General features: G+C 42.3%; 1 protein-coding gene and 1 pseudogene across 6 annotated transcripts; both read left to right on the forward strand.

Moving 5' to 3' along the window:
* Window positions 1–72394: 72394 nt before the first annotated feature.
* SCML2 (Scm polycomb group protein like 2) lies at window positions 72395–213957 on the forward strand. Of its 6 annotated transcripts, none has more exons than XM_030202289.1 (16): window positions 72395–72491; window positions 87387–87491; window positions 94930–94994; window positions 97450–97518; window positions 116514–116584; window positions 125508–125742; window positions 128229–128317; window positions 129584–129827; window positions 158181–158428; window positions 163397–163526; window positions 164415–164618; window positions 198383–198565; window positions 200689–200802; window positions 201149–201430; window positions 206192–206355; window positions 213382–213957. In XM_030202289.1, the coding sequence occupies exons 3-16, from the start codon at window positions 94934–94936 to the stop codon at window positions 213505–213507; spliced, it is 2220 nt and encodes a 739-aa protein (XP_030058149.1). In that variant the 5' UTR covers window positions 72395–72491; window positions 87387–87491; window positions 94930–94933; the 3' UTR covers window positions 213508–213957. The 6 variants fall into 6 exon arrangements, with proteins under 6 accessions (XP_030058149.1, XP_030058151.1, XP_030058148.1 ...); XM_030202291.1 differs by lacking the exon at window positions 72395–72491 and adding an exon at window positions 72651–72693; XM_030202288.1 differs by lacking the exon at window positions 72395–72491 and adding an exon at window positions 72700–72758.
* Window positions 166423–170312, forward strand: LOC115468175 (annotated as a pseudogene).
* Window positions 213958–224297: the final 10340 nt, after the last annotated feature.

Consider the following 224297-nt stretch of genomic DNA (forward strand, 5'->3'; position numbering starts at 1 on the left):
AATTCACTGCTTAATTTGCCTTCCCTCATATCTTTACAGATTGCCCAAAACTCTGTTGCACATTTAATTTCTTGTACTTCAAAATTTGACCAGATATCCTCAACACTGATACCTCTTCACTGGCCTTCCGAATGAAATGGAGAGTATTCAATTTAAAACATTGGCTCTCATCTTTAAAGCCATTAAGAACGGGAGTCAAGATGGCGGCTCGAGCTGGAGACTCCGCGGTTAGCATGAGCTATAACTCTGCTGTTCAACCTTATTTTGCTTTTCCATATGCCGCACACTAAGAGGAAGGGGGTGGTAAAGGGTTTACTACCGCCAGCCCGATTACCTGCCCTGGTCAGCAAACGCTTCTGCGTTATGTCTCCAGCACCCCAGCGAATACCGGTGAGAGGGACCCCGCATTTGGATATGTTGAAGGACCGACATCTCCATTAGGGGTAGAGACATCATTATCCCAACCGGACCTTAATCCTCCGCTTTGCCCTGCAATCCTGCGGTCGAGTATTGAGGATGCGAAGGAACCGGAAGTCGGTGACCGGAGGCCCTCAGACGGAGGTACTCTGCCCCAGGAAGCAGACGTTACAATCATGGAACATGCGGTTCCCCAAGCGGTAACTCTACAATCCATGTGGTCAGCCATCCAACAACTAACAACTCTGGCTACAAAAACCTCTCAGGATATGACTTTGCTGGTAAATAAAATAGATGCTTTAACGTTAGCTCAGATTTGTCTATTCAAAAAATTGAAATCTCATCTCTGAAAGCAGTAACAGATACTCTGATAAAAGATAAAATCAAGGTTTCCTTAAAATTAGAAACTCTTGAAAACTATAATAGACGTCTGAATCTACGGATTTTAAATTTCCCTGTTTCACCTGGAATCGCCCCGATTGATTTCTTGAAAAAATATTTGATGGAAGTTTTGGCTTATTCTCAATCTGCAAGTCCACCGATAAATAACATTTATTATTTACCTGAATCTAAACAATCCAAGGCGAATCCAACAGAAAAGATACAGACACCTGAACTGAATTTACAAGACTTATCAGCACTGTTGGAGGAATCTATATCAGAAGTATCAACTCGAAGGACGCTTTTGGTGTCATTGTTTTCGAGCAGGATATGAATGCTTTATTAAGACTTTACTTTAAGAACTCAAATAAAGAATTTTGTGGTTAAAATCTGGATCTTTCCAGACGTGGTTAGATCCACACAAGATCGTAGAAAAGCATTTCTTGCTTACAGAGAGGAGGTTAAAGCAATGGGAGCTTCTTTTGTATTGGCTTATCCATGCAAATGCTGTATTAAATACCTGGAAATAAGTACATCTTTTTTGAACCAGGTCAGCTTAAAATGTTTATAGATAGTAAGAAACTGTCCAGATAGTGATTGACGAGTATTAAGAAATAGTATAAAGCTGGGGGTATACGAGCCAGGCCATTTACGTTAATGTATTACTTTTATGTTTCTCCTTTAACTAGATGTCTCCTCTCCTATATTGATTGTGGTCTAAGAAAGCGATTTATTTTTTCTCTTTATGTTTATTTTACCTATTTTCAGAGAAAGCAATATTAGTTGTGGAGATGAACATTTTTTCCTTTTTGGATATGATGAATAATGCTCTCTGTAATTACTTCGCTGTATTTCCGATTTATAAGTATTATCTTGTAAATTTTGAAAACTTAATAAACAAATTAAAATTAAAGCCATTAAGAACAAGGCCCCTGCTACCTTAGGATGTGTAAGCCAACACGAAATATCGAATGGATAAATATTTACTTCAAGTTCCCAGCTTTCAAACAGTTAGTCTTCTTTTGTTTCAAAAGTATAGTCATGACAGCCTAATTTAACCTCGGACCCTGGTTGTGGCATCTGGATAAAGCTCTCATGTCATTTATTATGTTTTGTGTGGTATTTTATGTTATTCTTAATTGTGTATATTGTATTGTAATCCATCATGAACAATGGAATGAGCGGAATACAAATTTTTTGAAATAAACAGATGATTGGAAACTGAAACTTCCCAAATGCCTTTACAGAGAAATAATCTGGATGGTGAGGAAGTGGAGCGCAAACCTGTGAATCAAAAGGTTGTAATTTTGGGGTGATTTCCCGATTCTGTTATCACTCTAGAATAAGCTCACTGTTACTATCCTTGCACCTAAAATCTAAAAACCAGTAGCATGCCCTAGAATAAGCTCTGCAGAATGCCAACATATAGAAATTAGTACAACCTACTGTAATGAAACAGTACTTTCCAGTGCTAGGAAATTCAGTCTAAAAATACTAAAGAACTTCTAGTGTTGATGGATTTACATCTTCAGTTTTTCTAATGGTGGGAAGTAGCAAAAAATCATTTAAAAAGTAAATAAAATTTGCAGTATTTGGAGTTAGCTTGGTAAGACTATGCAGACTATATATATATATATATATATATATATATCAAACATATAAACGGTGAGTGACCGAACTCACTGCAAATGCGCAGTAGAGACCTTCTCTGCCCCGCCCCCACGTCAATACGTGATGACGAGGGGCAGAACAGGCAGAGAAGAAGAACGAAGGCCGACGTCGGCAGCTCAGCAGAGCTCAGTGCTGCGTTCCCGGACCCTCGCTGTTTCAATAGCGGAGCGAGGGCCTGGCCGGGTGGAAGGTGGGTGGTGACGGCTCGGTGGGGGGGGCGCGAACTCGGAGGGGGAGGGGCAGCGGCGAACTCGGCGGTGGGGGCGGGCCTTTCAACCCCCCCCCCTTCCTATAATAGCCCGTTTTTACGGGCTCAAAGTCTAGTATATATATATATACAGTACAATCCGCTTAAGTGCAAGGGGTCTGGAACCAAAGAAATGCATGCAGTTAACCGGCGCGTGCACTTAACCGTTGTGACCCAAAGAAGATTGACATGTGATAAACATATGTACAGTACTGTTTATTATATACGTACAGTATACAGTCTCCGTTAACTGACATTAGGCTTACTTGAAGTAATCAGTTATAGTCCTCTGTACACTGTGAGTTCCATAGACTACATCTGCCAGACGGTAAAAACTGTCATAGCACTGACATCCAGTGGCCTCCAGATAGGCCCGCACGGTGTTGAGACTCTCCAGCGCTCTTACAAAAGTGACAGGAGGAGGTTGTTGGATTTCATCAGCATGTGCCTCGCTGCTCATTTCATCCTGTTTCATCATCAGCCGTTGTTGCCTGAGTGTAAGCGCATATCTCCACATCAGTGCTGTCGTCAGCTGTTTATAGATCGTAATCAACAGCTACGTAGCGATGAAACTCTTCTTCAGTAACACCGGCTGGGATGTCAATAACCTGTTCATCTGACACGTTTGCAACAGCTGCATCTTTCGTCCCTCTCCACATCCTTAACAAAGTTTGCCCGCTTGTAGCAGTTCATAATGGTTGCTTGTGTAACATGATTCCAGGCTTCTTTCTGCATATGTAGGGAATCCAACAGTGATAGATTACGAGCCAGTTCAACAGCACGTTTATCCTTGCCAGTCTGGTCTTCCATAACGCCTTTGTGCCCGCATTCTAATGTCTAACTTCTTTAGCCACTGCTTCCAAATTTCCCCAGTCATCCATGAATTTGCGTTAGCCTCGTATGACACAGGAAGTCGCTTAACGTTCCTGAAGCAACGGGGCTGTTTGCTCTTTCCAATGACAAGGGGTACCAGTTTCTCACTCCCATCCATATTGCAGCAAAGGAGGATTGTCAATCGGTCCTTTGATTTACCTCCAGTATTTTCGGCATGTTTGAATACAAGTGTTCCATCATGGATCGCTCTCCAGTAGAGACCGTTTTCGTCAGCACTGAAAATGTCACGAGGTGCAAACTCGTTCAAGATGGTAGGAAAAACTGAAACAACCCAATTTTTAGCACCAAAGTCATCAGCGTCTTGTTTCTCACCATGCTGTTTCTTGAATTTTATGCTGTTCCTCTCCTTCCATCTTTCCAACCATCCAACAGTGGCTTTGAATTCAGTTAGCCCAAGACTTTCAGCTAGCTGGTTAGCTTTCTCCATAAGCAGTGGACCACTGACAGAAAACTGTCTGCTCCCGACTCGAGAAAACCACTGAAGAAAAGCATCTTCTACCTCCTCAACTTTTCCCGCCCGTTTTCGTTTCCATTGTGGATTTGTATTGTTTTGCCAGTCTTCCAGAAGCTGGTCTTTCTGCTTCAAGACACGTGAAATTTGACTGGGATTGACACCATATTCTTTAGCAAAAGATGCTTGACTTTGCTTGTTTTCTAATTTTTTAAGAACTTCTATTCGTTCAGCCAGTATTAAAGTCTTACAGTTCCACCGTGACGACTATCCCTATGTACACTCTAACAACATTCTTTCGCTTATTCTGCCTGTGGCAGCTAAAAGGGCAGTAAATTTGAAATCTCGTTGGTTGTCACGTGCCAATCGGCTTCCATATTCCGTGCGCGCGCTTATGCGTAATCTTCCCTGCAGAGGAGCAGTCTTAAACCATGCATGTAAGCGAATCCTGCACTTATCAGTAATGCGCTAAACCGAAGTTTATCCCCATAGAAATTGATGGCACCAAAAACAGGACCAAAGTACGGCATGCAGTTGAACAGAGCATGCGCTTATCCTACGTGCACTTAAATGGAGTGCACTGTATGTGTATGTATATATATACACATATACACACACACAGTACATGAAGTCAATAATCTGAACAATTAAAATAAATTATTTAACAATGGAAATAAAATAACTACTGTCAATGTTTTAAGCAAGAAATGCAGTATAATAAAGACAGAGACAATATTTTAGAGTGCAAAAGGGGGGGGGGGGGGAATGCATTTTTAAAGCTCCAGCTAGATTTTGAATCCACTTTATTTTTCTTTTTAGGGCTCTTACATCTGTTCATTTGAAGTTCAAAATGGAAGAAAAGCTGACTAAATGCAATCTTTAGCAAGGAGGCATCCAGGAATAAACAAGAACATAACAGGACATCACATAAGGAAAATAAAGTCCATTTTGTCAGCCAAGTTTATTCCTTAGTGCAATGCCATAGACCCCAACTAATCTCTGGCTTTCCTTGCAACTAGGAATTCTGTGCGCTGATGACTTTGGTGCTGAAAATTGGGTTGTTTCAGTTCTTCCTATCATCTTGAACGAGTTTGCACCTCGTGACATTTTCAATGCTGATGAAAATGGTCTCTACTGGCGAGCCATTCCTGATGGAACACTTGCATTCAAACATGCTGAAACTACTAGAGGTAAAACGATGAAGGACCGACTGACGATCCTCCTTTGCTGCAATATGGATGGGAGTGAGAAGTTGGAACCCCTCGTCATTGGAAAGAGCAAACAGCCCCGTTGCTTCAAGAAAGTTAAGCGACTTCCTGTGTCATACGAGGCTAACACAAATTCATGGATGACTGGGAAATTTGGAAGCAGTGGCTAAAGAAGTTAGACACTAGAATGCGGGCACAAAAGCATCAGATTTTGCTGCTTTGTGATAATTGTACTGCACACAGTGATGATGTCAGGCTGTCTAACGTCAAGGTGGTCTTCCTGCCACCAAACACTACCTCTCTGATCCAACCTAAGGATCAGGGCATAATAGCCAATTTCAAACAACATCATCGGGCTCTTGTGCTACGTCGCCTGATGAGCGTTATGGAAGACCAGACTGGCAAGGATAAATGTGCTGTTGAACTGGCTCGTAATCTGTCCCTGTTGGATTCCCTACATATGCAGAAAGAAGCCTGGAATCATGTTACACAAGCAACCATTGTGAACTGCTACAAGCGGGCAAGCTTTGTTAAGGATGTGGAGGGGGATGCAGCTGTTGCAAACATGTCAGATGAAGAGGTTATTGACATACCAGCTGGTGTTACTGAAGAGGAGTTCCATCGCTACGTAGCTGTTGATTACGATCTACAAACAGCTGAAGACAGCACTGATGTCGAGATATGCGCCTAAACGCAGGCAACAACGGCTGATGATGGAACAGATGAAGAAATGAGCAGCGAGGCACATGCTGATGAAATTCAACAACCTTCTCCTGTCACTTTTCCAAGAGCGCTGGAGAGTCTCAACACCGTGCCGGCCTATCTGGATTCCACTGGATGTCAGTGCTATGACAGTTTTTACCGTCTGGCAGATATAGTCTATGGAACTCACAGACCCAAGAGTGTACATAGGACTATAACTGATTACTTCAAGTAAGCCTAATGTCAGTTAACTGAGACTGTATACTGTATGTATAATAATAAACAGTACTGTACATATGTTTATCAGATGTCAAGCTTCTTTGGGTCACAACGGTTAAGTGCACGCTCCGGTTAACATACTGGGGAGTTTCCGGCAGCACATGACCACATATAGGGAGGCAAAAGTTTGCTCTCTATCTCCACCTGCTGGTAGATGGACACAACCCACCAGTCTATGGATTGATCAGCTTGATGATATGGAAAGGTATATTTTGTAAAATGTTAAATGACCCAATTTTAAAATATTTTGTAAATTATTTTACATGAAGTACTCAATTATTGCTCGTATCTACTATTAATCACAATGTTGTCCATTATGCCACTATCCCCTGGCTGCCTTCCACATAGCGATGATGTATGTCACCATTCAGGCAAAAACATTTGCAACCTTAAGACACTAAAGGTTTCAGGTACAGTTTTCAACAACTAGCCCTTCATTTTGAGAATACAGTATTGCAACAATCCAAAAATGTTAACCAACTTTGAAAATGTAAATAAACCTTAAGCACTAATATATATCGGTCATGTTATATTAGTAACACATCACAAAGCAAAAAGTCATCTTAATCTTTCTATGAAGCTTAGTTTATACAAAACAAATTCAAAGTATGTATCCTAACATAAAACTGTTGGCAAATCATTTCCAAGAATCAGAAAAACTCTCTCAGAATGCTGTTATAGGATTGCACATATTTGGCTCTCAAGGGAGCTTCATCCAGTACTTCCAATGTGTGCCACTTGAGAAGGGGTGCTGAAAACCTGATCTAGCACAACATAAGTCAAAGAACTCCACTGAAACCTCAGATTAATAACTTTGTTCACATCTCTTGGGAAGTATCCACTAATGGCCACGGTGTGTATACATGTACTTAGTGAAAGAAATGTACACAAACACATGGACAGAAAATATTGTTCAGAAAGCCTTTGGAATCCCCGCGATCCTACTAGCTTATTTTATCTTATTTCTCCCTTCCCTCCTTGGTTTAGCCCAACAATGCTATATGTTATATTGGTTCTCCTTAGTATGTGTCACTGTTGACCTGCCCTATCTTAATGGAATAACGTTTCCTTTTATTTTTCAGTATAATACTCAATTAGTGGTTTATTTCAAACACATTTATATAATGTAACGCAGTTATGCAAAGTATAATTCTCAGGTACCCAACTAGACTCAGATAGTAGAATTCTTCAATAGAAAATTTCACATAAACATTCTTCAGAAAACATTTTTCACTTTCATAACACATTTATAGTGATCTCAGCGGTGCTCGTTGCCAACAAGATTATTTTACGGCAATGCAAACAGCACCCGTCTTAATTATATTTCTCAATTTTTTAAATTTTTATACTTTATTGTATTATTTAACGTATCTTTTACATCTTTTTTAAATTCGGCGTTAAATAATACAATAAAGTATAAAAATTTAAAAAATTGAGAAATATAATTAAGCGGGTGCTGTTGCATTGCCGTAAAATAATCTTGTTGGCAACGAGCACCGCTGAGATCACTATAAAATGTGTTAATGAAAGTGAAAATGTTTTCTGGAAGAATGTTTATGTGAAATTTTCTTATTGAAGAACCCTTTTATTTTTTGTCACATATTTTAATATTGTAAACCACTTCGATATCTCTTGAAGTAAGGTGGTATATCAAACTTTTTTAATAAACATAACCATATAATCTGAACTCACTACAAAATTAAATCAAAAAGCGAAACAAAAGTACCATGTTTCACTTTTTTTAACGCAAGTTTTTCTAGAGATAATATCCCTATCACAATAAATTAGCAGCAATGTAAAATGATTTTTAAAAAATCTTTAGAAAAAAAATAAAAGCTATGCTTTTCAACATATTCAATCTAATGAAATGACAGTAATGGATCATGGCAATTATTACACCAGACTGTAATTAAGAATCTGTGCCATCATTGGTTTGATCCTAAATTAGGCAGGTAAAAAAATACAGTATTGTTGTGACCTGGCTGGTAACAGTGGACAGTTCAGAATCACACTGAATGCGTTATACACTTAATAGCGACTGAAAATTCAGGCATTCAATGATTTTTTTAAACTGGATCTCACAGGCAGTAAGTCAAAAACATTTTTTGAATCCAGTAAAAAGACATGCAACTTCTTACCATACACATTCAAAACTCTTCTAAGGGCATATATCTTTTTCATATATTTATAAATATATTAAAAAAGGTATAAGAAGATTTTTGAACGTGTATGATAAGAAGTTATACACTTTACATACATCTTTGCAGACGCTTGAGCACCCCCAATATTGAGAAAGCTTCCTTGTACAGGTTCAGGGAGGGGTGATTTCCATTGGGCTTAGCACCCCCGAATCATTTTGAAAAGTTGGCTCCCATGTTTGCAGAATTCAACCTGCTCAAATGCAAAGGAAAAGCCATGGGTGAAGAGGTGAAGGGGCTGCGGCCGAGAGGTTACCTGGCCTCTCTCGATCCTTCCCAGTCGGAGCAGCTGATCGCTACAAGGTGCACAGACAGCAGCCACAGGTTGGCCGACTCGTGCCTGTTGAGGGATGCGGGGGCAGTAGGGAGGGAGGGGGGGAATGCTCAGATCATGCAAAAAACATCCCGATGGCAGCCGGGAGTGGGGCCTAGGCCCCGGCGGGGGCTGCCAAGATCTTACCCGGGCATTCCCCCCCCCCCCCACGAGATCCCGAGGTGGTGGTGGGGAAGGAAGGGTGGGGGGCGACAGGAAGGATGTTGTAGAAGGCAACGCAGCCCCTCCACCGCCGCCCCGCAAGCGAGTGTAAAATAGCACAGCTGAGCTCGCAGAGTGCAAGCGAAAATGGCAGGGAAAGGAACCGGCTGCTCTGCTGTGGGAGGGGGGGGGGGTGAAGAGGATAACAGGCGCGGGGGGGGGGAGAACCCGACCCCCCCTCCCCCATCACATCACATCCGTAGCTGACGGAATATAAAGGTAAGCAGAGCCCAGGGCTCCCGAAGGGGAAGGTGTTGGTCTCGGCACCCCACTCACCTGGCAGTTCCCAGCCGTCCGAGCCTTCGCTCCCGCTCCTCCTCCTCCTCCGCTCCCTGCAGCTTGTTTCCCTTCAGCAACCAGCAGCAGCAGCACCACCAGCGCTCTCTATCTGTAAACCAAACGCCGCACCGCCTCCAGCCGATGCAGGCCCCGCCCCCTCCCGTCCTCAGCCTAGCCTGCTGGCCCGGCCTCCCGGGGCAACCGGTGAATGACGGACAGCACGAGGGACTAATCGGGTAGCGGAGGGGGGCGTGGACGGGCGGCGGAGAGAGGGAAGAGGGCGGGGGCAGGGGAGGCTCGTGCTGGGCGGGACCGCTGACAAGCTTCCCCGCCAGCCGCGAGCTAGAGGTGGGGGGGGGGGGGTGTGTTTCCGTAGTCCCAGCAACTGAGGGAGCGTCTCTTGCAGCGATGCAGCAGCATCATCCTGTGGGAGCTAAAGGAGTAATGGGGACCGTGGTGCTGTTGGTTGGTTTAGGGTTACCATATGGCTCCAGAAAAAGGAGGACGGATTAAGCCAAACCCGGCTGGCTCAATTACTTCCATTGAAAGCAATAGAAGTAAAACCCGGCTGGCTCAATCCGTCCTCCTTTTTCTGGAGCCATATGGTAACCCTAGGTTGCAACTTTGTAAAATGATTGGGGGGTGGTAACACAGCACAATTTACCCTCACTAGATGCAGGACATAAGTAATGCCATACTGGGAAAAGACCAAGGGTCCATCGAGCCCAGCACGACAGGGGCCAATCCAGGTCAAGGGCACCTGGTGAGCTTCCCAAACGTACAAACATTCTATACATGTTATTCCTGGAATTGTGGATTTTTCCCAAGTCCATTTAGTAGCGGTTTTATGGACTTGTCCTTTAGGAAACCGTCTAACCCCTTTTTAAACTCTGCTAAGCTAACCGACTTCAAAACATTCTCTGGCAACGAATTCCAGAGTTTAATTATGCGTTGGGTGAAGAAACATTTTCTCCGATTTGTTTAAATAATTTACTATACTGGTAGTTTCATCGCATGCCCACCTAGTCCTAGTATTTTGGAAAGCCTGAACAGACGCTTCACATCCCCCTGTTCCACTCCACTCATTATTTTATATACCTCTATCATGTCTCCCCTCGGCCGTCTCTTCTCCAAGCTGAAAAGCCCAAGCCTCCTTAGTCTTTCTTCATAGACAAGTCGTCCCATCCCGCTATCAGTTGAAGCAACTTGTATAACTCTTCACAATGTAACCATAACCAAGTTGTAACAATTGGTATTTCCATCTTCATATCGTATTGTAAGCCACACTGAGCCCGCAAAGAGGTGGGAAATGGGGATACAAATGCATAAATAAATAAATAAACTTGCTCAGTACAGCACCCAAAGAGCTGACACTATGGTGGGAGAGCCAGATACTGTGCATCACACTGTTAATGGCATGTATGTGCAGGGCCGGTCTTAGGCAGGGGCAGTCGCACAGGGTCCCGTGCTCCTAGGGGCCCCACATGTCTGGCACGGCTGTCCTCCTGTCTCGGAACACCGCCCTGCTCAGTACCTTAATGTGCATCCGCATTTCAGTAGAGAGCATCAGGCAGTGGCAGTGATTTTCATCCTGTCAGCTGCTGAGCCCCGAGCTCCTTGCTGCTACATCCCACTCCCGTTTGATGTCACCTCCTTTTAACCTCTGATAAATTATGGCTTATGGTGGCAGGGGGGGCCCCACTGAACTGGTCTGCACAGGGCCCGGCAATTGCTAAGACCGGCCCTGTGTATGTGCGCATACCATACAGGATATGTTACATACACCCGCACACTATGCAGGGTGATGTCTGTATAAACCCCATGCTATCTGTACAGTATAAACAGGATTAAGTCAGAAGGAAACGAGGCGCATGCCTCGGCCCAATTTGAAGAGGGGTACATAGCTGTATCAAGTCTTCCACCTGAGAAGATAAACTTCTGACAGATGTGAGATACTTAGAGCAAAGGTAGGGTTGGCAAGGATTTTGTAGGGGAGGCCTGTGGCTGGCAGAACTTGTGAATAGGCAGTATGAGTACCAAGAACCTGCCAACAGTCTGCATCCCTAGCAGTAGATATACACTATTCCCCTCTTCTGTATTCCTCCAGTTGCTCCTCGAGCCCTCTGAATCTTCCATCAGTGTCTGCCTGTCTGTGGCCCCTTCTCTCCCCTCTTGCACAGATCTCTGGTCCTGCTCCGCCCAGCTCGTCTCTCCAGAGAGGCTGTAGGGACAGAAGCAGCAGGTTATGAGTTAAAGGGCTAAATCACAAATCTGGGGAAGGGGGGTTAATTTTATTGGAAGCACTTAAGTGACACGTACAAAAAAGCATCTATTTAAACTTATTTAATAGTGCCTTTAAAAATAGTGCTCCCAGATCAAGCTCATATAAAGGAAAGGAGTTACATAAGTACCACAGGGCCAGTTTAAGGGGTTGTGGTGCCCTAGTCAATTTTGCTTTTCTTGCCCTCCCCCCGGCCCCGGCCCTGCCATCTAGGAGCCATTCTTGTGGTATGAACTGCACAGATGGCTCTAAAAGGAAGGTAGTGTTGTAGTTCAAATGGTATTGCTTACCCAGGGCGGCTGGCTCAATCCGTCCTCCTTTTTCTGGAGCCATATGGTAAGCCTAGCCCAGGGGCCCATGCAGAAACCTCATACTGTGCTGTGAAATTAGCACATGCTATAATCAGTAAGCATGCAAATTATTGAGTTAAAAACCAGTAGTAATCTACAGCTCACTACCTTTCCTGTCAGTGTCTGAGCGGTGATTGGCTCAGGCACTGAGAAGATGTGCTTGCATTTAAAGAAAAGCCACAAACATGCTGTGGCATATCCCAGCCCCTCACGCCGTACAAATAGCCCTCCAACCCAACACCTAGCACTCTGGTGTCTAGCGACACCCACCCCAGCCCCTTATGACCAACCCCCAGAAAATAGCCCTGGAAGTATAGTGACAGAATCTGTTTTTCACAGTCACTACTCTTTTCTACTGTTTGTATGGTAGAAATTGTAAGGCCTTCCTTTTTACTCCTGTCCCTACTGATATACAACTGTCCATTGTATGGAGAAGATGTGGCAGGATGTCCAGACTGCCTTACTTTCTGCCACTAGGAGACAGAAGCGGGCTGTTGACAGACCCTGCTGTGACTCTTCCAAATGCAAAGTAGGAGATGGGGTGTGGTTGTGAATAAAAAAATATTTGGCTTAAGATACTCTCTGCCAAGTTCTGCTCTAAATACATTGGTCCCTATGTAGTGCAAGAAATCTTGGGGCTGTTTCTTTATTTCTCAGGATACCTCGCTCTTTTCTTTCTGTATTCCTAAAAGGGCTGTGGATTCGGAGTCAATAAAAATGTACCAACTCTGGATTCCAGGTTGAAGCCAAGATGATTCTCCACAGGGTGGCTGTAGTCCTATATATTCTTCAGACATCTATAAGTCCCATATTTTGGACTTCCCTGGCTACAAAAACACAGCCTGGGAATAGACTGGAGTAATGGAGCTCGCAGCCTGGAGTGAGCTTTGCCAACACCGCTGCCTTGACTCCATGCTTCTGGTCATGTTGTAGCCATCACAGAAATAGAGGCACTGGGAGGGACTGTCCCAGGCACATAGGGCCTACGCTAATGTATTCTTCAAAAAAATAGACTGACACACTTCCCCCACACCAGGAGTATGACTGTTCTATGAACTCCAGCCTGCAAGATGCTGCCTTGGGGATAGGTTTACCTGCTCTCCGTTCCAGAGACCCAAGCATGTCTGCTTATATCGCTGATAACCTGCAGAGGGGCTTATTCGCCCATCCACTTCCCTGACCAGGTGGGCTTTTTCTTTGTGGAAAGAAGGATGGCACCCTACGTCCCTGCATCAACTATCATGGATTGAACACCATCATGATCAAGAATACCCGCTCCCTCTGATCTCCGAGTTGTTCAGTTGCCTACAAGGGGTCCGCATTTTCACCAAGCTGGACCTCAGGGAAGCCTACAACTTGATCTGCATTCGGCAGGAAGACGAATGGAAACAGCTTTTAATACACGGGATTGCCACTATGAATTTCTAGTTATGCCGTTTGGACTCTCTAATACTCCAGCGGTTTTCCAAAATTTTGTGAATGACATCTTCCAGGATCTGTTAAAAATTGTGTCCTGATGTACTTAGATGACAATTTGATATTTTTCTAAGATGCTTGCCAACACCAAAAACATGTTAAACAGGTCCTGCAGCATCTACGTGATAACCACCTGTACACCAAATTGGAGAAATGCATCTTTGAGCGGAATGAATTAATGTTCTTGGGTTATATTATATCCAACCGGAGCCTGAAGATGGATCCTGCTAAGTTCTCTGCCATCCACGACTGGCCTCACCCCCAGGGGAAATGAGCCCTACAACGGTTCCTGGGCTTTGACAATTATCAGATTATCCAGGACTATTCTTCTATAGCCATGCCCCGCACTGCCTTGACCTGGAGAGAGGCGGGGATTGGCCTGAGGAGGCAATATTGGCCTTTGACCTCCTGAAACAAACCTTCATGACAGCCCCGGTACTCCATCATCCTGATCCGGAGAAATCCTTCTTCATGGAAATTGATGCATCTTCTATAAGAGCAGGCGCCATCCTTTCTCATTCAAACACTAAAGGCAAATTGCTACCTTGTGCCTTCTTCTGTAGAAATTCTCATCTGCTGAGAAAAATTATACTATCGGTGGTTGGGAACTATTGGCCATCAAGATGGCACTAGAGGAGTGGCACTATCTTGTTGAGGGAGCTAAACATCCATTCACTGTGACTATCAAGCTCATTTTCAAAGCACTTAGCCTCCCAAAGTTCCATAGAAACCTATGGAACTTAGCCTCCCAAAGTGCTTTGAAAATATGCCTCTATGGATCACAAGAACCTCATGGAGGTCCAAAGACTCAAACCCCGTCATGCCTAGTGGTGTCTGTTTTCCCAGTTTGATTTTCAGGTAGTCTTCCATCCAGCAGAGAAAAATGTACAGACTGATGCCCTCTCCGATCCCTGGAGGTTACCGATGAGAGCCCCGACCTTCAGACCATCCTGGACCCTACCAAGATCCAGGTAGCCATTTCTGTGCTGGTCCCCCCGGGCAAGGCTGTGATGCCCAAGTGATTTTGGGACAAGGTACTGAGGTGGGGGCACGAATCCAAGATCGCTGGTCACCCAGGAGTTCAGGGAACATTGGAGCTCATTTCTTGAGTCTCCTGGTGGCCACAATTGAAGAGAGATATATGCAACTATGTGACTTTATGCCCCATCTGTGCCCATCACAAGTCATCCCACTCTTGCCTTTGGGGGCTTCTTTAATTGTTTTCAGTACCAGAAGCACCTTGGACTCACATAGCTATGGATTTCATCACGGATCTCCCCAAGTCTGATGGATTCACCACCATATGGGTCATTGTGGACTGGTTGTCTAAAATGGCCTACTTCATTCTCTTACCCAGATTACCCACTGCACCTATACTGGCCTGACACTTTTTTAAAGGAAATCTTCCATCTACATGGTCTACACGGCCTACCAGAATCCATTTGCGTCTAGATTCTGGCAAAATCTTTGTGGCTTTGCAGGTTAAGTTGAACTATTCCTTAGGATATCCCCTCCAAATTAATGGTCAGACTGAGAGGGTCAACCAGATCCTGAAGGCCTTCTTGCGTAGCTATGTATCTTCTCAGCAGAATGACTGGTCACAGCTGTTGCCCTGGGTGAAATTCTGCCATAACAACCATGTGAGTGAATCCTCGGGGGCATCACTCCAGCTGCTACCAAGTCTCTCTCTAACCTCTGCTAAACTATGCAGGAACTCTTGGTCCAAGCTGCCAAGAGGTACAAGAAGCAAGTGGGTAAGAAGAGACACCCTGCTCCTCAGTTCTACCCTGGAGATCTGTTCTGGTTATCCACCCAGAACCTGCGCCTTAAGACTGCATCCATTAAATTTGCCCCTCGATTCATTGGCAATACCCTGTTGTCCATCAGGTGGGGCCTGTTACCTACCAACTGAAGTTACTCGCCACTTTGCATGTTTATGACATTTCATGTGACTCTTCTCAACCATTGGTATTGAGGTGGAAAGGCAGAACCTCGCCTTCACTGACCTCCATTGCTATAGACCCTGACGCTGAATATGAAGTCCAGAACATCCTAGATTCTAGGAAAGTGCAGGGCAGACTCCAGTACCTCATCGTCGGAAAGGGTGGTGGACCTGAAGAAAAACTCCTGGGAACCAGCGAGTCCAGTCCATGCCCCTCTGATCATCAGGAGACTCCACCACGTTTTCTCATAAACCAAAATTAGGACTATGTGGGGGAGGGCCTTTGTGGAGGTGTATTGTCACAGCCACAGCTCTGCCCTCCATTGGTTAGAAGCTGTATTCAAGTAAGTTTCCGCATTTTTTAAATTATTTTTGTCCAATTTAGAGTTTTGCAATTTGCTTCTTTTTCATTTGAAAGCAAACAAAGTTGTAAGTATATATTTTTTATGCATTTCCTTAGGTCATCTTGGATGTTTAGTGTCATTACCAGGGCAAAGACTGTGAAACCCTGGTTAGGTATGTGCTCTATATTAGACCAATGGAGTCTCTTTTATTACTTGTATTTCCTTTTACACATTTTATATGTACGTATGTTGGTTTTTAATTTAATTTTTCTTTTATAATTAAGATTTAATGATTTTAAGATTATTATGAATTCATTTTAAAAAATTGGATTTTTCAAATACATGTTATTATTGTTCATGGAGATGAATGTGATTGATTTTAGTTGTCAATTTCTGGTTCTGCATTTTTATATCTATAAGTTTTATTTCGTTTGCTTTTACCAGTTGTTTATGTTTACCCCTGATGCAGGCCTTATTGGCAAAATGTGGCCACGACGGGAATTGCCTGAATAAAGACTTATTTGGACTTTACAGTGCCTGATTGAGTATTTTCTATTTAACATATTTATAAATGATCTGGAAATTGGATCCTAAGGAGCTTAGCCAAGATTGGGTGGGCAGAGCCGGTGGCGGGAGGCGGGGATGGTGCTGGGCAGACTTATACGGTCTGTGCCAGAGCCGGTGGTGGGAATCGGGACTGGTGGTTGGGAGGCGGGGATAGTGCTGGGCAGACTTATACGGTCTGTGCCCTGAAAAGGACAGGTACAAATCAAGGTAAGGTATACACAAAAAGTAGCACATATGAGTTTATCTTGTTGGGCAGACTGGGTGGACCGTGCAGGTCTTTTTCTGCTGTCATCTACTATGTTACTATGTTACTATGCAGGAACTTCTTAGAAAATGGGAAGACTGGGCATCCAAATGGCAGATGAAATTTAATGTAGACAAATGCAAAGTGATGCACATTGGGAAGAATAATCCAAATCATAGTTACCAGATGCTAGGTTCTACCTTGGGGGTCAACACTCAATAAAAAGATATAGGTGTCATTCTAGACAATATGCTGAAATCTTTTGTCCAGTGTGCGACGGCAGCTAAAAAAAGCTAACAGGATGCTAGGAATTCTTAGGAAAGGGATGGTGAATAAGACCAAGAATACTATAATGCCTCTGTATCACTGCATGGTGCGACCTCGAAAATTGTGTTCAGTTCTGGTCACCGTATCTCAAACGATATATAGCGGAATTAGAAAAGGTTCAATGAGTAATCAAAATGATAAAAGAAATGGAACTCTTTGTCATATGAGGAAAGGCTAAAGAGGTTAGGGCTCTTCAGCTTGGAAAAAAGATGGCTGAAGGGAGATATGATTGAGGTCTATAAAATTCTGAGTGGTGTAGAATGAGTAGAAGTGAATCAGTTTTTTACTTTTTCAAAAAGTACAAAGACTAGGGGACATTCAAGTTACATGCTAATACTTTTAAAACAAATAGGAGGGACTATTTTTTTTCACTCAACAAATGGTTAATCTCTGGAACTCATTGCCGGAGGATGTGGTTACAGCAGTTAAAGTATCTGGGTTTAAAAAAGGTTTGGACAAGTTCCTGGAGAAAAAGTCTATAGTCTGTCAGACATGGGGAATCCACTGCTTACCCTGGGTCTGACCCAGTATGGCATGTTCTTATGCAAGGCCTTATATGGCTGCCCCTGCTTAAGACCGGACCTGTGTGCTGGCAACCCCCTGTGAAGAAAACATTTTGTAAAAGGTAAACTGGGAAGGTGAGAGAGGCCCTGGGTGGATAATGGAAACACCTCTAAAACAGAGCTTAGTGAGGATTGCAGGACCTGAGGCAGCATGGTTTAGCTAGAAGCAGGTCACGTTAGACAAATCTGATTAATTTCTTTACTGGATGATCTAGAATTATTCCCCCTCTTGGTTCCTGAATCAGCTGCTCCGTGAAGCAGTCATTTCCTTAAGTCAGCAGTTCCATCCCCTTTATCATTTTGTTCGCTCTTCTTTGAACCTTTTCTAATTCTGCTATATCTTTTTTGAGATAAGGTTAACCAGAACTGAACACAGTACTCAAGGTGTGGAAGCACCTTTGAGCGATACAAAGGCATTATAGTATTTTTGGTCTTATTCACCATCCCATTCCTAATAATTCTTAGCATCCTGTTTGATTTTTTGGCCACCGCCACACACTGAGCAGAAGATTTCAGTGTATTATCTACAAAGACACCCAGATCTTTTTCTTGCATACTGCATTGATCTGCTGTTGATGCTAAGGAACAATGGTTTTGGTTGGTTTTCTCTCTTTTTTTTTTTTCTTTTAGAAGGCATCTGTTGTAAGCAGTTTTCCTCTTTTCAGTTCTTGGATTATCTTGTTTCCCTGTGGGGAAGGAGAAATGTTTTAATTTTGTTTCCTTCTGCTTTGTTATGAGAAATACTGAATCATCAAGAAACATTCCATCCTATAAGACAGTGCAGTTCAGCACTTTCTATCTCCACCTGCTGGTAGATGGACACAACCCACAAGTCTCTGGATTCATCTGCTGCGACTAAAGGAAAGAAAATTATCAGGTAAAACATAATTTTTCTTTATTTTACCTAGGACTTTACCCACCCCCCCCCCCCCCCCCCCCCGAGTGTGCTCTGTTATTACATTTGTGCATTCAATATTGGGGTAATTGAAATCAGTAACAGTGGAAAAGAAGAAAGCAACAATCTTTCAACGACAAAGATCTAAAATCAGCTACTCTGATTTATTTGGTAAGTGGATAATGCCTCTAAATTTGATGCAATAATATACTTGTAAACCCACATATACACACACATACAGGGCTTAATTGTGCGAGAAGAAGATGGAACAACATTGTGGTACATTTTTGTGGCTGGAAATGATGTCACCGCCCTGTTCTCCCTCCCCACTCCATGGTCTAACTTCTCTCCCTCCTGTCCCTTCCCCAGCTGGCAACCCAGCATATTTCCTTGCCTTTTAACACCCTAAGTATATCTTTTTAAAAAGTGTTTTTCGTTGCTGGAGGCAGCTGGTAGTGAACAGCGATTTAGACGCACTGTTCATGCCAACCTCAGAGCCTTCTCTGTGATGAACTTCCTGTTTCTCAGAGGCAGGAAGTTATTAGAGAGAAGGCTCTGTGGTTGCCATAGGCGGCCGGTGGCCCAACTGTTTGGGGAGGCTAAAGGGGGCGGGGTTAGGGGTGGGGCCATGGGTGGAGCTTAAATCCATAATTGTCTGATAACACACAGAAAAAATAAATACATAAAAATAAAAGTCACAATTAATACCTTTTATTAAATTTAGATATTAGATATGTATCATATGTCAAAGAATAAAGTGGTTGCTCAAAGCATATTCTAAGCACAATCGCTCAACTGCAAAACACTATGCACAACTTTGTGCAAAAATACTCTCAGAACCTTACTGTACCATAAATATTACACTGGGCAGAACCTAATACACCAATATACCACCCATACGGAAAATGCAGACCGTCAACAATATGAAACAAGGGATCATATCATCACAATTCTCATGTAGAGCCACAAAACACCCTAATTCATGTTTAATGTGGGATAAAATGCCATAAATAAGTAAATAAATATAAACTTTTAATGTTGAGCACCTGATTCTCAAAGTGGACATATTCCAAACACTATAATGAAAATAAAATGATCTTTTCTACCGTTGTCTGGTGACTTTTTCTGATCATGCTGGCCCAGTATCCGTTCTGCTGCTATCTGTCCTCAGTGGAGATCAGGAAGTCATCCTCGTTAAATATCTCCCTGGCAACCCAGGACACCTCCAGCCAACCCCCCCCCTCCCCCGCTCTCCCAGCAGTAAGGTAAACAAACCATAAACCAATTTCTACAACTGGACAAGGCTAGAGGTCTTTCACTGCAGCTCCTGCTGTGAGGATGGAGGTAAATCAACAATTTAAACCCCTCAGAGCACAGCAGGGGAGGCTTAGCCTCTCCAAGCCTCTTATACCGGGCGCCTATGGTGGTGGCCATGAACAGCGTGTCTGAATCGCTACTCATTGTCAGCTGCCTCCAGCAGCGAAGGCCACTTTTAAAAGGTACACAGGGGAGGGGAGAAAAAATGCTGGACCATGGAGGGGGAGAGGGAAAAACTGGCCCCTGGAGTGGGGGGAGAAGAAAAAGAAATACTGATCCATGGAGGGAGGGGAGTAAAGGAGAAATGCTGCACCATATGAGGGAGGGGAAAGGAGAGAGAAGGAGAAATACTGGACCAGTGGGGGGAAAAGAGGAAAGGAAAAATGCGGGACCAGTAAAAGGGAGAATTCAAAATGCTGGACCTGTGGGGAAGAGAGAGAGGACAAGAGTGAAATACGGGACTAGTGGGGGGGGGGGAAGGTGGAGAGAAAGAGAATGCTGGATCAGTGGGGGAGAGAGGGAAGAAGAAATGCTGGACCATTGTGGGGGAGGATAAGGAGAAATGCTGGGCCATGTTTTGGAGAGAAGGTGAATGTTGGACAGGGAGTAGAGGGGGGAAATGGGAGGGGAGGGAAAGGAAGAGACAGTGGGATTCTAGATATGAAGTGAGACAGTGAGGAGTTGCTGAATATGGTGGGAAAGAGAAGAATGGGAGGGGGAGATTCTGACTGGGAGGGAAGGAGAAAGAGATAAAGAGGAGGTTACTAATTATGCAGATGAAAAGGGAGAAGCTGCACTATTGGGAAGGGAGGGAAATGCTAGGCTACAAATGTGGGGGGAGAGAGGGAAGGTATTTGGCTATAATAGTGGGGAGTAGAGAGAGAGGAAAGATGTTAGGCTATAAGGGGGGAGTTGAGGGAGACGAGATGCTGGGCAGTGGAAAGGATAAAGAGATGCTAAGCTACAAAAGTGGAGGAAGGGGAGATGCCAACCATGATAGAACTGTGTGGGAGAATACTTAAAATACAAAAACAGGATGAAAAAAGATCCACTAACCAACTGTGCAAACATAGCGTAAATTGTGGAAAACTAATCTACTGGGTTGGAAAAAATATTAAATTTATCAAAAAATTAAATGAACCAACTTCTGGTGGGGAAAAGACCTCAGACTCCCAGCAGTGTTAATGGCATCCAAATACTTTGTGGGAGAAGCCATAGGGAGTTGTCAAGGAGATTAGGATGGGAGAGCTAGGGACTGAGAAATGGAAATGGAAAGTAGATAGATAGGTGAAAAGTAAAAAGAAGGAGGTGAAGAGCTAGAGGGTGAAATTTGAATGGACAAGTCAGAAAAGAAAGGGAAGAAAGAGCTAACAGGGAAAGATTAATAGGTTAGAGACAGATGTGAGGGAATAGAAGAAGGCAGTCAGGAAAGCAGAAGAGAGAAACTCACTGGGACCAACAAGATTTCAAAAAATAAAATGCCCAGACAACAAAGGTAAGAAAAAATGGTTTATTCTGAATTTATGAACTTGAATATGTTAGTTTTGGGAAATGTGCATTGTGGATGTCTTTGTATTGTGTTACAAATGAGAGTAAATGAATTTATTTGTCTTTCTCCGGTGTTGTTGACTTCTTGGGGTTACTAGTTCAATTTTGTTTTCATATTTCTATTTATGATTTGTATTCTGGATTGAGTGAGGGTCTATCTGTGCAGAAGTACCAGCGTTTCAAAATGATTGGGGGTTGTCTATAAATTTTTAGCTATAATGTTCTGTTTCAGGTATGCTGCACTATTTCCCATCCCCCATCTTTCTTTACTGTCAGCCACATGAAGGAATTTCTGGCTGGTCACAAACTCTGATGGGACCTCCTGTTGCTAGGGCAACGCAGCTACCTGGTATAACTTGTTACAAATGTAATTTACTGAGAAGAGGTATGGCAAGGACACCAATTGCAAGCCTCCAGCACATATGAAAGACCCAATTACAAGTCTCCAGCACATATGCAGCACCTATGATTGGTCTAGGGTAGAGGAGAGGTGGATGCTCACCACAGCCTATAAAACCATGCTGCAGACAAAGAAACTCTGAAAAACTAGGCATGCTTGGAAAGAGAGTTTCAGATCCGTCCAATGGCCTATTCTTTTCCCGAAGGGGGTGCTCTCCCCCCTTCATAGAAACTAATTCTCTATATCTAAGAATCTTTCTTTCATTCATTCTTTCTTTCTTTCTTTCTCTCTGTTCTGTGACCTTAGTATGAGGAATAAGTTTTCCTTCCTCCTTTTTCTCTTCTTTTTAAATTAGTCTGATTACTTATAATTACCAGAGGTACTGATGTTAGATTTTGTAAGTTTGTTACAACTTATATCTGATGCTGTGCTGGTGGGTGAGTAAGAATAAAAGACTTTTCTCTCTAATTTCTGTTGAAGATTTTGCTTGTAATGTTTTGTAAGATGTTTATAGAATAGTAAACAAATTTGCAGCCTAGTACAGGGTGCCAGACACAATACAAATACTCCCTCCCTTGACATAATGAAGGAGCTTCCTCAATATCAGAGGTACTGAGCACTCACTAGATCACCAGAGCTGACTCCTATGTAGCTATGTTTTGGCTGTGACCAAGGTGCTGCATTCTGTTTGTGTAGAGATCTGTAGCAGTCCCACTTGTTCTGTTTGACCAATAGTAAGTGTACTGGTGTTCTAGGGTGCAGTGTAAATACCTGTAATGTCAGCTATTCATTGGTAGGGTTCTTGCTGTTTGAATCATAGTAATTAGTGCTACTGTTGTATGACAGGTGCGCTATATGTATGTTAGGATTTTTTTCCAGGTTTTGTATTTCACAGTGTGCCTAGTAGAGAAGAGATTTATATTGCGATTGCTCAGATGACACGAGAATCAGAATATTTTTGTATGGTGACTTCCTAGGAGAAATGCTCTACCTGTTGCTGGTGGAGGGAGGGGGGTTGGATTTTTGTGGATGTAGAGTATGTTTACACTTAGTTCATAAGAACCGCGCCTTGATCCAAGATGGCGTCTTGAAAGGATGTGAGGATCAGAGCTCCCGAGTACCTGGAGGATCGAACGCCAGTTTCCCTAATAAACATCATGGGGAAGCGAAAGGGGAAACCTAAAGCTCCTACCTCTCTGAGCCTAGCTGTGAACCCCGCTGAGCGCCAGACCATCTTGGAGTCTTACGGAGTGACGGTCCTCCGAGAGCGACAACCTGGTTCTGCAGGGCCCACGTCTGTTCAAGCGGACCATAGCATTGAGGGGGTATCGCTTAGCCCTCCCCCGAATATAGCCCCTCCTCGACCAGGAGTAACTACGAATATGATGGAGGCACAGGGGACCGGAACGATTGGTGGAACGCCGCCCCTGGTAACTGTGCTGGGAGCACCCGTTGTATCTTCGACGCCAACTAATTTTACTACGGAAGAAGTGTTCTCTTCGTCTCTAGTTGGCGAGATGACTCCTGAAGGACACCGAGGAAGTGTTAAACCAGCTGTAATAACGCTTGAAGCGCTCTGGGACGCAATTCAAGGTATCCACACCTCTTTACAATCTATTTCCAACTCTTTTGGGGGTGAAATAACTGATTTAAAGGAAAAGCAAAAAAATATGGCTGAAAGAGTTCAGAATTTGGAGGCAGAGCTCACTAAGTCTCAAAATATATCAGCCACTCTAATCAAGGAACGAGACATTTTTGCTCGCACAATTGTTTACTTAGAAAATCAAAGTCGTAGGAACAACCTGAGATTTATTAATTTTCCAAAATCTCCTTTAATTGCCCCATTGGACATGTTGAGAAAATATTTTCTAGAGATACTGGGGATCCCAGCGACAGCTTTTCCACCTGTCGCTAGGGCCCAGTATATAACTGGAACAAATAATACAGTTGGACAACCTCGGGCTGCACCGGACTTAGATTTGACCCATTTCCTGGAAAGTTCCTTGGATATAGTGACTGAACAGACTACACTTTTAGTCACTTTTGCATTAGAAATGGACAGAAACAATGTTTTCTGGACTTATTTTCGCCATATAAATACGGAATTTCTGGGTTCAAGGATTCAGAGTTTTCCAGATTTAGCCAGAGACACTCAGAAAAAAAGAAGGGAATTCTTGTCTTATAAGACTAGAATTCTCAAGCTTGGAGCGGTTTTCCAACTAAAATTCCCATGTAGATGTCTAGTGTCATTTAATGAAAATAATTATGTTTTCTTTGAACCCTTAAAATTGTTACAATTTATTGAAGCACAAGAAAGTGTGGGTAAACCTTTAACTGCCTCCCAGTGAGATAAATGCTATTATGTAGGCTATCAGGTTTATGTCTGCTCTTGAAATTTCATTTTTACATTTTTTCCTGTACTTTTTTCCTAGTACTTGGATCTTCTATTGATTTGTGGACATAGAGTTTAGAGAAATATTTCCTTTTAATCATTTGCTTGGACTATTATATTTCTTGTATTTCCAATACATTTATGTTGATATGTAAATGTAAAAAGATATAAATAAAGTAAAAAAAAAAAGAACCGCTATACTGAGTTAGACCAAAGGTCTCTGAAAAAATTTGCTATGTTTAAAATAATAATATTTCTTATTGTTTTAATTTTTCATATATGTGTATATAATTTTATTATTTAAATAAGATTGGCCAGTATGGAATTTTTGTTTTCCATATTATTTGTAAAACAAAAATTATCATTAAGTGGGGAAGTTATCGGTGGGCTACCATAAAGAAGGGTTATTTTGTCACACGTCGTGCTGTTTCATGCATTGAGACCCTATGTTTCAATAGCATGACGTGGGAATATATAACATATCTTTATTGTAGGCTAAATTGATAACTTTTCCCCTTAATCAGTTAATTTTAAATTACATAATTAATTTTTTGCACTGGATTATGCAGAAAAAAATTAGCTAGACTCACGAAGGGCAATTATCAACATTCGAGGGTCCAGCTGCTGAAGAAGCTCTCGTGAAACAGAGGGTCTCTGTTGAGCACATCCCATCGACTATATTATAGCCCAGATAAGTGCACAATAATTTCATTTCAAGTTATCACTGAACTGAAAAAATAGCTAAAAGCACTGATAATATTAAGCACTTGGAGGTTTTCTGACTTATGAGGAGCCTGCACCGTATCTCATCATAGAAAACACAGTTTCGCATGATATACAAGGCAGTCTGTCATTCACGTGACTATAACTAAGTGAATGCAGAGCATCTGAAGTTTTTCCTCCTTTCACCACAGAGAGTTAATCCTGTTCTAATATATTGGGTCATTTAGATTATTGCAATAGCATTTATTGTGGCATCTCTAAATCTTCTCTTCGCTGTGTACAGACTCTTCAGAATTCAGCCGCTCGACTGTTGCTTCCTGTTCAGTATTGTGTACCTTTTAAAATACTTTGTCTTACCGATAAGGCTCTTCATCTGGATTCTCCTTCTTACCTACCTTCTTTTACTATTCCCTATACTCCTAACTGCACTCTTTGCCTTATCTTACCTCCGCCTCGTTTGGCTTATTATGAGGCCATTTGCTTTTCAGCTTTTTATTTTCTTGCCCTCAAATTGTGGAATGAGCTTCCCCTGTAAATTTATTTATTTATTGCATTTGTATCCCACATTTTCCCACCTATTTGCAGGCTCAATGTGGCTTACATAGTTTTGTTATGACATAGTCATTCCAGGATATCAGATACAGTTAGTAATGTGTAGAGATTAAGTAAGGGGAGGAAGAAGGAAGTGATTGGGCGGGTAAGTATAGAAGGTGGACTTTCATAGCTGGGTGGGTTGGTGAAGTGGATTGTTGGGGCTATAGGTTCTCTTTGTAGGCCTTGTTGAAGAAATATGTCTTCAGAGATTTGTGAAAGTTAGTTATTTCTTCAATTGTTTTCAGGTCTGTAGGTAATGCGTTCCACCACTGCGTGCTCATGTAAGAGAAGGTAGTGGCATGCATCAGCTTGTATTTTAGACCTTTACAGCTGGGGAAGTGCAGATTGAGAAATTTGCGGGAAGATTTTGTGGCGTTTCTGGGAGGTAGGTCCACAAGGTTTAGCATGTAGATTGGGGCGTCTGCATGGATGATTTTGTGTACAATCGTGCAGATCTTGAACGCAATGCGTTCCTTAATTGTTTTTTTTCCCAAATTCAAAGTACTTTTAAACCCCCATTTTTTTTTTCATTTGGCTTCTGGTACCGAATTACAAGATTTATGATTCTATTGTTTTCCATGTGGATTCCACCAAGTAGTCTCCTTAGATTACCCCCTCTTTCCCTTTATGATTGTGTGCTTTCCTGTATTTAAATGGCGTTTTTTTTGTAATTTTATTTTAGATGACTTTTATTGTAAACCGCTGTGACCAAAATGTTTTGTAAAAGCAGTATATCAAATATCGAATAAACTATAAAATAAGATGATACCTTATTTATTGGACTAACTTTTGATTAGCTTTTGAAGGTAACACCGTTTTCAGATCAGAAATGAGCAAATGTTGACATATCAGAATATATAAGAGAAACACAAAAGCATTCAAATGACACTCTCACAGGAAGAGGGTGGGATGGGTTAGGTGAGAAACAGGGTGTGTGAGACAGAGAGCAATGGATGGGTAATAAGAGGGTGTCAAAGCAGTAAATGCAAACACCCATTGTTATTGTGTTACCTAATTTATTAGTTTTTCTCATTTCTTCTAACACTTCAACATGTCTGTTCATAAGGATTCCGAGATGTGTTTTGTTTCCTGCAGAACTTGTATTCTATTTGATTCAGGGGCGTAGCCAGATGGTCAATTTTGGGTGGGCCTGAGCCCGAGGTAGGTGGGCATGGAATTCGGCCCTCCTCTGGTTTGCTCCTCTCTCCACCCTTCCCTGCTCACAAACCCCAAATATTAAATGTTTGAGCTGGCGGGGATCCCTAAACCCCGTCAGCTGAAGATTTCTTCCTCCTCGAGCAGCCAGCACTCTTCCTCAAACTTATGGTGCTGCCGGCAGGCCAAACATTCTCAGTGCTTTTGCATGTGCAAAAACTAAGCATGTGTAGAAGGACTGGTCTCAGCGTCAGCTCAAGACAAGAGCTGCTGGCTGACTTTTTGAAGAGCGCTGGCTGCCCAAGGAAAGACAATTTATTTATTTATTTATTTATTTATTGCATTTGTATCCCACATTTTCCCACCTTTTTGCGGGTTCAGTGTGGCTTACAATATGAGTTAAATGTTGGAAATACAATTTGTTACAGATTGGTTATGGATTACATTTTGCATAATTATGCGAAACAATTGGAGTGTCCTTGGGAGTGTAACAATGGAGCACAAACATTGAAACATTGGGAGGAAACAATGGGAGCTTAGAGGGCGATAAGAAGGCATAAAGACATATGATATATATCTTTCTGTGATTGAAGGTATGAATGATGTGATATTACGGGAATGAGAGTTCCGAGGTGAATGTGTGATGCATTCGTGAATAGTAGGTGTGGACTTTATGTGTTTTGGTTCTTTCCGTAAATCATTTCGAAAAGATGGGTCTTCAATGATCTGCGGAAGGAAGCTTGCTCGTTGATTGTTCTTAAGTTGCGTGGCAGTGTATTCCAATACTGCGTGCTCATGTGAGAAAAGGTTGATGCATGTAGCGTTTTGTATTTCACGCCTTTGCAATTGGGGAAGTGGAGGTTTAAGAAGGTTCGGGATGATCTTTTGGCGTTTCTGGGTGGTAGGTCTATTAACTCAGACATGTAGGCTGGGGCTTCGCCGTGAATGATTTTGTGGACTAATGTGCATACTTTAAAAGTGATGCGTTCCTTTAGTGGAAGCCAGTGTAGTTTCTCTCGTAATGGTTTTGCACTCTCATATTTTGGCTTTCCAAAGATGAGTCTTGCTGCCGTATTCTGGGCTGTTTGAAGTTTTCTCAGTGTTTGTTCTTTGCAACCTGCGTATAGTGAGTTGCAGTAATCTTCAGCTGGCAAGGTTTGGGGATCCCCACCAGCCACAGCAAGAGTGTCACAATTTTGGGTGGGCCTGAGTCCAAAGTGGGTGGGCCCTGGCCCACCCAGGCCCACCTGTGGCTACGCCACTGATTTGATTTGAGGCTATAGTGCTATTCCTTCACCAACTGGATCCACCCTATCACTGTGATACAGTTGGTATCCTGGTATGACAGTATCCCATTGTTTATCCTTCTTCCACCTATTATACCTATTATGTCTGTTTACCTGTCTTATTTAGATTGTAAGCTCTTTGAGCAGGGACTATCTTTTTTGTGTGTGGTGTACAGCGCTGCGTATGCCTTGTAGTGCTATAGAAGTGATAAGTAGTAGTAGTAATGTAGAAGCCTGCCCTTGCAGATCAGCAACGCGGCCGCACAGGCTTCTGTTTCTGTGAGTCAGACGTCCTGCACGTACGTGCAGGACGTCAGACTCACAGAAACAGAAGCCTGCGCGGCCGCGTTGCTGATCTGCAAGGGCAGGCTTCTACATGGAATGTTGGTAGTGGAGGAGTAGCCTAGTGGTTAGTGCAGTGGAACATGGAATGTTGTTACTATTTGAGATTCTAGAATGTTGCTATTACTGGAGATTCTATATGGAATGTTGCTACTATTTGAGATTCTACATGGAATGTTGCTATTCCACTAGCAACATTCCATATTTAGATTGTGAGCTCTTTGAGCAGGGACTGTCTTTTTTGTGTATGGTGTACAGCGCTGCGTATGCCTTGTAGCGCTATAGAAATGATAAATAGTAGTAGTAGTAGTATGTCTACATTTTCATTTAGTGCTATATATTCTAATTCTGCTGTCTTACTTTTAGTCTTCTAGCTTTTATTTATTTATTTGTTGCGTTTGTATCCCACATTTTCCCACCTATTTGCAGGCTCAATGTGGCTTACAGTATGCCGTAATGGCGATCGCCATTTCTGGAATGAGAAATACAACATATTATTACATTAAAGTTCATAAATGTTGAAGTAAATTATAAAGTAAGTTGGATAAACAGTTCATTTCAGGCATGAGAGATAGGGGGGATAGGACGTTAATGTTCATTGGTGACAAATTGATTGAAGCGATCAGGTATAGAGAATTCGGTTTTATCTGGTTTGATAGAGTTATGGTGTTAGGTCATTTATGATGGCTCATTATGATAAATCCTTTTGAACAGGTTGGTCTTTAGTCATTTCCGGAAGGCTGTTAGGTCGTGCATTGTTTTTAAGGCCTTTGGTAGTGCGTTCCATAGTTGCGTGCTGATGTAGGAGAAGCTAGATGCATATATTGATTTATATTAGAGTTTTGTTTGCAACTGGGGTAGTGGAGGTTCAAGAATGTGCGTGCTGATCTTTTTGTGCTCCTGGTTGGTAAATCTATGAGGTCTGACATGTATGCCGGGGCCTCGCCATGAATGATTTTATGAACCAGGGTACAGATTTTGAACAATTCGTTCTTTCAGTGGGAGCCAGTGTACTTTTTCTCTTAGGGATTTGGCGCTTTCGTATTTCGCTTTTCCAAATATGAGTCTGGCTTTACATCCTGCATGGGGCTACATGCACGGTGCAGGACGTAAGGAGTCAAAACCAGCTGATCCTTCAGACGAACTTCGTTGAATGAAGGCGCTGGAGTCTACTAACTCCGGCGCTGAAGAACACTCTTGACTGGCAGGGTTTGGGGATCCCCGCCAGCAAACAAGGTAAATCATGCGGGGGCGGGCGGCGATGTCGGGGGAGGGTTGGTGGCAGGGGGGGGGGGGTCGTCGGCAGGGGGCCAGGGGCGAATCTGCGGGGGCCCAGGCCCCCTCAGGCCCCACGTAGCTACGCCACTGGTTGGATATAAATGTTAGAAATAAATAGATAGAAACTCTGAATGTTGAGCACCTGATTCTCATAAACATGATGTCTGTTTTAGTGGCCCTTTACCAGGAGAAAAAAATCCCTGCACAAATATAACAGTGCTAGGGTGTCCCTATAACTAGCCCTCCAAATGACACGCTGATTACGATTTATAACAAATTACTACTCTACCTATGAAAAGTTATTCCTTTATTATATTTCCTCTGTGTACATCCGTATGTTACACAAGCCGGCATGTTTGAAAATACGTGAGATTAAATACAAATGCTATCAACAATAAAGAGCAACAACGTGGATGCAGCAGCTCATAGGTTTGCTTGCTTTGTTTTGAGACTACAGCGATGACGGCTGCCTGGGGAAGGGGAAACGGAGACTGACCTAATTGATTTCAACCTTTTGATGTCACTTGGTCTCCTGTCTATTAAACCTCCTTGCTTGGAACGCATTGAACAACACAGCAAGGGCACCAGAGAGAGGCTAGAATTCTGGGACATCAGACTGAGGTTTCGATAGTCTCTGGAATGAGGCTTGTGAAACAGGAACAGGCAGCTGAGGTATCAATGCAGGAGGAACATAGTACCAGGGAGGCAGTCTGGAGAAGCCATGGAGCCCAACTACCAGAAGGAAAGGTGGGGCATGGCCATGACCAGTGGCGTTCCTTGATCGGCTGCCACCCGGGGCGGTTCGCCGCTGTGCACTCCGTCTCCCCTGGGTGCAGCGCCATCTGTCCACCTTGGGTACAGCACAACACTCCCCCCTCAGGTGCAGCATCCCCCCAGCACATCACCATCGCTTCCCCGGCGTATCACCTCCAAGCTCCCTCCCCCCGCCGAGTGTATTCTTCTTACCTGCTGGGGTGCTGGGAGCAGCTGCGTGGCTGTCGGCTTCGCTGGTTCTCTGCTCCCTCTGCTGTTGGTGCCATAGGTTCCCTGCTCCCTCTGCCCCGGAATAGAAAGTAACAGCAGAGGGAGCAGGGAACCGGCGGAGCCGACAGCTGCGTGCTGCACCCCTACTGTAGCGTGCAACCGGAGCAGACCGCCCCCACCGTCCCGCCCTCGGTACGCCACTGGCCATGAGACATGTCAGGTGTCTATACATAGAATTGTCTCCCTACCTTTATTAACTGGGGTCTGGATCTAGCCCTCGGTTCACATTTATTTTGTATAAACGCGATCTTTGGGTATCTTAATTTCTTGACTTTGTTGCTGTTATCATTATGCAGATGTTTCTCAAATCTGCCTCTGGTTTCCAATTCTCACTATTGCTGACCAGGAACATCTGATTGGATGACAGAAAACAATTTCTGCAAGATAGCTGTAGAAATATAGAAGAGAGATCTGTTTTTTTTAAATCATGGATTTACCTAAGGCTCCTCCACTCCTCACAGGTCAAACGGAGCTTCTAAAAAAAGCCTACTTAATCCTGCATTGTTTCACTTGTTCATCTTCAGCCTCTTATATGATTCTCCAATATCTAACCTTACAGAATGCTATAAATACTAGCTGTTAAACTCTTCAGTCACGGATGCCTACTTTCCACTCAGCGCCTGTTAAGTAGGGACTTTATTGTGTAACCCAAGCACCAACCTTTTGAAAATGATTGTGGGTGTCAAATACGACAGAAACTACCTCACTAATGGACACAGTGAAGGAGCTTTTCAAATATTGGGTGCTCAGCACCCACTGACACCCACAGAGCAGGCTCTTATGTTGTATGGTATACCAAAACGCAATTAAGTAACTACTAGTCAACAGGGTATTTATTTATTTATTGCACTTGTATCCCACATTTTCCCACCTATTTGCAGGCTCAATGTGGTTTACAAAGACCTGTTATGGCATCACCATTCCAGGGTAAAAGATACAGTTGGTGTTACAAAAGATTAAGGATAACAAAAAAAGAGCTCAGCAAACAGTTGTAGAGGAAGACTTACAGAATAAGGGTGAAGTAGTGAAGTGTTCTATTTAGGCTATGGATTCTCGTGTTAGGCCTTGTTGAAGAGAGAGGTTTTCAGAGATTTGCGAAAGTTAGTTATTTCATTGATTGTTTTCATATTACTGAAGACCCATCTCTTTAATAAAGCCTACCACCAAGATCAACCAATGTGAATATGCACAACTCGCCCATCTATATTCAGAATTGTCTCTTAATATCTGCTTGTAAACTATTACTTTGTTTTATTATCATCATGCTGACCAAGATCCTGCAATACTAAATGTTTATTTACTAATATTCTTCCACTACTCATGATGTGTTGTAAGCCACTTTGAGCCTGCAAAGAGGTGGGATAAGGTGGGATACAAATGCAACAAATAAGTGGAGTGGAGGAGTGGCCTAGTGGTTAGGGTAGTGGACTCTGGTCCTGAGGAACTGAGTTCAATTCCCACTTCAGGCACAGGCAGCTCCTTTGACTCTGGGCAAGTCACTTAACCCTCCATTGCCCCAGGTAAGCCACATTGAGCCTGCCATGAGTGGGAAAGCGCAGGGTACAAATGCAATAAATAAATAAATTCCACAGCTGTGTGCTCACATAGGAAAAGCTGGTCACATGAGTTAATCTGTATTTTAATTATTTACAGCTAGGGAAGTGTAGATTGAGAAATGTGCGGGCAGATCTTTTAGCATTTCTGGGAGGTAAGTCCACGAGGTCTAGCACGTATGCCGGGGCATCTCCGTAAATGATTTTATGAACAATTGTGCAGATCTTGGAACGCGGTACGTTCTTTTAGTGGGAGCCAGTGAAGTTTCTCTCTTAGGGGTTTCGCACTTTCATATTTTGTTTTTTCCAAATATGAGTCTGGCTGCGGTATTCTGGGCTGTTTGGAGTTTCTTGACAATTTGTTCTTTGCAGCCAGCGTCGAGTGCGTTGCAATAGCCCAGGTGACTTAGTACCATTGATTGTACCAGGTTGCGAAAAATGGATCTTGGGAAGAAAGGTTTTACTCTTTTTTGAGTTTCCACATGGAGTGGAAAGTAACAAAAATGCAAATACATATTGGGTCAAATGGATAAAATGGTTTCCACCATAAGATTATTTTGCAATGGGACTGATGCTGGTGGTGGTAATAATAATAATAACAACAACAGTGTACAGTCTTCAGGAAAAGATAACATCTCAGCTGCACAGATAGGCCATGGAAAACATTTGCGTGCAGTGACAAACAGGGGCGTAGCCAGACACCCAATTTTGGGTGGGCCTGGGCCCAAGATGGGTGGGCAGTACTCCGCCTTGTCCCACAAGTGATATGGTCTCGCCCTCTCTCACCTGCATGCCATATGGTCTCTCAAACATCCCCCCTCTCCCGCATACCTTTTAAATAGCAGATTTTCACTGGCAGTGAGCAGCAACTAATACACGCTGCTCGTGTTGGCCCCACAGCCTTCCCTCTGATGCAACTTCCTGTTTCTGCATAGGTGGGAATACATTAGAGGGAAGGCTGTGGGGCCGGTGTGAGCAGTATGTATCAGTCACTTTTTGTTGCAGGTGAAGATCTGCTATTTAAAAGGTATGCAGGAGGGACAGTTGTTGGGAGTTTTCGGCTTGTGGAGCTTGGGGATCCCTGCCAGTTGCATCATAGGTGTGCTGCTACTGGGTGGGCCTCAGCCCAAAGTGGGTGGGCCTGGGCCCATCTGGGCCCACCCTTGGCTAAGCCACTGGTGACAAAAGAAGAGTACAAAATATAAAGGAATAATAAAGACAGTCATGTGGACTCCTGAGAATAAGGAGTTCTACCCAACACACCCCAACATAGGAATGAGAAGTAATCCTCTTGTGGTATGTACAAGAAAAACCTGTTTGGAGACATTAACTCTCAAGAGGCAGTTAATTAAATCATCTTCACATCAGTATCAAAATGTCTGCTTGCGTTTGCTGAAGAACAAGCCCAGGTTTTAATTACATTGCAGTTTGGCTGATAGACTGGCGTAAACGAAATGCAACTCAGATGCAATGTTTATTTTCCAAATCTTTTTTATTATGATATGAAAATGAATAGCACGAACAGGAACATAACCAAAATGAATTTACAGCGCAGTGATAGAACACAATGTTATTTTTTCATCTTTTACGTCTCTAACACCTTAATTCCCCTCCCCCTCCCCTTTATTAGCCACAAAAAAATAGACACAAGCCCAGGGTCTACTTATTCCTAACACATGAGTCCACTAGGTTCCCCAACTCCCCTTCTCCACCTTACACCCCCTTTGAATCTAATAATCCAACAACATTCCTCTCCCATAAATCCAGAATACTAATCCCATCAAACTAATATGGTGACTGCTCCCCTCAGGGCCAGCCCTATCATGGGAGAAGGGGTAGGAGGCAGTGCAGCACCAGCAAGACGGTGCTTTACTTTTTTAACCGTCTGCCCTATGTACCACAATCCGCATGGACATATGATGGCATAAATTACCATACTAGAATTGCAATCAGTTTTAGATTTCAGAAAAAAACTTTTTATTGTTTATCTGATTGGGTATATAAATCCAACTGGTTACCCATACATACGACAATATACACAACCCCTACATCTTGTGTGACCCCCCTCTAGGGATTGATTGATGTTTCTCCCTACTAATTTCTCTCCAATGTTTTGCCCCCTAGTGTACGCATACAGGGGCTTATTTTCAAACCCTTCGTGAATTCCCAAAATAGGCCAATGTTTAATGATTATATTTTTTATCTTGAGAGAACACTGACCATAAGGTATAACACAGGTTAGTCTGTTTTCCTCATCTTTTTTTATTATTCTCAGAAGAGAACAACCATATTTTCTGTGCATTGTGTGCTCTTTTGAACACTTTATGAATTACTCTTCTAGGGTATCCCCTCTGTTGGAAACGTCCTTTCATATCCCTCAATCTTGTTTATCCGAACATAACCGACGAAATCGTAAGAATTGCCCCACTGGAATACTGTTTTTCAATGTATAAGGATGGTAACTCTTATAGTGGAGCAAAGTATTACAATCTATGGGCTTCCTGTATGCATTAGTTTTAAATTTGCCCCTTTCGTAACATATATGTATGTCCAGAAAACATGCCTCATGGCCACCCACGTGGCTCGAAAAAGAAATATTCCTATCCACTTGATTCAAATACTCTATAAATTCTTCCAGCAATTATTGATCCCCTTTCCATAGCAACAAGATATCATCTATATATCTCCTCTAAGAGATTATAAATGAGCTATATACACTATTGTTCACAAATTGTTCCTCAAATAAGGCCATATAGAGGCACGCCACGTATCTTTGTTGATACGTGAAATAATTTTTTGAAATAATGAGTTTGGCCATTTGATTTAACAAAGTAACCTGTGCTATAGATAATTCCATGCTATTTAACCTGAAATCAGTCATGTGTAAGGCCTCTTCCTGGGGGATGTTAGTGTACAATGCATTCACGTCTAAAGTGACAAGAGCCACTGATTGATCCTCAGGCAACCGGAGGTCACTAAGCTGTTTCAACATATGTGTGGAATCTTTTACAAACGAAGGGATTTTTCCTACCTCTGCTTCTAAATAAAAATCCAAATACTGAGATAAAGGTTCCCAAAGGGAACCCTTACCATTCACTATAGGACGTCCTGGAGGATTTTTCAAAATTTTATGTACTTCTGGGACAGTTGGAAATTGTTGATACAAATACCTATATTCTCTACTAGAGATAGTGCCCTCTTGATTAGCCCGTTTCAACAGTATCTCCACCTCTTGCTGATATTCTGCAGTGGGGTCTTGATTTAACTCTTCATAAAACAATCTGTCTCCTAACTGTTTCTCAGCTTCTATGTGATATTGTATACTGTTTTTTTTTTTTATTTGTAGTTTTATTGAAATATCTGCGTTGAAATATAACAACATTGGAACCATCCGCAATCAGTTTCAAATGATATACATAAAAGTATCAAACATTGTTAACTTTTCTTATCATCGTAATTTCCCCTCCACCCCTCCCTCCTCCCCATCCTCTCTTCTTTCCCCCTCTAGCATTCTTATGAAGCGGATCCCGAGTGAGCTGACCATAAGACATAAGGGTCCCAAATATGATGATAAGCTATTATACTATTTGTACGCATCGCTGTGAGCTTAGACATCAAGTGTATATAGTCCAGCTTGTGTAATACCACAGCTGTATCAGGCAGGAATTGTTGTTTCCAAGCTGCCGCCAGCACTAATCTACTAGCCACAAACACCTGCGCGGCCAATCGATGTGCATTCAGCTTCACATCCCGTGGTTTAACATGTAACATGTAAAAGACAATGCTCCATTTTCATGGGGTAACTGACCCCCGTCAAGCTCAATACAAATTTCAAAACTTTTGTCCAGAACTCTTGTGCTGAGGGGCAAGACCACCCTATGTGATACATATCACCTTCCTCCCCGCACTGGTGCCTTGAACATTTTAGCCAGCCTCTTGGGGGTGTAATACCAGCAATAGAGCATCTTATACCCATTCTCTACTAGGAAGCTGGACACTGACACCTGTTATTGTATACTGTCTTGAACTACAACTCTACCCCTTTTACCTGCTCGGGAAATCACCAGAGATTTATCTTGTTGTAGTTCTTTCAATGCTCTCCACATATCTCCTGACATATTCCCATACTCCTTTCCTATGTCTTTTTCCAGTTTTTCCACATCTTGTAGAACCCACTGTTGGTACGTGTTAATAATAGGATCAACAGGACCTGGTAGTACCCATGTAGAGGGCACACGATGTTTACTAATGAAAGATGTTAAATCTTCCTCTTGTTTTTCTTCCTTATTTTTATCCCCGAAATACTTTCTCAAATGCAATTTCCCTTTAAGTAGACATAAAGCTAAAAATTCAATATAACATTTCTTATCACTGTACAAATGTTAACGGGAAAAGTGATTCTGAATAAGCAAAAGTATGAATGAGGAAGGATATGATTCAGTATGTATGGATGGAATGTATGAGGAAGATATAGAGAAGTAGGAGGACCTGGTAAAACTTGGTAGTTGATTTTATATATAGGTTTTGATACTAATACAGAATTGATAGTAAATAATATGTAGTTACTTAATGGGGGAACAATGATATGAGAGGAGGAAGTGACTTCATGAGATTGGATGACCGCTTGAGTCTTGGGCTCGGCACTGCTATCAGTCAGTAATCCCCTACTGTCATGTTTTCAAAGCTGGAAACTGGGTTTGTGAGCCCTTGGGCCACTGCCGAGGAGTGGCAGTGGTAGGCAAAACCATCCCACGCTAGAGACAGGGCAGATCTCTGACAAACAGTTAGGCTTCACCTGCACCTGGCCACTTTCCACCAAGAGTTGAGCTCAAGGCTTCAGGTGGTTGGCAGGACTTACTGGACAGGGCAGGACTGGCTAACAGCTAGGCAGCTCAGGGACAGCGAGGCAGGGAAAGGATAGGCTAAAGGACAGGACTGAAAGCTGCGAGCAGCCACTGAAGCAGGGAACAAACACAGATAAACCCAGAACTAGGCAAGACATACAAACAAGACACAAGACTGGGAAACAAGCAATACAGGAAACAAGCAATACTCTAAACTAAACTTAGACTAACTAGAACAGGCAAGACTTCAGGCAAGAACTAGAGCAAGGAAACAAGCTCAGGCTGAAGTGCAAAAGCACCAACATACCAGGGCCTTAGACGCAATGCAAAGGCAAAGCAGCAAGGTTTCAGAATGGCTAATAAGCCCAGCAGCACCTGGAGCTCAGCTGCAACAATCACCAGGAAACCACGGGTGCTGTGTAGGTTCAATCCAAGCAAGCAAGTCTGTCAGCCCGGAAGATCCGGACTGGACTGGGCTGAAATCTGGAACGGGTGACGGTCCACAGCAGCCACCGGTTCTGGCCACCAGAGGGTGAGGTGAGCATAGACGTAACACCTACATAGATCGAGCAATATTCAATAAAAACCCAGTAACAGATGGCAGTCTGATTGCGAAATCAAACAGGATGAGTAACTTGGATTCATGCCACATAGATCTGAAGAATTCTGTACACCGAACACCAGGCAATGGAAAAGACAGCAGCAGCGGCAAATGCAGCAATCACACTGAAACAAGCAGAAATCCAACAACTAGATCGAATAGCACTCGCTGCAGAGATAGAGGAGAGCACAGATCTGTATATATATAGAAAATGTTCTATTCAACATGGAAGCTCAAATGATTAAAACCTTTCTTCCCGAGAGCAACTTTTTGATACCTAATACAATCAATGGTCCTAAGCCATGCAGATTATTGCAACGGAATCTACACGGGCTGCAAAGAACAACTCATAAAAAAACTCCAGACCACCCAAAATAAAGCAGCCAGGCTGATATTCAGCAAAACACGCTTTGAGTGCCAAACCCCTCCGAGAAAAGTTGAATTGGCTCCCAATCAAAGAACGGATCATCTTCAAAATCTGCACCTTAGTGCACAAAATCATGTACGGAGTAGTCCCATGATACATGACAGACCTTATAGAATTACCAATAAGAAACAAAATCAGATCGTCAAGATCCTACCTAAACCTACACTACCCAAATTGCAAAGGACTGAAATACAAAACAACTTACGCAGCCGGCTTCTCCTACATAAGTGCACAACTATGGAATGGGCTTCCAAAAGCTGTGAAAACAATCCACGACCACTTGAACTTCAGGAAATCACTAAAAACCTAGTAGGCCCCCTCCCTACCCATCTTCAAATCATTGCTCAAAGCCCACCTCTTCAATGTCGCTTTCGGCACCTAATCACAACACCTCTACTCAGGAAATCTAGACTACCCCAACTTGACATTTCGTCCTTTAGATTGTAAGCTCTTCTGAGCAGGGACCGTCCTTAGTTATTAATTTGTACAGCGCTGCGTAACCCTAGTAGCCCTCTAGAAATGTTAAGTAGTAGTAGTAGTAGTAAAAACCAGCCTCTTCAAAAAGGCCTAACCCAACGACCCCACGTAACCCTCTTCACCTACCAACACAGCATGACTATGATCGAACAGGACAACACGCAATCTTCATCCATTCCGACCCTCATACGATCACTATACAACTTTGTATTTGTTATCCACCGACTGGGGAAACGCTTTTGACGGTACTATTGCATTTGTATCCCACATTATCCCACCTCTTTGCAGGCTCAATGTGGCTTACAATTCATCATGGTGTTTTGTTTGGGGACTAGAAGAGAATATACATTTGGTTTTACAGAGGGTTTTGGGTTACATGATAGTGTTAAAGCAAAAGATAGTATAAAACACTTCTGGATAAATTAATGATTGTACAGTTACATGTGTTGATCTTTGTGGTATATCTTGTCGAAGAGATAGGTTTTCAATAGTTTGCAGAAATTGGTCAATTCATAGACAGTTTTCAAGTAGCGTGGCAGCGCGTTCCAGAGCTACGTGCTCATATAGGAAAAGGTAGATGTGTGCATTAATTTGTATTTCAGGCCTTTACACTTGGGAGGATGAAGATTGAGGAAAGTGCGAGAAGATTGTTTTGCGTTTCTGGGTGCAAGTTCTATTAAGTCTGACATGTAGGCTGGGGTGTCACCATGGATGATTTTGTGGACTAAGGTACAGAGTTTGAACGTGATGCATTCTTTGAGTGGGAGCCAGTGTAGTTTTTCTCGTAGGGGTTTTGCGCTTTCGTAAAAACTGTAACTGAATCCATGGAACAATAAAAATATTTATTAAAAAAAAAAAAACAACAACAATAAACGATAAGTGAATCTGGTATGTAGGATATCACAAATGATTGGAAGGGGGTGGAAAAGACCTCAGACAAGTGATAGTCAGCCAAATTGCTGCAATTGCTCGCAGGGGCGTAGCCAGACAGCAGATTTTGGGTGGGTCTAGACAAGAAGCGAGTGGGCACAAGTGTTTCCCCCCCCCCCCCCCCCCCCACACCAACTTAAAAAAATATCTCAGCTGGCAGAAAAATATTGCTCTCTACCTTGGCAGCCTGCTGCAGGCATGCGCTGAAAACTGAGCATGCGCAGTTGCCAGTATCGGCAGCTTAGGAAGCTCAGACTTCTGAAGTGGAGAGCAATGTTTTCAGCACCGTCAGGAGGAGGTCTTCAGCTGGCGGAGCTTGGGATCCCCACCAGCTACCACTAAATGTGTGCTGCTGTTGGGTGGGCCTGAGCCCTAAGTAGGTGGGCCCAGGCCCACCTGTGGCTACGCCACTGATTGCTCGTAAAGCATCAACCATGCTTCAATCATTGGTCAGCCCAACCTCCTCCCTTAGAATGGACGGCTATACTTTTTTTTTTTTTAATGTTTATAAAGAATGCTACATCCACTGTGTCAATCAAACCTCAAGACATCAAAATGTAAAAAAAAAAAGAAAGAAAAAACTTAGCTTGAAGCAGCGTAAGGAACGGGCTCCCCCGCCCGACGGACCCGTTTCGCCACTGGGGCTTCTTCAGGGGAAAGGACACCCAATTAACAATCACTGCTCGATTTGCGAATGATGATGTCTGCTTGACGGTCTGACTCGCAGCTCAAAATGGGGCTGCCAAACATTTGATACAAATGTAACAAATAAATCAAAATAAATAAGGGTTAATGATATTTGTAAGGAAAGCAGAATATCGAAAGAAGTGTTGTTTGAGATATATTCATACTTACCTTATGTGAGGTGAAAGGGATCCAGAGTAAAGGTTTTTGAAGCCTACAGTAACTGTAAGAAAGAAGGAACTTACACATATCCTGTGGAAATTCAGCTGAAATTTTTTTTAAGGAATTGATGGTTAAAATAAATTTATAAGATGTTTTACCTTTTATGTTGGAACTTTGTCGTTTTTTGAACAGTTTCAAAGAGATCAAATAGTTAATTTAAACTTAAATCTTCATAACATCTTATTTAAATAAATTTTAGTTATATCCATAAATATCTGTTGACTTTTACTACCATACCATCTTATCCAGACACCTATATTTACATTCACTTGCAGCGACAAACTTCATTTTGAATATTCCTTCTCCTTTCTTTGAGAGAGGACAAGGTTCTTATTTTTATGAGGTGGGTCCTTCAATTCCAGGGCACCTTACCTGAGGTAGATCTCAGCCCCGTGATGTTCATTATTTCAGATCTAATAATTGATAGCTCAGCTCATGGGTGTGGGGACCCCTTACAATATGATCACAGTAAGTGGCAAAACGTGTTTCAAGACCTTCTAAAGGTGTCTATAGCCATCAATATGGTTGAAAACTGCTCAGAGATCCAGTATAGATGGTGCCATACTCCTGTACAACTTCATCATATTTACAAAACAGCATCCCCTGTATGCAGGCAAAACTGTGGAGAGCATGGAGATTTTTTTAAATAATTTCTGGTGGGTATCCCCCAAGTTCAGTGGTGTGCTGGAGCGGGCTCTCACGGGCTCACGAGAGCCGTTTGTTAAGTTTTTAAGAATTTTGGGAGCCGGTTGTTAAAGTAGGCCTCCCCATGGCTACTTTAACAAGTGACTCCCAAAATGTGGGCTTGGGCCCCTTCCTGAATTCTCTTTTACTTTGCTGGCAGTGATGCTGGCCCCACCAGCCAAGTAAATAGACTGCTGCTGCCCCCTGCTCCTTGTTTCTGACTCTGAGTGTCAGGCTGGGACTTTTCATGCAAGTGCAAGAAGGTTCTATCATGCTGCTCAGAGCCAGAAACAAGCAGCAGAGAATGGTGGCACTCCATTTGATGGCTGGTGGGGCTCGGCAAAGGTATGCCTAGCGTGCCCACACAAGGGAGGGGAGAGAGAGGCATGTATTCCACCCTCCCCCCCAAAATTTCAGGGCCGGCTATGTCCGGAGAGAGAGCCCGTTGTTAAAAATTTACCAGCACACCCCTGCCCAAGTTACAAGTTTTTTTGACAAGATTTATTGGATAGATTGAGACAAATTATAGGGGTTTCCTACCCTCTCACTGCAGACTTGTTTATTGCACTTCAGGGCACCCGGCGTAAAGAAAGAACTACACAAGCTGGCAACAAATTTATTCACAGCCGGCAAATTAATGTTGGCACAATACTGGAAACAAATAACCACACCAACCAACAATGGATACAAATATTTCACAAGGTTGACGTTATCTGCCTAATGTCTAAATTAACAGCTTTAAAAAATGGAATAATTGCAGCATTTCACAAAGTATGTGGAGAGAACAGCAAATAAGAAAGACAAATGTATGATGGACACATTATTCTGAGATTATAAAACAAGCATAACTTTATTCCAGGACACTACTTTTCTATATTCCAGGAAGGGAAGGGGGAGGGAAATTCATGAAGGTTCTCTCTCAGGTGCCAATGACCAAAAGTAAACCCAGGCACTGGAGGCCATTAGTGCCATACTAGCGCCCGCATTTACAGCGCAGAATGATCAGAGCGGTCTAGCGCAGGAAACAACGAGCATGCCAGGCCTTAGCGCAGATAGCATGCGAAGGTAGTCAAGCTCATTTAAATTAGGTCATTTTATATTCCTCCCCTAGTGGTTAGGGTGGTGGACTTTGGTCCTGGGGAACTGAGGAACTGAGTTCGATTCCCGGCACAGGCAGCTCCTTGTGACTCTGGGCAAGTCACTTAACCCTCCATTGCCTGCTGCATTGAGCCTGCCATGAGTAGGAAAGCACGGGGTACAAATGTAACAAAAAAAAAAAAGAAAAGAGCGCCCGAAACAAAGGTGCCTTACCACTATAAAAAATAACACCAGGTCGGAGCAGGCATTAGGGCGTCGGAAGAGAGGAGTTCCCATGATTCTCAGGGTGTTGGAAGAGAGGATTTCCCATGATTCTCATGCTTCTCTCGTGATTCTTTCTGCAAAATCTACCAGTTTTGATTGCTTTTGGAAGCAGAAAGAAGCCCATGCAAGCCCTTGAATGCTGGTTGTGAGAAACAGCAGACCGAACATGAAGCACACATTGGCGCTCTTGCTCTGCATCTAAATTTAAAGTGGCCATGCTTAAACAACAAAAACAAAAAAAAAACGAAAGCACACACTGGCATCTTGTTACTTTCACCTAAATATAAGCATCCAGAAAATTTTTTTTTAAAGCTTATATTTAGGCTACAGAAAACAGACGCCAATGTGTGCTTCACGTTAGGGTTTTACCAGGCGCATGTGCATAGGAGCTGAGCTTACCGCTGAACACTTCTGTGCATGCGCCAAGCACAATCCTTCTACTGAACTCCCTAATGCTCAAAGCTATGAGCACACCTGCATTTGCATCTCATTAGCTGTTCCCAGCACTGTTTTTATGGCACTATTCAGAACAGCACCAGAGTTTGATCATTAGACTTCAAGTACTGTGGGCAGAGTTCAACACCAAGTTGGGGATGGTGTCTCTACCCCATCACAGATGCCTCGTTGCAATTTCAGATACACTTGTTCCTCATACTGAAAACCAGAGGGCTTGGGATTACATGCAGGTTTTGGGATCCATGGCAGTGACCACAGACCTAGCCCATGGGCAGAAGTACAAATGAGATCATTACAGGATGCTCTGCTCTCTCACTGGTTCCCACAATGCAAGATTACAACATTCGACTTTCCGGGTAAAAATGTATGCAGTGACAGACTGAGTAATATTCAGCCAAAAAGAGCAAACGGGATGCAAAATAAGACCAAGAATATTATAATGCCTCTGTATCGGTTAAAAGGTTAAAAGAAAAGCAACCAAAATGATAAAGGGGATGGAACTCTTCCCATATGAGGTTAGGGCTCTTCAGCCTGGAAAAGAGATGACTGAGGGTGATATGATTGAGGTCTATAAAATTCTGAGTGGTGTAGAACGGGTAAAAGTGAATTGATTTTTCACTCCTTCAAAAAAGTACAAAGAGCAGGGGACACTCAATTAAATTACATGGAAATATTTTTTTTCACTTAAAGAATAGTTAAGCTCTGAAACTCGTTGCTGAAGGATGTGGTAATAACGGTTAGTGTATCTAGGTTTAAAAAAGGTTTGGACAAGTTCCTTGAGGAAAAGTCCATAGTCTGTTATCGAGATGGACATGGGGGAAGCCACTACCTGCCCCGCGACTGGAAGCATGGAATGTTGCTACTAACTGGATTTTTCCAGGTACTTGTGGCCTGGATTGTCCACTGTTGGAAGCAGGATACTGGGTTAGATGGACCATTGACCTAACCCAGTATGGCTATTCTTATGTTCTATGTTTTATAATAGTGTTGAATATATTGTACTATGTTGTTATATGGAAATTAGATCATTAATGTAAGGAAATCTCCTATTGATTTGCACCGCTATATATTTGGTTTTATTGTGTTAACTGTATTTTTGTTCTATGATTTTATTAAAATAATAAAGGAAACGTTTAAAAAATATGCTTGAGATCTATTTGTATACAATGGAGGTAATGCATGCAAATAGATCTTATGCATATTCATTCTGGAAGTCCTGAAAACCACTTAACTCCATGGATGGAGCTTCCACTTTCTTTAATGGTAGAACTAGTCTAATTCGAATGGTTATATTCCCTCGATGGCTGTATGTCCTGCAAACTTTACCACCGTGGCTGCTGCAGAAAGACCTGAGACTAAACTAGGGCCTGTTGTGCCTTCTAGAGGCTATATGTTAATGTTGTAGGCTATGGTAGAAAGTTCAAGCTAATTCAGTAACCCTTAATAACCTTTGCAAATATTCTACTTCCTCACACCTTAATTAACACCTAATTCAGGTAAGAAGCAGTGCTACCTCTCCAGCAGCCAAAGAACAGAAAATAACTGTGTTTTAGAACAAAATTTGAGCCTTGCTACTATCCTTTTTAATGTTCTTTGGCTGTTAAGTTTCTACCTGTAGAAAATGTTTCAGTTTGAAACTATGGGAAAAGGGTTGTACACTATGGAAACTAACTAATAATGCTTGCTTCTCTCTTCCCCCCCCCCCCCCCCCCCCCACGACTGAACTAGGCCATGCTGTGCCAGCTAGAGGCTACTGTTAATGCTGTGGGACAAAGTTCAAATTTTAAAACTAGAGGGAAAAGGGTATGGAGACTAGTTGATAAATGTATTAGACAGAACTTGTTCTTCATGAAACATCAGAGAACAATAACATTTTAAAGTTAAGAAGTTTGACCCACAAGTAGTAACTGCACTGGCATGAAGTCACTACTATAAAGCATTACACTCCATGGACTAGTGGCCGAGAGCGGCACACCCTCCTAGTGGGAATATCACAGCACTCCAAGATAAGTCATATTTTTCATTAACTTGGATAATCCATGTTATTAAGAAGTTTGAATTTGAATGTATGACATCTGGATTTCAGGAAGGGAGGGTTGGAGATCAGTGCTATGATGGTGGAGTGGTGCCATTATATCTGTTGATTACTCCGGTCTATGTAATGCACCAAAAAAACCTGAGCACTTATCACTATTATAATTTATATTACTTTTGTTTCTTAGTTAGAAATTATTTGGAGGTTTCTGGATTGAGTTGTTAGTTAAAATTTAATGCCAAGAAGTGCAAAGTGATGCATTTGGGGTGCAGAAACCCAAAAGAGAGATACCAGATAGGACGGGAGAGATTGGTAAGCTTGAATCAGGACCTTGGGGTGATGGTATCTGAGGATTATTATTTATTATTATTTATAGCATTTGTATCCCACATTTTCCCACCTATTTGCGGGCTCAGTGTGGCTTACATAGAGGCATATTTTCAAAGCACTTAGCCTTCCAAAGTTCCATAGAAACCTATGGAACTTTGGAAGGCTAAGTGCTTTGAAAATATGCCTCATAGTGAATAAAGGAGATACATTTTGTTACAATTCAATTATGGGTTACATCATGAAGGGTTATGGGAGGCAAAATCAAAGTATCATTAGGAAAAGAGAACAGTGGAGTGTAATAATGGGGAAAATGATGAGGGCGATAGGACGATAATAAGAAACATTTGGGTATAGCGATTTAACTATAGGTAGAGTTCTAAGTGCGGTGAGGATATGGGGGAAGAGAATTCAGAAGAGAGTGTGTTGATGCACTTCTGTTAGTTTGTATGGACTTCATGCGTTTTGATCCTTGCGATAAGTTTTATCAAAGAGATGAGTCTTCAATAGTTTGCGGAAGTCGGTTAATTCGTAGATCGTTTTCAGGTTGCGTGGTAGTGTATTCCAGAATCGCGTGCTCATATAAGAGAAGGTTGATGCGTGCAATACTTTGTATTTTATGGTGATCTGAAGGTGAAGAAACAATGTGACAAGGCAGTGGCCGTGGCCAGAACGATGCTAGTTTGCACAGAGAGGGGTATAACCAGTAGAAGAAAGGAGGTGTTGTTGCCCCTCTACAAGTTGTTGGTGAGGCCCCACTTGGAGTATTGTGTTCAGTTTTGGAGGCCGTATCTTGCTAAGGATATACAAAGACTTGAAGTACTGTAAAGAAAAGCTACAAAAATGGTATGGGAGTTGACGTACGAGGAGAGACTTACTGACCTAAACATGTATATCCTGGATGAAAGGAGAAACGGGGTGATATGATACAGATGTTCAAATATTTGAAAGGTATTAATCCGCAAACAAACCTTTTCCAGAGACGGGAAGGCAGTAGAACTATAGGACATGAATTGAGGTTGAAGGGGGGCAGACTCAGGAATAATGTCGGGAAGTATTTTTTCATGGAGAGGGTGGTAGATACTTGGAATGTGAGGTGGTGGAGATGAAAACGGTAACGGAATTCAAAACTGCTTGGGATAAACACAAAGGAATCCTGTTTAGAAGGAATGGATCCACAGTAGCTTAGCGGAGATTGGGTGGCAACACCAGTAATTGGGAAACAAAGCCAGTGCTGGGCAGACTTCTATGGTCTGTGCCCTAAAAATGGCAAGGACAAATCAAAGTCTGGTATACATACAATGAGTTTATCTTGTTGGGCAGACTGGATGGACCGTACAGGTCTTTATCTGCTGTCATCTACTATGTTACAAAGTTAGGTCTATTCCTTTTCCCCCTCTGAGAGTTTTAGGGGTGTTTTTAGATTCTACGGGTTCTCTGGAGCTTCAAGTTACTAAGGTTGTTCAGAAAAAAAATTTTCTCATGTACAAATTACGTTGTATTCATAAATATTTTCAGAACCATCAGTTTTGGTTGCTGGTCCAGGCCTTGTTGCAGAGTTCTCTAGATTATTGTAAAGTCATCTATTTAGGTTGTTCTCAAGCATTACTGCGAAGGTTGCAGACAATTCAGAATAGCACGCTGAGACTGATTTTTTCTTTAAAACGTGATCATCTGTCAGTCTGTTATCCCAAAGTTCATTGGTTACCAGTAGCTGCAAGGGTCTGATTTAAACTATCTTGTTTAATGTACAAGGTTTGTTATGGTCTAGACCCTTTCTACTTGTTAAGATGTTTTACTCTGTCAAAAATAGTATGAGTTTTCTTTTCCATCGATGAAGGGCAAAGTAAGAAAGAATTGTACAGATTCTTTGCTTTCCTATCAGGCTGCCAAATTAGCCCTCCTGTTCACTAAGCCAAGCGCTAATGCCGACACAGCTCATTCACTTTGAACGGGCTGTGTCGGCATTCCTGCGCGGCTTAGTAAACAAGGGGGTAGGCAAAGAAGTTTCCTCTTTGATAGTTCAGGCATCAAGATATGTAAATTTTACACGTTCACTTAAAACATATTTGTTTTAGAATTATGGAAAGAAATGAATGTATTAGGTTTAGCTAATTACTATGATTATTACTATATTTCCTAGTTTGTCCAGCTTCTTTTTATGCAACCCGCGTTGAACTGTGAGGTATTGCAGACTATAAAAACAAAGTATTATGTTATGTTAGTAAATTTTCAAATAGGCCCACTTATGAGCATAAATCCTTTGAATATTGGGCTCTCTGTGTATAATCTAGTAACATAGTAAATGACGGCAGATAAAGACCTGTACGGTCCATCCAGTCTGCCCAACAAGATAAACTCATTTTACATGGTGTGTGTTACTTTATATGTATACCCGAGTTTGATTTGTCCTTGCCATTCTCAGGGCACAGACCGTAGAAGTCTGCCCAATACTGTTCTTGGACTAAGTTCTGAAGCTAACGTCGAAGCCCCTTAAAATTTACACTCCAGGCCATCCCTATCTATTCAGTCACAATCAGGGCGTAGACCGTACAAGTCTGCCCAGCTCCCGTTTTGTTTCCACAATTACAGGCGTCACCACCCAATCTCCGCTAAGATTCCACGGAACCATTCCTTCTAAACCGGATTCCTGTGTGTTGATCCCACGCATCTAAAACTCATATTTAACATTTCCAAACATTCTTTGCTGAAGGCAATAATTTGCTTAGTACCCCAGGATTCATGGCACTAACTTATGTCAGTGAAAGATTCACAAGCTAAGACATGTATTTGAAAGTACCTACAGTCTGGAGAGGTTTCATGCGGACATTAATGCTTTTGAAGGAGTCACATTCTTTTGCTGCTTTCTTCCTCTTCCAAATACATTCTTGTTTTTATATAACTCAGTGCACTGTGGACTATAGTGACATCTGCTGAACAGGACCAGCAGCTTCTGCATTGGTGATTAACACCAGTCATCAATGACGGACTAACAGTGAACTGCGTGACTCTAGCAGAACAGCTAAGCTTTTGTTGTACCAGATGGCATGATTATCAAATTCCAGAAATACTGTGCAGGATTCATGAAAGTCCGTTTCAAATAAAACTGCAAGCTGCACTAAGAATCAATGAATAAGTACTCTGCTACCAAGGCATCATTTAAATAAAATAGCACAGATTAATACTGGCATTGTACCACACAGTCAAAGTCTACGTAGGAATGCCAGTACTCGATTGGATGCAGAACTCGTGTATTAATTGCCTGGAAAAAGATCAGTACTGTCGCTGGTGTTTCCATGACAACATGTTTTTTTCCCCCCCTAAAATAAATCAGTTAAGGTCGTGGATTCTGCCAGATTATACATACATGACTGCAGATATACCTGGGCATTCTCCCTCAGCTCAGTTCTTAGCTCTCCAGCTTTTTTTTTTTTTTTTCATGTACTTGTTCTGCTTCTTCTCAGCATGCACCTATGAGACCACAGGTCTCAGGTGAGAATAAACTCCTCCCTGCAACCTGCACAGAGTACAGGTGAAACACTTGTCCTTTCCACAGGAAGCAAAAGTACTTGAAGTTATCATTTTACTTTCACACAAACACATCTAACAGAACAATCAATGCAGCAGCAGCAGCAAAGCCTTATCGTCATTACTTATAATTCCAGAGAAGGGGAGTATCGTGGAATTACTAAGTGAAGAGCCTTGATACTTTTCAGGGACATACGTGATGCTGCTTTGCTGCTCTATGTCCCAAGCATACTGATTGCTAAAGCAGAATTCCCTGGTAGCAGCAGAAACAAACATCTATTTCCCCAGCGAGCTGGCATGTGAAATGTTCCTGCTCAGGAGAGTATTAGTTTATATTTACAGGCACTGAAGCTATGAGTATAGGTAATGCAATGTGTTGAGTTTTCTATCCTGTTGCACAGCAACAATGAGAAAAGAGGATTGTCATCAAATTATAGAATTCGTGTACTTTAATGTTCCCTTTAAAGATGTAACTTGGACCAGTGTGAACCCTGCAGCTCTGTGTTGTGTATGTGTATATAGCATGGGGGATGTACTATTAGCAACAGGGAAGAAGGGGGTGCATCCATTTGTGTAAAATTCTGGGGAGAGTGGAAAAAAGGACAGACAAGAGGGGACACCTCAGTGGCGTAGCCACAGGTGGGCTGGGGTGGGCCAGGGCCCACCCACATAGGGCTCAGGCCCACCCAACAGTAATACACATTTATTTATTTTTATTTTTGTTACATTTGTGCCCCGCGCTTTCCCACTCATGGCAGGCTCTATGCGGCAGGCAATGGAGGGTTAAGTGACTTGCCCAGAGTCACAAGGAGCTGCCTGTGCCAGAAATCGAACTCAGTTCCTCAGTTCCCCAGGACCAAAGTCCACCACCCTAACCACTAGGCCACTCCTAGCTGGTGGGGATCCCAATCTCTGCTAGCTGAAGACTTCCCCCTGATGGTAATGAAAATGCTACTCTCCATGATACCGGCACCTGCACATTCTCAGTTTTCAGCGCCTGCCTGCTGCAGACTGCCAAGGTAGAGAGGAGCATTTTTCCACCAGCTGAGATATGTTTTTGGTGGGGTGGAGAACACTTGGTGCCCACCCACTTCTTGCCTAGGCCCACCCAAAATCTGCTGTCTGGCTACGCCCCTGGGACACCTATGAAGAGAAGAAACAAAAGGGAGTTAGAGATGCCACATGACTCTTTGTCATAAGGAATAGGCTAATCTAGTCTTTGTTTTACCAAGCTCAATGCATAGATTTGTAGATTTGATTTTCTTGGAAAACTCAATGGAACAATCAGAACTAAAAATCATATATATAATAGTAGTGTAAAACCAGGACTGGATTAGTTTGGACAAATTGTTAGAAGAAAAGCACAAAAACTATACTTAAGGTAGACCTGGGGGAAGCCACTGTTTATCCTTGAGGGCAGTGGCGTAGCTACATGGGGTCAAGGCCCCCTCAAATTTCCTCTGGTTTTGCTGGCGGGATTTTAATCTTTGCAGTCAGGAAAAAATGTATTTAAGGGGGAGTAAGAGAAGTTCTTTTCTAAATGTGGAGTGGAGGAGTGGCCTAGTGGTTAGGGTGGTGGACTTTGGTCCTGGGGAACTGAGTTTGATTCCCGGCACAGGCAGCTCCTTGTGACTCTGGGCAAGTCACTTAACCCTCCATTGCCTGCCGCATTGAGCCTGCCATGAGTGGGAAAGTGTGGGGTACAAATGTAAATAATAAAAAATAATCATCTTTATTAATTGTAATTTAGCCTTATAGACTAATTCAGTATCAGCTGTCCCCGATAGCGGTGAGATGTATTCTCCGAGGAGAAGCCACACATTGTTTCTTACATCTGACGTGATCTCATGAGCCCGGTGTGGAATGCTGCCCAATGTGGTATCTCTTTAAGAGGGTTTTGGCAGCACCACACCATGCATGCGCGAATGCCTTGCCACCTGACTTGGCATCAGTGGCGTAGCCACAGGTGGGCCTGGGTGGGCCGGGGGCCCACCCGCTTAGGGCTCAGGCCCACCCAACAGCAGCACACATTTAGTGGTAGCTGGTGGGGATCCCAAGCTCCGCCAGCTGAAGACCTCCTCCTGATGGTGCTGAAAACATTGCTCTCCACTTCAGAAGTCTGAGCTTCCTAAGCTGCCGATACTGGCAACTGCGCATGCTCATTTTTCAGCGCATGCCTACAGCAGGCTGCCAAGGTAGAGAGCAATGTTTTTCTGCCAGCTGAGATATTTTTTTAAGTTGGGGGGGGGGGGGGAGAACACTTGTGCCCACCCACTTCTTGTCTAGGCCCACCCAAAATCTGCTGTCTGGCTACGCCCCTGCTTGGCATGTGGTACCATCAGTCTCCTTTTTTCCATAGAGCAGAGAGATTGCATTTTATTCTTTCTCCTCAGCACGTCAGATTTTTTTTTCTCATTTTTGTGTCTTCCCTTGCCATATTTTTAATTATTTTCCTCAGTTTTACCTTTCCTTAACCTGTTTATTTTGTTTTTTTCAACTCCAGTGGCCCTCTTTGACCTGCGCATCGGCTGGTTTCATTGAATTTTTCTCTCAGGTGAGCTTCCCTTTTCCCCCTCACCATTTAGCCATTTGATTTTGCTTCTGCAGTTTCTCCCTTCATGTTTAAAAAAAAAAGTTCCCAGTGTCTTTAAGTGCTGTGCCCAGGGCAACAGGGTTATCACTGGGACTGACCCTCATAATTGATGCCTGTCAAACCTGAGACTAGATCACGAAGCCTCTAACTCTGTTCTATCTGTGTATACAGAAAATAACTCAAAAGTAGAGAGAGGCCCTGTGAATGCAGCCTTGCGGCTCTAAGTCCGGTCCATCAACATTGGCATTAGAAGCATCGGCCCCCATGGCTGCTAGAGCTCCATCTGACACTGAGTGCGCCGGTATCAGGGAGATCTCTACCTGCCTCAACATCGGCCACTATGGCAGAACCCCGGCACGAGTAGCATCGGACTCAGCATCTTCTTTGTTAGAACTGAGGGACCCTGATGCCAGGCATTGAGTTAAAGCTAATAAGCATCAGCATCGACCCCCCCTTGAGGCATGATGCTGGGAGTTCTGGGGCATCAGCATCGCTGGCACCTGAGAATCATCAGCACTAGGAGGATCACTCCCACTCTGTTGCAGTGCTGATGTGTCAGACTCCATACAGCTGAGGCTCCGCTTCCAATTTGGCACCAGCAGATTTTCAGGCTGTCTCCAGCCTTTATCGACGCCTCGATGAACGGATCCAAGCCATGCTCAAGGAGGAACTTACAGACTTGCTACAGTTGCAGAGTGCACAGATATTGAGGGTGCTTGTGCCAGCTGTAGCACCGCTCCAGCTTGAATTGGTGGCCCATGACCTGCTTGAGTGGTTGCTGACACCTATGGCTAGCCAGGCATCGGGGCCGACACTATCCAATATGGTGATGTTCTTGATATCAGAGGGGGTTGGGGAAGCTTCTCCAGAGTCTCAGAACAGACCCATACTTTGACGCCCTGTATTGTGACCTGGACATCATTCCAACAGATCGTGGTAGGCATAGACACAACTCATAAGGAGTACTTTGCTGAGTTTGAGACAGACCATTCATGGGAGTCTGAGGAGAAGCCAGAGTACTACTCAGAGGAGAAGTCCTGTGGCATAACTTCCGACCCCTCCCCTCCACAGGAGAGGACAAAGATTCTACCTGAGGAACTCTCCTTCAGTGGTTTTGTTTAGGAATTAGTGAAGGCCATTCCATTTACGTTGGTAAAAGGACGAGCCCAGGGCAGGATTGTTGACCATCCTGGATTATGACTCCCTGCCTAGAGAAGCTGTGACAGTGCCCCTTCACAGAGTTCTCAAGGATATACATATGAAGAACTGGGAGAACTCTCTCTCTGTGCAGGTTTTTCCTAAGAAGGTAGACTCTATAGAATCCAGAAGGCTCCATGCAGGTGGTCAAATCCACTCTCAAAAATGCCAGAAGTTTAAAGACTCATGCCTTGGCTTCCCTGGGCAGAGAGGCTCATACACTTGATTCTTTTGGGAGGAAGATTTACCAGGCCTCGATGCTTGTGTCACGCATTCTTACCTACCAGCTCTATATGAACCTTTACTTGAAGTTCCTGGTGCACAGTGTGCTAGCCTTTGCAGATACTCTCCTGCTGGAGCAGGCCACAGAGCTATGTCAGCTAGTCAAAAAGCAGAAGAAGGAGGGCAGGAAATATTTGTCTATGAGCACTTTTGATATAGCATCCAGACTCTCCACTTTAGATGTTGAAATGCACACACTCTCATGGCTGCATGTCTCTGACCTTGAACCAGCAGTTCAGGAGAAGTGGCAGACATCCTGTGCTGAGGAGGCAAATCTTTCCAAGGATAAGATTGAGGAGGTCGCTGACTGCATCAAGAAACATACTGACACCATCAAGTCCCTCTCTTGGCCAACTCCTTCTGCATCTTCTGCCTGTTTGGAGGTTTTCTGGGAGGTTTAAAGGGAGATCCTACTACTCTCAGATGCATAAGTTTACTACTTCTTCCTGTCCTCAGCACAGACTCAACGCTAGCAGCGGCACACTCAGAAGTCCCAGCCTGCTCCCCAGTTGAAGCATGGGGCGAGCTTTTGACTGGCTCTAAGAGAGCACAGTTGCCATCAAAGTATTTGTCCCAGATGACCTTCTGGTAGAAGGGAGGCTAAATTTTTTGTAAGAATGGTGGCCCCTTGTAACCTCAGACCATTGGATTCTCCAAGTTGTCCTGGTAGGTTGTGCACTCCATTAGCAAAAGACACTGCTAAATTTCCCACCAAGAGCGTCATATCTCAGTTCTCAGAACTGGGAAGTACCTGCAGAGGAACTCTCTTCCATTCTAAAGACCAATGTGATTGAACCTGTATCCCCAGGTGAAGAAGGGAGGTGATTCTATTCCAGGTACTCCCTCATGCCCAAGAAGTTGGTAGGATTTTGTCCAATCCTAGAACTAAGGACCCTGAACAAATATCTGGTCAAAGAAAAGTTCAGGATGATTTCCCTGGGCAATCTTCTCCTCATAATTTATACTCTCTGGACTTAAAGGATGCTTACACCCATATTCAGATTCTTCCAACATAGGAAATATCTCAGACTTTGAGTAGGGAAACACCACTACCAGTATCGCGTCTGCTCCATTACGAGCGGGACCAGAGCTGAGAGAGAGCGAAGGGAAAACTGAACTAAGCAGCGAGCCGAGCCTGCATGGATTTTACTGCTGCTGCCGTCCTAACCCTGACGAGATAAAATAGATGACTTTTAAAATTTGGAGGGAGGGGGCCTGGAACTCAAAGCGAGAAGGGAGGGAGGGAACGAACTTCCGGTGGGTGCAATATTGGGGATGCTCGAGCACCCACAGCACCCACGGAGTCGGCGCCTATGGCTCTTAACTTTTGAGAGTTTACTCCTAAATTGGCCTCTTTTAAACTTTACTAGGGCTGAGTGTACATTTATACTGAAAAATTTAATTTAACTCCTAAATTTGGTAGCATAAAAAGTGGGTGGCAACAAGGGCAGATTTAGGGCAAGGAAAAAGTTAAGAGCTTAGCATTTTATTAAGCACTATAGAAATCAAACAAAATAAAACATGGATAAGATGATACCTTTTTTATTGGACATAACTTAATACATTTCTTGATAAATCCAAAAGTTTGTTCATTTGCTTTTTCATGCGGCTGTATGCGGTATCTTCCATCTTAAGTAGAGGAGTTATGTCCAATAAAAAAGGTATCATCTTATCCATGTTTTATTTTGTTTGATTTCTATTGATAACCTTAAGAGTGGACTAACACGGCTACCACACTCCTCTTATTAAGCACTAAAAAGGCAGTTATATAACTGTGTGCCTATAGCTGCCCATGCCTTGTGCATGTAAATGCAGCAAAAAAATGCCACTTTTATGCAGGCAAGTGCCCTAAGCATTATTCTGTAAGGGTGCGTATACATGGCATAGTACATAACTGTACGGGGGGGGGGGGGGGTGTACACATGAGTGGAATAGGGGCATTTTGCACACAACTTACAGAATAGTGTAAGTTCTATTTGCTGCACTCATTTACACCTGCCATAAACCTGCTGTTAGTGGGTGCGCCTTCATTTAGGCGTGCCGATGCAATTTTACACTGGTATTCTATAATGGAATCTGGGCACCCAAATGCTGTAATAGAATAGACACTCCATGCCTACATCTAACTGCCCTTTATAGAATTGCCCCCTAAATGTATAAAATAGGCTCATAAATCTAGATAAATGAATGGCAGGCTTAGATTTCTAAGCATAGAGCTCAATATTCAAAATGATTTAACAGGGCAGGGGAGGATTTTGCCTGGTTAAATCATGCCGAGCGGGTCAGGAAGGGATATTCAGCAATGCTTAACAGGTCAGTGCCACTGAATCTCCCCTGTAATCGCTGCAGGGCTGAGTCAGTCTGAGCACGGAGTCTGGGAATTATGCAGGCATTGGTGATATGTGTTGTACAGCAGTTACAGCTTGACATGACTTACAGTTTTTGTTAACAGTATAATAACAGTGAAATGATCAAATATACGTAAGCATGAATAAAATCAATGAGTTAAACTTGGAGATGGAAAACTGAACCCTAGAAATAGGAGTACCTGAAATACACAGATTAAACAGTACAGTAGAACAATCCTAGAATATAAATATGAAAAATACCAGCCGGGGGGGGGGGGGGGGGGGGGCTGTCAAGATGGCGGATTACTAGATGGATGCTCTGTCACGTCGCTGAGATTTTCCCTGGTGGATAAAATTTTTCTTACTGAGAAGTACTCTCTCTTTTTCTCTTATGTTTTAAACATGCCTCACACCAAGAGGAAGGGGGTACTTAAGGGTTTACCGACGATAAACCCCAAAAATGCCCTTACCCAGACGACAATGGACAGATTCACCTCTAGCACTCCTCGTCAAACCGGCTCGAGTTTGATTCCCGCGGGGGGAGAAAATGGTGGAGTTTCTCCCTCACAGGAAATAACAACTTTGTCCTCGCCGGATGTTAACCTGCCGCCATGCCCTGCAGGACTCAGAAGCGGGCTAGAATCCCTCGAGACGTCCGAAAGTGGCGTAACGGGGTCTCCTATCGTCGGAGCTCGGTCTGAAACCCTCGGAGATACCAGCAAAGTTGAGCTTGAAGCTCCCATGGCAGCAACATTAGACTCTATTCGGGACGCTTTGCAATCATTGACTACTTCAGTTGCTCAAATGGTGAGTAAACTGGACTTTTTGACAAATGCATTTGAAACTTTCAAAAAAGAATCAGTTGAAAACAATAATGCTGTACAACAAGATCTTTCCACTCTAAAGCAGAAGACAGAAGCTCTTATTAAAGACAAATTAATGATCCATCGTAAGATTGAGCAGTTTGAAAATTATAATAGACGTTTAAACCTGCGTTTGTTGAATTTTCCAAGATCCATAGAAATGGATGCTATGACAATATTTAAGAAGTACCTGCTTGAAATTCTTCAATACTCTCCAGAGTCTCTTCCTCCAGTTAATAAAATTTATTATTTGCCTGTTACAAAAAATTCTGGGAGACTGAAGGAAACACAGGCAATACAGAATTTAACTGCTCTTCTAGAACGATCTGAAATTGAAATACTTGAAAGAAGAACATTACTTGTATCGTTCGTTTTTGAACAGGATTTAAATTCAATAATGAAACTTTACTTTAATAACTTAACAAAAGTCTTCCTGGGTGATAGAATATGGATATACCCCGATGTGGTAAAAACCACACAGGATAGAAGAAAAGCTTTTCTTTCATTTAGAGAAGATACTCGAAATATGGGGGCACGATTCACCTTGTCTTACCCGTGTAAATGCATGATAACCTATTTGGATAAAAAATATGTGTTTTTTGAACCTGAACAGCTGAAAGTTTTTTTAGAAATGAAGAAAATTACCAGATAGATTCTGATGTTAAGAGAACTTGATTTAACGAATGTATAATGAGGAGTAAATCATGCCTTTCGTTTGTTTATTATAAGTTACCTTAGATTGAAATCCACCAGATTTTTCCTAACGCCCCCACAACTTTCATATTGGTGGTCTAAGAAAGAGTATTGAATTTTCCTTTTTTCTCTTAATTTAAAGGAGATGATATTGTATATTCTTGGAATTTATATGATCTGTTTTTCTTTAGCAAGAATTTATCTTGTATTATATTCAAATTATAAATAAATAAATTAAAAAAAAAAAATACCAGCCAGGGGCGTAGCCAGACAACAGATTTTGGGTGGGCCTAGGCAAGAAGTGGGTGGGCACCCAGTGTTCTCCCCTTCACCCACCACCAAAAGAAAATCTCAGCTGGTGGGAAAACGCTTCTTTCCACCTTAGCAGTCTGCAGCAGGCATGCACTGAAAACTGAATATGCGCAGGTGCTGGTTTCCTGGAGAATAGCGTTTTCATTACCATCAGGGGGAAGACTTCTGCTGCCGGAGCTTGGGATCCCCACCTGCTACCGCTAATACGTGTGCTGCTGTTGGGTGGGCCTGAGCCCTAATTGGGTGGGCCCCGGCCCACTCAGGCCCACCTGTGGCTAAGCCACTGATATCAGCAGAGTACAAATGATACCATAATAAGTAGCATGGAAAGAACATTCATATAACATAGAACTGTATCTTCTGTAAAGGAAAAATAAACACTACTTGTGTACAGGCAGTACCTTGTCATGCTTCTAAAATGTCACCAGTCCTGTTGGATTAATACTTAAACTAAAGGACTCAAATTTTATAAATAGTCTCTATTTTATAAATTAGCTCAATCAATGTAGAGACTAAGATAAAGATCTATAAACCCTTTAAAAAGTTTTATTTAAGGTGCTCAGAATTTGTCAAGCTAAGCCAAGAAGTGGACGAGCAATCACCATCCAATCATTGCGCCAGCTGCCCCTAGCAGCTAAGTTCAAAATTCAAAGATAACTCAGTCAGTAATCAATTATTGAATCAAACTGCTTGTATAAATGTACTTATTCAATCCATTTAACTGATATATGATGATTCTAATGTCCTCTTAAATTCCAACAATTCACTTGGGGCCCAACAGTGATGAACTGTGTCCACCTGGAAGTGCTAATTGTAGAATTATGAGCACAAGTTATGCACTATGGAATAGGTTAAAAGGCCAGAGATTGATAAGTCTGTATGACTCTGGAGTCTATCAGAGATTGATGAGCCTGCATGATCTCTGGTATTTATGATACTTTTACAAGCAAGGGAGGACTTGGGAAATAAACTAGTATAAACATCAGAAGAATGTTGCCTAACAGCTTAAGAGAACCAAATGCTGGGAATCAGATAATAATCTGTGAGAAGGACAGTTTGTAGAAAAAGAGTCATGTAAATCATTGTCTGAAACAAACGATATAAGTACATAAGTAATGCCACACTGGGAAAAGACCAAGGGCACCTGGCAAGCTTCCCAAACGTACAAAGATTCTATACATGTTATTCCCGGAATTGTGGATTTTTCCCAAGTCCATTTAGTAGCGGTTTATGGACGTCCTTTAGGAAACTGTCTAATCCCCTTTTAAACTCTGCCAAGCTAACCGCTTTCACTACGTTCTCCGGCAACGAATTCCAGAGTTTAATTACACGTTGAGTGAAGAAATATTTTCTCCGATTTGTTTTAAATTTACTACACTGTAGTTTCTTCACATGCCTCCTAGTCCTAGTATTTTTGGAAAGTGTGAACAGACGCTCCACATCCACCTGTTCCACTCCACTCATTATTTTATATACCTCTATCATATCTCCCCTCAGCCGTCTCTTCTCCAAGCTGAAAAGCCCTAGCCTCCTTAGTCTTTCTTCATAGGGAAGTCGTCCCATCCCCGCTATCATTTTAGTCGCCCTTCGCTGCACCTTTTCCAATTCCATTATATCTTTCTTGAGATGCGGCGACCAGAATTGAACACAATACTCAAGGTGCGGTCACACCACAGAGCGATATAACGGCATTATAACATCCTCACACCTGTTTTCCATACCTTTCCTAATAATACCCAACATTCTATTCGCTTTCCGAGCCACAGCAGTACACTGAGCAGAAGGTTTCAGTGTATTATCGACGACGACACCCAGATCCCTTTCTTGGTCCGTAACTTCCTAACGTGGAACTTTGCATGACGTAGCTATAATTCGGGTTCTTTTTTCCCCACATGCATCACCTTGCACTTGCTCACATTAAACATCATCTGCCATTTAGCCACCCAGTCTCCCAGTCTCATAAGGTCCTTCTGTAATTTTTCACAATCCTGTCACGAGTTAACGACTTTGAATAACTTTGTGTCATCAGCAAATTTAATTACCTCGCTAGTTACTCCCATCTGTAAATCATTTATAAATATGTTAAAAAGCAGCAGTCCTAGTACAGACCCCTGAGTAACCCCACTAACTACCCTTCTCTATTGTGAATACTGCCCATTTAACCCCACTCTCTGTTTCCTATCCTTCAACCAGTTTTTAATCCACAATAGGACTTTTCCTCCTATCCCATGAACCTCCAATTTCCTCTGTAGCCTTTCATGAGGTACCTTGTCAAACGCCTTTTGAAAATCCAGATACACAATATCATCCGGCTCCCCTTTGTCCACATGTTTGTTTACTCCTTCAAAGAATTGAAGTAAATTGATATAAACTGCTGTTTCAGAAGAGTATTTCAGAGAAGCAGTTTCAGTGAACAGCTTTTTATGTTACTGATTTGATCTCTCATGAGAAACTATTGTATTTATATTGGTAAGTGAATAAAAGGTACTTTCTCATATTCTTGTAGCTTTGGTTTCTTTTACCCCTCCCAGTTGAGAATGGCTGGTTCATGCTAATTTGGAAAGGGATACAAACAGCCTAAAAACATAATTCCAATCCAATCCAATAATGATAGAGTGCAGTTCTGTGAAGTACATTTATACAAGCAGTGTTATTTTTTATTCAATAATTGATTACTGAGTTATCTTTGAATTTTGAACTTAGTTGCTGGGCGTAGCAGGTGTGATGATTGGATGGTGATTGCTTATCCACTTGTTGGCTTAGCTTCACAAATTCTGAGCACTTTAAAAATGTTTTTAAGTGTTTATAGATCTTTATTTTAGTCTCTATATTGATTGAACTAATCCTATCGGCCAACATTTTTATTTTGTAGGTGGCTAGGTAGAAAGTCTTTGAATAAAAGAATGTCTCAGACCTTTTTTTTAAAACTTTGCACCTAGCCATTTTTTTTTTCAAATCTATCCTCACATCTAAAAAATAAATCCAACATTTCTCTGATGTTAGAAAAGTGATCCAATATATATTGAACACATGGTAACATACTGCAAAACACAGTTGAATTGGCACAAGCTATTAGAGCACCAATCAAGCTTAAACATTAGTTACTGACTATTCCACCAGGAATATTATCTTCCTCTGAAAATTCCCCTTCCTTATTTATATTCAGATTCCCCCTGTGTAGCTGTAAAAGAACAGACAGAACCTACTGCTCTTGTTTACCAAATAGAGAATTTGTTCTAATTAAGGGGTGAATAAATCCATGTGCGTTAGGATTGCAGAGGTAGCTCAGAACAGAGGATGGATGTCCTGACCAGAACACAGAAACATTCCACGTGTTTCCTCCTAGTGCTGCTGTGGAAGGAGGCAGTGGTGATAGTGGTACAGGTTCTGGTTGCCATTGCACTCTCTCTACCACAGTATTCTTATAAATCTGTTGTTTGAAACAGTTTATGTTCTGGAAATGATGCTCTGTCTTCTATTAGATCCCCTGATTGGGCACAGGCAGTATAGTAAGTTTTAATAAACTATTTAAAGTAGAGAGGTGTGGTAGCCGTGTTAGTCCACTCTTAAAGGTTACCACATTTGCTTATTTCCGATATGACGAAGAAGGGCAACCTTCGAAAGCTAATCAAGAAATGTATTAAGTTATGTCCAATAAAAAAGGTATCATCTTATTTTCTTTTCCATGTTTTATTTTGTTTGATTTCTATAGATTCTACATGGAATGTTGCTATTCCACTAGCAGCATTCCATGTAGAAGTCGGCCCTTGCGGATCACCAATGTGGCCGCGCAGGCTTCTACATGGAATGTTGCTAGTGGAATAGCAACATTCCATGTAGAATCTCCAATAGTAGCAACATTCCATGTAGAATCTCCAATGGTATCTATTTTACTGTCATAGTAATGCTTGAATGTTTTCACTTATATACACTGTCAGCTAGCACATTTGCTTATTTCCGATCTGACAAAGAAGGGCGACCTTCGAAAGCTAATCAAGAAATGTATTAAGTTATGTCCAATAAAAAAGGTATCATCTTATTTTCTTTTCCATGTTTTATTTTGTTTGATTTCTATAGATTCTACATGGAATGTTGCTATTCCACTAGCAACATTCCATGTAGAAGTCGGCCCTTGCGGATCACCAATGTGGCCGCGCAGGCTTCTGCTTCTGTGAGTCTGACGTCCTGCACGTACGTGCAGGACGTCAGACTCACAGAAACAGAAGCCTGCGCAGCCTTCTACATGGAATGTTGCTAGTGGAATAGCAACATTCCATGTAGAATCTCCAATAGTAGCAACATTCCATGTAGAATCTCCAATGGTATCTATTTTACTGTCATAGTAATGCTTGAATGTTTTCACTTATATACACTGTCAGCTAGCACATTTGCTTATTTCCGATCTGACGAAGAAGGGCAACCTTCGAAAGCTAATCAAGAAATGTATTAAGTTATGTCCAATAAAAAAGGTATCATCTTATTTTCTTTTCCATGTTTTATTTTGTTTGATTTCTATTAATAAACTATTTAAATACATCACCATGTGTAGATGATGTATATATGTAAATAATTTTAGAAACCCACTATTTACATGTGGAGATCCACACCATGCAAAGGTTTTGTGTGTGGGGAGGGGGGGGGGGGGGGAAGAGATTGGACGAAGCAAAAAATCAACACATGGATGCTGTTGGGTTTGTACCATTCATTTTATCCATATTTTTTAAAATGACCGCTCCCAATGTAACTTGCTGGCAAATAAATATCCACTCTTGTAGGTATTTTAGAAAAAAGCTTTGTGTTGGCAGAGCTTTTTCTACAATAAACACTACAGGAATTGAGCACATCCACTCCTGGGGCCTTTGCCATTGTTTTGGATTTAGCTCATGCATTTTTCAGTTTTAGCTCAAGGCAAGTTACATTCAGGGGCAGTAAATATTTTCCTGTCCCCAGAGGGGGTTAAGTGTCCACCATCACAAGGAGGCACAGTGGGATTTGAACAGGGCTTAACCTGGTTCTTTGCTCAGTGCTTTAACCATTAAGCTACTCCTCCAAACTTGCCCAAATGTTCTTTGTTGGTATTGTTGTTCAGCTCCTGATGATTTTCTGAACCTCTGGCCTGGTTTATTCCATTTGGTGAAAAAAAGACTGAAAGGAGCAGCTCGCAGAGTAAAAAACTTGCATCAGGCGTGGATGCTGTTTAAAAACACCATCCTGGAGGTTCAGGACAAATATATTCCACGTATTAGAAAAAAGGGAAAAAAGACTAAACGTCAGCCGGCGTGGCTAAACAGTAAGATAAAGGAAATCATTAGAGCCAAAAAACAATCCTTCAGAAAGTGGAGAAGAGAACCAACTGAAAGTAACAGGATAGATCATAAGGAATGCCAAGCCAAATGCAAAGCGGAGATAAGGAGGGCAAAAAAGGACTTTGAGAAGAAATTAGCGTTGGAAGCAAAAATACATAGTAAAAATTTTTTTAGATACATTAAAAGCAGGAAACCGGCCAAAGAGTCGGTTGGGCCGCTGGACGAAAATGGTGTTAAAGGGGCGATCAAGGAGGACAAAGCCGTAGCGGAGAAATTAAATGAATTCTTTGCTTCGGTCTTCACCGAGGAGGATTTGGGGGGGGACACCGGTGCCGGAAAGAATATTTGAAGCGGGGGAGTCGGAGAAACTAAACAAATTCTCTGTAACCTTGGAGGATGTAATGGGTCAGTTCAGCAAGCTGAAGAGTAGTAAATCACCGGGACCTGATGGTATTCATCCCAGAGTATTAATAGAACTAAAAAATGAACTTGCGGAGCTACTGTTAGAAATATGCAATCTGTCCCTAAAATCGAGTGTAGTACCGGAAGACTGGAGGGTAGCCAATGTTACTCCGATTTTTAAGAAGGGTTCCAGAGGAGATCCGGGAAATTATAGACCGGTGAGTCTGACGTCGGTGCCGGGCAAGATGGTGGAGGCTATTATTAAGAATAAAATTGCAGAGCATATACAAAAACATGGACTGATGAGACAAAGTCAGCACGGATTTAGTGAAGGGAAGTCTTGCCTCACCAATCTAATGCATTTTTTTGAGGGGGTAAGCAAACATGTGGACAATGGGGAGCCGGTTGATATTGTATATCTGGATTTTCAGAAGGCGTTTGACAAAGTGCCGCACGAAAGACTCCTGAAGAAATTGCAGAGTCATGGAATCGGAGGTAGGGTATTATTATGGATTAAGAACTGGTTGAAAGATAGGAAGCAGAGAGTAGGATTGCGTGGCCAGTATTCTCAGTGGAGGAGGGTAGTTAGTGGGGTCCCGCAGGGGTCTGTGCTGGGTCCGTTGCTTTTTAATGTATTTATAAATGACCTAGAGATGGGAATAACTAGTGAGGTAATTAAATTCGCCGATGACACAAAATTATTCAGGGTTGTCAAGTCGCAGGAGGAATGTGAACGATTACAGGAGGACCTTGCGAGACTGGGAGAATGGGCGTGCAAGTGGCAGATGAAGTTCAATGTTGACAAGTGCAAAGTGATGCATGTGGGTAAGAGGAACCCGAATTATAGCTACGTCTTGCAAGGTTCCGCGTTAGGAGTTACGGATCAAGAAAGGGATCTGGGTGTCGTCGTCGATGATACGCTGAAACCTTCTGCTCAGTGTGCTGCTGCGGCTAGGAAAGCGAATAGAATGTTGGGTGTTATTAGGAAGGGTATGGAGTCCAGGTGTGCGGATGTTATAATGCCGTTGTATCGCTCCATGGTGCGACCGCACCTGGAGTATTGTGTTCAGTACTGGTCTCCGTATCTCAAAAAAGATATAGTAGAATTGGAAAAGGTACAGCGAAGGGCGACGAAAATGATAGTGGGGATGGGGCGACTTTCCTATGAAGAGAGGCTGAGAAGGCTAGGGCTTTTCAGCTTGGAGAAGAGACGGCTGAGGGGAGATATGATAGAAGTGTATAAAATAATGAGTGGAATGGATCGGGTGGATGTGAAGCGACTGTTCACGCTATCCAAAAATACTAGGACTAGAGGGCATGAGTTGAAGCTACAGTGTGGTAAATTTAAAACGAATCGGAGAAAATTTTTCTTCACCCAACGTGTAATTAGACTCTGGAATTCGTTGCCGGAGAACGTGGTACGGGCGGTTAGCTTGACAGAGTTTAAAAGGGGTTAGATAGATTCCTAAAGGACAAGTCCATAGACCGCTATTAAATGGACTTGGAAAAATTCTGCATTTTTAGGTATAACTTGTCTGGAATGTTTTTACGTTTGGGGAGCGTGCCAGGTGCCCTTGACCTGGATTGGCCACTGTCGGTGACAGGATGCTGGGCTAGATGGACCTTTGGTCTTTCCCAGTATGGCACTACTTATGTACTTATGTACTTATGGTTTTTGATCCAGGGTTTTGTTGCAGCTAGTGGCTATAATTCCAAAGATAGCCTACAAAAGCATGCTCCCACATAACCAGATAGGCTGGGGACCACGGAAAAATGAAATTATTCCCAGCAGAATGAAGATTGCCCAGCTTCTTGCTATGGGAACTGGCTTGCTGGCCTGCCGTCCTACTTGCCACATACCTAGTCTGAGCCTACTTACCTGTGGAGTAGAACTATTGGTTCCCTCTTGCTCAGGTCAAAGCTGACCTGTGTCTGTTACCCACTGTATCCTAATGACTAAATTTAATCTAATCTCAGTGTGGGTCATGTCTTTCTAGGGGGTAAGACCGATATTCAATGCACATTATATAATCAAAAAGAATAAATACATAATAATGCATAACTGAATAATGCATTAATGCTTGCCTACCATACCCCCCTCTGGTACGGGCGGTTAGCTTGACGGAGTTTAAAAAGGGGTTAGATAGATTCCTAAAGGACAAGTCCATAGACCGCTATTAAATGGACTTGGAAAAATTCCGCATTTTTAGGTATAACTTGTCTGGAATGTTTTTACGTTTGGGGAGCGTGCCAGGTGCCCTTGACCTGGATTGACCACTGTCGGTGACAGGATGCTGGGCTAGATGGACCTTTGGTCTTTCCCAGTATGGCACTACTTATGTACTTATGTACTTATGTAGCCGAGCATCTCCCCTGCCCTTCCCTACTGCCCCTTCATGGACCTGAACACACTGTTCCTCTAGCACACCCAGACCCAAATGGCCCTGGTGGAAAGGGGGTTCTAAACACAGATCACCTATGCCAAAGCCCATTATAGTCTAGCCACAGCCAAGCAGTGGCCACAACTGTATTCAGATCTGAAGGTAGGACACCAAAGGTGCCTCCGGAAGAACCGAAACACAGGTCAAAGAGAGGGCATTAGATAACTGCCACGTTCCTCAGCTTATAATGGGAGAGAAAAACTGCAAAAAGAAAAAAAAGAAAAAAAGCTTTCAGGGATATATTTTGTCTAGGGAAAATATAAAAAAAAATGAGCCTTAAGGTACACTAAAAGCTGCTGCCACTAGAACAGAGGCTTTTTAGACTCAGGGCTTTGTAATAGGAGGAGCAATTTAAAGTCAAGAGGATTTCTGAAACAGTACTGTTGCAGCAAGTGGGGTGCAGAGGATAGGGTACGTGGAGGGGCATAATCAAATGAAAACGTCTATCTCCATGGGCGTTTATCTCCGAGAACGGGTCCGTGAAGGGGCGGACCGAACCGTATTTTCGCAAAAAATAGACGTCCATGTTTTATTCGACAATTTGTGAGCTGGGCATTTTTGTTTTCAGCGATAATGGAAAATGAAAGCGCCCAGCTCAAAAACGAATAAATCCAAGGCATTTGTTCGTGAGAGGGGCCAGGATTCGTAGTGCACTGGTCCCCCTCACATGCCAGGACACCAACCGGGCACCCTAGGGGGCACTTTTACAAAAACCAAAAAAAAGGTAAAAGAGCTCCCAGGTGCATAGCACCCTTCCCTTGTGTGTTGAGCTCCCCAAATCCCCCTCAAAACCCACTGCCCACAAGTCTACACCATTACTATAGCCCTAAGGGGTGAAGGGGGGCACCTACATGTGGGTACAGTGGGTTTTGGGGGGTTGGACGACTAAGCATTAAGCAGCACAATTGTAACAGGTAGGGGGGGATGGGCCTGGGTCCACCTGCCTGAAGTCCACTGCACCCCCTAACAACTGCTCCAGGGACCTGCATACTGCTGCCAGGGAGGTGGGTATGACATTTGAGGGTGAAAATAAAAAGTTGTGAAACATCATGTTTTGTGGTGGGAGGGGGTTAGTGACCACTGGGGGAGTCAGGGGAGGTAATCCCCGATTCCCTCTGGTGGTAATCTGGTCATTTAGGGCACTTTTTGGGGCCTTATTCGTGAAAAAACAGGGTCCAGGAAAAGTGCCCTAAATTCTAGTTACAAACGCATACTTTTTTTCCATTATCAGCGAAAGGCACCCATCTCTGTTCGGGTGATAACCATGCCCCAGTCCCGCCTTCACCACGCCTCCGACATGCCCCCGTCAACTTTGTATGCTTCCGCGATGGAGTGCAGTTGAAAACGTCCAAGTTCGGCTTTCGATTATACCGCGTTATTCGTTTTTGTGAGATAAACGTCCATCTCCCGATTTAGGTCGGAACTTGGGCGTTTTTCTTGTTCGATTATAAGCAGGATAAGGTCCTAGAGTTTAAAGTTCTTATAATTCACTATAGTTCAGAGGTTTAAGACTAAGGGATACCTGTCAACAAGTAAAAAAAACAAAACAAAAAAGCACTGTTTATAAAACTGTTAGTAGACAGAGCAAGAACAGCTGCCTCATTCAGGACTTTGTTTAAGGAATGATGAATTCCGAATAAAAAAAAATGTACAGATTTAAAATACAGTAGAGTCTCAATTATCCAAAGGAAATGATTAAACAATTGAAAAAAAAATGTGTTTTTAAGGCTACCATTTTCCACATCAGACTGTGTTGGTATCTGTGGCAGGTATTCATAGCTGTTCATCACTTTTACAACGTTGATCATTTCACGAAGTTGCTCCCCCATCTTTTCCCAGCACATCTACACTCATCAGTCAAGCTTGTTTAAAAAAAACCCCAAACAATTATATCTCACACCATCTCTCTAAATCTGAGCAGGTTACAACAGTACATCCATAAAATAAATTAATGCAACACAGGAAAGTGGGAGGGTCCAATATTGTATTAACCAAGGAGGTTAGATTGAGAACTAAACCTCCTTGGTATTAACCCAGCCTTGTACACATGAATATACATCCACACAATTTTATAAAAGCAGTTTCCACGTGTAGAATATTAAAGCTTCCACCTGATACAAAATTACAATGGTGTATGGGGAAAAGCCTCAAAGAGCTCCCAGATCCGATATCAATCTGTCGGAGCTAAAATAGACCGTCAGGTCTTCTCTTCATCATAGGCAAAAAAAAACCCTTTTAGGTGGCCCTCGATGAATTTCTATAGGCAAAAACCCCTTATGAGCAGCCCTAAGTATATTTCTACTGGGACTGCAGTAATTTATTCAAAATTTTTTGTTTCTCAAGAATAAGAATTTTTTAAGGAAAAAAACATATTATGTTGCAATGCACTTAGCTTTATTGCTTGAGATTCAATGCTACTCCTGCTTCATGCTGTGTTGTTCCTTGTTGTCCCAGTAGAAATATACTTAGGGCTGCTCATAAGGGGTTTTTGCCTATAGAAATTCATCGAGGGCCACCTAAAAGGGGTTTTTTTTGCCTATGATGAAGAGAAGACCTGACGGTCTATTTTAGCTCCGACAGATTGATATCGGATCTGGGACCTCTTTGAGGCTTTTCCCCATACACCATTGTAATTTTGTAATTTTGTATCAGGTGGAAGCTTTAATATCTAGAATTAGTATTCATCTCCACACCACCAAATATATTTATTCACGTGTAGAATATGACATACAAGTAAATGGTATAGGAAATTATATTTGGAGTGGCTAAAAGGGAAAATCCTGAATTAAAATGGCAATAAAAGTAAAATAAAGCTACAGGCCATAGAAAAGTCTTGTATTTATATATTCCAAAGGCAATATACGTGGGAATGTACAAGTCCACTGGTGCATAGATAAACCTGAGTGCAATGCAGGAGTCTAGGAGACCCTCTCACTGGAGACACACAAGACCTATGACAAAACTGTGGCTTGAGGCGGGACAGGAGCTTTCTCCTTACAGATTTCCGAGGGCAGGTCTCAGACAATCCCAACAACACAGGGACTCAAAAGAGGTCAAAGCCAGCCAAATCCATGCCAAGGAGGTTGAAGAAAACAGGAGACAGGATGATGTCAAAAGGTTGAAGCCACTTAGGTTAGCCTTTGTTTCCTCTTCCCCACGCAGCTGTCATCTAGTCCACTCAAAACAAAGGAAGCAAACCTATGAGATGCTGCATCCTCGTTGTCGTTCTTTATTGTTGGTAGCATCAGGGCCGTGCCGATGCGGTAAGCGGGGTAAGCGCCGCAGGGGGGCGCTATCCTCTGTGGGGCGCCGCCGCTGCGTGCTTACCCTGCCCTCCTACTCCCATGTAGGAACTGCCCACCCTCTTCTCCCCCCCAAGATCCCGTTCCTTTTTTTTTTCTTTTAAATTTACCTTCCTCTGGCAGCGCAGCGTCATTGAAGGAGGCGGCGCTCCCAGTCCCGATGTCTCTAGCCTTCCCTTGTTCGCTGCTCACTGCCCCGCCTTCTTCTGACGCCAACTGGTAGTCTGCAGGGGGGCGCCAGAGACTCTTTGCACGGCCCTGGGTAGCATTTTTATTTAATCTCACTTATATTTTCAAACATGCTGGCTTGTGTAGCATACAGATGTAACAAAGAGAGGGAACCAAGTACAGAAAAAGAACAAGCAAAAAAAAAAATAGCACAAAGGGCCTTTAAAAACAAAAGGGAACACAGTTCTTTCATTAAAATGGAACGCAGTACAAAGCGCACGCCATTGAGATTCACACTGTGTGCGTGCGCTTTGTACTGCGTTGCATTTGCAGAGCCCTGACGCAGGTGCGGTAGCACCGAAACACGGCCCGTATCGGGTCTCTCTTCAATCAAAGTCTATTATTAAAGGATATTTTAATGAAGGAACTGTGTTCCCTTTTGTTTTTAAAGGCTCTTTGTGCTATTTTTTTTGCTTGTAGCATACAGATGTACACAGAGGAAGTATTGGTTTCATTGGTTAGAGTACTAATTTGTTCTACATTTTAAATCATTCTGTCATTTGGAGGGACTACCTATAGGCACTCCCTGTATTTGTGTAGAGATGTTTTCACCTAGTAAAGGGCCACCAAAACAGACATCATGTTATGAGAATCAGGTACTTAACAATCAGACTTACTATTTATAAGTACAGTTAAAAAAAAAACCCAACATTAATTAGGTTGAAACTGGGAGCATTTAACATCTTTTTTTTCCCCTGTGCCACATCAAAAGAAAAAGATGGCATGTGGGAACTTGCTCCTTTTTGTTTTGTGGAATGAGGTGGTATATTATAAAAATACACTTGCTTTTGTTTTTTTTATTACCACTACTAGTAAAAAAGGCCCGTTTCTGACAAATGAAACGGGTGCTAGCAAGGTTTTCCTTGGAGTGTGTATGTTTGAGAGAGTGTGTGTGAGATTGAGTGTGTGAGAGAGAGGGAATGTGCGAGAGTCTGTCTGTGTGTGTGTGTGTGACTTGCAAGGAGCTGTGCAACCCAGCTGACCTTGTTAATCACCCAGGGCAACCACTCCAGGTGCCAAACCGGATATCTCTGCCACCTCAAGTTTCCGGCTGGAGGCTTCAATTAGAACGTTGGAGGTGCCTTTTATATAGAGAGATTTAACAGATATGTATTGAATAATGAGGAAGTGGCTTCCTTCCTGTAGAAGTTCTGTCCACAGGCAGTCTAAATGTGCCAACATTGTCCAGTTCAGCACACTATTAGCTGCCAAGTTCATACAAAGTTAATTATTTTCACTGGAAAATAAATCTGTTGGTTCAGGCTGCTTGCTATGTGACTATTCCATCACTGTTTCATTATTGATACCAAGTTATTACATATTAAGGGCATTTGCTGCAAACTTAGTTTTAATCCTTGTGACTCTTGGCAAGTCACTTAACCCTCCATTGCCCCAGGTACAAATAAGTACCTGTATATAATATGTAAGCCGCATTGAACCTGCTATGAGTGGGAAAGTGCGGGGTACAAATGTAACAAAAAAATTGTTTATCCAGACCTTATGTGGACATGATTTTGCTTTTTAAACCAAAAGATGAATCCTAAGGGTGGTTGAACAGTTAGGTATAAACTGTGTTGTTTCTGACTTTACTTGTTTTGGAGTGCTTTGGGTCCTGCTGATTTGTGCATCTGCTGTCTGGAATTTTGGAAGATAGAAATGAGAAAATATAAATTTTGGATGTACTCTGTAGAAGTTGTTGTTGTTGTTTCCTTTTGCAGTGTGTGTATGGATGCCCGTTCTGGTGTATGCATGTGATAATATTTGAATAACTGTCTATACTTATGGCTATGATTTCTGAACATACAGCATCATTAAAGGACAGACTTTTAAATGCCCAATTGGGTATGTATGGTAATCTCATCTTTGTTAAATGTTTTAGACATATCCAAATACTTGCTCCCATGATGTATCTGAATTCTGTTATTCTGTCTCACTGTATTTTCAAATATAAGCCACATTGAACCTGACTTTGCTTGAGATAATGTGGGATATAAATATATGAAAAAAGATTTCCGATCTGACGAAGAAGGGCAACCTTCGAAAGCTAAATCAAGAAATGTATTAAGTTATGTCCAATAAAAAAGGTATCATCTTATTTTCTTTTCCATGTTTTATTTTGTTTGATTTCTATTGATAACCTTAAGAGTGGACTAACACGGCTACCACACCTCTCTACTTATGAAAAAAGAAAAAATTCTTTATCTTCCACCTTTTAAGACATTGCCTATCCAGCTGGATCGTGATGGCACAAAGAAAACAAGTTTGCTCCAGTGCAGACTAACTCAAAATAACCTGTTTCTTAGCTGGGCCCTTGTATTACTACATTGAAAATGTGACCATACCATGCCTCTGTGGTTATGTTTCACTAATCACTTAACTGGCTATCTTGAAAGGATTATATAACCTCTGGATGCATGACTAAGGATGCAAACATACACTTATTTATTCAATAGCACAATTCCTCACGTACAGAAAGAAAACAACCTTTTAGGGTGGATAGTGTTCACAATGAGCTCCTTTTATTATCGACCAGATAGAAGAGAATTGAGTTTCGGCACAGTATGTCATCACAAGAACAAAATATAAGAAAACCAATAGACTGCATTAGGAGCTTTTAGCCCATTTAGGGGTCCTTTTATTACAGTGCGCTGAAAAGTGGCCTGCGCTGGTTTCGACACGTGACTGACTTTTTTTTTTGGCTGAAAATGGATGTGCGGCAAAATGAAAATTGGAACGTGTCCATTCACTTAGCGGTAAGGTCTTGTGCATTAACCGGGTAGTAATCGATTGTACAATGCTGATTACTGCCCAGTTAGTGCCATGCGCCGTAAAATAAAATATATTTTCCAGCACGCGTAGTGGATGTGCGCAAAAAATAAAATTACCGCCCGGGCCACACGGTAGCTGGGCAGTAGTTCTGAATTGGCACACCCGCTGCTTAGTAAAAGGGCCCCTTACTTATGTTTAAACAAAAGAGATCTGCATGAAACAAAAATATTTATTTTTATTTTGACTTACAGAAACCACTTATCCTTGAAACATGCCTAAAAACAGAATAATCCATTTTTGTATCTAAAACATAAACTTCTATAAAATAGATGCAGATGTGATTCCATGTGCCCTAATCAATAGAAATAAAACATGGAAAAGAAAATAAGATGATACCTTTTTAATTGGACATAACTTAATACATTTCTTGATTAGCTTTCGAAGGTTGCCCTTCTTCCTCAGATCAGAAATAAGCAAATGTGCTAGCTGACAGTGTATATAAGTGAAAACATTCAAGCATTACTATGACAGTAAAATAGATACCATTGGAGATCCTACATGGAATGTTGCTACTATTGGAGATTCTACATGGAATGTTGCTATTCCACTAGCAACATTCCATGTAGAAGGCTGCGCAGGCTTCTGTTTCTGTGAGTCTGACGTCCTGCACCACAGAAGCAGAAGCCTGCGCGGCCACATTGGTGATCTGCAAGGGCCGACTTCTACATGGAATGTTGCTAGTGGAATAGCAACATTCCATGTAGAATCTATAGAAATCAAACAAAATAAAACATGGAAAAGAAAATAAGATGATACCTTTTTTATTGGACATAACTTAATACATTTCTTGATTAGCTTTCGAAGGTTGCCCTTCTTCGTCAGATCGGAAATATGCAAATGTTGGTAGGTGACAGTATATATAAGTGAAACATCAAAGCATTTCTACCAACTAATAGTTTTTTTTATAACTGTTTTAGTGTTTATTTCATGATATATCTAGATATGGGAAGCTTTCAAATAAGTTTAAAAAGCTGTCAACTAAAAAAAAAAAATTTTGTCCTCCACTATTTAAGGCACATTGCCTATCCACCTGGAACAGCTTTAGACTTTGTACAGGTGGACCAAATCATTTGCTATTGTTTTCGGTGAACTAAAGCTCCGCCCACTGCCACAAAGCTCCGCCTATTGGCTTCAGTCCTATAATGGACTAGATAGGAACACCCCGTCTCTTGTTGTCTTCCACCTCCTTTGGTCCACGGACTCCACCACGCCTCAAAGTCAATGGGAAGAAGCAGGTACTCAACAACCCACACGCGACCCCCTCCACCTCCGGTGTCTCTTCCTCATTCTCCAACTCTTTGAAGCCGCTCGAGTCGCAAATGAAATAAACGTTGCAACTTCAAGTTGTCAACTTTCCTTCTCCGCCTCTCCGGTGTCCCGCCCCTGCTGTGAAGCAACTTTTCTTCAGCACTGCCGGAAACAGGAAGTGACGTTCAGGTGGGCTGGGCGCCGGAGGAGGAAATTGGTGGGTGGCGGGCGACCGCAGGCTTGTGAATTTGAAGGTAGGATGGGGGAGGTTTTTGAAATGGAGAGAGAGGTGCTGCTGGACCGCGGACGGGGAGGAGAGGGGGGAGACACGATGAACGAGGGGGGAGAGATGGCAGACCACGGGGGAGGGGGGGGGGGACGGTCTGGTCCTTCCATGTGTGTGGAAAGGGGGTGGTCGAATGTGCATGTGACTGGGTATCTCTGAATAATATAAGGCGAGAGCTTTTTATTGGACTAGATGCATTTCTGATTTCAGGATATAAATCTCTTTCAGAATAGAAAAATGGACTTGGTAAAGTAACTTGGCCTGTTAGTCTATTTCAATGCATTGAAATGAAGCCCAAAAAATTGGGGGTGGGGGCCATCATTTGTATTGGATTAACAAAATACATTTTTTTGTATTTAAGTACTTAAGTGTTGCTATACTGGGACAGACCGAAGGTCCATCAAGCCCAGCATCCTGTTTCCAAAAGTGGCCAATTCAGGTTACAAGTACCTGGCAAGATCACAAAACAGTAAACTTTATGCTTCTTATCCGAGCAGTAAGCAGTGGATTTTCCCCAAGTCCATCTTAATGGCTTGGACATTTCTCTTAAGAAGCTATCCAAACCTTTTTTTAAACCTCACTAAGCTAAAAAAAACAAACAAACAAACAAACAAACCCTCTCACACTACATTATCTTCCACCTTTCCATCTAAAACCCCATTTACCTTCAGCCTATTATCGATTGTACTTAAGATCCTTCAGCCTATCAGCGATTGTACTTAAGATCCTTTAATGACTACATCATAACAACATTGTAAGCCACATTGAGTCTGCAAAAAGGTGGGATAATGTGAGGTACAAATGCAATAAATAAATAACTAACTGCTTTTACCACATTCTCTGGCAGTGAATTCCAGAGTTTAATTACACGTTGAATGAAGACATATTTTCTCCGTTTTGTTTTAAATTTACCACTTTGTAGCTTCAATGTGTGGCCCCTAGTCCTAGTATTTTTGGAAAGAGTAAACAAGCAACATCTACCCACTCCACTCATTTAATAGACCTCTATCATATCGCCCCTCAGCTGTCTTTTTTTCAAGCTGAAGAGCCCTAGCTGCTTTAGCCTTCCCTGATAGAGAAGTCGTCCCATCCCTTTTATCATTTTTGACTACCTTATGAGAGTTACTCTCTTTCTGAGATCTGAATAGAAATGTTAGCCCAATAAAAAGGTATCACATTTAATGGTTATTTTTCTTTCTGTATAAAGCACATGCAGTTATGTGTGTGTGTGTGTGTGTGTATACATATATATATATGTTTTGGGTTGTTTCATCCAGACAGAATATCAATACATTTTATAGTTTAGTATTTGAGAAATGTACCTTCTGCCTCCAGAAAAGGGTGTATATATTGGTATCGGATCAAAAGAGGAGAAAGAAGTGTGAAGGAACAGTGTTGTTTAAAATTATCTATGCAGTTTCTTTTATGAGGAGGTTTATCAAATATAAACTGCTTTATTACAGGGGACTTTTTTTTATATTAGATGCAGTTTTTTTGAGCTAAAGTGTTATGAAACACGTGCCATTTTATTTTCAATAGGCTTCGAAAACTATAAAGCTGTTTAGAGCTGTTTTAGATTTTTTTAATTTGTATTTTGTATTTCGTATCTTTTACTATTTTATTTAGGGAGCATTTTGATGAACATTTGTAATTGCGATTAATCGCGTGATTAAAGTTATGTTGTTTAATTGAAATGTACCTCTAATTTTTAGTATTGAATTTGGCACTAACAAGAGACTGGTACACCTTACAGTTGAAAACAAAGATGGTTTAATGTTAACACATTAGGGCCCCTTTTTACTAAGCGGCAATAAGCCCAATGTGGGCTTACTGCTCGCTAAACAGGAAGTACTGCTGGGTTACCGCAGCAGCCCGGTGGTACTTTCCACCCCTAGCACACCGTCATGTCTGACGCTACTAAAAATATTTATTTTTGTAGCGCTGGAGTGTACCTGGTGGTAATCACTGCCTGGTTACCGCTGGGTTAGTGCGGGAGCCCTTGCCGCCACCTCAATGGCTGGCGGTAAGCGCTCCCCCCCCCCCCCCCGAAATGGCTGCACAGCAAGTGCTTTACTTACTGCACGGCCATTTCCTGCAGGAAAGAGAGACTTCCCTTTTACCCTCTGCGGTAGAAGAGGACCTCGGCGCTACAAAAACGCATGCTAGCACAGGCCCCCCCCTTTTGCCACAGCTTGGTAAAAGGGGCCCTAAATATCTGTAGACAGATTTAGCATTGTGATGTTTGACAGGTTTCTTTTAGCTAGTATTAAATATGTATTTTCCAGATTTTATATCCTGTTCAATCCAAAACCCTTGACAGGTTACAATAAAACATACAAAACATAGTTTACCCACAATACTTTCACAAACAGCATTCAATAAACTTAACGTACTAAAACATATTAAAACAAAACAGCTGTAAGCTGCTTTTCTTTCCCTAACCAACAGTTTCTCCACAAATCTGAGCATCATTCCACCATACCATATGACTGTATATACAAGATGGTTTAAATTTTTTTTTCCTAAATTATTTCAAGCTTGTCATTTTATGGATGGGATAATTCATAAATAAATAAAAATGTTCATTGGTAAAGCATTCTGTAACTTAGGACCGGTCGCTTTAAAAATAGATGTTCTGTATACTTCTAATCTAATAGTACAAAAGGAGGGAACTTCAACAAACTATTATTGGCTGATAGATCCTTAAGTTTACAGCAATAATCGCATTATTTAGTATTTTGATCAATTGGCAGCCAGTGAAGAGATTACAGAATAGGGGTAATGTGGGTATACCGAGAAATTCCTGTTAAAACCCTTGTGGTAGCATTTTGAGCAGATTGTAAAGCTTTAAGGTAATCCTTAGGTAACCCTATTAATAGACTATTACAGTAGTCAAAACAGGAAAACATCACGCTTTGCAGGACTAAATGAAAGTTGGGTGAATTAAAAATATCTCTCAAACTTCTGACAAGCCTCAATTTTGAAAACACTAACCCTCTCCCCTTTACAAGGCTGACGGGCTGTGTAGGCATTACTGCTTGATGTTTAATTGTTAAAACCTGTGTCAAGTATCGCTCCCAAATTACGTATTTTATCAACAATTGGTGGTTTTACATTTTCAATGGTAAAAACTTGTGGGGCATCAGTGGAAAGATAAGTACAAAAATGTCAGTGTAGGACATATTAAGCTTTAGATGGTTACCTTTAAACCACTGAGTAATCACATTCAAATAAAAATGCAATCTATCAGAAGAGTTAGCAATTGTCTTATCGTTTTTCATCAGATATTGAATATCATCTGTGTAGACATGAAAAGAGATATCAAGATCTGTTAGCATCTACCTAAAGGGAGCAAGAAAATATTAAACAAGGCAGCTGAGAGGGCATATCCCTAAGGGACTCCAGTGATGCACTTCAGTTTGTCTGATTTACTTAAACCATGTTTAACACAAAATTGCCTGTCCTGGGGGAAAGAGCTAAACCATTTCAGAACTGTCCAGAAATACTAATGATTTGTAACTGATTGATAAGGATGACATAATTTACTGTATCAAACACTGCTGAAATATCCAGGCTAGTTAGAAAAATGGTCTCTATTCTAACAGTATACAATAAAAAATTATATTCTGCTATCTACCTATAAAGGATCAGTGCGGATTACAATGTAAGTAAAAACCGGGCCATCACTAGGAAAAGTACAACAATCATACAAATACCTTATTAACCTGAATCATAGTATAGCAATAAATTGGTCAAAAACAAGATCAAATATGTGGAAAATAAATGAGCTTTCAGCAATTTACGAAATCTAAAATGAGGACATCACTCCACTCCAAAGGAAGAGAATTCCAACATTGTACTGAACAGTATATAAGATTGGAAGTATAAGATTTATACCTCACATTTTTTACAGACGGAAATTGTAATAAACAATGATCTTTCGATCTTAATGAGCGGATTGGTGTTCCTAACGTAAATAGTTACATAATCTGGAATAAAGCCATAAAACAGTTTGTGGATAAAAGTACAAAGCTTAAATTTGCATCGTGCCTCAATAGGAAGCCAGTGCAAAGATCATAAGAACTTAAGAGTAGCCATACTGGGTCAGACAAGTGGTCCATCTAGCCCAGTATCGTGTTTTCTAAACGGTGGCCAAGCCAGGTCACAAGTACCTGGCAGAAACCCAAATCGTGGCAACACTCCATACTACAAATCCCAGGGCAAGCAGTTGCTTCCCATGTCTTTCTCAATAGCAGGTTATGGACTTTTCCTGCAGGGATTTGTCCAAACCTTTTTTAAACCCAGATACAGTAACCGCTGTTAGCACATCCTCCGGCAAAGAGTTCCAGAGCTTAACTATTTGTTGAGTGAAAAAATATTTCCTCCTATTTGTTTTAAAAGTATTTCCATGTAACTTCCTCGAGTGTCCCCTAGTCTTTGTACTTTTGGAATGAGGAAAATAATGAATTTACTTCTACTCATTCTACCCCACTCCGGATTTTGTAGACCTCAATCATATCTCCCCTCATCCATCTCTTTTCCAAGCTGAAGAGCTCTAACCTCTTTAGCCTTTCCTCATATGAGAGGAGTTCCATCCCCTTTATCATTTTGGTCGCTCTTCTTTGAACCTTTTCTAATTCCGCTATATCTTTTTTTGAGATATGGCATCCAAAACTGAATGCAGTACCCAAGGTGCGGACGCACCATGGAGCGATACAAAGGCATTATAGTATTCTTTCTTATTCACCATCCCATTCCTAATAATTCCTAGCATCCTGTTTGCTTTTTTGGCCGCTGCCACACACTGAGCAGAAAATTTCAGCATATTTACAATGACACCTAGATCTTTTTCTTGAGTGCTGACACCCAAGGTGGACCCTAGCATCTTGTAATTATGATTCAGATTATTCTTTCCAATGTGCATCACCTTGCATTTGTTCACATTAAATTTAATCTGCCATTTGGATGCCCAGTTTCCAACTTCCTAAGGTCTTCCTGCAATATTTTACAGTAGGCTCATGTTTTAACAACCTTGAATAGTTTTGTATCATTTGCAAATTTGGTCACCTCACTTGTCGTTCTGATTTCCATATCATTTATAAATATGTTAATGACCATTTAACCCTACCCTCTGTTTTCTGTTCAATAACCGATTCCTAATCCACACTAGAACCTTGCCTCTCATACCATGACTCTTTAATTTTCTCAGGAGTCTCTCATGAGGAACTTTATCAAAAGCTTTCTGAAAATCTAGATACACTACATCAACCGGCTCACATTTATCCACATGTTTATTCACGCCTTCAAAGAAATGAAGCAAATTGGTGAGGCAAGACATCCCTCGGCTGAACCCATGCTGACTCTGTCCCATTAAACCATATTTGTCTACGTGTTCTGTAGATGATTTTATTCTTTGTAATAGTTCCCACTATTTTGCCCGGCACCGATGTTAGGCTTACCAGTCTATAATTTCCAGGATCACCCCTAGAACTCTTTTTAAAAATTGGTGTCACATTGGCCACCCTCCAGTCTTCAAGTACTATGGATGATTTTAACGACAGGTTACATATTTTATCAGCAGATCATCTATTTCATGCTTGAGTTGGAGAGATGGTGTTAAGTAAGTTGGTGGGTATGGGGTCTGAGGAACAGGTAGTACATTTCGAGGAGGAAAGAAGATGGGTGGTTTCCTCTTCAGTGATATCAGGAAGAGAGGAGAAGGAGGCCTGGGTTGGTTGGTTGAGGGAGTGGGTTATAGGGTGAAGAGGAGGAGATGGTTTGGTGGTTAATTCGAGATTGATCTTTCCTTGTCGCGGAAGTAGTCAGCCAGTGATTGAGGAGAGAGTGAGGGGGGGTGGGAGCGGAGGGCACTTTGAAGAGGGAGTTAAGGGTGGCGAAGAGACGACGAGGGTTTGAACTGAGGGAATTAGTTAATTGGGTGTAATAGTCCTGTTTGGCGAGGAATAGGGAGGACTGAAAGGAGGATAGCATGAATTTGTAGTGAATGAAATCAGTATGGGTGCGGGATTTCCTCCAGAGGCGTTCAGCCAATCGGACGCAGGAGCGGAGGTGTCGGGTGCAAGGGGTCAGCCAAGGCTGGGGATTAGTATGTCTTCTGGGACGGGAGATGGATGGTGCAAGGGCGTCCAGAGCAGAGGAGAGGGTGGCATTGTAAGTGGAGACAGCCTTGTGAACAGATTTGGAGGACATGATGGAAGGGAGGAGATCAGAGATACTAGAGGATAAGGTGGGAGGGTCAATAGCCTGGAGATTCCTGGAAGTAGTGGTTAATGTTGGGCGGGACTGAGGGGGAAGGTGATTAAGTGTGACGGTGATCAGGTGATGGTCAGAGAGAGGAAGAGCTGAGGTGCAGAAATTGGAGGGTGAGCAGGTAGAGGAGAGGACGAGGTCAAGACAGTGGCCAGATTGGTGAGTAGGGGTGGTGGAGCTCAGTTGGAGGTTGAAGGAGAAGTTTAGAGTGAGGAACTGAGAAGCGTATGAGTCAGATGGGTTATCAGTGTGTATGTTAAAATCTCCGAGAATGAGGGATGGGGATGAGGGCTCAAGAAAAACAGAGAGCCAGGCATCGAAGTCGGTGGCTATACACCACTCTTTAAAGAGTCTGGCACAAACCCTTCAAGTAATGATTTATTAATAATTAAGCAAGAGCGTTCAATGGCGGGTTCTTGTAAAGCTTTTACCATCGATGGAGAACAATGATCAAAAGCACAAATTGAATTGTTTACCTGTGCAAATGTATCTAGTCAATTTGCCACATGTAACTTGTTGTAAGTTGTGTGGTATGTCTTAAGTAATTTCTTATAAAACTAAATTACATTAGCATGCATGTGTTATGGTTGATTATAAATTCTGTTTATAAAACCTTTAGGCATATTAACTGTATATAATGCGTATATAATTTTTTCTCTTGAATTAGCAGTACTGCATATCTTGCATTAAAAATCTTGCATATAGACAGTGTTGTGACTGAGGGTTACCAAAATAATGCATGCATATCCACTCTACAAGAGTAATCATCAGCCCTCAGCATGCTTGCCTCCATAATTTTGAAAACTCATGTCAAGTGTGTTAATCTTTTTTTTTAATACATGAATTTTAAATTTGTGAGTTTAGGAAATGTTCATGGTGATTGTCATTAGAGACCTATGTGGAGGAAAGATTTCATGTGATGTCTTACAGTCAGCAAGATTTTTGGCAACCTTTGCTCCAACTGAATTAAGCAGATTTTAAGCAGGAGGTTTAATTCTTAATCTTAGCCAATGGTCACATCGTCCTTTTGAGCCAAAGGAAGAAATGAGCCTTACAGTGATAAAATATACATATAAGAACAGCCATACATTACTGGGTCATTCCTCTGGTCCATCTAGCCTAGTATCCTGCTTCCATCAGTTGCCAATCCAGGTCACAAATACCTGGCAGAAACCCAATTCCATAGCGCCCCACAGATCAATCCAGAGACGAGTGGGTTATGTCCCTCTACCAGCAGGTGGAGATAGAGAGAACTTCAGAGGTTTACTATATGTGGACATCTGCAGCCATTTTAACCTCAGTATTCTCAGTCTCAGCAGGTGGATGGACATCTTTGCTCCTCCTACTACTACTACTACTATTAAACATTTCTATAACCTGTTCCCTCAGGTTTAGTTGAGCTAAGAGCTTGGCATGGCTTTGCTGGTAGTTGAGTACACGTGGTGGGGCTAGGTCCCTCCCCCATTTCCCACCTCTTTGGTCTTGTGGGCCTGTGCTTTTCATGTGGCTTATGGCTCTGGTTCCTCCTGCCTCTTTAAAAAAAACAAAACAAAATACCTCTTCAATGAGGCTTTCTCCGTGTTGATCTGCCGACACTGTAAGTATCTTCGATCCTGCTGGTTGCTGCCTTCAGTAAGGTTAGTATTCTGATTTTGTCTCTCTCTGCTGGAACTGTCGGGCTCATTCGTCTGCTACTGCTTCCTGTTGGCTCTCTCCTCTGTTGCCTCTCCAGCGCTACTGCTGTGATCCGGAGGGCCTCCCCGTGTTTCTCAGCAGGTACATTGGCAACGGTTTTGTTTTAGCGGGCTCTGCGTCCGTCGCACGCTCTGCCCGCCATCTTTGGATATTGTATGACATGAGGCTGTCCGCGTTGATACTGTGCTACCGTAGGCTTACGGGGACCGTTCTGTTCTGCCTTGGTGCAACTTCGCGGTATGTCTGATGTCCAGCTAGGGCTAGCAGCAGAGGACTGTTTGTGGGTTTTCTTTCCTCTCTGTTTATGTGCTTTCTTCTCCGGATGCTGGATTCAGTGGCTCCTTTGCCCGAGCCACCGTGCTGGGCCTTTTGGCTCCCTTTACTTTTGTCGCCTCCGGAATAATTTAAAAAAACCAAACAAACATGCAGCACCACCTTGACCTCTTAGTTTTGGCCACTCTATTCTCTTTCTTGCTGGTATCCTCATGGGAGTTACAGCGCTGGGCTCGGGGGCGCTCTCCAGTGACATGCCTTATTGCTGTGCTCCTGGAGTATGGCTGGGGCTGCAGATGTTTGTTCTGCTTTGTTGTATTTTCCTTTTTGATGGTCCATAGTGGCCTTGCTTACTTTATCTATACTGTGGGCACCAATATTTTTTCTTTTCCCTAAGAAAATACCAGGTCTGAAGCCATCGCAGGCCACTTTGGTGTGATATGCCCTGTGTGCGGCCAGGGTGACCGTGGCTACTCACTGGAAAAAGTCAACACCTCCACCCATAGCGAAAGGGCTTAATAAGCTGTGGTATATCTGTGAAATGGAGCGCTTAGTTGCAGAACATAGACATCAGAGGTATAAATGGGAATCTGTGTGGGAACCCTTTATCTTACATTGTTCAGTGCGAACTAGTCAGGTTGACCTGTGTAGAGTACTCTACAGATGTGTGTGTGTGTGTGGGGGGGGATTTTGCTGTACTTATCCATATGGTTGGGGAAGGGAGGGTGTAGGGGGTGAAGGTTTGGTTGTAGGGAAGGGAGGGGACAGATACTTTAGGTATTATAAAATGTCTACTAAAAAAGTTGAAGTTTCATTTGCTTTACCTAATAAGTGTGGGCTGGAAAGAATGTTGTTTTGCTGGATCTTCTCCGCCCTTTGGTTAAATTTCTATATATTGTTATAGAGTTGTAGTTCATGGTGCATTGTGTATGTTTTCTTTTCCATGCTTATACTGCTAATAAAGACTTCTTACAAATAAAAACAATGAATAAGCAGCTTAGTGTGTACCAACCCTGATTATTTATTTTGTTTATATCCCACATTATCCCAATAGATCAGGTTCAATGTGGCTAACAACTTATTGTGATTAACAGTACAAAAAGTGATTCAGGATAGTATACATTAAGTAGTAATAGCAAGATAAACGAGGATTGAGTAATTACAATATGTAATATGGAAACAAATTAAATTTAATGTTGGGAAAAGGGGAGATTTTCTGTTTGCTAATTTATTTGTATCAGTTTGGGAATACTTCCAGTATAAGTGATGAATCTTTTGATATGAAGATCTGAGCATAAAATACAGAAAAGGGGAAGAACCATGCCTTTGCACAAAATAAATGAAAACATCAAAGGTGAAAGGTGACAAAAAAAGTCCCAAAACGAATGGTGTGGTGCAGAAATATATTGGTAGGTATCGGACTCAACACGAGTTGTGTTTGGGCTACAATACCTGCAATTTCACAATGATTAAACAAAAATTCTGAAATAAACATAACATCCGCACCAATACGGTGCATCAAAGAATATTCTGCGACACTGCTCTGTTTTCTTCACCACACCGTTCGTTTTGGATCTGAGCATAAAGCCTGAAATCATGTAGGCTTCAGCTCTGGGGTATTGTATGCAGAATGAATAGACTAACTGGACCTTTAATTTACTCTTGTATTATGTTCCTTGCCGTTTGCTTATTTTTCTGGTTATTACATAGTTACATAGTAGATGACTGCAGAGAAAGACCTGTACGGTCCATCCAGTCTGCCCAACAAGATAAACTCATATGTGCTACTTTATGTGTATACCTGACCTTGATTTACATCTGCCATTTTCAGGGCACAGACCGTAGAAGTCTGCCCCGCCTCCCACCACTGGCTCTGCCACCCAATCTCCACTAAGCTTCTGAGGATCCATTCCTTCTGAACAGGATTCCTTTATGTTTATCGCACGCATTTTTGAACTCCATTACCTTTTTCATGTCCACCACCTCCCGCGGGAGGGCATTCCAAGTATCCTCCAGTCTCTCCGTGAAAAAATACTTCCTGACATTTTTCTTGAGTCTGCCCCCCTTCAATCTCATTTTATGTCCTCTAGTTCTACCGCCTTCCCATCTACGGAAAAGGTTTGTTTGCAGATTAATACCTTTCAAGTATTTGAGCGTCTGTATCATATCACCCCTGTTTCTCCTTTCCTCCAGGGTATACATGTTCAGGTCAGCAAGTCTCTCCTCATACGTCTTGTAATGCAAATCCCATACTATTTTTCTAGCTTTTCTTTGCACCGCTTCAATTCTTTTTACATCCTTAGCAAGATAAGGCCTCCAAAACTGAACACAATACTCCAGGTGGGGCCTCACCACCTCTACTACTACTACTACTACTACTACTATTTAACATTTCTAAAGCGCTACCAGGGTTGCGCAGCGCTGTACAATTAACAAAGGACAGGCCCTGCTCAAAGGAGCTTACAATCTAAAGGACAAAAAGTGCAGAAATTCAAGATTGAGGCAATCTAGATTTCCTGGATAGAGGTACAATGGTTACAGAAGACGTCTGACCGCTGTGCTTGCCAACAAGGGTTTTGCCACCAAGTATTAGGTCTTGTTTGCCAGAGGGATTGGGTGCTTGTTTCCCTCTGCAGAGTGCAAATGGATTCGTGTGCTTTCCACGGTGTGATTTTCCGGATTTGGTTTGTGGTGTGCTGTCTCTCGCTGTTGCCGGTGGCCTGCCCTTCGATTGTGGGCTGCTCGTGTCTTTGTCGGTGGGCGGGCTTGCAGGGTCGGCGGGGGATCGAGTGCTTATTTCCACCACTGTAGCATGGTGTAAACAGGGAGTCTGTCTATTAGATTGTAAGCTCTTTGAGCAGGGACTGTCTTTCTTCTATGTTTGTACAGCGCTGCGTATGCCTTGTAGCGCTATAGAAATGCTAAATAGTAGTAGTAGTAGTAGTAGGTGCCGAAAGCGACATTGAAGAGGTGGGCTTTGAGCAAGGATTTGAAGATGGGTAGGGACTTATACAGGGGCATCAACACCTCCTTTCTTCTGCTGGTCACACCTCGCTCTATACAGCCTAGCAACCTTCTAGCTTTGGCCACGAACTTGTCACACTGTTTCGTTGCCTTTAGATCCTCAGATACTATCACCCCAAGATCCCTCTCCCCGTCTGTACATATCAGACTCTCACCGCCTAACACATACGTCTCCCATGGATTTCTACTCCCTAAGTGCATCACTTTGCATTTCTTTGCATTGAATTTTAATTGCCAAACCTTAGTCCATTCTTCTAGCTCCCGCAGATCCTTTTTCATGTTTTCCACTCCCTCCCGGGTGTCCACTCTGTTACAAATCTTAGTATCATCTGTAAAAAGGCAAACTTTACCTTCTAACCCTTCGGCAATGTCACTCACAAATATATTGAACAGAATCGGCCCCAGCACCGATCCCTGAGGCACTCCACTACTCACCTTTCCCTCATCCGAGCGAATTCCATTAACCACCACCCTCTGGCATCTGCCAACCAGTTCCTAATCCAGTTCACCACGTCGGGTCCTATCTTCAGCTTGTCAAGTTTATTTAAGAGCCTCCTGTGGAGAACCGTGTCAAAAGCTTTGCTGAAATCTAAGTAGATTACGTCTATAGCACGTCCATGATTCAGTTCTCCAGTCACCCAGTCAAAGAATTCAATGAGATTCGTTTGGCACAATTTACCTTTGGTGAAACCATGTTGTCTCGGATCTTGCAACTTATTGGCTTCCAGGAAATTCACTATCCTTTCCTTCAGCATGGCTTCCATTATTTTTCCAGTGACCGAAGTGAGGCTTACTGGCCTGTAGTTTCCAGCTTCTTCCCTATCACCACTTTTGTGAAGAGGGACCACATCCGCCGTTCTCCAATCCCACGGAACCTCTCCCGTCTCCAAGGATTTATTAAACAAATCTTTAAGAGGACCCGCCAGAACCTCTCTGAGCTCCCTCAATATCCTGTGGTGGATCCCGTCCGGTCCCATGGCTTTGTCCACCTTTAGATTTTCAAGTTGTTCATACACACTCTCTCCCGTGAACGGTGCTATATCCACTCCATTCTCGTATGTATTGTTGCCAGTCAATTGTGGTCCTTCTCCAGGATTTTCTTACTGTGAAAACAGAACAAAAGTATCTATTTAGCAAATTTGCTTTTTCTTCATCATTATCTACATAGCGGTTCCCAGCATCTTTCAGTCTCACAATTCCCTTTTTAGTCTTCCTTCTTTCACTAATATACCTGAAGAAAATTTTGTCACCCCTCCTTACCTTTCTAGTCATTTGTTCTTGCGCTTTCGCCAGATGTATCTCTCTCTTGGCTTCTTTCAGTTTCATCCAATATTCCTCTCCGTGTTCCTCTCCTTGAGGTTTTTCTGTATTTCAGGAACGCCAACTCTTTAGCCTTTATTTTCTCAGCCACTTGCTTGGAGAACCATATTGGTTTCCTTTTTCTCTTGCTTTTATTTACTCTCCTTACATAAAGGTTTGTGGCCATATTTATAGCTTCTTTCAAGCCTGGACCACTGTCCTTCCACTTCTTGTTTTTCCTCCCAGCCCATCAGCTCCTTCCTCAGGTATTTTCCCATTTTACTGAAGTCAGCATGCTTGAAATCCAGGACTTTGAGTTTTGAGTGGCCGCCCTCCACTTCAGCTTTCATATCAAACCAAACCGTTTGATGGTCACTGCTGCCCAGGTGGGCACCCATTCGGACATTTGACACACTATCCTCATTTGTGAACACCATATCCAGCGTTGCTCCCTCTCTCGTGGGTTCCGTCACCATTTGTCTGAGCAGAGCACATTGAAAAGCATCCACGATCTCTCTATTTCTTTCCAATTCCGCAGATGGAACCTTCCAATCTACATCTGGCAGATTGAAATCTCCCAGCAACAGCACCTCTCTCTTCTTTCCCAACTTTTGAATATCTGCGATCAGATCTTTATCTAGTTCCTCCAATTGTGCACAGAGGTTCTATCATCTCTTTTTAAGGTGATCCATATCGCTCCTTCCTTTCCCCAGATCCCTGTCATTTCAGTCGCTTCGATATAAGTTCTCACATACAGAGCTACTCCTCCACCTTTACGACCATCTCTATCCTTCCTAAATAGATTATAGCCTGGTATGTTTGCATCCCATTCATGGGAACCATTGAGCCATGTCTCCGTGATTGCAACAATATCTAAGTCTGCCTCCAACATCAGGGTTTGAAGGTCATGAACTTTATTGCTTAGACTGCGAGCATTTGTGGTCATCGCTTTCCATCTACATTTCTGTGGAATTTTTTTCTTCTGTTTAGTTTGTTGTTTAGTCTCACTTCCTGCTGCGTTGGTAAGAAGTGAGTTGCTAAGATTGTTGTTTTCATTTCTACTGATGCATCTTGTCTTTAGCTTTAGCTGGGGGTGACCACTTGAAGTGAACTGCCTCCATATGCCACCCCCAGGCTTCTAGTTTAAATGCCTAGAAATATACTGGCTGACTTTCTCCCCAAGGATTTTTTTCCTGCCACAGTGGGATGCAGCCCATCATAACAGTATAGTCTTTTGTTTTTCCATGTATTGCCCCATCCTTTTGTTTTTGCTAAGAAATTGCTAGTTAAAGAGGTGGTCACTGTTCAACCCTGTAGTCGTAGAGTGGTGCATAAAAACTTGTAGCGCTTCCGTTTTCAATTAGAGAGGTGTGGTAGCCGTGTTAGTCCACTTTTAAAGGTAATCAATAGAAATAAAACAGAATAAAACATGGAAAAGAAAATAAGATGATACCTTTTTTTATTGGACATAACAATACATTTCTTGATTAGCTTTCGAAGGTTGCCCTTCTTCGTCAGTGATAGTCTAACAGGATGGGGGTGGATAGGTGAGAGGAGGGTGACAAACAGAGCAGTACAACTTTATGATTTATAATGGGCTAGAAAACCCAGATCCTTGTTAAGTCCTGTCTGTTGGGTGTCAAAATATTCAATCATTTTGACTTCAAAGGTCTTACGTTCCTGTATTGTTTTAAAGTTACCTTTCAGGATTCCTGTTAGACTATCACTGAAATGCTTTGATGTTCCCATGCATATCTCCTATCCAACCCCACCCTGGTAGACTGTCACTGTTATGCTTTGATGTTTCACTTATATATACTGCAATCTACCACATTTGCTTATTTCCGATCTGACGAAGAAGGGCAACCTTCGAAAGCTAATCAAGAAATGTATTAAGTTATGTCCAATAAAAAAGGTATCATCTTATTTTCTTTTCCATGTTTTATTTTGTTTTATTTCTATTGTTTTCAATTAGGAAACCTTCCCCTTTTGTTGTGTTAAGGCTGCAACTAATGTACATTTCCTATTTCTACAGGAAACCACTGTACTAATAAGAGAAGTTACCTAGTCTTTCAACTTGAGTTTTATTGTGGGAGCAAAGACCATTGAGAAGGTACCATGGGGAGGACGTCAGTGAAAGGTGAGGACTGTTGTGGAGGCAAGGAAAGAGCAGATCTAATTTTATTAGAACGTAAGAAAATGGACTGTAATATCTTTATTCCTTAACACATCCTTCTGTTGATATGCTCAATGTATGGCACAACAGAAGTGAAAATAAAATCTCAATAGAAATGTGTGGTACAGTAAGAAACAATAAAACACCAACCATACAACTCCCAGATAAATAATATAAAACAACCAATTATTATGTTGCTTTTATAGAGAAGGAGAATTGACAGATTTGCTGCTTATCTTTCAACGTATTGTATTGGAATTCATAGATGCTGTTCAATGAACAAGTATGGAAAGTATGTGGAATATGGTTCATGGGATTGTTTACAGCCTGTGTGTATATCTTTGTGTGATAAAATCAAACTATTAGATGTTGCTGTCAGCATTACAGTCATAGGGTGCCACTGTCCTAGGCACCCTATGGCTGTACATTTTACAACCAGTGGAAAACTACATAGTTCAGTCACCAAGTTTGACAGTAGTAAAGGTAAAAGAAAATTAAATATACATCTGAATCCCTAAGAGCCAGCCGACCAAGGATAGGGGTATTGCAACACTGAGACGGAGAAGTGGGGTCCACCTGGTAGGGAACACTTGTCGATTGTGCCTCGTAGAATTATTTCCAATCCCTTTGTGTGTGTTTGTATGAGAGTCTGGGAGACTAGGGAAGAGGAGGTAGGCAGTTTGAAAGGTGCAATTCCTTATCTGCTATGTTTAAGTATATCAATATATATGTGTTGCAGAAGCTGAGACTGATTTTCTGATAATTCATTGGGTTAATTTTTTGTAGACTTAAATTTCTTTGGAAACACCAGCCTGATCTGATTTTTAACCCCCCCCCCCCCCCCCCCCCCCCCAGTGCCAGATTTGGTCCTGTTTAATGTTTGGCAGGTTATTAGTCATGGATGAACAGATACTCAACCCCTTATGTGTAATTTCTTTCCAGCATCCATTTGGGATAGAAAAAATAAAAAGTCAGTTTCCTTAGCATCCCAGCCATATCAGTCTGAGCGAGTGGGATTGTGTTCCCTTTCTGTTAGCAGTTGGAGGTAGAGAGCGGTGACATCACCGGGATATAGGCTGATACACTCCAGTATTTCATATGGCAAGGGTGTTCAGACTGGTGCTGGTCCTAAGCCTAACTCCCCAGTGCACAGTTTTTTTTTTAGCTTAGTTGTGACCACAGTGCTACTAGCCTCGCTCCTACCACTGGTCCGTTAGCCAGAGCCGGTTGAGCATGAGGCTATGGCACTTATGGGTGCCTCCTGGGTGGTGGTCAGGCTTGGGGATGTGGGCCTTTATCCCTCCCCTGCTCTCCTTCCTCCACTGAGGGGCATCCTGCTGTACTGGGTAGTCTAGACCCTTCACACAAACAAAAAAGTTTGGAGATTAACCCTTTTTTAACACATAAGTCAAAGCGATGTACAATAAAATAAAATTCATATTTGTAGTAAAAAAAAAAAGGAACACCAATGTCTGACAGAAAAGATCACATTCACAACAAGAGCACACTCATATTACTGCATGCACAACTGCAAAGTGATAACCTGCCCTCAGGCACCTTCCTCAAGAGTGTGCTTTAGATCATAAATAAGTCGTTAAGATATTTTTAAATTTCATAAATAATCTTTCTGCCTTATTGTCAAGGGGTAAACTATTCCACAAGAATGGGACCATAAAATAAAAGGCACTTAATCATGTTACCTCCCACTAGGCCTATCAGGGATTAGGGAGGACTAATCTCAAATCATTTAGGCAATGCAGATTACGTACAGGGAATATAGAGGGGTATTTTCGAAGCACTTAGACTTACAAAGTTCCATAGATTACTATGTAACTTTGTAAGTCTTAGTGCTTTGAAAATGAGACCCATAGGGTAGTAAGAGTCGCAAAATATTCCTGTAAACTGTTCTGAATCATTTTAAAAGTTAAGATGAGAATTTTTGTATCGGATCCTGAAACTAATTGGGAGCCAACAAAGTCTTTGAAATAAGGGGGTAACATGATCCCTCCAGCGGTCATAGCAGAGTAACTGTGCCCCAGTATTCTGGAGCATCTAGAAACATTTAGGATCTGAGTTAGGAAGTCCAGTGTAAATGATATTACAGTAGTCTAACCTTGAACTCACAAAGGCATGGTAAAGCGTGTGTAAAGCATTAAAGTCAAGAAACTCTCTCTTCATTGATCTAAGCCTGCAAAGAGCACAGAATCCAGAGTTCAGAACTGAAGATATTTGAGCAGTGAACCACACTCATTGATGACGTCATCCAATGGAGCCCTGTGTGGGAACCGTTCTCTAGCAACTGACAGAAGCCTTTGAAGGTGGCGCACCATGTATGCAGGTGTCTTCCTGCCCACCACTATCTTGTGGGACCAAGTTAGTTTCTTTCCTTCCGTGGAGCAGTAAAGTTTTGTTGTGCACCCTTCCGCTCACATCTGTTCCTCTTTGGAGCAGTGTTTTTTCGTGTTTATTTTTTGCTTTGTTTCGTGGAAGTACTCATGCAGGGTCAGTACCTTATTTCCCTCGTAGTGTCGTCAGTCAGGTTTTTGACATTTTATTAAGTTTTCTTTATCTGCTGCATACTTGGCCTTCTTAGGCCTCGAGCATCACATTTTGGATATTCTTTCCAAAATTAAGCCATTTGATTTTGCCTTAGCCATTTTTCCTGACATGTCCCTTTAAACTCCCAGTGCTTTTAAGAAGTGCACCTGGTGTAGCAGGATCGTATCCATCATGGCCAATCACAATTGGTATCTTCAGTGTTTGAAGCCCAACTATAATCCCTCTCTTTGTAAACTGTTCACATAAAAAAAAGGGGTTTTAGAGGTCATCAGAAGCAGATTTATCTTTGAGGGATCCCAATGTTGGTTGGAGGCCAGGAAGCATCGACAATGATCCCCCCCTCAAGCATGGTGTCGAGACCACTGGAGAATTGAAGTCTTCAATATCCAAGAAGTGCCCCTTCCATGAGGGCTGCTCACCCTCGGAAGCAGAGAGGATGTGCCAGCCTCTCTTGAGTTGGAACTAAGCCATCGATTCAGCCCTGATTATCTTCAGGGAACATGACCACACCAGCTGTGCCCCAGCCTTTGTCGATAGCTCCCCATGAGGAGCAGATCTGGGCTATAAAGAGGAGATTGGGCACCTTCTAGCTGAATATGATGCTGAGACATCAAGGGCTTCAACAGAGCATCAGCCTATCCTGGAGGCCCATGCCCTGCCTGTTGCACATTCATCAACACCAGTACCTCGCCGTCAGATCCAGTGCATGTCGAGATGGTTTCAGTTTTTAGTCCCTTAAGGGAGGAAACTTACTTTTGGCACTGGAGATCACTGATTCTTCAGCACCATCTCCCTGTACCCAAGGCTTGACGAACCTGTCAGTAGACTGAAGAAGGCACATAGAACATTATTTTTATGAGTTTGATTTGAAATGCTCCTGGGCATCTGAAGAAGCACCAGAAATTCTCTCAGAGGAGGGGGTCCCTTGGTATCTCTTCAGACCCTTCCCCTCCATATGAGAGGAGAAAATCACTTCCTGAGATATCCTCTGATTTTATTAGGGAGATGGCTGCCTGTCCTATTTGACTTGGACAACGAGGATGAGCCCAGGGCCAGGTTAGTGGACATCTTTGAGTTTGATGTCCTACCGAAGGAAGCTGTGACAATGTATGTGCACAGAATCCTAAGGAATGTGTAGGTGAACTAATGGGAGGCCTCCCCCACCCCCCCCCCCCCCATACATCTGATTTCATAAGAAGGCAGACTATGTATAGAGTCCAGAAGGCTCTTGGATTTAAGAAGCTTCAGCTTCCTCACCATTTTATTGTGGTCAGATCTTCTCTCAAAGGAACCAAGAGCTCCAAGACTTATTCTTGATGCCCCCAGGAAGAGAGTCTCGGATTCTGGAATCTTTTGGGAGAAAATTTATTCTGAATGCTTTGCTAATCTCCCACCTACATTCTTACCATCTCTTAATGATCATGCACTTGCAAAATATTGTGTGCAGTGTGGCAGTGTTTGCAGATAACCTGCCCCCAGATAAGGGTGCAAAACTCAGCCAGCTAGTAACTAAGCCGTGGGAGTGTGGAAAGCACATGGTCCAGACAACCTATGATGCTTGAGATAGGTGTCCAGAGCATCCGCCATGGGTATTGGGTTACGTAGACTCACCTGTCTGTATGCCTCAGACCTGGAACCTCCAGTTCAGAAGAAGCTGGTGGACGTTTTATTCTGGGGACACAAACATTTTTGTGACAAAATAGAGGGGGTCATTCACGTCATCAAGGAATGGTCTGAAACCATCAAGTCTCTTTCCCAACCCTTTCCTGGCTCAACCTCCTCCTCTAGGAGGTACTCTGGTGGATGGCCTACTGCTCTCATAGGTTTTCGCCCCCTTTTGACCTCCTCAGAATTCACAGAACTCTCACTTCTGTCCACAGCAGCAGAGGGCTCAGACGTCCCAGGCCTCTCCCTAATCAGAAAAGAGGGTGAGGTTTTGACTGGCTCCAGGAGAGCATAGCTGCAGTAAAAGTAGCTGTCCCAGATGACCTACTGGTATAAGCAAGGTAGCCCCTTGCAGTCTCAGACAAGTGGGTTCTCAAAATAGTCTGGATAGGCTATTCCCTACAATTGGACACAATCCTGCCAGATGTCTGCTGAGACAATTGCCATTTTAAGCGCTCAGCACCAGGAGTTACTTTCAAAAGAACTCTTCCCTTTTATATGCCAAAGTGGTCCAACCCATTCCACTAGGTGAAAAAGAGAAGGGATTTTATTCCAGAAACTTTTGGTTACAAAGAAAATGGGGGATTATGTCTTTTATCCTTGGCTTAAGGGCCCTGAACAAATATCTGACAAAAGATGGTTTCTGTGGGCACCCTGCTTCCTGTGATTTTGGAACAAGAATGGCTATGCCTTCTGACTTTAAAGGACATCTACAGCCACATACAGATACATCCAAGTATCTGAGATTTTTCGAGTAGGGAATCATCTCTACTGGTATTCTGTACCACCTTTTGTACTTGTGTCAGCCACCAGAGTTTTCTCAAAATGTCTAGCAGTATGCAGACTGGGGATGCATGCATTTGTCTACCTACATAATTGGCTGATCAAGAGCACATCAAAGGAAGGGGCTCAGGAATAAGTACATAAATATTGCCATACTGGGACAGACCAAAGGTCCATCAAGCCCAGCATCCTGTTTCCAACAGTGGCCAATCCAGGTCACAAATACCTGGCAAGATCCCCCAAAAAGTACAAAACATTTTATGCTGCTTATCCCAGAAATAAGCAGTGGAGTTTTCCCAAGCCCATTTTAATAACGGTCCATGGGCTTTTCCTTTAGGAAGCCGTCCAAACCTTTTTAAAACCCCGCTAAGCTAACCGCCTTTCCACATTCTCTGGCAACGAATTCCAGAGTTTAACGACATGTTGAGTGAAGAAAATTAAACTCCTTGGGTGGTGGAGTTACTAAGGTTCATCATCGATTAAGTCCTTACTAGATATATCCCACAGAGTGGAGTTCATAGGAGCTCTTCTAGGAGTGGCCAATTAATCATCTGGAGCTCAGGGTAATTCACCTTGCCCTCCTGGCCTTCCAGCCTTTTCTGGAGGGGCATCTAGTCTGGATATTATTGTACAATGTGATGGCGGTGCCTTATATTAACCATCAGGGGGGCACTCAAAGTGCGTCACTGGACTTTCTGAGCAGGAGCTCTCCAGTGGTGTTTGCCTTGATTGTAGAAAGATAGGGGACTCCGGCTCTGTATCTCATGGTGTTCAGGCGCAATGCACAGGTTCCTCAGTTTTTCAACAGAAGAAGGGAGTTAGGGTTGGAAAGACTGACATATTACTCCAGCCATGACCAGACTCAGACCTTCTTTCTTCCTGGTCAATAATTGGCAGGATACTACATTGCATTCTTCAGCAATGGGGAAAAGTAGTTCTCATGATGCCGGATTGGCCCTGGAGACCTTGATATGTGGACCAGCCTTTTCACCTGCCTTTTGTTCCTGGGCTGCTGGTTCAGGGTCCTATTCTCATGGACAGTCCGGCTCTTGAGTGGTTGAGGTTGAGGCAGAAAGGCTATTCAGATGATATCACTACCTTGCTTCAGGCTAAGAAGTGGTCCACTTCATTGGCCTATACATGGGTCTGGAGAGTCTTTTGACGCATGGTTCTTGGAGAGGGCTATTTCCCACATCCATTCCTCCCTCAAATTTTGGCCTCCTATACATACAGCGCCTTGTGGGTACATGTGGGGTCTTGTCTTGTTTTAGGGGGTGCCTTCTTCTTTCCTCTTTGACTGCTCACCTGGGTGTGGTTCATTTCTTGAAGGGGGTTGTCCACCTTAAACTCCCGCTGTACCCCCTTGTCCTGTCTGGAATCTGTCTGGTTTTGAAAGCCTTCCAGAAGGTCCCGTTTGAGCCTCTTCAGAAGGCAACGATTAAGGATCTTGTGCTGAAGGTGGTCATTTTGGTCGCTGTCTTGTCGACCCATCAGATTTCAGAGTTGCAGGCTCTCTTGTAGAGATCACTTTCTCCTTTTTACAGTGATGGGCATATCTTTCAGAACGGTTCCTTCCTTTTTGTATAAGGTGGTTTGTTTTTTGTCTGAACCAACTGTTGTTCCTGCCTTCATTTCATCCGTAGGACTATGGCAAGAGCGTTCTGTCTCTCCATATTCTGCATGTGCGTCACATGCTTCTCTGCATCCTGGAAGTTACCAATGAGCTCTGCCACTCTGATCATCTTCTTGTGTTTTACTCTGGTCCGAACAGGTGTGTATCTGTTAAGACTATACCTGCACATTAGCTTAATGAGGCCATTTCTTTCACTTATATTTTGCAGGCAGATCTGCGCTTACTTTGCTGCAGGCATATTCTACTCAAGCTGTGTCTATATATTGGGTGAAGTCGCATGGCTGTTCTCTTGAGGAGATTGCCAATGAGTGACTTGGTCGTTGTTCTCGCTTTCTCAAAGCATTGTCATCTGGGTATTTCAGCCAGGACAGATACTTCCTTCAGAGCATCGGTTCTTTCAGCTGCGGCCTCTGTATTCTACCCTTCTTGAGGACTGCTTTGTTACATCCCACACTTCAGGACCTCATCTGTTGCTAGATGTAATGAAAGGTAAAATTATGCCTTACCTGGTAATTTTCTTTTCATTAATTGCAACAGTTGAGTCCAGTCATCCACCCTGGTTTGGTTTCTCAGTTTAGGCTTGTTCTATGGGTTCAAGTTTCGGGTTTTAAATTTCTATTTTCAATAGTATTGTGAGGAAGGAGAAATTTGTTGTTCTGTGTTTCTCTTGCTGCTTTGTTAGTGAAATACTGGCTGGCTGAGGCAACGATCGTCCAATATGTAGCAGAGTTCATCTTTTTTTCCCTCTATCTTCACGTGCAGGTAGATGGACATAATCCACACCTCAGGGACTCATCTGTTGCGATTAATGGAAGGAAAATTACCAGGTAAGTCGTCATTTTCCCTTAATGATTTATGGACTTCTACAGGAATTTCTTCAAACTTTTTTTTTTTTAAAACCCAGCACTATTAACTGTCTTTTTCCATTTGCTCTGGCAATAAGTTTGAGTTAACTATATGTTGAGTGAAAAAAATATATTTTCTCCTGTTTGTTTTAAGTGTGCTAGTACTATATAACTTTTTGAAAACATAACCCGTAACTATCTTGTCTGTCTGTATTATTTAGATTGTAAGCTCTTTTGAGCAGGAACTGTCTCTTTGTATCAGGTGTTCAGTGCTGCGTGCGTCTGGTAGCGCTATACAAATGCTAATAATAATAATAAGCAATCGATTTGCGTTTACTTGTTGTACTCCATTCAGAATTTTATAAACTTCTATCATATCTCCCTTTACGCTCTCTTCTTCAACCAGAAGAACCCTAACCTCTTTAGCCTTTCCTCATATAAGAAGAGTTCTATCCCTTTAATCATTTTGATCACTCTTCTGTATACCTTTTCCAGTTCCAGTACATCTTTTTTTAGATGCATAAATCAGAATTGCGTATAGTACTCATGGTGTGGTCTCACCATGGAGCAATACAGAGTTCTCTATTCCTTTTCTCATAATTTCTAGCATTCTCTTTGCTTTTTTGGCTGCCACCATATACTGAGTAGAAGATTTCAATGTATTATTTATGAAGACACCTACTCCTTTTCCTTGGTAATGGTTACTAATATGGAATTTAAAATCATGTAGATATAACTTGGGTTATTCTTCACAATGTACATCATTTTGCCCTTGTCCTCTGGAAGCCCAATCTTCCAGCCTCCCAATTTCACACAGTCGATGAGATTTAACAACTTTGAATAGTTTTGTGCCATCTGCAAATTTGATAACCTCATTTGTTGTTCCTATTTCCAGATCATTTATCATATTGAAAAGCTTTGGTCCCAGTACAGATCTTTGTAGTACTCCACTAGTTACCTTCCTCCATTGAAAGAATTGGCCATTTAACTCTGTTTTCTTTGTTTTAACCAGTTCCCGGTCCACAACAGAACATTACTACTACTACTACGTATCATTTGCTTCCTTGATCATGGCTTTTTAATTTTCTCAGGAATATTTCTACAGCTTGCTGAAAATACAGATATGCTACGTAAACAGGCTCACTTTTATCTACATGTTTGTTTATGCCTTTAAAAAAATATGTAGCAAATTAGTGAGGCAAGTCTTCCCATGGCTGACTCCATAGTAACAAGGAGTGGAGGAGTAGCCTAGTGGTTAGTGTAGCAGACTTGCCTCCCCCCCCCCCTTTTCTTTTTCTAAGGTTTTTATGAAATTGGAATGATTGTTCATCTTTCCTGGCTGAAGTTTGTAGTTCCTTTTCCTCACTTTGATGTATGTATTGTTTTTCTTTTGTAAACCGCTGTGAACTACTAGTTACGTATGGCGGTATAGCAAGTACTAATAAACCATAAACCATCCTGGTGTTTCTCCAGGCAGGTCTTCAGAAAGGATTGTCGTTGGGTTCTCTAACAGTTCAGGTTGCAGCTTTGGCCTGTTTCAGGAGCCGACTACAGAAGACATCTCTTGCGGCTCACCCTGATATCGTTCAAAGCTTGCGGCCTCCGGAGTGGAACCTTAATTTAGTCCTTCGGTCTCTTCAGAAGCCCCCTTTTGAGCCACTCCAGAAGGCCTTCTTGAAAAATCTTTTTCAAAAGACAGTGGTCTTGGTGGCTGTTGCGTCAGTATGTAGTGTTTCGGAGCTTCAGGCTCTCGTTGGGATCCCTTTATTCGCTTTTCAGAGGCAGAGGTTTCCCTGTACATGGTTCTTTTCTCCATTTTCTCTGAGGGGGTAGAAGATTAAGGTTACTGTTTTAAATTTGGCCCTGTAGGGTATCGGTAGTTAGTGCAGTTTTGCAGGATGGGCTTGATATGACATGATTTTCAACCCTCCAGCAGGTGTGCTGCACTATTCTGAATTTAATGGAGCTGGTGCAGACTTTATGACCTGTTGAATATATAGAGCATTACAGTAGTCTGTCCATGATGTTATCAGAGCATGGACTACTGTGACTAGACTCATTGTTTGAAGAGACACTTAATAGTTTCTGCAGGTTATAGAAAGTTTTTAAAGGTTGCCTGAATTTGTGGGATGAAAGTAAATGATGAGTCCAGCCGTATCCCTAGATTCCTGATGTATGATTTCAAGGAGAGCTTTGTAGTTCCTAAAAGGGATTTTGATGTCTGATAATTGTCTGCTTGCGTCAGGAACCCATAGAATCTCGGTTTTACTTGAGTTCGGGCGGTGTACCAACTCTGATATTCAATTAAACTATATATGGTTTATACACTCTGTAGCATAGCATTAGGGCAGTGCTTTGTTATCTTTGCTGTTGCTTCAGGGTGACATTTGTTTCTGTTTTATTTAGTAAAATATATTTATACTTTCCTTTTATGTAGATGAAAAAGATTCCAATAAAGAAAAACATGGGAAGAGCCTTCCTGCAAACAGTTCACCTTCAAGTAATGGTAGGTCTTTTAAAAATAATTGTAGAATGATGCAACAATGGAAAGTGAAAAATGTTGGTTGTTTTTTTGTAGCATATGGTGAAGAATTCCATCAGACGCTCGCTGGCGACATTTCACACTTGACTACTATGAGACGTCACTGCTACTGTTTTTTTTTTTCCTTACTCTAATTCCCTCCTCCTTCTCATATTCTCATCTTGTTCCAGACTAGTTTCTCATTTGCTCTTGTTTCTTTTTGCTCCCTTTTCTCCTTGCTCTTTTCAGACTGTCATCCCTTTACCCATTCCACAACGACGCTTCTTAGAGATGAGCAAGATTCATAATTCTCAGACGTGAGGTGATGTCATTCAATGTAGACCAGAGAAAAAGTAAACAATGCCATTGTTAAAAAACCCCAGTAAACAAAGCCATTGATAAGATGGACTTGGGAAAATCCACTGCTTATTTCTAGGATATACAAAAATAGAAAGTAGAAAAGTGAGTGCCTCCAAGTGTTATTCTAATTGAATCTCGGGGACGTCTCATATAATCTCATTTGGCTGTATATGTGACAAAATACTCTTGTCTACCAGCCAAGGCATTCTTTAATCATTGACAACCCCCTCCATCCAAATTTTATGAGTGTTTTGTATGCAAAATATATCAAAAAATATATATTGATGTAAGGAATACTTGAAGCACACACTTAAAAAACAGTAGGAAGGCATCAATTAGTACCACCAGTGTTTAACAATCACAATCACTTATCTTATAAATCTTGTGTATGTATTGAGAGAGCACAAGGCATACCAGGAAGTTGAAACCGATTATCCCTTGACAAAGCAATCCAGCGAAACAGGTCCTGTCGGGATAACAAAGGTTCCTGGATGCTCCTCAATACATACACAATGATTAAAGAATGCCATGGCTGGTAGACAAGAGTATTTTGTCACATATACAGCCAAATGAGATTATATGAGATGTCCCCGAGATTCAATTAGAATAACACTTGGAGGCACTCACTTTTCTACTTTCTATTTTTGTATATGTTTGCTGTGTTCTTTTTGAACATAATAAGTAGAACGCCTTAATATTTTTGCAGTATTTCTAGGATAAGCAGCATAAAATCTGTTTTATTGTTCTGGGATCTTGCCAGGTACTTGTGACCTCGATTGGCCACTGTTGGAAACAGAGTACTGGGCTTGATGGACCTTTGGTCTGTCCCAGTATGGCAACACTTATGTACTTATGTAAAGCTGTCTAAGCTGCTAGAGCTTTCTAGAGCAGTATACGTTTGTATAGTCAGGATGCTGTTTCTCACATGTGGGTGACATCATCCGATAGACCCTCAGTTCGAACGCAACCCAGCATTTTATCACTTTAAGAAGCCTTTAGCAGCATCCCAGTACATGTGTATGAGTGTCTTCCCGCCCAGCATGAGCATGCGGGACCAACAGTCTTCAGTTTTCCACAGAGCAGAGAGGTCTGTGATCTTTCCTCAGCATATTAATATCCTGAATACTTAAAGGATGGAAAACGATTTTGTTGTTTAAACCGTTTGGGATCAAAGTCCATAGTTCAAAAATCAGTTTCTGTTCCTCCTGGAGTAGTCGATTATCTAAATCGCCACCCCTCCATTTAACAACAAAATCGATTTCCGTCCTTTCCTATAAGTATTCAGGACTTACATCATAGTCAAACATGTCTTTTACACTTAGTTCTCATGGTCAATTATCTAACGCATTCCGGACAAGGTCCTATTCCAGATGCGAGTCTTTTTTATCAATAAACGATTGACTTTGAAGCATTCATCTCTCCAGTCTTTGGTTTCCGTGGCCAAACATCCCACTTTTTTCTCCACTTCTAAATCTGGTCCATCAACATCGGCATTGGGCTCCATGGATGCAGGAGCTGCATCTGACACAAGGAGCACGCCAGCATCAATTAGGTCTCCCCCTGCCTCGACATCAGGCCCTGATGGAGCCCCATGGGACCAGTCTGCATCGGACCTGACACTGAGGACACATCAGAACTCGATGTTGTCCTCATCAGCACTGAAAGCTCCCAGGTGCTAAGCACTGAATGACAGCAAAGAAGCATTAGTATCGGTCTTTCTTGACACACAGTGCTTGGAGTTCTGGAGCATCGGTATCGATGGCCCCTGATATGCGTCAATGTGGGGAAAGTCACTCCCCTTCTTTTGAGGAGGTACTGGTCCCCCCCCCGCTGCCAGGATCCAGCTCCTGATGTGACATTGACAACTTGACTGTCTCCACACTGGTGCCGGCCCTGCCTTTACCTATGTCTGCCCTTGAGGAACAGATCCAGGTCATTCTCCAGGAGTTGCTGGAGTGCCTTTTAGGGCATTTTGATGCTGAAGCATCCATGGCACTTGTGCCACCTGTGCATCCGCCTTGGTAGGAGTAGCATAATGGTTAGTGCAGCAGGTTTTGATCCTGGCGACCTGGGTTCGATTCCCACTGCAGCTGTGACCTTGGGCCACAGGTACATAAACAGATTGTGAACCCTCTAGGGACAGAGAAAGTACCTGCTTATAATGTGTACAGTACTGCGTACATCTAGTAGCGCTATAGAAATGATTCTCTGAGGACAAGCAGGCTTCCAATTCTCACAAGCAAGTGGGTAGACGATCCGCGTTGCCCGGGATTCAGCCTGCGGCAAATCTACTTCACTTCAGTTTCTTTCTTTCCATGGAAGAAGCAGCTGCGCTCTGTTGCCCCTCACACGCCAGGGAAGAGCCTTACCGCGTTTTCAGCCGCTTTTTTTTTCTTGTTTTTTCTTTTTTCATTATTGTAAAAAAGAAAATAAAAAAACCTCTCCTTCTACCTCAGGGGCGTATCTGCGTGGGGCTACAGGGGCCTGGGCCCCCGCAGATTTCGCCCTGGCCCCCCTCCCCGCCGTCAACCCTCCCCCGCTGCTTACTTTTGCTGCGACGTCAGACGCCGAACTGGATTCAACCAATCAGCACTGCAGCGTTACTTCCTTGAAGCACATGGCCACGGAGGAACTTCGGAAGACGAAATATGGAGATTGCGGGTCGGACCTCGGCTGGCGGGGGTTGGGGCAAAAATGTGCCCCCCCTCTCTGGCTCTGGCCCCCCCTACCGCCGGATTCCAGATACGGCCCTGTTCTACCTTCCTAGTTTTTGGCCCGCATTTACGCTTTCTTTATTTTTTCGTCGCAGGCCCCCATTTAGGCCTGCTTGGGCGGGTCTTTTCTTTTTGTGCGGTTTTTTTTTTCCAGGCACAATCGCAACGTTTGATTTTTGCCGGAGCCCTTTTCCCTTCCATGTCATTGAAGACTCCTAGTTGCTGCAAGCGTTGCTCCCGTTCTGACAAATGTGGTGAGCCTCTGCATCCCATCAGGGGAAGAAGCTGTCCCAGAGGGTTCCCGTTTCTCAACACCCTCACTCTGGACCTGGACAGTCTAGCAGGTGCAGACTCAGACCTCACATGATGAATACTTTGCTGAATCTGAGTTGGACTGTTCCTGGGTCTTGGAGTAGGAGTTGGAGGACTTCTCAGAAGAGATCCCTCAACCTCCCTTCGGATCCCTCCCCACTGCAGGAGAGGAGAGTCTTCTCCGGAGGACCTCGCCTTTGTGGGCTTTTTGAGGAAAATGGCTGAGGCCATTCCGTTTAAGTTGGAAATAGAGGACGGACTCGGGCAGAGTTGATGACCATCCTCAATTATGACTCTCCTCCAAATGAGGCAGTCACTTTGCCCATCCACAGTGTCCTGAAGCACAGATGAAGAACTGGGAAACCCCCTCTCCCTGTGCAGGTTATTCCAAAGAAGGCGGACTCCATGTATAGAGTCCAGAATGCTCCTGGATTCCAGAAGCTGCAGTTGGTTCACCATTCCATGGTGGTCGAATCTGCTCTCAGGATGGCAAGGAGTGTGGTCTCATGCCTCTGCTCCCCCATACAGAGATGCTTGTACCCTGGAGTCCTGTGAGAAAATTTTTTTAGGCCTTGGTGCTCATGTCACACTTCCAAACCTACCAGCTCCACATGAGCCTTTACATGGTCGTTGGTGTCCAGTGTGCTTGAATTTGCGGACCCTGCCACCAGAGCAGGTCACACACCTCTGCCAGGTGGCCAAAAAACAGGAGTGCAGGGGCTCTTTGATTTTTTTGATGTGGTGTCTTGGCTTTCTGCCTTATGTGTGGGAATCGCAGACTCTCATGGCTGCGTGTCTCTGACCTGGAACTAGCAGTTCAGGAAAAGCTGGCAGACATTACTTGCCAGGGTGATAATCTTTTTGTAGATAAGATTGAAGAGGTGGTAGACCTAATCAAGAAGAGGACTGATGCTATCAAATCCCTCATCTCACCCTGCATCTTCTACACCCTTCACATCTTGGAGGTTCTTTGGTGGCAGTCGAAAAGATATCTTCTATTCTCAAAGGCATAGTTTCACCCCTTCCTCCCGCCCTCAGCAGCAGGCCCAGACTCCGCTCCCATCCTCAGCAGCAGCGGACTCAGAAGACCCAGAGCAGGAGAAGACCCAGAGCAGGAGATGAGTTTTTGACTGGCTCCAATTGAGTTTATTGCATCAACCTGCTTTCCAGGTCTTCAACTTTGTCCAGTAGATGAACTTTATATTTGTTCATATTTTACAAGCTTTTGGATAGTCTTGCTGAGTTCAGTAAAAGTTGTTTCAGTCTCATCCGCATTTAGTCTTATATCTACCACCTCTCACAGTAACTCTGACACACAGCTTTTAATCTTGGATTGCAGCGCTTCTGTTTCACCTTTCATTTCCGTAAGCCATGTCATCTCGAGTTGCTATGGTGGTGCTTTTCCCGCTCGCTCTCGCCTTCAGATTCAATACCTTCACAGTTTTGCCTTTGTGGTGCTGCTCACACTCCATTTGGCTTCCTTGTGCTAGACCGGGTTTGCCACTATGGTAGCTGAACTCCTGTAGATTGACCTCCTTGCATCTTGCTGCCTTCCTGCACCTTTGGTGTGCTTTCACTAGGAGCACACCCAGTGGCAATAACTCTAGGAGGGGAATTATAGTTTTCTGCCAGGTAAAGCTGGTGAAAAAGCTAATTTTAAGAGGTGAGGGGGACAAAGTTGCTGTCTTAAGCTTCCATTGGTGGGTCTGCTGATATCAATTCCTCTCACGTGATGGTAGTTTTAACACAGGCTAAGGTAAATCATTAATGAACAGGAATATAATTTAGGATTATGGGAGTATGGATAATTTAAAATAAAGTAGCCTGATGGCAAGTAAAACCATTTGACTCTCCCATCTTCCCAGTTTTCTGTCGGTGCATCAGAACTTTGCTGTAATTTCAAGTTTGACTGACCTTGCATCACCTCTTTCAAGCTGATCCAAGCCGTACTGTTGCTATATATACATTGACTTCTGGTTTCTCTCTGCTTGGCCCTCAGATGTTCTATGGTTGTTCTGTAGATTCTCAAGTGACTCAAATGTTCTGCCACATTTTGTACCTACCAGTCAGGACCATTAGGTAGACTAGGTGGTCACCTGGGGTTGCAGTTTCTATGGCAGCAGCATAGAGCTGCTGAAGTCAAAGCAAAATAATAGATGCTGACTGCCTCACAAACTGCAAGAAATATCGGTGTGCACTTTTACCTATGTAAATGGCTTTTGGAAATTACTTTAATTATGTATATACATGCAACAGAAAGTTTAATAATATTTGAAATAATGATGTTCACATGCATTCCAACTGAAACTGAACACTGAAAAAACACACTGCTTCATCCTCTCATCCCAACACAAGTACAAACCCACAACCATAAACCCCCATAACACACCCTCAGACAGCCTAAAAATACTCGGCGTCGCAATCGACCGCAACCTTACTCTCGAGAGCCAAGAAAACTCCGTAATAAAGAAAATGTTCTACTCAATGTGGAAACTTAAACGCATAAAACCTTTCTTCCTGAGGGAAATTTTTCGAAACCTAATACAATCGATGGTCATAAGCCATGCAGACCACTGCAACAGAATCTATGCGGGATGTAAAGAACAACTCACAAAAAAAACTCCAGACCGCCCAAAACACAGCAGCCAGGCTGATATTTGGTAAAACACGATTCGATAATGCTAAACCCCTCCGAGAAAAGCTGCACCGGCTCCCAATCAAAGAACGGATCATCTTCAAAATCTGTACCCTGGTCCACAAAATTATCTATGGCGTAGTCCCAGGATACATGATAGACCTTATAGACCTACCAACCAGGAACAGAACCGGATCATCACGAACATACCTAAACCTCCATTACCCAAATTGCAAAGGACTCAAATACAAAACAACCCATGCATCTAGCTTCTCCTACATAAGCGCACAACTATGGAACACACTCCCAAAAGCTGTGAAAACAATCCATGACCACATAAACATCAGGAAATCACTAAAAACCAACCTCTTCAAAAAGGCTTACTCCACCGATCCAACCTAAATCCCCACAACAAAACCAATGATCGTTCTGGACGATATACAATCTTCCCTCCCTTTGACCTTTATGGTGCCTGAAACGCACCTACCTTATTCGACTACAGCATAACCTTGTATTTGTTCTCAACTGGACTTGGCGAACGCCTTTACGGTATTGTGTTAAGTGATTAGATTGTTTTAAGTCCAGAGTCATTGCAGTTATTTAAGAACTTTTATATTCAGTTCAATTTGTAGGTGAATATTTAAATGAAATGTAAATGTTTTTAGGGTAGTTAAGGTGAATAGATATTAAGATTTGAAGTTAATCCTCAGTTTGGTTTCCTGTTAATCATATTAGCAATGCATACACAAATAAAAAATGAGTCATATTCCTGGTGCACAAATTCCACTACTATTCATTGAGTTGTCTATGGATTTATTATTTCCTTATTTTTTTTTGGGGGGGGGGGGGGTATTTAAATATGCAGAAAATTAACCCATTTGGAGACATTGCCACTTCATTTGATTAGTTATTCATAACAAGACATTCCATTCTACACAAGAGGGTCAATTCTAATGACTCAGTACTTTGCAGTTTGAAAATCTACTTTTATTCTTATGTGAATCAGTATCTTATTAATTTGGATTTGTCTGTAATACATTTTATGGAATCAGTGGCTCATGATGATAAATTGTTTACCACGCCATTCAAGTTGTATAAATATTAGTGATTACTGTGGTCTCTTTTATTTATTTATTTTTTTTCTTTTAGTAATGAATTTTCTTCACTTTAAAATGTAAAATAGTAAGTGACAGATGAAGACCTGAATGGACCATCCAGTCTGCCCAGCAGTCACACACATTGTCAATTCATGATTAAACCAACAATGAATGTGATATAAAATACTTGAGCATGGTCTTTCCTTTCTTTTGGAATTTCTGGGACATAGACCGTAAGTCTGTCCAGCAGTGTCCTCAGATTCCAGCCACTGAAGTTGCTGTTGAAACCGTCTCCAGCCCATCCTAAATTGGTTTACCATATACAGGACACATACCGTACAAGTCTGCCCGGCACTGGCCTTAGTCCTTCACACCCAGAATCACCATCTTAAGTGCCACTCAACACACATGCAGCCATTTAAGTTTTGTTTTATTGTTGTTGTTTTTTTTTTAATACCATCCATTTTCTAATTTGACATCCTTGGTATTCATTCCATGCCTTTTTGAATTCCATCACCATTTTTCCCTCGGGAAGGCATTCCAGGCATCGATCACCCTCTCCTTGAAAAAGAATTTCTTGACATTACTCCGTAGTCTGCTACCTCGCAGCCTCAGTTCATGGCCTCCAGCTTTACCGTTTTTCCTTAAAGAACCAGTAATTTTATGGAGTTTCAGTAGAAATCAAACCCTGGTCCCCTGTGTTCAGAGCCCACAGCCCCAAATACTACACCACGCCTCCCACATGTGTGTTTAAAAATTGCCTTTAGGTATTTATATTCAAGCAGACTTTGGTACGTTGTGTAGATAAGTGAAGTCAGTTTTGAATTGTATTTTTTAGGCAGCAGAATGTGAGAAGTGTACAACAGTGGACGTGAAGCCTTAAAAGACAGTGGTCCAATATTCAAAATGAAAAAAGCCCCCTCCCCCCCCCCCCCGACAGTGGCCCTCTTTTCTTCCCCCCTCCAGTCCGCGGCAAGAACCCCCCAATCCCCAATAGGCCCTCTGTGTAGTACTGCGTTTTCCTTCAGCGGCCACAAGGGGCACGAGCGAGGGGCCTGTGCTCTTTTTCCCCCAAACCACCATGGACTACTAGTTTCACAGGTAGGCCTGGGGGAAGGCCTGCCTGGATGGCGATAGCTGGTGGTGGTGGTGGGAGGGGGGGATGCTGCAGGCTAGGGGGAGAGTGGAAGAAAAGAGGGCCATTGTTTGGAGGGGTGAGAGGAGGTTTGGGGGCCTTTTTTTTTTTTTTTTTACAAGAAAAAAAGCAAAAATCTTTATGCGGTCCCCGGTCCAATATTCAGCTGAGGTCATATAACTCATGTGATTCCAGCTGAATATCAACCAGGCCTGCATGTTTCAGCAGTCTTCCTACCCCAAATTATCCCCGGAGATAATTTAGCCTTCGACGCTCAGCATTTTAAAAACCGGCTGAATATCAGGAGTGTGTATGTATTTTTTTTCAGGTGAACAGTAGCTAGCATTTTTACTGTATGGGGCCACAAGATGGCAGCATTTCAACATTGAACATAAAAACGGTCATTTACGCTACAGCTAAACAAGAACGGCTTTGAGTCATTTACACTATAGGTACACAAGAACTGTTTTTATGTATTAAAAAAAAGTTTCTGTTGATCCTAATCATTTGTTGTCTTCTTCCACTTCCCGCTTCTTTGTTCATTGTGCCATTGCTTCATGGTACTTTTGTGTTCCGTTTTCGTGTTAGCATTTCAACATTTTCAGATCAAAAGAGGACGTTATAATGCTTTTGTATCGCTCCATGGTGCGACTGTACCTTGAATATTGTGTGCAATTATTGGTCACTACATCGAACACAGACATCCTATCTGCAGATAAACTTGCTAAATATTTCAATGAAAAAATTGTAAACCTACGCAACACGCTACCTCAGGACAACACTGACATCGAAAACTTCCTTAATGAGTTGGACCCAAACACAGGAGAATAACCGGCTGACCAAACCTGGTTAAACTTCACCTTCCTTACCGTCGATACAGTTACACAGGCGATAAGCAGGTTCTCCAACACTCACTGTAAACTAGATACCTGTCCCAACTATCTAATGAAATCCGCCCCAGACCGCTTCATAGCAGACCTCACATCCCACCTAAATTAAATGCTTCAGCAAGGTCTCTTTCCTAAGGAAAATGGCAATATCCTACTCACTCCGATACCAAAAGACACCAAGAAAAAAACAAACGAAATCACTAACTACGTAGATAACTGACGTCAATGGAGGGCGGGCCCAGGAACAACAGACTGACGTCGGAGGAGGGAGAAGCCATTGGCGATCTGCTGTTTTATCCCGTGCAGCGCCTTCACATACAGGTGAAAGGCGCTGCATGGGACGGTAATGTGGAGGGGGGGGTCCAGTGGAGGGTGGGAGCAGCGGCGACGACCCCAGGGGGCGGGGTGCGGAGGCGGAGGATGGCGGGAGGTGGAGCCCTGAAGGACAGGAGACACAGGAAGGGAGGGGGAGCGGGGCTGAGAAAATTTGGAAAGATTTGTTTTTATTAAAAACGTCTGAAGCGGGGAACAGCGGCGATCTCGGGGGGGGGGGGGAGGGCGCGCATACAGGACGCTCCTGACGAGCGCCTTCGCCCCCTCCCGATCTGTTTGGATTTTTTGTTTGTTTTGGTTAGTGCAGGGGGAAGTGGGGAGCCACGTGTTTGTGTTGTGTTTTTTTTTGGACGTTTGTGGCATGCGCAGAGCAGCCAGCATAACGTTTGGCTGCTCTGTGCATGATTTAGGGGCCCATTACCAACGGGGATTATGATTCATTGATACATTGTACTTCTTGATAACGCTACGAACATGTTTGACCTTTTTTTTTGGTGCATGCTTCGGTTTTTCAAAATCGTTAAGGCCTTTAACGTTTTGGATTTTTTTACGTTTGATGCATCTGGGCCCAAGTGACAACCATAAAAAAAGACAATGTTCCACACAATATGGAAACTCAAACGCATGAAACAATTCTTCCTGAAGGGAACATTTTGCAACCTGATACAATCAATGGTACTAAACCATGCAGACTACTGCAATGGAATTTATGCGGGATGCAAAGAACAAATCTTAAAGAAACTTCAGACCGCTCAAAACATGGCAGCTAGGGTTATCTTCGGAAAAACGCGATTTGAAAGCGCGAAACCCCTTCGTGAAAAACTACACTGGCTCCCAATCAAAGAACGCATTGCTTTCAAAATCTGCACTCTGGTTAACAAAATTATCCACGGTGAAGCCCCGGGATACATTACTGACTTGATCGACCTACCAACTAGAAATACATCCGAATCAACACGAACGTACCTAAATCTGCTCTACTCAAGCTGCAAAGGACTCAAATAGAAATCAACTTACGCGTCCAGTTTTTTCCTACATAAGCACACAACTGTGGAATGCATTACCAAAAGCCTTGAAAACTACGAACGACCACCTAAACTTCCAGAAAAAAATAAAAACTAACCTGTTTAAAAAGGCATACCCTACCGATCCAACATAAATGCCTGATCTCTGCAACACAACAAAACTAAAGTACGGTATGGACATAACACAACTCTTTGTTGCACGATCCCCTAATGTGGCTGTGCCACATGAACTTTATCTTACCACAACATTACTTTGTATTTGTTCACACCGGAGTCTGTAACGCCTCTCCGGTACTATGTAAGCCACATTGAGTCTACAAATAGGTGGGAAAATGTGGGATACAAATGTAACAGAAAAAAAAAAAAAGAAGCCCCTCGGTGAAACGGGTCCGTCGGGTGTGGATGCCCAAGACGCTGCAGCCAGCTAAGTGTTTTTTTTTTTTTTTTTTAAAGACTTTGCAACCCTGTTTGCTGTGTGTCGCCTTTTCTGAGGTCTTTTCCCCTGTTTTTTTTCTTATTTTTCCCGGCTGAACGTATAGTGTGAACAGACTCGTTTCTGGATTATTGTTGGGATGCAAATGTTACAAATAAAATAAATAATGCTCAGTGCTATGAACGCGTCTATATTTGCATCTCATTAGCATTGAGCATTAAGGAGTTGTTCCGGCACTATTTAGTTCAGCGCTGGAGTTTTGAGCATCGGGGCCCAATAGCCTTAAATAAAGTTCACAGGGAAGTTGTCACATGTTCCTGGCTGTAGCAGTATGTGAGAAACTCCCTAAAACAAGGCTCTTTGTTTGGCAGAACTGTAAAATTAAAGGCTCTGGTTGCTTTAATTAGAGGAACCCCAGACTTGCTCCCCTAGGGGAACCTCTGCTCCACCCCTTACCCAAGTAAAGCTGAGTATCAGCCTGAACACCTTGATTCGTCCCAAGGGATCTAAGGCAACAGGGCCAGGAACGATTCCCACTCGCATCTGCCTCAGTGGCTGTCTAAGCAAAAATGGCTCTGGCTGACCTCTAGTGGGTGCTAGGATTCAGATTGCCAAGTAAGAGCCCAATAGGGGATTAGTCGGCACCATTTTTATATAGGCAGCTAACAGGGCAGGAGTGAATGGGGATTGTTCCTTGGAGTGAGTCGGGGTGCTTTTTTTTTGGGGGGGGGGGATGAGTGTGCCTGATCCGTTGCTTTTCCGTGGTATACTGTGGGGCTTCGGGGATGAGGACTAAATCATTTTCACCCTCAAAGGGCACTAGGACACTAGGGAGTGGAGGTCCCTTCGGGAAGAGGGTCTGATGGTCTTCCAACTTGGGCATTGGACCCTTTTAATTTTAGTCCACTGCTGCTGAAGAGGCCTTTTTGTTTACAGCTCTTGATCTGCAGTTATTTTTTCTCAGCAAAAACAGTCTCGGAAAGCCTTTTTCCATGTTCTTGCTTTTGCATTAAAGAGATACTTTGCTTGATTTACATCACAGCAGCTCATTAATGCCAAATTTACTTAAGCTTTCATATGAAGTGCACTTCATGTGAGTTTACTACTGAAAGTCATTTTGTAAAAATGCACTCAATGTTGGTGTTTTTGTGCATTTCCAGATGTTTTGTGCTACTTCACACTTCAGTGTGAAGGGCCCAAAGTAGACTGCAGTCTGGACATGACCTTTCCAGATTTAGGGCATTAGAAAATAAACCAGACAGTTTTCCTCATTAATTACCACATACAAGTAAGAGAAAAGCAAAATGTATTGACATAAGCAGCAGTGTTCCCTCTTAGCTCTTCACTTGTAAGCACACACATGGGTCGGAAAGGGAGTGCACTGCACACACCTAGCAACTGCACGCACAAAATTTGTGCTGGCTTTCTTCATTGTGAACATAGGATATACCACACATCAAGTCAAGGCTGAAAACTTGATATAGTGGAATTAGAAAAGGTTCAAAGAATAGCGACTAAAATGATAAAGCGGATTGAATTCTTCTCGTTTGAGGAAAGGCTAAAGAGGTTAGGGTTCTTCAGCTCAGAAAAGAGACGGATGAGGGGAGATATGATTGAGGTCTACAAAATCCTGAGTGGTGTAGAATGAGTAGAAGTAAATCGATTTTTTTTTTTTACTCGTTCCAAAAGTACAAAGACTAGGGGATACTTGAGGAAGTTACATCGAAATACTTTTAAAACAAATAGGAGGAAATATTTTTCCACTCAATGTATAGTTAAGCTCTGGAACTCTTTGCCGGAGGAGGCAATAGCAGCGATTAGTGTACCTGGGTTTAAAAAAGGTTTGGACAGATTCCTGGAGGAAAAGTCCATAGTCTGCTATTGAGAAAGACATGGGAAGCAACTGCTTGCCCTGGGATTGGTAACATGGATTATTGCTACTATTTGGGTTTGTGGAAGGTACTTGTGACCTGGCTTGGCCACGGTTTGGAAAACAGAATACTGGGCTAGATGGACCATTGGTCTGACCCAGTATGGCTACTCTTACGTTCTTATGTTATGCTCTTATGTTCTAACTTGCTTACAGAGGGCCAGATTCTATATAAGGCGTGGTGAGTAGTATTAAATTTAATTTGTGCATGCGACCAATTTACGCATGCTACTCAATTGAGTAACAAGCCAGTCGGTGATATGTGGCTGACGACCAATTATCACTAATTGGCAATAATTGGAATTCACGTGTGCTTTTTGGCGTATTCTAAAAAAGAGGTGCCAACGTATCTAGCTGAAAAGGGAGCGCAGCCACGGGAGGAGTGTGATCATGGTGGGGACATTATTTGAATTTATGCGCGTAACTCATCCCCAAAATTACTGTAGGATGCCTCAGTGCATCCTACAGTACATCATTTTTTGCTCCAGTAAGCATGCAGTAGTGCTTGTTGAAGCTTTGAAAAAGGGCCCCCAAATGATTAATTATAAGTATTGAATATAATAATTATAAGCACAAAAGAGATTAGTATGAAATCAATAAATTAAAATTGAATTCCTGATGTGTACATATCAGTATGAGTGTGTGCTTCAGGGGACTTCTATGGTCTATGCTCTGATCATGGCTGGACAGATTTGAAGGCTTCGATGACAGTTTCAGCAGTTGGAGAACAAGACCAGTGCTGGAAGACTTCTATGGTCTGTGCCCTGAAAATGGGAAGCACAAATCAAGATCGTTATATATGTAGTATCACATCATACTTCATGCTATGAGTCCATCTTGTTGGGCAGACTGGATGGACTGTACAGGTCTTTTTCTGCCATTAGCAACTGTTAACTATGAATGCGCAATTAGTTTGACATACCTAAAGAACCTGTCCTTTGTGGGTTCAGCATGAATTTTTATGCCCCCTCCATTCCTCTAGTTGATGTCTCAGCTTGACTGATTGACCTACATGTTCATCCTTGAAGGGGATATTAAACTGTATGTACATCATTAGTAAACATTTTGAAAATGAATGCTGTACCTGGTAATCAAACTGATGGCTGCAATTTAAATATTAGAGCAGTGGGAATAGCAGAACTTCTTGGGTTACACTTGAGGGCAAAGTGCAGGGCTTTGATGGTTTTTGCATCGATTTTTATAAATTGAACAGTCTCTAAGAGAATCATATCCCATACCCATCAGATACAATGTTTATTAACCAGTGCTTGGTTCTAATTGGTCTTGGGTTCAGTTCTGAAGGTTTTATTTTGTTTGGGTTTTTTTTTTTAATTTTATTTTGAGAGATGCCTCTTCAATGTCGCCTTCGGCACCTAACCACTACACCTCTACCCAGGAAATCTAGACTGCCCCAACTTGACATTTCATTCTTTAGATTGTAAGCTCCTTTGAGCAGGGACCGTCCTTCTTTGTTTAATTTGTACAGCGCTGCATAACCCTAGTAGCTGCTCTAGAAATGTTAAGTAGTAGTAGATGTTGACAGTAAATTTTATCTTTCAGTACTATTCATATAGGGGATAACAAAGATCACCTTTCGTCTGTTCTGACTTTTGTAGTGGTTTAAAATGCAGTTATATAGTCTGGCACAGTTAATGGTTTCCATATGCTGAATTAAGCTTTACTTACACAATTTGAGAATAAATTGAATTACTGGAGTAATATCAAGGCCTTGTATAATTATAGAAGAATCTGCTTAATGCAAGTGCCATGTTGTGTTTGGTTATATGTTTTTATATTTCTGAGTTCACTTTTGACTCTTGCTTGTATGAGATGGTGGAGATTTCATCAGACTAAAATATCAGAAGAAAGTTTATGGCTCAGATCTTTGCCAACCGTGGTTTTCTTCAGGGGTCCAAGTACAGACTAGGAAATTGTGTACACAAGGGACTAGCATACATGCTTAATTTTTCAAGTTATCTTAGTATCCCTCAGGAGAAGCGAAACACTGTTAATCACACAAAACAGTGATATAAAAATCCTCCATTATAAAAGCATCAATTAGTTTATGATATGAAACAAGGGAATATTCATAATCCCCAGATACAGAATAATATGGCTGTCTTGGTACCAAAAGATTTGCTCATAGCTTTTTATGTCTGTTTTTTAATTTTATGTCTATTGAACTTTGTACAGTCAACAGCTAGATATTGCAAGTTCAGGGTTAGAGAATACACAGGAATGGGGACCAGCGGTAATTGCGGGGACGGAGAGAGAGCCTACGGGGACAGACTTTGTCCCCATGTCATTCTCTACTTTGAAGTTTGCTAATGAATTGAACAGTTATTTATGTTCAAGTGATGCAGATGACAATGTTTTCATTTTTTTGGAAAAATAAGCAAAAGTGCTTGCCACAACTGGCAAAATTTTCATGGAGGATCCTGTATGTTCCTGCTACCAGCACATCTTCTGAGAAGACGTTTTCTATGACAGGGAAGGACTGTGGAAGACAAGAGAGATAGATTGAATCCTGATATTGATGACTTAATATTCATCCACAAATTAAAAAATCATAACAGTGCTTCATAGGACATATTTCTCCCACATTAGAGCATATAGATTGGGTTGCATTTTCTACCCCTGGACATTTTAACAGAGTTGCTTAGGGTTCCTTGGGGTGGTAGAAGTCAGCTATTGTTGGGGTTGGAAGGGTAGAGGGTGGTGGTGGGGGGATTATTATAGATACTCGTTATGATTATCTATTTGTGATTTATAAACAGTTGCACAGCTCATTGTTCCTTTTTATATTTTAATAAAAAAAGATTTAAATATAAAATCATAAGTGTTCAAGGCTTCTGCAGATGAGGACAGAGCCTGCGGGGACGGAGACGGGTCCTATGGGGGGTGGGGCCGAAGATGGGGCCTGCAGGGATGGAGAAGGGGCCTAAGGGGACAAACTTTTTCCCATGCCATTCTCTACTCAGGTTCACTAGTGAGCAGAAGGTGTGCCTAGACATTTCAGGCAGACATCTTACAATTATTTGAGTTCTATGGAGCCTATGTTGAGACATGTATTCTCCCCACCCCACAAGAACTCAGTACTGTGTTTCTGTCAGATTCATATTCAATAACAGGAACTTATTATTTGAAAAAGCCTGAAAAAATTTGAATGTCTTTCCATGTAACATCTTTGAGTGTCCCCTAGTACTTTTGGAACAAGTAAAAAATCGATTTACTTCTACTCGGTGTACACTACTCAGGACTTTGTAGCCCTCAATAATATCTCCCCTCATCTGTCTCTTTTCTAAGCTGAAGAGTCCTAACCTCAACCCTTTCCTCAATGTGGAAACTCAAACGTGTGAAATTTTTTTTCCCTGAAGGAAATATTCCGCAACTTGGTACAGTCCATGGTACTAAGTCATCTATACTATTGCAATGGGAATCTATGCGGGATGCAAAGAACAAATCGTAAAGAAACTCCAAACTGCTCAAAACACAGCAGCCAGGCTTATATTTAGCAAAACGAGATTCAACAGCGCCAAACCCCTACGAGAAAAACTGCACTGGCTCCCAATCAAAGAACGTATTGCGTTCAAAATCTGCACCCTGGTTCACAAAATCATCTATGGCGAAGCCCCGGGATACATGACAGACCTCATAGACCTATCAACCAGAAATACAACAAGATCAACACGAACATACCTAAATCTCCACTACCCAAGTTGCAAAGGTCTCAAATACAAAACAACCTATGCATCCAGCTTCTCCTATATAAGCACACAACTATGGAACGCACTACCAAGCGTCATGAAAACAATTTATGACCACTTAAACTTCCGGAAATCACTAAAAACTAACCTGTTCAAAAAGGCATACCCTAAAGGTACAACCTAAATGCCTGAACCCTGCAACACAACAAAGCCATAACCATACTGGACATAACTAAACTCTTCTTCCGCCTTACGATGCCCCAATGTGTTTGTCACACATGAACTTTACCGTACTACGACATCACTCTGTATTTTGTTCATACCGGAATTGGCGATCGCCTTAACGGTACTATGTAAGTCACATTGAGCCTTCAAATAGGTGGGAAAATGTGGGATACAAATGTAACAAATAAAAATAAATATCGGGGGAGTTCCGTCCCCTTAATCATTTTGGTCACCCTTCTTTTAACTTTTTCTAATTTCCACTATGTTTTTTCAGGTATGGTGACCAGAATTGAATGCAATGCTCAAGGTGTGGTCGCACCATAGAGCGATAGAGGCATTTATAATCTTCTTTGTCTTATTTTCTATCCCTGTCCTAATAATTCCTAGCATCCTGTTTGCTTTTTTTTTGGCCGCCTCTACACACGGGGCAGAAGATACCAGCATATTATCCACGATGACAATTTAATATCACGTGGCCAATAGTTACCTGAGAAATCAGGTAGTAGAGTATGTTTTTGCTAGGCTGCTACAGCCCTTGAAAACAACAAAATTAGGTTTTCTCTCTATATGAGATTTGTACAGCTTTGGCATGATTAAGCTTTCATGTGTTGAGCAGTTCCTTTGCAAGTATGGGTATGTAAGGATCTTCTGAAATTTTGTTAAATTGGTAAACACTCGGATTTATTATGTGCCTCTTAAAAAGAACCAGGATGAAGAAACTGTGGAAAGGTTTTCTACACAAAAAGACTTAAATGAAAAAACTTTGAATATAACAGAGATATTGGAATCCACAATAACAGAAGATACCGAACGCCAGACTTTGGTTATTTCATTTGTCTTTGAGCAAGATATGGATGCTGTTAAGAGACTGTTCTTTAAAAACTCACAATCTCTATTCTATGGCAAAAAAGTATGGTTATATTCCGATGTAACTAGACAAACACAAGAAAGAAGGAAAGCCTTCTTAGCATTGAGGAAAGATACTTTAGAGTTGGGTGCTTTCTATTACCTGAATTATCCGTGCAAATGTGTGGTTAAATATTTAGGTTTGAAATATGTCTTTTTTCAACCAGAACAACTGAAGGCTTTCATTAATCATAAAAAAGTGTTAAAGTAGTTGGTAGTTTATTGTCTAATGATAAAAGGATCGTATAATAATATTAGGCTGAGCGTTGTGCTATGCTAAATTGATTTTCCTTTTTCTTATTTTAATTGATTTCTTCTCCAGAAATAATGGTCTCCTCCCCCTGCTAATGATTTTGTGGTCTAAAGAGGGAAATATGTATTTAAGTTTTATAATTTGTCTTATTTCCATTTTTCTTATTCCTGTATTGCAAATTTCAAGTGTATGCTTGGTAAAATGTTAAACTAATAAATATATAAAAAAAAAAAAAAAATTGGTAAACACTGCATATTGTGAAATGCTTTTCTGTAACTAATGAGGATGGTTATGATTGTTGTCTCACATTGTTAAGCACACTAAGGGGCCCATTTTCAAAGCACTTAGACTTACAAAGTTCCATAGGTTAAGCCCGCAAATTCCTCAACCTGAATTTCCCCAGTTGAAAAGGACTTAAATATAAGCAGGCATATGCCTCTACCTTCTCCTACAGAAGTACACAGATATGGAATGGGTTACCCCCAGCCCTAAAAACCATGGATATTCTAAGTAGCTTTCGCAAATCTCTGAAGACACATCTCTTCAATAGAGCCTACAAAAAGAACCCTTAAAGACACAAATTCACCTCCTAAACTATCCTAACACCATATTCTCCAATTCCTCATCCATCTTCAGCTTACCATCGATTGTATCCATTATCCTGTCATGTCTTTGTCATAACAACACTCTGTAAGCCACATTGAGCCTGCAAATAGGTGGGAAAATGTGGGGTACAAATGCAATAAATAAAATAAGTGTAAGTGCTTTGAAAATATGTCTCCATGTGAAACAAATTCATTTATTTTGCAGTCCATATAATAAGCTGAACTTCACTCTTCTGCATTTGCAATATTAGTACTTGTGCTTCTTTGTCTTTTGTCCTGGGCAACAGATTAGTGTTTGTTTTACCTTACAGTTACAAAAAAAAAAAAAATATTGCGTTAAAAAAAAACACCTTTAATAATGAACCTTGTTGAGTAATATGTTTGTCTTATTTTAATCTTATTTTTATTATTATTTTGTAGATCATTTTAACTGGGAAGATTACTTGAGAGAGACTGGTTCAATATCTGCTCCTCCGCATTGTTTCAGACAGGTACACAATTTTGTGTAAATGTGTGTTTCTAGGTTCTGCTTATGCATGAGCCCAAGTGAGCCCATGTTACTCCTGAGGTGGTGGTCAAACATGAATGAGGAAGAGGAGTCCAAGTACGACTTTGATTGTTTAAAAACTCACAAATGAGTTTAGAATAGATCAGTTTTGGGAAGCTGATTTAGAGAACCGCGTATAGGGTTTCAGAATAGTCAGAGAGGATGTATACATTTTTCTTATAAATGATTTTGGTTCATTGTATTATTTTGAGGATTATATTGCCTTGCATTCTAGTAGTGAAGTTTTAATTTCTCCAAGGATAAGTAGGATAGGCATATTACCACAGGTGGGTGACGTTGTCCGACAGAGTCCCGGCATGGGCGCTGCCCAGAGTTCAAATTCTAGAAGCTTTTGGTGTATATTTTGTAATCTGTTGGCCTGTTTTCCTGAAAATGAAGCTATATAATTGAGATGTCAAAATAGCACTTTATATGGAACTTGACCTGTTTTGGGTAGATGAAGGAGTAAACAGTGCTACTGTGCATATGTATTACTCATATTTAGGATACCTAGCAAAAGGTTATTGATATTTTGCTCGCCTCATATCAGACCTTTTCCCATTAAAAAATGTCTTGCTTTTCCTTCAGAAAACGCTTTTCTAAAACTTTCCCCTGTAAATATAGACATGTTTTGCACTTTGAAATGACTATTATAATACTGTACAGGATATACATTTGTTTGATACACGTTCCTGGGGGCTCAGTATGGTCAGAGGTAGAGTAGCAGTTGCAGTGTACACACACACATTATAAAGGAGCATAGTTGCCAGTGAGTAATGAACAACCTCTTTCACTGTGCCCAGGGAGGGGTAGTTTGTGTTTTTGGCATGCCCAATTTTAAAATGTTGGTGCCTATGCACAAAATCAGGTGTAAATTTGTACAAGAGCATTGGTGAGCTACTGAGGAAAGTTCTGGGAGCCTGTTTTTATGAAGGTAGATAACTACCTATGTGTCTTTATAAAATGGGTGCACTTTTTAAAACAATTTTATGGCACCCAGTTATAAAATTATCCGTACAGAGGGCAGCATTGAAAGCCTGCCTTATATGTAGCATACACAGACACTTACGCAGGGTTCCCCTTTCCAAAATAACATCTGCAAGTAAATGTATTAAGTGTCCACACATAATTTGTGTTGGCTATTTTAGAAGACTGAAAGAAGATTAAGCATGCATTCTTTTGAAAATGAATAGTTGACAATCTAAACAGCCTCCTCTCCAGAGTGTGTCTTAATGTGAATGAAAATACATACACAGAACTCCACACATACATTTTAGCTCCTCTGAGGAGAGAGACAGATTTTGAAGCTGATCTGATGGTTTGGATAAGAAACTACTATTTATTACAAATAAGATCTAGATTGCATCACAGTTTGATTCATATAAATAAGCTAGATCAACCTGCAGTTTCACTATTGAGATTTGTTGTCTTTTTTGAAATAGATTTAGTTAAGTTCTGTGCTTATTGGAGGAAGTGACGTCACAGACCCGAATGGCAGTTTGAAAACGGAGCTCCCAAGCCACTGCCAAGAATTAGCTTAATTAACAGCTTTCCTCCAAGCTATATCACACGGGACACACTCTCGATTGGAGGGCACGGAGTGCTGCATAGGTTATGACTGCCTCGCAAGCGAAATCACTCGATTTACAAGTGTACGCTTTTCAGCGGAAGTCGATGTCTCCAGCTACGTGCCTGAGATGAGGAAAACCAACAGCTGTCGCCGGAGACTGCGGTGCCCAGTGCAAATGGAGAGGTGCCTTTACCACAGCATGAAACTTGGACCATACTATGCATCTGGCTCCAAGAAATCAGATCAGCTTTAAAGGCAATGCGCCATGATTTGGCAACGCTGGGAGCAGACCTCCGAGGAGAAATAGCGGAACTGGGTAATTGCGTGGCTGAAACAGAAATGGGCCTGGAAGAACGCGCAGAGTCTCTAACCATGCTTGAACAGCAGCTACAGGACCAAAAAAATGAAACCAGGTACTTACTAGATAAGGTGGAAGATTTAGAAAACCGGGTTCGTGGGCTGCTGGAGTTACCTGAATATTCAGATTGCGAAGAGGTTGTGCAGCGCCTTGCGGCCCACTTGCTCTCTGGCCCTGATAACCCTCGTGCACCTGCATCCATTCGGATTGAACGTGCTCACCGAGCCTTGGGGACAAGAAAACCAAATGTGCCTAAAGATATTGTGGTATGCTTTGCTGAACTTAAATTGAAGGAAGCTGTGATGCACAAAGCAAGGGCGGCTAGCCCTATAGTGTGGGACAGTTACCACATAGAGATCTACCATGACCTTTCAGCTACCACCCTCAAACGGCGGAGCGAACTACGCCCTTTAACCTTTCGATTGAGAGAGGAGGGGATTCAGTATAAATCGCAGCACCCTTTTGCTCTAGTGTTCTACAAGGAGGGCAAACAACTCAGAGTGGCCTCGATGGAAGAAGCACAAGAATTTTTATCTATTGGCGATCAAGTTGACCCACCAGGGAAGCATCAGCAGCCTGGTAGTAAGAAGCAAGGCAGGCCGAAATGGCATTGAGTATCTCAAGGGAAGGGCCACTTTAGGAAGAAAGTTACACCACCATCAGGCCCAAGCTGAGACTAACAGCTCTAGAAACTGTGCTATACTACATAGGATAGCTGGATGATAAGCGTCAAATCTTGGCGAGTGTTGAGGTTCAACTGTATTTGACTTACAGATGGATTGGGGACTCACTTCCTTCTCCAGCAGACATGTCACGACTTGGTAAACTGACATGTCACGGTTGGTATTGGGGGGTTGGGGGAAATTACATGACATCAGGTGGTGGCTGACTAGGCTTGCTAAATGATAGGGGGCTTTTGAATATGTTCAGCTGTGCTACTCTGAATGTTTGTGGTCTTAACTCGCCTATGAAACGCAAATTAATGTTTAAAGAAATGTTGCGCCTGAAGGCAGATGTGATATTCCTTCAGGAGACCCATTTGAAACAACAGCATGAAAAATTAGTTAATCATAAGTGGTTTCCCACTGTTGTATTTGCCTCCAACACAACTAATCAAAAAACAAAAAGGGTTCTTATAGCTTTTTCAGCTGCTCTCCCATGGCACATACATAATACTGTATCTGATAAAGAAGGCAGATATCTCGTAGTTACAGCATCCTTATATAACATTCAATATACCATGTTGTCAATTTATGCACCTAATGAAGGGCAAGGGTCCTTTTTAGCAGATGTGGAGAGGGTGTTACAACGCCATGCACAGGGACAATTAGTGATAGGGGGTGACTTCAATCTTACAATAGACCCGCCACAAGACAATTCAACAGGGCAGGTATGTTGTGCTAAGCGGGATAGAACCATATTTAAAAGCTTTCTGGCGCGCTGGGTGCTGGTTGACCTCTGGCGTGGGAATCATGGTCTAGAGAGGGATTACACATACTTCTCCCCTAAGTACAATACATACTCCAGAATTGACCTCTGGCTGGGGGACGGGTCTATAGCACGAAATCTGCAAGCAGTAACTATTGAATCCCGCTCATGGTCTGATCATTCCCCGGTGGTATTGACTCTGGGAATAATAAATATACCTAAGGGTCCCAGATATTGGCGGCTTAATGAGACGTTATTACAAGACCCGCAGAACATATCTACCAAGGAGAAACACATTGTGGAATATCTAGAATTCAGTGATCTAGGAGAGATACAACCACCTATTTTATGGGAAGGCTTAAAAGCAGTCCTTCGCGGACACCTGATAGCATTACAAGCCCACCTTACCAAAACTCGGGTGGTTCAAGAACAGGATCTTAGAGGCAATATAGCACAGTTGGAGAAGCTGCACAAAGCAGATCCCTCTGATCTCAAGGGAGCCGAAACATTGCATCAGCTCAGATTAAAGCTTAATGAGGTTCAAATGGCTGAGCTTTCCGTACAATTGCAACGGGTGAAGCAGGAGCACTTTGAATTTGGTGACAAAGCTAGTAGGCTATTAGCTTGTAAATTAAAGAAACAAGCCCAACGCAACCATATCTTTAACATTAAAAACACCTTGGGGATACAGTGCAGCCAGTCGGAGCAAATTCAGGAGGCTTTCTATGATTACTATACAGAGCTCTATTCACCTGAAGTAACTCCATCTCCATCTGTCATAGAAGCTTACTTCCAGGAGGTCAGTCTTCCGCAGCTATTGCAGGGAGAGATAGCATTGCTATCTGCACCCATAACAATAGATGATATTGAATGGGCAATCTCAGACCTTCCCCACAATAAGGCCCCTGGCCCAGATGGTTTTCCCACCAGGTTTTATAAACTGTTTGTTAAGCGATTGGCTCCTATATTGCTGAGAGTATTTGCCTTCTTTGATACAGCCCCACTCCTGGAGACTGGCAGCGCTTACATTGCTGTTGAATCCGGGGACAGAACCCCAGCAGTGTGGCTCCTATAGACCAATTTCCCTCTTAAATACAGACTATTTATTTTATTTATTATTACATTTGTACCCCGCACTTTCCCACAGAAGCAGGTACAATGCGGCTTACATAGTTAACAGAATTACAATTATTGGATTCATTAAGAAGAATACTAAGAACTATAATGTAACTATAAAATCTTTACAAAGATCCTAGCACGTAGACTTCAGATGGTACTGCCTCGATTGATACATGAGGACCAGGCAGGGTTTATTACGAGTCACCAGACTCATGATAACATTAGATGCTTGCTACACATAATTCAACAAGCAGCAGATGATCGGACACCAGCGCTGTTACTCTCGATTGATGCTGAAAAAGCATTTGACTGGGTGAACTGGTCATTCTTGTTTGCGGTCCTGAAGCATGTGGGGATAGGGGGCCGCTTCATGGCATGGCTCAAATTGCTGTATGCAAGCCCGTTAGCAACATTAAAAATAAATGGTACATATACTAAGCCCTTGGAGCTCCATAGGGGAACCAGACAGGGTTGTGCAGTTCTCCACTTCTATTTGCTTTTTTTATTGAACCACTTGCTAACTTGATTAGGGGGAAACCTGGGATTATGGGCTTGGTCAGGGGATGAAGGGAACATAAAATTATGCTATTTGCAGATGATGTGCTCCTGACCTTGTCCCACCCGGAGTCCTCTGTGCAACAGGCCATGGAAACTATTACACAATATGGTCAATTATCAGGGTTTAAGAAATCCTTAATCTCACTGTTCCCTCACAGGAAATTCCTCAGCTAAAAGCTGCCTTCCCATTTGTCTGGGCCACTAAATCTATTAAATACCTGGGGATAAACATAACACCCACTGTGGAGGGCTTATTCTCAGCTAACTACCCTAAGAAGACAGCAGAACTTTTTGCAGAGCTCGATAGGTGGGAGGGACTGACAATATCGTGGACAGGGCGTATTCATGCAATCAAAGTGATGCTGCTCCCTAAATTATTATATCTATTTCTAGCTCTCCCGATCCCAGTTCCTCGCAGTTTTTTTTTTCTCAACCGCAAAATGTTTGCTTACATCTGGCGGAAGTGCCCACCTCAGGTGCGCCGAGCCATGATGTACCAGACACACGCTAGAGGGGCTATGGGAGTTCCCAATTTTTATCTGTACTATCAAGCGGCCCAGCTGAAAGCATTAGCGGATTGGACCCCAGCTGCTACTAAGAAATGGCTCCACTGGGAGCGAGCCTGGCTGGGGACCCGATCCTTGGGAGATGTTATGTGGCTACTGTGGAGTGATTTATTGGCTATAATGCGGAGAGTCCCGTTGGGGGTGAGCCACTTGCTCTCCACATGGTACCATATACGGAAACAATTCTTTCCAGATTGGAAATACTACTTGCAGACAGCTATCCGGTGGGCCCCGGGTTTTCCTTTGGGCTCCTCAGAATCAGTATATGAATGGTGGGCCCGGGCGGGTCTGTATACTCTTGGAGGCTTAATGGGAGGATACTTAATTTTGAAGAACTCCAAGAGGAATATGGGTTGGTTGAAAGTGACCTCTTTTATTATAGCTGCTTACGAAACTATATCCACAGACGGGCATGGGAGGAACTGGACCTAACCGAAACAGCAGAGAAGGCCCTACGGAATGGGAGGGGTAAAGGAAGTGTATCTCGTTTATATCTAGTTCTACTATTCTACACTAACCCCCAATTATATTATAATGAAAGATGGGAGATAGCATTACAGAGCACCCACCCGCGGGAAACTTGGTCGAGGGGGTATAGATTATTATTATTATTATTACATTTGTATCCCACATTATCCCACCTTTTTGCAGGCTCAGTGTGGCTTACAATTCATCATGGATACTGGAAATAGAAAAGAATGTACATTTGGTTTTACAGCAAGTTTTGGGTACATGATGGTGAAATACATAATATTGGGAAAAGAAAAGAGTATACATTTGTTTTAGCAGAAGTTTTGGTTACATGATGGTGATATACATGATAGTGTTAGAGCCAAAGGCATTAGGTACAAGAAGGTGTGAAAGCAAAAGACATTAAAGAACATTCCTGGATGTCTTGAAGAAAGTAGAGTTACGCATGTTGTTCTTTATGATATATTTTGTCGAAGAGATAAGTTTTCAGGAGTTTGCGGAAGTTGGTCATTTCGTAGACCGTTTTCAGGTTGCGTGGCAGCGAGTTCCAGAGCTGTGTGCTTGTATAGGAAAAGGTTGATGCATGCATTGATTTGTATTTCAAGCCTTTGCATTTGGGAGGATGAAGATTGAGGAATGTGCGGGAGGATTTTTTTGCATGTCTGGGTGGTAGTTCTATTAGATCCGACATGTAGGCTGGGGCGTCACCATGGGTGATTTTATGGACCAAGGTACAGAGTTTGAACGTGATGCGTTGAACGTGATTCTTGCTCAAACCATCTTTAGCTCAGACTATGGTAGAAAATGGTTTTAAAATGTTGTACTGGTGGTATTACACCCCTGATAGATTACAGCAGACTGTTGGTGTAACTGTGGTTCTCGGGGCTCCTTCTTGCATATATGGTGGGAATGCCCGATGGCCCAGACTTATTGGAAACAAGTGCTCCGGATGGTTCATCAAGTGTTGCAACAACATTATCCTTGCAAAGCGGAATACTGCCTGCTACATTTTAAACCTTTGGAGATTCGTGTCTCCCACCATAAGCGTGCAATCCAGTTTTTTGTTGCTTCAAAGCTGTCTCTGGCAAGGGCTTGGAAACAACAGTCTCTACCTTCCATGCAACTTATACTGCATAAATTGGACTACTTATACCAAATGTTGAAACTTACTGCAATGAGAAGAGGCCACTTGGTGACTTTGAAAAAAAACTTTGGCAGCCCCTACGAACAGTCGAAAGCACAGTTGTCAGCGCCACCATGATGTCTGGGGGAAGGGGCGAAACTAGATGACTAACGAGCTTATTTTCGAAAGAGAAAGACGTCCATATTTTGACACATCGGGAGATGGGCGTCTTTCTCCCGTGGGCGCCCAAATCGGAATAATTGAAAGCCGATTTTGGGCATCTTCAACTGCAATCTGTCGCGGAAATGGGCAGAGTTGACGGGGGCGTGTCAGAGGCGTGGTGAAGGCGGGACTGGGGCGTGATTATCGACCGAGGAAAGATGGGCGACCTCGGCCGATAATCGAAAAAAGAAATGCGTTTTTAGCGCGAATTTGGGTCACTTTTTTTGGACCTTTTTTTTCATGAACAAGTCCCAAAAAAGTGCCCTAAATGACCAGATGACCACCGGAGGGAATCGGGGATGACCACCCCTGACTCCCCCAGTGGTCACTAACCCCCTCCCACCAAAAAAAAAACCCCAACTTTAACAACTTTTTTTTCCAGCCTGTATGCCAGCCTCAAATGCCATACCCAGCTCCATCACAACAGTATGCAGGTCCCTGGAGCAGTTGGTAGTGGGTGCAGTGGACGTCAGCCAGGTGGACCTAGGCCCATCCCCCCCCCCCCACCTGTTACACTTGTGGTGGTAAATGGGAGCCCTCCAAACTGCCCCCAAAACCCACTGTACCCACATCTAGGTGCCCCCCTTCAGCCATAAGTGCTATGGTAATGGTGTAGAGTTGTGGGGAGTGGGTTTTGGGGGGGATTTGGGGGGCTCAGCACCCAAGGGAAGGTAGCTATGGACTTGGGAGGTATTTTACTTTTTTTTTTTTTTTAATTGTTACAAGTGCCCCCTAGGGTGCCCGGTTGGTGTCCTGGCATGTGAGGGGGACCAGTGCAGTACGAATCCTGGCCCCTCCCACGACCAAATGCCTTGGATTTGTTCGTTTTTGAGCTGGGCGCCTTCAGTTTTCCTAAGCTATTGTATGACACTCGTCTCCTGGTTTAGTGAAATATCTGCACGTCAGTAGAGTATATGCCTCACTGGCTGATATGGTTATGACCTGATGGAGATATTTGGTTTCGAAGTTACAAATATTGGCCATAAGGATTTTGAGTACCATTGCTTGGCTTTTCGAAATACTGAACATTCTATGCAGCACGATACCCTTAAGGAGTGGATCACTTGAGAACTGTTTTCTTACTCTGTCTCCATCCACTGGTAGAGGGATACAACCTGCTTGTCTGGACTGGTCTGATAGGACTAAAGGAAAGAAAGTTATCGGGTAAGGCATAACCTTTACTTTGTAATCCATCCTGAGCTATGGGTTCAGAAGGTATATAAAAAATACTGTTATGTAAAATGAAAAAATGAATTAATCCAAATGTTTAGCATAAAAAAATAAACATTAATGTAGGTGTGAATGCTTTTAAATGCTACAGTTGTTTGGTTATTTCTGATCCATCACAAATTTCTGATGTTTTAAAATATTTTAATAGTTCAGTTACTTAATCACAGTGATGGTTTGTGTTTATATCAGTGAATTTTGTGTCCCATTCTTTATTTCTTGTAGTCTAAGAACCCACCTAGCAATGATTTCAAAATTGGCATGAAACTGGAAGCTCATGACCCTCGAAATGTGACCTCTGTTTGTATAGCAACTGTCATAGGAATTACTGGTGCCAGGTTACGTTTACGACTAGATGGCAGTGACAATAAGAATGACTTTTGGAGACTTGTGGATTCTTCAGATATACAGCAAATTGGAACTTGTGAGAAGAAAGGAGATATGCTTCAGCCACCCCTTGGTAAGTCAGTGAGCTAAGTGTACTGAAGGGTTTTTGCAGTTTTGTATATCAGCGAAATGGTGTACTTGGGTCACTTTATCCTATCTAATGGCATATTTATAGAAAACAGCTTTCTATAGTTGATCTTTTTATCACATTTTCCTTGCAGCTGGTGAATAAACTAAGAGAAATATAGCTATGTGACTTCCTCAAGTTGAAGGAACAAAACACTCAGATGTAGAACGCCGTAGCGGCAGTACTTGTCAATGACTTCAGAATTTGACCCCTGATGCCGAAACACAGCCGTATCGGGTCGTTTTCAAGCTATCATTAAAGACTTCCTGATTTCCTCTTCAACCTGTCCTCAGTTTTTTGCTAATTGCTTTTGGTGTACGTGAGGATTCTCCTCTGTAGCCTAGTGGTTAGTGCAGTGGACTTTGATCCTGGGGAACTGAGTTCGATTCCCACTGCAGCTCCTTGTGACTCTGGGCAAGTCACTTAACCCTCTATTGCCCCTGGTACAAAATAAGTACCTGAATATATGTAAACTGTACATAAGTAATGCCACACTGGGAAAAGATCAAGGGCCCATCGAGCCCAGGATCCTGTCCACGACAGCGGCCAATCCAGGCCAAGGGCATCTGGCAAGCTTTGAATGTAGTTGCAAAAACCTCAGAAGGTGGTATATCAAGTCCCATTTCCCTTCCCTTCTTTCGGTTTCCATGTTCTCTAGAAGTGCATATCGTATTAAAGGTGACATCTCACCACAGACTCTAGAGCAATGATTCTCAATTATTCTTCTGTTGTGACACCTGACAGTCATTGTTTATATGTGTGGTACACTGATCATTTCGATTAACAGCTGAACAAAAAAAAAAATCGTAACTATTTCATTGCTAAATGATGCAAGAGAAATATAAAATGTGCTTAAACAGAATTTGTTTTTATCAACTGTTTTTAAAATAAGTGAATAACTTTTCCAGTGAGGAATCTGGGTGTGATGTGTTGCAAATGTTTTTTTTCAATATGCGGTTGAATCGTAAGCAAATTCACACAAAACTTACTGTCACCATCAACAAACCTTTACCCATTTTAGAGTCTGTACAGGGCATAGAGCTTACAGCCTGTTGTACAAAACAAATATTTATTCAGATTCTGGTGTCACCTCAGTAACCACAACAAATCACTCCACTTCCAGATACTGCGAATTAACACAAAACCCTGCAAATATGCTACTCAGAACCTATGGACAGAATACCTGCAACATTTCTGGTGGGGCTGCTGGCATTGGAGATAGTGGGGAACTAGAAATAGGGACCAGTTAGGGGAATTTCAGGTACCTAGCTCTCTGCTCTTTGCAGCTTTGCAGTCACAAGCGGTTGTTAAGGAAAGCATGTCCACCCACCTCTTGATGACACACTAGTCTATCCTAACACACTGGTTGAGAACCACTACTCTAGAGCAGTGGTTCTCAACCCTGTCCTCGCGGCACACCCAGCCAATCAGGTTTTTAGGATATCCACAATGAATACGAATGAGAAAGATTTGCATACCAAGGAGGCAGTGCATGCAAATCTATCTCATTCGTATTCATTGTGGATATCCTGAAAATCTGACAGGCTGGGTATGCCCCAAGGACTGGGTTGAGAACCACTGCTCTAGAGGGACATTGTGACTTTCTTTAATCTGCTAATTATGTCTCGTATGCACCATTATGTCCCTCTGACTTTGGACGTTGCCTTTTGACACCATTTCACTACCTTGAAATCATTGAACATGATCACCCTCCAAGTCTTTCCTAGTTGATGTACATCAGTGTCACATCTCGCATCACCAAAAGATCGACCCGCAAATTCCTCAATTTGAACTTCCCCAGCTGTAAAGGAATGAAATACAAACAAGCCTATGCTACTACCTTTGCGTACAAAAGCACACAGTTCTGGAATGCATTACCCATGGCCATGAAAACCATAAATAATCTAACCAGCTTTCGCAAAGCTTTGAAGACACATCTCTTCAACAAAGCCTACAAAAAACATCCTTATTGAAACAAATCATTCCTTAAACCACCCAAGTACATAAAAAAAACACCTCTCACACGACCTTACCCAACACCTTCCATCTAAACCCTCTTTACCTTCAGCTTATTATCGACTGTATTTAAAATCATGTAATGACTATATCATTACAACACTGTAAGCCACATTGAGCCTGCAAAAAGGTGGGATAATGTGGGGTACAAATGCAATAAATAAATAAATAAATAAATCATATATGATGAATACTGGGACCATGGGATATTATTTGTTATGTGAGTTCTTTCGTGCTTAGTAACTTTCAGATTAAATGTACATGCTTGGCCCTGCCTCCTTGCCATTGTCATTTTGGAAATAGTTTAGTTGACTGGGTGGTCTTCTGTATGTTATGATGCAACAGTCAGTATAGTTATTTCCTAATATTGAATGGTATCTTTTGCACAACTACAGTAACCTTCTCATATTTATCAGGTTTCCAAATGAATGCATCATCTTGGCCAATGTTCCTCTTAAGAACACTAAATGGAGCTGAAATGGCACCAGCCACAATCTTTAAGAAGGTAAGAAGAAAGGGAATCTAAGCTTCCATCAAATGATCTGTGATGGGATTGCATGTATATACATTTCCAGTTTGGCCCATTTTTGAAATGTGTGTGTTTCTTTATCATTTTTATCCACATATCAAGTTTATACCATTTCATTAAATTTTGGAGTTATTTTGCCCCCTATAGAGAATCCACAAAGCGTGGAGAACTCAAAGAAGACCCACGGATACTTTGTAAAACAAACAAAAAAGTGGGCAGAAAACCAGGAGTCCCAGAGACTGGATCACAGTAAAGCTAAAACCAAATTTTATTAATTAGTATATTTGACTCGTATATTTGACTCGACACAACCGTAAATTTACTGCTGAATTCTTCACGCAAGTGATCCATTCCACAATTCAATACAAAGGTCTTTTTTAAGACCATTTATACACTATTCGCCAGTATTTCTTATTCTGGATCATCATTAGCTGTCTACCTTAGTATTTAGACTCCTGATGCAGGCCCTTTGGCCGAAACACAATGGTTGTGTCGAGTCAAATATACGAGTCAAATATATTAATTAATAAAATTTGGTTTTAGCTTTACTGTGATCCAGTCTCTGGGACTCCTGGTTTTGTGCCCACTTCTTTGTTTGTTATTTTGCCCCCTGACAGACAGGTAAGTAGATAGACTTTCTTAACACCTCCTGTATAGTTCTTTTCAAGTTCCATTGAGTTAAAAAGAAATTTGATGATTGCTTAGTGTTAAACGGGTTAGAATCCTCTCTCCTGGTTGCAAATGGAGACTGATTCAAATTGAGCAGGAAGACACTGCTGAACCTTAAAGAAAAAAAATAAAAAAAAAAAGTAGCCCTTCTTTTTCCTTAATACTTTGTCTTCGCAGATTGGCAGTCAGGTTTGTTCACAGTGTAATTGGCTTTGCTCCCTTCTAATGGAGAGTTTTATGTTCTACAAAGTCGTCTTTGCGTATGTCATCTTTTTTAGGATTTGAAAGAGAGGTGTAGACCATTGCTGCTAGAGCAGTGGTTCTCAACTAGTGCGTCAGGATAGACTAGTGTGTCATGAAGAGGTGGCTGATGTATAACCAAAAATTGGGGATAGACAGCCAGCCTATGCTTTCCTTAACAACCGCTTGTGCCTGCAAAGCTGCGAAGAGCAGATACCTGAAATTCCCCTAACTGGCCCCTATTTCTAGTTCTCCACTACCTGAAAACCTGACTGGCTGGGTGTATCCCAAAGGCTCATGTTGATCAACATTTTGCACTTTATATTTTGATAGGAACCTCCAAAGCCACCTGAAAACTATTTTAAAGTGGGAATGAAACTTGAAGCAGTGGACAAAAAGAACCCTTATTTGATATGTCCAGCAACTATAGGAGATGTTAAGGGAGATGAAGTTTTTATCACGTTTGATGGGTGGAGAGGAGCATTCGACTATTGGTGCAAATATGATTCTCGTGATATCTTCCCAGTTGGATGGTGTAGCTTGACAGGTGATGCTCTGCAGCCACCTGGGAACAGTGGTAAGTCTACCTGGACATTAACAGAAGGTTTGCTTTTATTTGAGGATGTGCTATTTGATGGGGTAAAATACAAATAAATGAAATAATGTATAATTTGAGAGATGTTTAAAAATATGTGTAAATTGCATACACTTTACAGTGGTACATTTGATATTATTTAGACCTAACTTAGAAAGGTATATAAACTAGGACTGTATTTTGATTAACATTTTTAATCGCAATTAATTGCGGGGCATAGCTATCCATGGGGGGGAGGGGGGGCGGGGAAGCACACAGGGATGGACCAGGGGGGGGGGGGGGCATGCATTTCCTCTCCCTTCCCACTTCACATTAGATATCATACCTTTGCTGGTGGGGATGCCGAAGCCCACCAGTCGAAAATCCACTGCCAAAGCGGCCCCCTTCCTCCTTGTGCTGCCTCAGGTGCAAGTAAGTCAGCTAGGTGCCTCCGCCGATACCGGCACTCCCCAAGCATGCTCAGTTCATGCACGAACAGGAAGTTGCATCAGAAGGGGGCAGGTCAGAGGGAAAGGCCTGGTGCAGGTCGAGGCAGTATTTTAATATGGCTGCTGCTGCAGGGCCAAGACTTACTGAAAATGGAAAGGTAAACCGGGAGGGGGGAGAGAGTTGCTGGCAGTTCAAGAGGGGAGGAGAGATGTCGGGTAGGAGGGCACCTAGCTATTAACAGTGATTAAATATTTTAATCACACTTTTTGCCGCATTAGCCGCGGCCCTAATATAAACAGTTTGCCTCAGTTTTCTGCTTGTATAGCTTGGTTCTTGTATAATTTAGATGAAAATTAATTTTTTTTTCTGTCCTCCTTGGGATTGAAATCTACTTCCCTTATTGTCCAAACCAGACCAGTCCAGAACACGTGGGGGTTGTGTGCATTGAACAGCAGATATAGACAGAGCAAGAAAGTAGTTCCATATGCTTTCCCTTAAAGGGGATTGTGCAGCCGTAGAATGCTTAGTATTACTGTGTCTTCAAGTGGATGGTGATTGGCTCTGTGCAGTCTCTTGGCTTCTGAAATACTTTTTCTGGCTCACAGAAGCGTAAATTTTTCTGACCTTACAGTACATCTACACTTGGAGGTCTTCAAGTCCCTTTCCTGCACCTGCTTGCTTAAGTCTCACTTGGCGTGCTGGCCATGGATATTAAGCGGCACTGCCTGGTTAATATCAGTACTTACAAGCCATCTCAAATCCAGGAAGAGGAGCGGCATTACTGGGAAGGAGCTGGGAGTTTTGTAGCAATATTCAATACCTCTGCCTGCGTCGCTAAGCGATCATATAGGACCACACAAAATGCTGGCCTAACTTTGTTTAGCTACGTGGGTGCTAGCACTGAATATCTGCTGGCACCCACATAGCTTCCAGATAACAGCCTGCATCTCTCATACCTGCTCCCCTTCCTCCAAGCCCCCTATCTATTGGGCTCTATGGGCCTACCTGACCATCTCTAGTGGTCCTGTGGATCATCAAGATAGGAGTGAACCTCACTTTTTTTCATGCCCATGACTGCTTCAGCTGTAAAATTGCTACTGTGACCTCTAGTGATGGTCTTTGTGGTACTACCACTAGAGGCTGAATATCAAGCAGGAGCCAGATAAGAGCTGGCAACCAAAATAGCCCTGGATGTTCAATGCCAGTGCCCGGATGGGTCAGCATTGAATATCTGAGTCTAATTTAGCTGGCAAAAGTCGTAAATTGTGTTACCCTCCCTTCTGTTTTTTAAACACAGTCTTTTCTCCCACTTCTTTAGAATTTTTGAAATATTCTGGGAGTTTTTCTCTGTTTTTTTTTTTTTCGGAAGGTGGTGGAAGCCTGTGATGGTAATATTTACAGTGGAGCATAAAAGTCAGGCTCCCTGTTACACTGAGGCTATTTTTAAAAAATTTAATATATATTATCCTTCAGATCTGAATCCCCAGTGTGACACTATATTGGAGTGATGTGTTTGATAGTTTCTTTGTTATATGCAAAATATAACCAAAGTAAATATTTGTACAAAAATGGAAGTAAAGTTATAAGAATATAAGTATTGCCGTACTGGATCAGACCGAAGGTCCATCAAGCCCAGCATCTTGTTTCCAACAGTGGCCAATCAAAGTTACAAGGAACTGGCAAGCTCTCAAAACAGTACAATACATTTTATGCTGCTTATCCTAGAAATAAGCAGTGGATTTTCCCCAAGTCCATTTTAATAATGGCTTATGGACTTTTCTTTTAGGAAGCTAGCCAAACCTTTTTTAAACCCTGCAAAGCTAACTGCTTTTACTACATTCTCTGGCAATGAATTCCAGAGTTAATTGCACGTTGAGTGAAGAAGTATTTTGTGCGATTAATTTTAAATTTACTACTTTGTAGCTCCATTGCGTGCCCCCTAGTCCTAGTATTTTTGGAAAAAGTAAACAAGTGATTGATTCACGTCTACCCATAGTAATATACTATAACAAAAATAAAGGTAACAATCTCTGTTTTACCTTTAGATAGCCTCTTATCCAGGGAACCACTGCTGCAGGACACCCAGAGAGAATGCACCCTTAACACAGGCAGGCATTTGGACAAGAGAGCTCCCAAACTACCTGCCTGCCTCCCTCCCTCCCTCCCTCTCCATCCTCCCCCCCCCCCCCCCCAAAAAAAAAAAGACCAACAGTACTTATGTGGTTTAGGGAAGCATCCTTCTAGGTATCTTCTCTTCCTCTATCTTGGAAAATGTTTTCCCTGAACCAGATAAGTATTGCTGATCTGTGAGTGAAGAGAGAGAGAGGAAAGATGCAGATGGTCCAGGGACTGTATGATCCGAGGGGGCTCCCTTTGATGAGGATCTTTGACCAGGGATGCCATTGGGAGCTGTGGTCCCAGCTTATGTTATCCTGATGATTTAAACTTCCATTAAAGCCATTGAGATCTTAAATGTTACTTCACATCTAGAGGTAAAATAGTTTCAGAGCTGTTGGGGAAATTTGCTTCTTCTTCTACTAACCTATAAATGTACTCACTCTGCTGCTCCCCAGTATATCTCCACACTCGTCCTTCCCTACACCCCTTCCCGTGCACTCCGCTCCATGGATAAATCCTTCTTATCTGTTCCCTTCTCCACTACTGCCAACTCCAGACTTCGCGCCTTCTGTCTCGCTGCACCCTACGCCTGGAATAAGCTTCCTGAGCCCCTACGTCTTGCCCCATCCTTGGCCACCTTTAAATCTAGACTGAAAGCCCACCTCTTTAACATTGCTTTTGACTCGTAACCACTTGTAACCACTCGCCTCCACCTACCCTCCTCTCTTCCTTCCCGTTCACATTAATTGATTTGATTTGCTTACTTTATTTATTTTTTGTCTATTAGATTGTAAGCTCTTTGAGCAGGGACTGTCTTTCTTCTATGTTTGTGCAGCGCTGCGTATGCCTTGTAGCGCTATAGAAATGCTTAGTAGTAGTAGTCATCAGAAGTAATTTCTTATGTAGATTATTGTCCTGCATTTCTGTGCTACTTGCATAAAGAAAAGCAAATTGTTTTCCTTTGTTTTGCCATTGAGTTTTCATGTATTACAATCCTTGCTGCACTGAAAGTAATTGTAGCTCACAAAAATCAGTGCTAGGCCAGAAGTACTGAAATTGGCATAATTGGGCCCTTAGATTATAAACTTGTATTTGGTTGTAACTCAGCTTGAGCTGCAATTTGGAAAGGCAGGTAATTTAATCTAAAAGCCCAAATCCCATGGGCCATCAGTTTAATGATTTTTGTGGAACAGACACATCATCTTCATCCTCAACAATCAGGATTTTGGCCACAACACAGTACAGAGATAATCTTAATGACAATGAATAGTGAGATACATTGAGCTTTTGTCAGAGCTCAGCACATGTTTCATAGTGTCCTTGGATCTTTCTGCGGCATTTGATCTTGACACTGAGCATCGATAGAGGCCACTAGGAACTGGCGTCAACCGATTCCCACCCAGAAAAGAAAGAAGCATGTGGTCTCTTCTTCAACATTGAGGGCACCTGATGTTGAATAGAGTTCAGAAGCACTTTGAAGTGCAGTGTTTAAAGCACTTGGTTTAGTGAAGGCCACTGTACCTCAAAGCACCCTCCAGATGGAGGTCTGCTCAACCTCCTCAGTGCCGAGGTTGCTCCAGGATCAGGCTACTGATATTCCTCAAGTGCCTTGGGATGTGGTCTGTCCTGCTATGCTCTTTGGGATATACATATCTGCAGTCTTCAAGGAGGGAGCTAAATAGGAAGAATCGTGCTCAAATCCTTGCTTGATTCAATGCCTCTGCTTCAATATCATCAGTTAGGATCTTGCAGCTGATTCTGAAAACCCATGCTCTTCCTGGAGGCGGTTCATCAGTGACAGTCTTCAAAGCACCTGGGAGTCCGGCAGTTACTATAAATCATTTCTATAGCGCTACCAGTCATATGCAGCGCTTCACAATTGAACATGAAGAAAAGACAGTCCCTGCTCAAAAAGAGCTTACAATCTAAATCAGGACAGACAGACAGTACAAATAAAGGATAAGGGTAGGGCAGACAGATAGGACACGTAGGGAAAGGGACTATTGAAGAGAGGAAGACAAGATAAAGTTATGAGTAGGTGACAAGTTAGGAATTAAAAGCAGCATCAAACAGGTAGGCCTTTAGCCCGGATTTGAATGCTACTGCATTTGAGGAGTAAACTTCTCCAGGATGCAGGCATATGCACAGGAGTATTTGGCCAGGCTCAGACCTAGTTGAATCCATTAGAGGTTTTTTTTCTGTGTCTGAACTGGACCACTCCTGGGATTCTGAGTATGAAGCTGTAGAGTTATCTAAAGACGAGGACTCCACTGGCTCAACCTCAAATCCTTCTCCTTTTATAAAGGAGTAAGCTTTCCACAGACGTTCTTCCTTTCGCAGCTTGCATCAGGGAAGTGGCTAATGCTGTTCAGTTTGTTTATTACAGATGAAGGAATTTGGGGTAGCAGTGTTTGATATCACTCCGTTTCTTGATTCCTTACCCCCCTTCATGAGCGATTTCTGAGAAAATTAATGGGATAGGAGGCATTGTCCTATTATGGAGACTGGTTAAAATGTGTAAATAGAGTGAGGCTAAATGGTCAGTTTTCTCGGTGGCGAAAAGTGGATACTGGAATGATCCAGGTATCTATACAAGGACTGGAACTTTTTAACATGTATGGACATGGGAACAATGAGTGGGATGGTGAAATTTTATGATGACACAAAATTGTTCAGTGTTAAGCCTCAAATGGATTGCAGAAGACCTTGTGAGACTAGGAGAATAGACTTCCAGATGGCAGAAAAGAATAACCATACTGGGTCAGACCAATGGTCCATCTAGCCCAGTATCTTGAGTGGCCAATCCAGGTCACAAGTTCCTGGCAGAAACCCAAATGGTAACAACATTCCATGCTACCAATCCTAGGGCAAACAGTGGCTTCCCCCATGTCTATCTGAATAACAAACTATTGACCTTTCCTCCAGTTAAATCCAGTTATGCTAACCATTGCAGCCACATCCTCTGGCAATGAGTTCCAGAGCTTAACTATTCACTGAGTGGAAAAATATTTCCTCCTGTTATTTTAAAAGTATTTCTATGTAACTTTGAGTGTCCCCTAGTCTTTGTACTTTCTGAAAGAATGAAAATTTGATTCACTTTTACCCCTTCTACACCTCTCCGGATTTTGTAGACTTAAGTCATATCCCACCTCAGCCATCAGAGAAGGGCGATGAAAATGATAGAGGGGATGGGGCGACTTCCCTATGAGGAAAGGCTGAAGCGTCTAGGGCTCTTCAGCTTGGAGAAGAGACGGCTGAGGGGAGATATGATAGAGGTCTATAAAATAATGAGTGGAGTGGAACGGATAGACGTGAATCGCTTGTTTACTCTTTCCAAAAATACTAGGACTAGGGGCATGCGATGAAGCTACAAAGTAGTAAATTTAATACGAATTGGAGAAAATATTTCTTCATTCAACGTGTAATTAAACTCTGGAATTTGTTGCCAGAGAATGTGGTAAAGATCGTTTTTGATATTTAAATTTGTATTTGGTCTATCGCACTTGTGTTGTTTATGTCATATCATCAATAAAAACAGTTAAAACATATAGTGCTGTGCAAGAGGAAAGGTTACCTGTGGGGTCTTTTGGTGGTTTCCTGTCCTGCATCCAGGATATGTTCCCAGTTGTGATTAGGTTTCCTGTGACAGAATCTGCTTTGGTGCTGAGGTATGGAGATGGCACTGTTAGAAAAGAGATTATTATCTCCCCGAGAACCACTTGAGTCTGCTTGAGAGTTCTCAGGATGCTATAATTTTATTTTATTTATTTTATTGCATTTGTATCCCACATTTTCCCACCTATTTGCGGGCTCAGTGTGGCTTACAATACATTGTAAATAATGGAAATACGATTTGTTACAAATCAGTTATGGATTACATTGTGAGAAGTTAAGCGAAGACAAAGTCAAAGTATCGTTAGGGAATAGGACAAGGAAAAGAACAATGGAACAGTGGAAAGAGACAACGGGAAATTGATAGGGTAATAGAACATTCGGTATAGCACTTTCTGTGAGTAAAGGTATAAATGTGATAAAATGACGGGGGATGGGAGTTCAGAAGAGAATGTATTGGTGTATTTCTGAAACAGTGAGTGTGGACTTCATGTGTATTGATCCTTACAATAAATTTTATCAAAGAGATGAGTCTTCAGTAGTTTGTGGAAGTTGGTGGCACTAACTGAGTTCATAAGAACCAAACAGAAGTGGGTGTGGCACCTTCTATTGCAGACAGAGCTGTGGAGCTAAGCATGAGAGACCAGTAGAGGGGTTCCATGTGGCCTGAGGTGGAAGTTCAGCTCCCCTTCCATCGAAATTGCCTCATTTCCCTCTCAATATGGATTGGGCTGGTGAGGCTTAACAATTTAGTTAATACTTCTTTGAATATTTCAACTATGAAGAAACATGTAGAGAAGCTGTTTCAAAATTGAGACGCTAATCTGGCTGGAATCACAACTAGGGTTCAGGCTGTTGAAAAGTTTGTGGAAGAATCTGAACAGCTTCATGCCGAATTAAGGATGAACCTTTGCTTCATCAAAAATTGGAACAATTGGAGGATGTATGTAGGAGTCTCAACCTGCAGTTCTTGAATTTACCCCAGTTTTTTGGCAAGCTGCTGAGCGAGTTATTAAAGGAAGATTTAATGAACATAAGAATATAAGCATTGCCATACTTGGACAGATCGAAGGCCCATCAAGCCCAGTATCCTGTTTCCAGCCAATCTAGGTCACAAGTACCTAGCAAGATCTCAAAGGAGTAAAACAGATTTTATGCTGCTTATCCTAGAAATAAGCATTAGGTTTTCCCAAGTCCATCTTAATAATAGCTTATGGACTTCTCTTATAAGAAATTATCCAAACCTTTTTTAAACCCCGCTAAGCTAACTGCTTTTACCACATTCACTGGCCACACATTCCAGAGGTTTTAATTATACATTGAGTAGAGAAAAATTTTCTCTAAGTTGTTTTAAATTTACTACTTAATAGCTTCATTGCATGCCCCTGACTCCTTGTATTTTTGGGAAAAATTAAGCAAGCAATTCACATCTACCATTCTACTTCACTCAGGGGCCCTTTTACTAAATTGTTGTTGTGTGGCAACCTGGAACTGCTGCTGGCCCAACACGGCCGCCAGCGGTAGTTCCACCTCCAATGTGTGCCATTTCTGGTGCTGCTGGATTAAAAAAAAAAAAGCCCATATACCTCAGGGGGTTGCCTGATGATAATTGGGCAGCACCACGCGCTGCCTGGTTACCACCAGGGTAGCGCAGGAGCTATTACTGCCACCTCAATGGGTTGCGGTGTGCTTCCCCCTATCCCCCCACCCCCACCCTCCACATGCCATGTGGTAAGTGTAAGCTTACAAACAGGTATAGTGGGAAGTAGACCAGGCTGTCCAGGACTAACGCAGAGATTTCTAATGAAGATAAAACGTTTATTTCAGAGACTCGACACAGACCTGTGTTTCTGTGGTGAGCCTTCATCTGAATATATGTATATCACAAATGGGTAATCACTAGTTGGTACAGGTCTGTGTCGAGCCTCTGAAATAAACATTTTATCATCATTAGAAATCTCTGCGTTGTTCCTGGACAGCCTGGTCTGCTTCCCACTATACCTGTTTGTCTGTCCTCGTGGGATTTCAGTGTTCTGCTTCGGCAGACTGTCGCTGTATCATGGTCATGTGTTTTTTCGGGCTTTTTACCTGCTTCAGTAAAAAGGGCCCTGGCACGTGGCAAAAACAGCCACCGCTGCTTCCACAGGGCCCTTTTACTACAGCTTGGTGAAAAGACCTCTAGCATATCTCCCCCCAGTTGTCTCTTCTCCAAGCTAAAGAGCCCTAGCCGCTTTAGCCTTTCCTCATAGGGAAGTCATTCCATCCTCTTTATCATTTTTGTCACCCTTTATCTGTATATTTTCTAATTCTGCTACATCTTTTTTGAGATGCGGTGACCAGAATTGCACACAGTATTTGAGGCATGGTTGTACCATGATATAGAGGCATTATAATATTCTCATTTTTGTTTTTCATTCCTTTCCTAATAATTCCTAACATTCTATTAGCTTTTTTAACTGCTACTGCACACCGAGTAGAGAGTTTCAATGTATCATCAATGATGACACCTAGATCCTTTTCCTAGGCAGTGACTCCTAATGTAGAACCTTCCATCACTTAGCTATAGTTTGGGTTCCTCTTGCCTACATGCATGCTTTGCACTTTCTCACATTAAATGTCATCTGCTATTTGGATGTCGAAGCTCCTTTCTCGTAATGTCCTCTTGCAATTTTTCACAATTGTCTTGTGATTTAACACCTTTGAATAACTTTTGTCATCATCAAATTTAATTACTTCACTAGTTATTCTCATCTGTAGATCACAGCCCCAGCACAGACCCCTGGGGAATCCCACTACCCTTCTCCATTGAGAATACTGACCATTTAACTAGGACTGTACAAAATTCGTTTCAGCCCTGAATAGTGCCCCAAATACATAATTCGTATTCGGCCGAACAGTGATTTAAATTTGAATACTAACAATCCAGGGCTCCACTGTGCTAAATCCTATTGAAATAAACACTTGATCTCTGAATTCACACTCATTTTATTATTTGTTTTGTTAAAGCTCAATGCCCATTATTCGTATTCGGCCAAATAATATTTTTTATTATTCATATTCATCCAAATAATAAAATATGCTAATTGGTACTGCTTTACATTTAACCGTACTCTCTGTTTTCTATCTTTTATCCAGTTCTTAATCCAAAATAGAACACTACCTCCTCTCTCTTGACTTTCCAATTTCCTCAGGAGTTGTTCATTTGGTACTTCTGTCAAATGCTTTCTGAAAGTCCAGCTACATAATATCAACCGGCTCAGCTTTATCATTGTGTGTATTCACCGCTTCAAAGAAATGTAGATTGGTGAGACAAGATGTCCCTTAACTAAATCCATGTTGGCTTTAGTCTCATTAATCCATTCTTATATATATGCTCAGTAATCTTGTTCTTTATTATAGTATCTACTTCCAGAGACGGATTCTACCTTGAGAATAAAAGTTACTATGCCTTGGAAGAAGGGGAGTTATATAGATGATCAGGGTTGTGGACTACCTTCTTCTATTAAAGAAGTCTGCTTCAGAGGAAGCTAATAGTGCTACCCTCTTGAGTTTTTTGTTTGCTTGCAGGATGTAGATACAATGATGAAACTGTGTTTTTTTTCTGGTCAGAGAATCTGGGTGTTTAACGATGTAACAAAAAAGTCCCAACAGAGACAAAAGTTGTGGTTTTTTTTTTTTTGTGTGTGCCAAGCGATGTTCTCTAAACTCCTTTTGGACCTACAAGTGCATCCACTCCGCAGCTCCTCAGTACCTTTCCGCTCTCATCTCTCCCTACACTCCTCCCCGTGAACTCCGTTCGCTGGGTAAATGTCTCCTGTCGTCCCCCTTCTCCCCCACTGCTAACTCCCGGCTCCGTTCCTTCTACCTCGCTGCTCCCTATGCCTGGAATAGACTCCCTGAGCCAGTATGTCAGGCTCAGTCTTCAAGTCTAGGCTGAAAGCCCACCTCGTTGCTACTGCTTTCGACTCCTAACCATGACTCTCTTACTCAACACCCTCACTTATCACCCCTACCACTGCAATTTCCCCACCCCTAGCTGTCTGTTCGTCTGTCCAATTTAGATTGTAAGCTCTGTTGAGCAGGGACTGTCTTTTCATGTTAATTTGTACAGCGCTGTGTAAGTCTAGTAGCGCTATAGAAATGTTTAATAGTAGTAGTAGTAGTAGTAGTAGGAGCATCTCTTGGAACAAGATTTGTAATTCAAGCTGTAAATAAGACAGCTGGGTTTGAGTGTTATGTCTTAACACAGAAAAGGAAAAGCAAAATTGATCTTGGATTCTGATTTTTTTTTTCTCCCCCAACACCCTCAATGATATTGTGGACTAATAAGTACAAAACTTTTCTCTTATGTGTTTGATTAGAATTCTTTATAAAGACTTCTTAAAAATAGTAATTTGTCATCCTTAGAATATAACACAACAGTTAGTGATCCTAGTTGAGATGTTTCGTTAGATGATGCCAAAAAAGTGGAAGTATCCAAATTTGTCCGCAGACATGCAACTTGCTTCTCACAGGTCTCCCACTAAGCCATCTCTCTCTGTCCCCTTCAATCTGTTCAAACTTCTGCTGCACAACTTATATTCCGCCAGTGTCGTTATGCTCATATTAGCCCTCTCCTCAAGTCACTTCATTGGCTCCCTATCCATTTCTGCATACAGTTTAAACTCCTCTTATTGACTTACAAGTGTATTCACTCTGCAGCTCCCCAGTACCTCTCCACTCTTATCTCTCCCTACATTCCTCCCCTGGATAAATATCTCTTATCTGCCACTGCTAACTCCAGACTCCATTCCTTTTATCTTGCAGCACCATATGCCTGGAATAGACTTCCTGCGCTGGTACGTCAAGCTCCCATCTCTGGCCGTCTTCAAATCTAGGCTGAAAGCCCTCCTTTTTGATGCTGCTTTTAACTAACTCCTAAACCCTATTCACTTGTACAGTACCCATGTCTGTTTTATCATTCCCACCTTAGTAATTCCCTTATCTCTTATTTGTCTTGTTTGTCCTGATTTAGATTGTAAACTCTGTCGAACAGGTACTGTCTCTTCATGTTCAAGTTTACAGTGCTGTGTGTGCCTAGTAGTGCTATAGAAATGATTAGTAGTAATAGTAGACATTTTTATTTATTTATTTATTTTTGTTACATTTGTACCCCACGCTTTCCCACTCATGGCAGGCTCAATGCAGCTTACATGGGGCAATGGAGGGTTAAGTGACTTGCCCAGAGTCACAAGGAGCTGCCTGTGCCTGAAGTGGGAATCAAACTCAGTTCCTCAGTTCCCCAGGACCAAAGTCCACCACCCTAACCACTAGGCTACTCCTCCACTGTTGCTACTATCGGAGATACTACATGGAATGTTGCTATTCCACTAGCAACATTCCATGTAGAAGTCGGCCCTTGCAGATCACCAATGTGGCCGCGCAGGCTTCTGCTTCTGTGAGTCTGACATCCTGCACGTACGTGCAGGACGTCAGACTCACAGAAACAGAAGCCTGCACAGCCTTCTACATGGAATGTTGCTAGTGGAATAGCAACATTCCATGTAGAATCTCCAGTAGTAGCAACATTCCATGTAGAATCTCCAATAGTAGCAACATTCCATGTAGAATCTCCAATAGTATCTATTTTATTTTTGTTACATTTGTACCCCGCACTTTCCCACTCATGGCAGGCTCAATGCAGCTTACATGGGGCAATGGAGGGTTAAGTGACTTGCCCAGAGTCACAAGGAGCTGCCTGTGCCTGAAGTGGGAATCGAACTCAGTTCCCCAGGACCAAAGTCCACCTCCCTAACCACTAGGCCACTCCTCCACTCCATGAAGGTGTCCATTCATCTTCCTTCCACAGTTTCTTTTCCCTGATGGTAAATAGTAAGTTTGGACACAGCAATTTACTTCAGCAAAAAAGCACTAAAGGGCCTCCAAAGCTGAAACAATGGTACAATCTTTAATGAAATGGACCTGACATGGGCCATGTTTCGGTGCAGAAAAGTGCCTGCCTCAGGAGGTCAATTTAGTATTCCTTTAAGTTGGAAATAACCCAGATTGTCCTTTTAAAAACACGCTCAGTCCTCACACGTACTCTCAATCTGTTTGCAGCTTCACATCAGATGTAGTAGATCGGGCTGGTACAGCAGGTTTTGTTGGGCCTCATTCCCTGGTCCACAGTCCACGGCCCACAGTAGGGTTGAGTCCTTTGACCAGCTGCTTCTGGGATTAGGGCCACAGCCCTTGCCTGTAGTTGAGCTAGGAGGACTGCCTTTCTCCAGAACTCTGAACCTTGCCCGTAGACCAGTACTTGGTGAGGCTGCCTGGTACTGGTTCCCATGGTGTCTGTATTGGTGAGGGGGAGAAGGAAGTATGTGCGCCTCTCCACCCTCCCCCAGTGCTTCTGCAGAGCCTTTAAAGGCTGTGCCTTTTGGCTTTATTTCTCTAGCAGTTTGCTAGGGGAATAAAGCTATCTTTAAAAGAAAAAAACCTTTTCTCACATGAGCACGCAGTATTGGAATACACTGCCACGCAACTTAAGAACAATCAACGAGCAAACTTCCTTCCGCAGATTATTAAAGACCCATCTCTTTGAAAAAATTTACGGAAAGAACCAAAACACATAAAGTCCACACTTACTGCTCACTAATGCATCATACATTCACCTCTGAACTCTCATTCCCGTACTATCACATCATTCATACCTTTACTCACAGAAAGATATATACCATATGTCTTCATGCCTTTTTATCGCCCTTTAAGCTCCCATTGTTTCCTTCCAAAGTTTCAATGTTTGTATTCCATTGTTCCATTCCTTAACGACACCTCAATTGTTTCGCATAACTCTGCACAAGGTAATCCATAACCAATCTGTAACAAATTGTATTTCCAACATTTAACTCATTTTGTAAGCCACACTGAACCCGCAAAAAGGTGGGAAAATGTGGGATACAAATGCAATAAATAAATAAATAAATAAAATGAAAGCTTAGAGAATTTGGCTGACGTATTCATGTCAGCAATGCAAAGCTGTTCGGTAAGGCACTGGTGGGGGAGAGAGAGAGAGCTTCAGTCCCAGACTTGGGGGCAGGTGGGAGGGACGTGTTTGGCCACAGCATTGTTTGCAAGGTGATGGTGCCAGAAACTGCCAGCGGAGCAGTGCTATAGATTTCCTCGTCCCTTATAAGATAGGGCTGTGCTGCTAACAGCCTGGGGACCTGGCGCCAGAGTCTCGTGGGAATCCTACAACTGCCTCCGATCCCTTGTTAACAGCCCCAGCAGTATGTTTTGGGCGGGAACTACAGCAATTTCGTTATCAACCTGCCAAACTTGCAGGCAAGATAGGATATGCTATAGCCACAAGATGGAGCCCTCAGCCAGGTCCTGCTAAATTTATTTTCAAGTTTATTTAATGCTTAATCTCCTGCACATCATATAAAACTAGTAAAAAAAGGCCCGATTCTGGAACGAATGAAACGGGCGCTAGCAAGGTTTTCCTGGGAGTGTGTATGTTTGAGAGAGAGAGCCAGAGTGAATGTGCGGGTGTGTGACAGAGTGAGACTGTGTGTGTGAGAATGAGAGTGTGTGACAGGGGCCCCTCACCCCGTTCCCTGCCCTCCTTTTCCTCCTCCTTCCCACACTTTGGGTTCCTTAAGGCTTTCAAAAGTCTATGTACCCCCGTGGCCCTAACGCCCAGTATCCGGATACCCCACCGCTTTCCTCCTCACCCCTCCCCCAAGATGTAACACTTTCACGTCCTTCATTTTTTTTTTAAGTGTCCTATCTACCCTGTGTCCAAATGCCCAACATTCAGATTGTGTTCCTCTCGTAAATTTTCATTTCTTTCATTCATTCAGAACTTGCCCCCCCCCCCCCCCCGAACACTTTTGGTTCCTTCAGTCTTTTAAAACTCTCCTATGTACCCTGTGTGCTAATGGCCAGCATTGAGATTGTTTTCCTGTCCCAAATTTGCATGTCTTTCAGTCGTTCAGAACTCCCCCCCTCCCCCCATTTAACACTTTTGGTTCCTTCAGTCTTTTAAAACTCTCCTATCAACCCTGTGTCCTAATGGCCAGCACTCAGATTGTTTTGCTTTGCCAAATTGTCTGTCACTGATGTCACTGAGGTCAGCCTGCCTAGCAGACCACTTCCGGCAGGCACGGTCCCAAGCACATCCTGTTGGAGGTGAGAATTTTTATATAGGATATCTGAGTGGCTTACAAATCTAAAATAGGAAGAAATTGAAATGAGAAAAAGAGAAGAGAAAAGGGTAGTAAAAAGGGGAGGGAAGAAAATTGAACTACAATCAGTAAAAGGAAAGGGGGTAACAGAAGGAATAGATAAGGGTATTAAGGTGAGAGACAGGCTCATAACGGAGGACAGTCCCAGATGTGGTAAGATCAACACTTGTTGGAGTAGGCATCGTCAAAGAGGAATGTTTTAAGGTCAGTTTAAAATGTTTTCTAAGAGGTTTGTGACCTAAGCTGGATGGTCAAGGCATTTCACAACGTGGGATCAACAGTGAAAAATAGAAGCACAGGTAGTATCTAATGTGCCTAAAGGAGTGAATGTCTAGAAGGTAGTGGTGTGATGAGCAAAGAACGTTTCTAGGTCTGGGGAAGATCATGGAGAGGCCCCTAGGGATTTTATGGCTCCAGGTACTGAAGGCAATCAGAGACCCATGTAGGGGTCTGCTTCTCTGGAGTGGCATGGTCACTCCATTTGAGCAATCCCAAGGGCTTCCATGCTCTCAGGGGCCCCACAGGCTCATTATCATGCCATTAGGCGGCCAGATGCTTATTGTGCTCCCGGAGGAGCATCAAGCCCTTGCTTGGCATGTGTTCCCCCTTGAAGTTCCAGGGCTTCAGGAAGAGAATAGTCCCGAAGCCTTGAGCTGCAATGCAGGTTCCCCAAGGGAGGAAGACTTCTTAGGAGTGTGACTGTACTGGCAGCGAATTGCCTTAGGGACCCTCGGCAGCACTCCATTTGGAGACTGTGGACAGAGACCGCCTCTTTGAGACACTCCTGTAGCATACCTAGGACTTTCAGATAGTTGGTCGGCTTGAGAGACCCATGAGGGAATTCTGAGAGAAGTGATGTAACCACTATCTAGGGAAGCCCTGGACAAACATTTTGGCCTTCATGAGTGGATGTTCTCATCACAGCAATGACAAAGAAAGCTACTTTCCTAGTGTAGAAGCCTGGAGCCTAACTCAAGTTGTTGGGGCTCTTGGTGGTGTCCCCTTTGGAGGGCCCTACTGTCAAGCTGTGGCCCCTCACTTCCAGAGTTTTGTCATTCAGGGCCCCCTGGAAGAGACTCATGTGGTTGAACATACTAGCACCTCTCCCGCCCTCCCATGGAGGTCCTGCTGAATTTGCTTATGGTACTGACTATGGCTTTGATCCTCTTGGTTTGGGAGGTTCAGTGCCCCAATTGATTCTTGCAAATTCTTGGTCATACCAAAACCAAACAATCATTTCTTAAATAAGTACAATTATATATTAGAAAAGATAATTTATCCTTTCAATAAAAACAACAAAACATCAACAATTAGCCAGGAAGAGAAACGTTTTCAAATTCTTAACAAAAAGACAATAAATTAATCCTCACCTCTCGATAAAAAAGATAACTATTCCACTTCCTGGCCGACTATAAGTTTTTGGTCACCAAGATCATCTCTTAAATCTATGCAGCCCAGGGACCACAAGCAGGTTATAGGATGCTTGGAGACAATTGCATTCTGGGGAGAAGAAATACTTTCTTCTCCGCAGTTCATAATGCATACTCAAGATTGGACTATCTTTTTGTAGAGAAGCTGACACTTTTCAGATTGATAGTGGCCACAATTGGCACTATAATTTTAGGAACTATATTTCATGGACCTGTCATACTTCATATATGCTGATAACATACAAATATATTTTTCCAGTTACTATCTCTCTCATGGATACCTATGATCAGTTAACAATGTGTATAAACAAAGTATCTGCATGGGTGAAGGAGTACATGCTCAAGCTAAACACCGATAAAACGATAGTTTTATGGATCTGTGACAAATGCCACCCTATAATGGATATTGGTCCAGACATTGAAGGTACATAAGTACATAAGTATTGCCACACTGGGACATACCAAAGGTCCATCAAGCCCAGCATCCTGTTTCCAACAGTGGCCAATCCAGGTCACAAATACCTGGCAAGATCCTGAAAAAGTTCAATACATTTTATGCTGCTTATCCTAAAAATAAGCAGTGGATTTTCCACAAGCCAATTTAATAATGGTCTGTGGACGTTTCCTTTAGGAAGCCGTCCAGACCTTTTTAAAACCCCGCTAAGCTAACAGCCTTTGCCACATTCTCTGGCAACGAATTCCAGAGTTTAATTACACATTGAGTGAAGAAATATTTTCTCAGATTCGTATTAAATTTATTACTTTGTAGATTCATCACATGCCCCCTAGTCCTAGTATTTTTGGAAAGAGTAAACAAACGATTCATGTCTACCCTTTCCACTCCACTCATCATTTTATAGACCTCTATCATATCTCCCCTTAGCTGTCTTTTCTCCAAGCTGAAGAGCCCTAGCTGCTTCCTTTCCTCATAAGGAAATCGTCCCATCCCCTTTATCATTTTCGTTTCCCTTCTCTGTACCTTTTCTAATTCCAATATATCTTTTTTGAGATGTGGCGACCAGAATTGAACACAATATTCGAGGTGCGGTCGCACCATGGACCAATACAAAGGCATTATAATGGCCTCACTTCTGTTTTCCATTCCTTTCCTAATTTTACCTAACATTCTATTTGCTTTCTTAGCCACCGCAGCACATTGAGCAGAGGGTTTCAAAGTATCATCAACAACAACGCCAAGATCCCTTTCTTGGTCTGTGACTTCTAACGTGGAACCTTGCATTATGTAGCTATAGTTCGGGTTCCTCTTTCCCACATGCATTACTTTGCACTTGCATCTGCCATTTAGACACCCAGTCTCATAAGGTCCTCGTAATTTTTTCACAATCCTCTTGCGATTTAACAACTTTGAATAACTTTGTGTCATCCGCAAATTTAATTACCTCACCAGTTACTCCCATCTCTAGATCATTTATAAATATGTTAAAAAGCAGCGGTCCCAGCACCATTGGGGGTTGATCAGTACTCGGGTAGTTCAGAAGGGCCCCTGCCGAATCATCCCAAACTGGCTACTCTAATTTGAGTGGCCCCCTTTGATGTGTTTAGCACCCTGCCCCTTTTGGAGCCCTGGAGCTGCTGCTATTGCTGATGGATCATACCTGGCGAGGGTGATAGGTGTTGATCGCACATTAGAGTTGGCAGCTTGCACTGGCTGCTGATGGACAACTTCTAGCTGCAGCTCCTGGGGGAGAGCAGGGAGTGTGGACCTGCAAGCTTTCCTCACCACAGAGGGCTTGAATCTGCCTCTTGGGGGGAGGGAGCTTCAGGATTTATTTTTCAAATGCATCCTTTAAAGCGTAGCGTTAAAGCAGCAGGATATAAAGAGCTTTGGCTTTTAATGTGCTCAGAAGTTGGTGGTGGGGAGAGAGGAGTGCACATATTTAAAAGCAGACAGATGAAAATGTTATTTGATAGTCTTCTTTCTTACAATCGCTGGTAGACCTTGGCCACAATGAAGAACTGTCAGGACCGACAGCTCCAGACCTCCCATTAAATTTTGCACAGTAAAGGTAGGGGCTGCTTCTGTGCATCACTCGGAAAATGGCTGTGCATGCATATTTGTATAGTAATTAGCTCATTGTAATAGCTTTGCATGCAATTTTCATTAGCTGCTACCCTTTGAATTCTGACTACGGAAGCTTGCAACTTTTTAAATATTTCAGAAAACATTTTTGTGGTGTTCTGAACACATTTTTGTAAAAAGCAGTAAACTAGAATTCAGTGTACTTTAACTTTGAGTCAATACAAGCAGTAAATACTTTTTGTCACAAATCCACATTTATTGGTTTCTATGTGTACTCCAAAGAACTGTCATTCAATATATTAGGCCTTTCCTTCCTCAGTACTGTTATGCCTAATTAAAGTTTCCGTGTTGAAAAGCATAACATGAGAAAGATCCTACAGAAAATTTAGATTTTTTTTTCCAGATGTATCAGTCTAATATCTTTTTCTGTTTACATGTGAAAAGGATTTTTGTTTACTCTAAAAACTATGAAAAAAGCCTTTTTATTGTGCAGTTATATCATTGTAATGCTAAGTGGTGTCTTGAAAAAGTAAATATTCTGTTTATTTTAAATGTCCCAGTTAAATGATGTGGTAATTGTAAACAGAGCATAGAAGAATTGTTTTTCTTCATCTTTGCAAGTTCTCTCAAGTCTACTAAAGTGTTTTAGTTTATGAAACATGTGGTCCAGTAGTGTGTGTGTGTGTGTGGTGGGGGTTAAGGGTACATTTTTGTCTGCAAATGCAGTGATTGGAAGCTAGATTTTGCCTGTCTCAGTTTCTTTCCAGATTCTGTGACCCGGTGCAACCTTTGGTCCGTCTCTGAGGGCCGGGTGAAGGAAGCTTGAGCAGGTGACTGATGATCACTGTCAGTGCAGCCTGCAGACAATCAGCAAATCACTTTAGCAGACACTCCTCCCCCTCTGTTTAAACTAACAAATGCAAAGAACTCCTTTCCCCTTTGCTAATGTTTCAGAGCTGCCCAAGTAGCATGAGCTTTGTTACAGCATTCCTACTTCACTTTTAATATAAGACCTGCAACTCAAGTATCTTAACGGCCAGTGCTGCTAATGTTGGGTTCCCCTGAATACGTTTTGAGGTAGGAAGTTGCTGCTCCAGATCCCATTTGCCCTTATATATGTATTCAGATGTATAGTGTTAAATAATGAACAGTGAAGATTTCTTTCCATTGTTTGCATTGTTACTCTATGTGCAGTAAATGCAAATTGCTCATTTGTGGAAAAGCTAACATTTTGACTTAAATTTTCCATTTGGATTGCTAGCATGTTTTCTTGCTGAGGGTATTTTTAAACGTTTCATTTTCTGGTTTTGTGTGCTGATGGTGAGGGTCTAAGTTTAAAATATGTATGCATTCATAACAGAGGGCAAAGTAATGATTAATAACGTGCATTTCTGTGTTAGACTCATACAAACCTGCGCTAATTCATAGAGGTACTGTTAGATTTGTTTGATTTACTTAAGAAGTGTCTAGGAAATTCAAGCATAAGGTGAAATTTTTATAGTGTGCTAATTATATATTTAGTAACACAGTAAAATGGTGTTTTTATAGCAGTTACATGTCATGCTAGATATATTTTTACAGTTAAGTTTTGTCATATATTTTTAGAATCGTATTTAAAATTGGATTGTGTGTGATGAAATTGCCTTTGAATCTAATGATATGAAGAACACTTTTATGTTTCAACAATTTTTATTGATGACAAGTCAATGTAAATAAATCCAACAACCAAGAAAGAGAAATTCCAATATTAAAACATACATAATAAAGATATAACAGTACAGACGGTTATCAAACATTTAACAATTACATCACCGTATCAAACTAAGCCAAACAACAAAACTAGATAAAACATGAACCCATTTTTAGTTTGTAAGAGGACTGAGGAACACTTTTAAATGTCCATGGGTAACTTATTAATGAAGTCAGGCATGAAACACATCTTTTACCACTGGTCAGTTTCCTTCTGTTTTCTTGGGATCCTGGTTCAGTAAAAATTGGCTTCTCTTGGGCTACAGTGCCAGGATCCTTCATTCACAATCACATTTGGCTTGTTCCCCTAATAAACCCTCTCCAGCCCCTCCTTACTCTTCCATCCGCCACGCACTAACTCTTGAACCACCTGGCTGGCTCTTAAATTATTCTCAAGATTTTTTTTGTGCTATTTGAAAAACTTATTAAAAAGGGTCATTTCTTCACATATAACAGATACGTACAGTTTACTGTGTATTGCGGTATGACATACTGGTTGTCCTTTGTGGAATCATTTAACATGAAAAAGTATTTCTATATCAAATTAAGGTTCTGAAAAATGTTTCAGGTATCAGGCTGAACCTTGATCTCTTCTGTTTTATAAAACGACATCAGACCAGACAAACTTGTGTGTAGCTTAAGCTACAGGTAGATGACGGCTACTGAACCTAAGCATTTTAAAATGGAATTTTAGATGCTTGTTTATAAGGCAGTTAGATGCTTTTGGAAGGGTGTGAAACATAAGGGTTTATTGATATTCCTGCATCCTGAAATGAAATTCTGAGCACAGTTCTAGGTGGCTTCATATTTGAATTAAGTATTTCCCTTTTTTTAAAGGAAGAGTGAATTATAGTTAGCGTTAGTTCAGGGGCACCCTTCTATCCTCCTGGCACATAATTTTATTTATTGGGATTTATTGACTGCCTTTATGAAATAGAGATTCACCCAAGGCAATGTACATTAGCTACAGTTTAACATCAAACTTACAATTTTGTTAACAGCATAAGAGTAGTAAAATAAACAAAAGACATAGACAGAATGAATGAGGAAAACTTGAAAGTAGCAAATTGAGACCTAATTATAGGACTACCATGGAACAGGAACAAAAAATATACACATTTAACAGCACTGAAATTCAAATAACAGAGATATAATACAATGTAAGCATAATAGCGATGGAGTATCCACCACCCGAACTCTCGTCCACGCTCTCATTATCTCTCGCCTGGACTACTGCAACTTACTCCTCACCGGCCTCCCACTTAGCCATCTATCCCCCCTTCAATCTGTTCAGAACTCTGCTGCACGTCTCATATTCCACCAGAACCGATATACCGTATTTTTCGGACTATAAGACGCACCGGACCATAAGACGCACCTAGGTTTTAGAGGAGGGAAATAGGAAAAAAAAATTTTTCCTTTTTCCCTCCTCTAAAACCTAGGTGCTCCGGTGCGTCTTGTCCGAGTTCGGGATCGCCCTCCCCCCGGCCCTGTCACCATTTCTCCCTACTCACGTCACGCGATCTTCCCTGGTGGTCTAGTGACGGGGCAGGAAAGAGCCCCCTCTTTCCTGCCCAGCGCGCTGCTCTCCGTCCTGTATGCTGCCTGATGGTCTCGGCGAGATTCAAAATGTCCGCCAAGAATTGCAGTCTCGGCGGCCATTTTGAATCTCGCCGAGACCATCAGGCTGCATACAGGAGGACGGAGAGCAGCGCGCTGGGCAGGAAAGAGGGGGCTCTTTCCTGCCCCGACGTCACTAGACCACCAGGGAAGATCGCGTGACGTGAGTAGGGAGAAGTGGTGACAGGGCCGGAGGGAGGGCGATCCCGAACTCGGGGGGAGGGCGGGAGGGAGGGAAATCGCTACCTTCGGACTATAAGACGCACCCCCCATTTTCCTCCCAAATTTGGGGGGAAAAAGTGCGTCTTATAGTCCGAAAAATACGGTACTCATATCACCCCTCTCCTCAGGTCACTTCACTGGCTTCCGATCAGATACCGCATTCAGTTCAAGCTTCTCCTTCTTACCTACAAATGCACTCAGTCTGCTGCCCCTCACTATCTTTCTACCCTCATCTCCCCTTACGTTCCCGCCCGTAACCTCCGTTCACAGGATGAATCCCTCCTCTCTGTACCCTTCTCCACCACCGCCAACTCCAGGCTCCGCTCATTCTGCCTCGCCTCACCCTATGCTTGGAACAACCTTCCTGAGCCCTTACGCCAAGCCCCCTCCCTGCCCGTCTTCAAGTCTTTGCTTAAAGCCCACCTCTTCAATGCTGCGTTCAGCACCTAACCCTTACCGTTCAGTGGATCCAGACTGCCCCAATTTGACTGCCCCTATCGGACCGACCGTTCACTTGTCTATTAGATTGTAAGCTCTTTGAGCAGGGACCGTCCCTCTATGTTAAATTGTACAGCGCTGCGTAACCCTAGTAGCGCACTAGAAATGTTAAGTAGTAGTGAGTATCTAATAAGCACACAACTAGAACATTCAAATAACATTGCTGTGATACTAATACTTTTTCCATACACATCCTTTTTCATCTATCAGATACTACTCTCCTGTTCTATCACACATCCACTTTCCCTTTCGTAGCACCTTTTTCCTACCTTTCTTCCGTCTTCCACCCCTCAGTACTCATCACCCCTTCCTTTGGTCATTTCTGTCCTTGCTGTCTTCACCACATTCCCTCATCGCTCTCCTTTTACTTCCTCTTTCATTCACCTTTCAGCTTAGCTCTCCTTCCCACCCTCCTTTCATGTCCATTCTGCTTCTCCATCTTTCTCCTTTTCCTCTCTCACCCTCCCCTCTCCCTCTTGCTGTCTTTAACTTTTTGGGCCAGAGGAGAGGGGGTGCAAAGTTGATTCCACTCCAGTGATGCCATCTGGCCACAACAGCAGCAGCTGCTGTCAGATCCCTGTGGGACAGGGTGTTGTGTCTGTGTTTGTGTGTGTGTGTGTGTGTGGGGGGGGGGGGGGGGGTTGGAATCAGGGTTTTCTACTTAGGTCCTATAAATAGTTTTCCTGATGTTCAGCTATAATTATGTGATGCTGGCTGCAAAAAGCCTTATGACACAAATGCATAGTTGTATATTTAGAAAGTACTTGTGTACGTACGTTGAAACCAGATAAAATGGATGCTTGAAGATACTTTGGAATAAGTCATTTTAAATACTTGCCTTTCTAAAACAAAATTTTGTCTACGTTTTCACTGTGTATACACATTTCTCGTGTGTGGATGACAGCCAGCATGAACAAATGTTCAGAGAATTAGCCATTTCCTTTTCTCCATGTCAGCTCACAATGAGTTTTCTACTCCAAACATGCAGTAAATGCTCAAGAGCATGACATCACAACTACTTGTTAAACGGATTTCATGCTTATGCAGAATTTCTTAAGGTAGTTCTAGCTAAATATTAGAAAACTCAATTACAAAGAAACATCTTATGAACTCTAGAAGGAATCTTTCTTTCACACAATGCAAGTACTATGGCGCGAGTCTTAGAATTAAATTTAAGAGGCTGAGATCATACGCCATATAACCCTGGCTTAGGAGTGAGGTTCATTACTGTCATAGTATGCATACAAATCTATTTTGAGACATTGCCCCCAGACAGATCTTTCTTTAAAAAAAAAAAAAAAAAAAGGAGCAAGCAGACATTTATTAGGAATTATTTATTTTTTTCAAACTTCCTGACCATCTGTGTAAGAATGGCCAAAGTTATTTCTAACAAGAGTTCTCAACCCAATCCTTGGGATACACCTAGCCAGTCAGGTTTGTGAGAAATTTATATGCACTACCTCCATAAGAAAAGAAAAAAAAAAAGAACATAAGCCTTGCCATACTGGGAGAGACCAAAGGTTCATCAAGCCCAGTATCCTGTCTCCAACAGTGGCCAATCCAGCTCACAAGTACCTGGCAATGTATCAAGAGAGTAAAACAGATTTTATGCTGCTTATCCTAGGAAAAAAGTCATGGATTTCCCCATAATTGCTTATGGACTTTTCTTTTAGGAAATTATCCAAACCTCTTTTAAACCCTGCTAAGCTAACTGGTTTTACCACATTCTCTGGCAACATATTCCAGAGTTTAATTACACTGTAAATAAAAACGCCCCCTCCCCCCCCACTGGTACTACCCTGCAGAGATTGGGTCCCGCTGGGTTGCTGCACACCACTACCCATTCACCCCTGCAGAGACCAAGTCCAGCCACCTGCCTTGCCCTCCCGGAAGAGAGGGGGTGCCGATGAGCAGGAACTCTCATCAGCCATTTTTATGGAGAAACCAGGAAGTGGGATAGCTTCTGTCCTAAAGAGGCCTCTAGACCACCAGGGCAGTTAAAGGTAGGCCCAGGGAGGGCCGTCGGGGGGTGGGGAGGGGGCAGGCACGCTAGCACCCACTCTCCTCTGTGGGGTGGGTGCCCAGCCTGGGCTGTTGGGATATGGTCTCAGGGGGTGGGGCTGGGAGGACTCGGTCTAGAGGGGCAGGGGGGGAGTTTTGGTTTCAGCTAAAAATGGACTTGCATTTTTGGTCAAAAACTGAAATCTGATTTTGGGCCAGTTTTGGTGCGGAAACCAAAATTGTCAGCCTCTAACTCAATATTTTGTAGACATCTATGATATCTCTTCTCAGCCATCTCTTCTCCACGTTGAAGAGCCCTACCTCTTTAACCTTTCCTCATAGGGAAATCATCCCATCCCCCTTATCATTTTCATCATCCTTCTCTGTACCTTTTCTAATTCTACTATATCTTTTTTGAGATGCAGTGACCAAATTTGCACACAGTATTTGAGGCGTGGTCCCACCATAGAGCGATACAAAAGCATTATAATAATCTCAATTTTGTAATTCATTCCTTTCCTAATAATTCCAGAACATTCTATTTGCTTTCTTAGCTGCTGCATTGGGTTTCAAGGTATCAGTGATGACACCTAGATCCTTTTCCTGGGCCGTTACTCCTAATTTGGAACCTTGCATCATGTAGCTCTAGTTTGGTTTCCTCTTTCCTTAACGCATCACTTTGCACTTGTTCACATAAAATTTCATCTGCCATTTGGATGCCCAATCTCCTGGTTTCGTAAGGTCCTGTTGCAGTTTTTCACAATCCATTGTGATTTAACAACTTTGAATAACTTTGTGTCATCAGCAAATTTAATTATCTCATTAGTTATTCCCATTCTAGATCATTTATAAATATGTGCAGAAGGAAGGGATCCTCAGGAGCTTAGCCTAGAATGGGTGGCAGAGCTGGTGGTTGGGAGGCGGGGCTATTGCTGGGCAGACTTATACGGTCTGTGCCGGGGCTGGTGGTTGGGAGGCGGGGCTAGTGCTGGGCAGACTTATACGGTCTGTGCCAGAGCTGGTGGTGGGAGGCAGGACTGATAGTTGGGAGGCGGGGATAGTGCTGGGCAGACTTACACGGTCTGTGCCAGAGCTGGTGGTGGGAGGCGGGACTGGTAGTTGGGAGGCGAGGATAGTGCTGGGCAGACTTATACAGTCTGTGCCAGAGCTGGTGGTGGGAGGCGGGGATAGTGCTGGCCAGACTTATACAGTCTGTGCCCTGAAGAGGACAGTACAAATAAAAAAGTAGCACATATGAATTTATCTTCTTGGGCAGACTGGATGGACCGTGCAGGTCTTTTTCTGCCGTCATCTACTATGTTAAAAATCAGCAGTCCCAGCACAGACCCCTGGGAAACCTCACTATCTACCCTTCTCCATTAAGAATACTGACCATTTAATCCTACTCTGTTTTCTGTCTTTTAACCAGTTCTTAATACCATTTTGCCAGGCACCGACATCATGCTCGCTGTTCTACAATTTCCCAGGTCACCCCCAGGACCCTTTTTAAAAATTGGTGTTAAATTTGTCACCCTCCAATCTTCCAGGACCATGCTTGATTTTTTTTTTTTTTTTTAAAGATAAATTACATACTAACTCACTTTTTTAGTTCTGCCAGTACTCTGGAATGTATACCATCCTGGTCCAGGTGATTTGCTACTCTTCAGTTTATCAGATTGTACCATTACATCTTCCAGGTTTACAGAGATTTGTTTCAGTTCTTCTGACTCGTCATTGAATACCACTTTTGGTACTGATATCTCTCCCATTTCTTCCTTGGTGAAGATGGAAGCAAAGAATGAATTTAGTCTCTCCGTTATGCCTGTGTCTTCCCTGAGTGCTCCCTTTTACCGTTCGGTCATTTAGCAGTCCAGCTGATTCTTTTACTGGCTACTGGCTTCTTGCTTCTAATATACCTAAAAAGGTTTTTATCGTGTCTTTTTGCTCCAACGCAATCTTTTTTTTTTTTTTTTTTCATAGTCTCTTTGCCTTCCTTAAACGGTGCTTTGCGTTCGACTTCCCGTTCCTTATTTTTTATTTTTTATTTTTAATTTTTGTTACATTTGTACCCTGCGCTTTCCCACTCATGGCAGGCTCAATGCGGCAGGCGATGGAGGGTTAAGTGACTTGCCCAGAGTCACAAGGAGCTGCCTGTGCCGGGAATCGAACTCAGTTCCTCAGGACCAAAGTCCACCACCCTAACCACTAGGCCACTCCTCCACTGTTGCTACTATTTGAGATTCTACATGGAATCTACATTCCATGTAGAAGTCGGCCCTTGCAGATCACCAATGTGGCCGTGCAATAGTAGCAACATTCCATGTAGAATCTCCAATAGTATCTATTTTATTTTTGTTACATTTGTACCCCGCGCTTTCCCACTTATGGCAGGCTCAATGCGGCTTACATGGGGCAATGGAGGGTTAAGTGACTTTCCCAGTGTCACAAGGAGCTGCCTGTGCCGGGAATCGAACTCAGTTCCTCAGTTCCCCAGGACCAAAGTCCACCACCCTAACCACTAGGCCACTCCTCCACTCCTTATGCTGTTTCCTCTTATTTTCAGTCAGATCCTTCTTCCGTTTTTGAAGAATATTCTTTTAGCTCTAATAGTTTCCTTCACCTCACTTTTTAACCATGCCGACTGCCATTTGGCCTTCCTTCCTCTTTTTTTAATATGTGAAATATATCTGGTCTGGGCTTCCAGGGTGTTATTTTTGAATAGCATCCACTACTGGTGTAAAGTTGTAGCTGCTCCTCTAAGGGTTATTTAATTAGTTAGTTACTAGAAAAAAAGGCCCGTTTCTGACACAAATGAAACGGGCGCTAGCAAGGTTTTCCTCGGCTCCCCTGCAGCCACCCATGTCCAGTGACCCTCCTCTCCCCCAGCGCCCGCTGCAGCTACCCATGTCCAGCGAACCTCCTCTCTCCCCTGCCCTCCCTCCTGCCACCCATGTCCAGTGACCCTCCTCTCTCCCCTGCCCCCTCCAGCGACCCCCTGCCCCCTCTGCAGCCACCCATGTCCAGCGACCCTCCTCTTTTCACCTGCCCCCCCTCCAGCCACCCATGTCCAGCGACCCTCCTCTCCCCCTGCGCCCACTGCAGCCACCCATGTCCAGCGAACCTCCTCTCTCCCCTGCCCTCCCTCCTGCCACCCATGTCCAGCGACCCCCCCCGCCCCCTCTGCAGCCACCCATGTCCAGCGACCCTCCTCTTTCCTCTGCCCCCCCTCCAGCCACCCATGTCCAGCGACCCTCCTCTCTCCCCTGCCCCCCTCCAGCCACCCAGCGACCCTCCTATCTCCCCTGCCCCCCCTTCAGCCACCCATGTCCAGCAATCCTCCTCTCGACATGGATCAGCTGTGAGGCATGTTCCCCCCCCCCCCCCCGGGGTTCTGAAGTTGACATCGTAATGGCTACGCTGATGTCAGCCTGATCTACGGAGCCTAGCAGACCAACTCGGAGTGAGCCACGGTCCCAGGCAGCAAGTCAGAACGTTGGCGGTGAGAATTATTATATAGGATAACTAATCATTCTTCCTCATTTTAATATAGTCTCTATTTTGAAAGTTAAATGTTAACATATTGGATTTCCTGTGTGTACTTACTCCAGTTACGTTGTCAAATCTGATCACTGCTATCTAGTGGCCCCCAGCACTGTTACTTCCTGCACCAGTTCATGTAGTCCAGTAAGGACTAGAATTGCTCCCTCTCTTGTTGGTTCATGAGCCAGCTGCTCTATAAAGCCATCCTTGATTTCATCTAGGAACTTTACATTTATCCAGTCAATGTCTGAGTAATTTTGTGCTACCCAGTTTGTCTATATCTATCTTCATTTCTTTCATGTACTGGCTTCCTACTCAGTTGGGTTGGGTTTTTTTTTTTTTTTGAATAACCATAATGAATAGGTATGAGATGTATATATGCAAATTAATATGCTAATGTGGCACACACACCCCTTTGCTGCCTCTCCCCCCCCCCCCCCTTTGAAAGTCAAACTGTGCCCATGGTTGGAAGAGGTTTACTGCCAGAATCGCCCTATGTTTATAAAATGTATGTTCTTACTAGGCTAAAAAAAATAATCTTTGTAAAATTATTCTGTTTATAGCAAATTATGTTTTAGGTTCCATTATTACTGCTTTGAACTTGTACTGATTAGAAAGAAGTGGTGAAAAGATTAGTATATTTGGGATTGTTCATTATGTTTGGCTTTAATTTGCAATATACTAGTATTTTTCATTTTGGAAAAACAAATTTGAAAATTATATTTATGAAGGTTACAAGCATGACTTCTGGTGTTTTTATATAGTAAGCTGAGAAACAAAATGAAACATCACAGTATATACAGATCATTTCCCAACAGCCTTAGGATCTGTTTTGTTTTCCTCTCAGTTTCCATCACAAAGACTAATACAAATACACCATCATCCCCACCCAAAGCAATCCGAAGGTCAATGCAATCTGCACAGAAGTCTCCAATACCAGCACAGCGGGGTAGGAAACTAGGTCAGAGCAGGTCTCATGGACCAGTTACAGCTCCTAGAAAAGGCAGGCCGCCTAAAAATGTCATGCTGGCAAAAAACGTTTCTCAGAATGAAAATCTCAAAACAAGAAGAAAAGACCTAAATCCTGGAAAAAAGGTTAGTTCATTTTTTTGTCTTCTGTATGTTATGAAAAGTGGCATCCAATTGAAGGTGATAGATGGGCAGCAATTCAGCAGCTCCATTAATTTTTAGTGACGTCGCCATTCTCGAGCAGGTGATATAGTCGATTCTTATGTCCTTTTTTTCATTTGTTTTTATGAGGTTTTAAGCTCATCTAAAGGAAAATAAAATATGCCCATTTCTCCTTTGTGAAAAAGACATTATTCCTTGCCCATAAATAAAAAACACTTTCTCAAAAGAAAGCCAACCTTTAATCCAATGTATAGCATTCTTAAAAGGATTTTATATCTCTTTTTGCTTATTTTTAAAATAATTATTAAATATTAAAAACTTCTAACATTTTAAAATAGACTATAGCTCCTTAGTGGGTCCACTTTAATAAGTATAGTGAGGCTATTACTTTAGGAGAAGTAATCATTAGGGCTCCAGTTAGGCTCCATTTGTTAAGAGGCTGTGCATACATACATGCTAATGATTTTTGCTACTGCCTCTTCATTGGGGGACTGATGCAATACATAGTAACATACATAGTAGATGACGGCAGAAAAAGACCTGCACGGTGCATCCAGTCTGCCCAACAAGATAACTCATATGTGCTACTTTTTGTGTATACCCTACTTTGATTTGTACCTGTGCTCTTCAGGGCACAGACCATATAAGTCTGCCCAGCACTATCCCCGCCTCCCAACCACCAGCCCCGCCTCCCAACCACCGGCTCTGGCACAGACCGTATAAGTCTGCCCAGCACTATCCCCGCCTCCCAACCACCAGCCCCGCCTCCCACCACCGGCTCTGGCACAGACTGTATAAGTCTGCCCAGCACTATCCCCGCCTCCCAACCACCAGCCCCTCCTCCCAACCACCAGCTCTGGCACAGACCGTACAAGTCTGTCTAGCACTATCCCCGCCTCCCAACCACCAGCCCCGCCTCCCACCACCGGCTCTGCCACCCGATAAAGTACAATAAGCCCTACACAGAGCTTAGCACTGGATTCTGCATATATTTTTCTGGGTAAACTTACAAACTAATGCAGAAGAGAGTTTTCACAGAAATAATTTGTGAAGTTCTGCGCAGACATTAGCACACATGTCATTTAAATGTTATGGTAATGATGGTATTATCTATTACCCCTCAATGCAGAGAAGTGCATATAAGCCCTAAACCTATAGCCTTTAACTCTGAGGATATAACTCTTGGTCTGCAATGGAGTAAAGTGCTAGTTATAATGTAGCTTGCTCTACAACCTTCAATATCTCAAAAAAAAAAAATAGTGTCCACTAAACACAATGAGAGGAAGTGGCCGGGGGGTCTCAGTGTTGAGCGTCTCTGTAGCCAGAAGTTAATTTTCATTTATTCACCGCACCCCAATAATTTATGGTTAGAGGCCAGTCCCTTTTCACTGACAAGGAACCAGTGCTTAACGGGTGCACATTTTTCTGTCTCCAATCTTTTTATGCACATTATTCATTGCAATGGGGTCACGTTAACCTGTGTGCTGATTCTCAGGGCACATTAACACCTAGTTTTATATTGTCCTATAAGTGTGGTAGAGACTCGGGAGCCTTAATAGAAAGAACCCAGTAAGAAGCCATGGTTTGCTCTGGTACATTGGGTATTTTGTTTTAGATTTTTCATATCTCTCATGAGATGTCTTTCCCAAATTTTGTGGTGTATTAAACTTGTGATTGACAAATATAGTGTTAGAATATATCTTAGTTAGATGAAGCACTGACCTCCTGCAACAAAATCCCGCTGCCTCTGATGTGGCCTTGGGCATATTTTACCACTGTCTCCCTCAGGTTTCTCACTGTGTTTTGGTTGAAAATGTTCTTTCTGCACACATTGCAGTCAGAGCATCCACCATAGATGCAGTTACACATACTTTCTTGAATGACTAATGTTCTGTTTGTTTGTTTATTTATTTATTTGTAGCATTTGTATCCCACATTTTCCCACCAATTTGTAGGCTCAATGTGGCTTACATTTGCCGTAATGGCAGTTGCCATTTCCAGATAACAGAATTACAAATGGTAATGTGTTAAGTTGCATACATACATGGTAACATACATGTAACATAACATACGTGAACAGATCATGGTATAGATATATATCGTGTGCATTTATATGTTAAGGAAGAATAAATTATGGTAATACATGAAACTTCCTGAGTAAGAAATTGGGAGAATAAATTATAGTAATACATGAACGTTCCTGAGTACGAAATTGGGTTGTATATGGAAGTCTATTCCTAAATCAAAATTGTACTTGTTTGTAAAGTCAAATAATATACTTTTGGTTATATTTAATAATTTTAGTTGTCAAATTTAATTACTGCTTTTATTATATTACAGTGCTTTGTATGTCTTATGAACATGGACTTGGATGTCCTAAATTTTCAACCAAAGCTAGCCATGCTGTTAAGAAATGTAGTGCTGTAATGAAATGATTCTGCGAGTCACATGTAATAGATTTTAAAAAGTTTGCGTCTGAACATTTGGCTCTGCCTGGGCCACATCTCACAGGGGTCGGGGGTCCAAGATGGAGTCAGCATAGCTTATCAGTTGTCTGGAGTTTTGGGCTGTCTGGCTAGCTTTTCTCTGGTTTCTTTCCCTGGTGAAAAAGGTGGCCAGAGAATTCCACAGCAGTGGTTTACATCAACAAGCAGGGAGGCACCCACAGTGGCCATGAAAGCCAGCTAGATTTATAGTTGGGCTGAGTCTCACTTATTTATGATCTCAATGGTCTGCCCTCCAATGTCTTGTGAAGCATTGGGATCTTCCCTGCTTCAGCTTTAATGGCAATGTACAAGAATACTAAGTGTCCTTGATTCTTCAGCCTCGGGAAAACACTGGTTCGGTGGGGATTGATGCTCTAGTACAATCATGGCTATGTCAGGAGCCACTTTGTGTTTCTTCCCTGGCCATTGATTGGCAGAGTCCACCGGATGACAGCTGCTCATCCAATTTAGTTGCCCTAGACTGGTCCTGTTGCAGACCTCATATACCACCTGGTGAGGGAGCCCCTCCCACCGCTATGGGGGAACCCCTACCAATATGATGAGGCTAGGGCCTTCTCCTTAAAGGACCATGGAGGACCAGATCCCTTTTGGCCTATGGCATGACCCTTAAGAGGCAGTGCCTGAGAAATAGACTATGCCACATCAGTCATTTCTACGTTACTCAGAGCCCATAGACATTCTACTTCTCTGGTTTACATCCATGACTAGTGAGCCTTTGCGTGCTGGTTTGCAGAACAGGAGTGCTCACCCTAGCACACTGCAGTTGTGGATTTTTTTGCAGTATGTCTTGGAGAAGGGTTTATCCCTGAACTCCTTGAAGGTCCAGGCAGTAGCCTTTTTCATATATCCGGGCAAGGTGCAGGGGACCTTCATAGTGGTGCAATCAGATATTGTCCGCTTCTTGCAAGGGATCAAGTTGGTTAGGCCTACATTATATCCCATCACCATGGCCAGGAGGGTCTCCAAGTTACAAGCTTTGTTCTGCAGGGATCCATACTTTGTCCTTTTCAGAGGACATGGTCTCATTTAAGACAGTTCTCTCCTTCCTCCTGAAGACTGTCTCCCACTTTCATATGAGCCAGGTAGTGATTCTCCAAACTTTTACAGAGAAGAGACGATCGAAGACCTCTTGGAAAGTCCACAGGCTGGATGTTTATAGAATCTTGCTGTGTATTTTGAAGTGATCAATCCATTCCATTTGTCAGGCAGGATGTTTGTGCTATTCCAGATTCTATGTAAGGCTCAGGTGGCTTCTAAGTCTTCGATAGTACAGTGGATCAAGGCAGCCATGGAAACTGCTTAAATCATTCATGGGAAAGTGGTTCCAGTGGTCCCCAAGGCCCATTCCATTCAAACCCAGGTACCTTCCTGGGCATAGGTGCAAGCAATTGTGCCTGAGGATATCTGCAAGGCAGCAACATGTTCATTTCTACATTCCTTCGTGAAACACTATAAGCTTGATGTTTTAGCCAGGAGCAATGCAACCTTTGGTGATTTGACTGCCCCTATCGGACCGACCGTTCACTTGTCTATTAGATTGTAAGCTCTTTGAGCAGGGACTGTCTCTCTTTGTTAAATTGTACAGCGCTGCGTAACCCTAGTAGCGCTCTAGAAATGTTAAGTAGTAGTAGTAGTGATTCAGAAGTCTTTTTTTTTTTTCTCCCTTGCCCAGTAAGGTATTGCTTTTGTACATCCCATTGTGAAATCAAAGTAAAGTAATGCACATCATTCTGAAGTTTATTGATTTTGCTGTGCTGGCTTTCTTGATATGCACAGCAGTGTGGTTTACAAACAAAATTTGAAAAAAAGGAATACCAACAACGTTATAGGAAAGGATTGATAAATACACTATTGGCGAAATAAGAGAGTGCATTTATGTGAAGTCAGCATTAATAGACTGATTCACCAATCCTACATAATAAAACTCACCCTCAATGTTCTGAGGACACTGACGTCAGTGTCACTTCCTGCGGGCACTTCCTTCGGGTTCGAAGGGTTCGTGGTGGTGAAGCCACCGAAATCACTGTGTTTGGGCCCCGCCCTCGCGCCAAACATGATGACGTCGAGGGCGGAGCAATGGCGTCAGTGGATGAAGGTGGCGTGCGTTGACGAGGTGCGGAGCAATGGCGGTGAGTGGCTTCACAACGCCGAAGGGGTGGGTAGGGAGGGGGGGGGTTCGGCAGGAAAACCTTGCTAGCGCCCGTTTCATTTGCTCCAGAAACGGGCATGTTTTACTAGTATTTCCATAAAATGGTTCTGATTACTTTCAAAATGATTTACAGCTAAAACATACCATCTCCTAAAAGTTGGAAACTTTTGCTGTGTGGTTTTAATCAGCTAGTCATAGTCCAGAAGTGTAGGGTTTGTGTAGCCATAGTTCTTTTTCATAAGTGACAGATGTATTTTATTTATTTATTTTAAATAGAAAAAACTTACAGTACAGTCGCCACCTCCACTTTCACCTATCAGCAACTCGGATGGAGACCACAACAAAATTCAAGCACTTAAAGATGGAGGCGGCATTGCAGGCACTACCATATCAGTGATATCCACAGGTAAATAAGTTATTTAAACATGTAACAACATTCCATTTTATTGCAGTATTTTACATTGTACAATCAGTTTATGCATTACTGTGAGCTACGATTTCTATCTTGGGCAAAAGTCATCCTTGTATCGGTCCTATAAGAAAAGATACAATTGGTCTATTGTATTGTATTTCATGATTTCTGTTCCACTTTTAACCAACCAGTGCAAGCAGATTACAAAATTATAAGAAGTAATCCCAGTCGGAAAGAATTTACAATAAAAAAAACAAACTTACAATCATAAAATCCATTGTTAAAACCATGTATTATGAATCAGGATACTGAAATGAAAACAAATACGAATTTCAACAGGTAAATCATTCCATAGTTTAGCTCCCTGAAAAGCAAATAAATACCAGTTCTAACTTCACCTTCTTTACAGAGGAAAGATCAAACAGTAATGTTTAGAGCTCAAATGGTACCTTTTAATCGGGAATGAAAGAAATTTGCCTACTTTTTGTAAACTAGACGGGCAACTTTAAAATAAGTACGAGATTCCAGTTTTAGCCAATGTAAATTATTTAAAAAAAGGGCTATCCTGACTAAACTTACCCAATTTAAAAATTAGTCTGGCAGATGTATTTTGTGAAAGTTGGAGTCTTTTCAGTAATTGTTTGTTTATAGAGCAGTACAAAGAATTGCAGTAGTCCAGAAATGGCATCAGGACTGGCTGAGCTATTATCCTGATACCTCAAAGGTTCAATCTATCTTTACCTATATTTTGTTTGAAAGCTTAATGTTCATTTTTCTATGTTTCCATACTTTGAAATTATTTTTCTTAGATCTAGTAGAACCAAAAATATTTCTAAATTTATTTCATGGTAAATTTGGGTTTGGATTTTTTTTTTTTTTCAGTTTGTGTTTATGTCAACAAGCATGGAAACTCCGGGCCTCACCTAGATAAGAAGAAAGTACTACAGCTTCCTGATCACTTTGGACCAGGTCCTGTTGATGTGGTGCTTCAACAGGCAGTGCAGGCCTGTGTAGACTGTGCCTACCATTCGAAAATTGTTTTTGGCTTTCTGAAGTCAGGTCATCATGGTGGAGAAGTGATAACTGGTACATAGTATTTATTATATCAGTTCTTTGGTTATTGCATTTAGTGATATGTTTGATCATGACTGGAATTTAATGAGTAAAATAGAATGCTAGGCATTTTTTTTTTTTTTTGCCTAGCAGTCTTCTAGGTGTTTGAGGTTGTCAGTTTAGCTGAGCTGACCATTACTGGGCTGTGTTGCTGTGACCCTCAATTTGCAGCTATCTGGGGGTTTCCAGATATCCAGCCACCTATTGCAACAACTATGGGCTGCACATCACAACTTTTTCCAGAATCGAGTATGTGTACACTCTGATTCTGTCCGGTAGATGATGTAACGGAATGATGGCTTGAGACACACACCTGCCCCCTTCTCAGGGCTGTGAACAGTAATTTTTGTAAAAAAAAAATTCAGAATTTCTTATTCAACCCATGTCCTCAGATTCACAGAGAAGAAATAGCATTGCATAGTCTGAATTGATCAAACTTTTGCTGTCTGTATGCAGATGATGAAGTCCTTTAGATATAGCAAATTTCTTTTCTTTTGGCTGTAAGACGTCTGTAGGCAAAGCCATTATTCGTTGTCTCCTCCAGAACTGAATTAAAAAAAAAAAATCATTCATGTGGAGTTCACCTGTTCATTTTCTGTTAGTGGCTATGATGTAGATTTGATACCTGGGTCAGATTTTTTTTTTTCTTCCCTGGGTTGGCTAAGGCTGGAGGCACAATGACGGCACTTACCGGGAGTCAGGGTGTCCCCTTATTGGGTCCTTGTGGGAGCTCTGGTCTAAGACAGTCACTGAAAAGGTATACTTTAATAAGGAATTATCAAATGTAGGAAAACACCATCCCCATAGTATTTCTTTAAACTCCACGGTCAATGGTGCTTTAAAACTCTGACTTTGGCATTTAAATGTATGCCTGGATATTTGGTGCCAGGCTGTACTCACAGAAATGCTAAGTAGTAAAAATAGTAGTAGTAGTAGGTACAGGTGCTGAATATCCAGGTAAAAAGCAGCTGTCAGAAGTTATCCGGGTACCACCAGTGTTCATTGCTGGTACCCGATAACTATCCAAAGTGGGACAACTGTTTTGCTGAATATCATTAGTACCCAGATAAGGCAGAACAAAAAGGATAATTCAGAAGTTGACTCCACCTCCAAACCGCCCCAATAATACAGATCAAGTTCTCATTGAGTTGGAAGCCCAAAAGAGCAGCAGGAAGCTACTGACCCAAAAAATCAGATGTTTTGTTTATTATAGTCATGTACTTGTAAGGCCTGGCAATTTCCTCAGGCTCCCTTTCACTTCCAGCTTAGAATGGAAATTGGGATCCTGTGTCGTGAGCATTCACAGCTACTTAGGGATTTTTTTCCCCTCTTACATTCTCTCCTAATGTTCTTGGCCCAGGCTGGGGCTCATAATAAATATTATACTAGTAGTAGTGTTCTTTTTATAGGGCTATTGGATGTATTCAGTGCTGTGTTCAGGAACAATATGTACCTTTTCAAAAGAGCTTACAATCTTAAGTGGGTATTTGAGACAATGGGAAATGACTTGTCCAAAGCCACAGAATGTCTGTGGCAGAAGAGGGCATTGAATCTTGGCTTTCCTGATCCTTACCCATCGCTGTAACTACTAGACCACTTCCTCTTCCCAGCTTTTCAGAACGTTGCAGCTATGGTTCCTGAATCTGAGCAATCAATTTCACTATTACAGTTTGACCCTTCCCCCTTCCTCAGGAGAATACTGCTTGTGTAATCTCACCAGCAATGGCCAATTTAAGTGGAACATTTGAACTGGGAATCATGCATAGCTTCTGTCTATATGGCAGTGCTGTATAGAGCTACTGAGCCATTGGTCAGCCCCTTGTTCTTTCCTTTACTAAATTGTGGGCACGATGAAGTGGACAGAGGGGATGTGGATGCAGCTGAAGGAGAATTATATTCAGATACAGTAGGTATTTTCTTTAACTCTGCAGGGCTTACAATCTTTTTTTACTTGAGACAATGTCTAAGGTCACAAGAAGCATCAGTGGGATTTGAACCCTGGCTTTCCTGGTTCTCAGCACACTGCTGTGTTTGGCTACTCTTTTGTTTTCACAAACTTCAGATTCCTGATTTCCCCTTAATATTTAAAAATTATGTCTCGGATGTTCTCAATTTTGCTTTACATAAGAATATAAGATACACCATGCTGTGTCAGACCTGTATGGCAAATTGTCAAGCTACTAATCACAAATTCAGTTCATCAGATGATAAGACTTTCATCTTGGCTCACATTAGATGTTAGTGACAGATTGCTCATAACAGATAGAAATTACATCAGAAGTTTGTAAAGTTTAAGCCAAACTGTTTTCTGTGTGAAACTACTGATTGAGAGCAGTGGACTGAGAACAAGGGAAGCCTAGTTCAGATCCCACTGTGGCTCCTTGTGACCTTGGGCAAGTCATGTAACCCTCCATGTACGTCAGGTACAAGCTTAGATTGTGGGCCCTCCAGGGACAGGGAAATTGCCTACTGTATCTGAATGCAACTTGCCTTGAGCTACAACTGAAAAGGGTGTAAGCCCAATCCAAGTTCAGAGTTTTGATTATCTGATGTAAACGGGACTAGCCTGTTGTCGGATAAGTGAAAAGTAGGTAATATAGAAAACCCAACAATGACTGAATCACAGCAGGTGACAAAAAAAAGGGCCAGTTCAGTCCAAAAAGCAAAGCAAGTGCCAACTAGTGAAAATCTCCAAAATCCCAACAACAGAGGATAACTATCTACCGTTACCAGTGAGATACATCAATGCTAGATCAGAAGTAAACAAAAGAGAAGCAATAAAAGACTGGGTACTAGACAAGGACCTGGGACTCAACGAAACATAGATCCAGAACAAGGAAGACCCTATAATCTCGGACCTCTGCCCTCCAGGCTATAAAATTCTGCACTGGAACAGGAAAAGGGGGGAGAGATTGCACTAATCTACAGATCTTTTTTCACAGCAGAAACCATAGCGGAATCCGTAACATAGTAGATGACGGCAGAAAAAGACCTCCATGGTCCATCCAGTCTTCCCAACAAGATAAACTCATATGTGCTACTTTTTGTGTATACCTGACCTTGATTTGTACCTGTCCTCTTCAGGGCACAGACTGTACAAGTCTGCCCAGCACTATCCCCGCCTCCCAACCACCAGCCCCGGCACAGACCGTATAAGTCTGCCCAGCACTATCCCCGCCTCCCAACCACCAGCCCCGCCTCCCACCACCGGCTCTGCCACCCAATCTCGGCTAAGCTCCTGAGGATCCATTCCTTCTGAACAGGATTCCTTTATGCTTATCCCACGCATGTTTGAATTCCGTTACCGTTTTCATTTCCACCACCTCCTGCGGGAGGGCATTCCAAGCATCCACCACTCTCTCCGTGAAGAAATACTTCCTGACATTTTTCTTGAGTCTGTCCCCCTTCAATCTCATTTCATGTCCTCTTGTTCTACCGCCTTCCCCTCTCCGGAAAAGGTTCGTTTGCGGATTAATACCTTTCAAATATTTGAACGTCTGTATCATATCACCCCTGTTTCTCCTTTCTTCCAGGGTATACATGTTCAGGTCAACAAGTCTCTCCTCATACATCTTGTAACGCAAATCCCATACCATTCTCGTAGCTTTTCTTTGCACCGCTTCCATTTTTTTAACATCCTTCGCAAGGTACGGCCTCCAAAACTGAACACAATGCTCCAGGTGGTGCCTCACCAATGTCTTATACAAGTGTATTAAAACCTCTTTTCTTCTGCTGGTCACACCTCTCTCTATACAGCCTAGCAATTTTCTAGCTACGGCCACTGCTTTGTCACACTGTTTCGTCGCCTTCAGGTCCTCAGATAGTATCACCCCAAGATCCCTCTCCCCGTCCGTACCTATCAGATTCTCCCCGCCTAACACATACATCTCCCATGGATTTCTATTCCCTAAGTGCATCACTTTGCATTTCTTTGCATTGAATTTTAATTGCCAAACATTAGACCATTCTTCTAGCTTCCGCAGATCTTTTTTCATGTTTTCCACTCCCTCCGGTGTGTCCACTCTGTTGCAAATCTTGGTGTCATCCGCAAAAAGGCAAACTTTACCTTGTAACCCTTCGGCAATGTCACTCACAAATATATTGAATAGAATCGGCCCCAGCACCGATCCCTGAGGCACTCCACTACTCACCTTTCTCTCCGAGCGAACTCCATTTACCACCACCCTCTGGCGTCTGCCCGTTAACCAGTTCCTAATCCAGTTCACCACTTTGGGTCCTATCTTTAGCCTGTCTTTAACACTGCAACTGGAAATAGCCTCATTCAAAATAATGGACAGATCTCTGCACAACCACCTGTGTTGCATCCTATTCTGTAGACCCCCAGGAAACTGGAGAACAGCTCAAACAAACTTTATGGATTTTATCTCCAACACCTGTGTCGCAAATCCAAACATGATGCTAATAAGAGACATTAATCCTGCATCTAGAAGATCAGAACACAAAGCACCAGAGAGTGCAACGAGTTTCTCCAACTATAGGATTTCCAACGACCACCAGTAAACACAACCCACGTAAAAGGTCACACCCTAGACCTCCTAGCATACATAAGTACATAAGTATTGCCATACTGGGACAGACCAAAGGTCCATCAAGCCCAGCATCCTGTTTCCAACAGTGGCCAATCCAGGTCACAAATACCTGGCAAGATCCCAAAAAAGTACAAAACATTTTATACTGCTTATCACAGAAATAGTGGATTTTCCCCAAGTCCAATTTAATAACGGTCTACGGACTTTTCCTTTAGGATACTGTCCAAACCTTTTTTAAACTCCGCTAAGCTAGCCACCTTTACCACATTCTCTGGCAACGAATTCCAGACTTTAATTGCACGTTGACAGAACTGAACTAGGCTTGCATCTCTCCAAGTGGCTGTATGACACGTAGCATATCCACCTCAAGATCATTTAAACTAAGCAGGTTGCAGTGTGATTTACAGTTAACTATAAACCGCATTGAATCTATATACTTGTAAACCCATTTACTGCTAGATGACTGTAAGCCACATTGAACCTACCATTAGATGAGAGAATGTGGGGTACAAATACAGAAATAAGTAAACAATGGTAACCCCTCAAAGAGTGCACAGAAAACACACTTTAAGCTCGAAGAACATACCTGGTGCTTGCTGCACTGCATAAGCACATATAATAGTTTCTGCTTTTTGACGCTTAAGAATAACAAGAGACAAACCAGGAACACAGACCAAAATACCACAACCCGCTTGCAAGATCTGAACCAGCGGCAGATCTTGAACAAGGTGACGTGGCGGGGTGCCAGATAAATTGGCAGCTGGAACAGCTGGAGGAAAACTTTCAGGGTGACCCGCACACTAACCTCCTGCAACTGAAGCGCCGTCCACAGTTCAGTGATGAGACAGACACCGGGAAAAAGAAAACAGGAGTGATCTCTTCGAGCTGAGGTTTCGGAAGAATTTTCAGACTCTCCTGGTGGAGCAGAATCTGAGTGTCAGCGAGGGACCCAATTATCTCTCTGCCTGCTCATCCCTGTCTTACGTTCCGACAGCTCCACTTCTGTGCTGTCTGTGGCTACCCTTCCAACTACACCTGTGTCTCCTGTGGAGCTCTCTTTTGCTGTGTGAAGTGTCTGGGGACGCACCAGGAAACAAGATATCTTACCCTTGGATAGTAGTGTGTCCCTCAGTAGAATTCTTACCTCTCCTGTGGGACTGGAATTTCCCTCCCACTGGGGTTTTATTGATCAAGTCGACATAAGCTAGGTTGCCTCCAGATATCTTGTCACCAGTTGCTCATATCTACTCCACCTGTAGTCACTCTTTCTCACTGGGATATTATACCCAGTCTGCCAACTACTGATTTAAAATATTGCTGCCATTTTTTACTGCCTTTTGGGTTTTTTGTTTTGTTACATTTGTACCCCGCGCTTTCCCACTCGTGGCAGGCTCAATGCGGCTTACATGGGGCAATGGAGGGTTAAGTGACTTGCCCAGAGTCCCACTAGCAACATTCCATGTAGAAGTTAGCCCTTGCAGATCACCAATGTGGCCGCGCAGGCTTCTGCTTCTGTGAGTCTGACGTCCTGCACGTACGTGCAGGACGTCAGACTCACAGAAACAGAAGCCTGCGCAGCCTTGTACATGGAATGTTGCTAGTGGAATAGCAACATTCCATGTAGAATCTCCAATAGCAGCAACATTCCATGTAGAATCTCCAATAGTATCTATTTTATTTTTGTTACATTTGTACCCCGCGCTTTCCCACTCATGGCAGGCTCAGTGCGGCTTACATGGGGCAATGGAGGGTTAAGTGACTTGCCCAGAGTCACAAGGAGCTGCCTGTGCCTGAAGTAGGAATTGAACTCAGTTCCTCAGTTCCAAAGTCCACCACCCTAACCACTAGGCCACTCCTCCACTGTTGCTACTATTTGAGATTCTACATGGAATGTTGCTATTCCACCAATGTGGCCGCACAGGCTTCTGCTTCTGTGAGTCTGACGTCCTGCACGTACGTGCAGGACGTCAGACTCACAGAAACAGAAGCCTGCGCAGCCTTCTACATGGAATGTTGCTAGTGGAATAGCAACATTCCATGTAGAAACTCCAATAGTAGCAACATTCCATGTAGAATCTCCAATAGTAGCTATTTTATTTTTGTTACATTTGTACCCCGTTCTTTCCCACTCATGGCAGGCTCAATGCGGCTTACATGGGGCAATGGAGGGTTAAGTGACTTGCCCAGAGTCACAAGGAGCTGCCTGTGCCTGAAGTGGGAATCGAACTCAGTTCCTCAGGACCAAAGTCCACCACCCTAACCATTAGGCCACTCCTCCACTCCTATTGATTACTTGCTGCTTTCTCCCGCTATACTTTTTGCTAGTCTGTGTATGTATTGTTATCCCATCATCCTATTAGTTCGTTTAGTTCGTTCAAGTGTACAGCGTTGCGTACGTCTAGTAGCGCTTTAGAAATAAGTAGTAGTAGTAGTTAGTTTGCTGGAATGTTTTTTTCTTTTTTCCCTTATTTTGGTTTTGCTTGTTCTTTCTTTTAGATACTTTACCCTTGGATAGTGGTTAAGTGACTTGCCCAGACTCACAAGGAGCTGCCTGTGCCTGAAGTGGGAATTGAACTCAGTTCCCCAGGACCGAAGTCCACCACCCTAACCACTAGGCCACTCTGATCTTCAACTCTCTTAGAAGATCGCGTTCCCGACCCATCAAAAGGGTCACACATTGGACCTTGATATTCTCCTTACTACCTCAGCTTTTGAGCTCAATCACTTTTTTCCTCCCTTGTGCTTTGATCTGACCATATGCTTCTCCAATTTACTGTTTCTATCCCTCTTCTTGTCCCTCTTCCTCGTCTCCCCCCCCTCCCCCCCCCCCGCGCTGGTGTAGACATCTTTCTTGAGTTGATTCTGCATCTCTTTCTCCCCCCCATGTTTTCTTTTCCCTCATATTTTGACTCTTTAGAACTTGATAAACAGGCTGAATGCTTTCATACTGCTCTTTCTACGGTCCTTGATAGAGTGGCCCCAGCAAGACTAATCAATCCCTCCCATTCTCTTCATGGACAGTCTTGGTGGTATAGTGGGTTGCGTCTCCTTAGATAACAATTACGTAGGTGTGAACATATCTGGAAGAAAACTAAATCTAATTTGGATTTTCTTGCTTATAAAACTAGGCTTAATCATTATAACTTCCATCTTTGCGGGGCTAAGGCTCTTACTATGCAGACCGTATCAAAAAAGCCCCCAATTTAACTAAAGAATTGTTCTCCATTTTTCATAATTTAATATCACCTCTTCTTATTCCAGGTGCTACTCTCTTTGCCCCTACAGCCGATTGCCTTTCGCAATATGGCTTACCGCTTGCTAAGCCAGAAGTACTTCCAGGTTACCGCTGCAGCCCGGCAGTAGTTCCCACCCCCAGCATTCTCCATTTCCAATGTTACAAAAATATTTTCATTTCTGTAGTGCCGGTGTTTACCCGGCAGTAATCAGGCAGTGCTGCGAGCTGCCGGGTTAGCATTGGAGGCCCCCCCCCCCCCCCAAAATGGCTGCAAGGCAAGTACTTCACTCGCCACATGGCCCAAAAAAAAAAACAAACAGCCGTTTATCCACTGAGGTAAACCGCATCAGAATCCCATCTACTCTTTTCTTGAGAACAATTGAGTCATTAGACCGATTGTCTTTTAGACCAACTGACCCATTAGCCATCGTGCGTTTTAAACCAATTGTCCATTGGGCAAACTGTCATTAGACCGATTGTCAGGGACCCAACAAGTACTGCACACTTCACCAGCTGCCGGTACATGGCAGACAGTACAAACTACAGGGTTCATTCACACAGAGGGCAATTTAACAGCTTGCTAATGTGTGAAGGCTATGTATAGGCACTTATGTGACTTTATAAAATATTAGGGGAAAAGTGGCAGAAATCACACCTACACTGATGCAAAAATCAGTGTAATTTTGTAAGAAAAAAAACTACAGCAAGATATAGGTCTCGGTCCTTTTGATTTTCAGAAATTAAGTACATAAGTAATGCCACACTGGGAAAAGACCAAGGGTCCATCGAGCCCAGCATCCTGTCCCCGACAGCGGCCAATCCAGGCCAATGGCACCTGGCGAGCTTCCCAAACGTACAAACATTCTATACATGTTATTCCTGGAATTGTGGATTTTTCCCAAGTCCATTTAATAGTGGTTTATGGACTTGTCCTTTAGGAAACCGTCTAACCCCTTTTTAAACTCTGCCAAGATAACCGCCTTCACCACGTTCTCCTTGAACGAATTCCAGAGTTTAATTATGCGTAGGGTGAAGAAAACAACCAATTTGTTTTAAATTTACTGCACTGTAGTTTCTTCGCATGCCCCCTAGTCCTAGTATTTTTGGAAAGCGTGAACAGACGCTTCACATCCACCTGTTCCACTCCACTCATCATTTTATATACCTCTATCATGTCTCCCCTCAGCCATCTCTTCTCCAAGGTTAGCATATGAACTTTATGGAAGAATTTAATTTTATCTATCTATATGTATAAATATGTATATATTTATGTATATACATTTATGAATATGAGTGAAGAAAGATAATATGAGAAAATTTAAAAGCACAAAAGTTTGTCAATGTTGTTCTAAAAGCGCAGATTGTGGGCAATGCCATGTAGGGTTAATGCCTTGATTAAATTAAAACATGTGGTTTATTTAATTTATTTATTAGGATTTATTTACCGCCTTTTTGAAGGAATTCACTCAAGGCGGTGTACAGTAAGAATAAATCAAAGATGAGAAATAGACAATTGCAGCAGTAAAAATATTCAAAAACAGTACGAACTATGGCATGGTATACTATTTACAATGTCAACATAATACATTGATAGCGAAGGCTAACGCAACATATAAATAGGTAAGAAAGTAGGAAGAGTTAGAAAGTAAGGTGATTGATTTACTATTTGTATCTTTAGACCAGTTGTTGTTAGACCAATTGACCATCAGACAAACTGGTAGCCGAATTGTACCAAACCCGTACTTGTTGTGGGACAGTGGCACCTTGTGGTTAAACTGTAAAATCCATCCTTTGAAATGTTGACGGTGCCATCTACTGATTTTTATATTATCCTGTTTCATTTCAGGGCTTAATTTGAAGACAAAAAAAGTGGAAATATGGAGTTGTGGGAGAAGGCAGGCATGCCAGGGATGAGAACAACAGTGGAAGGGCTGATTTAGGGAGTAGAGTGACTGTTCTGTCCTCTGCTCCAGGCTCACCGTTCCCCTTTATTTATTTATTAGGATTTATTCACCACCTTTTTGAAAAAATTCACTCAAGTCCGTATACAGTAAGAATACATCAAACATAAGCAGTGGGCAATTAGCCCTCCCAGCAGGCTGCCTGAAAAGGGGGCAAGTGCAGAACACCCTGCTACTGTGGCGTCTGTAAAGCAATGACAGTACTGCGTTTTAGGCTGTTCCTCCAGAAATTAAGCCCTGCCTGGTTTTTTTTTGTTTTTTTTTAATTATTATTCTTTACCAACCACCCAATGTTTTATTACTGTGCCATTCAAACTACCCTTTTCCTCACTTCTTCAGGTCAGAGAGAGACGGGGCAAAACAGATGTGCACACATGCATGCGTGCACATGCATACACAGAGGTTGGAAATAACTTAGCTCACGCCTTTTCAGTAGTAGCTCAAGGCTAGTTACATTTAGGTACAGTAAGCATTTCTCTTGTCCCTAGGGTCCTATTTAAGCTGGCTTCTGTGGTGTTTAAGATCTTTGATGGATCATCTCCTGATTGTATCCTTAATTTTGGTTATATTCACGTTTTTTCATGGAGTTTCCAGAGTTAGAGATTCTTTCTTCTGTTAATGACTTCATTTTCTGGCATTAGATATAAACAGATTTTGGAGAAGTGTTTTTGCTTTCAGGCTCCTATTTCTGGTTTTCACTTCTGGTTGAACTTCGAAGCTCTTTTAGTTATTTTTTTGTTCCGTAAGAATTCTGTAAGAATTTGAAAACTTTGTTGTTAAATGATTTGTATCTTAATTGTTTGTAATTTCTTTTAGGTTTTAGTGTAGTTTTTGTTAATCGCTTTGAACTACTAGTGGGAGTTGGCGGTATAGAAGAAATATATCACATCACATTCCCTTCCTTCTGTGAAGCCTGCAAAGGCATAATTATAGCACGGGCTTAGTGGGGGGTTCAGTCTGATGAGTTGTTCTCCCACCCCAACCTGACTAGGTCACAACCCCATTTGGAAAGCCCTGATTTCAGGAAGATTGCCTCCCTAGCATGCCCCAGTGATATATTTACCCAATCACTATTAGACGAATTGAAGTCTTTCATTATCGTGTTGCCAGTTTTATGAGCCTGCCTAATCCATTAGCACTCTACAGTTTGTTTTTGCATCCTGATTACTAAGTGTTAGTATACCCCTACTATTTTACTCTTCTCTTTCACCCTTAAAATTTCTGTTCATAAAGATTCCAAAATGTAGAGCATTTTATCCTGCTAGACTCTGTTCTCTGTCAACTTACTTTGTACCCTTGTATCTGTGTCCTATTGGTTTTTACTCCTTCTACCAAGTCTGAGAGTAGTAGATGACAGCAGAAAAAGATCTGCACGGTCCATCCAGTCTGCCCAACAAGATAACTCATATTTGCTACTTTTTGTGTATACCCTACTTTGATTTGTACCTGTGCTCTTCAGGGCACAGACCGTATAAGTCTGCCCAGCACCATCCCCGCCTCCCAACCACCAGCCCCGCCTCCTAACCACCGGCTCTGGCACAGACCGTATAAGTCTGCCCAGCACTATCCTCGCCTCCCAACCACCAGCTCTGGCACAGACCGTATAAGTCTGCCCAGCACCATCCCCGCCTCCCAACCACCAGCCCCGCCTCCTAACCACCGGCTCTGGCACAGACCGCATAAGTCTGCCCAGCACTATCCCCGCCTCCCAACCACCAGCCCCGCCTCCCGATCTTGACTAAGCTCCTGAGGATCCATTCCTTCGGCACAGGATTCCTTTATGCTTATCCCAAGCATGTTTGAATTCTGTTACCGTTTTCATTTCCACCACCTCCCGCGGGAGGGCATTCCAAGCATCCACTACTCTATCCGTGAAAAAATACTTCCTGACATTTTTCTTGAGTCTGCCCCCCTTCAGTCTGAGAGAGAACTATTAGGGATATATATTCATTCACATTTCCAAAAACTTGTTGTATATGAAATCAGTTTTAACATGTGCTAACCTACAAAATAACACATGCAAAGCTGATTTGTACAATTTTAAAAAAATAACATTAATTTATAAAACAAAAAAAAACGCCAAACTGAAAATGGTCCAAATTGTTTTTCCCCTGTATGTATTGGGAGTAATTTTATAAAGCTTTTTCTGCTTTTAAGCCTATTTTATATGCTGAAGTGCTTCTAAAAGAAATTATGCAAGTATGTAGGTGTTTTTGATGACGAATTTTGGGTCAAGTGGCACAGAGTTTCAGTATTTGCATGTATTTTATACATTTGTATATACACTTCCATGTTTATACCTTTGAAAGCTAAGTAGCACATTATACATATAATTCTTTAAAAATAGGATTAAATGACAAAAAGGCAGCATATGCAACTGAAAAGTTAAATGCGTTCCGTTAGCCAAGCTTCTGAGGATCCACAACAAAAATTTTTATTAAAATGTGTTAAAGATTTTTATAGCTTTTTAGGCACTGGTGACAATTGTTAAGTAGCATGTAGATGCTGGGATAAGGTTTCTACACCTTTTTCAGAGCAGGTGTCAATTTGTACCAGAGCATTTGTGTGCTGTTGGGGCTGGTTCTGCAAACCTATTGTATAAAGGCATATAGATGCTTTTGGCTGCATAAAATATAGTTAACAACAAACATTTTGTATATGTACACTACAGAAAATGTTAAGGGACCATCAGAAGAAATTCAAGTAGTCAAAGCAGCACCTTAATGCTGACCTTAGTCGGCTATCGTTTTCAGTCATTATTCCCTCTAGATACACATAGTCCAAAAAATATGAAAATTAAGTACTGCCCTTGCTCATTTTCTTATTCTATTTGATTTACTGGATTTTATCTATCAATGATTTTTTTTAGCTTTTTTATTTTATGTAATATGAAAAGCCAGTGTATCCCTATAAGAACAGCCATACTGGGTCATCTAGCCCAGTATTCTGTTTTCAACAGTGGCCAATCCAGGTCACAAGTACCTGGCAGAAACCCAAATAGTAGCAACATTCCATGCTACCAATCCCATGGCAAGCAGTGGCTTCCCCGTGCCTGTCTCAACAGCAGACAATGGACTTTTCCTCCAGGAATTTGTCCAAACCTTTTTTTTTAAACCCAGTTCGCTAACTGCTGTTACTACATCCTCCGGCAAAGAGTTCCAGAGCTTAACTGTTTGTTGAGTGAAAAAATATATTTCCTTGTATTTGTTTTAAAAGTATTTCCATGTAACTTCATTGAGTGTCCCCTAGTCTTTGTACTTTTTGAAAGAGTAAAAAAATCAATTCACTTCTACTCGTTCTACACCATTCAGGCTTTTGTAGACCTCAATCATATCTCCCCTATGCTGTCTCTTTTCCAAGCTTAAGAGCCCTAACCTCTTTAGCCTTTACTCATATGAGAGGCGTTCTCTGCCCTTTATCATTTTGGTCGCTGTTCTTTGAACCTTTTCTAATTCCACTATACCTTTTTTTTTTTTCCCCCCCCAATTTGGCGACCAGAACTGAAAGGGGAGGGTGCTTTTGCCAAGAGTATCCCAACTGCAGAATCAGAAAGAAGTAGGGAGATTGTAGATGCCTTTTAAGGTGTTTTTGCTGAAGCAAAAGGTGACAGAAACCAGAAGAGGGTGCAATATTGGGTCTAGTACCCAGAAATGGAGGCAGTGTCTGGATAGAGGCCTATCTGAGCAGCAGTGATCATGTACAGTATAGACCGTTGTCACGTCGCTACAAGCGATCCAGAGTAGTGAGCCTTGGTAGAGACCGGCAACAGCAGGAAGACCACCCAACAGGGAAGGTGGGCAAACACCAACAGGCTGGACTGGAACCAAAAGCTGGAACGAATTGGGCTTGGCTGGACTGGAACCAGAACCTGGAGCGGACTTGCCTGGACTGGAACCAAAAGCTGGAGCAGGCATGGCTTGACTGGACTGGAACCAAGAGCTGGAGCGGGCTTGGCTTGACTGGACTGGAACCAAGAGCTGGAGCGGGCTTGGCTGGACTGGAACAGACTTGACTTGGCTGGACTGGCAAGCAAGGCAGACCCAAGCAGCGTGGAGCAACAGCTAGAAACAGGATGAAGCAGGCAGGAGGGAAACTAAAGCTGAAGACAGGACAAAGACACACAAAGGAACAGGAGCTGGGCACACACAGGGTAGAACTAACCCTAAGGAAGTTAGACTACAAACAAGCCAGGCAGATCCAAACAGGAAGGAACTAAAGCTAAAGACAGACAATGCAGATATAAACAATAGGAACTACAGCTAAGGACAAGCAGGTGTTTTAATTCCCCCCCCTTATAGACCTCTTTCTGACTCTGTCATACGGGGGACTAAAGGTACTTATTTCATATAACAGATTCTGTATAGTTTCTCTGACCTCCATTGTCACCCAATCACAAGGTCTATTCTGGGGTGGCATTAGGAGCCGTAATTGAATACTAATTCCCATAACTACTGCTTTCTGTCTTTCTAGATCTAGGTATATTCTGGACCATTTATGTTCCCACCTAAATCTTATTAAACATCTGTCTAAGTTTCTGCAAAGACTGAGTGTCACTTGTATGTGTTGTGATCTACCTTGTGGACTAAATGTTAGGTACAGAGAAGATAGAATCAATAAAAATAGAGACAGAGATAGGTTTAGATAGATAGGTACATTTTATTTCTTACCCAAACACAAGTCTTCAAGTTGATACAAATACAGACATCAGATTCTGGTTTCCGCCGCACAGGGCTTCGCCGTCTGACAGAAGCTTTGGAGAAGACTCTCAAACTAAGCCAAAATCTCCCTCTTTTATACTCTATCTTCTCCATAGAAGTGAATGATGAGATACCTTGCTCCTAATCTTTCTCACTTTCTGAGATCATACTTTCCCACGCGATCTGCTGTCGGATGTGCCCACCTCCTTCCGTTCTCAGCTACTGCTAATTATCAACATGTTTTGGGAAGCGTTGAGATAACAGTTTCACATCTTCCGGCTGCAATACTTTTCATACCTTTCTCATGAACTCTGTATTACCTCTGTATCATTGTATACCAAAACTAATAAGCTCCATTTTATTCATCTGATCTTTCATTACAGGTGCTATATTTGAATTAAAGTTGTACCAATTTGTGGCAGGACTCATTGTTCAGACCTGCTTTTGCAGATTCTCAAATATTAAATCACTTGCTTATTGTTTGGCCTAATCAGTACTTTCCAAGTTGTCATAGGCTGCATAGGCTGCATAGCTCTGGCTATCACTATTCCAGTGGTAGCCTTAAAGCTAGGCCATATATTAACATTCCCCTCTTCACCCTATCCCATAGGGTGACACCAGGGTTAACGTACCTTGGTACCATCCGTTCCAGAAGGTATTCTATGAGGCCATCAAATTATCTGAGTCTTAAGATCAACTGGTACAATTTGTTTAGTTTTCGGTTGAGACTTACTCAAACCTGTAGCGAGAAATGTTTTTATGAATGGGACTAATCCATGAGCTCATTTACAAAATCCCATGAAATATAGGTATGCGGGTAATAGCAATTTCAGGTGGATCATACTAATAAACACTTTCAGGTCTTTCTATGGCTTCTATTGTATCCAATGTATCTGTCTCAGTGGTCCTTGGAAGGAATAATGGTTTTTATTAAGCATTGTTATGGGCTCAACAAATAGTAGTCTGATTGCAGGCTGTTTAAGGTTGTAGGTATTCAGAGTCCTTAAACAGGTCGGGATTCCTGGACCTTACTAGTACTCATCATTGGCATCCAATCATGAGCACTAATAAGTGGATAGCAAGTATGAGGTTGCCTCATACAGCAAAAAAAATGGTCAATCCTAGGAAAATTTATATTAACCAAGGTCATGCATGGATCTTGACATATGCATAATGACCTGGAAGTATGGGAAGCATTGTATATATCCGTTACCCCTCTTGGAGCTTAGTCAAACCTACAGAAAGACATGCAACATAAGTAAGCCTACACCAGAGTTAAACAATTGCATAACTGGTTGATACTAACAGAGTTTACATCTACATTATGATATCTTAGCCAGTATTAGGGTTTGATGTTACCCTTGTATCTGAGCAATATCAACTTCAATTTTAAATTACCTAAACAGAAATAACAAGGAAACTCTTAGAAAAACAATTAGAACAATAAAGAACAATAAAGGAAATAATAGGAAAATAAAAATAAAACCTTTTCAATATCTAGACAGGATTGCTGCTAAACTGAAAATAAAACATAATATGAATCTATAATGTCCATAAACAGTAACAGTAGTTCTCAAATTAAGTATCAGTTCTAAAGTCTCTTTCATCGATCATGGTTGAGGCGGTGGAAGCGCTGAAGAATCTGGACGGAGATCTAGAAGATCTAACAGGGCTGGGTTTTCAGGCTGGCTTGCTGAAGGAAGTTGCCGGTCTTGAGATGGTTAGGCTCGTAACATCTGGTTCTACGGCTGAGTAAACACGTATATCTTTCACATGGACCCAAAACTTGTGGTCCAGTAGTTTGCAAGGTGTAAAGGTCATTGCCACAACTTTGGGGGATCTAACATCATTTGGGCCTGGATAGATCTTGAAGACGTACTTGTGGTGTACAAAGTGGGATCTTTCCATGTCTTTATTCTAGGCAGTCCATCAAGAGCCAAAGGCTGGCAAAGGAATAAGCAAAATAACTGTATGCCTGAATGATATATTGCTATATCTTAGTGGGCATAATCAGTGTGAATTGAATAGACATGAAAGACAATGTCAACATGGAGAAAACAGTGCTAATTAAGTGCAAAAGCAAAAGGGAAACCAGAAGGGTTCAATAATGAAAAGCCAATTTACATAAATGCAAGACAGATTGGTAATTATTACAAAGGCATGATCAAATAACAATGGTAAGGTATATGGAACAAAAGAGAAGATTAAAAAAACAATTAGAATTTAGAGATGATGGTAAATGTTCAACTATTGATGTATGGAGGGCAATGCATCGCAATCTATCGCCAATAGATATGGAATCTTCACCTACGATGACTACCATTCACCAAGGGTTGAGCCCTCAGCTGCAGGAGGCCAGCAGGACTTACGAGCTAGATGATTCAGAAGGAAGGGTAGAGGCTAAAGCTTTTTTTTTTTTTTCCAGTAGAGCCTCTCTCTTTTGCTCATGGACCATCTGATGCATCTGTTGAAACTCACGCTGAATAATGTCTCGTTTCTCACACCAGGTAACGTTGGGGTCTGTGCATCTGTCTTTTAATTTAGTGATTCTTTGCTGCAACATAGCCTTCAGATCAGATAGATTATCGGGTAGTTCTTCTTTGCTAGCAGTCGTCTCCTCGGTGAGGGACGTCAACGGAATTCCTGTATCCATCTGGGGAAAGGCAAAACTTAAACAGACCAGTAGTGCAATTTATGTGGTTAAGTTATTGAAAGAAGTCAGAATGCTAGGAGGCGGGTCATGGGTATAAATGGGGGCCAGGAAAGAGGCTTGGTAAGAAACAAAGCATCGAAAATGAAAAATTATAAAAAATCCCCCCAAAAAAAGATAAAATATATAAAAATAAAAATAGGCTTACCTACAGAAATAAAAAAATTGAAAATAAAAATAAAACAAAATATTATACATCTGAATTGCAGCAAGGCGTATTCAGACGGCAATGCAAGAAAAAGGTTCCTCGAAAAAGACAAATGGAAGAAAAAAACATTAAAAAGTGCAGCCACTTGATTGACCTTCACATAGAGTTTAAGTAACCCTTTTCAATCAGACAAAGAAGTAGGAAGAAGCATATCGCTTCAAGACAAATCCACCACGCGGCAAGAGTTAGTTGAAGCAAGGTGTTAGTTAAATACACAAAGCATAAATTCCAGGACCGCTGCACACAAATAAAAAGAGTAATAGTTGCCATATTGTGATAACCTGTTTTAAATAGAAAGGAATCAGAAAGTGGAGTGTATAATTTTCCCAATTTATGTCTGAAAGCTTCACCAATTCTCAGTCCAAGAATACTATAAAATCTATGATCAGCGCAAAATGCTCCCCCAAATGGCCAGTTCAAGGGAATATTTCTCGCATTCATTCCATATAACAGATAATGGTTATTAAATATTTCTTCTTTCTTAGACAAGGAAATAATGAAAAGCTTTCAGATATCACACATATCATAAAGAGATTTCAAAAATGAAGACTTATATTCATGGAAAAACTAAAGAAATGAATGTCACATCAATTTAAACAGCGTAACAGTTAAAGCAGAAAACATTTTAAAAATGTGCAATACACAGCTTTTATTTAAAAGGGATCCCGTATAAAGTAAAATGGCATAAATAAGTCAGTTCAGGTATATAAAAAAACATAAAATGAACATCCTCTGGGGATCGCTCATCCCTGCAGTTGATAAGAACTCTCCAGGGAAGGTATGCTTAGAAGCAAATAAATAAATAACTTGCTGACTTAGTTAGGTCATTTGTATGGTACCATAAATATACACTTGCTATTAAACCTAGAGAAATATAAAATAAAGACATGTTACCTGTAATGGAAACAGAAACATCAAACCAACACATATACAGAGATACTAAATGAGGAGCTGAGTAGTTTTGAGTAACTGAGAGCAACAAAATCAAATCGTGTTCGGGGTAACGTCTAGTCATTATGGGGTGGGTAATATTGATCCCTAAATCTGTGGTCACTGCGGACGGCGTTGATCCGGGTTCCATAAAGGGAATGACTGCCGTTCAGGGGGATTTTGACGGACCTGCGATTTTCTAAATCTATATGGCTGTGTCTGAAGACATTCAGCAGCATAATGACCGTATTGTTGGCAGCGATAACAGAGCACATCAGGATAGCGATCAGGGCTAGGCCGGGAACGATAGTCTCGTTGTCGCCTAGTATCCTCAAGAGGGCCCCTTGGGGGACCTCGCTGGGGTAGAGAGCGACGACCCCGTTCTTCTGGGTAATCAGTTCTACGTTCTGGGCGGTAGGGCCGTGGGCCTTGATTTCGGGTGTTATTGTCATAGCGTTGATCAGCATACATAACAATAACAGGGGGAGAAGTGTCAGGAGTATTGGTATTGGTGTCAGAGCTTTTAGAGGCTCTTTTCTCTTTGAGATCTTCAGTCTGTAAAACTTCCAAGTTGGTGTGTACTGTCTTACGATGTTGGGCTTCATCTTGCTTGCTTTTAATAAGCCGTCTGCAATGATGAAGGATGTGTTCACGAATTTTAGGCCATTTTTCTAATTGGAGACCTACTGTATTCTCCAACTTTAATTTAATCTCTGAGGGTAAGGTTCCCTTCAGTAAATGGTAGAATACAGGAAGAGCATTATCAGAGTCAAATTTTTCCTCTGTCTGTTCTTTATATAGGTCTTGGAGTCTGAGTAAATAAGCCTCAATAGGCTCTGAATCCATTTCCCATCTTTGGGAAGTGATAACCGAAAAGTCTTTAAGGGTCGGGTACATGGTCCGGATTTCCTGAAATACTTTGGTTTGAATTTCTGTCAAAGGGTTGCCATCATATTGAGTATCGGTGGCAAATTTTGCATAGCCCGATTGAGTGAATATGTCAGTGACACTAGCGTGTGGGGTTCTGCCCAGGAGCGCTTTCATATCTCCAACTGACAGAGTGGTTCCTAGGGTTATGTCCTGTAATTTCTTTAACCATCGGTTGCCTCCCTGTGCAATATCCGGGAGTTGTAATATGAGGCTATTTAATTCGACAGCTGAAAGTGGGGTGTATTCCGTATGAGGGACACCACCTGACATTTTATTCAGCAGGGGAAAAAGTTTCACTTTCTCAGAGGGTTTAACCGATAGATCTATTGTGGCAGTTGGGGGAAAATGATTCTCATACTTTTTCCAAACTTGGAGACCTTGAATTAGGTAGAGGGTTGTTTTCTGATCCCAATGGGGGTCAGGGTGGTCATAAATAAGATCTCTCGCTAGTGAGAGCTTATCAGACCGCAAGGATCCTTCACGTGGGAAGAGGGCGGACTGGGGCTGAAGTGCCTCAGACCATCCTGCAAGATAATCAATCCATGGCTGGACATAATGCCATGAGTTCTCATGTAGGGCAACATATTGGGCAGGTGTGCTAGGCGGACTAGATAAGATAGGTTCTGTACCGATATTCAGACCTGTAGGGTGACGGGGACTGTCGATGACTGCAAGGCAGCGGCTGGATCCCTCATTAGTAAGATAACTGCGAGGGTGGCGCTGTCTGGTATGATGAGAAATAAGATCATGGTGTTGAGGAAAATCAGATTTTGGTGCAACAGATACCACGGTGTCCGGGGTATCAGGGTGCGGTTGCGTTGTCAGGGACTTGTGTAAGGAGCGAAGTCCTTCTGAAACAAACGCGAGGCCATCTCCCATACTAGCCAATGTGTGATCGTATTGTTCTTCCGAGGGGACTGGGGTATTAGGTAACGTGAAACGAGGTGAATCGTCTGCAAGGGAAGGGATTACTTCACTATCTGAAAAAGAGGAGAAATGGAACATCGGAGGAGGCTCGTTTCGAATATCCTCTATGTCCGATTTTGTGGGGAGTTGTTGTTTTAAAACTTCCCATGCTTCGTCTAATGGGGAGAGTCTAACCTTCGGTCGCTCCTCATTAGCTGGTTTGGCTGGGAGTACCAAGGGACGCATTGGCCGTGCACCTAACGTGTCCCATCTAAGAGGAATAGAACACTGAGGTTCTAGAATGGGCATTGAAGGGTTCACTGGAGCAGGGGGCGGTTTAATGAAACCCCGATCATAGAGTTCCTGACAAATAGCCCGTGCCTGTGTAGCAGGACTACATGGAATGAAACCCATTTGTCGCAATTGGGATGGGATAGACTGTAGGGATTCAGCGGGCAAGGGACCAGTTTGGACAGAGGAGTCAAAATGTAGTGGTGGAGGTGATGTTTGAGTTGTGTGCCCCATATATGGGTAGGTAGAAGTTTGGGTGGTCATGTGTGAGGTCAATCCTGATCCTAGCCCAGGATAGATGGAGGTTTGGGCAGCCACGTTAATTTGACTGTTAGTAGGGTGCTGGATGGTGGCCAGAACCGATGGGTTCGGGACACAAGGATATTGCTCAATAATGGGTGGGGGTATCTCAATCTCATAGCCATGAGGCGGTGGTGAGGTTAGCGTCTGAGTTGTTGCTTGCATCGTTGGAGCAGAGGTAACAGTGGGTAATTGGGCCGAAGTCAGGGCTACTGGTTGGGCCACTGGGATTGTTGAAGGGGTTAAGGGCGTCTGAGTTTGTGCCGACCCATAAGATATTGGGACTGGGTCTTTTTGTGATAAAGGAAGAGATAGATCAACTACACCGGCAATGTGTACGGTAGTAGGTGGGTCAAATTTCATAGGAGCGGGAGATATCGCAGGCAGCGAGGGTATCACTGTCTGAGATCCTTGAGATAAGGGGGTCTGTGTCTGAGATCCCTGAGAAATCGGTAGCTGAGGTTTATCACAATATCCTGGGGGTATTGGTGTATATCCCACTGCACATGGTAGGAGCTTGGTAGTACCTGCAGCGGTAGCAGCATCATAGGGTGGTGGGGCAGTAGGTGTTATTGCCTCTTGGTAAGGGGCTTGATCGCAATCAGACTTCGCTAGGGCTCTGTCATGCTGGTTTTGTGCAATAAGTATAAATTTATTAATAGCAGCTAAATGCTTATCCCTAGATTTTCCTGTTTTGTTGGATTCATTATAGCAGACCAAGGCTTGGAGCTTACCCTGATCAAATGAACCCTTTGTTGGCCATTCCAATCCCGGGTCTTTAGCGGACCAAACGGTATGCCAGGTGTGACATAAACGGGAAAGTTCTTTTCTATCAGCGGGGGAAAAGTTGAGAACTCTTTCCAGGGGGCTAGTGGCGGACTGAGTGGACATAATGGAATAAGGGGAAAACAATCCACATAGGTGGAGGTGTGCAGTGTAAAATGGCAAATTAAATCCCAAATTGGATCCTAGTTCAAAGAATTATAATAGGTATCTCTATAAATATATATATATATAAAAACGTGCAAAGGAAGATCATTCAAAGGAAAACATGCATCATGCGTATAGAAAACACCTTTATACTCACGCGTCTTCAAGAGCGTCCCAGAAATGGAACCTAAAACATAAATTACTAATTGGCGGAAAGCCCCATGCTTTTACCGCAGGTTATATTAGCAAAGAAATGATAGCCATGAACATGAGAATAGTGCAGGAGTCAGTTGTGTCACTTACTATATATAACCTACTCTAAAAATACTGCCCTCCAGAGTATGCTTCTATAGAAATTGACCATGGGATAACACTCGCCATGAATTTTGGCATGGGATAACACTCGCCATGTGATGGGATTACACTCGCCTTGGATCGCACATGGGATAACACTCGCCATATTGAAAACCCCAAAAGTGGGGGAAGCAAAAACTCCAAAAAAGATTTTAGCGAACAGCGAAAATAAGTTCTCTAAAATTAAAGGGCAGCGATCTAATTGGTTTTCGCCGGTTAGAAATATGGGAATACACTCGCCATATATGGGAATACACTCGCCATTTTGTCGCTAACCCCCAATAGATGCTTAAATATTCGTCTAGAAGAGAACAAAAATTTAGGGCCCCAGTCAACCTGTACACAATCGCAACGAAAGTCGTTAGACGTCTCTTTATTAACCCCGCGGTCATCTATACAAGTAACTCATCGGTGGGCAATAATGCCGAATCCGCAGGCCACTCCGAAAATGGAATGGAAGTCTGCTCCTACTAGTTGAGATACCGTCATCCATTGAAGGATCACCTTCGATGGATGTAAGCCCCAGGCATCGGTATCAAAGCCAATTGTTTATAGCGTAACACTGGTATATAAGGGGGGGGGGGGAAAAAATAAAAGTGAGAGGAGGAAGAAAGAAGAAGAAAGAATATTAAAAATATAACATATCCCAGGGAAGAGCCCCTGAAACCTACTTCAGGGATAGCAAGAAAGAATAATAAAAAAAGAAATAAAACATGTGTAAGCTCTTTGGGGAAGGTACAATCCAAAAAAAAAAAAGTCATTAGTTGGAACACATTAGCCAGAACCAAAAATGCCAAAGACATCACTGTCATGCAGCAATGGAAAATAGAATAGTGAAAGGAAACACCGATTTCAACAAAAGGCAAGAAAGGCATTATAACATGTGTAGTCCAGAGCTATACGGGTACCGGATAGGTTGGAAGTCGCATCTAAACAGGAAAATATAAGAGAAGCATATAAATCAATAAATTTTGAAACAGGACACCAGAATCGTGGTGTAAATATGACGTAAATATGACAAGTTCATACCCATAAATATGACAAATTAATATCCATACACTCAGAAAAGGAACATAGTAAATAAAATAAACCCGAATGCGATGGCAGAAAGCTTTTGTACCTAAACAGGTGAAAGGGGAAAAGAACAAATTAAAACATGTGATTCTTACATCAAGAACTTCCAATGATACGGCATAAAACATACATACTAGTCAGTGATTGAAATGATATGTATAAACGATGACAAACAGAACAGCTGCAGCATTAGAAGGAAAGAAAAGGTGGGTTGGGTTATAAAGAACCTAGTTCACAATGCTGTCGAGTAAAAACAGAAAACTGGTTATAAAGACTTACACAATTTAATTCTTTATAGAATCATATTATTTAAAAGTGATTGTCATTCTCAGGACGTGGAAATAACATAGCTCATTATTACAAGTGTTTAAAATAAGCCAGGACGAAAATCACAATGCAAGCGAGGAAGTGTAGTATTTCTTGTAGATAACGTTATAATATAGTCCTTAAAATGGGACTTAAATATGGGGACAATTTATAATTCTGACAATCTATAATACTGTTCAAAAATCAATGTTTCCTGAAGATAAGCAGGCTTGTATTAAACTAACACGATAGTACGGTGCTGGGGCTGTATCTTATATTTCTTTTAAACGAGTACACCATTAAAATAGAGTACAAGAAACTAGAACCAGAGTATCGGAGATCCAAAGCATACGAGAATCTTATCTAGAGGGTAACATTGTGGTTAAAAGTAAAACTAAAACTTTTAATATGATTTAGCAGTAATCCTGTAGAGAGTTTAAGGAGAACCAGAACATCAAAGAGGTTTACAGAAAATTGTTATAAGGATTTAATGTTGACGTGGATGTTATAGGAAAAGGAGAATAAAAACCAGAAGGGAAGTGTGCTTCCTGTGCTTAATTTGAGTTTACTGCTCACTGCAAGCATTGGACATTACGGCTACTGAAAATAGAACTATACAGCACATAAAAACTGTAAGTTTAATTTTTCATATTAAAACTTTCTGCTGTTATAATTAATCAGGATAGGATTTTATCAGATCAAACGTATTGCAGTTCTTAGGAACTATTGTGTAAGGAACCAGAGAGTTAATGTTTGAGAAAGTATGACAATTCTAACTGCGTTATTACTTTACTTACTCAGATAGACAGCCGTAATCATTATGTGTTCATATGAAAGCTGAAACTGTCAATTCTACACTTAATACGACAGCTCCTTTAAGGCAAAAATTTCTAATGTCTTCTACTGTGTTTTTTAAAATAACGGCAATCTAAATTTCATTACTACCAGCATATCGCTTGATTCTGTTAAGTAAGGGTTAATTTTTAGTTTCCGGACTAAGGCTTCCTAGAAGCATTGTAATGTGATCACAGGAAACCACACTAGGACAAAGAAGGAGAAAGCTGGGTTTTTTTTAAAGGGGAAAGTCAAGTAATATATGTTTGAAGGTGTGGCACGATAAGGTCTATCAAACTGTCACTTGCAGCACAAAAAGAAAGAAAAACCTGTCTCGGGGTTAAAATCACGGCTCAGAGACAGAATGAGAAAGCATTAGAGTCTCAGACGGTCTATTGTTTAAGGGAAATGAGATAAAAGAGAAAGAAACGCTCAAAAGTCAAAGCAATATGAGCAGAAAATTTTGGAAAGTGGGGGACAACGTCCTAATAAAATGACACAAAAGAGGAGAAAAAAGTATGCCCTGATAAAAGGAGAATGCAGAGTAAGACTAAAATGCAGCGCCATAATTTTAAAAGTGAAAGCAGAAATACATCCGTACAATCTTACATGCTCAGAGGTGCACGTATAACGGACTTGGCAGCATGAGGCATGAAAAGATAAGTCATTTTACAATTATGAGGGGAAACCGGAGTTGAAAGACATGAGAGAGAGTTAGTGAGACGGATTTTAGGAACAATACAGTTGACAGAGGGTTAAAAAGAATACCTGTGTAAATGACTGGTTAACTTGTACCACTTCAGCATAAAACAGGGACAAAAAACGAACGGAAAAGGTGGAAAAAAAAATCACTTTCTGAGCTTTTAAAAGTGAACTGTAGAGCCTCTTCTGCTGAAGCAGTGCTGGACTGATAAGGCAGCTAAAGTGGGCAATCTTCCCAGATTCTCATGTCCTTGAGATAGTGAACTACAGCACTTGTTAGAGAAAACCTTTAAAAGCTACCGAAAGAAATGGCAGTTTCGGGAGCCTGGATAAGGATAAGGATATTAAAAAAAAAAATGTGAGAAAAAGGGGTTTAGAACTTACAGCTCTTCGGGCAAGTTTATTCGAAGCCCAAGAGGGAGTATATAATCAAGACTCACACCACATGGGACTGAGAAGGAAAAGGGATAGTTTTATAGGGAATCAAAAAAATGATTTCTAGTTTGCACAGGAAGCCAAAAAGGTGTATGTAAGGTGTTAAGTTACCCCAATTGGTACCGTGCGGGCCACACCCTTATAAATTTTACACGGACCACGAACAGTCGGTAGAGCATCAGAGAGGAGGGCAGGGAGGATTATTGTGGCAGAAAAAGGGGGACAAGAACAAAATGTTGTGGAGGAAGGGATTCAGATTGGACTTAAGGAAAGAAAAATGGCTCTGGGGGTGGGGTAAGAGCACAGAACTGAGCAGCTGTGAAAAAGAGCAATCAGTTGAACTACGCAGTAAATAATAAAGAACCGGAAAAGCGCTTCAAAGTGAAAAAGAGCCAAGCCAGATTTTGACAGGTGGAAACCGGTGCCTTGTATGACAACGGCATACAGAGATGAGAAATAAAAAAACAGAGACGGAACAGTATAGGTCACACAAAAAAAAAAAATCCAAATCAGACGGAGTGCAGAGACACACACAAAGATGCAAAAGGAAAAAAGCGGACACTCCTACTGACAAAAAAAAGGGGGAATAAGAGATACTACGCAGTTATTCATGCTGCGCTATGAAAAAGAGCCGAGAAAAGTGTGGACAGGAAGGGGGGGCTGTGGGCTGAGTGGTTAGAGAGAAAGCATAGTGCAGAAGACTGAAAGAATAGAATAGGGTATTCTGTAGTGCAGAAAGCTTTAGATCTTGCATACACCACGAACTCAAAAGGGAAAATACTTAGAGAGATAAGGGGAAAACAGCAGTTGGACGACGGTAAGCAGCTACCAAGCTGAACGCCGTAATTACTGTTTTCAGCTGAATAGGAAAGAAAGTTGTAGGAAGTCCAACAGAAAGAATGAGGAGGAATAGAGTAAAAGGGACAGTCCCGAGACAGTTTTGAAGAGTGATTATAAAAACAGAAACCAGAAGGATTTGAGAGGAGAGCAATCTGAAAGCGTGCTGTTCTCCCAGAGTAAAGGAAATTCCCCCGATACGGGAACATACAGAAGAGAAAAGAGCAGGATTAGACCCAGGGGACTAATAGGAAGAGGTAGATAGAAGAAGTTAGGATGAAGGAGAACAGGAAAAGGGGGAAAGAACAGAATGCATAGTGAGGACAAGGATTTGATAAGGAGGGATTAAGACAGAACGCAGGGTGGGATGGGAAACAGAAAATGCGCAATCTCTAAGGATTGTTAAGCGAGAACGCTAGCATAAAGACCAATCCAAAGATTTTGAACATTGGAATAAACTTACAGCAAAACCCAAATCGCAGTCGCCTGGATTCGTTGTTATGCTTCAATCACACAACAAGCACACTCTTGCGCACATCACGCAAATCAAAGAGATGGACAGGATAGGAGAGAGAAAAGAGGGTGAGAAAAAACAGAACAGAATATTGAAAGACAGAAATGAAGGTTTAAAAAGGGCATAGAAAAGGGCAGAGAAGCAGGTGTGTAAGTTCAGCGCAGGGCATGAAGACAGCAAGAAGGTAAAAGAATATGTAAGATAGGGGTAGTGCTAAAGAAGGGAACCTGCAAAAAACAAAGGAAGAAGACAGAAAAGATAGAGGAGTAGGTAAAAGACAGGGGTAAGAACAAGAAAATTGGACAGAACAATAGTGCCCAATACCCCTGAAGTGGGCAGTGTCCGTGTGAGGCAGAAGGACAGAAAGTAGCGGCAGGGAGAGGCAGGTGAGTATGAGAGAAAGAGAGAGAAGGAAAATAAAGTAACAGAGAGAAACAGAGAACATTTGAACGCACAAAATTAAGTATCCCCTCTTGCGTTCAAAAGAAGACAAAGAAGGATAGCGAGCACTGTCAGCGTTCGGGGCTCACCACTGTTTTAATTCCCCCCCCTTATAGACCTCTTTCTGACTCTGTCATACGGGGGACTAAAGGTACTTATTTCATATAACAGATTCTGTATAGTTTCTCTGACCTCCATTGTCACCCAATCACAAGGTCTATTCTGGGGTGGCATTAGGAGCCGTAATTGAATACTAATTCCCATAACTACTGCTTTCTGTCTTTCTAGATCTAGGTATATTCTGGACCATTTATGTTCCCACCTAAATCTTATTAAACATCTGTCTAAGTTTCTGCAAAGACTGAGTGTCACTTGTATGTGTTGTGATCTACCTTGTGGACTAAATGTTAGGTACAGAGAAGATAGAATCAATAAAAATAGAGACAGAGATAGGTTTAGATAGATAGGTACATTTTATTTCTTACCCAAACACAAGTCTTCAAGTTGATACAAATACAGACATCAGATTCTGGTTTCCGCCGCACAGGGCTTCGCCGTCTGACAGAAGCTTTGGAGAAGACTCTCAAACTAAGCCAAAATCTCCCCTCTTTTATACTCTATCTTCTCCATAGAAGTGAATGATGAGATACCTTGCTCCTAATCTTTCTCACTTTCTGAGATCATACTTTCCCACGCGATCTGCTGTCGGATGTGCCCACCTCCTTCCGTTCTCAGCTACTGCTAATTATCAACATGTTTTGGGAAGCGTTGAGATAACAGTTTCACATCTTCCGGCTGCAATACTTTTCATACCTTTCTCATGAACTCTGTATTACCTCTGTATCATTGTATACCAAAACTAATAAGCTCCATTTTATTCATCTGATCTTTCATTACAGGTGCTATATTTGAATTAAAAGTTGTACCAATTTGTGGCAGGACTCATTGTTCAGACCTGCTTTTTGCAGATTCTCAAATATTAAATCACTTGCTTATTGTTTGGCCTAATCAGTACTTTCCAAGTTGTCATAGGCTGCATAGGCTGCATAGCTCTGGCTATCACTATTCCAGTGGTAGCCTTAAAGCTAGGCCATATATTAACACAGGGTAGAAACAAACAGGAACTAAAGCTTAAAGACACACAGAACAAGAACTAGCACAGCTAGAAAAGCAACAAGTAATCACAGAAGAAAGCACCTCTGAAGACCTCTGTTGCAAAGGCAAAGCCTGAAAGTTCCCAGGTGCTCAATAAAGGTAATTACAGATGATGTCACCGGTGAGGCTTGGCAGCAGAAATACCAAGGCAAGTTGGGAGAGCTGGAACATCAGGCCCGGAATTGAACCTGGAAGCCATCTGGGAAACTGAAAAAAACAGTCCACCGCAACCATAGGACCCAGTCACCTGGAGGCAAGGTGAATGTAGGCATGGAATATAGTCACAATCGTGATTGATACAATAGCTAAGCCAGTATTTAGATATACCAGGCTCAAAGTGCTGGATTTCAAACTTGTAGCAAACTTTTGAACAGATCGGGCTGTTTTTCAAGAGCAGAACATCTTTTATATGGGTCAAAAATGTGTTTTCCTGATGTGTACAGAGTCTCAGCAAAGACGTAAGGCTTTTCTGGCTCTTGGCTCCTAAATTATGCAAAACAGTGGAGAATTTTACTTGTGATGTTCTGTTATATGTTTAGTAAAATTTTAAAATTTATGATATATATTTTATGACCCACTGCAGTTTAAACAATTTCTGGATGATAAGTTTCCTGTGCAGCTGGTTAGAGAACCTCCTGGTTAGATTTAGAGCATTTTGGGGATTAATATAGTCAATACGTTTGACCTTTTCAGTTATAAAATTTGTATTTCTTTCTGATGAATCCTGATAATTGCGTACTATGAGAGGATAATTGGTAAATGCTGTAAAGATTGTTGTTTTTATTTTTTATAGATATTTCAAAATATTACAAGATATACAGTACTTGTCTGGAAAACAGGATCAAAAAAAGGAAAAAAATCCTTCCAAGAACAATTTTTCTTGGAAGAATTTTTTTTCTTTTTTTGATCCTGTTTTCTGGACAAGTACTGTATATCTTGTAATATTTTGAAATATCTATTAAGGAAAAAAAGCTTGCTGACGTTTGGCCAGATTAAAAGGAGCAATGGATAGCCTATATAATAAAACTCACCCTCAACGTTCTGAGGACACTGACGTCACTGTCAGTTCCTCCGGGCACTTCCTTCCTGTTTGAAGGGTTCGTGGTGGTGAAGCCACCGAAATCACTGTGTTGGGGCCCCGCCCTCGCGTCAAACGTGATGACGTCGAGGGCGGAGCAATGGCGTCAGTGGCTTCACAACCAACGACTCAGCACATTGAAGGTGGCGTTGGTGTGCGTTGACGAGGTCCGCAACAATGGCGGTCAGTGCCTTCACAACGCCGAAGGGGTTCGGGGGGGGGGGGGTTCGGGAGGAAAACCTTGCTAGCGCCCGTTTCATTTGCACCTGAAACGGGCATGTTTTACTAGTTTGTTATGAAAGTGAAGAAAAGAAAACTAGTATGGTTCTTCAAGGAGAAAGCTGACAAATAGTAGTCAAGTACAAAGGATACCTAAAGAAAAAAACAGAGAAAAGAACATCAGGTAAAGCTGACAGAAACAATTAAAGATATCAGGAAAGAAAAAGTGAGGCCAAAAATTAAAAATGAGATGACAAGACTTCATTCAGGTGTGTCCAGGAATGGAAGAAGGCCATTAAGTAGGATTCTGAAACTGGAACATACTGAGGACAGATGTGAGAATGATCAGATTTTAAAAAAATGAAATATTAAATACTTTTGTTCAGTATTTATAGTAAAAAGACCTGGAAGATAACTAGCACAAGTACATATCAAAACGAAGCTGATGTGACACCAGTCGTAGAAGAGGATTTTGTGAAGAACTTGCAGGGCTGAAAGTGGACAAAGCCAAGTGGCCAGATTGAATACATCCAGGAATGGCCTACCATCGGGCAGGCCTGGGCAGCAGCTTCCGGGCAGTGCCAGAGAGCATGAGCAGCCAAAGCAAAATAATAGATTCTGACAACTGCCAAACTTAGAGAAACAACAGGAGGCAGTTTTCAAGTAGCTCTGATTATTTCGGGAGGGGTGCAATGGGCCTGAAATTTAATTGGTGAGGGAAGGTACCAAGACTGAAGGTTTGCTTAGGGCACCTAATACCCTTTCATCAGCCCTAAATACATCCAAGGATACTAAGGGGCCCTTTTACTAAGCTGCATAAACTCGTCAGTTTGGAGTTACGCCCGGCTACTGCGTGGCCAGCGGAAACCGGGCAGTAATTGTCATTCTACGTGCGTAGACGATTACTGCACAGTTACCGCATGAGACCGCAGTCAATGGGTGGCAACAAGGTGTCAGACCCAAAATGGACGCACGCCAATTTTTATTTTGTCGCATGTCCATTTTCTGCAAAAATGTTAAAAAGGCCTTTTTTACAGATGCGCTGAAAAATGGATCTGTTCACACCCAAAACGCGCGCCTACACTAGTGTAGCCCCTTTTTCAGCGCGCCTTAGTAAAAGGACCCCTGTGGGAGCTCAGAAGTTCTAATGGGTCCCCTAAAGGATACGCTCAACAGACAGCTGCAGTTGGGAGAGGTTCCATATGATTTGAAAAAAGCAGATGGTAGCCCCTCTTTACAAAAGTGGTAGCAAATAAGAATGTGGGTAAGCCTCACATTGGTAGTGGGTAAAATAATGGAGACTCTGCTGAAGGAAAAGATTGAATTTTTTTTGTTTTGTTTTTTTACAGTCCAGTGGGTTGCAGTATTAAAAGCAGCGTGGTTTTACTAGAGGTAGATCATGGCAAATGAACTGATTTCTTTGATCAGTTCGGGTGATCAGAGAATTAGATAACAGCATTGTGGTAACGTGAGCAAGGGCGGGCTGTGGGGCTGGGTAAGACATGCCACACACACTTCGCAAGTGAGAACAAATAATATTTATTAAAGGTGCCTGATAAGGGCTCTAGTTCACTTCACAGGAAAGGAGATATCAATACTCAAAACTAGTTCTGTAACTTACAACACTGTCCTCGGGTGGCCGCCACCTGCAGGGCCACAGCATACATGAATGTCTTTCTCTCAGTAGCAGTTCTTGCTGGTCTCTGGCCCGGTCCCTGGATCCAGAGATACCAAGACAGTCTCTAGCAGGCACACAAGACTGCCTGCGGCCGGCCAGGTCAAAACACAAACTCTTCAAGGTTCCAAGCTGAAATTTGGTCTACCTGAATGTAGTGGTTACAGGTTCTCAGCTTCAGGGTGGAGGCATCTGCATAGGGCATCACTGGTTCCCTCTGGGCCTCTTTAACCTAGATCTGGCCCAGCCTTTTATACTTCCTGGGCCATGCCCAGGGTTGCCAGGTGGAAAATTTTTTTCCCACCCAAACGAGCCCAAATCCAGCCCAAAATCCACCCAAAGTCAAACCCCGCCCCTGACACCCCCACCCCCGCGTCATCACCCCCGCCGTCATCGCCCCCGCCGTCGTCAACCCCGCCCCCACCGTCATCGGCCCCGCCCAGAACGTCACTAACCCCACCCCCCGCGGCCGAAAAAACCGCTTAAAAACCGCCCAAAAGACCCAAAACAAGCCCAAAAAAACGCAACCCGCCGCGGGCAAAAATTTCCCACGGCGGGTCGCGGAAAACCGCCCAATTGGGCGGTAAAACCGCCCACCTGGCAACACTGGCCATGCCCTTCTGGCTCCACCCCTCTTATGTCACTTCTCCTTTGGGTGGGATTCTGAGGTTTTAAGGTGGCTCTGTGAAGGAGAGAGTGGGGGGTAGGCTGGAGGGGGCCACGAGAGAGACAAAGGGGTATGAAAGAGAGAGACAGACTGAGTGAAGGCTGTTGGGGGGATATAAGAGAAACTGATGGGGACCTAGGCTATGGTGATAAGCAAAACACAGGCAATTGCCTCTTTGCTTCACCTCTCTAGAGAATGACAGCTGACAGCATGCTTTGGGAAGGGAGACTATTAACTTTGCAGTTGATTAGTAGAGGAACCTCAATGAACTGATGTACTAAAGTTTCTTTGCCCACAGGCACAAAATAGGTGGGGAGGGGGGAATCTTATTAATCACTTTCTAAAGGAGCTACTCCTAATCTGGGAGGGGATTCCAACCCCCCCCCCCCCCCCCCCAACATCACTGGGGACAATTTTGGAAGGGTGGGAAAGGAGAAGCGAGAAAGGTCTTAGGGTGTTACATGCTGGTTACTAGATGGTTTAATGAAAATTTGTTGAGGCCTGTACTAGAGCATGTACCTGGGAGGATGAGAATAAGACACCACTGCTTTTACACTTTCTCAGAGCCAAATAATACCCCTTTGCAAACTTTTTTCTATGAACTATTTCTCCTAACAGTCGCTCTTATACACAAAATTATTTTAGATAAAATATGTTTTTTAAAACTCGCGTGGAATTTTAAAATCTCTAGCTGTACGTTTCTGAAACTTTACACACTTTCTTGAGGATTTCTAGTTTGCCTTTTCTTTCATAAGTTTTGAGACCCACTGATATACACAGTCCTGTTTTACTCACCAACAAAAAATCATGCATACATAAATGAAAGCAGTGGTGATTCAGGACCAAACCCTGAGGCAGGTTCCCAAAATATGGACCATGTCAATGTGGGTCTGTTTACATTTCACGAGATTGCAAGTAAAAGCTAAGTAGCATTTTATTAAAAATTATAAAAAATTCTTAGAATGTATTAAAGTTGAAAGACTGATGAGAACTGTAGTGAGTCACTGGGCAGTGAAACCAGTCACTGCTGAGGTCTGCTGAGTAAGTTCCACAACTTTAATATTTATGTTACGTCAGTTCTGGGTTTTATCATTATTAAGATTTATTGCCCCCATTGCTTTAAAGCTTGACTATTGAAATTGATTTACTCACCAGCAAAGGCAGCTTCCGCTGTCAGGAGTCTTTCAGGGATCATATATTCGTTGTTGCCTGAATTATTTAGTAACATAAATACCCATTTGTTTTTATTTTTTTAACAAAATGTTAAGGTTTCTTGGCTTTCTGTTGGAGAGATAGGATCCTGTGGCTTTATGACCTCTCCCCTTTCCGACTACTAACATTACATAGTAACATAGTAGATGACGGCAGAAAAAGACCTGCATGGTCCATCCAGTCTGCCCAAGACAAACTCATATGTGTATACCTTACCTTGAATTTGTACCTGTCTTTTTCAGGGCACAGACTGTATAAGTCTGCCCAGCAGTATTTCCCGCCTCCCAACCACCAGTCCCGCCTCCCATCACCGGCTCTGGTACAGACCGTATAAGTCTGCCCTCCCCTATCCTCGCCTCCCAACCACCAACCCCTCTTCCCCCCACCTGCTCCGCCACCCAATTTCGGCTAAGCTTCTGAGGATCCCTTCCTTCTGCACAGGATTCCTTTAAGCATATCCCACGCATGTTTGAATTCCATTACCGTTTTCATCTCCACCACCTCCCGCGGGAGGGCATTCCAAGCTAACATTAGTAAGACTTGACATTAGAATGCTGGAATTTGATCTTTACGTTTTCCTTTTCAGCATCCTTTGATGGGGAGAAGCACGCTGTCAATCTTCCTCCGGTAAACAGTGCATCATATGTCCTACGATTTCTGGAAAAACTCTGTCACAGTCTACAGTGTGATAATCTCTTTAGCAGCCAGCCTTTCAGCCCTTATGTAGGAAGTGCACATAGCCCACTGGAATATGATAAAAATAAATCAGGTAATATAAAAAATTTGGAAATTTAAATAAAAAGAACCTCAAACATATTGGAGCATGCTATTTGTAGCTCATTTGCTCTTCTGAACCCAGTTTATGATGAATGATAAAGCTTAATTTTATTATGTGTGCAAAAATATGAAAATACTTTTATTACTTCCTAACACTGGTGTAATATTTTATTATATACTGCCTGCAAGCTTGAAAGCTATTGAAGCTGTGTACGTTAGGTACAGTAGATATTTTTCAACAGAAAAGGGTTTTCCAGGATTTTTATGTTTAAAGCATTTTTATTAGTTTCAAGAAATTAACCAATAACGCAGATAAAGCAGTAAGGAGAAATCAACAATACAGTTTAAGTACTATCTTCCCTTCCTCCCTTCCGCACCCCACCCTCTCCTTTCCCATATAGGGATACTTTAACACCACGGTTTGCAAAGAAATACCAAGAAGTACAATCAGATAAAAAGAAACAAATTAAGGGAAGTTCAGAATTCTACTACACACCACCGTCCCCCAAAGTAATCCAAACGGTTCCCTAATCTGGCGTAGTTGAATACCCCTTATGGAATCCATATCAGAAGTATCCTAGCGTTCCATGGTAAGCAATTGTAGCGTTTGTATATGCCATAGTGCCATTGTAGGATGATCAGCCGTAATCCACACCAATAAAATAGTTTTCTGAGCCATCAGTACAGTTCTCAGAAATGATTAGTCCCCTTGGAACAGGGCGAGCTATACGGTACTGACCAAACACACTAGGTATTAATTCAATATTACACCGCCACTGGAGACAGAGGTCAGCACGTTTGCCCAAAATTGCAATACCGGGGGGCAGAACCAGAACATATGGCCTAAAGTTACCTTATCAGCATTGCATTTCAGGCAACAACCTGGGGGCTGCAACGAACCTTCAAAGGCTAAATATGGCAAAACATAAAGTCATAATAGAAATGTATATTATAATTGTTTTCCAGGGTTTTTAAAGTGCAAATAACATTAGCCAAAGTAATTTCAGACCAGCCTGAGAAGACGAAATTATAATTTTCATACGACCCTCAACCAGTTCAAAGAACACACATGAACACCTGTAGCTCTTCCACAAGTAAATAACTTGTGTTTCTTTGCATTATTTTGAACAGTCCAAAGCATGAAAGCATTGGATGAACCCAAGTCAATTATATAATAATATATTCAAATTAAACAAAACATTTCAACAAAGTAGAGCCCATAGAAATTGGGGGAAGTACAGACTAGTCAAAAATATTTCCTTAGCATCCACATCAGATGAATCCAGAGATTTACATAAGTACATAAGTATTGCCATACTGGGAAAGACCAAAGGTCCATCAAGCCCAGCATCCTGTTTCCAACAGTGGCCAATCCAGGTCACAAGTACCTGGCAGAAACCCAAACAATAGTAACATTCCATGTAGAACCCCAAAGAGTAGCAAGATTCTAGAATTCTAAAGAATAACAAGATTCCATACAGAATTTCAAAGTGTATAGCAACATTCCATTTAGAACCCTAAAGAGTAGCAAGATTCCATTCAGAATCCTAAGTACATAAGTGTTGCCATACTGGGAAAGACCAAAGGTCCATCAAGCCCAGCATCCTGTTTCCAACAATGGCCAATCCAGGTCACAAATGCCTGGCAAGATCCCAAAAAAGTAAAAAAACATTTTATACTGCTTATCCCAGAAATAGTGGATTTTCCCCAATTCCATTTAATAATGGTCTATGGACTTTTCCTTTTTTAAACTCCGCTAAGCTAACCACCTTTACCATATTCTCTGTCAACGAATTCCAGAGTTTAATTACACGTTGAGTGAAGAAAATGTTTCTCCGATTCGTTTTAAATTTCCTACATTGTAGCTTCATCGCATGTCCCCTAGTCCTAGTATTTTTGGAAAGCGTGAACAGACGCTTCACATCTACCCGTTCAACTCCACTCATTATTTTATAGACCTCTATCATATCTCCCCTCAGCCGCCTTTTCTCCAAGCTGAAGAGCCCTAGCCGCTTTAGCCTTTCAATTTGAGGAAAAAATGCAATACGAGGCATATAATCGGTATTTAGATTTCTCAAATATTCTTTCTCATAATAACTATTGTTTTTTTTACAGCAAAAGAAGAAATACCAGAAAGCAGAAATGTTAAAAGATTTTCTCAGGATTCTCCACCTTACACTGCTCCTGTCTCACCTAAACTGGCCAGAACAGAAGCTCACCCTTCTGAAGGTACTGAAACATCACTTTGTATCGATTTTAGTGGGGACTGGGAAGCATAGTCAGGACCTGCAGTAGGATTGAGAAAATGTGCTTTACATAAAAATAAAATCGTATTTATATAGCTGTTATATAATACACAATTCTCTTTAAAGATACAGTAACTTGATAATGCAACAAAACAAACAAAAAAAAAACAACTTATTTTTTGTGCTTTGGAGAAAGCCAAGATCCAAATTTCCCTGCTAAACATAGAAAGAGCTATTTTGAGAAAGAATAACGAAGAAAGGCAAAAACCATTATACGGCTTTCCTGCTAAATATTTTTCCATTTTTATTTTTATTTTTTGGTTATGTAGCAGAAACATTGCCCGCTGAAGAAAATAACACTCTCAAAGAACACAGGTTTTCAGAGGAAACCATGGACTCTGCACTCAATTCAGTAAATGCTCCCAGCCCTTCCCTTCGAAATACCACTGATTACCGTATCTCAGGGAACGCCGCATACTACAGGAGCACCCTTCACCCAGTATCTGCTACCTCAAATTCTGCCCCCATTCTACGGAGGCTGTCATCAAGTTCCCATGGCAATACTAGTTACTATGAAGTAAACAGGAGCCGCATGCAAAGACGGATTGAAGGTAATTTAATCTTTAAAAATGTATACACGGTCTGATACAACATTCCTGAAAATATATATTTTTCTTGCACAGCACATAAGAACTTAAGACTAGCCATACTGTGTCAGACCAGTGGTCCATCTAACCCAGTATCCTGCCTCCAACCGTGGCCAATCCAGGTCACAAGTACCTGGTAGAAACTTTTTTTTTCTTCCGGCTCGTTTGGAACTAGTGCTGGAATTCTGGCCTCATGAGCCTTGATTTGCAGCTACCTGAGGATTTTTCCCCAGTGTTAATAAACCTACCCTCCCACTTGTTCCAAGTCTGGTCATTGCTGCAATGGCCTAAGGCTAGGAACTGTGTGTCATCAGCTCTATATCTGACCACCAGGTAGCCCCCTTAACAGTGACCTCTGCAGCATCCCTGTGCCCAGTGTGCAGAAGGCTCAGTCCAGGAATTAGACTGGGGATACTATTACTACTACTATTTAACATTTCTAAAGCGCTACTAGGGTTGCGCAGCGCTGTACAATTAACAAAGAAGGACAAAAAGTGCAGTCAATCAAGATTGAGGCAGTCTAGATGTCCTGGATAGAGGTACAGTGGTTAGGTGCCGAAAGCGACATTGAAGAGGTAGGCTTTTAAGCAAGGATTTGAAGATGGGCAGGGAGGGAGCTTGGCGTATGGGCTGAGGGAGTTTATTCTAAGCATAGGGTGAGGCGAGACAGAAAGGGCAGAGTCTGGAGTTGGCGGTGGTGGAGAAGGGTACTGAGAGAGGAGGGATTTGTCCTGTGAGCGGAGGTTACGGGTAGGAGCGTAAGGGGAGATGAGGGTAGAGAGGTAGTGAGGGGCTGCAGATTGAGTGCATTTGTAGGTTAGTAGGATACTTTACATCACAGCATTGCCACTGGGATGGCCCAAAATATTTCGTTTAAACAGGGCTGCGTTTAGATTAAAAATTTTAGCACGATTAATTACACAATTAAACCTTTTTTAAATTCTAGTTAGTCGCACAATTAAATGTGTTTTATTTATTTCCCACTACAGCGCCTTGTGACTCTGAGCAAGTCACGTGACCCTCCTTTGCACAAGGTACAAAATAAGTACCTTTATATATTGTGTAAATCACTTTGATTGTAACCACAGAAAGGCGACATATTAAATCCCATCCTCTTCTTCCCTAAAGGTCTGATAATCTCTCCTCCCCCCCCCCCCCCCCCCACCTCGATCCAGCATATCTCCCTTTCTATCTCCTCTTCCCCCAGATCCATTATCTTTCTCTCCTGGAGTCAGTTATCTGTCTCTCTCTCCCTCTCCTCTCCACCTCTACTACTACTACTGTTTAGCATTTCTATAGCGCTTCAAGGCGTACGCAGCGCTGCACAAACTTAGAAGAAAGACAGTCCCTGCTCAAAGAGCTTACAATCTAGTAGACAAAAAATAAAGCAAACAAATCAATTAATGTGTAGAGGAAATAGGAGAGGAGGGTAGGTGGAGGCGAGTGGATACAAGTGGTTACGAGTCAAAAGCAATGTTAAAGAGGTGGGCTTTCAATCTAGATTTAAAGATGGGACAAGACGTAGCACAAACTTGGTGGTGAACAGCACCAAGCTCTTCTCGTGACTGCTGGAGTTCACCGCCTCAGCTGTAGCTTTCACTGGTGATCCCCTCCAGTTCTGCTCACAGATGTGCAGCTCACTCCCCCACTTGGGGTTCAGCATCTGCCTGCCCTCCCCTCCCAGTCTACCTTTCAAGATGGTCTTCTGTTGGTCCCCAGCATGGGCAGGACGGATTAGCGGAAAAGCTATGGACTAGGCTTCAGGCCTCGTATGGCAACACTGCCACTGCCAGAGACCAACAGAAGACCACATTTTAAGGTAGATCGGTGTGGGCGAAATGTTGAATTGGCAGGTGGGGGGTGATTGCATTTCAGTACTAGTGAATTAATGTGGGATAATTGATCCCACATTAATTCACTAGTATTCCCATATATCTTTGTTCCCTAGGAAGGAACACACATATATTGCTTCATAGTTTATTTATTTATTTATTGCATTTGTATCCCACATTTTCCCACCTTTTTGCAGGTTCAATGTGGCTTACATAATTCTGGTCTTACTCCTACATCTCCCCCCCCCCCCCCCCCCCCCCCCCCAGGTCCAGGTTCAAAATTTGGATGTTTCAGTTTGTAAAATGAATGTTCTTGCTGGACATTTCTAGTGCATGGATGTCCAGCTCACGTATTTTGGAACAGGCTGTATCCTGTTCGAAAATACATGTGAGCTGCACATCTGTTTGGGACATTCTGACTTGAGCATCCCTATTATGACTTGGGCATCCTTTTCAAAATGCCCTTCATAGTGTCACTAGGAGGTTTTTATTTATTTTAAAGTTTTGTGCTTTATGCATTGTTTTATTGCTTTGTACCAAGTAGTATATCAAATTAATGAATGGAACAGAAGGAAAAATGGCATTTAAGTTATTTCTCAAGTTTGTGTCTATTTACATAAGTACATTATTGCCATAGTGGGACAGACCAAAGGCCCATCAAGCATCCTGTTTCCAGCAGTGCCAGTCCAGGTCACAAATAATTGGCAAGATCCCAAAAAAGTAAAAAAACATTTTATGCTGCTTATTTCAGAAATAGTGGATTTTCCCTAAGTCCAATTTAATAATGGTCTATGGACTTTGCCTTTAGGAAGCCGTCCAAACCTTTTTTTAAACTCTGCTAAGCTAACCGCCTTTACCACATTCTCTGGCAGTGAATTCCAGAGTTTAATTACATGTTGAGTGAAGAAACATTTTCTCCGATTCATTTTAAATTTACTACATTGTAGCTTCATCACATGCCCCCTAGTCCTTGAATATTATCATCATAGCTAGGAGCTTTGGTAAGGCCTGACTTTGGTTCAGGATCTAAAAATGATAGAAAAGCTTACAGGGCTGTAACTCTAATTTGAACTCTGGAGTTACAGTAAAACTCATGAGCTATTGTGACACCACCATGCAGCAAAATGAGGAAGGGGCTAGGGTGCAAAAACCTCAATAACAGGATGGTACGGTCTACCAATAGGGCAGAGTCAGTTACACCCAGGAAGATATGGTCAAAAATGTAGAACTGAGTGGTCTCGCAAGAAGATGACCAAGCTTTTTGAGCAATGCTAAAAAAAGCCAAGCACGTACGGTAAATGTTAACATATATGGTCACTAAGGAATTGACCACAATATTAACATATATCCAATAAGGTGTGAATATGTACTTTTATCTGTATCCTGGATGAGCATATAAAAATGAGTGTACTTCCTATTTCAATGGAGAATCTAGTCTCAAATGGACAGCTAGTCCCCCAAAAGCAATTGTCGATTATAATTGTAATTTGGTGAGTAGAGAGTAAAAATAAAAATATCTAATTGCTTTTCTATCCAAACGCAGCCTTGGGTGATTTATTTATTCCTAGGTATTGGTGGGTGGACCACCATATTGAGAGGGATAAATACACCCAGAAAAATACATCCTAGTATTTTTTGAAAGCATAAACAGATATTCACGTCTACCTGTTCACTCATTATTTTATAGACCTCTATCATATCTCCCCTCAGCCACCTTTTCTCCAACCTGAAGAGCCGTAGCCGCTTTAGCCTTTCCTCATAGGGAAGTCGTCCCATCCCTTTTATTATTTTCGTCGCCCTTCTCTGCACCTTTTCTAATTCCACTATATCTTTTTTGCGATGCGGCGACCAGAATTGAACACAATATTCGAGGTGCGGTCGCACCATGGAGCGATACAAAGGCATTATAACATCCTCATTTTTGTTTTCCATTTCTTTCCTAATAATACCCAACATTCTATTTGCTTTCTTAGCCGTAGCAGCACACTGAGCAGAAGGTTTCAACATATCATCAACGACAACATCTAGATCCCTTTCTTGTTCTGTAACTGTAACGTGGAACCTTGCATGACGTAGCTATAATTTGGGTTCCTCTTTCCCACATGTATCACTTTGACCTTGCTCACATTAAATGTCATCTGCCATTTAGACGCCCAGTCTCCCAGTCTTGTAAGGTCCTCTTGTAATTTTTCACAATCCTCCCGCGATTTAACGACTTTGAATAACTTTGTGTCATCAGCAAATTGAATTACTTCACTAGTTACTCCCATCTCTAGGTCATTTATAAGTATGTTAAAAAGCAGCGGTCCCAGCACCGACCCCTGGGGAACCCCACTAACTACTCTTCTCCATTGAGAACACTGACCATCTAACCCTACTCTCTGTTTTCTATGTTTTAACCAGTTTTTAATCCTCAATAGGAGAGTACCTCCTATCCCATGACTCTCCAGTTTCCTCTGGAGTCTTTCATGAGGTACTTTGTCATTGTGAAAATCCAGATACACAATATCAACCGGCTCACCTTTATCCACATGTTTGTTCACCCCTTCAAAGAAATGTAATAGATTGATGAGGCAAGATTTCCCTTCACTAAATCCGTGTTGGCTTTGTCTCATTAATCCATGCTTTTGAATATGCTCTGTAATTTTGTTCTTTATAATAGTCTCTACCATTTTGCCCGGCGACATCAGACTCACTGGTGTATAATTTCCCGGATCTTGCTGCATTAATATATGGGCTACCGGTAGTCTGTCTAAGTGATACATAGATAAATTAGGGACCTTAACATGACATTTAGAAAGTAATGTTACGTTGTCATAGCTATAGTAAAGACTTTGGAATGATTCTGAATACATTAACATTTTATCATTTTTCTGTCATACTGTGCTTGAAGCTGCAAGTTCCACGACTGGACCTGATCTTCATGTGTCAGATCGTGAGCCTTCAAGATTATTCAGTAAGGATCCTTCCACTTGGTCTATAGAGGAAGTCATACGATTTGTGAGGGAAGCTGATCCTCAGGCGTTGGCACCACATGCTGAACTCTTCAGGAGACATGTAAGAGCATTTAAATCTTTTGTGTTGATCTTCAGGGTATTTTGACCCTCCTGAGAAGCATATTAGAGAGCTGCACGGCTTCCGTCCCCGCGGGAATCCCGCGGAACCCGCGGGATTCCCACGGGGACGGAGGCAGTTCCTGCGGGGTTCCCGTGGGGATGGAACCAGTTCTGCGGGGTTCCCACGGGGACGGAGGCAGTTCCTGCGGGGTTCCCGCGGGGATGGAACCAGTTCTGTGGGCTTCCCATGGAAGTGTAAGCTGCACCTGCACCAGCCTCTCATCTACCGAATACCAATTTATTTGAGTGCTGTCTCCTCCTCCTCTTCTTCCTTGCTTTAACAGCATAAATGTGGAAAGTCTTCCATTAAGGAGGTGGTAGAGTCACAAATGATGACGGAATTCAAAAAGGCGTGCTAACCTTAAATGGCTGCATGTGTGTGGATATGTCAAGTGACGCTTAGATGGCGACTCTGGCTGTGATGAACTAGAGCTGATACCTGGCAGACTTGTATGCTCTGTGTCTCATACATGGCAATCTGGTGTAGGATGGGCTGGAAAGGGCTTAGACAGCAACTTCAGTGGCTGGAACATAAGGACAGTGCTGGACAGACTTTTACGGTTTGTGTCCCACAAATGAGAACATGAATAGGCTGGAGTGGGCTTCGATGGCAACTCCAGCAGTTGGAACATAAGGATGGGGCCAGATAGACTTCTGTGGTCTTTGTTCCAGAAACACGAAAGAAAGACCATAATCAAGTATATAATGTCACACTCGTTGATTTAATGATGAATTGATCATGAGTGTGACTATTGGGCAGAGTGGATGGACCGTTCAGGTCTATTTGCTGTCACTTACTATGTTACTATTAATCCTCTTTGCTTCCAGACTGGTGCACAGACCTCAGCTCTGACACAGGCATGACAATCAGATGTCACCTGACCTACTGGCGCGTGCATGTGGCGACCTCTCAGCACACACTGCCAGTGAATCAGAGACAAATCTTACATGTGCACACCAGAGTGTTCCAAGTTCCAACTTCCGTTCCTTCCTTGCCTACAGTGCTGTGGCTCAAATCCAGAGAGAGACTGAGGGAGCTGACTGGAACTTTCTTTTATGTACTATTAAATTCTTACGGGGATGGGTTAAATTTTTGCGGGGACGGGTGGGGACGGGTTGGGATGGTTTAAAGTTTTGCGGGGATGGGTGGGGATGGGTAAGATTCCAGTGGGGATGGGTGGGGACGGGTAAGATTCCAGCAGGGACGGGCGGGGATGGGTAAGATTTCTGTCCCGTCAACTCTCTAAAGCATATCTCTTTTTACTTCCCATTATGTTTCATGCCAAAAATAATTCCTCCTCTCCTCTCTCTCTCTCCAATGCTTTACCAATTGCTAGAGCAAATTGGGCTATAATTTGGAAATCAAATCCCTTCTTTCTAGGACTTCATATTGTACAGTTCTCATGTAATTTTTGCTATATTGCATTTGTGATGCTAATTTCAACACAAACTTACATGAAATTACTTTTGAGATGGCCAAAGAGTTCATTAAGATGATTGAGCTAGTTGGAACCTTTTCCCATACAGGTTGATTTCATTCTGGTTTGAAAGTACAAAATGATCTTCAGCCATTTAGAAGCACATACTATGTTGGATTAAACAGAATAAAAAGATAGCATGTTTAGTATTTTTTAATATAAAATCTATTTAATCTTTTTAAAAGAAGCATTTTAAAATAATGGTGCCTTTAAGTTTGCTAAGCTAATTTTCAGTTGTGGGAGTAGTTGCAGTTCCACTGAAATACGCTATTTATTGCATGGGTATCAGAGGTATTGAGCAGCTTTCAGCAAGAACAGAAGAGGATTGGACAGTTTAAAAGGTCATCAGTTGCCACCAGACCCAAACTAGCAGGTCAGGAGCTGACATGGCAAAAATGAGGAGGTCTACCAGACTTGAAACCTGTAATTGTGATGAGAGGAAAACCATATAACAGTTTTTCGCTGCCAGTTGCTTGAAGATGGTACCTTCACAGTGCAGAATCTTACTAAGCCCAATTCATGAGCACTGAGACCTTAAGTATGACTTTGAATAGACAGAAGAAGAATTAATCTTACCAGAAGGGGAAAATACCTCCAAGGTTTTTTTTCTCTGTAATTTGAGGCCTTGGAATATACCAGAAACTCTTTACTGTCCCTGGTGGCTTGGAGCTTCTGCTCTCCCTTTCAAGCAGCTGCATTGTTTTTAGAGGTTAAGGTGCATATACTACTACTACTTATATAAAGCAGATCTCTAAATTACAGGGAAACATTTATATTAAGAGAGCTAGTTTGCCCTTCTGAGGGAGCATATTGACTGTGCTGATATGCTACTTTGATAATTTGATTCAGAAAGTATTGGAAAATGTCAGTTTGAATATTGTTTTTTTACAAAACTATATGTACAGTGAAACCTCGGTTTTCGTCGATGCGTCCGAAAATAATCGACGAAAACCAAGGCAATTTATTTTAAATTCTTTTAAATGAATAAAGAGACTAATCCTGCTATATAAATGATGATGCGGCACGTCACACAACGCTTCAGATATTATAACAGGCTGTAACAGCGACAACAAGCTACCAAGGGCAAATCAGCGCCCCGATCAAGAAGACTCCGGATTCCCCTGCCCTGCTTACCTCCGCCTACCCCCCAGTGCACGTCCCCAACTAGCAACTACTTACAACGCACCACATCCGCAAATCGCTATTCCGTCCCGCCCTCACTGATCTCCAACACACACCTCCTCCACCAGCCCCTGTCTAACGATCCCACACACTTAAACACACCCACCTCCTGCTCCCGCCCTTCAAAAACGCTAAACAAATGCAAACAGGAACAAGGGGAAGGGGGGGAGTGGCACTAGAAATATCCCACGCCTTCCACACCAACAGCCAGCCAATGCAATTAACGCACATGATGTAAAACACACCCACTTCCTGCTCCCGACCTTCAAAAACGCTAAACAAATGTAAACAGGAACAAGGGGAAGGGGGGAGTGGCACTAGAAATATCCCACGCCTTCCACACCAACAGCCAGCCAATGCAATTAACGCACATGATGTAAAACACACCCACCTCCTGCTCCCGCCCTTCAAAAACGCTAAACAAATGTAAACAGGAACAAGGGGAAGGGGGGAGTGGCACTAGAAATATCCCACGCCTTCCACACCAACAGCCAGCCAATGCAATTAACGCATATGTTGTAAAACACACCCACCTTCTGCGCACACCCTCAAATCACTAGCAATAAATGAACATTTAACATGGCATTTACCGACGAATTCCGAGGCGACCGACGAAAACCGGGACAAAAATTTCGCGAAAAAAATCAACGATAACTGAAAACGACGAAATCCGACGTCAACGAAAACTGAGGTTTCACTGTATTTGCGAGGGTTTTTTTTCCCCAAGAATAGAATGTAATTGTAAGCATATACAGTATGAAGGTTTAATGAAAAGTAATGCCTCCACTTCCGTAATTGATCAACAGATGGCAGCATTTGTTCTTGAAATCTCTTCCTTCACCTCAGTTGGCAAGACATATCTGTGTGAAGAGGCTGTTTTGTTGTTGCTTGTAAAATAGAAGTATGCATTGAGCACTCGGTGCGGTTTAAGCAACATGCCTTGGTAGGATTTCTGACTGTTAAAGGAGTCCCTCCAATTGAAATTCACACCACGGAATGCAGATTGTTTATTGGTATGACGGTGGTAATGTGAGTACTGTCGCAACCCTGAAAACTTTGAGAGAATGATTGAGAAGAGTTTGGAAGCACAAGAAGGAAATTTTGTTGCGACATGACAGTGCAAAACACCATAGAGGCAATTGCGAAGATGGGTCTCACAGTCTTACCCCATCTGTCGTACAGCCCAAACTTAGTGCCATACAATTTCCATCTTTTTCTAAAATTGAAAATACCTTTGGGGACATCTTTTCAGCTCGATTGAAGAGATGGAAAGGACTGTGAGCAATTGGTGAATAGATGATGTGCAGTTCTTTCATGAAAGCCTTCTTTCACGTTGGCAGAAATATGTGGCAAACGGTGGCAACTATATAGAAAAATAAAGACATGAAATAAAAAGCAAGTTTCATTTATTTTTATTTTTTATTCATTAAAATATCTTCAGTTAAACAAAAGTTATGGAAGTGGGTGCCTTACTTTTCATTTAACCCTTGTAGTTTTAGTAAAGTATTACGTACTACTGCAGATATTTTACTAGACAGGAGGTCGTGTTAGAAGTCTTTCAAGGCATTTACATATGTAAACAGCAGCACCCACAGTTTGGAAGGTTTCAAGTTGTTGGTGTGACTTGGGAAGGTTTGCATTTATACCTTATTTTATCATCCTCACTTTAATATTCCCTTATCTCTTGTTTGTCCTGTTTGTCTGTCCTAATTAGATTGTAAGCTCTGTTGAGCAGGGACTGTCTCTTCATGTTCAAGTGTACAGCGCTGCGTATGTCTAGTAGCGCTATAGAAATGATAAGTAGTAGTAGTCTTTGGGATTCTGGAATCTTGCTACTCTTTGGGATTCTGCACAGAATCTTGCTACTCTTTGGGATTCCGGAATCTTGCTACTCTTTGGGATTCCGGAATCTTGCTACTCTTTGTCCTTATCCCTTATCTGGCCTGTTTGTCTGTTCTGAGTAGATTGTAAGCTCTGTCGAGCAGGGACTGTCTCTTCATGTTCAAGTGTACAGCGCTGCGTACATCTAGTAGCGCTATAGAAATAAGTAGTAGTAGTACCTGCTCTGAGCAGATGTCAGCTAACAGCTGGTTTAGACCTGTGGTTTGCAATTGATTGGGCTTACTCTGGTGTTAAAATTTTATGAAAAAGTGTTTTACTCCTCTCCTTAATTTGCTCTTCCTGAACATTCAGTTTTATGAAGTCTGCTGGTGGTACACTTGTAAGGTGCAGACGCCACTTAACGCGTGAAATGGCAGTGCTGTCATTTACACATGTACCCTGTTTCCCTGAAAGTAAGACATCCCCCGAAAATAAGACCTAGTAGAGGTTTTCCTGAATTGATAGATATAAGGCCTCCCCCGAAAGTAAGACCTAGCAAATTTTTGTTTGAAAGCAGGGCCGCCGAGAGCTGGACAAGGCCGCCCCCCCCCCCCACCCGAGGTCGCCAGGCCCCCCCTCCATCGCTCCCGGAACTAACCTTAAATGCCTCCTTTCACCTTCGCAGCAAGCAGCAGCAGGGCACACCTCTTCTTCCTTCCGTGCCCCGCCCTCGCGGACGTTACATCAGGCGAGGGCGGGACACGGAAGGAAGGAGTGGCCTGCCCTGCTGCTGCTTGCTGCGAAGGTGAAAGGAGGCATTTAAAGTTAGTTCCAGGAACGACGGAGGGCGGGCGGGCCAACCCCTATCCAACCCCGATGTTTCCTTGAAAAATAAGACAGCCCCTGAAAATAAGACCTAGCGCATTTTTGGGAGCAAAAATTAATATAAGACAGTGTCTTATTTTTGGGGAAACAAGGTAGAAGCCCCAGTGATGCTGCTCTTTTTTTAAACCTGTTTCTTTGTAAAATAACTGCCATCAGATACACATGTAATTTATGCAGCTTTAGAGGTATTGTAAAGAAGACTCCATGTTCAGCATGCATCTTGTAAAATGCCTCAACCAACTCAATAGCTTTCAGGCTTGTAGGTAGTTATATAAATAATCATCAGTGATAATAAGCATTCTGACTCAGATGTCCATTTGTCTACCAGATACTCTTGTGCCAAAATCAGGCTTTCAGCAAAGATGAACAGAGGCTCAACACGTACCAGCTTTTATTATTTGTGCATTCAATATATTAAAGGGAACAAAAGATACTGTGATGTGAAAAATATAGAGAAAGGGACCGGCAGCATCAGATATAGAACAGCAGCCAGGCTATTACGTCTCCTATAGCGCTCAGCTGTTCCAGACCCTTGAGCCTACTGCATAACATCAACCACTTGCCAAGCCGGACCCGAGGTCTTTTGACAATTGTACTTTATTTAAATATCACATGTGAACATGTGCTTAAGAATAAAAATGCAAAATTTCAACAAAATTTCAAATTGCAGCAAAATATAGAATTGAAATGCTACCAAAATCTTGGGCACCTCAATAAAAATATGAAAGTAGCGACTGCTTATCTGCATAAGCAGAGTCAGCGCTGATGAAAGAACTTTTTTACCGCTCGACGCAGATACCCATGTCTCAAACAGCATTTCGGTCCAAACACCTGCTTCCAGGGACTGTAGAATGTGGCCACAAGTTGCGGCCGGCACCCCTACTCACCAAAAAATGGCTCAGGAGGGCAGAGCACTATAGGACACCAAATAGCCTGGCCACTGTTCTATATCTGATGCTGCCGTTTCCTTTCTCTGTTTTTCACATCACAGTATCTTTTGTTCCCTTTGATATATTGAACAAGCAAAAAAAAAAAAAAAGCCCGTTTCTGCAAAAATGAAACTAGGAAGGCTTTTGTTTAAGCGATTTCTCGTCTCTCCCCTGCCCTCCCATCCATGTCCAGCGACTCGCCCCAGCCCCCACCTTGCCCCCCTTTTAAGCACCCGAGTTCCAGTTCAACCCCAGCCCTCACCTGCCCACCCTCTTCTCCCACAACAGCCCTCCTTTCCTTCCTGCCACCCTTCCTTTAAAACTTGTATTTTACCTCAAGTCGCAGCAGCATCAGTGAAAGCGGCAGGCTCGGCTCGCCTCCAGCCTTCCCTTTCCTTCTCTTTGTGTCCCGCCCTCCTCTGACGTAATATCCTCTTTCCACGAGGGCGGGACACAGAGGGAAGGGAAGGCTGGAGGCGAGCCGATTGCATATACCTCATTTGCATACGGTTACGAACCCAGCCAGCCAGCCATCCAGGGACGCAGATTAACGAATTATTATATAGGAGATGTTTATTGATCACCAGTTTCCCCTTTTTTCTTAACTGTTTATTATTTGTGCATCAAACTTATTACAGTACTGACCTAACTGTATTTCTTTCACTTATACAGGAAATTGATGGCAAGGCATTACTTTTACTGAGGAGCGATATGGTAATGAAATACATGGGACTGAAACTCGGTCCGGCGTTAAAGCTCTGCTATCACATTGAGAGACTTAAACAAGGAAAATACTAGCAAAGTCAGACGATGGTTACGTTGTCACAAACTTACCTCAGGTTTAAGAAAACAGTCCTTTTAATTACAAGTCTCGTGACTTCAGCAGGCTTAAATGTTCTTCGGAATGCATCGAACTCCACCTGTTGCAATGAAGGGACCCATTTTTAAGCTCCACTAAGTCTAAGCTTTTCAGCAAAAGCATCTATCGGAAAAGTAGATGACACTCATCTGGCACAGCGTTTAGAAAAGACAAATGGAGCGCTCTCGTTTGTGTCGCTCATTACAGGAGACGGCGAGACCTCTTCCGTTAACAGCCTTCCACTGTCATGTTCCAGTTCAGAACCAAAAGAGCTAATTCCAAAGGAAAGCAAACCCAGCAGCATCAGGAATTAACATTACTTTATGGTGATGGTCGGAAATACACAATTCTGAATCGAATTCCAAATTACGTGAAAGGAGTTTGGGGGGGGGGGGGAAAAAACAGCAGCTGGTTTCATTTCTAGTAAAAACTTAGCTGTATCTGGTGCTCCAAAGGAGCAGCGTGACTTCAGTTTGACTTTGATATACAGATTTCCATGAGGGGAATAGCCATATCAAAAAAGATTTTTTTTTTTATAATACAAACAAGCTTTTATAAAGTGTAGTTTATCAGTTTTCTGGCAAGTTATGCAGGCAGTATTTCCTGTTTTATTGAGAGGTTTTATTATCTTAGGTATGAATAAGCTTCCAGATTTTTCTGGGAAAAAAATATTCATTTCTTGACACTCTTGCCATTTTCATATTTTTGTGATAAGCAACACGTTTGTACATATATATGCATCTTGTTCCTTTTTTAAAATATTCATCTTTTTTTTTAATTATTTTTCAGTTGATTTAAATGGTGCATTGCACTGTCACAGTAGGATTTATACTCTGTGCAATACAATTTGTACCAAGTATGGGAGGGAGGGGAGGCAAATCATTGCCCTTCTGTTGCATCATATTTGTGTACGTTGGTTGCGGAAACTCCTAGTCCTGGAAACCAGTCATTGAATGGATTTTTGTATGAGATCCTTTCTTGTATTATGCAATACTCTTTGTTACTTGTTATGTAGTCTTGAGCCGTTTGTTTGCCCAGTTTCCAGAAAAATAATCATTTTGGTTTTGAAGTTGCTGGCTTACTTTTTACGTTTAAAAAGAAACTGAGCCTTTTACAGTGATATCTTTCACCTGCTTTACATTGTGTACAATCCAGTGGTATTTATAATAAGCTATAAGAATCAGTGCTAATGGGGAAACAGTTTACTTTCACTGCCAATAAAATATACATCAGGGAAAAGTATACAATTTCTATGTAGAAAATTGAATGTACGTAATAGTGTAAGTGATGCTAAAGAGATATATACTAAGGAAGATGTAGTGGAGAAAAAAAAAAGGGGGGTAGATTTTACTACGTTCCTATCCCCTCCTTTATGAACAAAATCTTAGGTAAAATGTTTGTATTTTTGACAGATTTCTTGTTGGAAAATGCCTTTCTTAGTTCAGAATTCCTCAGGTTTTAGCAGAGATCAGATAAATGACAAGTTTTGATGTGCTTCAGTAATTTTAATAATACAGTTTAGCAGTATTTTTTCAGGATTGTTTTATGCATTAAAATATTGGGAGACAGTTTGACGTCCCTTGTGCATATATACACACGGATGTATGTGTTTCATTGAAAAACGAATATAGGCAAACTTTAAGCAACGTTCACTAAAGCTTTTCTTCCGGGCTGTGTCAACAGAGCAAAAACCTTAGTCGAGTAGACATTTATACACATAGGAGTATAGGATAAAGCAGTACTGCTTATATTTAACATAGGAATCCTTATCCAAAACCATATATCTTTATCCATCTCGTCTGTGTAGAAGGAATTATAATCCCAGGAATGCATCAGTTATTCAGTTTATAGTTTGCCATAGTTCATATAGAGGTGCATTTTCAATATGATGTCTCAAGTCAGACTTTTGGACGTTTTGCACTAAACGTCCCAAATCCGAACAGGAAATGTAGCCATTTTTGAAAAAGCAAAACTCCTTATCTTTTTTTTCTCAAAAATACCATATGTAACATCTTTTTGTGCTTTGTGTGTTAATCCTTTTGGGCCATTTTTGAAAAAAAAAAACTCAACTCAATATATAGAACATCAAGCCAGTGGGATCTAGGAGAAGTCAACATTTCTAGTGGACTGGTCACACACACATCCCAGGAGAGCAATGGTACTCTCCCTAGGGGGCAGTGCTGTGGACGTCATGTAAAAGCTCCCATGTACACATCTCACTGTTACCCCCTTATCTTGTCTGCTGAGCCCTCCAAAACCCACTGCCCCCAACTGTACACCACTACAAAACCCCTTAAGAGTGAAGGGGGGCACCTAAATGTGGGTACAGTAGGGTTTTTTTTTTTTTTGGGGGGGGGGCTGACATTTTCCACTATACTACTCCAGGGACCTGCTTGCTGCTCTAATAAACTTGGCCACAACATCTGAAACTGTCATAGAGGCTGGTAAGTACTATTTTTATTTACATTGTTGGGGGGGGGGGGGAGAGGGGGTCAGTGACCACTTGGGGGAGAAGGAAATGGGACTTGGATATACCGCCTTTCTGAGGTTTTTTGCAACTACATTCAAAGCGGTTTACATATATTCAGGTACTTATTTTTGTAGCAGGAGCAATGGAGGGTTAAGTGACTTGCCCAGAGTCACAAGGAGATGCAGTGGGAATCAAACTCAGTTCCCCAGGATCAGAGTCCGCTGTACTAACCACTAGGCTACTCTTCCACTAGCAACATTTCATGTAGAAGCCTGCCCTTGCAGATCAACAACACGGCCGCGCAGGCTTCTGTTTCTGTGAGTCTGATGTCCTACACGTATGTGCAGGACGTCAGACTCACAGAAACAGAAGCCTGCGCGGCCGTGTTGCTGATCTGCAAGGGCAGGCTTCTACATGGAATGTTACTAGTGGAATAGCAACATTAACATTCCATGTAGAATCTCAATAGTAACAACATTCCATCTAGAATCTCTAATAGCAGCAACATTCCATGTAGAATCTCAATAGTAGCAACATTCCATCTAGAATCTCCAATAGCAGCAACATCCCATGTAGAATCTCAAATAGTAGCATCATTCCATCTAGAATCTCCAATAGTAGCAACATTCCATGTAGAATCTCAAATAGTAGCAACGGAATCTCAATAGTAGCATCATTCCACCTAGAATCTCCAATAGTAGCAACATTCCATGTAGAATCTCAAATAGGGAAAGGGAACTGGGACTTGATATACTGCCTTTCTGTGGTTTTTGCAACTACATTCAAAGCGGTTTACATATATTCAGGTACTTATTTGTACCAGGGGCAATGGAGGGTTAAGTGACTTGCCCAGAGTCACAAGGAGCTGCAGTGGGAATCGAACTCAGTTCCCCAGGATCAAAGTCCACTGCACTAACCACTAGGCTACTCCTCCACTTGCAACATTCCATGTAGAAGCCTGCCCTTGCAGATCAGCAATGCGGCTGTGCAACCTTCTGTTTCTGTGAGTCTGACGCAGGACGTCAGACTCACAGAAACAGAAGCCTGCGCAGCCACACTGCTGATCTGCAAGGGCAGGCTTCTACATGAAATGTTAATAATGGAATAGCAACATTCCATGTAGAATGTCAAATAGTAGCAACATTCCATGTAGAATGTCAAATAGTAGCAACAGAATCTCAATAGTAGCAACATTCCATCTAGAATCTCCAATAGTAGGAACATTCCGTGTAGAATCTCAAATAGGGAAAGGGAAATGGGACTTGAGATACCGCCTTTCTGAGGTTTTTGCAACTACATTCAAAGCAGTTTACATATATTCAAGTACTTATTTTGTACCAGGGGCAATAGAGGGTTAAGTGACTTGCTCAGAGTCACAAGGAGCTGCAGTGGGAATCAAACTCGGTTCCCCAGTTGGATACTCAGTTAAGGGGAGGGGGGGGGGGGGTCATCCCTGATTTCCCTCCAGGTATCAGAGGAAGATGTTTTAACATTTGTAACAAATTATAATGCCCATACTAAAATATTAGAGCTGTCAAAAAACGTATACCTATACTTAAAGTTCGTCCTTGTTTTCAGCAAATGAGAGCCATGTTTGCATACCAGAGAAATAGCAATTCGAATGACATTTTGTGCACAGCTGAAGTATGGAACTGGCGGAGATATGAAACAAGTGAGGGTGGTTATAATAAGGCATGTGGGTCTTGTTTGGTGTGCATGGTGATGTGTAATTCCACTCAGTTTGTGGCTATGCACACTCCTTTACACGCCAAAAACCACATGTTCCTCCAGTAATGTAATATATCTGATTAAGTGTCCGTGTAACCTATATTATATACGTCAAACCTTCTAGACCTTTAAAAACGCGATTGCTTGAACATAGGCACTGTATTCAGACAAAGAAGTGAACCTTTAGTGACACACTTTTTGGATTCTTCGATGTTGGAGCAATTGAGGATTACAGAGCAACGAGGAGATATAAGTCGGGTGCTTCGGCAGCATGAACAGAGATGGATATTTACTCTGCAATCTGTGGTGCCTCAAGGATTGAATGTAGCGATTGAATTGAAAGGTTTTTTTGTGACAGCCGATGAGTTTGACGTCATGATGTCTTGTAATTCAACGTATGACTCCGTTCTATAAGAACTCGGCATCTCGGAGGTGCCATTCGCCATTTTGATAGTGCCGTTAGCTGAAAGCTTTTTCTTGGAAGTTGCACATTTTTTTGTTACCTTGGATTGAATATTACATAATTTTCTCCCCTGAAGCAGCCTGAAGTGGTGAAACAGGGAACCCCTGTCGGGATTTGCGATTTATTAACTTCAATCGGATCGCATTATTGCAAGATTGAAGTGAGACTGTATCTCCAAGACAAGTACCCTGTTTCCCCGAAAGTAAGACATCCCCCGAAAATAAGACCTAGTAGAGGTTTTCCTGAATTGGTAGATATAAGGCCTCCTCCGAAAGTAAGACCTAGCAAATTTTTGTTTGAAAGCAGGGCCACCGAGAGCCGGACAAGGCCGCCCCCGGGCCCCCCCCCCCCCACCCGAGGTCGCCGGGCCCCTCCTCCGCGGACGTTACGTCAGGCGAGGGCAGGACACGGAAGGAAGGAGTTGCCTGCCTTGCTGCTGCGAAGGTGAAAGGAGGCGTTTAAGGTTAGTTCCGGGAGCGACGGAGGGCGGGTAGGCCAACCCCGATGTTTCCCTGAAAAATAAGACAGCCCCTGAAAATAAGACCTAGCACATTTTGGGGGGCAAAAATTAATATAAGACAGTGTCTTATTTTCGGGGAAACACGGTACTATGTATATAATTGATGGCACCATTTTTTTCTGTATGTTTTTCTAAGCGTAGTCTTTATCTTTAAAAGAGTTGTCATTTTGAAGAATATTGAAAAAAATAATACTACAGGTAGAGTTTTTGACTGATGATTATGAAGAGCCGCCTACATTTATGAAGGTTTTGCCTTTCAAGTATGCATGTCTCTTTTCCACGCTTTCTCTATTTTATTTGTTTATATATGATTGGATTGGAATGACATTCCTTTAGATACATAACATTATTGTAGAAGTTTTCTTGTGATTTATGAAGTAATTGAAATCACCCATTATTATAGTGTTGCCCAATTTGCCAGTTTTCCTAATATCTGTAAGCATTTCTTCATCTGTCCGTTCTGTCTCGGCAGACAGTAGTACTGCATTACAAGAATACTCCTTCCCTTCACACATTGAAGACTAAACTGGGTCCTGCTGTGGGTGGAGGAGTAGCCTAGTGGTTAGTGCAGCGGACTTTGATCCTGGGGAACTGGGTTCGATTCCCACTGCAGCTCCTTGTGACTGTGGGCAAGTCACTTAACCCTCCATTGCCCCAGGTATGTATGTAAACTGCTTTGAATGTAGTTGCAAAATACCACAGAGAGGCTATCTGTTAATGTTCTAGGCTGTGGTGGAAAGTTCAAGCTAACTCAGTAATCAAATTGCCCTTAATAACTTTTGCAAATATTCTACTTTCTCACACCTTTATTAACACCTAATTCAGGTCAGTAGCAGTACTACCTCTCCAGCAGCGACAGAAAATAACTGTCTTTTAGAACAAACTTTGAGCCTTTCCACTATCCTTTTTAATGTTCTTTGGCTGTTAAGTTTCTACCTCTAGAAAAAGTTTGTTTAAAACTATGGGAAAAGTGTCTACCTCTAGAGAAAGTTTCAATTTAAAACTATGGGAAAAGGGTTGTACACTATGGAAACTAGTTAATAATGCTTGCTTCTCTCTCTCTTTTTTTTTTTTCCCCTCTCCCTAAGACTGAACTAGGCCCTGCTGTGCCTGCTAGAGGCTATCTGTTAATGCTGTGGTATAAAGTTCCATTTTTAAAACTAGGAGGAAAGGGGTATGGGGACTAGTTGATAAAGTTTGCTTTTTTTTCTGCCTATCAATAACCTACAGTTCCTCCTTTAAACCTCAGTCTTTCCCAAACCACAGACCAAAATAATGTTCACTTGTTGGACCTTACTCCTTTTTTCTTGCTGTATTCAACTGTGAGGCTTTTGCTTCTCCTACTTTTTTTTTTTTTTTCTGGACTGCAGTCTTAAATCTTGCCATAGATGTTCTGTGAACCACTCAAGTTTGTTCACTTCCTTCTGGCTGAGTGCACTCCATTGTTGCTTTTTTTTTTAATGCCTAAGATCATTGTCCCCGCTGAAAGGTGAATCTTTTTTTTTTTTTTTAAGCTTTGTCTGTAACAGACTGTAATAACGTGTTTTAAGATATGGCTGTACTTTGCACCATACATTTTCGCGTAGCTTCACATGCCTCTCCATATCCACTTCTGCATACCTTCCCTACAACATAATGCGGTTACTATCATAGCCTACTATAGGGACGGTGTTAGTAGCACTGAGAACAAAATGTTCTGCTTTGGTTACAACATATTGTATCATAAAACCACCTCCCACATGTATGCAGTGTCCCCTAACTATTTCTTTGCATACGCAGTGTGTCATTTCATATACTGGCCATGTTGGAGAGGTAAGGGTAGGTAATCTTGGAATTATGCGTGGGATATGCATAAAGGAATCCTGTGCAGAAGGAATGGATCCTCAGAAGCTTAGCCGAAATTGGGTGGTGGAGCAGGTGGGGGGAAGAGGGGTTGGTGGTTGGGAGGCGAGGACAGTGGAGGGCAGACTTATACGGTCTGTGCCAGAGCCGGTGATGGGAGGCGGGACTGGTGGTTGGGAGGCGGGAAGTACTGCTGCGCAGACTTGTACGGTCTGTGCCATGAATAAGACAGGTACAAATCAAGGTAAGGTATACACATATGAGTTTATCTTGTTGGGCAGACTGGATGGACCATATAGGTCTTTTTCTGCTGTCATCTACTATGTTACTATGTTATTATTGAACTGTCACCATTTTCCTTTGTCTTGATCAGAGACCACTCTAGTTTTCGTACAGTGACCTTACTCTGCAGTGTCCTTAATCCACAGCTGATGACTTTGGAGGGATGGCTTGATCCAGTGATGGACCTACAGTGCTCCAAGGGATATGTAACACATTGAAATTTTCTTAAAGCCTTCTCCCAGTCTGAACCTTTGCATAATTTTAGTCCAGAGTTCCTTTGCTAGTTCTGTATTCAGCAGGTCTAGACGTTTGCTTTAACTTTACTTCATGCAACACAAACAGCTTGCGTCTTCATCCAGGATTTATCAGTTAGCTCAGTTACTGAGTTGGACTTGGAGGCTGGGGCTCTAATTTATTTATCCACTTGACTGGATTCAGGCTCGTCACTTGAATGTAGTGGTATATGGTTTATTGTATTTTAATATATCACCCTTCCTGCCCAACATTCTGAGACAGAAAGGAATGCCATTCATTTAGTCAGGAGACAAGAGAAAGATCAAAGAAAACATTATTAAAACACAAATATTTAGTCATGCCAATATATAGACAGTGTTTAGCAGAGTTATTTGAGGTATTTTAGTAATGGTACTAGCCATGTGCCACTCCAGAAGTACTTTCCCCATGTCTGCCTCCCATCTTTTTTTAACCACCTGAAAATCTCCCCCCCACCCACCACCACCACCAAGCGTTGAGCTGCTTTAAAGAGGCCTGAAATAGCTTGTCAGCTGCCACTGTCTCAAAAAAAATCCCCTCAATTTATCTCCTAATTTGGATTTTAAACCAGCGGTGTCTAAGGATCTAATATAGTGTTTGAGTTGGCAGAAGGCAAATTGGTCCCCCAACTGCACCTCCACCTGTTGGCAAAAGGACTTGAAAGATGACACTGGCCCCTCCTCAGTGAGCATGCTTTCCATCAAGCTGTATCCTCTGTTTTTCCAATGAACAAAGGTAACATTATCCATCCCTAGAAGGAACTGCATGTTACCCCGATTGACAATTGATCTGTATCTGTAGGGGCACTACTGAGCCAGCTTGTCAGTTTAATCCAAGTGTCTTTTAAGGGTCTAAACAGCAGACTTCTCTTTTGCAAGTTTCCCACTACCTCCTGCCATATTCATTGGGGAGATCTAACACTATATGGTATATATATAGCAGCTGTTCATAGACAGTGGGAGTATAGTCTGTTCAATCTAACAGCCCGTCACCCAATGGAGCATTATATAACTATAAAGTTGGTAGGCCTAATCCTTCTCATCTCCAATTACGAACGATAGATGATAGGTGACACTTCGTCTTCTTCCTGCCCTGGCAGTATTTAGGCAATAACTTTGCTACCTGTGAAAAATCTGTCTTGAGGTGGCGGATAGGCATGGCCTGGAGCACATAGAGCCACTTGGGGAATACCACCATCCGGTATAAGCTTATCCAACCAGTGCCAACCAACCCTCCAACTGCCACTTTGTTTTGGCTAAAAGATGACCCACGTTATACTTGGTGAAGCGAGGCAACTGCATCCCTAAATCTTGGAGAGTGAGCAGCCCACTTCAGCGGGGAAATTCCCCTCCCCCTAAGTCCGGCGCACCATGTCCTCAGTAGCCAAGGCTCCAATTTGAACAGATTTAATTTGAACCCTGCGTAGTCTCCGTATTCATGGAAAATGTCCAGCAATGCCTCAAAGGAGCTCTGAGGGGTCAGTAAGGTGCACTAACATATCATCTGCAAAGGCTGCTATTTTGAAGATGATATCTCCCACCCCACCCCCCTTACCTCTGGGTTGATGAGAATATCCCTTATCAAAGGGTCCAAAATCAAAACAAATAATGAGGATAGGGGACAGTCCTGGTGAGTTCCCCCACTTTTAGCAAAGTCCCCACAGCTTCTGCCATTAACCCACAGTCAGGAGGTACTGAGTAGAGTGTTCGTATTACATCCACAAACATCCTCAAAGCCATAATGTTGTAAGGTATCGTACATAAAGTCCCATTTAACCTTATCAAGTGCCTTTTCAGCATCAAAGCTAATCAAGGGAGGTCAAAATTCTCCTTTATGTTCTTGGCTATATATCTGTCCCATACAAATCCCACCTGAGCCTCATGCACAAGTGAAGGGAGTACATGAGCCACAAGCCAATCTATATGCCATCACTTTGGCCAACAATTTTGTTTCAAAATTTAACAGTGATGTTGGTTGAAAGGACTCTGGTCTTTTCCAGGTTTGGGCAAGCCTATGATTTGGGCCATATTTAACTCATCCAGCAACCTCTGGGAATCCAAATAGGCCCCATACATCTCACACATATTTCTTTTGGCTATCCTGAAACCTGACTGGCTGGGTTGAGAACCCCTGATTTATATAATTCGCTCTGGCAGAACGCCACAGTATTACAAACTGAGAGCCACCACTTACACACTCGGTTGTAAGAGAAGTTTAGTCAGCTTGAGACCGATACCCCTGACAGTATGATCCAACTGAGTGGTTCCTGATGAAGCCCTGTTATGGGTGAAATGAATCGGGCCCCGTTGAAAATCAACAGTTGAAATGTGGGGTTGTCAAGCCAGCATTTATTAAGCTAAGTTGATGCATGCCATGCTGTAGCTTGAACAGTTTCAGTTACTCGGTTATTCTTACACTCTGTGCTCTGTTATGGGCAATTTTGTATGAACAATTTGAGCTCTATTATGGGCATTTTTGTATCTTGAACGAGTGAAGTTGGGAATATTTACCCCATGAAAGAAACTTGATCACGGGCACAAAGTCTTCTATAGATAACAAGTGCCTTGTTGACTAGACCTTGGCGGGAGCCTTGGTTTCTGAGGGTATTTCCCACTTCACTCATTTCTTTATATTCATTTCACACAACCCTTTGGATTGTGTTTGGCTGTTTTTCAGTTGTTTGGAGTATTAGATTACCTGATCAGGATTAACAGCCCATACTGTTTGTTTGTTTTTTCATCACAAGATATACTATTTTTCACCTTCTGCATTTTCACACTAGCGGGGAGGTTTTAAAAAAACTTTCGTTTGGCGCCATACATGATACAGCTTCATCAACTTTTCTAGGTCAGTGGTTCTTAACCCAGTCCTTGGGCACATCCAGGTTTTCAGCATATATACAATGAGTATGTATGAAAGACAGGGCCGCCGAGAGACTGGGCCGGGCCCGGGACAAAGCCACCCCTGGGCCCCCCCCCCCCCCCCCCGAGGAGGGCCCGGCGCCACAGTCCCACCCGCCTCTGCCACTGGGCCGGGCCCCTTCCACCCAAACCCCCGCCAGCAGAAGTGCTGTCTTCTGAATCCGGCGTGCGCGGCCCACACAGACGCGCTCCTCTCAGCTGATCTTCGCTGTACTCTGCAGGGTTTCTGT

The sequence above is a fragment of the Microcaecilia unicolor genome, chromosome 4 (assembly GCF_901765095.1).
Source record: "Microcaecilia unicolor chromosome 4, aMicUni1.1, whole genome shotgun sequence".
Classification (NCBI taxonomy): domain Eukaryota; kingdom Metazoa; phylum Chordata; class Amphibia; order Gymnophiona; family Siphonopidae; genus Microcaecilia; species Microcaecilia unicolor.

What these genes read in the sequence shown, in the direction of transcription:
- SCML2 (XM_030202289.1), top strand. Translation starts at nt 94,934, where the DNA reads ATGGACATAATCCACACCTCAGGGACTCATCTGTTGCGATTAATGGAA. An exon ending in CATATCAGTGATATCCACAG is followed by an intron (nt 163,527 to 164,414) that starts GTAAATAAGTTA and finishes TTTTTTTTTCAG; the next exon opens with TTTGTGTTTATGTCAACAAG. An exon ending in CTGAACTCTTCAGGAGACAT is followed by an intron (nt 206,356 to 213,381) that starts GTAAGAGCATTT and finishes TCACTTATACAG; the next exon opens with GAAATTGATGGCAAGGCATT.